The sequence below is a fragment of the Scyliorhinus torazame genome, chromosome 10, assembly GCF_047496885.1.
Source record: "Scyliorhinus torazame isolate Kashiwa2021f chromosome 10, sScyTor2.1, whole genome shotgun sequence".
Lineage (NCBI taxonomy): Eukaryota > Metazoa > Chordata > Chondrichthyes > Carcharhiniformes > Scyliorhinidae > Scyliorhinus > Scyliorhinus torazame.
The window spans coordinates 186,283,071-186,501,810 of NC_092716.1; the positions used below are offsets into that span (position 1 = coordinate 186,283,071).

The 218,740-nt window shown below is 47.6% G+C and overlaps 1 protein-coding gene and 1 pseudogene across 1 annotated transcript; both read right to left on the minus strand.

Moving 5' to 3' along the window:
* Positions 1–23,709: 23,709 nt before the first annotated feature.
* On the minus strand, positions 23,710–217,229 carry LOC140384433 (malignant fibrous histiocytoma-amplified sequence 1). Its single transcript, XM_072466130.1, has 11 exons — positions 216,973–217,229; positions 184,177–185,062; positions 113,433–113,727; positions 112,452–112,638; positions 66,775–66,947; positions 61,606–62,087; positions 60,062–60,216; positions 56,510–56,672; positions 51,578–51,693; positions 33,372–33,469; positions 23,710–24,747 (listed from the first exon to the last, which is right to left on the minus strand). Exons 1-11 carry the CDS (start codon positions 216,986–216,988, stop codon positions 24,727–24,729), a joined length of 2,592 nt encoding a protein of 863 aa, XP_072322231.1. The 5' UTR covers positions 216,989–217,229; the 3' UTR covers positions 23,710–24,726.
* Positions 112,809–113,007, minus strand: LOC140384966 (small nucleolar RNA SNORA53; annotated as a pseudogene).
* Positions 217,230–218,740: the final 1,511 nt, after the last annotated feature.

Consider the following 218,740-nt stretch of genomic DNA (forward strand, 5'->3'; position numbering starts at 1 on the left):
GACAGTGCTGCACTACCTCAGTACTGACCCTCTGACAGTGCAGCACTCCCTCAGTACTGACCCTCTGATAGTGCAGCACTCCCTCAGTATTGACCTCCTGACAATGCAGCGCTCCCTCAATACTTACCCTCTGACAGTGCAGCACTCCCTCAGTATTGACCCTGACAGTGCAGCACTCCCTCAGTACTGACACTCTGACAGTGCAGCACTCCCTCAATACTGGCTCTCTGACAGTGCAGCACTCCCTCAGTATTGACCCTCTGATAGTGCAGCACTCCCTCAGTATTGACCTCCTGACAATGCAGCACTCCCTCAGTACTTACCCTCTGACAGTGCAGCACTCCCTCAGTATTGACCCCGACAGTGCAGCACTCCCTCAGTATTGACCCTCTGACAGTGCAGCACTCCCTCAGTATTGACCCTCTGACAGTGCAGCACTCCCTCAGTACTGACCCTCTGACAGTGCAGCACTCCCTCAGTATTGACCCCGACAGTGCAGCACTCCCTCAGTACTGACCCTCTGACAGTGCAGCACTCCCTCAGTACTGAGCCTCTGACAGTGCAGCACTCCCTCAGTACTGAGCCTCTGACAGTGCAGCACTCCCTCAGTATTGACCCCGACAGTGCAGCACTCCCTCAGTATTGACCCTCTGACAGTGCAGCACTCCCTCAGTATTGACCCTCTGACAGTGCAGCACTCCCTCAGTACTGACCCTCAGACAGTGCAGCACTCCCTCAGTATTGACCCTCTGACAATGCAGCACTCCCTCAATACTTACCCTCTGACAGTGCAGCACTCTCTCAGTACTGAGCCTCTGACAGTGCAGCACTCCCTCAGTACTGACCCTCTGACAGTGCAGCACTCCCTCAGTATTGACCCCGACAGTGCAGCACTCCCTCAGTATTGACCCTCTGACAGTGCAGCACTCCCTCAGTATTGACCCTCTGACAGTGCAGCACTCCCTCAGTACTGACCCTCAGACAGTGCAGCACTCCCTCAGTATTGACCTCCTGACAATGCAGCACTCCCTCAATACTTACCCTCTGACAGTGCAGCACTCCCTCAGTATTGACCCCGACAGTGCAGCACTCCCTCAGTATTGACCCTCTGACAGTGCAGCACTCCCTCAGTATTGACCCTCTGACAGTGCAGCACTCCCTCAGTACTGACCCTCGAACAGTGCAGCAGTCCCTCAGTACTGATCCTCTGACAATGCAGCGCTCCCTCAGTACTTACCCTCTGACAATGCAGCACTCCCTCAGTACTTACCCTCTGACAGTGCAGCACTCCCTCAGTACTTACCCTCTGACAGTGCAGCACTCCCTCAGTACTGACCCTCTGACAGTGCAGCATTCCCTCAGTACTGACCCCCTGACAGTGCAGCACTCCCTCAGTACTGACCCTCTGACAGTGCAGCGCTCTCTCAGTATTGACCCTCTGACAGTGCAGCACTCCCTCAGTATTGACCCCCTGACTGCAGCACTCCCTCAGTACTGACCCCCTGACAGTGCAGCACTCCCTCAGTACTGACCCCCTGACAGTGTAGCACTCCCTCAATACTGACCCTCTGACTGTGCAGCACTCCCTCAGTATTGACCCCCTGACAGTGCAGCACTCCCTCAGTATTGAACCCCTGACTGTGCAGCACTCCCTCAGTACTGACCCCCTGACAGTGCAGCACTCCCTCAGTACTGACCCCCTGACAGTGCAGCACTCCCTCAGTACTGACCCCCTGACAGTGCAGCACTCCCTCAGTGCTTCACCGGGTATGTTGACCTGGACTCAACAGCCTCTACTTGTATTTTTATGTCCCCTTATAACACAAATACATTGTCACTTGGCACTTGACAGTTACACTGTAAAACAAAACCAATGGCCATGGATTTAAGATGATTGGCCACAAAAAAACTACATGGCGATACAAGGAGAAACATTTTTACACGGTGACTGGGTGAGATCTAGAATGCACAACTGAGGCAGGTTGAATCGTGACTTTCAGAAGGGAAGCAGATTATGAACTGAAAAGGAAGAATGGGTGGGACTTGGTGGAGGCAGGTGGGGGAGTGACAATAGGTGAGTTGCTCCTTCAGAGCTGAATGGTCTCCTGTGCTGTCACTGTTCTAGTGTTCTGAGTGCCGCTTCAGACAGTGGAAGTTTGGTGAGCAGAGGGAAATTTAAAACTTAAAATTTCTGAAAAACTAATATTGTTTGAATTTGTATTGAACAAATTTTATTTGGTTTATTTTGTAAATCTAATCCAGGGGTCTAATTGGGGGGAAGAGAAGCTATCTACTGGCAGCAGCTGAAAGAGCTAATTAATTAAGGGCAGCAGCTTGAACTGGTCTTTACTGTACCTGGGCTCAGCTGGTCCCTTTGTCTAGAAAATATAAATTCACTCTCTATGTGACCAGCACAGTGTGGCTTTGGACAGAGTGTGGAAGTTTGGTGAGAAGTGGAAAGGAGGAGAGTGCAAGACTCCTTTGTTTTTCTGACTTTTTCACACTGTAGAAATTAGTTTCTGCTTTGCTGCACGAGAGGAGCTGAACTGTCTGGTGAACATCCTGTAAGTGGTCAAGGTCTATATTCCGAGGTTTAAAATAGGACTGGATTTTCTGTTAAGATTAACAAATATCTAAAAGGAAATAAATGTAGTGGTTAGCATTGCTGTCTCATTGCGCTGAGGACCCAGATTCGATTCAGGACCCGGGTCACTGTTCGTGTGGAGTTTGCACATTCTCCCCGTGTTTGCATGGGTCTCAAACCAAAGACCCAAAGACTAGGTGGATTGGCGACGCTAAATTGCCCCTTAATTGGGAAAAAAAGATTTGGGTACACTAAATTTATTTTAAAAAAGAAAATAAATATTTGAATAAAGTAATTAAGTCATTAATGATCATGGGTGTGATTCGCCGTCGCCGGAATCGCGAAACGCGATTGGGCGGAGTATTGGTTTTGATGCCGAAAGTGTGGTCAGCGCCAGGTTCATGCCAAATCGCAATTCTCCGGTGCCGTGATAGCAGCATCAATGCATTCATTCCGCACCTGCAGTAAATTGCATTGGCATATTAATAGGCTTGACCCGGTATTCTCCGGGGCCTCTGCGATTCTCCGCCTCCACTGGGGGGAATTCCCGACGGCAAGGTTGACTTGTGCTTTCAAAAATCGTGGATAAGGCTGATGAGGGAGTGAGAGTGGGTACACTAAGTGTCCAACATCGCCATAGTGTGCTGACAGTTGCATTGCTGACCGGGGGGCTTCTGCCAGGGCCGGGGGGGTAGCAGGGAATGGCCAGGAGGTGGGTCGGGATGGACAGACAAGGAACACCATCACCGCAGCCTGCCATGCGGCTGTGCATGCTGCTGACTGCCCACTGTGAACCTAGCGCCATGGGTCATATGGGTGCCCTCCAGGCCACCCCTCCTAGGTACCGTCTCGCCTCAGCTGACCCATCAATGGAAGGGCATGCTCCAGAACAACCAGTGCCAGCTTGTTAGCTGGGATGACGGTGTGTGGGGAGTGGAGAGCTAATATGCGGCTGCAGCTTGTCAGCCTCTCGAGTATCAATCCCCACCCTGGTGAATCCGACACGGTTTTCCATTGGGAACAGATCATGTTCCATATGGCGCCAGTGCTAGCCCCTCAAGGGTCACTGAATCAGTCCAGATGCGGCGCTAGTTTTGCTGTCATAGAAGTTCACTAATTCTTCCCCGGCATCAACATTTAGTCTCAGGAACGGAGAATCCGGCCACATAAGTATGGTAGCACAGTGATGTGTAGGGCTGCAATGTGTGGGAGCTCATGGATATTAGTGGTACACAGGGCAAGCCGGTTTGCAGTAAGTGCAGCTTGTGGAGCTTCGGCTCAGCCATTGAGCTGGAGGCTGAGCTGTAGACACAGTGACACATCAGGAAGGGTGAGAGTTACCTGTTCAGGAGGCAGTCACACCCCTTAGGATAGAATCTACCAGTTTGGAAAGCGGTTAGGGGCAGGAGGATGTGACTGCAGCTGAGGCAGTTCAGGGGACCCAGAGGGCAGGGGTGTCAGCCTCTGCAATTCTTCAACAGGTTTGAAGTTTGTTTGGATGAGAGTCGAGGCTGTAGGGTTCATGAGCTGACTGACTATGACATTGTGGTCCAGGGTGCCATTCAAGTGAGGAGAGCACACAAGAATGTAGTAGACGGTATAGTGAGGCAGACTGACACTTTTCTATGTAGCAAGGAGGAAGAGTCCAGATGGTTTTGTTGCCTGCCCAGTACTGGGGTTGGAATATCTGCTCCATGATAGAAAGGAACCTGCAGTGGGAGGGGGGGATCTCTTTGTTGTGGTCCATGTAAGTACCAATGACATAGGTGAAAAGAAGTTCCGCATAGCGAGTTTGAGGAGCTAGGCACTAAGAACCTCTGGATTATTTCCTGAGCCGCATGCAAATAGGCATAGGGTACATAAAATTAGAGAGAGGAATACATGGCTCAAAGACTGGGGGGGGGGGGGAAATGGGTTCCGGTTAGTGGAGCACTGGTATCAGTATTGGAGAAAGTGGGAGCTGTCGTGTTAGGATGGCCTACATCTGAATCATGCTGGGACCAGTGTTCCTGCAAACCCCATAAGGAAGAATTCATAATGCATTCGGACAGTTTTCTAGAGCAATATGTTGTGGATCCGACCAGGGATCAGGCTATTTTGGGTTTGGTAATGTGTAATGAAGCAGGTTTAGTAAACAAACTGAGAAAACATCCCCAAGGAAACAGTGACAATAACATGGTAGCCATGATGTGGAGATGCCGGCGTTGGACTGGGGTGAGCACAGTACGAAGTCTTACAACACCAGGTTAAAGTCCAACAGGTTTGTTTCGATGTCACTAGCTTTTGGGGCGCTGCTCCTTCCTCAGGTGAATTCACCTGAGGAAGGAGCAGAGCTCCGAAAGCCAATAACATGGTAGATTTAGCATTCAGTTTCAGAGTGAGAAACTTGTCAGAAACAACTGTGCTAAACTGAAATAAGGGTAATTATAAAGGGATGAGGGTAGGGTTGGCTGGAGTGGACTGGGAAAGCAGTTTAGCAGAAAAGATGGTTGATTAACAATGGCAGACGTTTATGAAAATAGTTTATGACGCCAAACAAAGATATATCCAATTGAGGAAGAAAGATTCCACGATGGAGATAGATTAACCATGGTTAACAAAGGGAAAGATAGGTTGAAGAGGTTGGGATTGGTTTCCTTGGAGAAAGGAAGGCTGGGAGGGAACTTGATAGAGGTATTGAAGATCCTGAGGGGTATGGACAGCGTAAATAGTGAGAAGCTGTTTCCATTCAAGAAGCATTGAGAATTTGAGGGCACAGATTCAAAATAATTGGCAAAAGGAGTAAAAGTGATGTGAGGGATTTTTTTTCAGACAATGGTTCGAGTCTGGATCGAACTTATAATACTGCAATGAAGTTACTGTGAAAAGCCCCTAGTCGCCACATTCCGGTGCCTGTTCGGGTACACGGAGGGAGAATTTAGAATGTCCAATTCACTCAACAGCATGTCTTTCGGGACTTGTGGGAGGAAGCCAGAGCACCCGGTGGAAGCCCACGCAGGCGCCGGGAGAACATGCAGACTCCACACAGACAGTGACCCAAGCTGGGATCAAACCTGGGACCCTGGCGCTATGAAGCAACAGTGCTAACTTCCAGAGAGGGTGGTGGAGGCAGGTTCAGTTGAGCGATCCAATAGGGAATTGGATTGCTATCTGAAAAGGAAGACAGTGCAAGGTTATGGGGATAAAGCCAGGGAATGGGACCAGGTAGAATGCTCATTCAGAAAGCCCGTGATGGGCCAAATGGCCTCCTTCTGTGCTGTCATGATTCTGTGATTCAGCACCGCATCTTCCTCAAACTATCAGAAATCAAGATATCCGAGACAGCAGTGCCATCTGGTGAGAAAAGTTGTTTCTTTATTCAGAGTTTTCTCTCTTTTATTTTTGCAGAAATACAAGAAAGCGATTTATGGACAGATGGAGACATTTATTTTTGAAACCATTTCCCGGTGCTATCTCCTGTATGCGGTTTAGTCCTGTCTGCTAGTCCACACGAAAAAGATTGGGGTCATTGGCGAGGCCAGAATTAGAGGAGTGGAGGGATCTTGGAGATTTGAACAGGCGGAGGAGATTACAAAGGGAGAGGCAAGGCTCTGGAGAGATCAAAAAACAACATTGACAACATCAAAAACAACAAAGGGCAGCACGGTAGCATAGTGGTTAGCACAGTTGTTTCACAGCTCCAGGGTCCCAGGTTCGATTCCCGGCTTGGGTCACTGCCTGTGCGGAGTCTGCACGTTCCTCCGAGTGCTCCGGTTTCCACCCACAGTCTAAAGATGTGCGGGTTAGGTGGATTGGGCGTGCTAAATTGCCCTTAGTGTCCAAAAAGGTTAAGTGATGGTTACGGGGATATGGTGCAGGTGTGGGCTTAAGTCGGGAGCTCTTTCCAAGGGCCGGTGCAGACTTGATGGGCCGAATGGCCTCCTCTGCCCTGTAAATTCTATGACTATTCTATGTTGTCAGACTGGGAGTCATGAAGCACTCGGTGAATTTCACCCCCACAGATCACTTGTGGCTTCTTCTTAGTCACAAAACAAACTGCAGCCAAGTTGACTGGAAGTTGTCATAGTCATAGAATTGTGAATTGTGAATTGGATTATGAGTCAGAAACAGGAAGGACTGTGATGTGGCAGAGCTCACAGTCTGAGCCGCAACATGATTAATCATTAATGCTGGATTGAAAACATCTACCTTTCCAGGAATCTCTGTGCATTGTTCTAGTGATGAGTAACACTCTGGCAGCGTTGCCGAGGAGATTGGAGGAATCTTAGCCCCCCAAAAACAGGCTGTTTTTTTGTCAGGTGGAAAGTTTTAAGAAACATGCCAACACCCAGTTCCTGTTTGTACAGAGGTGGGTCACTCACTTAAATATTATAATAAAACTTATTTCATGATATCTGGCCTTGTTAACCAGGAAACCTTGTTAGCTGAAATGAGGTGAGAACTGCAGCATGGAATGGATGAATGACATTTCCAGCACTGTTTGAGGGCTAGGAGGATTAGAATCCTTAATTTATAACCGCCTCAGCAACCGGCCCCCCTCAGAGTTCAAATATCTACCTCGCAATCAGGCCCCTCCCCTACTCTGATTTTAGCACATGGTCAGAACTCCAAGAATACGTCCTACAGGATTTTGCATCCTCACCATATTACCCCAAGAGTTCATTGTCCCAGCAGATTAGCTGGGATTGAACCTGGGGCAACACGGGTAACATATCACCTGGTCAAATGCCTAACTGACTCAACTCATGTGCTTGGTGCCACAGTCAGGAGAATAATGGGTAAAAGCCAAGCAAACAGTGCACATACACTGGGCGCGATCGAATGGCCACGTGACACTATGAAAGTCAGCACGCCGCAGTGCAACATGGCCGACAGATGCCGGGAGACCCCGCTCCCGGGATCTAGCCCACTTGTAACGCCTTGCAAAATCTAACATGATCTCGTGAGGTGTTGCGATGTAAATCCATCCCATTGTGGGTGGGATCACTTTTTGGCAAATCTGCATATTAGATAGAGTGAGACAGCCAGTCTCATTATAATAGTTTCCTGAGGAACCCGAGGCATTGGTATCTATCCCCTTTGCCTTGGAGATGTCAGGCGAGCGCTGTTCAATACTGGTCTCCACAAATGGGGATAGGCGGCCATCAGGTGCATGCCCTTTGGGTGGGGTGGGAGGTACCCTGGCACTGCTGGTGCCACCTGGGCAGCCTTGCACTGCCAGCCTGGCACCAGGGCAGTGCCATCCTGGCAGTGTCACCAGGGTGCCAGCCTGGCATTGCAAAGGTGCCAGGCTGGCATTTTTCATCCGGAGGTGGCGGGCCGGGAACCCCTGACAGTGAGTGGGGGCGTGCTGGGGTATGGGGTCATGCCATTTAAAAATGACATCCTGATCTCTTGCTACACTGAGGAAAGCCGGTGAGCGGAGCTCCTCAGTGCAGAGAATGGGGCTATGAGTGGCTTTGGCCACGCGTTCCTCACTGAAGCCCCATGAGTACCTGAGTACCATTCAATAGCATTGTGTTTCTTGGTGCTGTGAACTCATCTAAACGTGCTCGCTATGGGACATGGTTCCCATTTAGTTAAATCGCGCTGTAATGTTCTTGTCGGATGGCCTGATTTACATGACCAGAAAACCTGTAGCTAAAGCTATAAACAATTTATTAACATTAACTGTGGGTAAACTATATACAAAACAACAGATGAGTAATAGTAAAATCAAGCACAAGCAACTTCTCTCCAGTCTGAGGGGTCACCTGACTCTAGCATTCACTTCACGGTAGCACAGTGGTTAGCACTGTAGCTTCACAGCGTCAGGGTCCCTGGTTCGACTCCCGGCTTGGGTCACTGTCTGTGTGGAGTCTGCACGTTCTCCCTGCGTGGGTTTCCTCCGGATGCTCTGGTATCCTCCCACAAGTCCCGAAAGACGTGCTTGTTAGGTAATTTGGACATTCTGAATTCTCCCTCTGTGAACCCGAACAGGCGCTGGAATGTGGCGACTAGGGGCTTTACACAGTAACTTCATTGCAGTGTTAGTGTAAGCCTACTTGTGACAATAAAGATTATTATTATTTTATTATTATATATACTAATGGGACTCCTAGTAGTCATTCGGTGAATTACAACACACCCGTGATATCACTACATCACCTTTCCTTTGAAGGAATAAATTAATACATTATCATCAGTATATTTACTTGTGATTTCATTAGCTTGTGAGTCTAACAGTAATATTATTTTTTTTAATTTTCAACTGATTTAACAAATATATATATATATATATATATATATAGGATAGTCAAAATCTACAAATTGAGTTGATCAGGTTATCTTCTCTCAAAGTTTGACCTTGCTGCTCAGAACTTGTAGATTTAATGTTCTCTAGGACATTCTCAGGCTCCAGAACTGACTCTGACGTAGATCTGTCATCCATCACGTTGTTGTCAAAGTCTTCTCTGGTTTTCAAGTGTGCGCGACGATTTCTTCTTAAAACCAACCCACCCTCTGTCTGTACATTGTAGGAATCAGGTGCTACTTCTTTAAGTACAATGACTTTCTTCGACCAATTGCCTGAATCTTCAACTCTCACAATGTCATCACTACTCAGGAATGGTCACGTCTAGACTCTCTTATCTTAAAACTGCTTTTGTTTTGCTTTAATGTTTTGCATTTCCTGCAGTACCACTGCATTCTCCTCCTTCTTTGCCAAGTATGGAAGTGTGGTATGCAACATTCTAATCATGAGTAACCCTCCTGATGATCTACCATGTGACAATGGCGACCCTCTGTAACTCAATAGTGCGAGATATGGCTGTCCATTGCTTTCTTCAACAATTGCTAAACAACATGTACACCTTTTTCGGCTTTTCCATTGGCTTGAGGGTACAACGGACTCAACGTGAGGTGATTGAAATCATACGTGACTGCAAAGTGTTGCCACGCTTTATAGTTAAAACAAGGACCGTTGTCACTCACGACAACTTGCGGAATTCCGTGCCTAGCAAAAATTCACTTGGTATGCAGTATTACGCTGCTTGCTGTTATGCTTGACATAGCGCCATGTCGGGATAGTTTGAAAAATAGTCTATGATCATTAAATAATCTTTCCCTCGTAGGTGAAAGAGATCCACAGCTACGTTCTGCCATGGTGCCATAGGTATATCAGATATTTGCATTGGTAATATAAATCAGGCCATCCGGCAAGAAGATTACAGCACGATATTTTGCTTGCAACAATACGTCTGGCATGTGTCACAACAACTGACCATCCTGTCAATATCCTGGTTTATACCTGGCCAGGAAACAGAGTCACAAGCTCTCCGTTTACATTTTTCAATCCCTAGATGTCCTTCGTGTACCCTCTTTGGTACATCCTTGCAAAGAGATTGCAGTATGACTATAGTGTTCAAATGAAGTACCACTCCATTAATGATACTGAGTTCAGATCTTATATTCTAGAACTCCATACGTTGACCTCTGGGCCAGTGTGAGTTGATGTTCCTCATCACCTCTTGAAGAGTTTGATCCGTCCTGGTCTCTTCTTGGATCTCACGTAATTTCTTATCCATTACTGGTAATAGCGTGGAAATAAGATTGACATGCAGATCTACATCCTCAGCAATCTCACTACTAATACTTTGCATCGGTGCTCTCGATAATGCATCTGCTAAGAACAAATATTTGCCTGGCGTATAGATGAGATTGAAGTCAGAGCATTGTAACTTCATCTTCAACCTCTGAATGCGCGGAGACAAATCTCAAAGGATGATGATCTGTCTCAAATGTGAAAGTTGGAAGCCCATAGACTTAGTCGTGGAATTTCTCCAAGCGTACAACTAAACCCAGGCATTCTTTTTTGATTTGAGTGAACCTCTGCTCTGTTGTCGTCATGGATCGTGATGCATACGTGACTGGTTTCCAATTGTCATGCTCGAGTTGCAAAAGAACTGCTTCTAGACCATCTTTGGACGCGTCTGTTAACACTTTAACCTGCTTAGATGGGTTAAAAATGTGAGAACTGGCTTAGTGGTTAGTGAAGTCTTGGGCTTCTTCCATTCTTGCTCATGTTGCTCAGTCTAAGTGAAATCCGTTGTCATGTGCAGATCATGTAGATGTGTTGTTTTTGCTGACAGGTTTGGGATTAATTTCCCGATGAAAATGATCATACCCATCAATCTTAAAAATGGCTTGCTTGTCATGTGATTTTGGTATTTAAGAATTGCTTGGATTTTGTCGGACCCAGCGGGGGGAATGATAGAGGTTATGCGAATTTTGAGGGGGTTCGGGGATTTCTCGGGGTATAGGCTAAACATGGGGAAGAGTGAATTATTTGTGATACATCCAGGGGACCAGAGTAGAGAGATAGAAGGCTTGCCTCTAAGGAAAGTGGAAAGAAACTTCCGATACCTGGGGATTCAGATCGCTAGGAGCTGGGGAACCTTGCACAGACTTAATCTGACACGGTTGGTAGAACAAATGGAGGAGGACTTCAAGAGGTGGGACATGCAGCCTCTATCGCTGGCGGGCAGGGTGCAAGCAATTAAGATGATGGTCCTCCCGAGGTTCTTATTTGTATTTCAATGTCTCCCTATACTAATCACTAAGACCTTTTTTAATAAAATAGACAGGAGCATCACGAGCTTCGTGTGGGCAGGGAAAGTTCCGAGAGTAAGGAGGGGGTTCCTTCAGCGTAGTAGGGACAGAGGAGGATTGGCACTACCGAACTTGGGCGATTACTATTGGGCCGCCAATGTGGCAATGATACGTAAATGGATGATGGAGGGTGAGGGAGCGGCGTGGGAAAGACTGGAGAGAAAGTCCTGTAAAGGGACGAGTTTAGAGGCGCTGGTGACGGCGCCGCTACCGATCTCACCTAAAAAGTTTACCACGAACCCGGTGGTGGCGGCAACATTGAATATCTGGGGACAGTGGAGGCGACAGAGAGGGGTGCGGGGAGCCCTGGTGGGGTCCCCAATCAGGAACAACCATAGGTTCGCCCCAGGAAGAATGGATGGAGGATTTCAGAGCTGGTTCCAGTTGGGAATTAGGAGGGTGGGAGATTTATTTATAGATGGGACTTTTGCGAGCTTGGGAGCATTGGAGGAAAAGTATAAGTTGCCCCGGGGAAATTTCTTGAGATATATGCAGGTGAGGGCATTTACTAGACAACAGGTGAGGGAATTTCCATTGCTCCCGACACAGGGGATACAGGACAGGGTGCTTTCAGGGGTGTGGGTCGGAGAGGGCAAGGTGTCAGAGATTTACCGAGAGATGAGGGAAGAGGGGGAGGAGTCGGTGGGCGAACTAAAAGGAAAGTGGGAAGAAGAACTAGGGGAGGAGATAGAGGAGGGTATGTGGGCTGATGCCCTAAGCAGGGTAAATTCCTCTTCCTCATGCGCCAGGCTTAGCCTGATTCAATTTAAGGTGCTACATAGAGCACACATAACGGGAGCAAGATTGAGCAGGTTCTTTGGAGTGGAGGACAAATGTGGGAGGTGTGGCGGGAGCCCGGCAAACCACGCACATATGTTTTGGGCATGCCCGGCACTGGAAGGGTATTGGAAGGGAGTGACGGGAGTGATTTCGCGGGTGGTGAGGGCCCGGGTCAAACCAGGCTGGGGGTTAGCTCTATTTGGAGTTGCGGAAGAGTCGGGAGTGCAGGAGGCGAAAGAGGCCGACGTTGTGGCCTTTGCGTCCCTAGTAGCCCGGCGCAGGATCCTACTCATGTGGAAGGAGGCGAAACCCCCCGGACTGGAGGCCTGGGTAAATGATATGGCGGGGTTCATTAAACTGGAGCAGATAAAGTTTGCCCTGAGAGGATCGGCTCAAGGGTTCACCAGGCGGTGGCAGCCATTTCTCGACTACCTAGGGGAACGTTAGAGGGAAGACAGATGACCAGCAGCAGCAACCCAGGGGGAGGGGGGGGGGGGGGGGGGAGGGGGGGTTTAGTTTAGGTCAAAGATAAAGGGGTTTTGTTACTTGTGTATTGTTTAAAATTTCTGTATTGTTATTGTTGCGTTTGCTTTGTAAGAGGGGAAAAATTGTTGTTTGGGAAAAAATTTTCAATAAAACATTTATAAAAAAAAAAAGAATTGCTTGGATTTTGTCCTTGCCAGGTTCAATGCCAGACGATGAGAGCTTGTAACTAGCAATGTGACCTGTTACTCCAAATTGGCACTTTTACTTGTTGAGCTTTAGCCCATTTCTTCTGATGCTCGTTAGAACTTTAAGCAACCTTGTATTGTGCTCTTCTATGGTTGAGCCCCAAACCATGATATCATCCACGTACACATGTACACCTTCGATGCCTTCGATTATGTGCTCCATGGCACGGTGAAAACTTTCTGATGCCGAAATTATGTCAAATGGCTTTCTCAGAAAGAAGTATCATCCAAATGGTGTATTAAAAGTGCAGTATTTGGTACTTTGTTCCTCTAGCTTTAGTTGACAGAAACCCTGAGATGCATCAAGTTTCATTAAGAATTGTGCATCAGCCATTTCAGATGTGATTTCAGTACATCAAACAGTATTTGGTACTGTTTCTTTTGATATTCTCGTTAAGGTCTTTAGGATCCATGCATATGTGAATATCGCCATTCTTTTTCTTTACACAAACCATGGAGTTTACCCAGTCGGTAGGTTCTTCTATCTTTCTGATTACTTTTAATTTTTTGTCATTCTGTTGAGCTCCTTTTTGAGGCAATCCCAAAGAGGTGTAGGTACTCTTCTGGTTGCCTGTATCACAGGTTTTTCATCCTCTTTGAGTCTACTTGTGACAATAATAAACAGTATTATTATTGTATCTTGTAAGTGAATGGTAGTGTACCAAAACCTGTGAACACATCACTGAATTTGCTGATAATGTTCTCAGAATCATTGGAGTGTTGACCCAATCCATTGTGGATGCTATATACCAACTGCACCAGACCTAATTCTTCACAGGACTGATCACCTAATAATGGATCCAAACCCTCAAATACAATATAGAATGGGTCAGAATAAACTGTGTTCTTCACCACCACACTCAGGTCACAAGCACCATAACATGTAATGCTTGAACCATTATAATCTCTCAGAGATATTTTGTGATTTCTTCTAATTGGCTGAATTTTTAGATTTTTTTAAATTAGTCATGCTGATTAAATTGGCTTTGGCACCAGTGTCTAACTTCAATTTGGACCCCATCAGTCTCATGGCAGATACGCAGGAATTAATCAAGCGAATGAGGCTCCGGGAGTTCTTTCACAGACCACAAGAGGCTGACAGCGAACCCAATGAGTCAACCAATGAACCGGAACAGCAGACCGAGAGATCTGCGGTGCGGCAGCCGAAGAGGAAAGAGTCAAATTGGACCCCTCCGGAAGGCTGCTGCCCTAGACTCGACATGTATGCTCAAGCCGTCATGGCCTGTGTCAATGCCAGATTCATCAGTCACATTCACAAGACAGCCCCGAATGTCATCCAAGCACAACACAACGCCATCCGCGCTCTCAAGACCAACCGCAACATCATCATCAAACCAGCAGACAAAGGAGGGGCCACCGTCATACTGAATAAAACGGACTACTGCAAAGAAGTGTACCAACAGCTCAACAATCAGAAACACTACAGACAGTTACCCGCAGATCCGACCAAGGAACACACCCACCAACTCAACAGACTGATCAAGACCTTAGATCCAGACCTTCAGAGCACCCTACGTGCTCTCATCCCACGTACTCCCCACGTTGCAGATCTCTACTGCCTCCCGAAAATACACACGGCCAACACACCAGGCCGTCCTATCGTATCAGGCAATGGGACCCTGTGTGAGAACCTCTCTGGCTACATCGAGGGCATCTTGAAACCCATCGTACAAGGAACGCCCAGCTTCTGTCGCGACTCGACGGACTTCCTACAGAAACTCAGAACCCATGGACCAGTTGAACCAGGAACATTCCTCGTCACAATGGACGTCTCGGCACTCTACACCAGCATCCCCCATGACAATGGCATTGCTGCAGCAGCCTCTACTCAACACCGAAAACTGCCATTCTCTAGATGCAATTCTGCAACTCATCCGCTTCATTCTGGATCACAACGTCTTCACCTTCGACAACAAGTTCTTCATCCAGACGCACGGAACAGCCATGGGGACCAAATTCGCACCTCAATACGCCAACATCTTCATGCACAAGTTTGAACAAGACCTCCTCACCGCACAGGACCTTCTTTTTTTTTTAAATGTATTTTATTCAAGATTTTTTGGCCAAACATAACAGTACATGGTTTTTCTTTTAAACAACAGTAAAGCAATATAAATAACAGTGGCCAGTTTTAAACAGGTAAATAAATAATATATAAACAGAAGCAAAAACAAAACTAAATGGCAACTGCCTTGTCAAAAATAGTTACTCTCCAAAAATACAATCCAACAGTCCAATATACATTACCTATAACAAATGTCTATACAATGACATCCCTAAGAGCCCGCCCGGATCCTCCCCCCCCACCCCTCCCTCCCCCCTGGGTTGCTGCTGTTGTCTTTCTTTCTTTTCATTCCCTCTATCGTTCTGTGAGGTAGTTGACGAACGGTTGCCACCGCCTGGTGAACCCTTGAGCCAAACCCCTTAATACGAACTTGATCTGTTCTAACTTTATAAACCCTGCCATGTCGTTTATCCAGGTCTCCAAGCCCGGGGGTTTGGCTTCCTTCCACATAAGCAATATCCTGCGCCGGGCTACTAGGGACGCAAAGGCCAAAACATCAGCCTCTCTCGCCTCCTGCACTCCCGGCTCTTCTGCAACCCCGAATATAGTCAACCCCCAGCTTGGCTCGACCCGGACACCCACCACCTTCGAAAGCACCTTCGCCACCCCCACCCAGAACCCCTGTAATGCTGGACATGACCAGAACATGTGGGTGTGATTCGCTGGGCTTCTCGAGCATCTCCCACACCTATCCTCTACCCCGAAAAATTTACTGAGCCGTGCTCCAGTCATATGCACCCTGTGTAGAACCTTGAATTGTATCAGGCTAAGCCTGGCACACGAGGACGACGAGTTTACCCTACGTAGGGCGTCAGCCCACAGCCCCTCCTCAATCTCCTCCCCCAGCTCTTCTTCCCATTTCCCTTTCAGCTCATCTACCATGGTCTCCCCCTCGTCCCTCATTTCCCTGTATATGTCCGACACCCTACCATCCCCCACCCATGTCTCTGAGATCACTCTATCCTGCACCTCCTGCCTCGGGAGCTGCGGGAATTCCCTCACCTGTTGCCTCGCAAAAGCCCTCAGTTGCATATACCGAAATGCATTCCCTTGGGGCAACCCATATTTTTCCGTCAGTGCTCCCAGACTCGCAAACGTCCCATCTACGAACAGATCTCTCAATTGTACTACCCCAGCTCTTTGCCATGCTCCAAATCCCCCATCCATTCTCCCCGGAACAAACCTATGGTTATTTCTTATCGGGGACCGGACCGAGGCTCCCGTCCTTCCCCCATGCCGTCTCCACTGCCCCCAAATTTTTAATGTTGCCACCACCACCGGGCGTGTAGTGTATTTCTTCGGTGAAAACGGCAACGGTGCCGTCATCATTGCTTGTAAACTGGTCCCCTTGCAGGACGCCCTCTCCAATCTCTTCCACGCCGCTAACTCCCCTTCTCCCATCCACTTAAACACCATTGAAATATTGGCGGCCCAGTAATAATCATTTAGGCTCGGTAGTGCCAACTCCCCCCTATCCCTACTACGCTGCAAAAACCCCCTCCTCACTCTCGGGGTCTTCCCGGCCCACACAAAACTCATAATGCTTTTCTCAATTCTCTTAAAAAAAACCTTCGTGACCATCACCGGAAGGCACTGAAACACAAAGAGGAATCTCGGGAGAACCACCATTTTAACCGCCTGCACCCTACCCGCCAGTGACAGGGACACCATGTCCCATCTCTTGAAGTCCTCCTCCATCTGTTCCACCAATCGTGTTAAATTAAGCCGGTGCAAGGTTCCCCAATTCTTGGCTATCTGAATCCCCAAATATCGGAAGTCTCTTGTTACCTTCCTCAGCGGTAAATCCTCTATTTCCCTGCTCTGCTCCCCCGGATGCACCACAAACAACTCACTTTTCCCCATGTTCAATTTATACCCTGAAAAATCCCCAAATTCCCCAAGTATCCGCATTATCTCTGGCATCCCCTCCACCGGGTCTGCCACATACAACAACAAATCATCCGCATACAGAGATACCCGGTGTTCTTCTCCTCCCCTAAACACTCCCCTCCACTTCCTGGAACCCCTCATGCCATGGCCAGGGGCTCAATCGCCAGTGCAAACAATAACAGAGACAGGGGACATCCCTGCCTCGTCCCTCTGTAAAGCCGGAAATAATCAGACCCCCGTCCATTCGTAACCACACTCGCCATCGGTGCCCTATACAGCAGCTGTACCCATCCGATATATCCATCTCCTCAGCACCTCCCACAGATAATCCCACTCCACTCTATCAAATGCTTTCTCGGCATCCATCGCCACCACTATCTCCGCTTCCCCCTCTGGCGGGGGCATCATCATTACCCCTAGCAACCTCCATATCTTCGTGTTCAGCTGTCTCCCCTTCACAAACCCAGTCTGGTCCTCATGTACCACCCCCGGGACACAGTCCTCTATCCTCGTCGCCATTACCGTGGCCAGAATCTTAGCATCCACATTTAAAAGAGAAATGGGCCTATAGGACCCGCATTGCAGCGGGTCTTTTTCCTTCTTTAGGAGGAGCGATATCTTTGCCTCTGACATAGTCGGGGGCAACTGCCCCCTTTCCCTAGCCTCATTAAAGGTTCTCGTCAGAAGCGGGGCCAGCAAGTCAATATACTTCCTATACAATTCCACCGGGAATCCGTCTGGTCCCGGGGTCTTCCCCGCCTGCATGCTCCCAATCCCTTTCACTACCTCCTCCATCTCAATCTGTGCTCCCAGTCCCGCCCTCTCCTGCTCCTCCACCTTAGGGAATTCCAGCTGATCCAGAAAGCACATCATTCTCTCCTTCCCTTCTGGGGGTTGAGCTTTATATAATCTTTCGTAGAATACCTTGAACACCCCATTTACTCTCTCCGCTCCCCGCTCCATCTCTCCCTCCTCGTCTCTCACCCCCCCTATCTTCCTCGCTGCTCCCCTCTTCCTCAGTTGGTGGGCCAACAACCGGCTCGCCTTCTCCCCATATTCATATTGTGCACCCTGTGCCCTCCTCCATTGTGCCTCTGCATTACCCGTAGTCAACAAGTCAAATTCTACATGTAGCCTTTGCCTTTCCCTGTACAGTCCCTCCTCCGGTGCCTCCGCATATTGTCTGTCCACCCTCAAAAGTTCTTTCAGCAACCGCTCCCTTTCCCTACCTTCCTGCTTTCCTTTATGTGCCCTAATAGATATCAGCTCCCCTCTAACCACTGCCTTCAACGCCTCCCAGACCACCCCCACCTGAACCTCCCCATTGTCGTTAAGCTCCAAGTACCTTTCAATACATCCCCTCACCCTTAAACATATCCCCATATCTGCCAATAGTCCCTTGTTCATTCTCCAGGGCGGGTGCTGTTCTTTTTCCTCCCCTATCTCCTGGTCCACCCAATGTGGAGCGTGGTCCGAGATAGCTATTGCCGTGTACTCCGTCCCTGTTACCTTCGGGATCAGCGCCCTACCCAATACAAAAAAGTCTATCCGTGAATATACTTTATGGACATAGGAGAAAAACGAGAACTCCTTACTCCTAGGCCTGCTAAATCTCCAGGGGTCTACTCCTCCCATCTGCTCCATAAAGTCCTTGAGCACCCTAGCTGCAGCCGGCCTCCTCCCGGTCCTGGACCTCGATCTGTCCAGCCCTGGGTCCAGCACCGTATTAAAGTCTCCCCCCATTACCAACTTTCCCGCCTCTAGGTCCGGGATACGTCCCAACATTCGCCTCATAAAATTGGCATCATCCCAGTTCGGGGCATATACGTTCACTAGAACCACCACCTCCCCTTGCAATCTGCCACTCACCATCACGTATCTACCCCCACTATCCGCTACTATGGCCTTTGCCTCAAACAGTACCCGTTTCCCCACTAATATAGCCACCCCCCTGTTCTTTGCGTCTAACCCCGAATGAAACACCTGCCCCACCCATCCTTTGCGTAGTCTGACCTGGTCTATCAGTTTCAAATGCGTCTCCTGCAACATAACCACATCTGCCTTTAATTTCTTTAGGTGTGCGAGTACCCGTGCCCTTTTAATCGGCCCGTTCAGCCCTCTCACGTTCCACATGATCAGCCGGGTTGGGCGGCTCTTTACCACCCCCCCCTTGTCGACTAGCCATCCCCTTTTTTAATCCAGCTCCTCACCCGGTTCCCACGTAGCCGTATCTCTCCCCGACGGCGCCCTCCCGCCTCGACCACCCCACCCCGTACCAGCTCCCCCTTCTCCCCAGCAGCAGCAACCCAGTTAATCCCCCCCCCCCGCTAGATCCTCTTCTAGCGTAATTGCACCCCCCATGTTGCTCCCAGAAGTCAGTAAACTCTGGCTGACCTCGGCTTCCCCCCGTGACCTCGGCCCCCACTGTGCGAGGCCCCCTCCTTCCTGCTTCCCTGTTCCCGCCATGATTACCATAGCGCGGGAACAAAGCCCGCGTTTCCCACTTGGCCCCACCCCTAATGGCCGGCGCCCACAATTCCTCATCCTTCCCCCCCCCCCCCCTCCCCCACGACATGGGGAAGAGAGAAAAGTTACAGGGTCGCAAGATTAACAACTTGAGAAATCATCCCTTCCCCCTTTTTCCCCCCCTTCACCCCACGTAATCACCCCACCACTTTGTCCCAAACGTTCTTTTTCTGGCCCGCCTATTCCAGCTGCTCCTCCACAATAAATGTCCACGCCTCTTCTGCCGTCTCAAAGTAGTGGTGCTTCCCTTGGTGTGTGACCCACAGTCTTGCCGGTTGCAGCATTCCAAATTTGACCTTCCTTTTGTGAAGCACCGCCTTGGCCCGATTGAAACTCACCCTCCTTCTCGCCACCTCCACACTCCAATCTTGATATACGTGGATCACCGCGTTCTCCCACCTACCGTTCCGAGTTTTCTTCGCCCATCTGAGGACCATCTCTCTGTCATTATATCGGAGAAATCTCACCACTATGGCTTGAGGTATTTCTCCAGCCCTCGGTCTTCGCATCATAACTCGATAAGCTCCCTCCACCTCCAATGGGCCCGTCGGGGCCTCCGATCCCATTAACGAGTGAAGCATCGTGCTCACATATGCCCCGACGTCCGCCCCCTCTGCACCTTCGGGAAGACCAAGAATCCTTAAATTCTTCCTCCTCGCATTATTCTCCAACACCTCCAGCCTTTCCACACACCTTTTGTGTTGTGCCTCGTGCATCTCTGTCTTCACCACCAGGCCCTGTATTTCGTCTTCATTATCAGCGGCCTTTGCCTTCACGACCCGAAGCTCCTGCTCCTGGGTCTTTTGTTCCTCCTTTAGCCCTTCAATCGCCTGTAATATTGGGGCCAGCAGCTCCTTCTTCATCTCCTTTTTAAGTTCTTCCACACAGCGCCGCAGGAACTCTTGTTGGTCAGGGCCCCATACTAGACGGCCACCTTCCGACGCCATCTTGCTTTGTGCTTGATTTCCTTGCCGCTGCTCTAGAGGATCCTCTGCAATCCAGCCACCTTCCTCTCCTTTTTCCATCTGTGTCCAGGGGGAATTCCCTTCTGGTTTACCGCACAGTGTTTTTAGCCGTTAAAATTGCCGTTGGGGCTCCTATTAAGAGCCCAAAAGTCCGTTCCACCGGGAGCTGCCGAAACGTGCGACTTAGCTGGTCATCGCCGCACCCGGAAGTCCACCGGACAGGACCTTCAACCGAAGTTATACACCAGATACATCGTTGACATTTTTTTTCTTTGGACCCACGGCGAAGAATCACTGAAACGACTAAACAATGACATCAATAAGTTCCATCCCACCATCAGACTCACCATGGACTACTCTCCAAAATCAGTTGCATTCTTGGACACACTCATCTCCATCAAGGACGGTCACCTCAGCACTTTGCTTTACTGCAAGCCCACGGATAACCTCACAATGCTCCACTTCTCCAGCTTCCACCCTAAACACATTAAAGAAGCCATCCCCTATGGACAAGCCCTCCGTATACACAGGATCTGCTCAGACGAGGAGGAGTGTAACAGACATTTACAGACGCTGAAAGATGCCCTCGTACGAACGGGATATGGCGCTCGACTCATCGATCGACAGTTCCAACATGCCACAGCAAAAAACCACACCGACCTCCTCAGAAGACAAACACGGGACACAACCGACAGAGTACCCTTCGTCATCCAGTACTTCCCCGGAGCGGAGAAACTACGACATCTTCTTCGCAGTCTTCAACACGTCATCGATGAAGATGAACATCTTGCCAAGGTCACCCCCACAACCCCACTACTTGCCTTCAAACATCCGCGCAACCTCAAACAAACCATTGTTTGCAGCAAACTACACAGCCTTCAGAACAGCGACCATGACACCACAGAACCCTGCCATGGCAATCTCTGCAAGGCGTGCCAGATCATCGACATGGATACCACCATTACACGCGGGAACACCACCCACCAGGTACGCGCTACATACTCGTGCGACTCGGCCAACGTTGTCTACCTCATACGCTGCAGGAAAGGATGTCCCGAAGCGTGGTACATTGGCGAGACCATGCAGACCCTGCGACAACTGATTAATGGACATCCCGCAACAATCGCCAGGCAGGAATGTTCCCTTCCAGTCGGGGAACACTTCAGCAGTCAAGGGCATTCAGCCTCTGATGTCCATTCATTCGTTGTCGCAGCGTCTGCATGGTCTCGCCAATGTACCACGCTTCGTGCGACTCGGCCAACGTTGTCTACCTCATACGCTGCAGGAAAGGATGTCCCGAAGCGTGGTACATTGGCAAGACCATGCAGACGCTGCGACAACGAATGAACGGACATCGCGCAACAATCACCAGGCAGGAATGTTCCCTTCCAGTCGGGGAACACTTCAGCAGTCAAGGGCATTCGGCCTCTGATCTCCGGGTAAGCGTTCTCCAAGGCGGCCTTCAGGACCCGCGACAACGCAGAATCGCCGAGCAGAAACTTATAGCCAAGTTCCGCACACGAGTGCGGCCTCAACCGAGACCTGGGATTCATGTCGCATTACATTCACCCCCCACCATTTGGCCTGCGAAATCCTACCAACTGTGCTAGCTTGGTACAATTCACACCTCTTTAACCTGGGGTTACTCCATCTCTGGATCTGTAAAGATTTAATCACCTGCTAATGCTCGCATTCCAAGCATTGTTTGGCATCTTTGAATCTGTCTATATATGTGTTTCTGGAACATACCTCTTCATTCACCTGAGGAAGGAGCAGCGCTCCGAAAGCTAGTGACATCGAAACAAACCTGTTGGACTTTAACCTGGTGTTGTAAGACTTCTTACTGAGCATAATAAGCAGCAGCACTTCCTAAAGTGATAGCTCACAGCTACTTGGTTTGCGATGATTAATTTTACTCCCCTCTCCTGCAGCTGCTGATACTCAGTGGGGTACGGTTTCCCTGGACACGGACCCTCGCTGAGGTATGGGTCCATGGGGGTATGCATTCTGGGGAGTTAACTGGCAGAGGGTACAGGTCTCACGAGTGCTGACTGCGTCACACTTTACCCACTGGCCCTTATTCTGTGTTTACAGATTGACAATGTAGACGTAGCATATCCATGTCCATTCCTCGGTATGTTAGTGTAGTGGTTCTGTTAGTGGACTAATGATCCAGAGGCTTGGATTAATAATAATCTGGGGGGGACATGAAGTCAATGGTATCTGGTGAATTTTAAATAATTTAAAAATGTGATAAATAAAAGGGGCTTTGAAGCTCTCGGGATGTGTGTCTCTTTTGGGGAATAAACTTGCCATCCTGACGTGGCCCAGCCTATCTCTGATTCAAATCCCAGCCTAGCGTGGTTAGTTTATAACTGCCTTATGCATTCAAACCCTTATAATAAATAAGAAACATAAAACTAAAAAAAAGAGGGGGTAGTCCCTGGATAAGGGGTTGATCATTTAGGACTGAGAGGAGGAGACATTTCTTCCCTCAGATGGTTGTGAATCATTGGGATTCTCCAGCCCATGGTGTTCCGGGTGCTCCATCACTGAATATATTTAAGGGCTGCTGCCTCACGGCACTGAGGACCCGGGTTCGATCCCGGCTCTGGGTCACTGTCCGTGTGGAGTTTGCACATTCTCCCCACAACCCCTTAATTGGGAAAAAAAGAATTGGGCACTCTAAATTTATATAATAATATATATATATATATTTAAGGGTGGGATTTTTGGTCTCTCATGGAATTAAGGAATTAGGGGAGCGGGCAGGAAAGTGGAGGTGAAACCTAAAATCAGCCGCCTTGTATTGAAATGGTGGAGCAAGCTCGATGGGCCATGTGGTCTACTCCTGCTCCCATTACATATGTTCTTACGCTATCACAGAATTAACAGTGCAGAAGGAGGTCATTCGGCCCGTCGAGTCTACACCAGCCCTTGGAAAGAGCACCCCACCCAAACCCACGCCTCCACCCTAACCCAGTATCCCCACCTAACCTTTTTGGACACTAAGGGCAATTTATCATGGCCAATCCACCTAACCTGCACATCTTTAGACTGCGGGAGGAAACCATGCAGACACGGGGAGAAAGTGCAGACTCCACACAGTGACCAAGCCGGGAATCGAACCTGGGGCCCTGGAGCTGTGAAGCAGCCATGCTAACCACTGTGCTACCATGCTGCCCTCCTGATGATCTTCCTAATCTAATCCTTCCTTCCCCCAATCTCTCCAGCCAACTCAAGAATACCCCACCTGCCACGCTGCCCACTCTCTCCTCACCATTCCCCAGCTGTAACTTGCTGCTGAAAACCTCTCAATCTGGCTGGCTGTGACTGGGTAACGCAAAATAAAAATGTTAATCGGGTCCTGCCGTTAGCTTGGCAGGCCCTGGGAGATAGCCACTGCTTCTAGGTTTTGAAACCAATGAACATCCTCGCAAATCCCTCACCGTAAATATCGGGGGGCAAATGGATCTGACGATCACTGCATTCTTTCTGTCACTGAATTCTGGATCGCAGGTTTATTGATGAGTTGAGGTCATGGACAACAACAGCAAATATTCATATAGCGCATTTACAATAACCTCCACACAATATACAATAAAAGGGGTGAATGGAGGTCCTTTACATACTATTGTAGTTAATAAGGAGCCCCGAAAACGCAAGTCAAAAGTAGTTTATTTCCCACTCACAGTTAGAAAATACAGTAACTAAGCAACACTCCAAATCTCAGCTGGGACCATCCTGAGATGCCAACACCCTCTTGGGCTGACTTTAATCTCAGGGAATTTTTTTTTTTTTTTAATTTAGATTACCCAATTATTTTGTCCAATTAAGGGGCAATTTAGTGTGGCCAATCCACCTACTCTGCACATTTTTGGGTTGTGGGAACCCATGCAGACACGGGGAGAATGTGCAAACTCCACACGGACAGTGACCCAGAGCCGGAATCGAACCTGGGACCTCAGCGCCGTGAGGCGGCTGTGCTAACCACTAGGCCACCGTGCTGCCCCTAAATCTCGGGGAATTACCGAGCTCTGCTGTTAGGCCTACGCCTATCAGCGAGGGAGCTCGTATTCCATGAGCCCCACAGAGGGATCGATCGCGTCTCGTGAGGGTTATAACACATACAGTCCCCAGCATCGGCTTTTGAGGATCAAATGAGGAAAGAGACACTGAGCAGCCTCAAAAAGTAGATTCAAATTGCCACAAGATCGTATCTAACTAAAACTGTTTTGTACAAAGGATCTCAAAGAATTGAATGTGTCCAGTTGCCTTCACTCTATCCCAGTGCTGATGAATCTTCACCCAATCATTTCACAGAGCCATGTGCCAACACTCACAGGGCCACTGGAGTCGGGTCTGGATTGAGCACCATGGTCGGAGAGCGGTGCCACTGAACTCTTTCCAGGTGTGGCACAGAGATAAAGAAAAGCACATTGGGTTGCCCGAGTCTGTCAATATTTTACTTTCAGCTCCAGCAATGGATAAATGTTATCATTTTCTCTGGAATGGTTAGGAGCCATGATGGAATTCCTGTGGAGATAGAAAATGTCACTATATTAGGTTTCAAATTTCCGTGCTTACAAATTAACACAAGTATCTCCAAAATGGAGTATAATATAGAAACATAGAAAATAGAAGCAGGAGGAGACCATTCAGCCTTCCAGCCTGTTCTGCCATTCATTATGATCATTGCTGATCATCCAACTCAATAGCCTGCTCCTGCCTTTACCCCATATCCTTTGATCCCCTTTGCCCCAATGCTATATCTAACTGCTTCCTGAAAACATACATGTTTTGGCCTCAACTACTTTCTGTGGTGGTGAATTCCATAGGCTGACCACTCTCTGGGTGAAGAAATGTCTCCACATCTCTGTCTTAAAAGGTCTACTCCGTATCCTCAGACTGTGACCCCTGGTTCTGCAAAGCCCCACAAATGGGAACATCTTTCTTGCATCTACCCTGTCCAGTCCTGTTTGATGGGTTTCTATGCAATCCCTCCTCATTCTTCTGAACTCCAGCAAATACAATCCTTTTTATTTTTCTCTTTTTTAAAAATAAAGTTAGCGCACCCAATTCATTCTTTCCAATTAAGGGGCAGTTTAGCGTGGCCAATCCACCTACCCTTGCACATCTTTGGGTTGTGGGGGCGAAACCCACGCAAACACGGGGAGAATGTGCAAACTCCACACAGACAGTGACCCAGAGCCAGGATCGAACCTGGGACCTCAGCGCCATGAGGCAGCAGGGCTAACCCACTGCACCACCGTGCTGCCCGCAAATACAATCCTAACCAACTCAATCTCTCCTCATACATCAGTCCTGCCATCCCAGGAATCAGCCTGGTAAACCTCCTCTGCACTCCTTCTAGATCAAGAACATCGTTCCACAACTAAGGAGACCAAAACTGTACACAATATACCAGGTATGGCCTCACCAAGGCCCTGTATAATTGCAGCAAGGTATCCCAGCTCCTGAACTCGAACCTTCTCACTATGAAGGCCAACATACCATTTGCCTTCTTTACCTCCTGTTGTACCTGCATGTTTATTTTCAGTGACTGGTGTATAAGAACACCAAGGTCTTGTTGTACATTCCTCTCTCTCAATTTATAGCCATTCAGATAATAATCTGCCTTCCCATTTTTTCTTCCAAAGTGGATAACATAGAATAAGAATAACGACATAGAACATACAGTGCGGAAGGAGGCCATTCGGCCCATCGAGTCTGCACCGACCCACTTAAACCCTCACTTCCACCCTATCCCCGTAACCCAATAACCCCTCTCAACCTTTTTGGTCACTAAGGGCAATTTAGCATGGCCAATCCACCTAACCTGCACGTCTTTGGACTGCGGGAGGAAAACGGAGCACCCGGAGGAAACCCACGCAGACACTGGGAGAACGTGCAGACTCCGCACAGACAGTGACCCAGCGGGGAATCGGGGAAATGTGAATAACCTCACATTTACCCAAATTATACTGCATCTGCCATTCATTTGCCCATTCACTCAACTTGTCCAAACCACACTGAAAGATCTTTGCATCCTCTTCACAGCTCACCCTCCCACCCAGCTTTGTGTCACCTGCAAATTTGGAGATATTACATTTCGTACCCTCATCTAAATCATTAATATATATTGTGAATAGCTGGGGTCCCAGCACCAATCCCTGCGGTACTGCACTAGTCACTGCCTGCCATTTGGAAAAAGACCTGTTAATTCCTACTCTTTGTTTCCTGTCTGCCAACCAGTTTTCTATCCATCTCAATACACTATGCTGAAAGGGTTAAAAATCATGCAGGTTTAAATAAAACCTAACAGGCTCACACGGGCTGCTGCTTGCTAATTGATACATTTTTAAAGACAGAAACTAGTGATAAGAAACCAGTTGCTACAGCACAAACCGTCTACAGATAAGCATTCAAGAACCCTTGTTCTATTAATTATAGCAAGGATGTAGTCACACAGCTTACACACCAAATTTCAGTTGATCATTATGCAGCTGTCGCCCTTCTGTGCCTTACAAAACAATGGAATGGGAGTATGAGTACCACAGCTCAGATCGTTATCTTACTCATTTCTAGCAGTTAGTAGATAAGTAGAGACAAATATGCGCTTGACGATATTCTAATAATACACATGTGCCTTGATAACGATTGGTAATTATACTCATATGTAATACAAAAGGAAATCCTAACTGTTAGTTGTGAAAGGACATGGATAACTTTTAAACAAATGTATTATTTTGATTCGTATATGTTAATTACTTTGAAGATACATAAGAGTATAATTTGTTTGCACTGGAATGCTACTTTGGGCTGAGTTGAGTGCTTAAATTGGAGTTTTGTGACTGAGGGACTTTGGTGAGGTGGGAGTGAGGTGCTCCTTTCATTTTCTACCTCTTCTCAAAGGCGAGCGGTGAGCTTGCAGGGGGGACCATCAGGGCCACCAACAGCGGCTTTCAGAGGTGAGGCCATACTTCAGAAAGTGATGTAGGACCAACGGGCGCAGCTGATTGGTGACCAAGTCCAGATGGGTATTTTTCAAACTATATAAAGTGGTAAGTCATTGTTTTAGCAAGGGGAGGGATTTAGTTGGTTAATTCCTTTTTGAATATAAAATTCTTCTAACATTGTATATTTAAAGGGTTTAGTCATGGCAGGAGAGGTCAAAGCCATGGTATGCTCTTCCTGCTCTATGTGGGTAGCCGGGCACAATTCCGGCCCCGGGATCAGTACGTGTACAGAACGTGTGTCCAGCTGCAGTTCCTGGAAGCTCGGTTTTCAGAGCTGAAACGGCAGCTGGGGACACTGTGGAGCATCCGCGGGTCGGAGAGCATGTTCAGAGAGGTGGTCCCACCGCAGCTGAAGGGACTTGAGGAAGGAAGGAAATGGGTGACCACCAGGCAGTCCAAGAGAAACGGGCAGGTAGTTTAGGGGTCCCTTGGGGTCCTGCTTGCAAATCAATATCCCATTTTGGAGGCTGATGAAGGCCCTGGTTCCCCCAAAATAGGGAATTGTGGCTGTCAACGTGATTCCAGGATGGTGTGCTGCCTCCCTGGTGCCAAAGTCTGGGATGTCACTGTACGGCTGCAGTTCATCCTGAAGAGAGAGAATGATAACGCAGAGGTCATGGTGTATGTTGGTATTACTGACCAAGGATGAGGCCTTGCATCAAGAATTCAGGGAACAAAGGATGGTGTAGTGGTTAGCACTGCTGCCTACGGCACTGAGGACCCAGGTTCGATCCCAGCCCCGGGTCACTCTCTGTGTGAAGTCCATGTCTGTGTGGGTCACACACCCCACAACACAAAAAGCTGCACTCTCAGAGGGTCAGTACTGAGGGAGTGCTGCACTGTCAGAGAGTCAGTACTGAGGGAGTGCTGCACTGTCAGGGGGTCAATACTGAGGCAGAGCTGCACTGTCAGGGGGTCAGTACTGAGGGAGTCCTGCACTGTCAGAGGGTCAGTACTGAGGGAGTGCTGCAGTGTCAGAGGGACAGTACTGAGGGAGTGCTGCACTGTCAGAGGGTCAGTACTGAGGGAGCGCTGCACTGTCAGAGGGTCAGTACTGAGGGAGCGCTGCACTGTCATAGGGTCAGTACTGAGGGAGCACTGCACTGTCGGAGGGTCAGTACTGAGGGAGCGCTGCAGAACGGGACAAACACCAAATACCCTGACGGAAGCCTCCGTGTGTTTGTGACTGCTCACCACATCGCCTCCACCGGACATCTTCCTGTGTACATTTTAAGAACTGTACTCCATCTAAAGGCTTAGGCGGAGGGATTGGGGTTCTGTCTGAGCTTTTAGTGGGTGTTTGTTCTTAGAGAAGTTAGGGGGCTGGATTCTCCGCAGCCCCGCGGCGAAATCGAGTTCGTTGCGGGGGCGGTGAATGGTCGTTTACGAGGAAATCGGGACCGACGCTCGGGAACTGCCCGCGCGCGAATTGCGCGCTAGGGGGCCATTGACTGAGGCCCCCCCCCCCGCCCTTCTCTGGGCAAAACTGGCCGAGCTCCCAACAGCGGTTCTAACCACGTATCGGCCATCGGGAACCTTGGGAGACGGCTGCGGACTCAGTCCGCGGCTACCCTGGTGGGGGTTGGGGGAAATCAATCACTTGGAGGGGGGGGGGGGGTTCATGGACGGCCAGGGGAGCGATCGGGTGGCATGGATCCACAGGCACGCGCGATCCCGGGGGGGGGGGGGGGGGGGGGCCTACATTTTGGATGATGGTCCGCAGTCCGGGTCCGCCATCGCGCACGGTGCGGCTGCTGCAGGCGGGGGAGAGGGGGCGAGGTTTATCATTGATACGTTGTTGTGTTGACTTTGATTTCTGCCATGTGCGGAGGTCACCCTGTTAGCAATATAGTTAGTTAACAGGAGTGGAGAAGGGAGGATGTCTGCTGCTTGTTACCAGGGGGCTGGGTTGTTTTTAAGGTAATGAGCTTCGGCTTTTTGTTTCTGTTTTGTTTGGGCATGGGGACAGGGAAGGGGGGGAGGGGGCTTCTGTACTTCGGTTGGTTGTTTGGTTGGTATTCAGGATGGGATTGGGCTGGGAGGAGGAGGCAGAGAGGGATGGGGGAGACTGCTGATTGTGAAAATCCCTTTGTTTTGGGGCTGGCTTTATGGGGTTGGTGGCAGCCTTCTTGAGTGGGCCTGGAGCTGGCGCAGGTTGAGGCACTGCTGGATTGCCCCATGGGGTGGTATGGCTGATATTGGGTGGGGGGGGGGGTGCTGAGAAGTCTGAAGGCGGATGTGTTTGATGCGACCATCAATTCACTGAGAGACACGTTGAGAAGTAAATCGTGGTTTTAATCAGCTTATAACTGAGCCTGCCTGTGACCGGTACAACAATGAATGCGGCCCCGCAGGTCAGCTGCCTTTATACTTCCTGTAAGGGGTGGAGTCATGGGCGAGCCCGTACATGCCCCGACATATCCCCCTGTGGGTGAAGCCGTACAATGGCCCATTGGTGGAGCCCACAGGGTTAAATACATAACGTAACACGATACAGCAGTAACATGATATCACAGTGCACTGGTGAATTAACAGTAGTTCCATTCACCACAGTGTGAGACCCATTTAAGAATTAAGGATCAAATGAGGATGTGGAAGAGATGGGTGGGGCTGTTATATCACTCGGGTTTTGATTGTAGGGCGCGGGGGCTGCAGTTTGATTAATAAGAGGGTGGCTTTTCCTGTGGGCCATATATTGGCAGACTCAGGTGGGAGGTATGTAATAGTCAGTGGGTCATTGGCGGGCATGCCGGTGGTGCTGGTGAATGCGTATGCACCAAACTGGGATGACAGGGTGTCACAGTGGCACAACGGTTAGCACTGCAGCCTCACAGCTCCAGGGACCTGGGTTCAATATCGACCTTTGGTGACTGTGTGGAGTTTGCACCTTTTCCCCGTGTCTGCGTGGGTTTCCTCCAGGTCCACCGGTTTCCTTACACAGTCCAATGATGTGCAGGTTAGGTGAATTGACCATAATAAATTGCACGTGTCCAAAAGTTACAGGGATAGGGCAGGGGATTGGGCCTAGTTGCACTGCTCTTTAGGAGGGTCAGTGCTGACTCGATGGGCCAAATGGCCACCTTCTACACTGTAGTGATTCTGTGACATGGCAATTCATTAACAAGGTGTTGGTGTCTATCCCAGATCTTGATTCTCATCAGCCAATTATGGGCGGGGGACTTTGATTATGGTTTGGATCCTAGACTGGATAGGTGAAGTTCGAAGTCTCTGAGTTCATCTGGGGTGGCAAAGAGGTTATTGGTGTTTCATGGAACAAATGGGGGAACAGACCCGTGGAGGTTGAAGTTTCTGAGGGATCTGGGGCGGGATTCTGCGGGAATCGTCGGGACGGGCAACTCTGGCGCGAAGGAGTGGCGTGAACCACTCCGGCATCGGCCGCCCCAAAGGTGCGGAATCCTCGGCACCTTTAGGGGCTTGGGCCGGCCCTGGAGTGGTTTGCGCCGCACCGGCCGGCAGGGAAGGGGCTTGGCGCCATGCCAACTGGCGCCGCAGGGCCTCCGCCAGCTGGCGCGTGTGCGGCGTCATCCCAGCGCATGCGCAGAGGGCTTCATCCCCGCACCGACCATGGCGGACGGCTACAGCCGCCAGTGCGGACGATAGAGTGCCCCCATGGCACAGGCCCGCCAGCGGATCGGTGGGCCCCGATCGCGAGCCAGGCCACCGCGGGGGCATCTCCCGGGGCGAGATCCTCCCACGCACCCCCTCCCCCCCCCCCTAGAACCCTGGAGGCCGCCCGCGCCGCCAGGTCCCACTGGTAAGGACCTATTCTTATTTCTCCAGCGGGACCAGCAACAAACGGGCGGCCACTAGGCTCATCGCGGGCCGGAGAATCGCCGGGGGGTGCCGCTGCCAGCGGCCGCCGACTGGCGCGGCGCGATTCCCGCCCCCGCCAAAACCCCAGCGCCAGAGAATTCGGCAGCCGGCGGGTGCGGGATTCACGCCGCCCCCCCCGGCGATTCTCCGACCCGGCGGGGGGTCGGAGAATCCCGCCCAAGGAGTTTTCACGTTTACCGGTTTACCCCCGAATAGACATCACTGTGGAGTTTCAGTCGGCGCCGGTGCTAGCCCCTCACCGGTATTGGAATCGGTGAGGGGTCGGCACCGAACCTCCTGTCGTGAAAGTCGACACAATCTATGCTGGTGTCAGCACTTTGTCTCCAGAACGGAGAATCAAGCCCATGGTAATTTGATAAGGTGGATTCAAAATTGGCTTAGTTGTAGGAGTCAGAGGGTGATGACAGACGGCTGCTTTGGTGACTGGAAATGAGTGTCCAGTGGTACACCACAAGGATCTGTGCTGGGGCCCCTATTATTCGTCATTTATGTAAACAACATAGATGACTATGTGGGGGTGGGGGGGGGGGGGGGGGGTGTAGAAAAAGTTTGCTGATGACACAAAGATTGTCTGGGTGGGAGTGTCTTGGATTACAGGAAGAGAGAGCTGGGATGGTCAAATGGGTTGATAAGTGGCAGATGGAATTTAACCCTGAAAAATGTGATGTGATACACTTTGGAAGGAGAACTTTGCCAAGGATGTACTTCAATGAAAAGCCTTGAACTGAGAAATTCCAAGGAACAAAGGGTCTTTGGCGTGTTTGTCCTTAGATCTCTGAAGGCAGGACTGGTTAATAGGGTGGTGAAAAATGCATATGGGAGACTTGCCTTTATCAATCGAGGCATAGATTACAAAAGCCAAGAGGTCAAGAGAGAACTTTGATGAGGCCACAGCTGAAATACTGTGCGCAATTCTGGTCGCCACATTATAGAAAGGATGTGATTGGATTGGATGGGGTGCCGAGGAGATTCGCCAGGATGTTGCCTGGGATGGAACATTTAAGTTATGAAGAGAGGTTGGGTAGGCTTTGGTTGTTTTCGTTGGAGCAAAGACCGAGGGGGCGACCTGATCGAGGAGCACAAGATTATGAAGGACATGGTGGATAGGGAGCAGCTGTTCCCCTTAGTTGAAGGGTCAGTTACGAGGGGACTCAATTTCAAGGTGCGGGGCAGGAGGTTTTGAGGGGATGTGATGAAAAACCTTTTTTACCCAGAGGGTGGTGATGGTCTGGAATGCATTATCTGGGATGGTGGTAGAGATGGGTTGCCTCACGTACTTTAAAAAGTACCAGGAACACATTTGGCACGTCATAACATTCAAGATTATGGGCCAAGTGCGGGCAAATGGGATTAGGTAGATAGGTCAGGTATTTTCATGTGTTGATGCAGACTTGATGGGCTGTAGGGCCTCATTTGCACTGTATTTTCTGTGATTCTCTGTATTCTTTGTGACTGGGGAACTGGCAAGCCACATAGTGGATGCTTACCTCCTCTGCTATAGCTGGAATAAATTTCTTGAATTGAAATTTTTTAGTGTCATCCGGTCAGTTGGGGAGTAAGGAACACAATAGCCGAATAGATATGAAACTCCCGCAACAACCCCTAATCCCATGCACTTTAATTTTACGTGATAATTTCTTATGTGGGACTTGGTCGAAAGCATGGATTTATTTGGACTTTCAAATAAACCACATCCACTGGCTCCCCCCATCATTCTCCCAGAAATTTATATTTTTCTAGCCAGAAAATTGTACAACTAGCACACACTTTCTGACTTCTGTGTCACACTTAAAAATATAAGTAACTTGATACAGGAGTCAGAGACTTGTCTCAATTGCTTGGGAGATTGCATGGGCAATGTGTTCACTAATGCCCTTCATGTGTTTTCAGGTTTAACTCCAGCTCAGACAGGCTTGAAAGATTTCCTAGTTCTTCTTACAAACGGGTTTTGGATCGTCCAATCCTCAATCTTACTTGAAAAGACCACCAAGGCCAATAATGTGAACGAGAACATCACACAGGAGCAATCTGCTGGGGGTCCATGTCTTGTTCTATGCCTGCCCTCAAATAATTCTACCCCAGGTCCTGGGAACAGCACATCACCCTCAAGCACTGACATCTCTTTATGTTGGTGCTGATTATAGAGTTCTCTGACATTCATGGATCTCAATGTGCCGAGTGTGAGATGCAGATTTGCAATAAGAGGAGCAAGTAATGGAATACCGTCAGAGAATTCGGACATGTCCTTCAGACAGAGTTCCATCACAGCCAAAATGATAGATTTACCTGTTCCTCTATGTTCATTGTACAGGAGCCACTGACAAAGTTTCCAGTTATGTTATAAGTGCTGTGGATATTCTGTTGAGTCGGGGGGCTCTTTGCATCTGTAAAATCAAAGGCGATTAACTTTAGCCCATGAACTGGAAGACAATGGAGTCAGGAGATTATGGATTAGGAAAATAATTTGGTTTATTTAATTCATCCAGAATAACCCTAAAACTAGACACACCCACTATGCCAAAGACTCCCCACTGTAGCCATCTGGGTTGGCCAACTCCCGATGTAAAATGGAGAACAGCAAAGGCTGCAGGGAAATTCAGCCAACACAGGCAGAAACCAGCAGGTGCAAGTTTACTGTGTATTAAACTCTGCAAAAGCCCAGACAGCATCGATACAAGCAGCCATCTGCATAATAATGTAGCAGCCATCTACATACTAATAAGCAATCCCCGGGAACAATTGCAACATTTGGGACAAACAAAGCTAAGCCAGACTCCCCGGCGCCAGCAGGAGCCAACACAAAAGAGGTTAACGGACACCTCAAGACCGCCCATCGATCAGGGAACCGCTCCAGTATTGGAGAAATCGAACCAAGTGATTGGAACAAAGTCCAATCACCTGGAACCAGGTACAGAGTCTGCCCCGAAAGGCGGGAAGCCCCTGGGGACTATAAAGTTAAGCCCCTAAGCTCAAATCGTTCTTCTTGACCGGGTCACCCAGCAACGCGAACCAACCTTGACCGTGATCAGTTCAACTGCCGCCGAAATCCAGTAAGTCTTAAGTCAACGCTCGCTACGTGATAGGCGCTCCTAGCTACCAATCCATACCAACTTCGAATCCCGCAGACTCAGAACCCGAACGAAAGGCCATTTGTTCCCCTGACCTGGTGGGCCAGTCCGAAGCTAAGTATAGGCCTGTTAGTTGTAGAAGTAGCTTAGACGTAGAATTTGTGCATGAGTAGCGATTACTGTGTATAATAAATGTGCTTTGATTTGAATCTTACTAATCGGTGTATTGAGTTATTGATCATTACTTGAACTTGAACCTTGTGGCGGTATCATAAAGATACCTGGCGACTCGAGAGCAACGGTTATAAAACAGAGCCAACTGAACCAACCAAAAGTTAGCAACACCACCCTCCCCTAATCAAACTGTGCAGCCCAACTCCAAACCCACTATCCTTGTATAGTCCCTCAACACTCCCCACAACATCCCTATTCTCCACATGCAACAGCCAACATTCCACTACCACACTCTCCAAAACACCCCACATGCCTCTTGCAAAAACTCCCCACTCCACCACCACACTCTCCCACTCCACCACAGAGCTGGGCTGAGAGGTGGCAAATGGAGTTTAATGTAGAGAAGTGTGAGGTGATTCACTTTTGAAGGAATAACAGGAATGCGGAATATTTGGCTAATGGAAAAGTTCTTGAAAGTGTGGATGAGCAGAGGGATCTAGGTGTCCATGTACATAGATCCCTGAAAGTTGCCACCCAGGTTGATAGGGTTGTGAAGAAGGCCTATGGAGTGTTGGCCTTTATTGGTAGAGGGATTGAGTTCCGGAGTCAGGAGGTCATGTTGCAGCTGTACAGAACTCTGGTACGGCCGCATTTGGAGTATTGCGTACAGTTCTGGTCACCGCATTATAGGAAGGACGTGGAGGCTTTGGAGCGGGTGCAGAGGAGATTTACCAGGATGTTGCCTGGTATGGAGGGAAAATCTTATGAGGAAAGGCTGATGGACTTGAGGTTGTTTTCGTTGGAGAGAAGAAGGTTAAGAGGAGACTTAATAGAGGCATACAAAATGATCAGGGGGTTGGATAGGGTGGACAGTGAGAGCCTTCTCCCGCGGATGGAAATGGCTGGCACGAGGGGACATAGCTTTAAACTGAGGGGTAATAGATATAGGACAGAGGTCAGAGGTAGGTTCTTTACGCAAAGAGTAGTGAGGCCGTGGAATGCCCTACCTGCTACAGTAGTGAACTCACCAACATTGAGGGCATTTAAAAGTTTATTGGATAAACATATGGATGATAATGGCATAGTGTAGGTTAGATGGCTTTTGTTTCGGTGCAACATTGTGGGCCGAAGGGCCTGTACTGCGCTGTATTGTTCTATGTTCTACAGCAGCCCCCAACACTCCCCTGCTCCATCTACCATATCCCCTGCTACACACCCCAACACTCCCCACTATTCTACTCCCCACACATGGGGGTGAATTCTCAGTCAGCCAACGGCGGTATCGGGGTCCATGATGCGGCTGAGAATCGCGAAATCAGGATCGGCAGCAGGCGCCAGTGTCCGCCAATCTGAACGTGATGCTCTGACCCCACGCTACTGCCGGAATCGAGATTCATGCCCACGCGCCAGCAGGAGGATGTAAATAAATCCATGTAGCGGGCCAGGCACCCTATGCTCCTGCCTTTTGTAATTCTCTGGTCACCGGGGCCGGGAATCACGTGGACAGGGATCACTTGTGATGTCTACCAGCATAGCCCTGGCATAATGGACCTTGCAATGGGCCAAGGGGGTAACTCCCCTCATTTCCCTCCCCGGGATCCCCTTAATAGAGAGACCCCCCAGGGACTCCATGAATAGGGAGACCCCTCCAGGACCCCTGAAATAGAGGGACCCTACAAAGAGACCCCCTAACTAGAGGGACCCCACCCACAGACCCGCCCCTCAGAAAAGAGACCCCTGCCTGGAAGCTGGAGACAATAATCACATCAAAGAGAGGTATATGCATTGCAATCAAATGCTTGAGTGATTGGAATGTACTTAGTGCTTATAATGCACTTACCTCTCTTTGGTTAATGTTTGTAAACATTGGGGTTTCGCCACTTAGAGTCACTGATCCACGACAGGATATGAATGAATCAAGGCTGCAGCTGGTTTGTGGAAGCTGTTAATTACAGACCACTACTAGAAAGTTATGAATGGCTTGCAGCTAGTGGATCTGTGGGAGCCAGATGCAGGTCACAGCTGCTCTCCTTCAAGGAATGGCACCTGGAGGCTCCAGGTAAGTGTTAGAGCTGTAATATTTTTCTCTGCCCCTGTCTGGACTGCTCGCTATCCTCCAGACAGGCGTCTAATTTCTGGGGGGGGGGGGGGGGGGGGGGGGGGGAGGGAGAGTGGGTAGAGGTGTGCGGGAGGAAGGGGTGGTCCACGGGTGTCACTTTAGTCAGGGGGTTCCTGGGGGGTGTCTCCCTATTACAGTGGTCCCTGGGGGTTGATCTCCCTATTACAGGGGTCCCTGGGCAGGGGTCTCTCTATTAAAGGATTCCCTGTGGCATGTGGGGGGTCTCCCTCAATAGGGGATCCGAGGAGGGCAAGTCGGGTCCCCCTACTTGGGGGGCACCATGTATAAATTTGCATGACAAGGGATACGGAATTGCATCCCGATTTGTGCTCCCAGGAGGATCATCAAATGGGTGCATTCTCCTCCAGCGGAGCCTCCCTAACGGAGATTTGTTTTTATTATTCGTTCATGGGATGTGGAAGTCACAGGCTATGCCAGAATTTATTGCCCATCTCGAATTGTCCTTGAGGGGGCAGTTATGAGTCAACCATATTGCTGTGGGTCTGACGTCACATGTAGGCCAAGCAAGGTAAGGATGGCAGATTTCCTTCCCTAAAGAAAGTGAACCAGATGGGTTTTTACAACAATTGACAATGTTTTCATGGTTATATTAAACTGCTAATTCCAGATCTTTATTGAATTCAAATTTCACCATGTGGTGGGATTTGAATCTGGGTCCTCAAAGTATTGTTCTCGGTCTCTGGTTAACTAGTCCAGTGACAATACCACCACGTCCCCACCTCCTCCCCATACCAGAATCCAGCCCACTGTCATCAGGGTGAAGAGGGGAGGGAAGAGGCCCATGTGCCGATGTGGGCCAAAATGTCTGCTTTTGTGCCTGTAGGCTTGATATACCTTGATGAGCTCTTTGAAAGAGCTTTCCAATGAATCCCACTCCTCTGCTCATTCCCCACAGTCCCAGGCTCCCACAGTCTCGCAGGCCTCCGCAGTCTCGCAGGCCTCCGCAGTCTCGCAGGCCCCCGCAGTCTCCCAGGCCCCCGCAGTCTCCCAGGCCCCCGCAGTCTCCCAGGCCCCCGCAGTCTCCCAGGCCCCCGCAGTCTCCCAGGCCCCCGCAGTCTCCCAGGCCCCCGCAGTCTCCCAGGCCCCCGCAGTCTCCCAGGCCCCCGCAGTCTCCCAGGCCCCCGCAGTCTCCCAGGCCCCCGCAGTCTCGCAGGCCTCCGCAGTCTCCCAGGCCCCCGCAGTCTCTCAGGCCTCCGCAGTCTCACAGGCCTCCGCAGTCTCACAGGCCCCAGCAGTCTCACAGGCCCCAGCAGTCTCACAGGCCCCAACAGTCTCACAGGCCTCAACAGTCTCACAGGCCTCAACAGTCTCACAGGCGCCAACAGTCTCACAGGCGCCAACAGTCTCACAGGCGCCAACAGTCTCACAGGCGCCAACAGTCTCACAGGCGCCAACAGTCTCACAGGCGCCAACAGGGTCACAGGCACCCGCAGGGTCACAGCCCCCTGCAGTCTCACAGGCACCCGCAGGGTCACAGGCGCCAACAGTCTCACAGGCCCCAACAGTCTCACAGGCCCCAACAGGGTCACAGGCACCCGCAGGGTCACAGGCACCCGTAGGGTCACAGGCCCCCGCAGGGTGCCAGACTCCTGTAATCTCACAGGCCTTTGCAGTGTCACAGGCCCTTGCAGTCTCACTGGCACCCGCAGGGTCACAGACCCAAACAGTCTCAGAGGCCCCAACAATGTCACAGACCCCCGGCATCTCACAGACCCCCGGCAGTCTCACAGGCCCCCGGCACATAACAGGCCCCCGGCAGTCTCACAGACCCCCGGCAGTCTCACAGACCCCCGGCAGTCTCACAGACCCCCGGCACATAACAGGCCCCCGGCAGTCTCACAGACCCCCGGCAGTCTCACAGACCCCCGGCAGTCTCACAGACCTCCGGCACATAGCAGGCCCCGGCAGTCTCACAGGCCCCCGGCAGTCTCACAGTCTCCCGGCAGTCCCACAGTCTCCCGGCAGTCTCACAGACCCCCGGCAGTCTCACAGTCTCCCGGCAGTCTCACAGTCTCCCGGCAGTCCCACAGTCTCCCGGCAGTCTCACAGTCTCCCGGCAGTCTCACAGGCCCCCGGCAGTCTCACAGTCTCCCGGCAGTCTCACAGACCCCCGGCAGTCTCACAGTCTCCCGGCAGTCTCACAGTCTCCCGGCAGTCTCACAGTCTCCCGGCAGTCTCACAGTCTCCCGGCAGTCTCACAGGCCCCCGGCAGTCTCACAGTCTCCAGTCAGTCTCACAGGCCCCCGGCAGTCTCACAGGCCCCCGGCAGTCTCACAGGCCCCCGGCACATAACAGGCCCCCGGCAGTCTCACAGCCCCCCGGCAGTCTCACAGTCTCCCGGCAGTCTCACAGTCTCCCGGCAGTCTCACAGACCACCGGCAGTCTCACAGACCCCCGGCAGTCTCACAGTCTCCCGGCAGTCTCACAGTCTCCCGGCAGTCTCACAGTCTCCCGGCAGTCTCACAGTCTCCCGGCAGTCTCACAGTCTCCCGGCAGTCTCACAGAACCCCGGCAGTCTCACAGACCCCCGGCAGTCTCACAGTCTCCCGGCAGTCTCACAGTCTCCCGGCAGTCTCGCAGTCTCACAGACCCCCGGCAGACTCACAGTCTCCCGGCAGTCTCACAGTCTCCCGGCAGTCTCACAGTCCCCCGGCAGTCTCACAGGCCCCCGGCAGTCTCACAGGCCCCAATAGTCTCAGAGGTCCCTGCAGCCTCACAGACCTCCAGTCTCCAGGGGGGGGGTGTAATGATATGCAGACACGTAACCAATGGGTCATAAGAACAGGACACAACCAATGGGTAATCAGGACACCCAGAGGTGGCACACCATAAGAGGGCACCACACGACCACTATAAAAAGGCAAGGCACACAGGCTGATGCACCATCAATTACACACGAGGCAAGTTGTAGGAAACAAAGTAATGGTTTTAGTACTCTAAGATGTAGCCTGTCTGCTGCTGAACCCAGACTGGAGACAGGGCTACAGATCAGTCAACTATATACAACACCAGTGGGGCGGACCACGGAAGAACAATATATAACAGTGAGTAACAATGGAACAAACAGTAACAGAGAATATATACAGCGCTGTAAGTAACAGTGGAACAACAGTGGAACTACAATAACAGTGGTTCACCACACGGGCCCTGTCTCTTCCACCGGCAGAAACCTAGAGAGTGGTTAACAGCATCGTGTGTGGTTAACAGCACCGTCACACCATAGCACGTGGTCTGGAGCAAGCTCATATAGTCAGTAGAGTATACTGTGTTACTAGAGTCAGATTAGTAGAGTGTAGAACTCATTTAGGAGCTTTGTTAATCGCTCAATAAATACATTCAACTTACCTCAGAATCTGGAGTATCCTTCAGCAATGCCTATACCAAGTAGCGGCTTATGTTACTCAAAGTAACATAACAACACAACAGGCCCCCAGCAGTCTCACAGGCCCCCGGCAGTCTCACAGCCCCCGCAATCTTACAAACCCCCGGCAGTTTCACAGCCCCTGGCACTCTCACAGGCCCCCCGCAGTCTCACAGGCCCCCCGCAGTCTCACAGGCCCCGGCAGTCTCACAGACCCCCGGCATCTCACAGGCCCCCGGCAGTCTCACAGGCCCCCGGCAGTCTCACAGGCCCCCGGCAGTCTCACAGGCCCCGGCAGTCTCACAGGCCCCGGCAGTCTCACACGTCCCGGCAGTCTCACAGGCCCCGGCAGTCTCACAGACCCCCGGCAGTCTCACAGGCCCCCGGCAGTCTCACAGGCCCCCCGCAGTCTCACAGGCCCCGGCAGTCTCACTGACCCCCGGCAGTCTCATAGGCCCCCGGCAGTCTCATAGGCCCCCGGCAGTCTCACTGGCCCCCGGCAGTCTCACAGGCCCCGGCAGTCTCACAGGCCCCGGCAGTCTCACAGGCCCCGGCAGTCTCACAGGCCCCGGCAGTCTCAAAGACCCCCGGCAGTCTCACAGGCCCCCGGCAGTCTCACAGCCCCCGCAATCTTACAAACCCCCGGCAGTTTCACAGCCCCTGGCACTCTCACAGGCCCCCCGCAGTCTCACAGGCCCCCCGCAGTCTCACAGCCCCTGGCAGTCTCACAGGCTTTGGCAGTCTCACATCCCCCGCAGTCTCACAGGCCCCCCGCAGTCTTACAGGCTTCCCGCAGTCTCACAGGCCCCAGCAGTCTCACAGGCCCCGGCAGTCTCACAGGCCCCGGCAGTCTCACAGGCCCCGGCAGTCTCACAGGCCCCCGGCAGTCTCACAGCCCCCGCAATCTTACAAACCCCTGGCAGTTTCACAGCCCCTGGCACTCTCACAGGCCCCCCGCAGTCTCACAGGCCCCCCGCAGTCTCACAGGCCCCCCGCAGTCTCACAGGCTTTGGCAGTCTCACATCCCCGCAGTCTCACAGGCCCCCCGCAGTCTCACAGGCTTCCCGCAGTCTCACAGGCCCCGGCAGTCTCACAGGCCCCGGCAGTCTCACAGGCCCCGGCAGTCTCACAGGCCCCCGGCAGTCTCACAGCCCCCGCAATCTTACAAACCCCTGGCAGTTTCACAGCCCCTGGCACTCTCACAGGCCCCCCGCAGTCTCACAGGCCCCCCGCAGTCTCACAGGCCCCCCGCAGTCTCACAGGCCCCCCGCAGGCTTTGGCAGTCTCACATCCCCGCAGTCTCACAGGCCCCCCGCAGTCTCACAGGCTTCCCGCAGTCTCACAGGCCCCGGCAGTCTCACAGGCCCCGGCAGTCTCACAGGCCCCAGCAGTCTCACATCCCCCGCAGTCTCACAGGTCCCCCGCAGTCTCACAGGCTTCCCGCAGTCTCACAGGCCCCGGCAGTCTCACAGGCCCCGGCAGTCTCACAGGCCCCGGCAGTCTCACAGGCCCCCGGCAGTCTCACAGCCCCCGCAATCTTACAAACCCCTGGCAGTTTCACAGCCCCTGGCACTCTCACAGGCCCCCCGCAGTCTCACAGGCCCCCCGCAGTCTCACAGGCCCCCCGCAGTCTCACAGGCCCCCCGCAGTCTCACAGGCTTTGGCAGTCTCACATCCCCGCAGTCTCACAGGCCCCCCGCAGTCTCACAGGCTTCCCGCAGTCTCACAGGCCCCGGCAGTCTCACAGGCCCCGGCAGTCTCACAGGCCCCAGCAGTCTCACATCCCCCGCAGTCTCACAGGTCCCCCGCAGTCTCACAGGCTTCCCGCAGTCTCACAGGCCCCGTCAGTCTCACAGGCTCCGTCAGTCTCACATCCCCCGCAGTCTCTCAGGCCCCGGCAGTCTCTCAGGCCCCGGCAGTCTCTCAGGCCCCGGCAGTCTCTCAGGCCCCGGCAGTCTCACAGGCCCCGGCAGTCTCACAGGCCCCGGCAGTCTCACAGGCCCCGTCAGTCTCACATTCCACGCAGTCACTCAGGCCCCATCAGTTTCACATCCCCCGCAGTCTCTCAGGCCCCGGCAGTCTCACAGGCCCCGGCAGTCTCACATCCCCCGCAGTCTCTCAGGCCACGGCAGTCTCACAGGCCCCGGCTGTCTCACAGGCCCCGGCAGTCTCACAGGCCCCGGCAGTCTCACAGGCCCCGGCAGTCTCACAGGCCTCCGCAGTCTCTGTCGTAAACACCGTTGATCATACACTGCATGTATTACGGTACTGCCATTGTACTCCAGTCATTACAGTAAATCCCGGCCTGCTGGCCCCACCCAGCAGGCTCTGTATTAAAGTGTACGCTCTCCTGCGTTGCCCCCATTCTGGTTCCAGCTGCAGGAGGCTTAACATCTAGTACAATAAAGCCTCAATTGTTCACCGTTCGTCTCGTGGTCATTGATGGTACATCAATTTATTGTGCTAGAATTTGAAGATGAATGTCTTACTCAAGCCGGATCGCCTGGAGCTGAACCCCCACGCAGCCGACGCCACAGCCACTTTCGAGCATTGGCTAGCCTGCTTTGAAGGATATCTCAAGCATCCACAGAAGTCATCTCAGACCCACAGAAGCTCCAAAAACTCTACGCACGTGTGAGCCCACATGTTTTCCTCCTCATTCGGGACGCTCCCACTTACACGGAAGCGATGGAACTGCTGAAAGGTCAGTACATCAAGACTGTTAACCAGGTGCTCGCCAGGCACCTCCTGGCCACGAGATGGCAACTCCCGGGGGAGTCCCAGGACAATTTCAAAGAACAAAGAACAAAGAAAAGTACAGCACAGGAACAGGCCCTTCGGCCCTCCAAGCCCGTGCCGACCATGCTGCCCGACTAAACTACAATCTTTTACACTTCCTGGGTCCGTATCCCTCTATTCCCATCTATTCATGTATTTGTCAAGATGCCCCTTAAATGTCACTCTCGTCCCTGCTTCCACCACCTCCTCCGGCAGCGAGTTCCAGGCACCCACTACCCTCTGTGTAAAAAAACTTGCCTCGTACATCTACTCTAAACCTTGCCCCTCGCACCTTAAACCTATGCCCCCTAGTAATTGACCACTCTACCCTGGGGAAAAGCCTCTGACTATCCACTCTGTCTATGCCCCTCATAATTCTGTAGACCTCTATCAGGTCGCCCCTCAACCTCCGTCGTTCCAGTGAGAACAAACCGAGTTTATTCAACCGCTCCTCATAGCTAATGCCCTCCATACCAGGCAACATCCTGGTAAATCTCTCCTGCACACTCTCTAAAGCCTCCACATCCTTCTGGTAGTGTGGCGACCAGAATTGAGCACTGTACTCCAAGTGTGGCCTAACTAAGGTTCTATACAGCTGCAACATGACTTGCCAATTCTTATACTCAATGCCCCGGCCAATGAAGGCAAGCATGCCGTATGCCTTCTTGACTACCTTCTCCACCTGTGTTGCCCCTTTCAGTGACCTGTGGACCTGCACACCTAGATCTCTCTGACTTTCAATACTCTTGAGGGTTCTACCATTCACGGTATATTCCCTACCTACATTAGACCTTTCAAAATGCATTACCTCACATTTGTCCGGATTAAACTCCATCTGCCATCTCTCCACCCAAGTCTCCAAACAATCTAAATCCTGCTGTATCCTCTGACAGTCCTCATCGCTATCCGCAATTCCACCAACCTTTGTGTCGTCTGCAAACTTACTAATCAGACCAGTTACATTTTCCTCCAAATCATTTATGTATACTACAAACAGCAAAGGTCCCAGCACTGAACCCTGCAGAACACCAATAGTCACAGCCCTCCAATTAGAAAAGCATCCTTCCATTGCTACTCTCTGCCTTCTATGACCTAGCCAGTTCCGTATCCACCTCGCCAGCTCACCCCTGATCCCGTGTGACTTCACCTTTTGTACTAGTCTACCATGAGGGACCTTGTCAAAGGCCTTACTGAAGTCCATATAGAAATATCCACTGCCCTACCTGCATCAATCATCTTTGTGACCTCTTCGAAAAACTCTATCAAGTTAGTGAGACACGACCTCCCCTTCACAAAACCATGCAGCCTCTCACTAATACGTCCATTTGCTTCCAAATGGGAGTAGATCCTGTCTCGAAGAATTCTCTCCAGTAATTTCCCTACCACTGACGTAAGGCTCACCGGCCTGTAGTTCCCTGGATTATCCTTGCTACCCTTCTTAAACAGAGGAACAACATTGGCTATTCTCCAGTCCTCCGGGACATCACCTGAAGACAGTGAGGATCCAAAGATTTCGGTCAAGGCCTCAGCAATTTCCTCTCTAGCCTCCTTCAGTATTCTGGGGTAGATCCCATCAGGCCCTGGGGACTTATCTACCTTAATATTTTTCAAGATGCCCAACACCTCGGCTTTTTGGATCTCAATGTGATCCAGGCTTCTCCAGGCTCAACATCCACCAATTCCTTCTCTTTGGTGAATACTGATGCAAAGTATTCATTTAGTACCTCGCCCATTTCCTCTGGCTCTACACATAGATTCCCTTGCCTATCCTTCAGTGGGCCAACCCTTTCCCTGCCTACCCTCTTGCTTTTTATGTACGTAAAAAGCCTTGGGATTTTCCTTAACCCTATTTGCCAATGACTTTTCGTGACCCCTTCTAGCCCTCCTGACTCCTTGCTTAAGTTCCTTCCTACTTTCCTTATATTCCACACAGGCTTCGTCTGTTCCCAGCCTTTGTCTGTTCCCAGCCTTTTAGCCCTGACAAATGCCTCCTTTTTCTTTTTGACAAGGCCTACAATATCTCTCGTTATCCAAGGTTCCCGAAAATTGCCGTATTTATCCTTCTTCCTCACAGGAACATGCCGGTCCTGAATTCCTTTCAACTGACACTTGAAAGCCTCCCACATGTCAGGTGTTGATTTACCCTCAAACATCCGCCCCCAATCTAGGTTCTTCAGTTCCCGCCTAATATTGTTATAATTAGCCATCCCCCAATTTAGCACATTCACCCTAGGACCACTCTTATCCTTGTCCACCAGCACTTTAAAACTTACTGAATTGTGGTCACTGTTCCCGAAATGCTCCCCTACTGAAACTTCTACCACCTGACCGGGCTCATTCCCCAATAGGTCCAGTACAGCCCCTTCCCTAGTTGGACGGTCTACATATTGTTTTAAGAAGTCCTCCTGGATGCTCCTTACAAATTCTGTCCCGTCTAAGCCCCTGGCACTAAGTGAGTCCCAGTCAATATTGGGGAAGTTGAAGTCTCCCATCACCACAACCCGGTTGTTTTTACTCTTTTCCAAAATCTGACTACCTATCTGCTCCTCTATCTCCCGCTGGCTGTTTGGAGGCCTGTAGTAAACCCCCAACATTGTGACTGCACCCTTCTTATTCCTGATCTCTACCCATATAGCCTGCGTGCTTTGCGGATACTTGGCAGAAACTGTAATTGCCAGGCGGTGTCGGCAGTCCAACACACGGAACTGCTGATCAGAGACGTCTATGTCACGGGATTAAGTCCAATTATGTACACCAGCGATTATTAGAGGGGGTACACTCAGCCTTACAGAAACTGTACAGCTCGCTAACTCCTTAGAAGTGGTGGTCATCAAGACTGGGGAGAAACACTGGATGGTCATCGACTACAGTCAGACGATCAACCGGCACACGCAGCTCGATGCGTACCCTCTTCCACGCATATCTGACACGGTCAACCAGATTGCGCAATATCGAGTCTTCTCCACAGTTGACTTGAAATCCGCATACCACCAGCTCCCCATCCGCCCAGAGGACCGCCGCTACACTGCATTCGAAGCAGCTGGCCGCCTCTACCATTTCCTTAGGGTTCCCTTCGGCGTCACCAATGGGGTCTTGGTCTTCCAGCGAGAGATGCACCGAATAGTTGACCAGTACAGATTGTGGGCCACGTTCCCGTATCTGGATAACGTCACCATCTGCGGCCATGACCAGCAGGACCACGATGCGAATTTCCAGAAATTCCTCCACACCGCTGAACTCCTTAACCTTACCTATAATAACGAGAAATGCGTTTTCCGCACAACCCGCTTAGCCATTCTTGGATTGGATTGGATTGGATTTGTTTATTGTCACGTGTACCGAGGTACAGTGAAAAGTATTTTTCTGCCGTACATGTTGTGTCCTACGTTGTGGAAAATGGAGTCCTAGGGCCTGACCCCGACCGCATGCGCCCCCTCCACGAACTCCCCCTCCCTCACTGTCCCAAGGCACTGAAACGATGCCTGGGATTCTTCTCATATTATGCCCAGTGGATCCCTAATTATGCAGACAAGGCCCGCCCACTTATCAAGTCCACCATTATTCCCCTGACGGCTGAAGCCCGCCGGGCCTTCAACCACATCAAGGCGGATATCGCCAAAGCAACGATGCACGCGGTCGACGAGTCCCTCCCCTTTCATGTGGAGAGCGACGCATCGGAATTAGCTCTGGCCGCCACCCTCAACCAGGCGGGCAGACCCGTGGCTTTCTTCTCCCGCACCCTTCATGCCTCCGAAATTCGACACTCCTCTGTCGGAAAGGAGGCCCAAGCCATTGTGGAAGCTGTTCGACATTGGTGGCATTACCTGGCCGGCAGGAGATTCACTCTCCTCACTGACCAACGGTCGGTTGCCTTCATGTTTAGTAACACACAGCGGAGCAAGATTAAGAACGACAAGATCTTGAGGTGGAGGATTGAACTCTCCACCTATAACTATGAGACCTTGTATCGCCCTGGGAAGCTCAATGAGCCCCCAGATGCTCTATCCCGCGGTACATGTGCCAGCGCACAAGTAGACCGGCTTCGAGCTCTCCACAACGACCTCTGTCATCCAGGGGGTCACTCGGTTCTTCCACTTTATCAAGGCTCGCAACCTGCCCTACTCCATCGAGGAGGTCAGGACTGTGACCAGGGACTGCCAGGTCTGCATCGAGTGCAAACCGCACTTCTACCGGCCGGACAGAGCGCACCTGGTGAAGGCCTCCCGCCCCTTTGAGCGCCTCAGCATGGACTTCAGAGGGCCCCTCCCCTCCACTGACTGCAATGTGTACTTTCTCAATATCACTGATGAGTACTCCCGTTTCTCTTTCGCCATCCCATGCCCCGACATGACTTCTGCCACGGTATTCAAGGCCCTACACAGTATCTTCACCTTGTTCGGTTTCCCCACCTATATCCACAGCGATCGGGGATCCTCCTTCATGAGCGATAAGCTGCGTCAGTTCCTGCTCAGCAAAGGCATCGCCTCGAGTAGGACGACCAGCTTTAACCCCCGGGAAAACGGGCAGGTGGAGAGGGAGAATGCGACGGTCTGGAAGGCCGTCCTGCTGCCCCTTCGGTCTAAGAGTTTCCCAGTCTCCCGCTGGCAGGAGGTCCTCCCCGATGCGCTCCACTCCATCCGGTCGCTCCTGTGCACTGCTACCAATGAGACCCCTCACGAACGTGTGTTTGCCTTCCCTAGGAAGTCCACCTCCGGGGTCTCGCTCCCATCCTGGCTGACAGTCCCTGGGCACGTCCTCCTCCGGAAGCATGCGAGGAGCCATGAATCAGACCCTCTCGTTGAAAATGTGCTCCTCCTCCATGCAAACCCACAGTACGCCTACGTGGCACACCAAGACGAGCGGCAGGACACAGTCTCCCTCCGGGACCTGGCACCCGCTGGTTCCCCATCCACCATCACCACCACTCCAGACCTGGTACCGTACTCTCCCCCTCCGGTTACCACCCCCGCCCCTGCACCGTTCACCCCCCCACCAGCGACCCTCACCGAAGCCCCCACCCCAGCAGCACACGTCCCCCCGCCGGATCCACTACTGGGTGAAGAAGGAGAGGACAACACGCTCCCGGAGTCGCAGGTACCCACATCGGCGCCCACACCACTACCTGGACTGAGGCGATCGCAGCGGAGGGTCAAAACCCCCGACAGACTCGACCTGTAAGGTCGCTTCACCCCCGCTGGACTCTTTTTTAAACAGGGGGTGAATGTGGTAAACACCACTGATCATATACTGCGTGTATTACGGTACTGCCATTGTACTCCAGTCATTACAGTAAATCCCGGCCTGCTGGCTCCACCCAGCAGGCTTTGTATAAAAGTGTACGCTCTCCTGCGCTGCCCCCATTCTTGTTCCAGCTGCAGGAGGCTTAACATTTAGCACAATAATGCCTCAATTGTTCACCATTCGTCTCGTAGTCATTGATGGTACATCAGTCTCACAGACCCCCGGCAGCGTCATAATCCCCGCAGTCTCACAGACCCCCGGCAGTCTCATAATCCCCGCAGCCACACAAGCCCCGGCAGTCTCACAAGCCCCGGCAGTCTCACAGGCCCCCGGCAGTCTCACAGACCCCCGGCAGTCTCACAGACCCCCGGCAGTCTCATAATCCCCGCAGTCTCACAAGCCCCGGCAGTCTCACAGGCCCCCGGCAGTCTCACAGGCCCCCGGCAGTCTCACAGACCCCCGGCAGTCTCACAGACCCCCGGCAGTCTCACAGAACCCTGGCAGTCTCACAGGCCCCCGGCAGTCTCACAAAGCCCCGCAGTCTCACAGGCTCCAGCAGTCTCACAGGCTCCGGCAGTCTCACAGGCCCCCGCAGCCTCACAGGCCCCCGCAGCCTCACAGGCCCCCGCAGCCTCACAGGCTCCCGCAGCCTCACAGGCCCCCGCAAGCCTCACAGGCCCCCGCAGCCTCACAGGCCCCCGCAGCCTCACAGGCCCCCGCAGCCTCACAGGCCCCGGCAGTCTCATAACCCCGCAGTCTCACAGACCCCGCAGTCACGCAGGCCTCCGCAGTCTCACCAGGCCCCAACAGTCTCACCAGGCCCCAACAGTCTCAGCAGGCCCCAACAGTCTCACAGGTCCCTGCAATCTCACAGGCCCCCATGGGTTCACAGGCCTCCACAGTCTCCAGGCCTCCACAGTCTCACAGGCCTCCACAGTCTCACAGGCCACCACAGTCTCACAGGCCTCCACAGTCTCACAGGCCTCCACAGTCTCACAGGCCCCAACAATCTCACAGACCAACCCGCAATGGAAACGTTCATCCACCCATGCTTTTTATGGTCTCAGGGTGAACCAGATGGTTCAATCCAAGCTTCTGATTTCATAAAATTCTGGACATTCACAACATGGAAGGAGGCCATTCAGCCCATAATCCCAGCACCAGCACATAAGGTGCCATCCAGTGCAATTTCACTTGCTGGCTCGTGGGGTGGAATTTTACAGCCACATCACTGGAGTCAATGGAGTTCTGAATGGCTTGCCGAATTTTATGGTCCTGCTCCCACCACAATGGGGCCATACAATTCTGTCCTAGATCCATAGCTTTGTATTACGACACAGTGCATATATGCGGCACTATCAGAGGGCCAGTCTTGAGAGAGTGCTGCATTGTCGCTGGGCCAGTCCTGGGGGAGTGCTGCATTGACATTGGGCCAGTCCTGAGGGAGTACTGCACTGTCATGGGCTAGTCCTGAGGGAGCGCTGCACTGTCGTTGGTTTAGGTCTAAGGGAGTGCTGTACTGTCATTGGGCCAGGCTTGTGGGAGTCCTACATTGTTGCTGAGCCAGTCCTGAAGGCGTGCTGCATTGATGCTGGGCCAGTCCTAAGGGAGTGCTGCATTGATGCTGGACCAGTCCTGAGGAAGTGTTGCATTGACATTTGGCCAATCCTGAGAGAGTGCTGCATTGAATTTGGACCAGTCCTGAAGGAGTACTGCACTATCATTGGACCAACCCTGAGGGAATGCTGCACTGTCGCTAGACCAGTCCTGAGGGAGTGCTGCATTGTCCGTGGACCAGTCCTGAGGAAGTGCTGCATTGTCTGTGGACCAGTGCTGAGGGAGTGCTGCACTATCATTGGGCCAGTCCTCAGGGAGTGCTGCATTGTCGCTGGACCAGTGCTGAGGGAATGCTGCACTTCGCTGGACCAGTGCTGAGGGAGTGCTGCACTGTCGCTGGGCCAATCCTGAGGGAGTGCTGCAGTGACATGGACCAGTCCTGAGGGAGTGCTGCACTATCATTGGGCCAGTCCTGAGGGAGTGCTGCAGTGACATGGACCAGTCCTGAGGGAGTGCTGCACTATCATTGGGCCAGTCCTGAGGGAGTGCTGCACTATTAGGCCAATCCTGAGGGAGTGCTGCACTGTCATTAGGCCAATCCTGAGGGAATGCTGCATTGTCGCTGGACCAGTCCTGAGGGAGTGCTGCATTGTCACTGGACCAGTCCTGAGGGAGTGTTGCATTGACATTGGACCAGTCCTGAGGGAGTGCTGCATTGTCGCTGGACCATTCCTGAGGGAGTGCCGCATTGTCGCTGGGCCAGTCCTGAGGGAGTGCTGCATTGTCGCTGGGCCAGTCCTGAGGGGGTGCTGCATTGTCACTGGACCAGTCCTGAGGGAGTGCTGCATTGATATTGGGCCAGTCCTGAGGGAGTGCTGCTCTATCATTACGCCAGTCCTGAGGGAGTGCTGCAGTGACATGGACCAATCCTGAGGAAGTGCTGCATTGTCACTGGACCAGTCCTGAGGGAGTGCTGCATTGTCGCTGGACCATTCCTGAGGGAGTGCTGCATTGTCGCTGGGCCAGTCCTGACGTAGTGCTGCATTGTCACTGGACCAGTCCTGAGGGAGTGTTGCATTGACATTGGGCCAGTCCTGAGGGAGTGCTGCACTGTCATTAGGCCAATCCTGAGGGAGTGCTGCATTGTCGCTGGACCAGTCCTGAGGGAGTGCTGCATTGTCACTGGACCAGTCCTGAGGGAGTGCTGCATTGACATTGGACCAGTCCTGAGGGAGTGCTGCATTGTCACTGGACCAGTCCTGAGGGAGTGCTGAATTGACATTGAACCAGTCCTGAGGGAGTGCTGCATTGTCGCTGGACCATTCCTGAGGGAGTGCTGCATTGTCGCTGGGCCAGTCCTGACGTAGTGCTGCATTGTCGCTGGGCCAGTCCTGAGGGAGTGCTGCATTGTCACTGGACCAGTCCTGAGGGAGTGCTGCATTGTCGCTGGGCCAGTCCTGAGGGAGTGCTGCACTGTCGCTGGGCCAGTCCTGAGGGAGTGCTGCAATGACATGGACCAGTCCTGAGGAAGTGCTGCATTGTCACTGGACCAGCCCTGAGGGAGTGCTGCATTGTCACTGGACCAGCCCTGAGGGAGTGCTGCATTGTCACTGGTCCAGCCCTGAGGGAGTGCTGCATTGACATTGGGCCAGTCCTGAGGGAGTGCTGCACCATTGTTGGATCAATACAGAGTGAGTGTTGCACTGTTTGAGAAGTTGCATTTGAGTTGAGGCAGATGTAAAAGATCTCATGGCACTTTGCAAAGAGGAGTCTTCTCTAGTATCCAAGATGCTGGTCATTATTTATACTTTAACCAACATTATTGAAACAGATTGGTCACTGTGGAAAGATTTTCAAGGCAATGGGGTAAGAGTGGGGTGTGGGACCAATTGCAAAGCTCTTTCAACGAACGAGCACACAAACGGTGGTTGAATGCCTTCCTTCCGTGCTGTGTGATGATCTGAGCACATTGCTACTTGTGGAATCTTGCTGTGCGCAGCTTGGCAAGTGTAATGTCTTACATTATAACATTGGCTACATTTTACAAACGGTTGTAAAGGGCTTGGAGATGTCCTGAGATCATGAGAGGTACAAAACGTAACAGGACAATGTTCAGGAGGGAAAGCGGTCTGCATGCAGCATCTCTCAGGAATAGTGGGAGATTATCACCGACCTGCAGTCGCCCCATTCTGACCCCGCGACCCTCGACTCATGCAGAACAACAGCTCTGTCTGGAAATTTTCACCGCAGTTTTCACACGTTTTTATCTTCTCCTCCGACGTCTGCTCACTGTTAACAACAACAACACATGCATTTAAATAGCCCGGCCTGGGTAAATAAAAGCAAGCAATCTTCAAATAGGATTAGAATAAAGGAAGGGTAGGAGGATGTGATGTGAATCTGAAAGAGAACATTAGAACCTAAGAAATAGTAACAGGATTGGACCATACGGCCCCTCAAGGCTGCTCCACCATTCAATACGATCATGACTGATCATTTGTCTTAATCCCACTTTTCCACTCTCGACCTTTACATCTCGATTCACTGGAAGACCAAAATTCTGTCTATTTCATCCTTAAATATATTGAACAATGAAGCATTCGCAAACCTGTGGGGGAGATAATGATACACCACGCTTCAAGTGAAGAAATTGCTTCTCATCTCAGTCCTAAATGATCCCGTTATCTGACACTGTACCCAGTGTTCTAGGTTCCTTAGCCATGGGAAACGACCTCTCAATATTTACCCTGTCAACTCCCTTCTAAAGTTTTTTAAAAAATTAATGCAAAGGTTTGGGCTTCACTGGTTAGGCTAGCATCATTGCCCATCCTTATTTCACCTTGAGAAGGTGGTGGTGAGCTGCCTTCCTGAACTGCTGCAGTCTATGTGGTGTAGGTACATCCACTGTGCTGTTGGAGAGGGCGTTTCCAGATTTTGATCCAGTGAGAGTGAAGGAACGATGATATATATCCAAGTCCGGATGGAGAGGAACTTCCAGGTGGTGGTGAATCTCGTATGTGTTCGCGAGATCACCTCTCATTCTTCTAAACTCCAGAGAATACAAGCTCAATTTACTCAACCTCTCATCATAGGACACCCCTCTCATCCCAGGAACCAATCTAGTCAAGCTTTGCTGCACAGCCTCCAATGCAAGTGTATCTTTCCTGAAATATGGAGACCAAAACTGCACACAGTATTCCAGATGTGGTCAGCAAACCCTGTACATTTATGGCAAGGTGTCTTTATTCCTGTACTCCAAGTCCCTCACAATAAAGGCCAATGTGCCATTTCCTAATTGTTGCTGCACCTGCAGGCCAACATTACGTATTTCTTGCATGAGCATGCCAAAGTTCCCTGTGAACATCAACACTTACAAGTTCCAGGCCTTTTTAAAAACATTCTGCTTTTCTAATCTTACTACTAGTGAGTTTGCACTTCCCCCACATTATAGCCAAGTGAGCTAAACCAGCCCTTGCTATCCATACTAACATATTCCCCCCAAATCTATGAGCCTTATCTTGTGTTTAAATTGTGCAGGGTGGTGAATTGGCCATGCTAAATTGCCCCTTAATTGGGAAAAAAAGAATTGGGTATTCTAAATTTATTTTAAAAAATATTCATTACCAACTCACCGACTCCCACAGCTCCTTACACCCCACTTCCTATAAAGACTCCATCCCATTCTCTCAGTTTCTCTGCCCTCGCCACATCTGTTCCGATGACGCCATCTTTGAAAACATGTCTGCCTTTTTCCTCCACAGAGGTTCCTTCCCCAATGATTGACAGAGTACTCAACCATGTCCAACCCTTCTCCCTCTTTCCTCACCCCCTGCCCCTCCCTCCCAGAACTATGATAGGGTCCCTCTTGTCCTCACTTTTCATCCCACCAGCCTCCGCATTCAAAGGATCATTCTCCGCCATTTCCGCCACCCCCAGCATGATGCCACTATGAAACGTAGTTTCCCCTCAACCCCCCTTTATACATTCCGTAAGGACCACTCCCTCTGTGACACCCTGATCCACTCCTTAATTGCCCCCACTCCTTCATCCCCTACCCACGCAATTGCAGAAGATGTGACACCTGCCCCTTTATCTCATCCCAGGGAGGGGGCAGTAGGTGGTAGTCAGCGCGAGGTTTCCTTGCCCATGTGTGAGCTGATACCATGAGACTTCTTGGGGTCTGGAATCAATGTTGAGGACTCCCACGGCAATTCCCTGCCGACTGTATACCACTGTGTTACCACCTCTGGTTGGGCTGTCCAGCTGGGAGGTCAGAATATCCCCGGGATGATGAAGGGGGAGTCTGGGGCATGGGCTGTAAGGTATTATTTGGTGAGTGTGACTACATCAGGCTGTTGCTCGGCTAATTTGTGGGACAGTTGTCCCAATTTTGGCACAAATCCTAGATATTAGTAAGGACGACCTGGCAGGGTCTGGTTGTGCCATTATCGTTTCCAGCACCTTGGTGAATGCCGAGAACTTGCACTTTTATTGTACTTTGTCGTAGGTTTAACACATGTGATCTGCTTCTCAGCCATTTCATAGGAAAGTTTAGGATCAATCACATTGCTGTGGGTCCTTCTAGAATCAGAGAGTCATAGGGCTGGATTTTTGCTGACTTGGGATGACTCAGAAGCTCTTTAAAAATGGCGGGCGGGTCCCAATTCCGTGATTCCTGATCCCCATTCCCGGGAGTGCCTTTTAAGGGTGTGCTGGTTTGGGTGGTGGGTCTGAATCCTGTACACCCAACCTAGTCAACTCCATTGCCCTAATCCTCTGCAATTTACATGGAATCGGGCCAGTTTTTCAAAGAGTCGTGGTTCATGGCCCCTCAGAGATGTCCTTGAGGGGGCTATTAGAAAGGGAAGTTCAACATGTCCTCCTCACACCCTCCATGTCAAGGCATGACCCCCCCTCCACCCACTCCCTATGGCCCCATGTGACCCCACGCCAAGGTATGCCACCAAAACAATCCCCATTTCCTTTCATGTCCATGCCAAGGTATGTCGCCCATACAGCCCCTGTAGTCCCCTATGTCTGCTATCTTAATTAATTTCAATTTCAATGCAGAGAAATGTGAGGTAATGCAATTTGGGAGAAAAAACATGGGGAGACAATACAGGCTCAATGGTACAACATTGAAAGGAGTACAGGAGCAGAGGGACCTCGAGGTTCAAGTGCATAGTTCTCTGAAGGTGTCAAGGCAAGTTGAAACAGTTATTAAGAAGGCTTATAGGAGCCTTGGGTTTATAAATAGAGGCATAGAGTTTATAAGCAAGGACGTGATGCTACACTCCTACGAATCATTGGTCAGACCACATTTTGAATATTGTATTTAGTTCTGGGCATCTTATTTAAGGAAGGATGTTAAAGCCCTGGAGAGAGTGCAGAGCAGATTTACTAGAATGACACCAGCAATGCGAAGTTTTAGATACAAAGAAAGATTGAAGAAATTGGATTTGTTCTCCTTGGAACAGAGAAGATTAAGAGGTGACGTTATTGAAGTGTTCAATTTTGACAGGACAAAGAAGGATATTCTGTTTCCACTAGTTGGTATGTCAGTGACTAGGGGTCACAATTTCAAGATGGTCAGCAAGAGAGCTGGGAGTGAGATGAGGAGAAACTTCTGTACACAGAGTTATTGTGATTTGGCATACTACCTGGGAGAGTGGTGGAGGTGGATTCCATAGGAGGTTTCAAAAGAGAACTGGATATATATTTGAAAGTGATGAATTTAGAGGGCTATGGAGATAGGGATGGGGAATGGGACTAGCTAGGTAGCTCTTTCAGGAGCCACTGCAGACACAATGGGCCAAATGGCCTTCTTCTGTGGTGTAAAATTTGATGATTCTACATTAAGGTATGATCCCCCAAACAACCCCCAAGACCCCTCTTGTCCCCATGCCAAGCTATGGCATGTCCATGCGTATCATCCATTATACATTTATAGAACCAACTAACCCTAGTATGACAATAGAATGTGTAAAAAAAAGATTTTCATGATTTTGAGCACCTTGATTACACCTCCTCTTAACCGTCTCTGCTCCAAGAAAAGCAACCCAGCTTCTCCTGTCTCTCTATGTATCTGAAGTCCCTTTTCCCTGGTACCATTCTAGTGAATCTTCTCTGCATCCTCCCCACGGCCTTGACATCCTTCCTAAAGTGTGGTGCCCAAATTGGACACAATACTCTAGCTGCGGCCTAACCAGAGATTTCAGTTTAACTTATTTTGCTATTTTACTCTCTGCCTCTAGAAAGCCGAGGTCCATTTTTTCTTCTCGGATAACCGGAAGCACTGGACTGGGAGAGTCCCTGAGCCAATCTGAGCCATTAGCGCCTGGGAATAGCACATTTCATCAATCGTCTGACACCAACCTTTCATATCTCCCAGATACTTTGCAGCTTTCTTTTTCTTTATTCTTTTGCGGGATGTGGGCATTGCTGGCTGGGCCAGCATTTGTTGCCCATCCCTTTTTTAAAAAAATTTAGATTACCCAATTTATTTTTTCCAATTAAGGGTCAATTCGGCGTGGCCAATCCACCTACCCTGGACATCATTTGGGTTGTGGGGGCGAAACCCACGCTAACATGGGGAGAATGTGCAAACTCCACACGGACAGTGACCCAGAGACAGGATCGAACCTGGGACCTCGGCGCATGAGGCAGCAATGCTAACCACTGTGCCACCGTGCTGCCCATCCCTAACTGCCCTTGAAGTGAATGGCATGCTCAGCCATTTCAGAGGGCAATCAAGGGTCAATCACATTGCAGTTGGTCTGGAGTCACATTTAAGCTGCACTGGGTAAGGATGATTGATTTCCTTCCCTAAAGGACATTAGTGAACCAGATGGGATATTACAACAATCGACGGTAGTTGTATTGTTCACCATTACTGAGATGAGCTTTTTATTTCAAGTCTTATTAACTTAATTTAAATTCTTATTTTCTGCTGCACAGTGTTCACTGCCTCTCGGAGTCATTCCATGTTATAATCACGGGTGCATTTCTCCCAACTGGGAAAACATTCTGATGACCAATTTGCCAATCATTGGGAACACCCATCTGAGGCATTTAGGTGAGCATAGTCACTGAGATGAAAACTTACATGTCCTCTTCTTTCTCATCTAAATCCGGCCAGTCAAAGTAATGCTCACAATCATGGTTTCTGCATGGTGTTTTCAGTGAGTAATGGAGACCTGGCCATTCTTCTATCAATTTCTCCACTTTCCGAATGGCCATCGTAATCAGGCACCATTGCCCCTCAAAATCTTAAATAGCAAAAAATGGAGGTGAATTTGAATTCTTTTTTTTTAATAAACATTTTATTGAGGTATTTATGATTTTATAATAATAACAGAAGAAACACTGTACATACAAATATAAACATAGTGCAAAGGCCATCTTCCACCCTCACAAGTCCCACCTTTCTTACACACTAATCTAAACCAAACTAGACCCTAACCCTCCCCATCTCTGCTGACAGTTAATTTTCCCGAAAGAAGTCAGACGGACGGCTGCCACCTCCGGACACCGCCGGGCGAACCCTGACATTGACCCTCTCAAGGCGAACTTAATTTTCTCCAGACAGAGAAAGCTAGCCATGTCAGTTAGCCAGGTCTCTGACTTCGGGGGCTTTGAGTCCCTCCAAGTTAATAGTATCCGTCTCCGGGCTCCAAGGAAGCCAAAGGCCAGAACGTCTGCCTCTTTCTCCTCCTGGATTCCCGGATCTCCCGACACTCTGAAAATCGCCTCTGTCATGATATGCAGACATGCAGATAATGATGTACAGACAGGCAGCTAATGAACACAGAGAACAGGACATGACCAATGAGCAGGCAGGACACTCAGGGGTGGTATCTCACTATAAAAGGGACGAGGCACTCACACTCCACCTATTTCCAGTGCTGAACATCTACAGAGTGAGTCAGGGTGTGTGTACAGTATCACACCTCCAGCACGTGGCTAAGAGCTAGTCTGGTTCAGTCAGACAGAGTAACCACACTTAGGTTAGCAGAGAGTCGAACTCATAGAGAACTGTGCTGACTGTGCTCCTGGTTCAACAAATCAGATTGAACTAACTTCAAGGTCTGGAGTATCTTTTGGTTAAAGCTGCATCCAGTTGCAGCCTGTGTTATCCCAGAGTACATAACACAACAGCCACCTCTGGACTCGGTGCCACCCTTGTTTTTAACACCTTGGACATGAAAAGGAATTTGAATTCTGACGGAAGGTCATCGACCTGAACCACTTGTTTCTCTCTCCCCAGATATTGCCTGACCTGTTGAGTATTTGCAGCATTTTGCAGTGGAATTTTGTAAATGACGGCCTGGCATTGTGCCAGGGGCTAAGACACAGAGTGAGGAAGCTGCAGTCTGCAACTGCTCAGAGTGGTGCTGACAACAGGCAGAAAAAAACCTATTATTTATGGAATGTGCATTTTTCTGCCAAAACAGTTAAGAAAAAGCTGACGAGTAAATCCTAAAATAAAATAAAGAACTCCTGACAGCGGGACTATCTGGGGTCAAAGCGAGATAGATTGTCTTCCCCTCATGCTCCTGGCTGATGTAGGATCTCACCACAGGAACAACTCACATACTGTACAAAGAGTGGGTTCACCATCCCTCCTGCTCTATTACCTAATGATCACTGATACCGAGGCACAGACACCACAACAGCGTGCATTTATGTAGTACCTTTAACATAGTAAAATGCCTGAGCTGCTTCACAGGAACACCATCAAACAAACTATCTCGCATGATTCACATAAGGAGATATCAAAGGCTTTGTCATAGAAGGAGGTTTTTAAGGAGAGTCTTAAAGGAAAAGGAGAGATAGAAAGGCAGCGAGTTTCGGGATGTAATTTCAGAGTTTAGGACCCAGGCAGCTAAAGTCATGGCCACCAATGGTTAAAATCAGGGATGCTAGGGCAGCACGGTGGCGCAGTGGTTAGCATTGCTGCCTCACGGCGCTGAGGTCCCAGGTTCGATCCCAGTCCCGGGTCACTGTCCGTGTGGAGTTTGCACATTCTCCCTGTGTTTGTGTGGGTTTCGCCCCTGTTGCTCTTATTAGCCTTAGTTTTATTAGCTCTAATTCTGTCACCTTTGCTCACGAGTCGCCAGGTATCTTTCTGATACCGCCACGTGGTTCAAGCTCAAGTAATGATTAATAATGCAGCACACCGCTTAGTAAAAGTTAAATCAACGATCATTTATTATATACAGAAATAAATATTTATACAATAATCCTACTTCTAGACTATTACCTAACACTAAAGGCCAATACTTAACTTTGGTGATGGCCCACCAGGTCAGGGAAACAAATGGTCTATCGAATTGGGTCTGGCCTGCGGGATTCAAAAAGGCTGGTACGAGTCGATAGTCTGGAACACCTATCTGGTAGCGATCGCGGGAGTAACACTTACTTGTTTCTTCGTCGAAGGGTCTCGAAGGTTGCGAGTAGGAGAAGAAGGGCCGATCTGAACTTGGCCCCTTATTTTTATAGTTCCCAGGGGCTTCCCGCCTCTCGGGGCGGACCTTGACCCTGGTTCCAAGTGATTGGACTTGGTCCCAATCACTGGGTTCGATATGCTCCAATAATGGGGCGATTTCTTGATCGGGGGGTGGTCGTCCACCTTTGTTTGTCTCAGCCACTGCTGGCACCGAAAAGTCTGGATCGGCTTTAAGTTGCTAATGTGTAGCAATTGTTCCCGGGGATGGCTGCTTAGTATGCAGATGGCTGGGTTGATGTGCTGTTAATGGTTGCAGGTATCGGTCTGGGCCGACTTCCCCAGAGCCGAATACACTGTTTTGCCTGCAGCTGTCCGTTTGAGTCCTGTTGGCTGATTTTCCCATCAGCCTCCTTCGTTCGCCATTTTAGATCGGGGTGGTATCTCACTATAAAAGGGGTGAGGCACTCACACCCTGCCTCTTTCCACAGACCAACATCTACAGAGTGAGACAGGGTGTATCCTCAGCATCACACCCCAGCACGTGGCTTAGAGCAAGGCTGGTTCAGTTCGACTGAGTTACTACATTTAGATTAGCAGAGAGTCGAACTCATTGAGCACTGTGCTAATAGTTCACTAAAACACATTGAACTCACTTCAGTCTGGAGCATCTTTTACTCAAAACTGCATCAAGTGGCAGCTTGTGTTATTCCAAATTACATAACACAACAGTGGCTGTGCCTTCAGCTGCTTTGACTCTGAGCTCTGGAGTCGCCTCCTTAAACTTGTCCGACTCTCTCCCCCCTTCTTTAAGTTTCTCCTTGAGACCCACCACTTGGACCAAGGTTTTGGTCACTTCCCTAATATCCCCTCATGTGGCTCGGTATCTAATTTTGTCCCATAACGTGAAGCACCTTGGAACATTCTACTTTGTTACTGGCGCTATATAAAGGCAAGCTGTTGTGATCAATGAATATTGAACCGGTCTCATCATCCAGCAATTTCATACTAGCCTCATCCAGCTGAAGACAGTAGAGTATATCAAAAAATACAGTAAGGATTGGGGTGAATTTCCTTTGCTACGTTAATGAAGATTTTACCCAGCTTGAAACGAATGGAATGGCACATCAGTTTATAATAAGCTTTAATTGTAGCGGTCTCGTCAATTCACAAAAAGGGCAGCCAAACATCTAAAGATGGGAGCAGACCTACCGTTCTCTCCATTTCCCTTGCAGCGGAACTCAATGTAACTGTTGGCTTCTTCATTGTGTTCCTTCAGGAGGAGTTTCCTCCCATTACATACCAGCAGGCATTGCTTTTTTCCAACCCAGTGAGAATAAATAAAATTGCACAGTTTAATTATCACCCTGTGAAATGCAGAGATGGGAATTAGGAAGAGGATTTTTACTGACACATGCCAACAACAACAAAAACAACTGCATTTATGTGGAGACCCTGAGCAGCGTAAAATTAGCCAAGGCATTTCACAGGAGCAATATCAAATAAAATTTGACATTGAGCCACAGGGAGAGATATTAGGACATGTAACAAAAGCTTGATCAAAGAGATAGATCTATTAGAGGGCCATAAAGGACAAGTAAGAGAGAGAGAGAGAGAGAGAGAGAAAAAGAGAGACAGAGAGGTTTAGGGAGGGAATTACAGAACTTCAGGCCCAAGCAGCTGAAGTCACGGCTGCCAATGATAGACCAATTAAATACATGGATGTTCAGTTGGCCAGAATTGCAGAGCGCAAAGATTGAGGAGGGTTGTGGGACTGGAGTAGCTTTCAGACTTAGGGAGGGATCTGAAAACAAGCACGAGAATTTTAAAATTGAAGTGTGTGATTGATGCACACGTGATTTAATCAACATTACTTCAACGTATCTATTTTCAATATGACTGCAACGGTGCTCTACTTATTTAAAAGAATCAAAATATATTAAGAGAAAACGGATTTGAAAAGCGATCTAAATTATTTAATGCAAACTTGATAAGAAGCAGAACTGCAAATACTGAAGATAGAAACATAGAATCATAGAATTTACAATGCAGGACAAGACCATTTGGCCCATCGAGTCTACACCAGCCCTTGGAAAGAGCACCCTACTTAAGCCCACGCCTCCACCCCATCCCCATAACCCAGCAACCCAACCTACACTTTTTGGACACTAAGGGCAATTTAGCACGGCCAATCCACCCAATCTGCACATCTTTGGACTGTGGGAGGAAACAGGAGCACCCGGAGGAAACCCACGCAGACACGGGGAGAACGTGCAGACTCCGCACAGACAGTGACCCAAGCCAGGAATCGAACCTGGGACCCTGGAGCTGTGAAGCAACTGTGCTAACCACTGTGCTACCATGCTGTCCCGCATGATAGACAAAACTTCTGAAAAAGAAAAACCAGTTCATGATAGAGCTGTCGTGTTAGCGTGACCGGACCTGTATTTACTGGCATTTAGAAGGATGAGAAGGGATCAAGGGATCTAATTGAGATGTATAAAATTCTAACCGGGCTGAGCAGATTGAGTGCAGGGATGTTGTTGCTTTGGCTGGGCGGGAGTTAAGGATCAGTCATGATCATATTCAATGGCTGAATGTTCCTTTTCTCCACTTTTCAACCTCATTATCTAAATAATATAGAATGAGAAAGATACGATACAGACCCCATTCCTCATGTGCCCCTTCCCATGCAGCTATCAGCATTCAACAGAAGGGAAAAAATAAAAAGGGAAGAAAGTCGTGAGCAGCAATACCTGTGGAAAAATCCTTGTGGAATTTCGGGCAAGAAGAAAGCTTGGGTGTGTAGATCATCATTACTGTCGCCATTCCATTGTTTTGATACCTCCTTTGCATCAGTCAAGTAACTTGGGAATAAGTAGGTGAGAGTGGGAGCATTCCTTGATGGCGACCATGGGGCGCCTGGTCTGAACACACTTGCATCAGGATTCAAGGCCTGGGGTTTTGAAGTAAGACAAATATCAAAATGTTCCAATATTTGGAATAGTTTACCATTCCCTTTCTCGTCTCCAAGCATGTCCTCGGCAATATCATGCAGATCTTCTTTACCATTTAGCTGATGCTTGACCAGGATCATTATGGCTTTATGATGTAGAGTAGCTTTAGCCTGAAAGTCATTGATCCATTTTTGCTTGTCTGGTTTAAAGGCTGATTCCTTCTTCAGTGTTTTGGCCGGGATGTTGTTCAGCTGCTGTAGCAGATCATGGCGGACAATCATCTGGAATAACAAAGAACTTCACTGGAAAGTGATTCCCGGTTGGAAGAACCTTGACCCTCACCTTCCTATTACCCAGTGACATCTGCTTCAAAGCATTCCCATTCGTGTTTGTTATCACCACTCACATTATTTCACATATTCAAAATGCACCTCGGAACAAACACAGGAATGTTTCTACAGCACAAAATGCTGAGGGTGGTGGAAATCTGAAATAAAAACAGGTGTTGGAACTAAGCGGCATGTCTGGTAGCACCTGTGGAGAGAGAGACAGAGGTAATGTGAGGGATTTTCCCTGCACTTTCGTAGTGTGTTCCCCGATGGCGGGAGGCAGCCTGCATTGGCACCTTTTGGTCCCACCACTGTCAATGGATTTCCCATTGAATCACCCCCCCACCGCCAGATTTCCCGGCACCGAGGGCTTGCCGTCGGCAGGGCTGGAAGATCCCGCTGGCAGGAACGGCCTGAAAATCCCCCATCTGTTTCAGACGACGACAAGAGCAGGTCAGAGGCTAGAAATCCTGTTTTTATACAAATTTAACGTACCCACTTCTTGTTTTTCCCAATTAAGGGGCAATTTAGCATGGCCAACTCACCAACCCTGCACACCTTTTTGGGTTGCGGGGAGAGACCTATGCAGACATGGGGGGAACGTGCAAACTCCACTCGAGCAGTGACCCGGAGTCGAGATCAAACCTGGGTCCTTGCCGCCGTAACGCAGCAGCGCTAGCAGCCACTGCCGCCCGACAGGCTAGGAATCCTGCGGGGAGTAACTCACCACGCCTGTCCACCATCTACAAGGCACCAGTCCGGAGAATGATGGAATACTTACCTGCATGAGTGCAGCTCCAACAACACTCAAGAAACTTTACAGTCAACGAAATACTTTTTGAACTGCAGTCACTTACAAAGTTACAGAAGCAAGGTCCCACAGCAAACAAGGGGATAAAGAACATTTAATCTGTTTTAGTGGTGTTGGTTGAGGGATGAATATTGGCTTGGGCACCAGGGTAACTCCTCTGCTCGGCTTCCATTAGTGGCATGGAATCCCTTCAATCCTCCTGACAAAGTAGATGGGGCCTCACATGAGCACCTCATTCAAAAGATATTGCAGTGCTCCATCCAGACTGACCCTCCAACAATACAGCACTCCCTCAGTACTGACCCTCTGACAGTGCAGTGCTCCATCCAGACTGACCCTCTGACAGTGCAGTGCTCATCCAGACTGACCCTCCGACAATACAGCACTCCCTCAGTACTGACCCTCTGACAGTGCAGTGCTCCATCCGTACTGACCCTCTGACAGTGCAGTGCTCCATCCAGACTGACCCTCTGACAGTGCAGCACTCCCTCAGTACTGACCCTCTGACAGTGCAGCACTCCCTCCGTACTGACCCTCTGACAGTGCAGTGCTCCATCCAGACTGACCCTCTGACAGTGCAGCACTCCTTCAGTACTGACCCTCTGACAGTGCAGTGCTCCATCCAGACTGACCCTCTGACAGTGCAGCACTCCCTCAGTACTGACCCTCTGACAGTGCAGCACTCCCTCAGTGCTGACCCTCTGACAGTGCAGTGTTCCATCCAGACTGACCCTCTGACAGTGCAGCACTCCTTCAGTACTGACCCTCTGACAGTGCAGCACTCCCTCAGTACTGACCCTCTGACAGTGTAGCACTCCCTCAGTACTGACCCTCCAACAATGCAGTGCTCCCTCAGTACTGACCCTCCAACATTGTAGCACTCCCTCAGTACTGACCCTCCAACAATACATCACTCGCTCAGTACTGACCCTCTGACAGTGCAGTGCTCCATCCAGACTGACCCTCTGACAGTGCAGCACTCCCTCAGTACTGCCCCTCTGACAGTGCTGCACTCCCTCAGTATTGACCCTCTGACAGTGCAGCACTCCCTCAGTACTGACCTTCTGACAGTCAGCACTCCCTCAGTACTGACCCACCAACAGTGCAGCGCACCCTTAATAATGACCCTCTGACAGTGCAGCTCTCCCTCAACATTGTCCTTTTGACAGTGCAATGCTCCCTCAGTACTGCCTCTCGACAATGCAACACTCCCTGAGTACTGACCCTCCGATAGTTCAATGCTCCCTCAGTACTGCCCCTCGACAATGCAGCACTCCCTGAGTACTGACCCTCCGATAGGTCAATGCGCCCTCAGTACTGCCCCTCGACAATGCAACACTCCCTGAGTACTGACCCTCCGATAGTTCAATGCTCCCTCAGTACTGCCCCTCGACAATGCAACACTCCCTGAGTACTGACCCTCCGATAGCACAATGCTCCCTCAGTACTGCCCCTCGACAATGCAGCACTCCCTGAGTACTGACCCTCCGATAGCACAATGCTCCCTCAGTACTGCCCCTCGACAATGCAGCACTCCCTGAGTACTGACCCTCCGATAGCACAATGCGCCCTCAGTACTGCCCCTCGACAATGCAGCACTCCCTGAGTACTGACCCTCCGATAGCACAATGCTCCCTCAGTACTGCCCCTCGACAATGCAGCACTCCCTGAGTACTGACCCTCCGATAGCACAATGCGCCCTCAGTACTGCCCCTCGACAATGCAGCACTCCCTGAGTACTGACCCTCCGATAGTTCAATGCTCCCTCAGTACTGCCCCTCGACAATGCAGCACTCCCTGAGTACTGACCCTCCGATAGCACAATGCGCCCTCAGTACTGCCCCTCGACAATGCTGCACTCCCTGAGTACTGACCCTCCGATAGTTCAATGCTCCCTCAGTACTGCCCCTCGACAATGCAACACTCCCTGAGTACTGACCCTCCGATAGGTCAATGCGCCCTCAGTACTGCCCCTCGACAATGCAACACTCCCTGAGTACTGACCCTCCGATAGTTCAATGCTCCCTCAGTACTGCCCCTCGACAATGCAGCACTCCCTGAGTACTGACCCTCCGATAGCACAATGCGCCCTCAGTACTGCCCCTCGACAATGCAGCACTCCCTGAGTACTGACCCTCCGATAGCACAATGCGCCCTCAGTACTGCCCCTCGACAATGCAGCACTCCCTGAGTACTGACCCTCCGATAGCACAATGCGCCCTCAGTACTGCCCCTCGACAATGCAGCACTCCCTGAGTACTGACCCTCCGATAGCACAATGCGCCCTCAGTACTGCCCCTCGACAATGCAGCACTCCCTGAGTACTGACCCTCCGATAGTTCAATGCTCCCTCAGTACTGCCCCTCGACAATGCAGCACTCCCTGAGTACTGACCCTCCGATAGTTCAATGCTCCCTCAGTACTGCCCCTCGACAATGCAGCACTCCCTGAGTACTGACCCTCCGATAGCACAATGCGCCCTCAGTACTGCCCCTCGACAATGCAGCACTCCCTGAGTACTGACCCTCCGATAGCACAATGCGCCCTCAGTACTGCCCCTCGACAATGCAGCACTCCCTGAGTACTGACCCTCCGATAGCACAATGCGCCCTCAGTACTGCCCCTCGACAATGCAACACTCCCTGAGTACTGACCCTCCGATAGCACAATGCGCCCTCAGTACTGCCCCTCGACAATGCAGCACTCCCTGAGTACTGACCCTCCGATAGCACAATGCGCCCTCAGTACTGCCTCTCGACAATGCAGCACTCCCTGAGTACTGACCCTCCGATAGTTCAATGCTCCCTCAGTTCTGCCCCTCGACAATGTCGTGCTTCTTCAGTACTAAATCTTTGACAGTGTACCACCATGGGTGGCACATTTGGCACATTAGCACAGTGATTAGCACCATTGCTTCACAGGGTTCTATTCCCTCCCAGGTTCTATTCCCTCCTCGGGTTACTGTCTGTGTGGAGTCTGCACGTTCTCACCGTGTCTGTGTGGGTTTCCTCCGGGTGCTCCGGTTTCCCCCCACGAGTACTGAAAGGTGCTGTTAGGTAATTTGGACATTCTGAATTCTCTCTTTGTGTACCCGAAAAGGCGCCGGAATGTGGCGACTAGGGGCTTTTCACATTAACTTCATTGCAGTGTTAATGTAAGCCTACTTGTGACAATAAAGATGATTATTATTATTAGCACTCCCTTAGTACTGATCCTCTGACAGCGTGGCGCTCCCTCGGTACTCTCCCTTCCTCACACTGCAAGTGTGATGATGATTTTAAATATCACTGGTGACGAGGTTGGAGGTTGGGTGTGGGGCAAGGTAGGGTGGGGAGTGTCTCATGCTGTTGAACCTGTTCAGCTTCGCCTGTTTAAGAGAGGGTGTTAACTGGAGAAGCTGCGATCATTCTCCAAAGGGTACAGGAAGTTAAGGGATACTTAACACAGATGTTCAAAAACATGAAGGATTTTGATACAGTAAATATGGTGAAACGTTCCCCTGGGTGGTGGGCCAGACTTCAGAGATTTTAAATGTTTGGCAAAATAACTAGACTGGAAATGAGGAGCAATTTCTTCACATGGAAAGTTATTAAGATCCCATCATATTCCCTGAAGGTATGGTGGAATACATTGCATCAGAACTTTCAGAGGGCCACTGGACATGCAGTTGAAGAGCAACAAATTGCAAGGCTGTGTAGAAAACAAATTGGATAGTTCATTCAAAGAACTGGCACAAGTAGGTGAGACAGAAAGGCTTCCTTCTGTGTTATCAGCTTCTATGATTTTATAAATGATGAAAAGAGGAAGAGATCCCAGATTGAGCCTCACCTGAAACAGGGTAATCAGAAATGATGGCTTCAGGAACACAATTCTTTCCAGACTCTTTACCTCCTGGTACCACACAATTAACCCAATCCGATGCAAGTAACACAAAATGTATTTCAGCTGTTGAATGTTGTGCAGGTTTATCATCCTCAGTAATTCATCAAGAGCCACAGCTCCTGTTAAAAACAATACAAAATTGAGAATCAGCGTCTGTGAAACACATTGCCCAGTGAGAGTTAATGTGTGTGGAACTGTATCCCAGTGAGAGTCAGTGTGCGTGAAACTGCATCCCCTTGGGAGTCAGTGTGTGTGGAACTGTATCCCAGTGAGGGGCAGTGTGTGTGGAACTGTATCCCAGTGAGAGTCAGTGTGTGTGAAACTGCATCCGCTTGGGAGTCAGTGTGTGTGGAACTGTATCCCAGTGAGAGTCAGTGTGTGTGGAACTGTATCCCAGTGAGAGTCAGTGTGTGTGGAACTGTATCCCAGTGAGAGTCAGTGTGTATGAAACTGCATCCCTTTGGGAGTTAGTGTGTGTGGAACTGTATCCCAGTGAGGGGCAGTGTGTGTGGAACTATATCTCAGTGAGAGTCAGTGTGTGTGGAACTGTATCCCAGTGAGAGTCAGTGTGCGTGAAACTGTATCCCCTTGGGAGTCAGTGTGTGGAACTGAACCCCAGTGAGGGGCAGTGTGTGAGGACTATATCTCAGTGAGAGTAAGTGTGTGTGGAACTCTATCCCAGTGAGTCAGTGTGTGTGGAACTGTATCCCAGTGAGAGTCAGTGTGTGTGGAACTGTATCCCAGTGAGAGTCAGTGTGCGTGAAACTGTATCCCCTTGGGAGTCAGTGTGTGTGGAACTGAACCCCAGTGAGGGGCAGTGTGTGTGGAACTATATCTCAGTGAGTGTCTGTGTGTGTGGAACTCTATCCCAGTGAGAGTCAGTGTGCGTGAAACCGTATCCCCTTGGTAGTCATTGTGTGTGGAACTGTACCCCAGTGAGAGGCAGTGTGTGTGGAATTATATCTCAGTGAGAGTCAGTGTGTGGAACTGTATCCCAGTGAGAGTCAGTGTGCGTGAAACTGTTTCTCAGTGAAAATCAGTGTGTGTGGAACTGTATCCCAGTGAGAGTCAGTGTGTGTGGAACTGTATCCCAGTGACAGTCAGTGTGCGTGAAACTGTTTCTCAGTGAAAATCAGTGTGTGTGGAACTGTATCAAAGTGAGAGTCAGTGTGTGTAGACCTATACCCAAGTGAGAGTCAGTGTTGTGGAACTGTACCCCAGTGAGAGTTATTGCTGTGGTACTGTACCCCAGTGAGAGTTATTGTTGTGGAACTGTACCACAGTGAGAGTTATTGACTGTGGAACTGTACCCCAGTGAGAGTTATTGACTGTGGAACTGTACCCCAGTGAGATTTATTGTTGTGGAACTGTACCTCAGTGAGAGTTATTGACTGTGGAACTTTACCCCAGTGAGAGTTACTGACTGTGCAACTGTACCCCAGTGAGAGTTATTGTTGTGGAACGGCACCCCAGTGAGAGTTATTGACTGTAAAACTGTACCCCAGTGAGAGTTATTGTTGTGGAACTGTACCCCAGTGAGAGGCAGTGTGTGTGGAATTATATCTCAGTGAGAGTCAGTGTGTGGAACTGTATCCCAGTGAGAGTCAGTGTGCGTGAAACTGTTTCTCAGTGAAAATCAGTGTGTGTGGAACTGTATCCCAGTGAGAGTCAGTATGTGTGGAACTGTATCCCAGTGAGAGTCAGTGTGCGTGAAACTGTTTCTCAGTGAAAATCAGTGTGTCTGGAACTGTATCAAAGTGAGAGTCAGTGTGTGTAGACCTATACCCAAGTGATGGTCAGTGTTGTGGAACTGTACCCCAGTGAGAGTTATTGACTGTGGAACTGTACCCCAGTGAGAGATATTGACTGTGGAACTGTACCTCAGTGAGATTTATTGTTGTGGAACTGTACCTCAGTGAGAGTTATTGACTGTGGAACTTTACCCCAGTGAGAGTTATTGACTGTGCAACTGTACCCCAGTGAGAGCTATTGTTGTGGAACGGTACCCCAGTGAGAGTTATTGACTGTAAAACTGTACCCCAGTGAGAGTTATTGACAGTGGAACTGTACCCCAGTGAGAATTATTGTTGTGGAACTGTACCCCAGTGAGAGTTATTGACTGTGGAACTTTACCCCAGTGAGAGTTATTGACTGTGGAACTGTACCCCAGTGAGAGTTATTGTTGTGGAACTTTACCCCAGTGAGAGTTACTGACTGTGGAACTGTACCCCAGTGAGAGTTATTGACTGTGAAACTGTACCCCAGTGAGTGTTATTGACTGTGGAACGGTACCCCAGTGAGAGTTATTGATGTGGAACGGTACCCCAGTGAGATTTATTGATTGTGAAACTGTACCCCAGTGAGAGTTATTGTTGTGGAGCTGTACCCCAGTGAGAGTTATTGACTGTGAAACTGTACCCCAGTGAGAGTAATTGACTGTGGAACTGTACCCCAGTGAGAGTTATTGATTGTGAAACTTTACCCAAGTGAGAGTCAGTGTTGTGGAACGGTACCCCAGTGAGAGTTATTGTTGTGGAACTGTACCCCAGTGAGAGTTATTGACTGTGGAACTGTACCCCAGTGAGAGTTATTGACTGTGGAACTGTACCCCAGTGAGATTTATTGTTGTGGAACTGTACCCCAGTGAGAGTTATTATTGTGGAACTTTACCCCAGTTAGAGTTATTGACTGTGCAACTGTACCCCAGTGAGAGTTATTGTTGTGGAACGGTACCCCAGTGAGAGTTATTGACTGTGCAACTGTACTCCAGTGAGAGTTATTGACTATGGAACTGTAACCCAGTGAGAGTTATTGTTGTGGAACTGTACCCCAGTGAGAGTTATTGATTGCGGAACTGTATACCAGTGAGAGTTATTGATTGTGGAACTGTAACCCAGTGAGAGTTATTGACTGTGAAACTGTACCCCAGTGAGTTATTGACTGTGAAACTGTACCCCAGAAAGTTATTGTCGTGGAACTGTATCCCAGTGAGAGTTATTGACTGTGGAACTGTACCCCAGTGAGAGTTATTGTTGTGGAACTTTACCCCAGTGAGAGTTATTGACTGTGGAACTGTACCCCAGTGAGAGTTATTGACTGTGAAACTGTACACCAGTGAGAGTTATTAACTGTGAAACTGTACCCCAGTGAGTGTTATTGACTGTGGAACGGTACCCCAGTGAGAGTTATTGACTGTGAAACTGTACCCCAGTGAGAGTTATTGATTGTGAAACTGTACCCCAGTGAGAGTTATTGTTGTGGAACTGTACCCCAGTGAGAGTCAGTGTGCGTGAAACCGTATCCCCTTGGTAGTCATTGTGTGTGTAACTGTACCCCAGTGAGAGGCAGTGTGTGTGGAATTATATCTCAGTGAGAGTCAGTGTGTGGAACTGTATCCCAGTGAGAGTCAGTGTGCGTGAAACTGTTTCTCAGTGAAAATCAGTGTGTGTGGAACTGTATCCCAGTGAGAGTCAGTATGTGTGGAACTGTATCCCAGTGAGAGTCAGTGTGCGTGAAACTGTTTCTCAGTGAAAATCAGTGTGTGTGGAACTGTATCAAAGTGAGAGTCAGTGTGTGTAGACCTATACCCAAGTGAGAGTCTGTGTTGTGGAACTGTACCCCAGTGAGAGTTATTGCTGTGGTACTGTACCCCAGTGAGAGTTATTGTTGTGGAACTGTACCCCAGTGAGAGTTATTGACTGTGGAACTGTACCCCAGTGAGAGTTATTGACTTTGGAACTGTACCCCAGTGAGATTTATTGTTGTGGAACTGTACCTCAGTGAGAGTTATTGACTGTGGAACTTTACCCCAGTGAGAGTTATTGACTGTGCAACTGTACCCCAGTGAGAGTTATTGTTGTGGAACGGTACCCCAGTGATAGTTATTGACTGTAAAACTGTACCCCAGTGAGAGTTATTGTTGTGGAACTGTACCCCAGTGAGAGTTATTGACTGTGGAACTTTACCCCAGTGAGAGTTATTGACTGTGGAACTGTACCCCAGTGAGAGTTATTGTTGTGGAACTTTACCCCAGTGAGAGTTATTGAATGTGGAACTGTACCCCAGTGAGAGTTATTGACTGTGAAACTGTACCCCAGTGAGAGTTATTAACTGTGAAACTGTACGCCAGTGAGTGTTATTGACTGTGGAACGGTACCCCAGTGAGAGTTATTGATTGTGAAACTGTACCCCAGTGAGAGTTATTGATGTGGAACGGTACCCCAGTGAGGTTTATTGATTGTGAAACTGTACCCCAGTGAGAGTTATTGTTGTGGAACTGTACCCCAGTGAGATGTATTGACTGTGAAACTGTACCCCAGTGAGAGTAATTGAATGTGGAACTGTACCCCAGTGAGAGTTATTCATTGTGAAACTTTACCCAAGTGAGAGTCAGTGTTGTGGAACGGTACCCCAGTGAGAGTTATTGTTGTGGAACTGTACCCCAGTGAGAGTTATTGACTGTGGAACTGTACCCCAGTGAGAGTTATTGACTGTGGAACTGTACCCCAGTGAGATTTATTGTTGTGGAACTGTACCTCAGTGAGAGTTATTGACTGTGGAACTTTACCCCAGTGAGAGTTATTGACTGTGCAACTGTACCCCAGTGAGAGTTATTGACTGTGGAACTGTACCCCAGTGAGAGTTATTGATTGTGAACCTGTACCCCAGTGAGAGTTATTGTTGTGGAACTGTACCCCAGTGAGAGTTATTGACTGTGAAACTGTACGCCAGTGAGAGTAATTGACTGTGGAACTGTACCCCAGTGAGAGTTATTGATTGTGAAACTTTACCCCAGTGATAGTTATTGTTGTGGAACGGTACCCCAGTGAGAGTTACTGACTGTGGAACTTTACCCCAGTGAGAGTTATTGACTGTGGAACTGTACCCCAGTGAGAGTTATTGTTGTGGAACTTTACCCCAGTGAGAGTTATTGACTGTGGAACTGTACAACAGTGAGAGTTCTTGCTTGTGAAACTGTACCCCAGGGAGAGTTATTGATTGTGAAACTTTACCCCATTGAGAGTTATTGACTGTGGAACGGTACTCCAGTGAGAGTTATTGACTGTGGAACTGTACCCCAGTGAGAGGTATTGATTGTGAATCTGTACCCCAGTGAGAGTTATTGTTGTGGAACTGTACCCCAGTGAAAGTTATTGATTGTGGAACTGTACCTCAGTGAGAGTTATTGATTGTGGAATTGTACCCCAGAGAGAGTTATTGATTGTGGAACTGTATCCCCGTGAGAGTTATTGTTGTGGAACTGTATCCCCGTGAGAGTTGTTGACTGTGCAACTGTACTCCAGTGAGAGTTATTGACTATGGAACTGTAACCCAGTGAGAGTTATTGTTGTGGAACTGTACCCCAGTGAGAGTTATTGATTGCGGAACTGTATACCAGTGAGAGTTATTGATTGTGGAACTGTAACCCAGTGAGAGTTATTGACTGTGAAACTGTACCCCAGTGAGTTATTGACTGTGAAACTGTACCCCAGAAAGTTATTGTCGTGGAACTGTATCCCAGTGAGAGTTATGGATTGTGGAACTGTATCCCAGTGAGAGTTATTGTTCTGGAACTGTACCCCAGTGAGAGTTATTGATTGTGGAACTGTACCCCAGTGGGAGCTATTGTTGTGGAACTGTATCCCAGTGAGAGTTATTGTTGTGGAACTGTACCCCAGTGAGAGGTATTGATTGTGGAAGTGTACCCCAGTGAGAGTTAATGATTGAGGAACTGCACCCCAGTGAGTGTTATTGTTGTGGAACTGTATCCCAGTGAGAGTTATTGTTGTGGAACTGTACCCCAGTGAGAGTTATTGACTGTGGAACTGTACCCCAGTGAGATTTACTGTTGTGGAACTGTACGGCAGTGAGAGTTATTGATTGTGGAACTGTACCCCAGTGGGAGTTATTGTTGTGGAACTGTACCCCAGTGAGAGTTATTGTTGTGGAACTGTATCCCAGTGAGAGTTATTGTTGTGGAACTGTACCCCAGTGAGAGATATTGTCGTGGAACTGTATCCCAGTGAGTGTTATTGTTGTGGAACTGTACCCCAGTGATAGTTATTGATTGTGGAACGGTACCCCAGTGAGAGTTATTGACTGTGGAACAGTACCCCAGTGAGAGTTATTGACTGTGGAACTGTACACCAGTGAGAGTTATTGACTGTGGAACTTTACCCCATTGAGAGTTATTGACTGTGAAACTGTACCCCAGTGAGAGTTATTGACTGTGGAACGGTACCCCAGTGAGAGTTATTGATTGTGAAATTGTACCCCAGTGAGAGTTATTGTTGTGGAACTGTACCCCAGTGAGAGTTATTGACTGTGAAACTGTACCCTAGTGAGAGTTATTGACTGTGGAACAGTACCCCAGTAAGAGTTATTGACTGTGGAACTGTACCCCAATAAGAGTTATTGTTGTGGAACGGTACCCCAGTGAGAGTTATTGACTGTAAAACTGTACCCCAGTGAGAGTTATTGTTGTGGAACTGTACCCCAGTGAGAGTTATTGACTGTGGAACTTTACCCCAGTGAGAGTTATTGACTGTGGAACTGTACCCCAGTGAGAGTTATTGTTGTGGAACTGTACCCCAGTGAGAGTTATTGACTGTGGAACTTTACCCCAGTGAGAGTTATTGACTGTGGAACTGTACCCCAGTGAGAGTTATTGTTGTGGAACTTTACCCCAGTGAGAGTTATTGAATGTGGAACTGTACCCCAGTGAGAGTTATTGACTGTGAAACTGTACCCCAGTGAGAGTTATTAACTGTGAAACTGTACGCCAGTGAGTGTTATTGACTGTGGAACGGTGCCCCAGTGAGAGTTATTGATTGTGAAACTGTACCCCAGTGAGAGTTATTGATGTGGAACGGTACCCCAGTGAGGTTTATTGATTGTGAAACTGTACCCCAGTGAGAGTTATTGTTGTGGAACTGTACCCCAGTGAGATGTATTGACTGTGAAACTGTACCCCAGTGAGAGTAATTGAATGTGGAACTGTACCCCAGTGAGAGTTATTCATTGTGAAACTTTACCCAAGTGAGAGTCAGTGTTGTGGAACGGTACCCCAGTGAGAGTTATTGTTGTGGAACTGTACCCCAGTGAGAGTTATTGACTGTGGAACTGTACCCCAGTGAGAGTTATTGACTGTGGAACTGTACCCCAGTGAGATTTATTGTTGTGGAACTGTACCTCAGTGAGAGTTATTGACTGTGGAACTTTACCCCAGTGAGAGTTATTGACTGTGCAACTGTACCCCAGTGAGAGTTATTGACTGTGGAACTGTACCCCAGTGAGAGTTATTGATTGTGAACCTGTACCCCAGTGAGAGTTATTGTTGTGGAACTGTACCCCAGTGAGAGTTATTGACTGTGAAACTGTACGCCAGTGAGAGTAATTGACTGTGGAACTGTACCCCAGTGAGAGTTATTGATTGTGAAACTTTACCCCAGTGATAGTTATTGTTGTGGAACGGTACCCCAGTGAGAGTTATTGACTGTGGAACTTTACCCCAGTGAGAGTTATTGACTGTGGAACTGTACCCCAGTGAGAGTTATTGTTGTGGAACTTTACCCCAGTGAGAGTTATTGACTGTGGAACTGTACAACAGTGAGAGTTCTTGCTTGTGAAACTGTACCCCAGGGAGAGTTATTGATTGTGAAACTTTACCCCATTGAGAGTTATTGACTGTGGAACGGTACTCCAGTGAGAGTTATTGACTGTGGAACTGTACCCCAGTGAGAGGTATTGATTGTGAATCTGTACCCCAGTGAGAGTTATTGTTGTGGAACTGTACCCCAGTGAAAGTTATTGATTGTGGAACTGTACCTCAGTGAGAGTTATTGATTGTGGAATTGTACCCCAGAGAGAGTTATTGATTGTGGAACTGTATCCCCGTGAGCGTTATTGTTGTGGAACTGTATCCCCGTGAGAGTTGTTGACTGTGCAACTGTACTCCAGTGAGAGTTATTGACTATGGAACTGTAACCCAGTGAGAGTTATTGTTGTGGAACTGTACCCCAGTGAGAGTTATTGATTGCGGAACTGTATACCAGTGAGAGTTATTGATTGTGGAACTGTAACCCAGTGAGAGTTATTGACTGTGAAACTGTACCCCAGTGAGTTATTGACTGTGAAACTGTACCCCAGAAAGTTATTGTCGTGGAACTGTATCCCAGTGAGAGTTATGGATTGTGGAACTGTATCCCAGTGAGAGTTATTGTTCTGGAACTGTACCCCAGTGAGAGTTATTGATTGTGGAACTGTACCCCAGTGGGAGCTATTGTTGTGGAACTGTATCCCAGTGAGAGTTATTGTTGTGGAACTGTACCCCAGTGAGAGGTATTGGTTGTGGAAGTGTACCCCAGTGAGAGTTAATGATTGAGGAACTGCACCCCAGTGAGTGTTATTGTTGTGGAACTGTATCCCAGTGAGAGTTATTGTTGTGGAACTGTACCCCAGTGAGAGTTATTGACTGTGGAACTGTACCCCAGTGAGATTTACTGTTGTGGAACTGTACGGCAGTGAGAGTTATTGATTGTGGAACTGTACCCCAGTGGGAGTTATTGTTGTGGAACTGTACCCCAGTGAGAGTTATTGTTGTGGAACTGTATCCCAGTGAGAGTTATTGTTGTGGAACTGTACCCCAGTGAGAGATATTGTCGTGGAACTGTATCCCAGTGAGTGTTATTGTTGTGGAACTGTACCCCAGTGATAGTTATTGATTGTGGAACGGTACCCAAGTGAGAGTTATTGACTGTGGAACAGTACCCCAGTGAGAGTTATTGACTGTGGAACTGTACCCCAGTGAGAGTTATTGACTGTGGAACTTTACCCCATTGAGAGTTATTGACTGTGAAACTGTACCCCAGTGAGAGTTATTGACTGTGGAACGGTACCCCAGTGAGAGTTATTGATTGTGAAATTGTACCCCAGTGAGAGTTATTGTTGTGGAACTGTACCCCAGTGAGAGTTATTGACTGTGAAACTGTACCCTAGTGAGAGTTATTGACTGTGGAACAGTACCCCAGTAAGAGTTATTGACTGTGGAACTGTACCCCAATAAGAGTTATTGTTGTGGAACGGTACCCCAGTGAGAGTTATTGACTGTAAAACTGTACCCCAGTGAGAGTTATTGTTGTGGAACTGTACCCCAGTGAGAGTTATTGACTGTGGAACTTTACCCCAGTGAGAGTTATTGACTGTGGAACTGTGCCCCAGTGAGAGTTATTGTTGTGGAACTTTACCCCAGTGAGAGTTATTGACTGTGAAACTGTACCCCAGTGAGAGTTATTGATTGTGGAACGGGACCTCAGTGAGAGTTATTGATTTTGAAACTGTACCCTTGTGAGAGTTAGTGACTGTGGAACTGTACCCCAGTGAGCGTTATTGATTGTGAAACTGTACCCCAGTGAGAATTATTGTTGTGGAACTGAACCCCAGTGAGAGTTATTGACTGTGAAACTGTACCCCAGTGAGAGTAATTGACTGTGGTACTGTACCCCAGTGAGAGTTATTGATTGTGAACCCTTACCCCAGTGAGAGTTATTGTTGTGGAACTGTACCCCAGTGAGAGTTATTGACTGTGGGACTGTATCCCAGTGAGAGTTATTGATGGTGAAACCTTACCCCAGTGAGAGTTATTGTTGTGGAACTGTACCCCAGTGAGAGTTATTGATTGCGAACCGTATACCAGTGAGAGTTATTGTTGTGGAACTGTAACCCAGTGAGAGTTATTGACTGTGGAACGGTATCCAAGTGAGAGTTATTGATTGTGAAACTGTACCCCAGTGAGTTATTGTTGTGGAACTGTACCCCAGTGAGAGTTATTGTTGTGGAACGGTACCCCAGTGGGAGTGATTGATTGTGAAACTTTACCCCATTGAGAGTTATTGACTGTGAAACTGTACCCCAGTGAGAGTTATTGACTGTGGAACGGTACCCCAGTGAGAGTAATTGACTGTGGAACTTTACCCCATTGAGAGGTATTGACTGTGAAACTGTACCCCAGTGAGAGTTATTGACTGTGGAACGGTACCCCAGTGAGAGTTATTGATTGTGAAACTGTACCCCAGTGAGAGATATTGTTGTGGAACTGTACCCCAGTGAGAGTTATTGACTGTGCACCTTTACCCCAGTGAGAGTTATTGAATGTGAAACTGTACTGCATTGAGAGTTATTGATTGTGAAACTTTACCCCATTGAGAGTTATTGACTGTGAAACTGTACCCCAGTGAGAGTTATTGTTGTGGAACTGTACGGCAGTGAGAGTTATTGATTGTGGAACTGTATCCCAGTGAGAGTTATTGTTCTGGAATTGTACCCCAGTGAGAGTTATGGATTGTGGAACTGTACCCCAGTGGGAGTTATTGTTGTGGAACTGTACCCCAGTGAGAGTTATTGTTGTGGAACTGTATCCCAGTGAGAGTTATTGTTGTGGAACTGTACCCCAGTGAGAGTTATTGTCGTGGAACTGTATCCCAGTGAGAGTTATTGTTGTGGCACTGTACCCCAGTGAGAGTTATTGATTGTGGAACTGTACCCCAGTGAGAGTTATTGTTGTGGAACTGTACTCCAGTGAAACTTATTGATTGTGGAACTGTACCTCAGTGAGAGTTATTGATTGTGGAATTGTCCCCCAGAGACAGTTATTGATTGTGGAACTGTATCCCCGTGAGAGTTATTGTTGTGGAACTGTATCCCCGTGAGAGTTGTTGACTGTGGAACTGTACCCCAGTGAGAGTTATTGACTATGGAACTGTAACCCAGTGAGAGTTATTGTTGTGGAACTGTACCCCAGTGAGAGTTATTGATTGCGGAACTGTACCCCAGTGAGAGTTACTGTTGTGGATCTGTACGGCAGTGAGAGTTATTGATTGTGGAACTGTACCCCAGTGGGAGTTATTGTTGTGGAACTGTACCCCAGTAAGAGTTATTGTTCTGGAACTGTATCCCAGTGAGAGTTATTGCTGTGGAACTGTACCCCAGTGAGAGATATTGTCGTGGAACTGTATCCCAGTGAGTGTTATTGTTGTGGAACTGTACCCCAGTGATAGTTATTGATTGTGGAACGGTACCCCAGTGGGAGTTATTGATTGTGAAACTTTACCCCATTGAGAGTTATTGACTGTGAAACTGCACCCCAGTGAGAGTTATTGACTGTGGAACGGTACCCCAGTGAGAGTTATTGACTGTGGAACAGTACCCCAGTAAGAGTTATTGACTGTGGAACTGTACCCCAATAAGAGTTATTGTTGTGGAACGGTACCCCAGTGAGAGTTATTGACTGTAAAACTGTACCCCAGTGAGAGTTATTGTTGTGGAACTGTACCCCAGTGAGAGTTATTGACTGTGGAACTTTACCCCAGTGAGAGTTATTGACTGTGGAACTGTGCCCCAGTGAGAGTTATTGTTGTGGAACTTTACCCCAGTGAGAGTTATTGACTGTGAAACTGTACCCCAGTGAGAGTTATTGATTGTGGAACGGGACCTCAGTGAGAGTTATTGATTTTGAAACTGTACCCTTGTGAGAGTTAGTGACTGTGGAACTGTACCCCAGTGAGCGTTATTGATTGTGAAACTGTACCCCAGTGAGAATTATTGTTGTGGAACTGAACCCCAGTGAGAGTTATTGACTGTGAAACTGTACCCCAGTGAGAGTAATTGACTGTGGCACTGTACCCCAGTGAGAGTTATTGATTGTGAACCCTTACCCCAGTGAGAGTTATTGTTGTGGAACTGTACCCCAGTGAGAGTTATTGACTGTGGGACTGTATCCCAGTGAGAGTTATTGATGGTGAAACCTTACCCCAGTGAGAGTTATTGTTGTGGAACTGTACCCCAGTGAGAGTTATTGATTGCGAACCGTATACCAGTGAGAGTTATTGTTGTGGAACTGTAACCCAGTGAGAGTTATTGACTGTGGAACGGTATCCAAGTGAGAGTTATTGATTGTGAAACTGTACCCCAGTGAGTTATTGTTGTGGAACTGTACCCCAGTGAGAGTTATTGTTGTGGAACGGTACCCCAGTGGGAGTGATTGATTGTGAAACTTTACCCCATTGAGAGTTATTGACTGTGGAACGGTACCCCAGTGAGAGTAATTGACTGTGGAACTTTACCCCATTGAGAGGTATTGACTGTGAAACTGTACCCCAGTGAGAGTTATTGACTGTGGAACGGTACCCCAGTGAGAGTTATTGATTGTGAAACTGTACCCCAGTGAGAGATATTGTTGTGGAACTGTACCCCAGTGAGAGTTATTGACTGTGCACCTTTACCCCAGTGAGAGTTATTGAATGTGAAACTGTACTGCATTGAGAGTTATTGATTGTGAAACTTTACCCCATTGAGAGTTATTGACTGTGAAACTGTACCCCAGTGAGAGTTATTGTTGTGGAACTGTACGGCAGTGAGAGTTATTGATTGTGGAACTGTATCCCAGTGAGAGTTATTGTTCTGGAATTGTACCCCAGTGAGAGTTATGGATTGTGGAACTGTACCCCAGTGGGAGTTATTGTTGTGGAACTGTACCCCAGTGAGAGTTATTGTTGTGGAACTGTATCCCAGTGAGAGTTATTGTTGTGGAACTGTACCCCAGTGAGAGTTATTGTCGTGGAACTGTATCCCAGTGAGAGTTATTGTTGTGGCACTGTACCCCAGTGAGAGTTATTGATTGTGGAACTGTACCCCAGTGAGAGTTATTGTTGTGGAACTGTACTCCAGTGAAACTTATTGATTGTGGAACTGTACCTCAGTGAGAGTTATTGATTGTGGAATTGTCCCCCAGAGACAGTTATTGATTGTGGAACTGTATCCCCGTGAGAGTTATTGTTGTGGAACTGTATCCCCGTGAGAGTTGTTGACTGTGGAACTGTACCCCAGTGAGAGTTATTGACTATGGAACTGTAACCCAGTGAGAGTTATTGTTGTGGAACTGTACCCCAGTGAGAGTTATTGATTGCGGAACTGTACCCCAGTGAGAGTTACTGTTGTGGATCTGTACGGCAGTGAGAGTTATTGATTGTGGAACTGTACCCCAGTGGGAGTTATTGTTGTGGAACTGTACCCCAGTGAGAGTTATTGTTCTGGAACTGTATCCCAGTGAGAGTTATTGCTGTGGAACTGTACCCCAGTGAGAGATATTGTCGTGGAACTGTATCCCAGTGAGTGTTATTGTTGTGGAACTGTACCCCAGTGATAGTTATTGATTGTGGAACGGTACCCCAGTGGGAGTTATTGATTGTGAAACTTTACCCCATTGAGAGTTATTGACTGTGAAACTGCACCCCAGTGAGAGTTATTGACTGTGGAACGGTACCCCAGTGAGAGTTATTGACTGTGGAACTTTACCCCATTGAGAGGTATTGACTGTGAAACTGTACCCCAGTGAGAGTTATTGACTGTGGAACGGTACCCCAGTGAGAGTTATTGATTGTGAAACTGTACCCCAGTGAGAGTTATTGTTGTGGAACTGTACCCCAGTGAGAGTTATTGACTGTGCACCTTTACCCCAGTGAGAGTTATTGAATGTGAAACTGTACCGCAGTGAGAGTTATTGATTGTGAAACTTTACCCCATTGAGAGTTATTGACTGTGAAACTGTACCCCAGTGAGAGTTATTGTTGTGGAACTGTACGGCGGTGAGAGTTATTGATTGTGGAACTGTATCCCAGTGAGAGTTATTGTTCTGGAATTGTACCCCAGTGAGAGTTATGGATTGTGGAACTGTACCCCAGTGGGAGTTATTGTTGTGGAACTGTACCCCAGTGAGATTTATTGTTGTGGAACTGTATCCCAGTGAGAGTTATTGTTGTGGAACTGTACCCCAGTGAGAGTTATTGTCGTGGAACTGTATCCCAGTGAGATTTATTGTTGTGGCACTGTACCCCAGTGAGAGTTATTGATTGTGGAACTGTACCCCAGTGAGAGTTATTGTTGTGGAACTGTACCCCAGTGAAACTTATTGATTGTGGAACTGTACCTCAGTGAGAGTTATTGATTGTGGAATTGTCCCCCAGAGACAGTTGTTGATTGTGGAACTGTATCCCCGTGAGAGTTATTGTTGTGGAACTGTATCCCCGTGAGAGTTGTTGACTGTGGAACTGTATACCAGTGAGTGTTATTGATTGTGAAACTGTACCCCAGTGAGTTATTGACTGTGAAACTGTACCCCAGAGAGTTATTGTTGTGGAACTGTATCCCAGTGAGAGTTATGGATTGTGGAACTGTATCCCAGTGAGAGTTATTGTTCTGGAACTGTACCCCAGTGAGAGTTATTGACTGTGGAACTGTACCCCAGTGGGAGCTATTGTTGTGGAACTGTATCCCAGTGAGAGTTATTGTTGTGGAACTGTACCCCAGTGAGAGGTATTGATTGTGGAAGTGTACCCCAGTGAGAGTTATTGATTGTGGAACTGTACCCCAGAGAGAGTTATTGATTGAGGAACTGCACCCCAGTGAGTGTTATTGTTGTGGAACTGTATCCCAGTGAGAGTTATTGACTGTGGAACTGTACCCCAATAAGAGTTATTGTTGTGGAACGGTACCCCAGTGAGAGTTATTGACTGTAAAACTGTACCCCAGTGAGAGTTATTGTTGTGGAACTGTACCCCAGTGAGAGTTATTGACTGTGGAACTTTACCCCAGTGAGAGTTATTGACTGTGGAACTGTGCCCCAGTGAGAGTTATTGTTGTGGAACTTTACCCCAGTGAGAGTTATTGACTGTGAAACTGTACCCCAGTGAGAGTTATTGATTGTGGAACGGGACCTCAGTGAGAGTTATTGATTTTGAAACTGTACCCTTGTGAGAGTTAGTGACTGTGGAACTGTACCCCAGTGAGCGTTATTGATTGTGAAACTGTACCCCAGTGAGAATTATTGTTGTGGAACTGAACCCCAGTGAGAGTTATTGACTGTGAAACTGTACCCCAGTGAGAGTAATTGACTGTGGTACTGTACCCCAGTGAGAGTTATTGATTGTGAACCCTTACCCCAGTGAGAGTTATTGTTGTGGAACTGTACCCCAGTGAGAGTTATTGACTGTGGGACTGTATCCCAGTGAGAGTTATTGATGGTGAAACCTTACCCCAGTGAGAGTTATTGTTGTGGAACTGTACCCCAGTGAGAGTTATTGATTGCGAACCGCATACCAGTGAGAGTTATTGTTGTGGAACTGTAACCCAGTGAGAGTTATTGACTGTGGAACGGTATCCAAGTGAGAGTTATTGATTGTGAAACTGTACCCCAGTGAGTTATTGTTGTGGAACTGTACCCCAGTGAGAGTTATTGTTGTGGAACGGTACCCCAGTGGGAGTGATTGATTGTGAAACTTTACCCCATTGAGAGTTATTGACTGTGAAACTGCACCCCAGTGAGAGTTATTGACTGTGGAACGGTACCCCAGTGAGAGTAATTGACTGTGGAACTTTACCCCATTGAGAGGTATTGACTGTGAAACTGTACCCCAGTGAGAGTTATTGACTGTGGAACGGTACCCCAGTGAGAGTTATTGATTGTGAAACTGTACCCCAGTGAGAGATATTGTTGTGGAACTGTACCCCAGTGAGAGTTATTGACTGTGCACCTTTACCCCAGTGAGAGTTATTGAATGTGAAACTGTACCGCAGTGAGACTTATTGATTGTGAAACTTTACCCCATTGAGAGTTATTGACTGTGAAACTGTACCCCAGTGAGAGTTATTGTTGTGGAACTGTACGGCAGTGAGAGTTATTGATTGTGGAACTGTATCCCAGTGAGAGTTATTGTTCTGCAATTGTACCCCAGTGAGAGTTATGGATTGTGGAACTGTACCCCAGTGGGAGTTATTGTTGTGGAACTGTACCCCAGTGAGAGTTATTGCTGTGGAACTGTATCCCAGTGAGAGTTATTGTTGTGGAACTGTACCCCAGTGAAACTTATTGATTGTGGAACTGTACCTCAGTGAGAGTTATTGATTGTGGAATTGTCCCCCAGAGACAGTTGTTGATTGTGGAACTGTATCCCCGTGAGAGTTATTGTTGTGGAACTGTATCCCCGTGAGAGTTGTTGACTGTGGAACTGTATACCAGTGAGTGTTATTGATTGTGAAACTGTACCCCAGTGAGTTATTGACTGTGAAACTGTACCCCAGAGAGTTATTGTTGTGGAACTGTATCCCAGTGAGAGTTATGGATTGTGGAACTGTATCCCAGTGAGAGTTATTGTTCTGGAACTGTACCCCAGTGAGAGTTATTGACTGTGGAACTGTACCCCAGTGGGAGCTATTGTTGTGGAACTGTATCCCAGTGAGAGTTATTGTTGTGGAACTGTACCCCAGTGAGAGGTATTGATTGTGGAAGTGTACCCCAGTGAGAGTTATTGATTGTGGAACTGTACCCCAGAGAGAGTTATTGATTGAGGAACTGCACCCCAGTGAGTGTTATTGTTGTGGAACTGTATCCCAGTGAGAGTTATTGACTGTGGAACTGTACCCCAATAAGAGTTATTGTTGTGGAACGGTACCCCAGTGAGAGTTATTGACTGTAAAACTGTACCCCAGTGAGAGTTATTGTTGTGGAACTGTACCCCAGTGAGAGTTATTGACTGTGGAACTTTACCCCAGTGAGAGTTATTGACTGTGGAACTGTGCCCCAGTGAGAGTTATTGTTGTGGAACTTTACCCCAGTGAGAGTTATTGACTGTGAAACTGTACCCCAGTGAGAGTTATTGATTGTGGAACGGGACCTCAGTGAGAGTTATTGATTTTGAAACTGTACCCTTGTGAGAGTTAGTGACTGTGGAACTGTACCCCAGTGAGCGTTATTGATTGTGAAACTGTACCCCAGTGAGAATTATTGTTGTGGAACTGAACCCCAGTGAGAGTTATTGACTGTGAAACTGTACCCCAGTGAGAGTAATTGACTGTGGTACTGTACCCCAGTGAGAGTTATTGATTGTGAACCCTTACCCCAGTGAGAGTTATTGTTGTGGAACTGTACCCCAGTGAGAGTTATTGACTGTGGGACTGTATCCCAGTGAGAGTTATTGATGGTGAAACCTTACCCCAGTGAGAGTTATTGTTGTGGAACTGTACCCCAGTGAGAGTTATTGATTGCGAACCGCATACCAGTGAGAGTTATTGTTGTGGAACTGTAACCCAGTGAGAGTTATTGACTGTGGAACGGTATCCAAGTGAGAGTTATTGATTGTGAAACTGTACCCCAGTGAGTTATTGTTGTGGAACTGTACCCCAGTGAGAGTTATTGTTGTGGAACGGTACCCCAGTGGGAGTGATTGATTGTGAAACTTTACCCCATTGAGAGTTATTGACTGTGAAACTGCACCCCAGTGAGAGTTATTGACTGTGGAACGGTACCCCAGTGAGAGTAATTGACTGTGGAACTTTACCCCATTGAGAGGTATTGACTGTGAAACTGTACCCCAGTGAGAGTTATTGACTGTGGAACGGTACCCCAGTGAGAGTTATTGATTGTGAAACTGTACCCCAGTGAGAGATATTGTTGTGGAACTGTACCCCAGTGAGAGTTATTGACTGTGCACCTTTACCCCAGTGAGAGTTATTGAATGTGAAACTGTACTGCATTGAGAGTTATTGATTGTGAAACTTTACCCCATTGAGAGTTATTGACTGTGAAACTGTACCCCAGTGAGAGTTATTGTTGTGGAACTGTACGGCAGTGAGAGTTATTGATTGTGGAACTGTATCCCAGTGAGAGTTATTGTTCTGGAATTGTACCCCAGTGAGAGTTATGGATTGTGGAACTGTACCCCAGTGGGAGTTATTGTTGTGGAACTGTACCCCAGTGAGAGTTATTGTTGTGGAACTGTATCCCAGTGAGAGTTATTGTTGTGGAACTGTACCCCAGTGAGAGTTATTGTCGTGGAACTGTATCCCAGTGAGAGTTATTGTTGTGGCACTGTACCCCAGTGAGAGTTATTGATTGTGGAACTGTACCCCAGTGAGAGTTATTGTTGTGGAACTGTACTCCAGTGAAACTTATTGATTGTGGAACTGTACCTCAGTGAGAGTTATTGATTGTGGAATTGTCCCCCAGAGACAGTTATTGATTGTGGAACTGTATCCCCGTGAGAGTTATTGTTGTGGAACTGTATCCCCGTGAGAGTTGTTGACTGTGGAACTGTACCCCAGTGAGAGTTATTGACTATGGAACTGTAACCCAGTGAGAGTTATTGTTGTGGAACTGTACCCCAGTGAGAGTTATTGATTGCGGAACTGTACCCCAGTGAGAGTTACTGTTGTGGATCTGTACGGCAGTGAGAGTTATTGATTGTGGAACTGTACCCCAGTGGGAGTTATTGTTGTGGAACTGTACCCCAGTGAGAGATATTGTCGTGGAACTGTATCCCAGTGAGTGTTATTGTTGTGGAACTGTACCCCAGTGATAGTTATTGATTGTGGAACGGTACCCCAGTGGGAGTTATTGATTGTGAAACTTTACCCCATTGAGAGTTATTGACTGTGAAACTGCACCCCAGTGAGAGTTATTGACTGTGGAACGGTACCCCAGTGAGAGTTATTGACTGTGGAACTTTACCCCATTGAGAGGTATTGACTGTGAAACTGTACCCCAGTGAGAGTTATTGACTGTGGAACGGTACCCCAGTGAGAGTTATTGATTGTGAAACTGTACCCCAGTGAGAGTTATTGTTGTGGAACTGTACCCCAGTGAGAGTTATTGACTGTGCACCTTTACCCCAGTGAGAGTTATTGAATGTGAAACTGTACCGCAGTGAGAGTTATTGATTGTGAAACTTTACCCCATTGAGAGTTATTGACTGTGAAACTGTACCCCAGTGAGAGTTATTGTTGTGGAACTGTACGGCGGTGAGAGTTATTGATTGTGGAACTGTATCCCAGTGAGAGTTATTGTTCTGGAATTGTACCCCAGTGAGAGTTATGGATTGTGGAACTGTACCCCAGTGGGAGTTATTGTTGTGGAACTGTACCCCAGTGAGATTTATTGTTGTGGAACTGTATCCCAGTGAGAGTTATTGTTGTGGAACTGTACCCCAGTGAGAGTTATTGTCGTGGAACTGTATCCCAGTGAGATTTATTGTTGTGGCACTGTACCCCAGTGAGAGTTATTGATTGTGGAACTGTACCCCAGTGAGAGTTATTGTTGTGGAACTGTACCCCAGTGAAACTTATTGATTGTGGAACTGTACCTCAGTGAGAGTTATTGATTGTGGAATTGTCCCCCAGAGACAGTTGTTGATTGTGGAACTGTATCCCCGTGAGAGTTATTGTTGTGGAACTGTATCCCCGTGAGAGTTGTTGACTGTGGAACTGTATACCAGTGAGTGTTATTGATTGTGAAACTGTACCCCAGTGAGTTATTGACTGTGAAACTGTACCCCAGAGAGTTATTGTTGTGGAACTGTATCCCAGTGAGAGTTATGGATTGTGGAACTGTATCCCAGTGAGAGTTATTGTTCTGGAACTGTACCCCAGTGAGAGTTATTGACTGTGGAACTGTACCCCAGTGGGAGCTATTGTTGTGGAACTGTATCCCAGTGAGAGTTATTGTTGTGGAACTGTACCCCAGTGAGAGGTATTGATTGTGGAAGTGTACCCCAGTGAGAGTTATTGATTGTGGAACTGTACCCCAGAGAGAGTTATTGATTGAGGAACTGTGCCCCAGTGAGAGTTATTGTTGTGGAACTTTACCCCAGTGAGAGTTATTGACTGTGAAACTGTACCCCAGTGAGAGTTATTGATTGTGGAACGGGACCTCAGTGAGAGTTATTGATTTTGAAACTGTACCCTTGTGAGAGTTAGTGACTGTGGAACTGTACCCCAGTGAGCGTTATTGATTGTGAAACTGTACCCCAGTGAGAATTATTGTTGTGGAACTGAACCCCAGTGAGAGTTATTGACTGTGAAACTGTACCCCAGTGAGAGTAATTGACTGTGGTACTGTACCCCAGTGAGAGTTATTGATTGTGAACCCTTACCCCAGTGAGAGTTATTGTTGTGGAACTGTACCCCAGTGAGAGTTATTGACTGTGGGACTGTATCCCAGTGAGAGTTATTGATGGTGAAACCTTACCCCAGTGAGAGTTATTGTTGTGGAACTGTACCCCAGTGAGAGTTATTGATTGCGAACCGCATACCAGTGAGAGTTATTGTTGTGGAACTGTAACCCAGTGAGAGTTATTGACTGTGGAACGGTATCCAAGTGAGAGTTATTGATTGTGAAACTGTACCCCAGTGAGTTATTGTTGTGGAACTGTACCCCAGTGAGAGTTATTGTTGTGGAACGGTACCCCAGTGGGAGTGATTGATTGTGAAACTTTACCCCATTGAGAGTTATTGACTGTGAAACTGCACCCCAGTGAGAGTTATTGACTGTGGAACGGTACCCCAGTGAGAGTAATTGACTGTGGAACTTTACCCCATTGAGAGGTATTGACTGTGAAACTGTACCCCAGTGAGAGTTATTGACTGTGGAACGGTACCCCAGTGAGAGTTATTGATTGTGAAACTGTACCCCAGTGAGAGATATTGTTGTGGAACTGTACCCCAGTGAGAGTTATTGACTGTGCACCTTTACCCCAGTGAGAGTTATTGAATGTGAAACTGTACCGCAGTGAGACTTATTGATTGTGAAACTTTACCCCATTGAGAGTTATTGACTGTGAAACTGTACCCCAGTGAGAGTTATTGTTGTGGAACTGTACGGCAGTGAGAGTTATTGATTGTGGAACTGTATCCCAGTGAGAGTTATTGTTCTGCAATTGTACCCCAGTGAGAGTTATGGATTGTGGAACTGTACCCCAGTGGGAGTTATTGTTGTGGAACTGTACCCCAGTGAGAGTTATTGCTGTGGAACTGTATCCCAGTGAGAGTTATTGTTGTGGAACTGTACCCCAGTGAAACTTATTGATTGTGGAACTGTACCTCAGTGAGAGTTATTGATTGTGGAATTGTCCCCCAGAGACAGTTATTGATTGTGGAACTGTATCCCCGTGAGAGTTATTGTTGTGGAACTGTATCCCCGTGAGAGTTGTTGACTGTGGAACTGTACCCCAGTGAGAGTTATTGACTATGGAACTGTAACCCAGTGAGAGTTATTGTTGTGGAACTGTACCCCAGTGAGAGTTATTGATTGCGGAACTGTACCCCAGTGAGAGTTACTGTTGTGGATCTGTACGGCAGTGAGAGTTATTGATTGTGGAACTGTACCCCAGTGGGAGTTATTGTTGTGGAACTGTACCCCAGTGAGAGTTATTGTTCTGGAACTGTATCCCAGTGAGAGTTATTGCTGTGGAACTGTACCCCAGTGAGAGATATTGTCGTCGAACTGTATCCCAGTGAGTGTTATTGTTGTGGAACTGTACCCCAGTGATAGTTATTGATTGTGGAACGGTACCCCAGTGGGAGTTATTGATTGTGAAACTTTACCCCATTGAGAGTTATTGACTGTGAAACTGCACCCCAGTGAGAGTTATTGACTGTGGAACGGTACCCCAGTGAGAGTCATTGACTGTGGAACTTTACCCCATTGAGAGGTATTGACTGTGAAACTGTACCCCAGTGAGAGTTATTGACTGTGGAACGGTACCCCAGTGAGAGTTATTGATTGTGAAACTGTACCCCAGTGAGAGTTATTGTTGTGGAACTGTACCCCAGTGAGAGTTATTGACTGTGCACCTTTACCCCAGTGAAAGTTATTGAATGTGAAACTGTACCGCAGTGAGAGTTATTGATTGTGAAACTTTACCCCATTGAGAGTTATTGACTGTGAAACTGTACCCCAGTGAGAGTTATTGTTGTGGAACTGTACGGCAGTGAGAGTTATTGATTGTGGAACTGTATCCCAGTGAGAGTTATTGTTCTGGAATTGTACCCCAGTGAGAGTTATGGATTGTGGAACTGTACCCCAGTGGGAGTTATTGTTGTGGAACTGTACCCCAGTGAGATTTATTGTTGTGGAACTGTATCCCAGTGAGAGTTATTGTCGTGGAACTGTACCCCAGTGAGAGTTATTGTCGTGGAACTGTATCCCAGTGAGATTTATTGTTGTGGCACTGTACCCCAGTGAGAGTTATTGATTGTGGAACTGTACCCCAGTGAGAGTTATTGTTGTGGAACTGTACCCCAGTGAAACTTATTGATTGTGGAACTGTACCTCAGTGAGAGTTATTGATTGTGGAACTGTATCCCCGTGAGAGTTGTTGACTGTGGAACTGTATACCAGTGAGTGTTATTGATTGTGAAACTGTACCCCAGTGAGTTATTGACTGTGAAACTGTACCCCAGAGAGTTATTGTTGTGGAACTGTATCCCAGTGAGAGTTATGGATTGTGGAACTGTATCCCAGTGAGAGTTATTGTTCTGGAACTGTACCCCAGTGAGAGTTATTGACTGTGGAACTGTACCCCAGTGGGAGCTATTGTTGTGGAACTGTATCCCAGTGAGAGTTATTGTTGTGGAACTGTACCCCAGTGAGAGGTATTGATTGTGGAAGTGTACCCCAGTGAGAGTTATTGATTGTGGAACTGTACCCCAGAGAGAGTTATTGATTGAGGAACTGCACCCCAGTGAGTGTTATTGTTGTGGAACTGTGTCCCAGTGAGAGTTATTGTTGTGGAACTGTACCCCAGTGAGAGTTACTGTTGTGGAACTGTACGGCAGTGAGAGTTATTGATTGTGGAACTGTACCCCAGTGGGAGTTATTGTTGTGGAACTGTACCCCAGTGAGAGTTATTGTTGTGGAACTGTATCCCAGTGAGAGTTATTGTTGTGGAACTGTACCCCAGTGAGAGTTATTGATTGTGGAACAGTACCCAGTGAGAGTTATTGTTGAGGAACTGTACCCCAGTGAAAGTTATTGATTGTGGAACTGTACCTCAGTGAGAGTTATTGATTGTGGAACTGGACCTCAGTGAGAGTTATTGTTGTGGAACTGTATCCCAGTGAGAGTTGTTGTTGTGGAACTGTATCCCTGTGAGAGTTATGGATTGTGGAACTGTATCCCAGTGTGAGTTATTGTTCTGGAACTGTACCCCAGTGAGAGTTATTGATTGTGGAACTGTACCCCAGTGGGAGCAATTGTTGTGGAACTGTATCCCAGTGAGAGTTATTGTTGTGGAACTGTACCCCAGTGAGAGGTATTGATTGTGGAAGTGTACCCCAGTGAGAGTTATTGATTGTGGAACTGTACCCCAGTGAGTGTTATTGACTATGGAACTGTAACCCAGTGAGAGTTATTGTTGTGGAACTGTACCCCAGTGAGAGGTATTGATTGTGGAAGTGTACCCCAGTGAGAGTTATTGATTGTGGAACTGTACCTCAGAGAGAGTTAATGATTGAGAACTGCACCCCAGTGAGTGTTATTGTTGTGGAACTGTATCCCAGTGAGAGTTATTGTTGTGGAACTGTACCCCAGTGAGAGTTATTGACTGTGGAACTGTACCCCAGTGAGAGTTACTGTTGTGGAACTGTACGGCAGTGAGAGTTATTGATTGTGGAACTGTACCCCAGTGGGAGTTATTGTTGTGGAACTGTACCCCAGTGAGAGTTATTGTTGTGGAACTGTATCCCAGTGAGAGTTATTGTTGTGGAACTGTACCCCAGTGAGAGATATTGTCGTGGAACTGTATCCCAGTGTGTGTTATTGTTGTGGAACTGTACCCCAGTGAGAGTTATTGATTGTGGAACTGTACCCCAGTGAGAGTTATTGTTGTGCAACTGTACCCCAGTGAAAGTTATTGATTGTGGAACTGTACCTCAGTGAGAGTTATTGATTGTGGAACTGTACCTCAGTGAGAGTTATTGATTGTGGAATTGTACCCCAGAGAGAGTTATTGTTGTGGAACTGTATCGCAGTGAGAGTTGTTGTTGTGGAACTTTACCCCATTGAGAGTTATTGACTGTGAAACTGTACCCCAGTGAAAGTTATTGATTGTGGAACGGTACCCCAGTGAGAGTTATTGATTGTGAAACTGTACCCCAGTGAGATTTATTGTTGTGGAACTGTACCTCAGTGAGAGTTATTGACTGTGGAACTTTACCCCAGTGAGAGTTATTGACTGTGGAACTGTACCCCAATAAGAGTTATTGTTGTGGAACTGTACCCCAGTGAGAGTTATTGATTGTGGAACGGTACCTCAGTGAGAGTTATTGATTTTGAAACTGTACCCTTGTGAGAGTTAGTGACTGTGGAACTGTACCCCAGTGAGAGTTATTGATTGTGAAACTGTACCCCAGTGAGAGTTATTGTTGTGGAACTGTACCCCAGTGAGAGTTATTGACTGTGAAACTGTACTCCAGTGAGAGAAATTGACTGTGGTACTGTACCCCAGTGAGAGTTATTGATTGTGGAACTGTACCCCAGTGAGAGTTATTGACTGTGGAACTGTATCCCAGTGAGAGTTATTGATTGTGAAACCTTACCCCAGTGAGAGTTATTGTTGTGGAACTGTACCCCAGTGAGAGTTATTGTTGTGGAACGGTACCCCAGTGGGAGTTATTGATTGTGAAACTTTACCCCATTGAGAGTTATTGACTATGAAACTGTACCCCAGTGAGAGTTATTGACTGTGGAACGGTACCCCAGTGAGAGTTATTGACTGTGGAACTTTACCCCATTGAGAGGTATTGACTGTGAAACTGTACCCCAGTGAGAGTTATTGACTGTGGAACGGTACCCCAGTGAGAGTTATTGATTGTGAAACTGTACCCCAGTGAGAGTTATTGTTGTGGAACTGTACCCCAGTGAGAGTTATTGACTGTGAAACTGTACCCTAGTGAGAGTTATTGACTGTGGAACTGTACCCCAGTGAGAGTTATTGATTGTAAAACTGTACCCCAGTGAGAGTTGTTGTTGTGGAACTGTCCCCCAGTGAGAGTTATTGACTGTGAAACTGTACCCCAGTGAGAGTAATTGACTGTGGAACTGTACCCCAGTGAGAGTTATTGATTGTGAAACTTTACCCCAGTGAGATTATTGTTGTGGAACTGTGCCCCAGTGAGAGTTATTGACTGTGGAACTTTACCCCAGTGAGAGTTATTGACTGTGGAACTTTACACCAGTGAGAGTTATTGACTGTGGAACTGTACCCCAGTGAGAGTTATTGTTGTGGAACGGTACCCCAGTGAGAGTTATTGACTGTGGAACTGTACACCAGTGAGAGTTATTGATTGTGAAACTGTATCCCAGTGAGAGTTATTGACTGTGGAACTGTACCCCAGTGAGAGTTATTGACTGTGGAACTGTACCCCAGTGAGAGTAATTGACTGTGGAACTGTATCCCAGTGAGAGTTATTGATTGTGAAACTTTACCCAGTGAGAGCCATTGTTGTGGAACTGTACCCCAGTGAGAGTTATTGTCTGTGGAACTGTACACCAGTGAGAGTTATTGTCTGTGGAACTGTACACCAGTGAGAGTTATTGTTGTGGAACTGTATCCCAGTGAGAGTTATTGTTGTGGAACTGTACCCCAGTGAGAGATATTGTCGTGGAACTGTATCCCAGTGTGTGTTATTGTTGTGGAACTGTACCCCTGTGAGAGTTATTGATTGTGGAACTGTACCCCAGTGAGAGTTATTGTTGTGCAACTGTACCCCAGTGAAAGTTATTGATTGTGGAACGGTACCTCAGTGAGAGTTATTGATTGTGGAACTGTACCTCAGTGAGAGTTATTGATTGTGGAATTGTACCCCAGAGAGAGTTATTGTTGTGGAACTGTATCTCAGTGAGAGTTGTTGTTGTGGAACTTTACCCCATTGAGAGTTATTGACTGTGAAACTGTACCCCAGTGAAAGTTACTGATTGTGGAACGGTACCCCACTGAGAGTTATTGATTGTGAAACTGTACCCCAGTGAGATTTATTGTTGTGGAACTGAACCTCAGTGAGAGTTATCGACTGTGGAACTTTACCCCAGTGAGAGTTATTGACTGTGGAACTGTACCCCAATAAGAGTTATTGTTGTGGAACTGTACCCCAGTGAGAGTTATTGATTGTGGAACGGTACCTCAGTGAGAGTTATTGATTTTGAAACTGTACCCTTGTGAGAGTTAGTGACTGTGGAACTGTACCCCAGTGAGAGTTATTGATTGTGAAACTGTACCCCAGTGAGAGTTATTGTTGTGGAACTGTACCCCAGTGAGAGTTATTGACTGTGAAACTGTACTCCAGTGAGAGAAATTGACTGTGGTACTGTACCCCAGTGAGAGTTATTGACTGTGGAACTGTATCCCAGTGAGAGTTATTGATTGTGAAACCTTACCCCAGTGAGAGTTATTGTTGTGGAACTGTACCCCAGTGAGAGTTATTGTTGTGGAACGGTACCCCAGTGGGAGTTATTGATTGTGAAACTTTACCCCATTGAGAGTTATTGACTGTGAAACTGTACCCCAGTGAGAGTTATTGACTGTGGAACGGTACCCCAGTGAGAGTTATTGACTGTGGAACTTTACCCCATTGAGAGGTATTGACCGTGAAACTGTACCCCAGTGAGAGTTATTGACTGTGGAACGGTACCCCAGTGAGAGTTATTGATTGTGAAACTGTACCCCAGTGAGAGTTATTGTTGTGGAACTGTACCCCAGTGAGAGTTATTGACTGTGAAACTGTACCCGAGTGAGAGTTATTGACTGTGGAACTGTACCCCAGTGAGAGTTATTGATTGTAAAACTGTACCCCAGTGAGAGTTGTTGTTGTGGAACTGTCCCCCAGTGAGAGTTATTGACTGTGAAACTGTACCCCAGTGAGAGTAATTGACTGTGGAACTGTACCCCAGTGAGAGTTATTGATTGTGAAACTTTACCCCAGTGAGATTATTGTTGTGGAACTGTGCCCCAGTGAGAGTTATTGACTGTGGAACTTTACCCCAGTGAGAGTTATTGACTGTGGAACTTTACCCCAGTGAGAGTTATTGACTGTGGAACTGTACCCCAGTGAGAGTTATTGTTGTGGAACGGTACCCCAGTGAGAGTTATTGACTGTGGAACTGTACACCAGTGAGAGTTATTGATTGTGAAACTGTATCCCAGTGAGAGTTATTGACTGTGGAACTGTACCCCAGTGAGAGATATTGACTGTGGAACTGTACCCCAGTGAGAGTAATTGACTGTGGAACTGTATCCCAGTGAGAGTTATTGATTGTGAAACTTTACCCAGTGAGAGTTATTGTTGTGGAACTGTACCCCAGTGAGAGTTATTGTCTGTGGAACTGTACACCAGTGAGAGTTATTGTCTGTGGAACTGTACCCCAGTGAGAGTTATTGTTGTGGAACTGTACCTCAGAGAGAGTTATTGATTGAGAACTGCACCCCAGTGAGTGTTATTGTTGTGGAACTGTATCCCAGTGAGAGTTATTGTTGTGGAACTGTACCCCAGTGAGAGTTATTGACTGTGGAACTGTACCCCAGTGAGATTTACTGTTGTGGAACTGTACGGCAGTGAGAGTTATTGATTGTGGAACTGTACCCCAGTGGGAGTTATTGTTGTGGAACTGTATCCCAGTGAGAGATATTGTTGTGGAACTGTATCCCAGTGAGAGTTATTGTTGTGGAACTGTATCCCAGTGAGAGATATTGTCGTGGAACTGTACCGCAGTGAAAGTTATTGATTGTGGAACTGTACCTCAGTGAGAGTTATTGATTGTCGAACTGTACCTCAGTGAGAGTTATTGACTGTGGAACTGTACCGCAGTGAAAGTTATTGATTGTGGAACTGTACCGCAGTGAGAGTTATTGTTGTGGAACTGTACCGCAGTGAGAATTATTGTTGTGGAACTGTACCGCAGTGAAAGTTATTGATTGTGGAACGGTACCTCAGTGAGAGTTATTGATTGTCGAACTGTACCTCAGTGAGAGTTATTGATTGTGGAATTGTACCCCAGAGAGAGTTATTGTTGTGGAACTGTATCCCAGTGAGAGTTGCTGTTGTGGAACGGTACCCCAGTGAGAGTTATTGATTGTGAAACTTTACCCCATTGAGAGTTATTGACTGTGAAACTGTACCCCAGTGAGAGTTATTGACTGTGGAACGGTACCCCAGTGAGAGTTATTGACTGTGGAACTTTACCCCATTGAGAGTTATTGACTGTGAAACTGTACCCCAGTGAGAGGTATTGACTGTGGAACGGTACCCCAGTGAGAGTTATTGATTGTGAAATTGCACCCCAGTGAGAGTTATTGACTGTGGAACTGTACCCCAGTGAGAGTAATTGACTGTGGAACTGTATCCCAGTGAGAGTTATTGATTGTGAAACTTTACCCAGTGAGAGTTATTGTTGTGGAACTGTACCCCAGTGAGAGTTATTGTCTGTGGAACTGTACACCAGTGAGAGTTATTGTCTGTGGAACTGTACACCAGTGAGAGTTATTGTTGTGGAAGTGTACCCCAGTGAGAGTTATTGATTGTGGAACTGTACCTCAGAGAGAGTTATTGATTGAGAACTGCACCCCAGTGAGTGTTATTGTTGTGGAACTGTATCCCAGTGAGAGTTATTGTTGTGGAACTGTACCCCAGTGAGAGTTATTGACTGTGGAACTGTACCCCAGTGAGATTTACTGTTGTGGAACTGTACGGCAGTGAGAGTTATTGATTGTGGAACTGTACCCCAGTGGGAGTTATTGTTGTGGAACTGTATCCCAGTGAGAGTTATTGTTGTGGAACTGTATCCCAGTGAGAGTTATTGTTGTGGAACTGTACCCCAGTGAGAGATATTGTCGTGGAACTGTATCCCAGTGAGTGTTATTGTTGTGCAACTGTACGGCAGTGAGAGTTATTGATTGTGGAACTGTACCGCAGTGAAAGTTATTGATTGTGGAACTGTACCTCAGTGAGAGTTATTGATTGTCGAACTGTACCTCAGTGAGAGTTATTGATTGTGGAATTGTACCCCAGAGAGAGTTATTGTTGTGGAACTGTATCCCAGTGAGAGTTGCTGTTGTGGAACGGTACCCCAGTGAGAGTTATTGATTGTGAAACTTTACCCCATTGAGAGTTATTGACTGTGAAACTGTACCCCAGTGAGAGTTATTGACTGTGGAACGGTACCCCAGTGAGAGTTATTGACTGTGGAACTTTACCCCATTGAGAGTTATTGACTGTGAAACTGTACCCCAGTGAGAGGTATTGACTGTGGAACGGTACCCCAGTGAGAGTTATTGATTGTGAAATTGCACCCCAGTGAGAGTTATTGACTGTGGAACGGTACCCCAGTGAGAGTTATTGATTGTGAAACTGTACCCCAGTGAGATTTATTGTTGTGGAACTGTACCCCAGTGAGAGTTATTGATTGTGGAACGGTACCTCAGTGAGAGTTATTGATTTTGAAACTGTACCGCAGTGAGAGTTATTGATTGTGGAACTGTACCCCAGTGAGAGTTATTGACTGTGAAACTGTACCCTAGTGAGAGTTATTGACTGTGGAACTGTACCCCAGTGAGAGTTATTGATTGTAAAACTGTACCCCAGTGAGAGTTGTTGTTGTGGAACTGTCCCCCAGTGAGAGTTATTGACTGTGAAACTGTACCCCAGTGAGAGTAATTGACTGTGGAACTGTACCCCAGTGAGAGTTATTGATTGTGAAACTTTACCCCAGTGAGATTATTGTTGTGGAACTGTGCCCCAGTGAGAGTTATTGACTGTGGAACTTTACCCCAGTGAGAGTTATTGACTGTGGAACTTTACCCCAGTGAGAGTTATTGACTGTGGAACTGTACCCCAGTGAGAGTTATTGTTGTGGAACGGTACCCCAGTGAGAGTTATTGACTGTGGAACTGTACACCAGTGAGAGTTATTGACTGTGGAACTGTACCCCAGTGAGAGTTATTGACTGTGGAACTGTACCCCAGTGAGAGTAATTGACTGTGGAACTGTATCCCAGTGAGAGTTATTGATTGTGAAACTTTACCCAGTGAGAGTTATTGTTGTGGAACTGTACCCCAGTGAGAGTTATTGTCTGTGGAACTGTACACCAGTGAGAGTTATTGTCTGTGGAACTGTACACCAGTGAGAGTTATTGTTGTGGAAGTGTACCCCAGTGAGAGTTATTGATTGTGGAACTGTACCTCAGAGAGAGTTATTGATTGAGAACTGCACCCCAGTGAGTGTTATTGTTGTGGAACTGTATCCCAGTGAGAGTTATTGTTGTGGAACTGTACCCCAGTGAGAGTTATTGACTGTGGAACTGTACCCCAGTGAGATTTACTGTTGTGGAACTGTACGGCAGTGAGAGTTATTGATTGTGGAACTGTACCCCAGTGTGAGTTATTGTTGTGGAACTGTACCCCAGTGAGAGTTATTGATTGTGGAACTGTACCCCAGTGAGAGTTATTGACTGTGGAACTGTATCCCAGTGAGAGTTATTGATTGTGAAACCTTACCCCAGTGAGAGTTATTGTTGTGGAACTGTACCCCAGTGAGAGTTATTGTTGTGGAACGGTACCCCAGTGGGAGTTATTGATTGTGAAACTTTACCCCATTGAGAGTTATTGACTATGAAACTGTACCCCAGTGAGAGTTATTGACTGTGGAACGGTACCCCAGTGAGAGTTATTGACTGTGGAACTTTACCCCATTGAGAGGTATTGACTGTGAAACTGTACCCCAGTGAGAGTTATTGACTGTGGAACGGTACCCCAGTGAGAGTTATTGATTGTGAAACTGTACCCCAGTGAGAGTTATTGTTGTGGAACTGTACCCCAGTGAGAGTTATTGACTGTGAAACTGTACCCTAGTGAGAGTTATTGACTGTGGAACTGTACCCCAGTGAGAGTTATTGATTGTAAAACTGTACCCCAGTGAGAGTTGTTGTTGTGGAACTGTCCCCCAGTGAGAGTTATTGACTGTGAAACTGTACCCCAGTGAGAGTAATTGACTGTGGAACTGTACCCCAGTGAGAGTTATTGATTGTGAAACTTTACCCCAGTGAGATTATTGTTGTGGAACTGTGCCCCAGTGAGAGTTATTGACTGTGGAACTTTACCCCAGTGAGAGTTATTGACTGTGGAACTTTACACCAGTGAGAGTTATTGACTGTGGAACTGTACCCCAGTGAGAGTTATTGTTGTGGAACGGTACCCCAGTGAGAGTTATTGACTGTGGAACTGTACACCAGTGAGAGTTATTGATTGTGAAACTGTATCCCAGTGAGAGTTATTGACTGTGGAACTGTACCCCAGTGAGAGTTATTGACTGTGGAACTGTACCCCAGTGAGAGTAATTGACTGTGGAACTGTATCCCAGTGAGAGTTATTGATTGTGAAACTTTACCCAGTGAGAGCCATTGTTGTGGAACTGTACCCCAGTGAGAGTTATTGTCTGTGGAACTGTACACCAGTGAGAGTTATTGTCTGTGGAACTGTACACCAGTGAGAGTTATTGTTGTGGAACTGTATCCCAGTGAGAGTTATTGTTGTGGAACTGTACCCCAGTGAGAGATATTGTCGTGGAACTGTATCCCAGTGTGTGTTATTGTTGTGGAACTGTACCCCTGTGAGAGTTATTGATTGTGGAACTGTACCCCAGTGAGAGTTATTGTTGTGCAACTGTACCCCAGTGAAAGTTATTGATTGTGGAACGGTACCTCAGTGAGAGTTATTGATTGTGGAACTGTACCTCAGTGAGAGTTATTGATTGTGGAATTGTACCCCAGAGAGAGTTATTGTTGTGGAACTGTATCTCAGTGAGAGTTGTTGTTGTGGAACTTTACCCCATTGAGAGTTATTGACTGTGAAACTGTACCCCAGTGAAAGTTACTGATTGTGGAACGGTACCCCACTGAGAGTTATTGATTGTGAAACTGTACCCCAGTGAGATTTATTGTTGTGGAACTGAACCTCAGTGAGAGTTATCGACTGTGGAACTTTACCCCAGTGAGAGTTATTGACTGTGGAACTGTACCCCAATAAGAGTTATTGTTGTGGAACTGTACCCCAGTGAGAGTTATTGATTGTGGAACGGTACCTCAGTGAGAGTTATTGATTTTGAAACTGTACCCTTGTGAGAGTTAGTGACTGTGGAACTGTACCCCAGTGAGAGTTATTGATTGTGAAACTGTACCCCAGTGAGAGTTATTGTTGTGGAACTGTACCCCAGTGAGAGTTATTGACTGTGAAACTGTACTCCAGTGAGAGAAATTGACTGTGGTACTGTACCCCAGTGAGAGTTATTGACTGTGGAACTGTATCCCAGTGAGAGTTATTGATTGTGAAACCTTACCCCAGTGAGAGTTATTGTTGTGGAACTGTACCCCAGTGAGAGTTATTGTTGTGGAACGGTACCCCAGTGGGAGTTATTGATTGTGAAACTTTACCCCATTGAGAGTTATTGACTGTGAAACTGTACCCCAGTGAGAGTTATTGACTGTGGAACGGTACCCCAGTGAGAGTTATTGACTGTGGAACTTTACCCCATTGAGAGGTATTGACCGTGAAACTGTACCCCAGTGAGAGTTATTGACTGTGGAACGGTACCCCAGTGAGAGTTATTGATTGTGAAACTGTACCCCAGTGAGAGTTATTGTTGTGGAACTGTACCCCAGTGAGAGTTATTGACTGTGAAACTGTACCCGAGTGAGAGTTATTGACTGTGGAACTGTACCCCAGTGAGAGTTATTGATTGTAAAACTGTACCCCAGTGAGAGTTGTTGTTGTGGAACTGTCCCCCAGTGAGAGTTATTGACTGTGAAACTGTACCCCAGTGAGAGTAATTGACTGTGGAACTGTACCCCAGTGAGAGTTATTGATTGTGAAACTTTACCCCAGTGAGATTATTGTTGTGGAACTGTGCCCCAGTGAGAGTTATTGACTGTGGAACTTTACCCCAGTGAGAGTTATTGACTGTGGAACTTTACCCCAGTGAGAGTTATTGACTGTGGAACTGTACCCCAGTGAGAGTTATTGTTGTGGAACGGTACCCCAGTGAGAGTTATTGACTGTGGAACTGTACACCAGTGAGAGTTATTGATTGTGAAACTGTATCCCAGTGAGAGTTATTGACTGTGGAACTGTACCCCAGTGAGAGATATTGACTGTGGAACTGTACCCCAGTGAGAGTAATTGACTGTGGAACTGTATCCCAGTGAGAGTTATTGATTGTGAAACTTTACCCAGTGAGAGTTATTGTTGTGGAACTGTACCCCAGTGAGAGTTATTGTCTGTGGAACTGTACACCAGTGAGAGTTATTGTCTGTGGAACTGTACCCCAGTGAGAGTTATTGTTGTGGAACTGTACCTCAGAGAGAGTTATTGATTGAGAACTGCACCCCAGTGAGTGTTATTGTTGTGGAACTGTATCCCAGTGAGAGTTATTGTTGTGGAACTGTACCCCAGTGAGAGTTATTGACTGTGGAACTGTACCCCAGTGAGATTTACTGTTGTGGAACTGTACGGCAGTGAGAGTTATTGATTGTGGAACTGTACCCCAGTGGGAGTTATTGTTGTGGAACTGTATCCCAGTGAGAGATATTGTTGTGGAACTGTATCCCAGTGAGAGTTATTGTTGTGGAACTGTATCCCAGTGAGAGATATTGTCGTGGAACTGTACCGCAGTGAAAGTTATTGATTGTGGAACTGTACCTCAGTGAGAGTTATTGATTGTCGAACTGTACCTCAGTGAGAGTTATTGACTGTGGAACTGTACCGCAGTGAAAGTTATTGATTGTGGAACTGTACCGCAGTGAGAGTTATTGTTGTGGAACTGTACCGCAGTGAGAATTATTGTTGTGGAACTGTACCGCAGTGAAAGTTATTGATTGTGGAACGGTACCTCAGTGAGAGTTATTGATTGTCGAACTGTACCTCAGTGAGAGTTATTGATTGTGGAATTGTACCCCAGAGAGAGTTATTGTTGTGGAACTGTATCCCAGTGAGAGTTGCTGTTGTGGAACGGTACCCCAGTGAGAGTTATTGATTGTGAAACTTTACCCCATTGAGAGTTATTGACTGTGAAACTGTACCCCAGTGAGAGTTATTGACTGTGGAACGGTACCCCAGTGAGAGTTATTGACTGTGGAACTTTACCCCATTGAGAGTTATTGACTGTGAAACTGTACCCCAGTGAGAGGTATTGACTGTGGAACGGTACCCCAGTGAGAGTTATTGATTGTGAAATTGCACCCCAGTGAGAGTTATTGACTGTGGAACTGTACCCCAGTGAGAGTAATTGACTGTGGAACTGTATCCCAGTGAGAGTTATTGATTGTGAAACTTTACCCAGTGAGAGTTATTGTTGTGGAACTGTACCCCAGTGAGAGTTATTGTCTGTGGAACTGTACACCAGTGAGAGTTATTGTCTGTGGAACTGTACACCAGTGAGAGTTATTGTTGTGGAAGTGTACCCCAGTGAGAGTTATTGATTGTGGAACTGTACCTCAGAGAGAGTTATTGATTGAGAACTGCACCCCAGTGAGTGTTATTGTTGTGGAACTGTATCCCAGTGAGAGTTATTGTTGTGGAACTGTACCCCAGTGAGAGTTATTGACTGTGGAACTGTACCCCAGTGAGATTTACTGTTGTGGAACTGTACGGCAGTGAGAGTTATTGATTGTGGAACTGTACCCCAGTGGGAGTTATTGTTGTGGAACTGTATCCCAGTGAGAGTTATTGTTGTGGAACTGTATCCCAGTGAGAGTTATTGTTGTGGAACTGTACCCCAGTGAGAGATATTGTCGTGGAACTGTATCCCAGTGAGTGTTATTGTTGTGCAACTGTACGGCAGTGAGAGTTATTGATTGTGGAACTGTACCGCAGTGAAAGTTATTGATTGTGGAACTGTACCTCAGTGAGAGTTATTGATTGTCGAACTGTACCTCAGTGAGAGTTATTGATTGTGGAATTGTACCCCAGAGAGAGTTATTGTTGTGGAACTGTATCCCAGTGAGAGTTGCTGTTGTGGAACGGTACCCCAGTGAGAGTTATTGATTGTGAAACTTTACCCCATTGAGAGTTATTGACTGTGAAACTGTACCCCAGTGAGAGTTATTGACTGTGGAACGGTACCCCAGTGAGAGTTATTGACTGTGGAACTTTACCCCATTGAGAGTTATTGACTGTGAAACTGTACCCCAGTGAGAGGTATTGACTGTGGAACGGTACCCCAGTGAGAGTTATTGATTGTGAAATTGCACCCCAGTGAGAGTTATTGACTGTGGAACGGTACCCCAGTGAGAGTTATTGATTGTGAAACTGTACCCCAGTGAGATTTATTGTTGTGGAACTGTACCCCAGTGAGAGTTATTGATTGTGGAACGGTACCTCAGTGAGAGTTATTGATTTTGAAACTGTACCGCAGTGAGAGTTATTGATTGTGGAACTGTACCCCAGTGAGAGTTATTGACTGTGAAACTGTACCCTAGTGAGAGTTATTGACTGTGGAACTGTACCCCAGTGAGAGTTATTGATTGTAAAACTGTACCCCAGTGAGAGTTGTTGTTGTGGAACTGTCCCCCAGTGAGAGTTATTGACTGTGAAACTGTACCCCAGTGAGAGTAATTGACTGTGGAACTGTACCCCAGTGAGAGTTATTGATTGTGAAACTTTACCCCAGTGAGATTATTGTTGTGGAACTGTGCCCCAGTGAGAGTTATTGACTGTGGAACTTTACCCCAGTGAGAGTTATTGACTGTGGAACTTTACCCCAGTGAGAGTTATTGACTGTGGAACTGTACCCCAGTGAGAGTTATTGTTGTGGAACGGTACCCCAGTGAGAGTTATTGACTGTGGAACTGTACACCAGTGAGAGTTATTGACTGTGGAACTGTACCCCAGTGAGAGTTATTGACTGTGGAACTGTACCCCAGTGAGAGTAATTGACTGTGGAACTGTATCCCAGTGAGAGTTATTGATTGTGAAACTTTACCCAGTGAGAGTTATTGTTGTGGAACTGTACCCCAGTGAGAGTTATTGTCTGTGGAACTGTACACCAGTGAGAGTTATTGTCTGTGGAACTGTACACCAGTGAGAGTTATTGTTGTGGAAGTGTACCCCAGTGAGAGTTATTGATTGTGGAACTGTACCTCAGAGAGAGTTATTGATTGAGAACTGCACCCCAGTGAGTGTTATTGTTGTGGAACTGTATCCCAGTGAGAGTTATTGTTGTGGAACTGTACCCCAGTGAGAGTTATTGACTGTGGAACTGTACCCCAGTGAGATTTACTGTTGTGGAACTGTACGGCAGTGAGAGTTATTGATTGTGGAACTGTACCCCAGTGTGAGTTATTGTTGTGGAACTGTATCCCAGTGAGAGTTATTGTTGTGGAACTGTATCCCAGTGAGAGTTATTGTTGTGGAACTGTACCCCAGTGAGAGATATTGTCGTGGAACTGTATCCCAGTGAGTGTTATTGTTGTGGAACTGTACGGCAGTGAGAGTTATTGATTGTGGAACTGTACCGCAGTGAGAGTTATTGTTGTGGAACTGTACCGCAGTGAAAGTTATTGATTGTGGAACTGTACCTCAGTGAGAGTTATTGATTGTCGAACTGTACCTCAGTGAGAGTTATTGATTGTGGAATTGTACCCCAGAGAGAGTTATTGTTGTGGAACTGTATCCCAGTGAGAGTTGCTGTTGTGGAACGGTACCCCAGTGAGAGTTATTGATTGTGAAACTTTACCCCATTGAGAGTTATTGACTGTGAAACTGTACCCCAGTGAGAGTTATTGACTGTGGAACGGTACCCCAGTGAGAGTTATTGACTGTGGAACTTTAACCCATTGAGAGTTATTGACTGTGAAACTGTACCCCAGTGAGAGGTATTGACTGTGGATCGGTACCCCAGTGAGAGTTATTGATTGTGAAATTGTACCCCAGTGAGAGTTATTGACTGTGGAACGGTACCCCAGTGAGAGTTATTGATTGTGAAACTGTACCCCAGTGAGATTTATTGTTGTGGAACTGTACCCCAGTGAGAGTTATTGATTGTGGAACGGTACCTCAGTGAGAGTTATTGATTTTGAAACTGTACCGCAGTGAGAGTTATTGATTGTGAAACTTTACCCCATTGAGAGTTATTGACTGTGAAACTGTACCCCAGTGAGAGTTATTGTTGTGGAACTGTACGGCAGTGAGAGTTATTGATTGTGGAACTGTATCCCAGTGAGAGTTATTGTTCTGGAATTGTACCCCAGTGAGAGTTATGGATTGTGGAACTGTACCCCAGTGGGAGTTATTGTTGTGGAACTGTACCCCAGTGAGAGTTATTGTTGTGGAACTGTATCCCAGTGAGAGTTATTGTTGTGGAACTGTACCCCAGTGAGAGTTATTGTCGTGGAACTGTATCCCAGTGAGAGTTATTGTTGTGGCACTGTACCCCAGTGAGAGTTATTGATTGTGGAACTGTACCCCAGTGAGAGTTATTGTTGTGGAACTGTACCCCAGTGAAACTTATTGATTGTGGAACTGTACCTCAGTGAGAGTTATTGATTGTGGAATTGTCCCCCAGAGACAGTTATTGATTGTGGAACTGTATCCCCGTGAGAGTTATTGTTGTGGAACTGTATCCCCGTGAGAGATGTTGACTGTGGAACTGTATACCAGTGAGTGTTATTGATTGTGAAACTGTACCCCAGTGAGTTATTGACTGTGAAACTGTACCCCAGAGAGTTATTGTCGTGGAACTGTATCCCAGTGAGAGTTATGGATTGTGGAACTGTATCCCAGTGAGAGTTATTGTTCTGGAACTGTACCCCAGTGAGAGTTATTGATTGTGGAACTGTACCCCAGTGGGAGCTATTGTTGTGGAACTGTATCCCAGTGAGAGTTATTGTTGTGGAACTGTACCCCAGTGAGAGGTATTGATTGTGCAAGTGTACCCCAGTGAGAGTTATTGATTGTGGAACTGTACCCCAGAGAGAGTTATTGATTGAGGCACTGCACCCCAGTGAGTGTTATTGACTGTGCAACTGTACCCCAGTGAGAGTTATTGATTGTGAAACTGTACCCCAGTGAGAGTTATTGACTGTGGAACTGTACACCAGTGAGAGTTATTGATTGTGAAACTGTACCCCAGTGCGAGTTATTGACTGTGGAACTGTACACCAGTGAGAGTTGTTGACTGTGAAACTGTACCCCAGTGAGAGTAATTGACTGTGGAACTGTACCCCAGTGAGAGTTATTGATTGTGAAACTTTACCCCAGTGAGAGTTATTGATTTTGAAACTGTACCCTTGTGAGAGTTAGTGACTGTGGAACTGTACCCCAGTGGGAGTTATTGATTGTGAACCTGTACCCATGGAGAGTTATTGTCGTGGGACTGTACCCCAGTGAGAGTTATTGACTGTGAAACTGTACCCCAGTGAGAGTAATTGACTGTGGTACTGTACCCCAGTGAGAGTTATTGATTGTGAAACCTTACCCCAGTGAGAGTTATTGTTGTGGAACTGTACCCCAGTGAGAGTTATTGACTGTGGAACTGTATCCCAGTGAGAGTTATTGATTGTGAAACCTTACCCCAGTGAGGGTTATTGTTGTGGAACTGTACCCCAGTGAGAGTTATTGATTGCGGAACTGTATACCAGTGAGAGTTATTGTTGTGGAACTTTTACCCAGTGAGAGTTATTGACTGTGGAACGGTATCCCAGTGAGAGTTATTGATTGTGAAACTGTACCCCAGTGAGAGCTATTGTTGTGGAACTGTACCCCCGTGAGAGTTATTGACTGTGAAACTGTACCCTAGTGAGAGTTATTGATGTGGAACTGTACCCCAGTGAGAGTTATTGATTGTAAAACTGTACCCCAGTGAGAGTTGTTGTTGTGGAACTGTCCCCCAGTGAGAGTTATTGACTGTGAAACTGTACCCCAGTGAGAGTAATTGACTGTGGAACTGTACCCCAGTGAGAGTTATTGATTGTGAAACTTTACCCCAGTGAGAGTTATTGTTGTGGAACTGTGCCCCAGTGAGAGTTATTGATTGTGAACCTGTACCCCAGTGAGAGTTATTGTTGTGGAACTGTACCCCAGTGAGAGTTATTGACTGTGGAACTGTACACCAGTGAGAGTTGTTGATTGTGAAACTGTACCCAAGTGAGAGTTATTGACTGTGGAACTGTACCCCAGTGAGAGTTATTGACTGTGAAACTGTACCCCAGTGAGAGTTATTGACTGTGGAACTGTACACCAGTGAGAGTTGTTGATTGTGAACCTGTACCCCAGTGAGAGTTATTGACTGTGGAACTGTACCCCAGTGAGAGTTATTGACTGTGAAACTGTACCCCAGTGAGAGTTATTGACTGTGGAACTGTACACCAGTGAGAGTTGTTGATTGTGAACCTGTACCCCAGTGAGAGTTATTGACTGTGGAACTGTACCCCAGTGAGAGTTATTGACTGTGAAACTGTACCCCAGTGAGAGTAATTGACTGTGGAACTGTACCCCAGCGAGAGTTATTGATTGTGAAACTTTACCCCAGTGAGAGTTATTGTTGTGGAACTGTACCCCAGTGAGAGTTATTGACTGTGGAACTTTACCCCAGTGAGAGTTATTGTTGTGGCACTGTAACCCAGTGAGAGTTATTGACTGTGGAACGGTACCCCAGTGAGAGTTATTGATTGTGAAAATTTACCCCAGTGAGAGTTATTGACTGTGGAACTTTACCCCAGTGAGAGTTATTGTTGTGGAACTGTAACCCAGTGAGAGTTATTGACTGTGGAACGGTACCCCAGTGAGAGTTATTGATTGTGAAACGTTACCCCAGTGAGAGTTATTGTTGTGGAACTGTACCCCAGTGAGAGTTATTGACTGTGGAACTTTACCCCACTGAGAGTTATTGACTGTGGAACTGTACACCAGTGAGAGTTATTGATTGTGAAACTGTACCCCAGTGAGAGTTATTGTTGTGGAACTGTACCCCAGTGAGAGTTATTGACTGTGTACCTTTACCCCAGTGAGAGTTATTGACTGTGAAACTGTACCGCAGTGAGAGTTATTGACTGTGGAACGGTACCCCAGTGAGAGTTATTGATTGTGAAACTTTACCCCATTTGAGTTATTGACTGTGAAACTGTACCCCAGTGAGAGTTATTGTTGTGGAACTGTACGGCAGTGAGAGTTATTGATTGTGGAACTGTATCCCAGTGAGAGTTATGGTTCTGGAACTGTACCCCAGTGAGAGTTATTGATTGTGGAACTGGACCCCAATGGGAGTTATTGTTGTGGAACTGTACACCAGTGAGAGTTATTGTTGTGGAACTGTATCCCAGTGGGAGTTATTGTTGTGGAACTGTACCCCAGTGAGAGTTATTGTCGTGGAACTGTATCCCAGTGAGAGTTATTGTTGTGGCACTGCACCCCAGTGAGAGTTATTGATTGTGGAACTGTACCCCAGTGAGAGTTATTGTTGTGGAACTGTACCCCAGTGAAAGTTATTGATTGTGGAACTGTACCTCAGTGAGAGTTATTGATTGTGGAATTGTACCCCAGAGAGAGTTATTGATTGTGGAACTGTATCCCCGTGAGAGTTATTGTTGTGGAACTGTATCCCCGTGAGAGTTGTTGACTGTGGAACTGTACCCCAGTGAGAGTTATTGACGATGGAACTTTAACCCAGTGAGAGTCATTGTTGTGGAACTGTACCCCAGTGAGAGTTATTGATTGCGGAACTGTATACCAGTGAGAGTTATTGATTGTGGAACTGTAACCCAGTGAGAGTTATTGACTGTGAAACTGTACCCCAGTGAGAGTTATTGACTGTGAAACTGTACCCCAGAGAGTTATTGTTGTGGAACCGTATCCCAGTGAGAGTTAAGGATTGTGGAACTGTATCCCAGTGAGAGTTATTGTTCTGGAACTGTACCCCAGTGAGAGTTATTGATTGTGGAACTGTACCCCAGTGGGAATTATTGTTGTGGAACTGTATCCCAGTGAGAGTTATTGACTGTGGAACGGTACCTCAGTGAGAGGTATTGACTGTGGAACTTTACCCCATTGAGAGTTATTGACTGTGAAACTGTACCCCAGTGAGAGTTATTGACTGTGGAACGGTACCCCAGTGAGAGTTATTGTTGTGGAACGGTACCCCAGTGAGAGTTATTGACTGTAAAACTGTACCCCAGTGAGAGTTATTGTTGTGGAACTGTCCCCCAGTGAGAGTTATTGACTGTGGAACTTTACCCCAGTGAGAGTTATTGTTGTGGAACTTTACCCCAGTGAGAGTTATTGACTGTGGAACTGTACCCCAGTGAGAGTTATTGACTGTGAAACTGTACCCCAGTGAGTTATTGACTGTGAAACTGTACCCCAGTGAGAGTTATTGATTGTGGAACGGTACCTCAGTGAGAGTTATTGATTTTGAAACTGTACCCTAGTGAGAGTTAGTGACTGTGGAACTGTACCCCAGTGAGAGTTATTGATTGTGAAACTGTACTCCAGTGAGAGTTATTGTTGTGGAACTGTACCCCAGTGAGAGTTATTGACTGTGAAACTGTACCCCAGTGAGAGTAATTGACTGTGGTACTGTACCCCAGTGAGAGTTATTGATTGTGAAACCTTACCCCAGTGAGAGTTATTGTTGTGGAACTGTACCCCAGTGAGAGTTATTGATTGAGAAAACTTACCCCAGTGAGAGTTATTGATTGCGGAACTGTATACCAGTGAGAGTTATTGTTGTGGAACTGTAACCCAGTGAGAGTTATTGACTGTGGAACGGTATCCCAGTCAGAGTTATTGATTGTGAAACTGTACCCCAGTGAGAGTTATTGTTGTGGAACTGTACCCCAGTGAGAGTTATTGTTGTGGAACGGTACCCCAGTGAGAGTTATTGATTGTGAAACTTTACCCCATTGAGAGTTATTGACTGTGCAACTGTACCCCAGTGAGAGTTATTGACTGTGGAACGGTACCCCAGTGAGAGTTATTCATTGTGAAACTGTACCCCAGTGAGAGTTATTGTTGTGGAACTGTACCCCAGTGATAGTTATTGACTGTGAAACTGTACCCTAGTGAGAGTTATTGACTGTGGAACTGTACCCCAGTGAAAGTTATTGATTGTGAAACTGTACCCCAGTGAGAGTTATTGTTGTGGAACTGTCCCCCAGTGAGAGTTATTGACTGTGAAACTGTACCCCAGTGAGAGTTATTGACTGTGGAACTGTCCACCAGTGAGAGTTATTGATTGTGAAACTGTACCCCATGAGAGTTATTGTTCTGGAACTGTACCCCAGTGAGAGTTATTGACTGTGGAACTGTACACCAGTGAGAGTTATTGATTGTGAAACTTTACCCCAGTGAGAGTTATTGACTGTGGAACGGTACCCCAGTGAGAGTTATTGATTGTGAAACTTTACCCCATTGAGAGTTATTGACTGTGAAACTGTACCCCAGTGAGAGTTATTGTTGTGGAACTGTACGGCAGTGAGAGTTATTGATTGTGGAACTGTATCCCAGTGAGAGTTATTGTTCTGGAACTGTACCCCAGTGAGAGTTATTGATTGTGGAACTGTACCCCAATGGGAGTTATTGTTGTGGAACTGTACACCAGTGAGAGTGATTGTTGTGGAACTGTATCCCAGTGAGCGTTATTGTTGTGGAACTGTGCCCCAGTGAGAGTTATTGTCGTGGAACTGTATCCCAGTGATAGTTATTGTTGTGGCACTGTACCCCAGTGAGAGTTATTGATTGTGGAACTGTACCCCAGTGAGAGTTATTGTTGTGGAACTGTACCCCAGTGGGAGTTATTGTTGTGGAACTGTACCCCAGTGGGAGTTATTGTTGTGGAACTGTACCCCAGTGAGAGTTATTGTTGTGGAACTGTATCCCAGTGAGAGTTATTGTTGTGGAACTGTACCCCAGTGAGAGATATTGTCGTGGAACTGTATCCCAGTGAGTTTTATTGTTGTGGAACTGTACCCCAGTGAGAGTTATTGATTGTGGAACTGTACCCCAGTGAGCGTTATTGTTGTGGAACTGTACCCCAGTGAAAGTTATTGATTGTGGAACTGTACCTCAGTGAGAGTTATTGATTGTGGTATTGTACCCCAGAGAGAGTTATAGATTGTGGAACTGTATCCCCGTGAGAGTTATTGTTGTGGCACTGTATCCCAGTGAGAGTTGTTGACTGTGGAACTGGACCCCAGTGAGAGTTATTGACTGTGGAACTGTACCCCAGGGAGAGTTATTGTTGTGGAACTGTATCCCACTGAGAGTTATTGATTGTGGAACTGTGTCCCCGTGAGAGTTATTGTTGTGGAACTGTATCCCAGTGAGAGTTGTTGACTGTGGAACTGTATCCCAGTGTGAGTTATTGTTCTGGAACTGTATCCCAGTGGGAGTTATTGTTGTGGAACTGTACCCCAGTGAGAGGTATTGATTGTGGAAGTGTACCCCAGTGAGAGTTATTGATTGTGGAACTGTACCCCGGTGAGAGTTATTGATTGTGGAACTGTACCCCAGTGAGAGTTATTGTTGTGGAATTGTATCCCAGTGAGAGTTATTGGTGTGGAACTATACCCCAGTGAGAGTTATTGTTGTGGAACTTTACCCCATTGAGAGTTATTGTCGTGGAACTGTATCCCAGTGAGAGTACCCCAGTGAGAGTTATTGATTGTGGAATTGTACCCCAGAGAGAGTTATAGATTGTGGAACTGTATCCCCGTGAGAGTTATTGTTGTGGCACTGTATCCCAGTGAGAGTTGTTGACTGTGGAACTGTACCCCAGTGAGAGTAATTGACTGTGGAACTGGACCCCAGTGAGAGTTATTGACTGTGGAACTGTAACCCAGTGAGAGTTATTGTTGTGGAACTGTATCCCAGTGAGAGTTGTTGGCTGTGGAACTGTACCCCAGGGAGAGTTATTGTTGTGGAACTGTATCCCACTGAGAGTTATTGATTGTGGAACTGTGTCCCCGTGAGAGTTATTGTTGTGGAACTGTATCCCAGTGAGAGTTGTTGACTGTGGAACTGTACCCCAGGGAGAGTTATTGTTGTGGAACTGTATCCCACTGAGAGTTATTGTTTTGGAACTGTACCCCAGTGAGAGCTATTGATGTGGAACTGTACCCCAGTGAGAGTTATTGATTGTGGAACTGTATCCCAGTGTGAGTTATTGTTCTGTAACTGTACCCCAGTGAGAGTTATTGATTGTGGAACTGTATCCCAGTGTGAGTTATTGTTCTGGAACTGTATCCCAGTGGGAGTTATTGTTGTGGAACTGTACCCCAGTGAGAGGTATTGATTGTGGAAGTGTACCCCAGTGAGAGTTATTGATTGTGGAACTGTACCCCGGTGAGAGTTATTGATTGTGGAACTGTACCCCAGTGAGAGTTATTGTTGTGGAATTGTATCCCAGTGAGAGTTATTGGTGTGGAACTGTACCCCAGTGAGAGTTATTGTTGTGGAACTTTACCCCATTGAGAGTTATTGTCGTGGAACTGTATCCCAGTGAGAGTACCCCAGTGAGAGTTATTGATTGTGGAACTGTACCCCAGTGAGAGTTATTGATTGTGGAACTGTACCCCAGTGAGAGTTATTTTTGTGGAACTGTATCCCAGTGAGAGTTATTGTTGTGGAACTTTACCCCAGTGAGACTTATTGTCGTGGAACTGTACCCCAGTGAGTGTTATTGTTGTGGAACTTTACCCCAGTGAGAGTTATTGTCGTGGAACTGTATCCCTGTGAGAGTTATTGTTGTGGAACTGTATCCCAGTGAGAGTTATTGTTGTGGAACTGCACCCCAGTGAAAGTTATTGATTGTGGAACTGTACCCCAGTGAGAGTTATTGATTGTGAAACTGTACCCCAGTGAGAGTTATTGTTGTGGATCTGTACCCCAGTGAGAGTTATTGTTGTGGAACTGTATCCCAGTGAGAGTTATTGTTGTGGAACTGCACCCCAGTGAAAGTTATTGATTGTGGAACTGTACCCCAGTGAGAGTTATTGATTGTGAAACTGTACCCCAGTGAGAGTTATTGTTGTGGATCTGTACCCCAGTGAGAGTTATTGTTGTGGATCTGTACCCCAGTGAGAGCTATTGTTGTGGAACTGTACCCCAGTGAGAGTTATTGATTGTGGAACTTTACCCCAGTGAGAGTTATTGATTGTGAAACTGTACCCCAGTGAGAGTTATTGTTGTGGATCTGTACCCCAGTGAGAGTTATTGATTGTGGAACTGTACCCCAGTGAGAGTTATTGATTGTGAAACTGTACCCCAGTGAGAGTTATTGTTGTGGATCTGTACCCCAGTGAGAGTTATTGATTGTGGAACTGTCCCCCAGTGAGAGTTATTGTTGTGGATCTGTACCCCAGTGAGAGTTATTGACTGTGAAACTGTACCCCAGTGAGAGTTATTGACTGTGGAACTGTACCCCAGTGAGAGCTATTGACTGTGGAACTGTACCCCAGTGAGTGTCAGTGACTGTGGAACTGAATCCCAGTGAGAGCTATTGTTGTGGAACTGTACCCCAGTGATGGAACTGTACCCCAGTGAGAGTTATTGATTGTGGAACTGTATCCTAGTGAGAGTTATTGATTGTCTATAGGCGACATTGCGGGGTGGAATATTTCAGAATGTGCAGCTAAGGCATAAGTGTTATTCTGTCAATGAATGGCAGAGCAGACGTGAAGGGATGAAGTCTGCTCCTGCTGCTATCTCTTCTGTTCTCGTAATCTATTGCAGCCAGCATGGTCCGATTGTGTAAACTCTTATTCTTACCATGAACTGGAACTTCTGGTGTTTTAATTAGGTCCATAATGGCATTTTCCACCTTCTTGTAAGTGACCGGGAGTTTCCGGACTGCATTCCGGAAAATATCCTTGTTCCGAACTGATTCCAGAATCTTTAGCCAAGCCTCGATTATGGCATCGTATCGAGTACAGTCAATGGGAATGAGGTCCAAAACCTGCAGGGAAAAGGTTATACATATTACCTTGTTCTGTTTTTGTAATAATGTTTCAATTAAAGTTATTCAACATTTTATACAATATTACAAAAATGCAAACAAAAATCCTTAACCAAACGCAAACCTCCAAAACGACTGATCCCTCCAAGTAACAAAAGCCCACCTTACTCAGTGTCTGCTTAGCGGCAAGGTCCTGATGTCAGAAACAGCCTGGAGCAACAGGCTATTCCCATCAGAACAGAGAGACTGCTGTGCAGATAGACTACTCTAACATGCCAATGGCTCTGGCACCTTTGACTGAACAGTTGATGAATGTCACCTGTCAGCTGACAGGAGAAGCCAACACCAGGGTGCAAAAATAATAATAATCTTTATTATTGTCACAAGTAGGCTTACATTAACACTGCAATGAAGTTACTGTGAAAATCCCTTCGGCGCCATGCTCCTGCGCCTGTTCAGGTTCACCGAGGGAGAATTCAGAATGTCCAATTCACCTAACAAGCACATCTTTCGGGACTTGTGGGAGGAAACCGGAGCACCCGGAGGAAACCCACGCAGACACGGGGAGAATGTGCAGACTCCGCACAGACAGTGACCCAAACCGGGAATCGAACCTGGGTCCTTGGCGCTGTGAAGCAACTGTGCTAACCACTGAAATCTCCAACTATATGATTTTTGCCTCTGGCCTATTTCCCCCATTACGTGCACATGTGAACCAAGGCAGAGACCCTTTAAATGGTCAATGTATCGAACATGACCCCTATCCTACTTTACAGATCCAGTTTTATCTTCACCTTTAAACTGTACTCGGCCAGATCACACAGTTTATCCACTTGATCGCTGTATAATTCACACTGTGTTTTCTGCTTTAGCTTCTCCAGGCGCTGCTTCAGGTTGTCCTCCCTCTCAGTCAGTACCTCCAGAATCTTCTCCTCGATGTCCTTCTTCTTCTTCTGGACCTCGTCCTTATCGCACAGGTCTATGTGACTCCCAATAGGAAGCACAATGGAATCTGGGACTCTCATCAAAACATTGTTGATCCAAAAACCAACCTGCTCCTTAAAGGAATCCTTGTCATCTGTCCGATACCTGGGGAGAGATAGCCAGTATCACTTGAAGACAAAACGAAACAGCGAATGAGAACCAACTATGCAAGTCACCTAGCTCACTTCTTTCACAACCCGGCGCGTGTTTTTCGGCACGGAGCCGGCTCCGGCAGGGGATTTACCGACCCCGCCATTGTCAACGGGATTTCCTCGGCGCCGCGTGAACAGCCAGTAGATAGCGCGCATAATCTACTCTATCGTAGACACAGCCCTCTACTATTAATCTCCTGTCAGGGGCATTATCCCCACGGAGTAAACAAAGAAACTTTCGCACAATCTCACAGCTTAATTTTTCAGCCTATTCACAGTCAATATTCACACCCGTATCTTTGCCCAGACCCTGCCATTCAATGTGCTGGGGATTAATGATCTTCTGAGTCTGCGACCATCCTTTGATCTATACTGTCAGTCCAAACCTGAGACACTTTCTGAAAAGTTTAACTGCATTTGGATTGAAATGCAATCATCTGCTAATGGCCCTACCTGGTTGATGCACGATCAATTGCACAAAGACTAAAGTTGGGTACAACTGTGGCTTTATTATAGTCAGATGTGTGGCCTCCTGCTGCAGCTGGCGAAATGGCAGGGCACTGGAGGTCATGCATATTTATACAGTTCTCCCTGGGCGGAGCCAGCTGGCAGGAGCTACCGGCGAACCTGTAGTGCAGTTCCTACCACATCTGCTATTCCAGTGGTTCACCACATTCACCCCCTGTTAAAAATGAGTCCGGCGGGGGTGACGTGAAACTACATACAATCAGTGCAATTATGTACAGTGGTAGGAAAAAGAAAAGTCCATGTTGACGGTCCGGAGTCCGTAAAAGGTTCAGCCGGTCCGGTGCTTTGGTGCTTCGTTGGGAGCGGAGTAACGGTGGTGGCGAAGTCGGTGCTGGCAGTGGTGGAGGTGGCAGCGATGGAGGTGCTGATGCTGGCCAGTCATCGGGGAACACCGGGAGCGTGCAGAAGTCCTCTTCGTCCTCTTGTGCGGAAAAGGGGAGGGTGGTCTGGTGGGGTCAATATTGGCGGCGCGGTGAGAGGTGGGGGGGGGGGGGGGGTGTTGGGGTGGAACCTGACGGTGCCAGGTCCCTGAGTGAGACAGTATCTTGGCGGCCGTCGGGGAACTCAACGTAGGCATATTGAGGGTTGGCGTGGAGCACGTGAACCCTGTCCACCAAGGGGTCCGCCTTGTGGAGTCGGACGTGCCTACGGAGAAGGACCGGTCCTGGAGCAGCGAGCCAAGTCGGGAGCGACACCCCGGATGTGGACTTCCTGGGGAAGGTGAAAACACGTTCATGGGGTGTATTATTAGTGGCGCACAATAGTGACCGGATGGAGTGCAGAGCGTCAGGGAGGACCTCCTGCCAGCGAGAGGCTGGGAGGTTCCTGGACCGTAGGGCCAGCTGGACGGCCCTCCAAACCGTCCCATTCTCCCGTTCTACTTGCCCGTTTCCCCGGGGGTTGTAGCTGGTCGTCCTGCTGGAGGCTATACCCCAGCTGAGCAGCAACTGACGCAGCTTATCGCTCATGAATGAGGATCCCCTGTCACTGTGGATGTAGGCGTGGAAACCGAACAGAGCGAAGATGGTGCTGAGGGCCTTGATGACGGTGGCAGATGTCATATCGGGGCATGGGATGGTGAAGGGGAATCCGGAGTACTCATCGACCACACTGAGAATGTACATGTTACGGTCGGTGGAGGGGAGGGGCCATTTGAAATCCACGCTGAGGCATTCAAAGGGGTGGGAAACCTTCACCAGGCACGCACGGTCCGGCCGGTAGAAGTGCGGCTTGCACTCTGCACAGACCTGGCAGTCCCTGGTGACTGTTCTTACTTCCTCGACGGAGTAGGGCAGATTGCGAGCTTTGGCCAGATGGTACAATCGAGTGACCCCCGGGTGACAAAGGCTGTCGTGTAGGGCCTGGAGTTGGTCCACTTGTGCGCTGGCACATGTACCTCGGGAGAGGACGCCTGGGGGCTCGTTGAGTTTACCGGGGCGATACAAGATCTCGTAATTATAGGTGGAGAGCTCGATTCTCCACCGCAAGGTTTTATCATTTTTGATCTTGCCCCGCTGTGTGTTATTGAACATGAAGGCTACCAACCGTTGGTCCGTAAGGAGAGTGAATCTCTTACCGGCCAGGTAATGCCTCCAATGCCGCACAGCTTCAACGATGGCTTGGGTCTCCTTTTCGACGGATGAGTGTCGAATTTCAGAGGCATGAAGGGTGCGGGAAAAGAATGCCACGGGTCTGCCTGCCTGGTTTAGAGTGGCGGCAAGGGCGACATCTGAAGCGTCACGTTCTACTTGGAAAGGCAGTGATTCGTCCACTGCGCGCATCCCGGCCTTGGCGATGTCTGCTCTGATGCGGGCGAAAGCGTGTTGTGCCTCGGCCGCGAGGGGGAATTGGGTGGACTGGATGAGTGGGCGGGCCTTGTCCGCATAGTTTGGGACCCACTGGGCGTAGTAGGAAAAGAACCCCAGGCAGCGTTTGAGGGCCTTGGGGTAATGGGGGAGGGGAAGCTCCATTAGAGGGCACATGTGGTCGGGGTCGGACCCGAGAAGACCATTTTGGACTACATAGCCGAGAATGGCTAACCGGGTCGTGCTGAACACACACTTCTCTTTGTTATAGGTCAGGTTGAGAAGAGTGGCAGTGCGGAGGAATTTATCGAGGTAGGCATCGTGGTCCTGCTGGTCATGGGCGCAGGTGGTGACGTTATCTAAGTACGGAAAGGTGGCCCGCAAACCGTACTGGTCGACCATTCGGTCCATCTGTCTTTGGAAGACCAAGACCCCATTTGTGACACCGAAAGGGACCCTAAGGAAGTGGTAGAGGCGACCATCCGCCTCAAAGGCAGTGTATGGCTGGTCCGACTTCCGGATGGGGAGCTGGTGGGAGGCGGATTTCAGGTCAATTGTTGAGAAGACCCGGTACTGCACAATCTGATTGACCAGATCAGATATGTGTGGGAGGGGGTACGCGTTGAGCTGCGTGTACCGATTGATGGTCTGGCTGTAGTCCACGACCATCCTGTGTTTCTCCCCAGTTTTAACCACTACCACTTGGGCTCTCCAGGGGCTGTTGCTGGCCTCGATAATACCCTCCTTAAGCAGCCGCTGGACTTCGGACCTGATGAAGGTCTTGTCCTGGGTGCTGTACCGTCTGCTCCTAGTGGCAACGGGCTTGCAATCCGCAGTTAGGTTTGCAAAAAGGGAGGGGGGATCGACCTTGAGGGTCGTGAGGCCGCAAACGGTAAGGCGCCCATGGTGCTCACATTGCGGGGTCGGGACAAGATGGCGGCGCCCATGGTGCTCACATTGCGGGGTCGGGACAAGATGGCGGCGCCCATGGCCGAAGGGGGACAAGATGGCAGTGCCCATTGGTCGATCACGGACCCGGGAGGAGAAGATGGTGGCTCCCATTGTGGGTCTGGCATGGGGGAGGGGGCGATAGCGGGCGCGATCGCAGTGACTGCGCGGGACTGGCACACAGCCGCGAAGTGGCCCTTTTTACTGCAGGCTTTACAAACGGCCCGCCGAATTTGAGGGTGAGGCTCTGGAGGTTGCACTGTAAGTCCAGGCCCAACAGGAGTGCAGCGCAGAGATTAGGAAGGACATAGGGGCGGAAGTTACTAAATTCTACGCCCTGGACCGTGAGGGTGACTGTACAAAAGCCTCGGATCGGGACGGAGTGGGATCCGGAGGCTAGGGAGATCCTTTGATTGGCAGGGTGGACCGCGAGGGAGCAGCGCCTTACCGTATCTGGGTGAACGAAGCTTTCGGTGCTCCCGGAGTCCAGCAGGCACGAGGTCGCGTGGCCGTTGATTTTAACCGTCGTCGACGTGGTGTCCAGGTTGTGCGGGCAAGGTTGGTCCAGCGTCATTGAAGTGAGCTGCGGGTAGCCATCGGATGCTTCGGGTGGCGAGTGTGCGCGGTTCCGATATCGGGATGTCCGGGGACCCTGTGGGGAACAAGATGGCGGCGCCCATGGTGCGCACATTGCGGGGTCGGGACAAGATGGCGGCGCCCATGGTGCTCACATTGCGGGGTCGGGACAAGATGGCGGCGCCCATGGCCGAAGGGGGACAAGATGGCGGCGCCCATGGTGCGCACATTGCGGGGTTGGGACAAGATGGCAGTGCCCATTGGTCGATCACGGACCCGGGAGGAGAAGATGGTGGCTCCCATTGTGGGTCTGGCATGGGGAAGGGACGATAGCGGGCGCGATCGCAGCGACTGCGCGGGCCTGGCACACAGCCGCGAAGTGGCCCTTTTTACTGCAGGCTTTACAAACGGCAGTGCGGGCCGGGCAGTGTTGGCGGGGGTGCTTCTGCTGACTGCAGAAGTAGCAGCGGGGACCCCTGGGGTGCGCGGATCGGCGTGCGGCGTAGGCGTATTGCGAAGGCAGGGCCCTGGCTGAGGAGGTCGTCAGCGGGGCCCAGGAGGGGTAGGAAGGGGTAGAAGGGTGGGCAGCGCGGCGGGAGAGGTACGATTGTACGTTACGGGATGCGACCGTCATGGAGAGGGCCAAGGTTTTCGTCTCCGCCATTTCGAGCGTGGCCCCTTCCAGCAATCGTTCTCGGATGCGGTCCGACGCAATCCCCGTCACAAAGGCACCGCGCATGAGGAGATTCGAGTGTTCGGCGGCCGTGATGGCCTGACAGTCACAGTCCCGGACGAGTGGGATTAGGGCCCCGCCAGAAGTCTTCGATAGACTCACCAGGTAGTTGCGAGCGGGTGGCGAGTACATGCCTGGCGAAGAGCGTGTTCGCCTTCTGCGCGTAGTGTTCTTTGAGGAGTTCCATTGCTTTTGTGTAATTCGTGGCATCTTGGATCAACGGGAACACGCTGGAGCTCAGTCTGGAGTACTGGACGTTTATCTTCTGAGCCTCCGTTGGCGCGGGGTCCGCCGCGTTGCTGTAAGCCTCGAAACATGCTAGCCAGTGATTAAAGTCCTTCCTGGCGCCGGGCGAGTGCAGATCCAGCTGCAGGCGATCGGGCTTAATTCGGATATCCATTCTGTGGAAAATCTGACTGTAATAAATTGATGCACGATCAATTACACAAAGACTAAAGTTGGGTACAACTGTGGCTTTATTACAGTCAGATGTGTGGCCTCCTGCTGCAGCTGGTGAAATGGCAGGGCACTGGAGGTCATGCATATTTATACAGTTCTCCGTGGGCGGAGCCAGCCGGCAGGAGCTACCGGCGAACCTGTAGTGCAGTTCCTACCTTACATCTGCTATTACAGTGGTTCACCACATTCACCCCCTGTTAAAAATGAGTCCGGCGGGGGTGACGTGAAACTATATACAATCAGTGCAATTATGTACAGTGGTAGGAAAAAGAAAAGTCCATGTTGACGGTCCGGAGTCCGTAAAAGGTTCAGCCGGTCCGGTGCTTTGGTGCTTCGTTGGGAGCGGAGTAATGGTGGTGGCGAAGTCGGTGCTGGCAGTCGAACCTGTAGTGCAGGTCCTACCTTACATCTCCTATTACAGTGGATCACCACACTGGTTTGCTGTAGCCAGGTAACCTCTGCCCCGAGGCACTGACTGAAAGCAGCCATGTTACATTCAGTTCCAATGAATACAGAGTTACAAGAAGCACTGGAATCACTGAGCCCACAACATGGTGTCAGAAGTGAAGCTGAGATTGAGTTTGAAGAGCTGTAGCACAGCCACTAAAAGAGGAACATAGGAATGTTCATGGCTGTTGAAAACTACCAGAACAAAAGCTGCTGAAAAGGAGAAGCAAATAAAAGAAAGGTTGCAGTTGGAGGGTGCGACACAATGGCTGTGAAATTTCCTCTCCTGGCACTTGTCAAAATGGAAGGCAGTTTGTCCACTAACACAGCAAAACCTTTTTATTCATTCATTTATGGGATGTGGGTGTCGCTGGTTAGGCCAGCATTTATTGCCCATCCCTAGTTGCCTTTCAGAAGGTGGTGGTGAGTTGCCTTCTTGAGCTGCTGCAGTCCCTGAGGTGTAGGTACACCCACTGTGCTGTTAGGGAGGGAGTTCCAGGATGTTGTCCCAGTGACAGTGAAGGAACGTCGATATATTTCCAAGTCAAGATGGTAAGTGACTTGGAGGGGAATCTCCAGGTGGTGGGGTTCCCAGGTATCTGCTGCTCTTGTCCTCCTAGATGGTGGTGGTCGTGGGTTTGGAAGCTGCTGCCTAAGGAACTTTGGTAAGTTACTGCAGCGCATCTGGTAAATGCCGCTGTTCATCAGTGGTGGAGGGAGTGAATTGTCATGATATTCAAACACACACATCATGATAGACACACCAACAGACAAATCAGAACACACAACACCACAACCAATGACAGAAAGATATAAAAGCACAGACACGACCCCCGGTGGTCAGTATTAGCTGCAGAGGAGAATCAGGACACATCTGTTACCAAACACACTCAGGGAGACAGCACGTGCAGAGTATCCAGAACGAACTGTATTATAAGAGTTATAATAAAATAGAGTTGTACCACATACAACTGTGTTGGCTCATCTGTGCACCAGAGCACCCAACACCACATGGTACAGGAGTGGATCGATACCTGCCGGCATACCTCAGTGTACACAGACAACCAGCAGTGCCCAGGCAAAATGATAGAGCTCCCGGTTCCGCAGGCGCTCCAGTGCTACGGCGATCTCCGCGAAAACTGGCGGCGATTCCGGCAAATGTTCGAATTGTTCCTGGTGGCAGCTGAACTCCAAGACCTGGATGATAGCGAAAAAATTGAATTTCTCCTCACCATCGCCGGTGCAAGGGCAAGAGAAATATTCACAAGGTTCAGGTTCTTCAGGAGGCAGCAAAGGTACGATTACCAGGCAGTCCTGGACAAATTCTCCAAGTACTGTGAAGAAAACGCAATCCAATCGGCAAATAAAGGTAAGAAAAGCTGCAGTACTCACCTCGTGGCTGGGATCCCGGAGCCCGAATTCCCAGAAGCCAAAATCCCGGGCCTGAGAGAAGGCTGGGTCGAGGTCGGCGGCCATCTTGCTAAAGGTATAACGCTAGCACAGTTGCGCGAGCAGTGCGCAGAACCGGAAGTATCGTTTGCGCATGCGCGAAATGCTGCGCATGCGCAGTCAAGAAAACGGCCATCGGTAAAGGAACAGCGATCTGAGCATGCGCAGTCGCTTCCTACGTGCTACATACCGAGCGTCAGGATGTCAGAGGCCCCAGACTGCACCAATTTAAAAGGGAAATGTCCCAAATCCAATTTAAAAGGGAAACGTCCCAAATCAAAAAAACAAAAATCTGTTAAAGCTGTAAAACAACCTTCCCTCACCTGGAATGACAGCACAGTGCCGCAAATTGACCCAGGAGATGAATTTAACCTCCGAAGAACCCTCCGACAAGCAGTTACCTACGCACAAGCCGATGATTCCGACCTTGAATACTTCAATGACGATCTTTACAGTGTTTCCGGACCTCGCGAGCCCAATGATAGCTCCGTGGTCCTATATGACTATGACTCGGACGAACCTTTCGTGTTGCACATTGGCGGCCCCCACATTGAATCCGACGCAGATGCGGATTCATTTTTCGGATTTGAGGATCTTCAATCCAGCAGATATGACGTTCCAACTTATCAGTACCGGATGATGCTGCAGCCTGACATTAACAGACAGGGAGCGGTGCAAGCACACGGAGAGTGCCCTGCTGCCACACAGAGCGTGGTCCACGTCCCGCTCAACGTTCCCGACTCTATGAAAGAAGACATGCAAGACTCCAGAGTGCAGTCCTCGCATGAACCAGAAGTGACTCCAGTGTCACAAGCTTCCACAGCAAGCTCGTGGACAGACTCCACAATTGCAGAAATGCAAGACTCCAGAGCGCAGTCCTTGCACGGACAAGAAGTGACTCCAGTGTCACAAGCCTCCACAGAGAGCTCGTGGACAGCCTCCACGATAGAGGCAACGCAAGACTCCAGAGCGCAGTCCTTGCACGAACAAGAAGTGACTCCAGTGTCACAAGCCTCCACAGAGAGCTCGTGGACAGCCTCCACGATAGAAGCAACGCAAGACTCCAGAGCGCAGTCCTTGCACGAACAAGAAGTGACTCCAGTGTCACAAGCCTCCACAGAGAGCTCGTGGACAGCCTCCACGATAGAAGCAACGCAAGACTCCAGAGCGCAGTCCTTGCACGAACAAGAAGTGACTCCAGTGTCACAAGCCTCCACAGAGAGCTCGTGGACGGACTCCACGATGGAAGGAACGCAAGACTCCAGAGCGCAGTCCTTGCAGGAACAAGACCATGAGGGTCTAGCAACCTCTCCTGACCAACCAGCGGCAGACGATGCAAGTCTGCCATGCTCACGTGAACAGCAAGAAGGCTATAACAGCCTACCATGCTCCACTACACAGCAGCATGAACATGACGGTCTCTCATGCTACAATGAAGGGCACAGCGCTGAAGACTGTTCAAGCCCAACTGAAGACAAGCCAAAGGAATCGCCTCGTCCAAGCCCGAAGAAAAAAGGTTTATGCGCTGACCTTCAGGATCATTATAGCTGAACAGAGATTAATAATGCTGCACGGCCACAGAAGGATGCTGAGGATTTGCTAACGAAATTAATTGAATGTTTAACTTGCAAGGAGCAGACTGAGAATTGCCAGTGTTTTAGTACGGATCAAAAAAATGGACAAGACATTGATCCTCAGGTAATGGAAATAACACAACCTGAATCATATCTACAGCAGGGACAAATGTCTCCCTTCAACACAACACCGCAAAATCCCAACTTCGGAGACCAGCAGTTAGTCAGTAATGACTCTTCAAACCTTGAGGGGAACATTAATTGCATTGAACCTATACACGCTCCACTGATTATTGAGCAGAACATTGGAGCAAGAATCCTGAGGACACCGACATCGAGTAGCCAGATAACAAATTTAAAACCCACAGCAGTTTCAAGTGAACCAAGTGTGCTTTCCACTAATGGTGAAGATGCAGATAAGGTCGACCCGATTATCCATTGTACCACACTAACCCCAGTGATTAAGCAGTTATGTATGGGGAGTATAATGTGGGCAATTGAGAACAGTAAAAGAGAGACTGTGACCATGCCAGTCCCAGCAAAATCAGACCCAGAGACCATGAAGGCATGTACATTAGACAAAGATACATATGAGGCACCTGAGAAGAAAAGTGAAACGGAATGTTCTTTGGAAAATAGTACAATATCGATAGAAACATTGGATCCTATATTCGAGACCATACCTATGGGAGAATTTGGGGGTAATAAACAAGGTTCTGCAATGTCTGGGGGAAGATTTAAAATTCCAAAGAAGAAAAGCCCAAATGAAGGACAACGGCAAGACAATGACAGTCCACCGACATGGTGTGCACCACCAGATGAAAACTCTGACAATTTACCCAACCCTAGTGAACAGCAAGCTGCTAATGAGGATCTATCCACGGGATGTGAGACGAGTGACGACAGCATCCCACTTCCCATGCAAAAGGTGCAAGGTGACAGACCTCGCCTAGTGCGTACCGAGGCACTCGACGATCACGGTGGGACCACTGACGACTGCGGTGGCAGCGCACCGCTTCCACCCTCGATGGCTCGACCCTCTCCACTGGTTGGTGCATTCCTGCATGTTCCGACTCCAGAAGTGCAGCTTCAGGGAATCTCGGCTGCCTCCAGTGAACCTGTTGGGACTCCAGACGGGGGGCATCGACGGAAGGCAGACCGGACTCCAGATGGGGAGCAGCCAAGCGCCGACTCTGATTCGCGCACGCCAGACCTTGCTCCGGACGGGCGGTGTCGCGGCCTCGGTGATGGCACGCTCAGGGTGACGGCGGATGCCACGGCGACAGGGAATGGATCGCGTGGCAGTCCCACTGGGTCGGCAGTGGCAACCAGCACCGGCGGTCCAAGATGGACACACCAATTCGCGCCATCGCCAGACGTTGATGCGAGCTACAATTCTCTCTCCAAGGCGACATGCTTCGACGTTTCTCTGCGGAGTCGCCCTTCCGGCACAGCAGGTGGCCGGAACCAGCGTACACGGTCTCGGCCAACTTCCACATCTGGCACGGTCATCGCCTTGCATGATATTAGTGATGGTGCTACTTCGATGGCAACGACCCATCGGCTACAAGATGCCGTCCACCACAAACATAAAAAGAAAAAGACTCCACCTTGTTCCTGGCATGCAGGGCGGATGGATTGGTGCGTAGGCGCAATCAGCGAGCTTTGCGCCGCCTTCCACGCTCGCAACTGAACCGTACGCACACGCCGGATCCTCCACTGGTTCCCAAGGATGACTTCGTGGAGATGCCACGGATCATGCCCCTTCCATCGCCACCAGAACCAAACCACAGCCAAGGCACCACTAACAAAGATGTTGAATGTTATATTTGCACGAATGAAAAAAACCAAGCACTGCACGAAGTACAACAAATGGTAAAGTAGAGACTTCGGCAACAGCATCACCTCCAACAGTCCAAGGTGAACCAGTGTGACCCCAAATCTCCACAGCTGAACCGGCTTGAGGACCAGCCCATTCTTGAGGCGGTCACCCATTAGACTGGACTTATAACGCTGTTCATACGTTCAAAAAGTCAAACACTTCTGTATTATAACCTGTTGTTGTTTATTGTTCCAGATATCGTCTGACCAGACCAATGTTCAAGTTTTTTTTTTTTTTCTCTCGCATCCAAGTTTTGTTATGGTACAACCTTGTTAGTGTGACGCACCCGACATCGCCCCATGTAAATAGTTACGTCATATACACACGCTGTACATAACACACACACACACTCTTCGATGCACTCACGACACAATTATATTTATAACCACGTAGGCACATATCTTTGTAAAAAGGGGGGATGTCATGATATTCAAACACACACATCATGATAGACACACCAACAGACAAATCAGAACACACAACACCACAACCAATGACAGAAAGATATAAAAGCACAGACACGACCCCCGGTGGTCAGTATTAGCTGCAGAGGAGAATCAGGACACATCTGTTACCAAACACACTCAGGGAGACAGCACGTGCAGAGTATCCAGAACGAACTGTATTATAAGAGTTATAATAAAATAGAGCTGTACCACATACAACTGTGTTGGCTCATCTGTGCACCAGAGCACCCAACACCACATGAATGTTTATGGAAGGGGGAGCGATGAAGCGGGCTGCTTTGCCCTGGATGGTGTCAAGAACAAAGAACAAAGAAAAGTACAGCACAGGAACAGGCCCTTCGGCCCTCCAAGCCCGTGCCAACCATGCTGCCCGCCTAAACTAAAATCTTCTACACTTCCTGGGTCCGTATCCCTCTATTTCCATCTTATTCATGTATTTGTCACTATGCCCCTTAAACGTCACTATCGGCCCTGCTTCCACCACCTCCTCCGGCAGCAAGTTCCAGGCACCCAATACCCTCTGTGTAAAAAAACTTAACTCCTCTACCCTGGGAGAATCGAGCTTCTTCTTTTAAATTTAGAATACCCAATTATTTTTTTTCCCAATTAAGGGGCAATTTTAGCATGGCCAACCCACATCTTTTTGGGTTGTGGGGGTGAAACCCACGCAGACACGGGGAGAATGTGCAAACTCCACACAGACAGTGACCCGGGGCCGGGATCGAACCCAGGTCCTCTGTGCCGCAAGGCAGCAGTGCTAATCACTGCACTGCCCGGTGTCGAGTTTCTTGAGTCTTGTTGGAGCTGCACTCATCCAGGCAAGTAGAGAGTATTCCATTACACTCCTGAGTTGTGCCTTGCAGGTGGTGGACAGGTTTTGTGGAGTCAGGAGGTGAGTTACTTGCTGCAAGGTTTTTAGCTTTTCACCTGCTCTGGTAGCCACAGTATTAATGTGGCTAGTCTAATTCAGTTTCTCATCAATGGTAACCCCCAGGATGTTAATAGTGAGGGGTTCAGCGATGGTAATGCCATTGAAGGTCAAGGGGCAATGGCTAGATCCTCTCTTGTTGGAGATGGTTATTGGGTGGCACGAATGTTACTTGCAGCTTGTCAGTCCAAGCCTGGATATTGTCCAGGTTTTGCTGCATTTGGACATGGACTGCTTCAGTGTTGGAGTTGCCGTAAATGGTAATGAACATTGTGTGAGATTGTAATGGATTCAATTCACAATCCTGAGCCAATATGAGGAGCAACATTTTAAAAAATATGTTTCTGGAAGCTTGCTACAAATTGTATTCCACCCTAAATCTGTGCGAAGAACAAAAAAAAAGAGATAGCAAAAATTGAGAAGCTTTTCAGCACACTTTGAACCTCAAGAGACTAACTTATGAAAGGTTTGTGTTCAACATTAGCACACAAGATAAAAAAGAGTCTGTTGATCAGTATGTGTCTGTTGTAACACAGTTTGCAGAATCCTGTGAATTCAGCAACTGAAAATAATCTTAATAATGATAGGGGGCGGGATTCTCCAACCCCCCACCGGGTCGGAGAATCGCCGGGGGACGGTGTGAATCCCGCCCCCACCGGCCGCCGAATTCTCCAGCACCGAAAATTCAGTGGGGGCAGGAATCGCGTCGCACCGGTCGGCGGGCCCCCCCCCGGCGATTCTCCGGCCCGCGATGGGCTGAAGTCCCGCTGCTGTCATGCCAGTCACGCCGGCGTGAATCAAACCACCTACCTTACCGGCGGGATAGGCAGCGCGGGCGGGCTCCGGGGCCCACCGATCCGCGGGCGGGCCTGTGCCGTGGGGGCACTCTTTTCCTTCCGCTTCGGCCATAGCCTCCGTGATGGCCGATGCGGAAGTGACACCCCCCATGCACATGCGCGGGGCTGACGCTCCCGCGCACGCGCGGACTTTCGCCGGCCGCGCAGTCCCTTCGGCCCCGGCTGGCGTGGCGCCAAAGGCCTTTCCCGCCGGATGGTGGTGCGCCAACCACTCCGGCGCGGGCCTAGCCCCTCAAGGTGAGGGCTTGGCCTCTAAAGGTGCGGAGAAATCCGCACCTTTGGGGCGGCCCGACGCCGGAGTGGTTCCCGCTACTCCATCCCGCCGGGACCCCCCGCCCCGCCGGGTAGGGGAGAATCCCGGCCCGGGGGTGTGATCTAATGGAAATGTTTCTAAGTGTCATTTTTTTCCCATAATAATCTTTATTGTCACAAACAGGCTTGCATCAACACTGTAATGAAGTTACTGTGAAAATACCCTAGTCACCACATTCTGGCACCTGTTCGGGTACACAGAAGGAGGATTCAGAATGCTCAAATTACCCAATGGCATGTCTTTCGGGACTTGTGGGAGGAAACCGGAGAACTCGGAGGAAACCCACGCAGACACGGGGAGAACGTGCAGACTCCGCACAGACAGTGACCCAAGCTGGGAATCGAACCTGGGACCCTGGAGCTGTGAAGCAACAGTGCTACCCATTGTGCTACCGTGCGGGCTTTGCTGGGAGTTTCCCGCAGGTTCTGTCGGCAAGTTCCCCACCGCTATCTAACACTTAGTCACTGTTTTGGGCCCAGGGGAGTTTCTCCCTGGTCAAGCCCACACTTATAATTATTTTCATCACTGGGGAGCTGAACTCACTGGCCACACAGGTTCCTCAGAGATCGGGTCATCATTTTGAAAGGGTGCCCCGATATTTAAGAGGGCATGTGGGTCCCCCCACACCACCCTGGGCAAAGCCACCCCCACACACATGGGCATTTACTCCACACCACCTCCCTCAAGTGGACTCCGCACTATGGGGATGCTGAGGGTCCCCTTTTCATGCCTTCTCACATCACCCTTCCAGGACCCCCACCTTTCACCACCCCCCAACCTTCCAGAGGCCCCTTCTTACGTGCCCTGTAAACCCCACTCTTCATAGCCCTTCACCCTCCTTTCCTGGACATGGCTCCCCGGGCCCTGACCCTTGGCAGTGCCACCCTGGTAGTGCCACCCTGGCAGTGCTCCTGCCATCTTTGCGGTGCCACCTGGCCATCTTGGCAGAGTCAGCGTGTCAGTGCCGAGTTGCCAGCCTGACTGTGCCAAGGTGGCCGCATTCTGGGGGGAGAGCTAGGGGCCACCCTGCCCTGTCCCTGACCACCCAGAGTCCTCTGATGGCCCAGGAGACCCCCTGGGTTCCATTTGCCTGGCCCACATTTATGTGGACCCACACTGAACGGCACCTGGCTGGGGACTCCCTAGGGAGGCCGTTAAGATGCCGAGAGCCCAGTAGATCCTGGGTGAGCATGCCTAAGTGGGTTTAAAATCGACTTAGGCGTGCGAGGCTTGGTCATGCCCATTGTAGGAGGGATCCTGATTGCGATGCCTCATGAGATCTGCGTAGATCCCGGGAGGCATGCTGGCTGTTGGAAAGCCCACAGGTGGCTTCTCCCGGCATCTACTGGCCATGTCGCGCTCCAATTTAAACACAACATACTGGTACGCCGGTAGATTGCACCAAGGATTGTTTTAGGCATAAGAGATCTGACTGTGAAAGGACGTCTACTGATAGAGGAGAAACTTACTCTCCAAAAATCAATCGACATGTGCAGAAGCACCGAGGTTGTAAATCATCAGCTGGAGCACATTAATGGAAGGACTGTCCAGACTTTGCACAATGCTGATAGATTCCAGGCCCAAAGAGGAGAAAGATCACAGACAAAGGGCAGGGTGCAAATACTGTGAAAGACATCGCACAAAGGAAAATAAGGCTTGTCCAGTGTGGGGAAAGCAATGTTCTAACTGCAAGAAGTCAAATCATTGTACACACAAGTGTTTGGCTCGAAAGAGGCAAAACAAGTCTATACACCATGGGCACTGGAGAGAAATCAACTGATGATCCTGATGAATCATGATACACAATAGGCAGTATTTTCAAACCCTTCCTGCTGATGGGAACCTCTGGCCCTGCCGATCGGATCTTCCGGTCCCGCCGAAGGTGACGCCCTGCAGGGAGTTGCTTGGCAACAGGACCGGCGAGCCATGGAAAGTGGCATAGACATCGGCGGGACTGGAAGATCGCATTGGCTGTCAATGGCAAGCCCGAAACCACACCACGGGGAGGCCTGAAAATCACGCCCTATTCAACATGCCGGCACTGTCAGGTCGAGAGGTGATAAACGGTTGGTGACTGTTAGAATGATGACGACAGAAGGAGAGCACGAACATGAGTTGTCAGGATAGAGACACTGGTGTGTCATGTTCCATCATGACCTTCACAGACCGGTCCCCAACAATGGAAATGGAACAACAACAGTTGCCACAGGAATGACACTCCCGGAGAGGAAACATCACCCAGCAGCACACCCAATGACAACACGCATGCATACCATTTAGAGACCTACATGACTTAATGACAATGTATGCAATGCATATGCAGAGACTGACGGAAATAATGAATAGTTTGGTATTGCGCAAGAACAGCTGTTATAATGTGGTTAACTTGTGCAACTCACAGTTACACGTGATGGCGCATGCCAATTTGTCTTTTATTCGTTATGAAGATGGGGTTGTTTGGATTGAAATGCAATCATGTACTAAATATCCCACCCGGCTTGCCATAGACTGATGACCTCAGCCATGAGGCACTGACTTGATGCAGCCACGTTACATTTAGTCCTAATAAAGACAGAATACAAGAAGCACTGTGCTCATCGAGCTCATAACAAGCCAGTAGATTGTATTATTGAGTGACAGCAAATCACCTGAAAACTAAATTAAATAAAAGAAGAATATTGCAGATGCTGGAAATCTGAAATAAAAGCAGAAAATGATCGAGAAGCTCAGCAGGTCTGGCAGCATCTGTGCAGAGAGAAACAGAATTAACGTTTCGAGCCCATGTGACTCTTCTTCGAGGTGAAGAGTGGTAGAAATGTGATGGATTATACATAATAACAATCTTTATTGTCACAAGTAGGCATACATTAACACTGCATGACATTACTGTGAAAAGCCACATTCCGACCCCTGTTCGGGTACACAGGGAGAATTCAGAATGTCCAATTCACCTATAGCTGGAGAGGGTGGAGAAGGTGGAGCAGAATAGGTCAAGGTTAGATGGGAGCTAAGGAAGGAATGAAAATGGACACAAGAGAAAGGGGGTGTTTTTGGTAGCATTAGGGACTAATGAAGATGCTGAAAGTGGTATGAAGGTAAGACAGCAGAATGTGTTGATAGAAGAACAAAGCTCAATGCCCAGTGAAATCAAAGCGAAAGAACAAGCAACAGATGGCCAATTGAATGGGGGTTTGGCGGAGTGTTTGCATTGGGACAAAGAAAAACCAAACAAAGCAAAAAAGGGATCAAATTGGAGAGGAAAGTTCACAGTCTAAAGTTGTTGAACTCATTGTTGAGTCCGGAGGGTTGTAATGTGCCTAATTGGAAGATGAGGTGCTGCTCCTCCAGTTTGCGTTGGGTAACACTGGAGTGTTACAGCACGCCAAGGACAGACATGTGGACACGAAAGCAAGATGCTGAGTTAAAATGGCAATCGACAGGAAGGTTGGGGCCACTCTTGTGGACGGAGCGAAGGTGTTCCACAAAGTTTGCATTTAGTCTCCCCAATGTAGAGGAGACCGAACTGGGAACAGCGAATACAATAGACCAAATTGAAGGAGGTGCAAGTGAAATGCTGATTTGCCTGAAAGAAGTGTTTGGGGCCTTGGACAGCGAGGAGGGAGGAAGTACAGCAGCAGGTGTTGCGATTGCATGGGAAGGTGTTGTGGGAAGGGGATGAGGAGTTGGGGGCAATGGAGGAGTGGACAGTGTCACAAATGGAGAGGCCCTTGCAGATTGCTGACAGGAGGGATGAGGTGAAAGATCTGTTTTGTGATGGCATCATGCTGGGGTTGGCAGAAATGGCAGAGGATGATCCTTTTCAATGCAGAGGCTGATGTGGTGATACGAGAGGACAAGGGGCACTCTATCATGCTTCTGGGGTGGCATGGTAGCACAGTGGTTAGCACAGTTGCTTCACAGTGCTAGGGTCACAAGTTCGATTCCCGGCTTCGGTCACTGTCTGTGCGGAGGCTGCACATTCTCCCCGTGTCTGCGTGGGTTTCCGCTGGGTGCTCTGGTTTCCTCCCACAAGTCCCGTATAGAAATGCTGTTCGGTAATTTGGACATTCTGAATTCTCCCTCCATGTAACAGGTGCTGGAATGTGGCGACTAGGGGTTTTTCACAGTAACTTCATTGCAGTGTTAATGTAAGCCTACTTGTGACAATGTAAGCCTAACACAGCCCCAATGTGACACTGGCACTCTGTGACATAGGAACAATGTGTCACTGGCACTCTGTAACACAGGAACAATGTGACATTGGCACTCTGTAACACAGGAATACTGTGACATTGGCACTCTGTAACACAGAGACAATGTGACACTGGCACTCTGTAACACAGAGACAATGTGACACTGGCACTCTGCAACATAGGAACAATGTGACACTGGCACTCTGTAACACAGGGACAATGTGACACTGGCACTATGTAACACAGGAACAATGTGATACTGGCACTCTGTAACACAGAAACAATGTGACACTGGCACTCTGTAACACAGGAACAATGTGACACTGGCACTCTGCAACACAGGAAAAATGTGATACTGGCACTCTGTAACACAGAAACAATGTGACACTGGCACTCTGTAACACAGAGACAATGTGACACTGGCACTCTGCAACATAGGAACAATGTGACACTGGCACTCTGTAACACAGGGACAATGTGACACTGGCACTCTGTAACACAGGAACAATGTGATACTGGCACTCTGTAACACAGAAACAATGTGACACTGGCACTCTGTAACACAGGAACAATGTGACACTGGCACTCTGCAACACAGGAACAATGTGATACTGGCACTCTGTAACACAGGGACAATGTGACGGTGGCACTCTGCAAAACAGGAACAATGTGATACTGGCACTCTGTAACACAGAAACAATGTGACACTGACACTCTGTAACATCGAGACAATGTGACATTGGCACTCTGTAACACAGGAACACTGTGACACTGGCACTCTGTAACACAGGAACACTGACATTGGCACTCTGTAACACAGGAACATTGTGACACTGGCACTCTAACACAGGAACAATGTGACACTGGCACTCTGTAACACAAGGACAATGTGACACTGGCACTCTGTAACACAGGAACACTGTGACATTGGCACTCTGTAACACAGGAACAATGTGACACTGGCACTCTGTAACACAGAGCCAATGTGACACTGCCACTCTGCAACACAGGAACAAAGTGACACTGGCACTCTGCAACATAGGAACAATGTGACACTGGCACTCTGTAACACAGGAACAATGTGACACTGGCACTTTGTAACACAGGAACAAGGTGACACTGACACTCTGTAACATCGAGACAATGTGACATTGGCACTCTGTAACATCGAGACAATGTGACATTGGCACTCTGTAACACAGGAACACTGTGACATTGGCACTCTGCAACACAGGAACAATGTGATACTAGCACTCTGTAACACAGAAACAATGTGACACTGGCACTCTGTAACACAGGAACAATGTGACACTGACACTCTGTAACATCGAGACAATGTGACATTGGCACTCTGTAACACAGAGACAATGTGACACTGGCACTCTGTAACACAGGAACACTGTGACACTGGCACTCTGCAACACAGGAACAATGTGACACTGCAGTCTGTAACACATCGACAATGTGACACCGGCAATCTGTAACACAGGAACAATGTGACACTGGCACTCTGTAACACAGGGACAATGTGACACCGGCACTCTGGAACACAGGAACACTGTGACACTGGCACTCTGTAACACAGGAACAATGTGACACTGCAACTCTGTAACACAGGAACAATGTGACACTGGCACTCTGTAACACAGGAACAATGTGACACTGCAATCTGTAACACAGGGACAATGTGACACTGGCACTCTGTAACACAGGGACAATGTGACACCGGCACTCTGTAACACAGGAACAATGTGACACTGGCACTCTGTAACACAGGAACAATGTGACACTGCAACTCTGTAACACAGAGACAATGTGACACCGGCACTCTGAAACACAGGAACAATGTGACACTGGCACTCTGTAACACAGGAACAATGTGACACTGGCACTCTGTAACACAGGAACAATGTGACACTGGCATTCTGTAACCCAGAGACAATGTGACACTGGCACTCTGTAACACAGGATTACTGTGACATTGGCACTCTGTAACACAGGAACGTGACATTGGCACTCTGTAACACAGGAACACTGTGACACTGGCACTCTTTAACACAGAGACAATTTGACACTGGCACTCTGTAACACAGGAACAATGTGACATTGGCACTCTGTAACAGAGGAGCACTGTGACATTGCCACACTGTAACACAGACAATGTGACACTGGCACTCTGTAACACAGGAACAATGTGACACTGGCACTCTTTAAGACAGAGACAATGTGACACTGGCACTGTTTAACACAGAGACAATGTGACACTGGCACTCTTTAACACAGAGACAATGTGACACTGGCACTCTTTAACACAGGAAGAGTGTGACATTGGCACTCTGTAACACAGGAACAATGTGGCACTGGCACTCTGTAACACAAGGACAATGTGACACTGGCACTCTGTAACACAGGTACAATGTGACATTGGCACTCTGTAACACAGGGACAATGTGGCACTGGCATTCTGTAACACAGGAACAATGTGACACTGGCACTCTGTAACACAGGTACAATGTGACATTGGCACTCTGTAACACAGGAACAATGTGGCACTGGCACTCTGTAACACAAGGACAATGTGACACTGGCACTCTGTAACACAGGAACACTGTGACATTGGCACTCTGTAACACAGGAACAATGTGGCACTGGCACTCTGTAACACAAGGACAATGTGACACTGGCACTCTGTAACACAGGTACAATGTGACATTGGCACTCTGTAACACAGGAACAATGTGGCAGTGGCACTCTGTAACACAGGAACAATGTGACACTGGCACTCGGTAACACAGGTACAATGTGACATTGGCACTCTGTAACACAGGAACAATGTGGCACTGGCACTCTGTAACACAAGGACAATGTGACACTGGCACTCTGTAACACAGGAACACTGTGACATTGGCACTCTGTAACACAGGGACAATGTGGCACTGGCATTCTGTAACACAGGAACAATGTGACACTGCAACTCTGTAACACAGGGACAATGTGGCACTGGCACTGTAACAAAGGAACAATGTGACACTGGCACTCTAACACAGGAACAATGTGACACTGTAACTCTGTAACACAGGAACAATGTGACACTGGCACTTTGTAACACAGGAACACTGACACTGGCACTCTGTAACACGGGAACAATGTGACATTGGTACTCTAGCACAGGGACACTGTGACATTGGCACTCTGTAAATAAGGGACAATGTGACATTGGTACTCTAGCACACAGTAACAATGTGACACTGGCAGTGTGTGACAGTGTAACAGAAACAATTGATGTTGGAACTCTGTAACACAGGAACAATGTGACACTGGCATTCTGTAACACAGAGACAATGTGACACTGGCACTCTGTAACACAGGATTACTGTGACATTGGCACTCTGTAACACAGGAACACTGTGACATTGGCACTCTGTAACACAGGAACATTGTGACACTGGCACTCTAACACAGGAACAATGTGGCACTGGCACACTGTAACTCAAGGACAATGTGACACTGGCACTCTGTAACACAGGAACACTGTGACATTGGCACTCTGTAACACAGGAACAATGTGACACTGACACTCTGTAACACAGGAACAATGTGACACTGACACTCTGTAACACAGGAACAATGTGACACTGGCACTCTGCAACACAGGAACAATGTGACGCTGGCACTCTGCAACACAGGAACAATGTGACACTGACACTCTGTAACATCGAGACAATGTGACATTGGTCTCTGTAACACAGGAACACTGTGACACCGGCACTCTGTAACACAGGAATAATGTGACACCAGCACTCTGTAACACAGGAACAACGTGACACCGGCACTCTGAAACACAGGAACAATGTGACACTGGCACTCTGTAACAGAGGAAAAATGTGACACTGGCACTCTGCAACACAGGAACAATGTGACACTGGCACTCTGTAACGCAGGAACAATGTGACACTGGCAGTCTGTAACACAGGGACAATGTGACACCGGCACTCTGTAACACAGGAACAATGTGACACTGGCACTCTGCAACACAGGAACAATGTGACACTGGCACTCTGTAACATCGAGACAATGTGACATTGGCACTCTGTAACACAGCAACACTGTGACACTGGCACTCTGTAACACAGGAACAATGTGACAACAGCACTCTGTAACACAGGAACAACGTGACACCGGCACTCTGCAACACAGGAACAATGTGACACTGGCACTCTGTAACACAGGAACAATGTGACACTGGCATTCTGTAACAAAGAGACAATGTGACACTGGCACTCTGTAACACAGAGACAATGTGACATTGGCACTCTGTAACACAGGATTACTGTGACATTGGCACTCTGTAACACAGGAACAATGTGACAACAGCACTCTGTAACACAGGAACAACGTGACACCGGCACTCTGCAACACAGGAACAATGTGACACTGGCACTCTGTAACACAGGAACAATGTGACACTGGCATTCTGTAACAAAGAGACAATGTGACACTGGCACTCTGTAACACAGAGACAATGTGACATTGGCACTCTGTAACACAGGATTACTGTGACATTGGCACTCTGCAACACAGGTACAATGTGACACTGGCACTCTGTAACACAAGGACAATTTGACACTGGCACTCTGTAACACAGGAACACTGTGACACTGGCACTCTGTAACACAGGAACAATGTGACACCGGCACTCTGCAACACAGGAACAACGTGACACCGGCACTCTGAAACACAGGAACAATGTGACACTGGCACTCTGTAACACAGGAACACTGTGACATTGGCACTCAGTAACACAGGAACAATGTGACACTGACAGTCTGTAACATCGAGACAATGTGACATTGGCACTCTGCAACACAGGAACAATGTGACACCAGCACTCTGTAACACAGGAACAACGTGACACCGGCACTCTGAAACACAGGAAAAATGTGACACTGGCACTATGTAACACAGGAACAATGTGACACTGGCACTCTGTAACACAGGAACAATGTGACACTGGCACTCTGCAACACAGGAACAATGTGACGCTGACACTCTGCAACACAGGAACAATGTGACGCTGGCACTCTATAACACAGGAACAATGTGACATTGGCACTCTAACACAGGAACACTGTGACATTGGCACTCTGTAACACAGACAATGTGACATTGGCACTCTGTAACACAGGAACACTGTGATATTGGCGCTCTGTAACACAGGAACACTGACACTGGCACTCTAACACAGGACAATGTGACACTGGCACTCTGTAACACAGGAAAACTGACACTCTGTAACACAGGAACAATGTGCCACTGGCACTCTGTAACACAGGAACAATGTGACACTGCAACTCTGTAACACAGGGACAATGTGGCACTGGCACTGTGACAAAGGAACAATGTGACACTGGCACTCTAACACAGGAACAATGTGACACTGCAACTCTGTAACACAGGAACAATGTAACACTGGCACTTTGTAACACAGGAACACTGACACTGGCACTCTGTAACACGGGAACAACGTGACATTGGTACTCTAGCACAGGGACACTGTGACATTGGCACTCTGTAACGCAGGGACAATGTGACATTGGTACTCTAGCACACAGTAACAATGTGACACTGGCAGTGTGTGACAGTGTAACAGAAACAATTGATGATGGAACTCTGTAACACAGGAACAATGTGACACTGGCAGTCTGTAACACAGGGACAATGTGACACCGGCACTCTGTAACACAGGAACAATGTGACACTGGCACTCTGTAACACAGGAACAATGTGACACTGGCATTCTGTAACACAGAGACAATGTGACACTGGCACTCTGTAACACAGGATTACTGTGACATTGGCACTCTGTAACACAGGAACACTGTGACATTGGCACTCTGTAACACAGGAACATTGTGACACTGGCACTCTAACACAGGAACAATGTGGCACTGGCACTCTGTAACTCAAGGACAATGTGACACTGGCACTCTGTAACACAGGAACACTGTGACATTGGCACTCTGTAACACAGGAACAATGTGACGCTGGCACTCTGCAACACAGGAACACTGTGATATTGGCGCTCTGTAACACAGGAACACTGACACTGGCACTCTAACACAGGACAATGTGACACTGGCACTCTGTAACACAGGAAAACTGACACTCTGTAACACAGGAACAATGTGCCACTGGCACTCTGTAACACAGGAACAATGTGACACTGCAACTCTGTAACACAGGGACAATGTGGCACTGGCACTGTAACAAAGGAACAATGTGACACTGGCACTCTAACACAGGAACAATGTGACACTGCAACTCTGTAACACAGGAACAATGTAACACTGGCACTTTGTAACACAGGAACACTGACACTGGCACTCTGTAACACGGGAACAACGTGACATTGGTACTCTAGCACAGGGACACTGTGACATTGGCACTCTGTAACGCAGGGACAATGTGACATTGGTACTCTAGCACACAGTAACAATGTGACACTGGCAGTGTGTGACAGTGTAACAGAAACAATTGATGATGGAACTCTGTAACACAGGAACAATGTGACACTGGCAGTCTGTAACACAGGGACAATGTGACACCGGCACTCTGTAACACAGGAACAATGTGACACTGGCACTCTGTAACACAGGAACAATGTGACACTGGCATTCTGTAACACAGAGACAATGTGACACTGGCACTCTGTAACACAGGATTACTGTGACATTGGCACTCTGTAACACAGGAACACTGTGACATTGGCACTCTGTAACACAGGAACATTGTGACACTGGCACTCTAACACAGGAACAATGTGGCACTGGCACTCTGTAACTCAAGGACAATGTGACACTGGCACTCTGTAACACAGGAACACTGTGACATTGGCACTCTGTAACACAGGAACAATGTGACACTGACACTCTGTAACACAGGAACAACGTGACACCGGCACTCTGAAACACAGGAACAATGTGACACTGACACTCTGTAACACAGGAACAATGTGACACTGGCACTCTGCAACACAGGAACAATGTGACGCTGGCACTCTGCAACACAGGAACAATGTGACACTGACACTCTGTAACATCGAGACAATGTGACATTGGCACTCTGTAACACAGGAACAGTGTGACACTGGCACTCTGTAACACAGGAATAATGTGACACCAGCACTCTGTAACACAGGAACAACGTGACACCGGCACTCTGAAACACAGGAACAATGTGACACTGGCACTCTGTAACAGAGGAAAAATGTGACACTGGCACTCTGCAACACAGGAACAATGTGACACTGGCACTCTGTAACGCAGGAACAATGTGACACTGGCAGTCTGTAACACAGGGACAATGTGACACCGGCACTCTGTAACACAGGAACAATGTGACACTGGCACTCTGCAACACAGGAACAATGTGACACTGGCACTCTGTAACATCGAGACAATGTGACATTGGCACTCTGTAACACAGCAACACTGTGACACTGGCACTCTGTAACACAGGAACAATGTGACAACAGCACTCTGTAACACAGGAACAACGTGACACCGGCACTCTGCAACACAGGAACAATGTGACACTGGCACTCTGTAACACAGGAACAATGTGACACTGGCATTCTGTAACAAAGAGACAATGTGACACTGGCACTCTGTAACACAGAGACAATGTGACATTGGCACTCTGTAACACAGGATTACTGTGACATTGGCACTCTGTAACACAGGAACAATGTGACAACAGCACTCTGTAACACAGGAACAACGTGACACCGGCACTCTGCAACACAGGAACAATGTGACACTGGCACTCTGTAACACAGGAACAATGTGACACTGGCATTCTGTAACAAAGAGACAATGTGACACTGGCACTCTGTAACACAGAGACAATGTGACATTGGCACTCTGTAACACAGGATTACTGTGACATTGGCACTCTGTAACACAGGAACACTGTGACATTGGCACTCTGTAACACAGGAACACTGACATTGGCACTCTGCAACACAGGTACAATGTGACACTGGCACTCTGTAACACAAGGACAATTTGACACTGGCACTCTGTAACACAGGAACACTGTGACACTGGCACTCTGTAACACAGGAACAATGTGACACCGGCACTCTGCAACACAGGAACAACGTGACACCGGCACTCTGAAACACAGGAACAATGTGACACTGGCACTCTGTAACACAGGAACACTGTGACATTGGCACTCAGTAACACAGGAACAATGTGACACTGACAGTCTGTAACATCGAGACAATGTGACATTGGCACTCTGCAACACAGGAACAATGTGACACCAGCACTCTGTAACACAGGAACAACGTGACACCGGCACTCTGAAACACAGGAAAAATGTGACACTGGCACTCTGTAACACAGGAACAATGTGACACTGGCACTCTGTAACACAGGAACAATGTGACACTGGCACTCTGCAACACAGGAACAATGTGACGCTGACACTCTGCAACACAGGAACAATGTGCCACTGGCACTCTGTAACACAGGAACAATGTGACACTGCAACTCTGTAACACAGGGACAATGTGGCACTGGCACTGTAACAAAGGAACAATGTGACACTGGCACTCTAACACAGGAACAATGTGACACTGCAACTCTGTAACACAGGAACAATGTAACACTGGCACTTTGTAACACAGGAACACTGACACTGGCACTCTGTAACACGGGAACAACGTGACATTGGTACTCTAGCACAGGGACACTGTGACATTGGCACTCTGTAACGCAGGGACAATGTGACATTGGTACTCTAGCACACAGTAACAATGTGACACTGGCAGTGTGTGACAGTGTAACAGAAACAATTGATGATGGAACTCTGTAACACAGGAACAATGTGACACTGGCAGTCTGTAACACAGGGACAATGTAACACCGGCACTCTGTAACACAGGAACAATGTGACACTGGCACTCTGTAACACAGGAACAATGTGACACTGGCATTCTGAAACACAGAGACAATGTGACACTGGCACTCTGTAACACAGGATTACTGTGACATTGGCACTCTGTAACACAGGAACACTGTGACATTGGCACTCTGTAACACAGGAACATTGTGACACTGGCACTCTAACACAGGAACAATGTGGCACTGGCACTCTGTAACTCAAGGACAATGTGACACTGGCACTCTGTAACACAGGAACACTGTGACATTGGCACTCTGTAACACAGGAACAATGTGACGCTGGCACTCTGCAACACAGGAACAATGTGACACTGACACTCTGTAACACAGGAACAACGTGACACCGGCACTCTGAAACACAGGAACAATGTGACACTGACACTCTGTAACACAGGAACAATGTGACACTGGCACTCTGCAACACAGGAACAATGTGACGCTGGCACTCTGCAACACAGGAACAATGTGACACTGACACTCTGTAACATCGAGACAATGTGACATTGGCACTCTGTAACACAGGAACAGTGTGACACTGGCACTCTGTAACACAGGAATAATGTGACACCAGCACTCTGTAACACAGGAACAACGTGACACCGGCACTCTGAAACACAGGAACAATGTGACACTGGCACTCTGTAACAGAGGAAAAATGTGACACTGGCACTCTGCAACACAGGAACAATGTGACACTGGCACTCTGTAACGCAGGAACAATGTGACACTGGCAGTCTGTAACACAGGGACAATGTGACACCGGCACTCTGTAACACAGGAACAATGTGACACTGGCACTCTGCAACACAGGAACAATGTGACACTGGCACTCTGTAACATCGAGACAATGTGACATTGGCACTCTGTAACACAGCAACACTGTGACACTGGCACTCTGTAACACAGGAACAATGTGACAACAGCACTCTGTAACACAGGAACAACGTGACACCGGCACTCTGCAACACAGGAACAATGTGACACTGGCACTCTGTAACACAGGAACAATGTGACACTGGCATTCTGTAACAAAGAGACAATGTGACACTGGCACTCTGTAACACAGAGACAATGTGACATTGGCACTCTGTAACACAGGATTACTGTGACATTGGCACTCTGTAACACAGGAACAATGTGACAACAGCACTCTGTAACACAGGAACAACGTGACACCGGCACTCTGCAACACAGGAACAATGTGACACTGGCACTCTGTAACACAGGAACAATGTGACACTGGCATTCTGTAACAAAGAGACAATGTGACACTGGCACTCTGTAACACAGAGACAATGTGACATTGGCACTCTGTAACACAGGATTACTGTGACATTGGCACTCTGTAACACAGGAACACTGTGACATTGGCACTCTGTAACACAGGAACACTGACATTGGCACTCTGCAACACAGGTACAATGTGACACTGGCACTCTGTAACACAAGGACAATTTGACACTGGCACTCTGTAACACAGGAACACTGTGACACTGGCACTCTGTAACACAGGAACAATGTGACACCGGCACTCTGCAACACAGGAACAACGTGACACCGGCACTCTGAAACACAGGAACAATGTGACACTGGCACTCTGTAACACAGGAACACTGTGACATTGGCACTCAGTAACACAGGAACAATGTGACACTGACAGTCTGTAACATCGAGACAATGTGACATTGGCACTCTGCAACACAGGAACAATGTGACACCAGCACTCTGTAACACAGGAACAACGTGACACCGGCACTCTGAAACACAGGAAAAATGTGACACTGGCACTCTGTAACACAGGAACAATGTGACACTGGCACTCTGTAACACAGGAACAATGTGACACTGGCACTCTGCAACACAGGAACAATGTGACGCTGACACTCTGCAACACAGGAACAATGTGACGCTGGCACTCTATAACACAGGAACAATGTGACATTGGCACTCTAACACAGGAACACTGTGACATTGGCACTCTGTAACACAGACAATGTGACATTGGCACTCTGTAACACAGGAACACTGTGATATTGGCGCTCTGTAACACAGGAACACTGACACTGGCACTCTAACACAGGACAATGTGACACTGGCACTCTGTAACACAGGAAAACTGACACTCTGTAACACAGGAACAATGGGCCACTGGCACTCTGTAACACAGGAACAATGTGACACTGCAACTCTGTAACACAGGGACAATGTGGCACTGGCACTGTAACAAAGGAACAATGTGACACTGGCACTCTAACACAGGAACAATGTGACACTGCAACTCTGTAACACAGGAACAATGTAACACTGGCACTTTGTAACAAAGAGACAATGTGACACTGGCACTCTGTAACACAGAGACAATGTGACATTGGCACTCTGTAACACAGGATTACTGTGACATTGGCACTCTGTAACACAGGAACAATGTGACAACAGCACTCTGTAACACAGGAACAACGTGACACCGGCACTCTGCAACACAGGAACAATGTGACACTGGCACTCTGTAACACAGGAACAATGTGACACTGGCATTCTGTAACAAAGAGACAATGTGACACTGGCACTCTGTAACACAGAGACAATGTGACATTGGCACTCTGTAACACAGGATTACTGTGACATTGGCACTCTGTAACACAGGAACACTGTGACATTGGCACTCTGTAACACAGGAACACTGACATTGGCACTCTGCAACACAGGTACAATGTGACACTGGCACTCTGTAACACAAGGACAATTTGACACTGGCACTCTGTAACACAGGAACACTGTGACACTGGCACTCTGTAACACAGGAACAATGTGACACCGGCACTCTGCAACACAGGAACAACGTGACACCGGCACTCTGAAACACAGGAACAATGTGACACTGGCACTCTGTAACACAGGAACACTGTGACATTGGCACTCAGTAACACAGGAACAATGTGACACTGACAGTCTGTAACATCGAGACAATGTGACATTGGCACTCTGCAACACAGGAACAATGTGACACCAGCACTCTGTAACACAGGAACAACGTGACACCGGCACTCTGAAACACAGGAAAAATGTGACACTGGCACTCTGTAACACAGGAACAATGTGACACTGGCACTCTGTAACACAGGAACAATGTGACACTGGCACTCTGCAACACAGGAACAATGTGACGCTGACACTCTGCAACACAGGAACAATGTGACACTGGCACTCTATAACACAGGAACAATGTGACATTGGCACTCTAACACAGGAACACTGTGACATTGGCACTCTGTAACACAGACAATGTGACATTGGCACTCTGTAACACAGGAACACTGTGATATTGGCGCTCTGTAACACAGGAACACTGACACTGGCACTCTAACACAGGACAATGTGACACTGGCACTCTGTAACACAGGAAAACTGACACTCTGTAACACAGGAACAATGTGCCACTGGCACTCTGTAACACAGGAACAATGTGACACTGCAACTCTGTAACACAGGGACAATGTGACACTGGCACTCTAACACAGGAACAATGTGACACTGCAACTCTGTAACACAGGAACAATGTAACACTGGCACTTTGTAACACAGGAACACTGACACTGGCACTCTGTAACACGGGAACAACGTGACATTGGTACTCTAGCACAGGGACACTGTGACATTGGCACTCTGTAACGCAGGGACAATGTGACATTGGTACTCTAGCACACAGTAACAATGTGACACTGGCAGTGTGTGACAGTGTAACAGAAACAATTGATGATGGAACTCTGTAACACAGGAACAATGTGACACTGGCAGTCTGTAACACAGGGACAATGTGACACCGGCACTCTGTAACACAGGAACAATGTGACACTGGCACTCTGTAACACAGGAACAATGTGACACTGGCATTCTGTAACACAGAGACAATGTGACACTGGCACTCTGTAACACAGAATTACTGTGACATTGGCACTCTGTAACACAGGAACACTGTGACATTGGCACTCTGTAACACAGGAACATTGTGACACTGGCACTCTAACACAGGAACAATGTGGCACTGGCACTCTGTAACTCAAGGACAATGTGACACTGGCACTCTGTAACACAGGAACACTGTGACATTGGCACTCTGTAACACAGGGACAATGTGGCACTGGCACTCTGTAACACAGGAACAATGTGACACTGGCATACTGTAACACAGGAACAATGTGACACTGGCACTCTGTAACACAGGAACAATGTGACACTGACACTCTGTAACACAGGAACAATGTGACACTGGCACTCTGCAACACAGGAACAATGTGACGCTGGCACTCTGCAACACAGGAACAATGTGACACTGACACTCTGTAACATCGAGACAATGTGACATTGGCACTCTGTAACACAGGAATAATGTGACACCAGCACTCTGTAACACAGGAACAACGTGACACCGGCACTCTGAAACACAGGAACAATGTGACACTGGCACTCTGTAACAGAGGAAAAATGTGACACTGGCACTCTGCAACACAGGAACAATGTGACAATGGCACTCTGTAACGCAGGAACAATGTGACACTGGCAGTCTGTAACACAGGGACAATGTGACACCGGCACTCTGTAACACAGGAACAATGTGACACTGGCACTCTGCAACACAGGAACAATGTGACACTGGCACTCTGTAACATTGAGACAATGTGACATTGGCACTCTGTAACACAGCAACACTGTGACACTGGCACTCTGTAACACAGGAACAATGTGACAACAGCACTCTGTAACACAGGAACAACGTGACACCGGCACTCTGCAACACAGGAACAATGTGACACTGCCACTCTGTAACACAGGAACAATGTGACACTGGCATTCTGTAACAAAGAGACAATGTGACACTGGCACTCTGTAACACAGAGACAATGTGACATTGGCACTCTGTAACACAGGATTACTGTGACATTGGCACTCTGTAACACAGGAACAATGTGACAACAGCACTCTGTAACACAGGAACAATGTGACAACAGCACTCTGTAACACAGGAACAACGTGACACCGGCACTCTGCAACACAGGAACAATGTGATACTGGCACTCTGTAACACAGGAACAATGTGACACTGGCATTCTGTAACAAAGAGACAATGTGACACTGGCACTCTGTAACCCAGAGACAATGTGACATTGGCACTCTGTAACACAGGATTACTGTGACATTGGCACTCTGTAACACAGGAACACTGTGACATTGGCACTCTGTAACACAGGAACACTGACATTGGCACTCTGCAACACAGGTACAATGTGACACTGGCACTCTGTAACACAAGGACAATTTGACACTGGCACTCTGTAACACAGGAACACTGTGACACTGGCACTCTGTAACACAGGAACAATGTGACACCGGCACTCTGCAACACAGGAACAACGTGACACCGGCACTCTGAAACACAGGAACAATGTGACACTGGCACTCTGTAACACAGGAACACTGTGACATTGGCACTCAGTAACACAGGAACAATGTGACACTGACAGTCTGTAACATCGAGACAATGTGACATTGGCACTCTGCAACACAGGAACAATGTGACACCAGCACTCTGTAACACAGGAACAACGTGACACCGGCACTCTGAAACACAGGAAAAATGTGACACTGGCACTCTGTAACACAGGAACAATGTGACACTGGCACTCTGTAACACAGGAACAATGTGACACTGGCACTCTGCAACACAGGAACAATGTGACGCTGACACTCTGCAACACAGGAACAATGTGACGCTGGCACTCTATAACACAGGAACAATGTGACATTGGCACTCTAACACAGGAACACTGTGACATTGGCACTCTGTAACACAGACAATGTGACATTGGCACTCTGTAACACAGGAACACTGTGATATTGGCGCTCTGTAACACAGGAACACTGACACTGGCACTCTAACACAGGACAATGTGACACTGGCACTCTGTAACACAGGAAAACTGACACTCTGTAACACAGGAACAATGGGCCACTGGCACTCTGTAACACAGGAACAATGTGACACTGCAACTCTGTAACACAGGGACAATGTGGCACTGGCACTGTAACAAAGGAACAATGTGACACTGGCACTCTAACACAGGAACAATGTGACACTGCAACTCTGTAACACAGGAACAATGTAACACTGGCACTTTGTAACAAAGAGACAATGTGACACTGGCACTCTGTAACACAGAGACAATGTGACATTGGCACTCTGTAACACAGGATTACTGTGACATTGGCACTCTGTAACACAGGAACAATGTGACAACAGCACTCTGTAACACAGGAACAACGTGACACCGGCACTCTGCAACACAGGAACAATGTGACACTGGCACTCTGTAACACAGGAACAATGTGACACTGGCATTCTGTAACAAAGAGACAATGTGACACTGGCACTCTGTAACACAGAGACAATGTGACATTGGCACTCTGTAACACAGGATTACTGTGACATTGGCACTCTGTAACACAGGAACACTGTGACATTGGCACTCTGTAACACAGGAACACTGACATTGGCACTCTGCAACACAGGTACAATGTGACACTGGCACTCTGTAACACAAGGACAATTTGACACTGGCACTCTGTAACACAGGAACACTGTGACACTGGCACTCTGTAACACAGGAACAATGTGACACCGGCACTCTGCAACACAGGAACAACGTGACACCGGCACTCTGAAACACAGGAACAATGTGACACTGGCACTCTGTAACACAGGAACACTGTGACATTGGCACTCAGTAACACAGGAACAATGTGACACTGACAGTCTGTAACATCGAGACAATGTGACATTGGCACTCTGCAACACAGGAACAATGTGACACCAGCACTCTGTAACACAGGAACAACGTGACACCGGCACTCTGAAACACAGGAAAAATGTGACACTGGCACTCTGTAACACAGGAACAATGTGACACTGGCACTCTGTAACACAGGAACAATGTGACACTGGCACTCTGCAACACAGGAACAATGTGACGCTGACACTCTGCAACACAGGAACAATGTGACGCTGGCACTCTATAACACAGGAACAATGTGACATTGGCACTCTAACACAGGAACACTGTGACATTGGCACTCTGTAACACAGACAATGTGACATTGGCACTCTGTAACACAGGAACACTGTGATATTGGCGCTCTGTAACACAGGAACACTGACACTGGCACTCTAACACAGGACAATGTGACACTGGCACTCTGTAACACAGGAAAACTGACACTCTGTAACACAGGAACAATGTGCCACTGGCACTCTGTAACACAGGAACAATGTGACACTGCAACTCTGTAACACAGGGACAATGTGGCACTGGCACTGTAACAAAGGAACAATGTGACACTGGCACTCTAACACAGGAACAATGTGACACTGCAACTCTGTAACACAGGAACAATGTAACACTGGCACTTTGTAACACAGGAACACTGACACTGGCACTCTGTAACACGGGAACAACGTGACATTGGTACTCTAGCACAGGGACACTGTGACATTGGCACTCTGTAACGCAGGGACAATGTGACATTGGTACTCTAGCACACAGTAACAATGTGACACTGGCAGTGTGTGACAGTGTAACAGAAACAATTGATGATGGAACTCTGTAACACAGGAACAATGTGACACTGGCATTCTGTAACACAGAGACAATGTGACACTGGCACTCTGTAACACAGGATTACTGTGACATTGGCACTCTGTAACACAGGAACACTGTGACATTGGCACTCTGTAACACAGGAACATTGTGACACTGGCACTCTAACACAGGAACAATGTGGCACTGGCACTCTGTAACTCAAGGACAATGTGACACTGGCACTCTGTAACAATGGAACACTGTGACATTGGCACTCTGTAACACAGGGACAATGTGGCACTGGCACTCTGTAACACAGGAACAATGTGACACTGGCATACTGTAACACAGGAACAATGTGACACTGGCACTCTGTAACACAGGAACAATGTGACACTGACACTCTGTAACACAGGAACAATGTGACACTGGCACTCTGCAACACAGGAACAATGTGACGCTGGCACTCTGCAACACAGGAACAATGTGACACTGACACTCTGTAACATCGAGACAATGTGACATTGGCACTCTGTAACACAGGAACACTGTGACACTGGCACTCTGTAACACAGGAACAATGTGACACCAGCACTCTGTAACACAGGAACAACGTGACACCGGCACTCTGAAACACAGGAACAATGTGACACTGGCACTCTGTAACACAGGAAAAATGTGACACTGGCACTCTGCAACACTGGAACAAAGTGACACTGGCACTCTGTAACGCAGGAACAATGTGACACTGGCAGTCTGTAACACAGGGACAATGTGACACCGGCACTCTGTAACACAGGAACAATGTGACACTGGCACTCTAACACAGGAACAATGTGACACTGCAACTCTGTAACACAGGAACAATGTGACACTGGCACTTTGTAACACAGGAACACTGACACTGGCACTCTGTAACACGGGAACAACGTGACATTGGTACTCTAGCACAGGGACACTGTGACATTGGCAGTCTGTAACACAGGGACAATGTGACACTGGCATTCTGTAACACAGAGACAATGTGATACTGGCACTCTGTAACACAGGGACAATGTGGCACTGGCATACTGTAACACAGGAACAATGTGACACTGGCACTCTGTAACACAGGAACAATGTGACACTGACACTCTGTAACACAGGAACACTGTGACATTGGCACTCTGTAACACAGGAACATTGTGATACTGGCATTCTAACACAGGAACAATGTGGCACTGGCACTCTGTAACTCAAGGACAATGTGACACTGGCACTCTGTAACACAGGAACACTGTGACATTGGCACTCTGTAACACAGGGACAATGTGGCACTGGCACTCTGTAACACAGGAACAATGTGACACTGGCATACTGTAACACAGGAACAATGTGACACTGGCACTCTGTAACACAGGAACAATGTGACACTGACACTCTGTAACACAGGAACAATGTGACACTGGCACTCTGCAACACAGGAACAATGTGACGCTGGCACTCTGCAACACAGGAACAATGTGACACTGACACTCTGTAACATCGCGACAATGTGACATTGGCACTCTGCAACACTGGAACAATGTGACACTGGCACTCTGTAACGCAGGAACAATGTGACACTGGCTGTCTGTAACACAGGGACAATGTGACACCGGCACTCTGTAACACAGGAACAATGTGACACTGGCACTCTGTAACACAGGAACAATGTGACACTGGCATTCTGTAACAAAGAGACATTGTGACACTGGCACTCTGTAACACAGAGACAATGTGACACTGGCACTCTGTAACACAGGATTACTGTGACATTGGCACTCTGTAACACAGGAACACTGTGACATTGGCACTCTGTAACACAGGAACACTGACATTGGCACTCTGCAACACAGGTACAATGTGACACTGGCACTCTGTAACACAAGGACAATTTGACACTGGCACTCTGTAACACAGGAACACTGTGACACTGGCACTCTGTAACACAGGAACAATGTGACACCGGCACTCTGCAACACAGGAACAACGTGACACCGGCACTCTGAAACACAGGAACAATGTGACACTGGCACTCTGTAACACAGGAACACTGTGACATTGGCACTCAGTAACACAGGAACAATGTGACACTGACAGTCTGTAACATCGAGACAATGTGACATTGGCACTCTGCAACACAGGAACAATGTGACACCAGCACTCTGTAACACAGGAACAACGTGACACCGGCACTCTGAAACACAGGAAAAATGTGACACTGGCACTCTGTAACACAGGAACAATGTGACACTGGCACTCTGTAACACAGGAACAATGTGACACTGGCACTCTGCAACACAGGAACAATGTGACGCTGACACTCTGCAACACAGGAACAATGTGACGCTGGCACTCTATAACACAGGAACAATGTGACATTGGCACTCTAACACAGGAACACTGTGACATTGGCACTCTGTAACACAGACAATGTGACATTGGCACTCTGTAACACAGGAACACTGTGATATTGGCGCTCTGTAACACAGGAACACTGACACTGGCACTCTAACACAGGACAATGTGACACTGGCACTCTGTAACACAGGAAAACTGACACTCTGTAACACAGGAACAATGGGCCACTGGCACTCTGTAACACAGGAACAATGTGACACTGCAACTCTGTAACACAGGGACAATGTGGCACTGGCACTGTAACAAAGGAACAATGTGACACTGGCACTCTAACACAGGAACAATGTGACACTGCAACTCTGTAACACAGGAACAATGTAACACTGGCACTTTGTAACAAAGAGACAATGTGACACTGGCACTCTGTAACACAGAGACAATGTGACATTGGCACTCTGTAACACAGGATTACTGTGACATTGGCACTCTGTAACACAGGAACAATGTGACAACAGCACTCTGTAACACAGGAACAACGTGACACCGGCACTCTGCAACACAGGAACAATGTGACACTGGCACTCTGTAACACAGGAACAATGTGACACTGGCATTCTGTAACAAAGAGACAATGTGACACTGGCACTCTGTAACACAGAGACAATGTGACATTGGCACTCTGTAACACAGGATTACTGTGACATTGGCACTCTGTAACACAGGAACACTGTGACATTGGCACTCTGTAACACAGGAACACTGACATTGGCACTCTGCAACACAGGTACAATGTGACACTGGCACTCTGTAACACAAGGACAATTTGACACTGGCACTCTGTAACACAGGAACACTGTGACACTGGCACTCTGTAACACAGGAACAATGTGACACCGGCACTCTGCAACACAGGAACAACGTGACACCGGCACTCTGAAACACAGGAACAATGTGACACTGGCACTCTGTAACACAGGAACACTGTGACATTGGCACTCAGTAACACAGGAACAATGTGACACTGACAGTCTGTAACATCGAGACAATGTGACATTGGCACTCTGCAACACAGGAACAATGTGACACCAGCACTCTGTAACACAGGAACAACGTGACACCGGCACTCTGAAACACAGGAAAAATGTGACACTGGCACTCTGTAACACAGGAACAATGTGACACTGGCACTCTGTAACACAGGAACAATGTGACACTGGCACTCTGCAACACAGGAACAATGTGACGCTGACACTCTGCAACACAGGAACAATGTGACGCTGGCACTCTATAACACAGGAACAATGTGACATTGGCACTCTAACACAGGAACACTGTGACATTGGCACTCTGTAACACAGACAATGTGACATTGGCACTCTGTAACACAGGAACACTGTGATATTGGCGCTCTGTAACACAGGAACACTGACACTGGCACTCTAACACAGGACAATGTGACACTGGCACTCTGTAACACAGGAAAACTGACACTCTGTAACACAGGAACAATGTGCCACTGGCACTCTGTAACACAGGAACAATGTGACACTGCAACTCTGTAACACAGGGACAATGTGGCACTGGCACTGTAACAAAGGAACAATGTGACACTGGCACTCTAACACAGGAACAATGTGACACTGCAACTCTGTAACACAGGAACAATGTAACACTGGCACTTTGTAACACAGGAACACTGACACTGGCACTCTGTAACACGGGAACAACGTGACATTGGTACTCTAGCACAGGGACACTGTGACATTGGCACTCTGTAACGCAGGGACAATGTGACATTGGTACTCTAGCACACAGTAACAATGTGACACTGGCAGTGTGTGACAGTGTAACAGAAACAATTGATGATGGAACTCTGTAACACAGGAACAATGTGACACTGGCAGTCTGTAACACAGGAATAATGTGACACCAGCACTCTGTAACACAGGAACAACGTGACACCGGCACTCTGAAACACAGGAACAATGTGACACTGGCACTCTGTAACAGAGGAAAAATGTGACACTGGCACTCTGCAACACAGGAACAATGTGACAATGGCACTCTGTAACGCAGGAACAATGTGACACTGGCAGTCTGTAACACAGGGACAATGTGACACCGGCACTCTGTAACACAGGAACAATGTGACACTGGCACTCTGCAACACAGGAACAATGTGACACTGGCACTCTGTAACATTGAGACAATGTGACATTGGCACTCTGTAACACAGCAACACTGTGACACTGGCACTCTGTAACACAGGAACAATGTGACAACAGCACTCTGTAACACAGGAACAACGTGACACCGGCACTCTGCAACACAGGAACAATGTGACACTGCCACTCTGTAACACAGGAACAATGTGACACTGGCATTCTGTAACAAAGAGACAATGTGACACTGGCACTCTGTAACACAGAGACAATGTGACATTGGCACTCTGTAACACAGGATTACTGTGACATTGGCACTCTGTAACACAGGAACAATGTGACAACAGCACTCTGTAACACAGGAACAATGTGACAACAGCACTCTGTAACACAGGAACAACGTGACACCGGCACTCTGCAACACAGGAACAATGTGATACTGGCACTCTGTAACACAGGAACAATGTGACACTGGCATTCTGTAACAAAGAGACAATGTGACACTGGCACTCTGTAACCCAGAGACAATGTGACATTGGCACTCTGTAACACAGGATTACTGTGACATTGGCACTCTGTAACACAGGAACACTGTGACATTGGCACTCTGTAACACAGGAACACTGACATTGGCACTCTGCAACACAGGTACAATGTGACACTGGCACTCTGTAACACAAGGACAATTTGACACTGGCACTCTGTAACACAGGAACACTGTGACACTGGCACTCTGTAACACAGGAACAATGTGACACCGGCACTCTGCAACACAGGAACAACGTGACACCGGCACTCTGAAACACAGGAACAATGTGACACTGGCACTCTGTAACACAGGAACACTGTGACATTGGCACTCAGTAACACAGGAACAATGTGACACTGACAGTCTGTAACATCGAGACAATGTGACATTGGCACTCTGCAACACAGGAACAATGTGACACCAGCACTCTGTAACACAGGAACAACGTGACACCGGCACTCTGAAACACAGGAAAAATGTGACACTGGCACTCTGTAACACAGGAACAATGTGACACTGGCACTCTGTAACACAGGAACAATGTGACACTGGCACTCTGCAACACAGGAACAATGTGACGCTGACACTCTGCAACACAGGAACAATGTGACGCTGGCACTCTATAACACAGGAACAATGTGACATTGGCACTCTAACACAGGAACACTGTGACATTGGCACTCTGTAACACAGACAATGTGACATTGGCACTCTGTAACACAGGAACACTGTGATATTGGCGCTCTGTAACACAGGAACACTGACACTGGCACTCTAACACAGGACAATGTGACACTGGCACTCTGTAACACAGGAAAACTGACACTCTGTAACACAGGAACAATGGGCCACTGGCACTCTGTAACACAGGAACAATGTGACACTGCAACTCTGTAACACAGGGACAATGTGGCACTGGCACTGTAACAAAGGAACAATGTGACACTGGCACTCTAACACAGGAACAATGTGACACTGCAACTCTGTAACACAGGAACAATGTAACACTGGCACTTTGTAACAAAGAGACAATGTGACACTGGCACTCTGTAACACAGAGACAATGTGACATTGGCACTCTGTAACACAGGATTACTGTGACATTGGCACTCTGTAACACAGGAACAATGTGACAACAGCACTCTGTAACACAGGAACAACGTGACACCGGCACTCTGCAACACAGGAACAATGTGACACTGGCACTCTGTAACACAGGAACAATGTGACACTGGCATTCTGTAACAAAGAGACAATGTGACACTGGCACTCTGTAACACAGAGACAATGTGACATTGGCACTCTGTAACACAGGATTACTGTGACATTGGCACTCTGTAACACAGGAACACTGTGACATTGGCACTCTGTAACACAGGAACACTGACATTGGCACTCTGCAACACAGGTACAATGTGACACTGGCACTCTGTAACACAAGGACAATTTGACACTGGCACTCTGTAACACAGGAACACTGTGACACTGGCACTCTGTAACACAGGAACAATGTGACACCGGCACTCTGCAACACAGGAACAACGTGACACCGGCACTCTGAAACACAGGAACAATGTGACACTGGCACTCTGTAACACAGGAACACTGTGACATTGGCACTCAGTAACACAGGAACAATGTGACACTGACAGTCTGTAACATCGAGACAATGTGACATTGGCACTCTGCAACACAGGAACAATGTGACACCAGCACTCTGTAACACAGGAACAACGTGACACCGGCACTCTGAAACACAGGAAAAATGTGACACTGGCACTCTGTAACACAGGAACAATGTGACACTGGCACTCTGTAACACAGGAACAATGTGACACTGGCACTCTGCAACACAGGAACAATGTGACGCTGACACTCTGCAACACAGGAACAATGTGACGCTGGCACTCTATAACACAGGAACAATGTGACATTGGCACTCTAACACAGGAACACTGTGACATTGGCACTCTGTAACACAGACAATGTGACATTGGCACTCTGTAACACAGGAACACTGTGATATTGGCGCTCTGTAACACAGGAACACTGACACTGGCACTCTAACACAGGACAATGTGACACTGGCACTCTGTAACACAGGAAAACTGACACTCTGTAACACAGGAACAATGTGCCACTGGCACTCTGTAACACAGGAACAATGTGACACTGCAACTCTGTAACACAGGGACAATGTGGCACTGGCACTGTAACAAAGGAACAATGTGACACTGGCACTCTAACACAGGAACAATGTGACACTGCAACTCTGTAACACAGGAACAATGTAACACTGGCACTTTGTAACACAGGAACACTGACACTGGCACTCTGTAACACGGGAACAACGTGACATTGGTACTCTAGCACAGGGACACTGTGACATTGGCACTCTGTAACGCAGGGACAATGTGACATTGGTACTCTAGCACACAGTAACAATGTGACACTGGCAGTGTGTGACAGTGTAACAGAAACAATTGATGATGGAACTCTGTAACACAGGAACAATGTGACACTGGCATTCTGTAACACAGAGACAATGTGACACTGGCACTCTGTAACACAGGATTACTGTGACATTGGCACTCTGTAACACAGGAACACTGTGACATTGGCACTCTGTAACACAGGAACATTGTGACACTGGCACTCTAACACAGGAACAATGTGGCACTGGCACTCTGTAACTCAAGGACAATGTGACACTGGCACTCTGTAACAATGGAACACTGTGACATTGGCACTCTGTAACACAGGGACAATGTGGCACTGGCACTCTGTAACACAGGAACAATGTGACACTGGCATACTGTAACACAGGAACAATGTGACACTGGCACTCTGTAACACAGGAACAATGTGACACTGACACTCTGTAACACAGGAACAATGTGACACTGGCACTCTGCAACACAGGAACAATGTGACGCTGGCACTCTGCAACACAGGAACAATGTGACACTGACACTCTGTAACATCGAGACAATGTGACATTGGCACTCTGTAACACAGGAACACTGTGACACTGGCACTCTGTAACACAGGAACAATGTGACACCAGCACTCTGTAACACAGGAACAACGTGACACCGGCACTCTGAAACACAGGAACAATGTGACACTGGCACTCTGTAACACAGGAAAAATGTGACACTGGCACTCTGCAACACTGGAACAAAGTGACACTGGCACTCTGTAACGCAGGAACAATGTGACACTGGCAGTCTGTAACACAGGGACAATGTGACACCGGCACTCTGTAACACAGGAACAATGTGACACTGGCACTCTAACACAGGAACAATGTGACACTGCAACTCTGTAACACAGGAACAATGTGACACTGGCACTTTGTAACACAGGAACACTGACACTGGCACTCTGTAACACGGGAACAACGTGACATTGGTACTCTAGCACAGGGACACTGTGACATTGGCAGTCTGTAACACAGGGACAATGTGACACTGGCATTCTGTAACACAGAGACAATGTGATACTGGCACTCTGTAACACAGGGACAATGTGGCACTGGCATACTGTAACACAGGAACAATGTGACACTGGCACTCTGTAACACAGGAACAATGTGACACTGACACTCTGTAACACAGGAACACTGTGACATTGGCACTCTGTAACACAGGAACATTGTGATACTGGCATTCTAACACAGGAACAATGTGGCACTGGCACTCTGTAACTCAAGGACAATGTGACACTGGCACTCTGTAACACAGGAACACTGTGACATTGGCACTCTGTAACACAGGGACAATGTGGCACTGGCACTCTGTAACACAGGAACAATGTGACACTGGCATACTGTAACACAGGAACAATGTGACACTGGCACTCTGTAACACAGGAACAATGTGACACTGACACTCTGTAACACAGGAACAATGTGACACTGGCACTCTGCAACACAGGAACAATGTGACGCTGGCACTCTGCAACACAGGAACAATGTGACACTGACACTCTGTAACATCGCGACAATGTGACATTGGCACTCTGCAACACTGGAACAATGTGACACTGGCACTCTGTAACGCAGGAACAATGTGACACTGGCTGTCTGTAACACAGGGACAATGTGACACCGGCACTCTGTAACACAGGAACAATGTGACACTGGCACTCTGTAACACAGGAACAATGTGACACTGGCATTCTGTAACAAAGAGACATTGTGACACTGGCACTCTGTAACACAGAGACAATGTGACACTGGCACTCTGTAACACAGGATTACTGTGACATTGGCACTCTGTAACACAGGAACACTGTGACATTGGCACTCTGTAACACAGGAACACTGACATTGGCACTCTGCAACACAGGTACAATGTGACACTGGCACTCTGTAACACAAGGACAATTTGACACTGGCACTCTGTAACACAGGAACACTGTGACACTGGCACTCTGTAACACAGGAACAATGTGACACCGGCACTCTGCAACACAGGAACAACGTGACACCGGCACTCTGAAACACAGGAACAATGTGACACTGGCACTCTGTAACACAGGAACACTGTGACATTGGCACTCAGTAACACAGGAACAATGTGACACTGACAGTCTGTAACATCGAGACAATGTGACATTGGCACTCTGCAACACAGGAACAATGTGACACCAGCACTCTGTAACACAGGAACAACGTGACACCGGCACTCTGAAACACAGGAAAAATGTGACACTGGCACTCTGTAACACAGGAACAATGTGACACTGGCACTCTGTAACACAGGAACAATGTGACACTGGCACTCTGCAACACAGGAACAATGTGACGCTGACACTCTGCAACACAGGAACAATGTGACGCTGGCACTCTATAACACAGGAACAATGTGACATTGGCACTCTAACACAGGAACACTGTGACATTGGCACTCTGTAACACAGACAATGTGACATTGGCACTCTGTAACACAGGAACACTGTGATATTGGCGCTCTGTAACACAGGAACACTGACACTGGCACTCTAACACAGGACAATGTGACACTGGCACTCTGTAACACAGGAAAACTGACACTCTGTAACACAGGAACAATGGGCCACTGGCACTCTGTAACACAGGAACAATGTGACACTGCAACTCTGTAACACAGGGACAATGTGGCACTGGCACTGTAACAAAGGAACAATGTGACACTGGCACTCTAACACAGGAACAATGTGACACTGCAACTCTGTAACACAGGAACAATGTAACACTGGCACTTTGTAACAAAGAGACAATGTGACACTGGCACTCTGTAACACAGAGACAATGTGACATTGGCACTCTGTAACACAGGATTACTGTGACATTGGCACTCTGTAACACAGGAACAATGTGACAACAGCACTCTGTAACACAGGAACAACGTGACACCGGCACTCTGCAACACAGGAACAATGTGACACTGGCACTCTGTAACACAGGAACAATGTGACACTGGCATTCTGTAACAAAGAGACAATGTGACACTGGCACTCTGTAACACAGAGACAATGTGACATTGGCACTCTGTAACACAGGATTACTGTGACATTGGCACTCTGTAACACAGGAACACTGTGACATTGGCACTCTGTAACACAGGAACACTGACATTGGCACTCTGCAACACAGGTACAATGTGACACTGGCACTCTGTAACACAAGGACAATTTGACACTGGCACTCTGTAACACAGGAACACTGTGACACTGGCACTCTGTAACACAGGAACAATGTGACACCGGCACTCTGCAACACAGGAACAACGTGACACCGGCACTCTGAAACACAGGAACAATGTGACACTGGCACTCTGTAACACAGGAACACTGTGACATTGGCACTCAGTAACACAGGAACAATGTGACACTGACAGTCTGTAACATCGAGACAATGTGACATTGGCACTCTGCAACACAGGAACAATGTGACACCAGCACTCTGTAACACAGGAACAACGTGACACCGGCACTCTGAAACACAGGAAAAATGTGACACTGGCACTCTGTAACACAGGAACAATGTGACACTGGCACTCTGTAACACAGGAACAATGTGACACTGGCACTCTGCAACACAGGAACAATGTGACGCTGACACTCTGCAACACAGGAACAATGTGACGCTGGCACTCTATAACACAGGAACAATGTGACATTGGCACTCTAACACAGGAACACTGTGACATTGGCACTCTGTAACACAGACAATGTGACATTGGCACTCTGTAACACAGGAACACTGTGATATTGGCGCTCTGTAACATAGGAACACTGACACTGGCACTCTAACACAGGACAATGTGACACTGGCACTCTGTAACACAGGAAAACTGACACTCTGTAACACAGGAACAATGTGCCACTGGCACTCTGTAACACAGGAACAATGTGACACTGCAACTCTGTAACACAGGGACAATGTGGCACTGGCACTGTAACAAAGGAACAATGTGACACTGGCACTCTAACACAGGAACAATGTGACACTGCAACTCTGTAACACAGGAACAATGTAACACTGGCACTTTGTAACACAGGAACACTGACACTGGCACTCTGTAACACGGGAACAACGTGACATTGGTACTCTAGCACAGGGACACTGTGACATTGGCACTCTGTAACGCAGGGACAATGTGACATTGGTACTCTAGCACACAGTAACAATGTGACACTGGCAGTGTGTGACAGTGTAACAGAAACAATTGATGATGGAACTCTGTAACACAGGAACAATGTGACACTGGCAGTCTGTAACACAGGGACAATGTGACACCGGCACTCTGTAACACAGGAACAATGTGACACTGGCACTCTGTAACACAGGAACAATGTGACACTGGCATTCTGTAACACAGAGACAATGTGACACTGGCACTCTGTAACACAGGATTACTGTGACATTGGCACTCTGTAACACAGGAACACTGTGACATTGGCACTCTGTAACACAGGAACATTGTGACACTGGCACTCTAACACAGGAACAATGTGGCACTGGCACTCTGTAACTCAAGGACAATGTGACACTGGCACTCTGTAACACAGGAACACTGTGACATTGGCACTCTGTAACACAGGGACAATGTGGCACTGGCACTCTGTAACACAGGAACAATGTGACACTGGCATACTGTAACACAGGAACAATGTGACACTGGCACTCTGTAACACAGGAACAATGTGACACTGACACTCTGTAACACAGGAACAATGTGACACTGGCACTCTGCAACACAGGAACAATGTGACGCTGGCACTCTGCAACACAGGAACAATGTGACACTGACACTCTGTAACATCGAGACAATGTGACATTGGCACTCTGTAACACAGGAACACTGTGACACTGGCACTCTGTAACACAGGAACAATGTGACACCAGCACTCTGTAACACAGGAACAACGTGACACCAGAACTCTGAAACACAGGAACAATGTGACACTGGCACTCTGTAACACAGGAAAAATGTGACACTGGCACTCTGCAACACTGGAACAAAGTGACACTGGCACTCTGTAACGCAGGAACAATGTGACACTGGCAGTCTGTAACACAGGGACAATGTGACACCGGCACTCTGTAACACAGGAACAATGTGACACTGGCACTCTAACACAGGAACAATGTGACACTGCAACTCTGTAACACAGGAACAATGTGACACTGGCACTTTGTAACACAGGAACACTGACACTGGCACTCTGTAACACGGGAACAACGTGACATTGGTACTCTAGCACAGGGACACTGTGACATTGGCAGTCTGTAACACAGGGACAATGTGACACTGGCATTCTGTAACACAGAGACAATGTGACACTGGCACTCTGTAACACAGGGACAATGTGGCACTGGCATACTGTAACACAGGAACAATGTGACACTGGCACTCTGTAACACAGGAACAATGTGACACTGACACTCTGTAACACAGGAACACTGTGACATTGGCACTCTGTAACACAGGAACATTGTAATACTGGCATTCTAACACAGGAACAATGTGGCACTGGCACTCTGTAACTCAAGGACAATGTGACACTGGCACTCTGTAACACAGGAACACTGTGACATTGGCACTCTGTAACACAGGGACAATGTGGCACTGGCACTCTGTAACACAGGAACAATGTGACACTGGCATACTGTAACACAGGAACAATGTGACACTGGCACTCTGTAACACAGGAACAATGTGACACTGACACTCTGTAACACAGGAACAATGTGACACTGGCACTCTGCAACACAGGAACAATGTGACGCTGGCACTCTGCAACACAGGAACAATGTGACACTGACACTCTGTAACATCGCGACAATGTGACATTGGCACTCTGCAACACTGGAACAATGTGACACTGGCACTCTGTAACGCAGGAACAATGTGACACTGGCTGTCTGTAACACAGGGACAATGTGACACCGGCACTCTGTAACACAGGAACAATGTGACACTGGCACTCTGTAACACAGGAACAATGTGACACTGGCATTCTGTAACAAAGAGACAATGTGACACTGGCACTCTGTAACACAGAGACAATGTGACACTGGCACTCTGTAACACAGGATTACTGTGACATTGGCACTCTGTAACACAGGAACACTGTGACAGTGGCACTCTGTAACACAGGAACACTGACATTGGCACTCTGCAACACAGGAACAATGTGACACTGGCACTCTGTAACACAAGGACAATGTGACACTGGCACTCAGTAACACAGGAACACTGTGACATTGGCACTGTGTAACACAGGGACAATGTGACACTGGCACTCTGTAACACAGGAACAATGTGACACTGACACTCTGTAACATCGAGACAATGTGACATTGGCACTCTGTAACACAGGAACACTGTGACACTGGCACTCTGTAACACAGGAACAATGTGACACAGGCACTCTGTAACAAAGGAACAACGTGACACCGGCACTCTGTAACACAGGAAAAATGTGACACTGGCACTCTGTAACACAGGAACAATGTGACACTGGCACTCTGCAACACAGGAACAATGTGACGCTGGCACTCTGCAACACAGGAACAATGTGACGCTGGCACTCTGCAACACAGGAACATTGTGACACTGGCACTCTAACACAAGAACAATGTGACACTGGCACTCTGTAACACAAGGACAATGTGACACTGGCACTCTGTAACACAGGAACACTGTGACATTGGCACTCTGTAACACAGGGACAATGTGGCACTGGCATTCTGTAACACAGGAACAATGTGACACTGGCACTCTGTAACACAGGAACAATGTGACACTGACACTCTGTAACACAGGGACAATGTGACACTGACACTCTGTAACACAGGGACAATGTGACGGTGGCACTCCTTAACACAGAGACAATGTGACACTGACACTCTAACACAGGAACAATGTGACACTGGCACTCTGTAACACAGGAACAATGTGACACTGACACTATGTAACATCGAGACAATGTGACATTGGCACTCGGGAACACAGGAACACTGTGACACTCGCACTCTGTAACACAGGAACAATGTGACACCAGCACTCTGGAACACAGGAAAAACGTGACACCGGCACTCTGAAACACAGGAACAATGTGACACTGGCACTCTGTAACACAGGAAAAATGTGACACTGGCACTCTGTAACACAGGAACAATGTGACACTGACACTCTGTAACACAGGAACAATGTGACACTGACACTCTGTAACACAGGGACAATGTGACGGTGGCACTCCTTAACACAGAGACAATGTGACACTGACACTCTAACACAGGAACAATGTGACACTGGCACTCTGTAACACAGGAACAATGTGACACTGACACTAGGTAACATCGAGACAATGTGACATTGGCACTCGGGAACACAGGAACACTGTGACACTCGCACTCTGTAACACAGGAACAATGTGACACCAGCACTCTGGAACACAGGAAAAACGTGACACCGGCACTCTGAAACACAGGAACAATGTGACACTGGCACTCTGTAACACAGGAAAAATGTGACACTGGCACTCTGCAACACAGGAACAATTTGACATTGGCACTCTGTAACGCAGGAACAATGTGACACTGGCAGTCTGTAACACATGGACAATGTGACACCGGCACTCTGTAACACAGGAACAATGTGACACTGGCACTCTGTAACACAGGAACAATGTGACACTGGCATTCTGTAACAAAGAGACAATGTGACACTGGCACTCTGTAACACAGAGACAATGTGACATTGGCACTCTGTAACACAGGAACACTGACATTGGCACTCTGCAACACAGGAACAATGTGAAACTGGCACTCTGTAACACAAGGACAATGTGACACTGGCACTCTGTAACACAGGAACAAAGTGACACTGGCACTCTAACACAGGAACAATGTGACACTGCAACTCTGTAACACAGGAACAATGTGACACTGGCACTTTGTAACACAGGAACACTGACACTGGCACTCTGTAACACGGGAACAACGTGACATTGGTACTCTAGCACAGGGACACTGTGACATTGGCAGTCTGTAACACAGGGACAATGTGACACTGGCATTCTGTAACACAGAGACAATGTGACACTGGCACTCTGTAACACAGGGACAATGTGGCACTGGCATACTGTAACACAGGAACAATGTGACACTGGCACTCTGTAACACAGGAACAATGTGACACTGACACTCTGTAACACAGGAACACTGTGACATTGGCACTCTGTAACACAGGAACATTGTAATACTGGCATTCTAACACAGGAACAATGTGGCACTGGCACTCTGTAACTCAAGGACAATGTGACACTGGCACTCTGTAACACAGGAACACTGTGACATTGGCACTCTGTAACACAGGGACAATGTGGCACTGGCACTCTGTAACACAGGAACAATGTGACACTGGCATACTGTAACACAGGAACAATGTGACACTGGCACTCTGTAACACAGGAACAATGTGACACTGACACTCTGTAACACAGGAACAATGTGACACTGGCACTCTGCAACACAGGAACAATGTGACGCTGGCACTCTGCAACACAGGAACAATGTGACACTGACACTCTGTAACATCGCGACAATGTGACATTGGCACTCTGCAACACTGGAACAATGTGAAACTGGCACTCTGTAACGCAGGAACAATGTGACACTGGCTGTCTGTAACACAGGGACAATGTGACACCGGCACTCTGTAACACAGGAACAATGTGACACTGGCACTCTGTAACACAGGAACAATGTGACACTGGCATTCTGTAACAAAGAGACAATGTGACACTGGCACTCTGTAACACAGAGACAATGTGACACTGGCACTCTGTAACACAGGATTACTGTGACATTGGCACTCTGTAACACAGGAACACTGTGACAGTGGCACTCTGTAACACAGGAACACTGACATTGGCACTCTGCAACACAGGAACAATGTGACACTGGCACTCTGTAACACAAGGACAATGTGACACTGGCACTCAGTAACACAGGAACACTGTGACATTGGCACTGTGTAACACAGGGACAATGTGACACTGGCACTCTGTAACACAGGAACAATGTGACACTGACACTCTGTAACATCGAGACAATGTGACATTGGCACTCTGTAACACAGGAACACTGTGACACTGGCACTCTGTAACACAGGAACAATGTGACACAGGCACTCTGTAACAAAGGAACAACGTGACACCGGCACTCTGTAACACAGGAAAAATGTGACACTGGCACTCTGTAACACAGGAACAATGTGACACTGGCACTCTGCAACACAGGAACAATGTGACGCTGGCACTCTGCAACACAGGAACAATGTGACGCTGGCACTCTGCAACACAGGAACATTGTGACACTGGCACTCTAACACAAGAACAATGTGACACTGGCACTCTGTAACACAAGGACAATGTGACACTGGCACTCTGTAACACAGGAACACTGTGACATTGGCACTCTGTAACACAGGGACAATGTGGCACTGGCATTCTGTAACACAGGAACAATGTGACACTGGCACTCTGTAACACAGGAACAATGTGACACTGACACTCTGTAACACAGGGACAATGTGACACTGACACTCTGTAACACAGGGACAATGTGACGGTGGCACTCCTTAACACAGAGACAATGTGACACTGACACTCTAACACAGGAACAATGTGACACTGGCACTCTGTAACACAGGAACAATGTGACACTGACACTATGTAACATCGAGACAATGTGACATTGGCACTCGGGAACACAGGAACACTGTGACACTCGCACTCTGTAACACAGGAACAATGTGACACCAGCACTCTGGAACACAGGAAAAACGTGACACCGGCACTCTGAAACACAGGAACAATGTGACACTGGCACTCTGTAACACAGGAAAAATGTGACACTGGCACTCTGTAACACAGGAACAATGTGACACTGACACTCTGTAACACAGGAACAATGTGACACTGACACTCTGTAACACAGGGACAATGTGACGGTGGCACTCCTTAACACAGAGACAATGTGACACTGACACTCTAACACAGGAACAATGTGACACTGGCACTCTGTAACACAGGAACAATGTGACACTGACACTAGGTAACATCGAGACAATGTGACATTGGCACTCGGGAACACAGGAACACTGTGACACTCGCACTCTGTAACACAGGAACAATGTGACACCAGCACTCTGGAACACAGGAAAAACGTGACACCGGCACTCTGAAACACAGGAACAATGTGACACTGGCACTCTGTAACACAGGAAAAATGTGACACTGGCACTCTGCAACACAGGAACAATTTGACACTGGCACTCTGTAACGCAGGAACAATGTGACACTGGCAGTCTGTAACACATGGACAATGTGACACCGGCACTCTGTAACACAGGAACAATGTGACACTGGCACTCTGTAACACAGGAACAATGTGACACTGGCATTCTGTAACAAAGAGACAATGTGACACTGGCACTCTGTAACACAGAGACAATGTGACATTGGCACTCTGTAACACAGGAACACTGACATTGGCACTCTGCAACACAGGAACAATGTGAAACTGGCACTCTGTAACACAAGGACAATGTGACACTGGCACTCTGTAACACCGGAACACTGTGACATTGGCACTCTGTAACACAGGAACAATGTGACACTGACACTCTGTAACTTCGAGACAATGTGACATTGGCACTCTGTAACACAGGAACACTGTGACACTGGCACTCTGTAACACAGGAACAATGTGACACCGGCACTCTGTAACACAGGAACAACGTGACACCGGCACTCTGAAACACAGGAACAATGTGACACTGGCACTCTGTAACACAGGAACAATGTGACACTGGCACTCTGAAACACAGGAACAATGTGACACTGGCATACTGTAACACAAGAACAATGTGACACTGGCACTCTGTAACACAGGAACAATGTGACACTGGCATTCTGTAACAAAGACACAATGTGACACTGGCACTCTGTAACACAGGGACAATGTGGCACTGGCACTGTAACAAAGGAACAATGTGACACTGGCACTCTAACACAGGAACAATGTGACACTGACACTCTGTAACACAGGAACAATGTGACACCGGCACTCTGTAACACAGGAACAACGTGACACCGGCACTCTGAAACACAGGAACAATGTGACACTGGCATTCTGTAACACAGGAAAAATGTGACACTGGCACTCTGTAACACAGGAACAATGTGACACTGGCACTCTGCAACACAGGAACAATGTGACGCTGGCACTCTGCAACACAGGAACAATGTGACACTGGCACTCTGCAACACAGGAACAATGTGACATTGGCACTCTAACACAGGAACACTGTGACATTGGCACTCTGTACCACAGACAATGTGACATTGGCACTCTGTAACACAGGAACACTGTGATATTGGCACTCTGTAACACAGGAACACTGACACTGGCACTCTAACACAGGGACAATGTGACACTGGCACTCTGCAACACAGGAACAATGTGGCGCTGGCACTCTGCAACACAGGAACAATGTGACGCTGGCACTCTATAACACAGGCACAATGTGACATTGGCACTCTAACACAGGAACACTGTGACATTGGCACTCTGTAACACAGACAATGTGACATTGGCACTCTGTAACACAGGAACACTGTGATATTGGCACTCTGTAACACAGGAACACTGACACTGGCACTCTAACACAGGGACAATGTGACACTGGCACTCTGTAACACAGGAAAACTGACACTCTGTAACACAGGAACAATGTGCCACTGGCACTCTGTAACACAGGAACAATGTGACACTGCAACTCTGTAACACAGGGACAATGTGGCACTGGCACTGTAACAAAGGAACAATGTGACACTGGCACTCTAACACAGGAACAATGTGACACTGCAACTCTGTAACACAGGAACAATGTGACACTGGCACTTTGTAACACAGGAACACTGACACTGGCACTATGTAACACGGGAACAACGTGACATTGATACTCTAGCACAGGGACACTGTGACATTGGCGCTCTGTAACGCAGGGACAATGTGACATTGGTACTCTAGCACACAGTAACAATGTGACACTGGCAGTGTGTGACAGTGTAACAGAAACAATTGATGTTGGAACTCTGTAACACAGGAACAATGTGACACTGGCAGTCTGGAACACAGGGACAATGTGACACCGGCACTCTGTAACACAGGAACAATGTGACACTGGCACTCTGTAACACAGGAACAATGTGACACTGGCATTCTGTAACACAGAGACAATCTGACACTGGCACTCTGTAACGCAGGATTACTGTGACATTGGCACTCTGTAACACAGGAACACTGTGACATTGGCACTCTGTAACACAGGAACATTGTGACACTGGCACTCTAACACAGGAACAATGTGGCACTGGCAGTCTGTAACTCAAGGACAATGTGACACTGGCACTCTGTAACACAGGGACAATGTGGCACTGGCACTCTGTAACACAGGAACAATGTTACACTGGCATACTGTAACACAGGAACAATGTGACACTGGCACTCTGTAATACAGGAACAATGTGACACTGACACTCTGTAACACAGGAACAATGTGACACTGGCACTCTGCAACACAGGAACAATGTGACGCTGGCACTCTGCAACACAGGAACAATGTGACACTGACACTCTGTAACATCGAGACAATGTGACATTGGCACTCTGTAACACAGGAACACTGTGACACTGGCACTCTGTAACACAGGAACAATGTGACACCAGCACTCTGTAACACAGGAACAACGTGACACCGGCACTCTGAAACACAGGAACAATGTAACACTGGCACTCTGTAACACAGGAAAAATGTGACACTGGCACTCTGCAACACAGGAACAATGTGACACTGGCACTCTGTAACGCAGGAACAATGTGACACTGGCAGTCTGTAACACAGGGACAATGTGACACCGGCACTCTGTAACACAGGAACAATGTGACACTGGCACTCTGTAACACAGGAACAATGTGACACTGGCATTCTGTAACAAAGAGACAATGTGACACTGGCACTCTGTAACACAGAGACAATGTGACACTGGCACTCTGTAACACAGGATTACTGTGACATTGGCACTCTGTAACACAGGAAAACTGTGACAGTGGCACTCTGTAACACAGGAGCACTGACATTGGCACTCTGCAACACAGGAACAATGTGACACTGGCACTCTGTAACACAAGGACAATGTGACACTGGCACTCAGTAACACAGGAACACTGTGACATTGGCACTGTGTAACACAGGGACAATGTGACACTGGCACTCTGTAACACAGGAACAATGTGACACTGACACTCTGTAACATCGAGACAATGTGACATTGGCACTCTGTAACACAGGAACACGGTGACACTGGCACTCTGTAACACAGGAACAATGTGACACCGGCACTCTGTAACAAAGGAACAACGTGACACCGGCACTCTGAAACACAGGAACAATGTGACACTGGCACTCTGTAACACAGGAAAAATGTGACACTGGCACTCTGTAACACAGGAACAATGTGACACTGGCACTCTGCAACACAGGAACAGTGTGACGCTGGCACTCTGCAACACAGGAACAATGTGACGCTGGCACTCTGTAACACAGGAACATTGTGACACTGGCACTCTAACACAGGAACAATGTGACACTGGCACTCTGTAACACAAGGACAATGTGACACTGGCACTCTGTAACACAGGAACACTGTGACATTGGCACTCTGTAACACAGGGACAATGTGGCACTGGCATTCTGTAACACAGGAACAATGTGACACTGGCACTCTGTAACACAGGAACAATGTGACACTGACACTCTGTAACACAGGGACAATGTGACAGTGGCACTCCTTAACACAGAGACAATGTGACACTGACACTCTAACACAGGAACAATGTGACACTGGCACTCTGTAACATCGAGACAATGTGACATTGGCACTCTGTAACACAGGAACACTGTGACACTGGCACTCTGTAACACAGGAACAATGTGACACCAGCACTCTGTAACACAGGAACAACGTGACACCGGCACTCTGAAACACAGGAACAATGTGACACTGGCACTCTGTAACACAGGAAAAATGTGACACTGGCACTCTGCAACACAGGAACAATGTGACACTGGCACTCTGTAACGCAGGAACAATGTGACACTGGCAGTCTGTAACACATGGACAATGTGACACCGGCATTCTGTAACACAGGAACAATGTGACACTGGCACTCTGTAACACAGGAACAATGTGACACTGGCATTCTGTAACAAAGAGACAATGTGACACTGGCACTCTGTAACACAGAGACAATGTGACATTGGCACTCTGTAACAAAGCACTACTGTGACATTGGCACTCTGTAACACAGGAACACTGTAACATTGGCACTCTGTAACACAGGAACACTGACATTGGCACTCTGCAACACAGGAACAATGTGACACTGGCACTCTGTAACACAAGGACAATGTGACAGTGGCACTCTGTAACACAGGAACACTGTGACATTGGCACTCTGTAACACAGGAACAATGTGACACTGACACTCTGTAACATCGAGACAATGTGACATTGGCACTCTGTAACACAGGAACACTGTGACACTGGCACTCTGTAACACAGGAACACTGACATTGGCACTCTGTAACACAGGAACAATGTGACACTGGCACTCTATAACATCGAGACAATGTGACATTGGCACTCTGTAACACAGGAACAATGTGACACCGGCACTCTGTAACACAGGAACAACGTGACACCGGCACTCTGAAACACAGGAACAATGTGATACTGGCACTCTGTAACACAGGAACAAAATGACACTGGCACTCTGTAACACAGGAACAATGTGACACTGGCACTCTGTAACACAGGAACAATGTGACACTGGCATTCTGTAACAAAGAGACAATGTGACACTGGCACTCTGTAACACAGAGACAATGTGACACTGGCATTCTGTAACACAGGATTACTGTGACATTGGCACTCTGTAACACAGGAACACTGTGACAGTGGCACTCTGTAACACAGGAACACTGACATTGGCACTCTGCAACACAGGAACAATGTGACACTGGCACTCTGTAACACAAGGACAATGTGACACTGGCACTCAGTAACACAGGAACACTGTGACATTGGCACTGTGTAACACAGGGACAATGTGACACTGGCACTCTGTAACACAGGAACAATGTGACACTGACACTCTGTAACACAGGAACAATGTGACACCGGCACTCTGTAACACAGGAACAACGTGACACCGGCACTCTGAAACACAGGAACAATGTGACACTGACACTCTGTAACATCGAGACAATGTGACATTGGCACTCTGTAACACAGGAACACTGTGACACTGGCACTCTGTAACACAGGAACAATGTGACACCGGCACTCTGTAACACAGGAACAACGTGACACCGGCACTCTGAAACACAGGAACAATGTGACACTGGCACTCTGCAACACAGGAACAATGTGACGCTGGCACTCTGCAACACAGGAACAATGTGACACTGGCACTCTGCAACGCAGGAACAATGTGACATTGGCATTCTAACACAGGAACACTGTGACATTGGCACTCTGTAACACAGACAATGTGACATTGGCACTCTGTAACACAGGAACACTGTGATATTGGCACTCTGTAACACAGGAACACTGACACTGGCACTCTAACACAGGGACAATGTGACACTGGCACTCTGCAACACAGGAACAATGTGGCGCTGGCACTCTGCAACACAGGAACAATGTGACGCTGGCACTCTATAACACAGGAACAATGTGACATTGGCACTCTAACACAGGAACACTGTGACATTGGCACTCTGTGACACAGACAATGTGACATTGGCACTCTGTAACACAGGAACACTGTGATATTGGCACTCTGTAACACAGGAACACTGACACTGGCACTCTAACACAGGGACAATGTGACACTGGCACTCTGTAACACAGGAAAACTGACACTCTGTAACACAGGAACAATGTGCCACTGGCACTCTGTAACACAGGAACAATGTGACACTGCAACTCTGTAACACAGGGACAATGTGGCACTGGCACTGTAACAAAGGAACAATGTGACTCTGGCACTCTAACACAGGAACAATGTGACACTGCAACTCTGTAACACAGGAACAATGTGACACTGGCACTTTGTAACACAGGAACACTGACACTGGCACTATGTAACACGGAACAACGTGACATTGATACTCTAGCACAGGGACACTGTGACATTGGCGCTCTGTAACGCAGGGACAATGTGACATTGGTACTCTAGCACACAGTAACAATGTGACACTGGCAGTGTGTGACAGTGTAACAGAAACAATTGATGTTGGAACTCTGTAACACAGGAACAATGTGACACTGGCAGTCTGTAACACAGGGACAATGTGACACCAGCACTCTGTAACACAGGAACAATGTGACACTGGCACTCTGTAACACAGAGACAATGTGACACTGGCACTCTGTAACACAGGATTACTGTGACATTGGCACTCTGTAACACAGGAACACTGTGACATTGGCACTCTGTAACACAGGAACATTGTGACACTGGCACTCTAACACAGGAACAATGTGGCACTGGCAGTCTGTAACTCAAGGACAATGTGACACTGGCACTCTGTAACACAGGGACAATGTGGCACTGGCCCTCTGTAACACAGGAACAATGTTACACTGGCATACTGTAACACAGGAACAATGTGACACTGGCACTCTGTAATACAGGAACAATGTGACACTGACACTCTGTAACACAGGAACAATGTGACACTGGCACTCTGCAACACAGGAACAATGTGACGCTGGCACTCTGCAACACAGGAACAATGTGACACTGACACTCTGTAACATCGAGACAATGTGACATTGGCACTCTGTAACACAGGAACACTGTGACACTGGCACTCTGTAACACAGGAACAATGTGACACCAGCACTCTGTAACACAGGAACAACGTGACACCGGCACTCTGAAACACAGGAACAATGTGACACTGGCACTCTGTAACACAGGAAAAATGTGACACTGGCACTCTGCAACACAGGAACAATGTGACACTGGCACTCTGTAACGCAGGAACAATGTGACACTGGCAGTCTGTAACACAGGGACAATGTGACACCGGCACTCTGTAACACAGGAACAATGTGACACTGGCACTCTGTAACACAGGAACAATGTGACACTGGCATTCTGTAACAAAGAGACAATGTGACACTGGCACTCTGTAACACAGAGACAATGTGACACTGGCACTCTGTAACACAGGATTACTGTGACATTGGCACTCTGTAACACAGGAACAATGTGACACTGGCACTCTGTAACACAAGGACAATGTGACACTGGCACTCAGTAACACAGGAACACTGTGACATTGGCACTGTGTAACACAGGGACAATGTGACACTGGCACTCTGTAACACAGGAACAATGTGACACTGACACTCTGTAACATCGAGACAATGTGACATTGGCACTCTGTAACACAGGAACACTGTGACACTGGCACTCTGTAACACAGGAACAATGTGACACCGGCAATCTGTAACACAGGAACAACGTGACACCGGCACTCTGAAACACAGGAACAATGTGACACTGGCACTCTGTAACACAGGAAAAATGTGACACTGGCACTCTGTAACACAGGAACAATGTGACACTGGCACTCTGCAACACAAGAACAGTGTGACGCTGGCACTCTGCAACACAGGAACAATGTGACGCTGGCACTCTGTAACACAGGAACATTGTGACACTGGCACTCTAACACAGGAACAATGTGACACTGGCACTCTGTAACACAAGGACAATGTGACACTGGTACTCTGTAACACAGGAACACTGTGACATTGGCACTCTGTAACACAGGGACAATGTGGCACTGGCATTCTGTAACACAGGAACAATGTGACACTGGCACTCTGTAACACAGGAACAATGTGACACTGACACTCTGTAACACAGGGACAATGTGACAGTGGCACTCCTTAACACAGAGACAATGTGACACTGACACTCTAACACAGGAACAATGTGACACTGGCACTCTGTAACATCGAGACAATGTGACATTGGCACTCTGTAACACAGGAACACTGTGACACTGGCACTGTAACAAAGGAACAATGTGACACTGGCACTCTAACACAGGAACAATGTAACACTGCAACTCTGTAACACAGGAACAATGTGACACTGGCACTTTGTAACAGAGGAACACTGACACTGGTACTCTGTAACACGGGAACAACGTGACATTGGTACTCTAGCACAGGGACACTGTGACATTGGCACTCTGTAACGCAGTGACAATGTGACATTGGTACTCTAGCACACAGTAACAATGTGACACTGGCAGTGTGTGACAGTGTAACAGAAACAATTGATGTTGGAACTGTGTAACACAGGAACAATGTGACACTGGCAGTCTGTAACACAGGGACAATGTGACACCGGCACTCTGTAACACAGGAACAATGTGACACTGGCACTCTGTAACACAGGAACAACGTGACACTGGCATTTTGTAACACAGAGACAATGTGACACTGGCACTCTGTAACACAGGGACAATGTGGCACTGGCATACTGTAACACAGGAACAATGTGACACTGGCACTCTGTAACACAGGAACAATGTGACACTGACACTCTGTAACACAGGAACACTGTGACATTGGCACTCTGTAACACAGGAACATTGTGACACTGGCACTCTAACACAGGAACAATGTGGCACTGGCACTCTGTAACTCAAGGACAATGTGACACTGGCACTCTGTAACACAGGAACACTGTGACATTGGCACTCTGTAACACAGGGACAATGTGGCACTGGCACTCTGTAACACAGGAACAATGTGACACTGGCATACTGTAACACAGGAACAATGTGACACTGGCACTCTGTAACACAGGAACAATGTGACACTGACACTCTGTAACACAGGAACAATGTGACACTGGCACTCTGCAACACAGGAACAATGTGACACTGGCACTCTGTAACACAGGAACAATGTGACACCAGCACTCTGTAACACAGGAACAACGTGACACCGGCACTCTGAAACACAGGAACAATGTGACACTGGCACTCTGTAACACAGGAAAAATGTGACACTGGCACTCTGCAACACAGGAACAACGTGACACTGGCACTCTGTAACACAGGAACAATGTGACACTGGCATTCTGTAACAAAGAGACAATGTGATACTGGCACTCTGTAACACAGAGACAATGTGACACTGGCATTCTGTAACACAGGATTACTGTGACATTGGCACTCTGTAACACAGGAACACTGTGACAGTGGCACTATGTAACACAGGAACACTGACATTGGCACTCTGCAACACAGGAACAATGTGACACTGGCACTCTGTAACACAAGGACAATGTGACACTGGCACTCAGTAACACAGGAACACTGTGACATTGGCACTGTGTAACACAGGGACAATGTGACACTGGCACTCTGTAACACAGGAACAATGTGACACTGACACTCTGTAACACAGGAACAATGTGACACCGGCACTCTGTAACACAGGAACAACGTGACACCGGCACTCTGAAACACAGGAACAATGTGACACTGGCATTCTGTAACACAGGAAAAATGTGACACTGGCACTCTGTAACACAGGAACAATGTGACACTGGCACTCTGCAACACAGGAACAATGTGACGCTGGCACTCTGCAACACAGGAACAATGTGACACTGGCACTCTGCAACACAGGAACAATGTGACATTGGCACTCTAACACAGGAACACTGTGACATTGGCACTCTGTAACACAGACAATGTGACATTGGCACTCTGTAACACAGGAACACTGTGATATTGGCACTCTGTAACACAGGAACACTGACACTGGCACTCTAACACAGGGACAATGTGACACTGGCACTCTGCAACACAGGAACAATGTGGCGCTGGCACTCTGCAACACAGGAACAATGTGACGCTGGCACTCTATAACACAGGCACAATGTGACATTGGCACTCTAACACAGGAACACTGTGACATTGGCACTCTGTAACACAGACAATGTGACATTGGCACTCTGTAACACAGGAACACTGTGATATTGGCACTCTGTAACACAGGAACACTGACACTGGCACTCTAACACAGGGACAATGTGACACTGGCACTCTGTAACACAGGAAAACTGACACTCTGTAACACAGGAACAATGTGCCACTGGCACTCTGTAACACAGGAACAATGTGACACTGCAACTCTGTAACACAGGGACAATGTGGCACTGGCACTGTAACAAAGGAACAATGTGACACTGGCACTCTAACACAGGAACAATGTGACACTGCAACTCTGTAACACAGGAACAATGTGACACTGGCACTTTGTAACACAGGAACACTGACACTGGCACTATGTAACACGGGAACAACGTGACATTGATACTCTAGCACAGGGACACTGTGACATTGGCGCTCTGTAACGCAGGGACAATGTGACATTGGTACTCTAGCACACAGTAACAATGTGACACTGGCAGTGTGTGACAGTGTAACAGAAACAATTGATGTTGGAACTCTGTAACACAGGAACAATGTGACACTGGCAGTCTGTAACACAGGGACAATGTGACACCGGCACTCTGTAACACAGGAACAATGTGACACTGGCACTCTGTAACACAGGAACAATGTGACACTGGCATTCTGTAACACAGAGACAATGTGACACTGGCACTCTGTAACGCAGGATTACTGTGACATTGGCACTCTGTAACACAGGAACACTGTGACATTGGCACTCGGTAACACAGGAACATTGTGACACTGGCACTCTAACACAGGAACAATGTGGCACTGGCAGTCTGTAACTCAAGGACAATGTGACACTGGCACTCTGTAACACAGGGACAATGTGGCACTGGCACTCTGTAACACAGGAACAATGTTACACTGGCATACTGTAACACAGGAACAATGTGACACTGGCACTCTGTAATACAGGAACAATGTGACACTGACACTCTGTAACACAGGAACAATGTGACACTGGCACTCTGCAACACAGGAACAATGTGACGCTGGCACTCTGCAACACAGGAACAATGTGACACTGACACTCTGTAACATCGAGACAATGTGACATTGGCACTCTGTAACACAGGAACACTGTGACACTGGCACTCTGTAACACAGGAACAATGTGACACCAGCACTCTGTAACACAGGAACAACGTGACACCCGCACTCTAAAACACAGGAACAATGTAACACTGGCACTCTGTAACACAGGAAAAATGTGACACTGGCACTCTGCAACACAGGAACAATGTGACACTGGCACTCTGTAACGCAGGAACAATGTGACACTGGCAGTCTGTAACACAGGGACAATGTGACACCGGCACTCTGTAACACAGGAACAATGTGACACTGGCACTCTGTAACACAGGAACAATGTGACACTGGCATTCTGTAACAAAGAGACAATGTGACACTGGCACTCTGTAACACAGAGACAATGTGACACTGGCACTCTGTAACACAGGATTACTGTGACATTGGCACTCTGTAACACAGGAACACTGTGACAGTGGCACTCTGTAACACAGGAGCACTGACATTGGCACTCTGCAACACAGGAACAATGTGACACTGGCACTCTGTAACACAAGGACAATGTGACACTGGCACTCAGTAACACAGGAACACTGTGACATTGGCACTGTGTAACACAGGGACAATGTGACACTGGCACTCTGTAACACAGGAACAATGTGACACTGACACTCTGTAACATCGAGACAATGTGACATTGGCACTCTGTAACACAGGAACACGGTGACACTGGCACTCTGTAACACAGGAACAATGTGACACCGGCACTCTGTAACACAGGAACAACGTGACACCGGCACTCTGAAACACAGGAACAATGTGACACTGGCACTCTGTAACACAGGAAAAATGTGACACTGGCACTCTGTAACACAGGAACAATGTGACACTGGCACTCTGCAACACAGGAACAGTGTGACGCTGGCACTCTGCAACACAGGAACAATGTGACGCTGGCACTCTGTAACACAGGAACATTGTGACACTGGCACTCTAACACAGGAACAATGTGACACTGGCACTCTGTAACACAAGGACAATGTGACACTGGCACTCTGTAACACAGGAACACTGTGACATTGGCACTCTGTAACACAGGGACAATGTGGCACTGGCATTCTGTAACACAGGAACAATGTGACACTGGCACTCTGTAACACAGGAACAATGTGACACTGACACTCTGTAACACTGGGACAATGTGACAGTGGCACTCCTTAACACAGAGACAATGTGACACTGACACTCTAACACAGGAACAATGTGACACTGGCACTCTGTAACATCGAGACAATGTGACATTGGCACTCTGTAACACAGGAACACTGTGACACTGGCACTCTGTAACACAGGAACAATGTGACACCAGCACTCTGTAACACAGGAACAACGTGACACCGGCACTCTGAAACACAGGAACAATGTGACACTGGCACTCTGTAACACAGGAAAAATGTGACACTGGCACTCTGCAACACAGGAACAATGTGACACTGGCACTCTGTAACGCAGGAACAATGTGACACTGGCAGTCTGTAACACATGGACAATGTGACACCGGCATTCTGTAACACAGGAACAATGTGACACTGGCACTCTGTAACACAGGAACAATGTGACACTGGCATTCTGTAACAAAGAGACAATGTGACACTGGCACTCTGTAACACAGAGACAATGTGACATTGGCACTCTGTAACAAAGCACTACTGTGACATTGGCACTTTGTAACACAGGAACACTGTGACATTGGCACTCTGTAACACAGGAACACTGACATTGGCACTCTGCAACACAGGAACAATGTGACACTGGCACTCTGTAACACAAGGACAATGTGACACTGGCACTCTGTAACACAGGAACACTGTGACATTGGCACTCTGTAACACAGGAACAATGTGACACTGACACTCTGTAACATCGAGACAATGTGACATTGGCACTCTGTAACACAGGAACACTGTGACACTGGCACTCTGTAACACAGGAACACTGACATTGGCACTCTGTAACACAGGAACAATGTGACACTGGCACTCTATAACATCGAGACAATGTGACATTGGCACTCTGTAACACAGGAACAATGTGACACCGGCACTCTGTAACACAGGAACAACGTGACACCGGCACTCTGAAACACAGGAACAATGTGACACTGGCACTCTGTAACACAGGAACAAAATGACACTGGCACTCTGTAACACAGGAACAATGTGACACTGGCATACTGTAACACAGGAACAATGTGACACTGGCACTCTGTAACACAGGAACAATGTGACACTGGCATTCTGTAACAAAGAGACAATGTGACACTGGCACTTTGTAAAACAGAGACAATGTGACACTGGCATTCTGTAACACAGGATTACTGTGACATTGGCACTCTGTGACACAGGAACACTGTGACATTGGCACTCTGTAACACAGGAACACTGACATTGGCACTCTGCAACACAGGAACAATGTGACACTGGCACTCTGTAACACAAGGACAATGTGACACTGGCACTCTGTAACACAGGAACACTGTGACATTGGCACTCTGTAACACAGGAACAATGTGACACTGACACTCTGTAACACAGGAACAACGTGACACCGGCACTCTGAAACACAGTAACAATGTGACACTGGCACTCTGTAACACAGGAACAATGTGACACTGGCACTCTGTAACACAGGAACAATGTGACACTGGCACTCTGCAACACAGGAACAATGTGACGCTGGCACTCTGCAACACAGGAACAATGTGATGCTGGCACTCTATAACACAGGAACAATGTGACAATGGCACTCTAACACAGGAACACTGTGACATTGGCACTCTGTAACACAGACAATGTGACATTGGCACTCTGTAACACAGGAACACTGTGACATTGGCACTCTGTAACACAGGAACACTGACACTGACACTCTAACACAGGGACAATGTGACACTGGCACTCTGTAACACAGGAAAACTGACACTCTGTAACACAGGAACAATGTGCCACTGGCACTCTGTAACACAGGAACATTGTGACACTGGCACTCTAACACAGGAACAATGTGACACTGGCACTCTGTAACACAAGGACAATGTGACACTGGCATTCTGTAACACAGGAACACTGTGACATTGGCACTCTGTAACACAGGAACAATGTGGCACTGGCACTCTGTAACACAGGAACAATGTGACACTGGCATACTGTAACACAGGAACAATGTGACACTGGCACTCTGTAACACAGGAACAATGTGACACTGACACTCTGTAACACAGGAACAATGTGACATTGACACTCTGTAACATCGAGACAATCTGACATTGGCACTCTGTAACACAGGAACACTGTGACACTGGCACTCTGTAACACAGGAACACTGACATTGGCACTCTGTAACACAGGAACAATGTGACACTGGCACTCTATAACATCGAGACAATGTGACATTGGCACTCTGTAACACAGGAACAATGTGACACCGGCACTCTGTAACACAGGAACAACGTGACACCGGCACTCTGAAGCACAGGAACAATGTGACACTGGCACTCTGTAACACAGGAACAATGTGACATTGGCACTCTGTAACACAGGAACAATGTGACACTGGCATACTGTAACACAGGAACAATGTGACACTGGCACTCTGTAACACAGGAACAATGTGACACTAGCATTCTGTAACAAAGAGAGAATGTGACACTGGCACTCTGTAACACAGAGACAATGTGACACTGGCATTCTGTAACACAGGATTACTGTGACATTGGCACTCTGTAACACAGGAACACTGTGACATTGGCAGTCTGTAACACAGGAACACTGACACTGGCACTCTGCAACACAGGAACAATGTGACACTGGCACTCTGTAACACAAGGACAATGTGACATTGGCACTCTGTAACACAGGAACACTGTGACACTGGCACTCTGTAACACAGGAACAATGTGACACTGGCACTCTGTAACACAGGAACAACGTGACACCGGCACTCTGAAACACAGGAACAATGTGACACTGGCACTCTGTAACACAGGAACAATGTGACACTGGCACTCTGTAACACAGGAACAATGTGACACTGGCACTTTGCAACACAGGAACAATGTGACGCTGGCACTCTGCAACACAGGAACAATGTGACGCTGGCACTCTATAACACTGGAACAATGTGACATTGGCACTCTAACACAGGAACACTGTGACATTGGCACTCTGTAACACAGACAATGTGACATTGGCACTCTGTAACACAGGAACACTGTGACATTGGCACTCTGTAACACAGGAACACTGACACTGACACTCTAACACAGGGACAATGTGACACTGGCACTCTGTAACACCGGAAAACTGACACTCTGTAACACAGGAACAATGTGCCACTGGCACTCTGTAACACAGGAACAATGTGACACTGCAACTCTGTAACACAGGGACAATGTGGCACTGGCACTGTAACAAAGGAACAATGTGACACTGGCACTCTAACACAGGAATAATGTGACACTGCAACTCTGTAACACAGGAACAATGTGACACTGGCACTTTGTAACACAGGAACACTGACACTGGCACTCTGTAACACGGGAACAACATGACATTGGTACTCTAGCACAGGGACACTGTGACATTGGCACTCTGTAACGCAGGGACAATGTGACATTGGTACTCTAGCACATAGTAACAATGTAACACTGGCAGTGTGTGACAGTGTAACAGAAACAATTGATGTTGGAACTCTGTAACACAGGAACAATGTGACACTGGCAGTCTGTAACACAGGGACAATTTGACACCTGCACTCTGTAACACAGGAACAATGTGACACTGGCACTCTGTAACACAGGAACAATGTGACACTGGCATTCTGTAACACAGAGACAATGTGACACTGGCACTCTGTAACACAGGATTACTGTGACATTGGCACTCTGTAACACAGGAACACTGTGACATTGGCACTCTGTAACACAGGAACATTGTGACACTGGCACTCTAACACAGGAACAATGTGACACTGGCATACTGTAACACAGGAACAATGTGACACTGGCACTCTGTAACACAGGAACAATGTGACACTGACACTCTGTAACACAGGAACAATGTGACACTGGCACTCTGCAACACAGGAACAATGTGACGCTGGCACTCTGCAACACAGGAACAATGTGACACTGACACTCTGAAACACAGGAACACTGTGACACCGGCACTCTGTAACACAGAGACAATGTGACACTGGCACTCTGTAACACAGGATTACTGTGACATTGGCACTCTGTAACACAGGAACACTGTGACATTGGCACTCTGTGACACAGAAAAACACTGACATTGGCACTCTGTAACACAGGAACACTGTGACACTGGCAGTCTGTAACACAGGAACAATGTGACACCGGCACTCTGTAACACAGGAACAACGTGACACTGGCACTCTGAAACACAGGAACAATGTGACACTGGCACTCTGTAACACAGGAACAATGTGACACTGACACTCTGCAACACAGGAACAATGTGACGCTGGCACTCTGCAACATCGAGACAATGTGACATTGGCACTCTGTAACCTGTAACACAGGAACACTGTGACACTGGCACTCTGTAACACAGGAACAATGTGACACTGACACTCTGTAACATCGAGACAATGTGACATTGGCACTCTGTAACACAGGAACACTGTGACACTGGCACTCTGTAACACAGGAACAATGTGACACCGGCACTCTGTAACACAGGAACAACGTGACACTGGCACTCTGAAACACAGGAACAATGTGACACTGGCACTCTGTAACACAGGAAAAATGAGACACTGGCACTCTGTAACACAGGAACAATGTGACACTGGCACTCTGCAACACAGGAACAATGTGACGCTGGCACTCTGCAACACAGGAACAATGTGACGCTGGCACTCTATAACACAGGAACAATGTGACATTGGCACTCTCACACAGGAACACTGTGACATTGGCACTCTGTAACACAGACAATGTGACATTGGCACTCTGTAACACAGGAACACTGTGACATTGGCACTCTGTAACACAGGAACACTGACACTGGCACTCTAACACAGGGACAATGTGACACTGGCACTCTGTAACACAGGAAAACTGACACTCTGTAACACAGGAACAATGTGCCACTGGCACTCTGTAACACAGGAACAATGTGACACTGCAACTCTGTAACACAGGGACAATGTGGCACTGGCACTGGAACAAAGGAACAATGTGACACTGGCACTCTAACACAGGAACAATGTGACACTGCAACTCTGTAACACAGGAACAATGTGACACTGGCACTTTGTAACACAGGAACACTGACACTGGCACTCTGTAACACGGGAACAACGTGACATTGGTACTCTAGCACAGGGACACTGTGACATTGGCACTCTGTAACGCAGGGACAATGTGACATTGGTACTCTAGCACACTGTAACAATGTGACACTGGCAGTGTGTGACAGTGTAACAGAAACAATTGATGTTGGAACTCTGTAACACAGGAACAATATGACATTGGCAGTGTGTAATAGTGTTACACAGGAATGTGATGTTGGGACTCTAACAATGTAACACAGGAACAATGTGGCATTGGCACTCTGACACAGCAACAAAGCGACATCGGGACATGGAAACATTGACGCTCAGACTGTGACACTGGAACACGGCTATCAAAAATATTAATCGCGCATGAACATTGAAAAAGATTGAAATGGGATTAGTTCAGTTTATTTTAGCACAGTGAGGGAGGTAATGAGAGGAAGGTGTCATGTGAGAGTACTTTTAAGACATGAATGTTTAAGCAATGCACCTTTAAGAAAACAGTGATGTCAGAGAGTGGGTGGGGCTGAGATCAGGTCAGCCATTTTGCAGTTAAGTTTTGCAGGTTTTTAGTTTCAGTTTAAAAAGCAGTTTGTGTGTCTGTGTGTTTCCAGAGAGCGGCAAATTTTGGAAAAGAGCTGGATGTGTGTCTGTGTTTTGCAGTGAGCTGGATCTCTGCCATGAAAGACTATCTCTGGATCATTTGGGTGATTTAAAGTAAAGCCTTTAACCTAATGTGATTTTGTTTAAAGGTGTTACGTCTCTTGGAAGTTTGAAGGAACATTTTAAGGAGTTATTTACTGTTGCAATAGTTTCTGAGTTATCTTTGAAGTAAGGGGTGTTAAGAGATCCAATGTTTATTTAAGATGTTAAGTTGAGTTCATGGAATAAACATGTTTTGTGTTTAAAAACCCACGTGTCCATAATTGTAATCCCACCCCCAGGGAAAAAGCCGTGTGCTCGGTAAAGCAACAAATTCATTAAAGGGAGAGGTTGGTTGAACTCCATGATACATTTTGGGGTTCTGAAAATGCCTCGCCCATAACAATGGCAATGAGAAATGTTAGCAGAGACTAAAAGTAAAGTGAGTAGAGGAAATACAGAAGATGGGAGAAAAGGAAGGGACTGAAGTGGAGGAGCGAATGGAGCCAGGAGGGAGGGAAAGGTATGACACAGTGAGAGAAAAAAGGATGAGATGAGAGAGAATAATGGCCACGGGTCACTGGGATTCTGATTAGCATCAAGAGATCTGGCTGATCTACTCCACCTAACTCCAGCGATTAAATTACTTGAGTTTTTTTAAATGAAGCTGAGGCACTCCTGGTTTCTGATTCTTGGTATCATGCAGTGAGCTGTGTTCACTCATTGAAATATTGGGGTGCTTGAAAATATCTTCTGTAAAATAATTAATACTATTAAACATAAAGCAATGCCCTGAGCAAATCAGGCATCTGGTGATCCATTGATCCTGGCCGTCAGCTCACCTGTGCAAATCAATAACTAATATAACCAGGGCCTGTGGTGTGATGAAGACGTGGTGAGTCAGATAATACTCCAGCTGCCCAGCAAAATCCCAGCACAAGAAGGAGAAATCGTCAGTTTGAAACTCATTGATTTCAATGCCGATTGTCCTGTCGTGCTCTGCAATTGTCACCAATTCCCGTTTGGCCAAGCTTTTACACAATGTTGACTTTCCGGCCCTGGACGCTCCGAGAAACATGGTTTTGACCCGTTTGTCCTCAAAGGACTCGTTGGTCTGGAGTTGTTTGAAATAACTGCGGATCTGCTGCAACCCACCAGCACAGACCTCATCAGGAGGCTCCCTCAGAGGGTTTGCCCGAGCAGTAAACTTCCTCAGGCACCCACCGTCAAACAGCACGCACGGGAGTTTACACAACTTGTTGTTGTCGACGTAAAATTCCTCGAGTTTTCCGAGTGTGGCAACTGTTTCCGGAATTTCCTCTATAAGGTTGTGAGACAGGTTGAGGTATTCCAGCTCCTTGCAACAGGCAAGATCTCCTGGCAAGTCGGTCAAGCGATTGTTGTTAAGTTTAAGCTGTTTCAGGCGAGAGAGCTGGGAGAGAATTCCCTCTGGGATCTGCTGGATTTTGTTCTGGTTTAAATGTAGCTTTTCAAGGTATGGTAGTGCGCCAATATCTGAGGGAAAATCCAGCAGCTCATTCTTAGATAGGATGAGGGTCTTCAGGTTTCTCAACTTCCGAAGGTCTGTGACATTCTTCAGTCTGTTGCGATCTAAAATGAGCTGACTAATGTGTGGCTTTTTCAGGATATCTGCAGGGAGAACCTTCAGACGTTGCCTGGACAAGTCCACAACTTGTTCTGTGTTTTGCTCAGCTGTCTGTTTTTGCTCTGGGGAACAAACACAGTTACACATTTCAAAAGTTGATACAAATCTGGAATTTCTCTGTGATATAATTCTCAGCATGCTCCTTCCCCCAATTCATTTTAATGACATTTAATAAAGGTTGACTAGTTACACGTTCAAGAGAAATACGCAGGAACACGATGACTTTCCTAGCTAGAAGAATATTGCTTTTTAGTGAATGAGCTGTTTATGTATCCTCTCAACCAGTCACACTTTTAACTGACAAAACTTTGAGAGTGAAATGTGGGGATGGGAGAGGGATTTAAATCAGGAGGAGAATATCAGGGGTGTAAATAAAGAGAATGTAAATCGGGGCATCAATCAGGGAGCGTAAATCAGTGAGAGTAAATCAGAGAGTGTAAATCAGAGAGTGTATATCAGTGAATGTAAGTCAGTGAGTGTAACTTTGAGAGTGAAATGTGGGGATGGGAGAGGGATTTAAATCAGGAGGAGAATATCAGGGGTGTAAATAAAGAGAACGTAAATCGGGGCATCAATCAGGGAGCGTAAATCAGTGAGAGTAAATCAGAGAGTGTAAATCAGAGAGTGTATATCAGTGAATGTAAGTCAGTGAGTGTAAATCAGTAAGTGCAAATCAGTGAGTGCAAATCAGTGAGTGCAAACCAGGGAGGGCAAATCAGGGAGGGCAAATCAGGGAGGGCAAATCAGGGAGCGCAAATCAGCGAGCGCAAATCAGGGAGCGTAAATCAGGGAGCGTAAATCAGGGAGCGTAAATCAGGGAGCGTTAATCAGGGAGCGTGAATCAGAGAGCGTAAATCAGGGAGCGTAAATCAGGGAGCGTAAATCAGGGAGCGTAAATCAAGGAGCGTAAATCAGGGAGCGTAAATCAAGGAGCGTAAATCAGGCAGCGTAAATCAGGCAGCGTAAATCAGGCAGCGTAAATCAGGGAGCGTCAATCAATTAGTGTAAATCATTCAGCGCAAATCAGTGAGTGTAAATCAGGGAGCGTTAATCAATGAGTGTAAATCAGTGAGCATAAATCAGTGCGCGTAAATCAGTGAATATGAATCAGAGTGTGCAAATTAGTGAGTGTAATTCAGAGAGTGTAAATCAGGGAGTGTAAATCAGTGAGTGTAAATCAGTGAGTGTAAATCAGGGTGCATAAATCAGGGAGTGTAAATCAGTGAGTGTAAATCAGGGAATGGAAATCAGGGAATGGAAATCAGGAAATGGAAATCAGGGAGTGTATATCAGAAAGTATATATCAGAGTGTAAAGCAGCGAGTGTAAATCAGCGAGTGTAAATCAGTGAGTGTAAATCGGAGATCTTAAATCGGTGAGTGAAAATCAGCGAGCGTAAATCAGTGAGTGAAAATTAGGGAGATTAAATCGTGAGTGAAAATCAGTGAGTGTAAATCAGGGAGATTCAATCGGTTAGTGTAAACCAGTGAGTGTAAATCAGTGAATGTAAGTCAGTGAGTGTAAATCAGGGAGCATAAATCAGTGAGTGTAAAGCAGGGAGCGTAAATCAGTAAGTGTAAACCAGGGAACATAAATCAGTAAGTGTAAATCAGAGAGGTCAAATCAGTGAGTGCAAATCAGGGAGTGCAAATCAGGGAGCGCAAATCAGGGAGCGCAAATCAGGGAGCGCAAATCAGGGAGCGCATATCAGGGAGCGCATATCAGGGAGCGTAAATCAGGGAGCGTAAATCAGGGAGCGTAAATCAGGGAGCATAAATCAGGGAGCGTAAATCAGGGGGCCTAAATCAGGGGGCCTAAATCAGGGGGCGTAAATCAGGGGGCCTAAATCAGGGGGCCTAAATCAGGGAGCGTAAATCGGCGATCGTAAATCGGGGAGCATAAATCAGGGAGCGTAAATCAGGGAGTGTAAATCAGGGAGCGTCAATTAATGAGTGTAAATCAGGGAGCGCAACCAATTAGTGTAAATCAGTGAGCGTAAATAATTGAGCGCAAATCAGTAAGGGCAAATCAGGGAGCATAAATCAGTGAGTGTAAAAAAGTCAGTGTAAATAGGGGAGCGTAAATCAGGGAGCGTAAATCAGGGAGCGTAAATCAGGGAGCCTGTATCAGGGAGTGTAAATCCGTGAGTGAGAACCCAAAGTGTAAATCAGTGAGTGTAAATCAGGGCGCATAAATCAGGAAGCGTAAATCAGTGAGTGTAAATGAGTGAGTGTAAATGAGAGAGTGTAAATGAGAGAGTGTAAATGAGAGAGTGTAAATCAGGGTGGCATAAATCAGGGTGGCATAAATCAGGGTGGCATAAATCAGTGAGTGTAAATCATTGAGTGTTAATCAGGGAGTGTAAATCAGGGAATGGAAATCAGGGAATGGAAATCAGGGAGTGTGAAGCAGTGAGTGTAAATCAGTGAGTGTAAATCAGTGAGTGTAAATTTGAGAGCATAAATCAACGAGTATAAATCAGAGAGCATAAGTCAGCGAGTGTAAATCACTGAGCGTGAATCAGTGAGTGTAAATCAGTGAGAGTAAATCAGGGAGCGTAAATCAGTCACTGCAATAAAGTGTATAAATCAGTAAATGTAAATCAGTGAGTGTAAATCAGGGTGCATAAATCAGGGAGCGTAAATCAGTGAGTGTTAATCAGGGAGTGTAAATCAGTGAATGGAAATCATGGAGTGTAAAGCAGTGAGTGTAAATCAGTGAGTGTAAATTGGAGAGCATAAATCAACGAGTGTAAATCAGAGAGCATAAATCAGCGAGTGTAAATCAGTGAGAATAAACCAGTGACTGTAAATCAGTGAATGTAAATCACTGAGCATGAATCAGTAAATGTAAATCAGTGAGAATAAATCAGTGAGAATAAATCAGGGAGAGTAAATCAGGGAGTGTAAATCAGTCACTGCAATAAAGTGTGTAAATCAGTCAGCGTAAATTCGAGTGTAAATCAGTGAGTGTAAATCAGGGAGCATAAATCAGAGTGTAAATCAGTAAGTGAATATCAGTGAGTGTAAATCAGGGAGTGTAAATCAGTGAGCGTAAATCAGAGAGCGTAAATCAGAGAGCGTAAATCAGAGAGCGTAAATCAGGGAGCATAAATCCATGAGTGAAAATCCGGGAGTGAAAATCAGCTAGTGTAAATCAGTGAGTGTAAATGAGGGCGCATAAATCAGGGAGCGTCACTTGGTGAGTGTAAATCAGAGAGTGCAAGTCAGAGAGTGTAAATCAGGGAGCATAAATCAATGAGTGTAAATCTGGGAGTGTGAATCAGGGAGTGTAAATGAACAAGCGTTAATCAGGGAGCGTCAATGAATGAGTGTAAATCAGGGAGCGTCAACCAATTAGTGTAAATCAGTGAGCGTAAATCATTGAGCGCAAATCAGTGAGTGTAAATTAGGGAGCGTTAATCAATGAGTATAAATCAGTGAGCGTAAATCATTGAGCGCAAATTAGTGAGCGTAAATCAGTGAGTATGAATCAGAGTGTGCAAATTAGTGAGTGTAATTCAGAGAGTGTAAATCAGTGAATGTAAATCAGGGAGCCTAAATCAGTGCATGTAAATCAGGGAGCATAAATCAGTGAGTGTAAATAAGTCAGTGTAAATCAGGGAGCATAAATCAGGGAGCGTAAATCAGGGCGCGTAAATCAGTGAGCATGAATCAGGGAGTGTAAGTCCGTGAGTGAGAACCCACGAGTGAAACTCAGTGAGTGTAAATCAGGGCGCATAAATCGTGGAGCGTAAATCAGGGAGCGTAAATCCGTGAGTGAAAATTTGCAAGTGAAAATCACAAATTCGCAAGTGAAAAGCAGGGAGTGCAAATCAGGGAGCGCAAATCAGGAAGCATAAATCAGGGAGTGAAATCAGTGAGTGTAAATCGGTGAGTGTAAATCAGTGAGCTTAAATCAGTGAGCCTAAATCAGTGAGCCTAAATCAGTGAGCCTAAATCAGTGAGCATAAAGCAATGAACGTATATCATTGAGTGCAAATTAGTGAGCGTAAATCAGAGAGCGTAAATCGGGGAGCGTAAATCGGGGAGCGTGAATCAGGCAGAAAAATCAGTGAGTGTAAATAGGGGAGCAAAAATCAGTGAGGGTAAATCAGTGAATATATATCAGAGAGTGCAAATTAGTGAGAGTAATTCAGAGAGTGTAAATCATTGAGTGTAACTTAGTGAGAGTAAATCAGTGAGCGTAAATCAGTGAGCGTAAATCAGTGAACGTAAATCAGTGAGTGCAAATCAGGGAGCCTAAATCAGGGAGTGAAAACAGCGAGTGTAACTCGGAGAGCGTAAATCAGTGAGAGCACATCAGTGAGTATAAATCAGTGAGAGCAAATTAGTGAGTGCAATTCATAGAGTGTTAATCAGTGAGCATAAATCAGTGAGCGTAAATCAATCAGTTAGTGTAAATCAGTTAGTGTAAATCAGGGATCCAAAATCAGTGCATGTAAATCAGGGAGAATAAATCAGGGAATGTAAATCAGGGAGTGTAAATCAGGGAGCATGAATCAGTGAATGTAAATCAGTGAGTGTAAATCAGGGACTTCCGGGTGCGGCGATGACCAGCTAAGTCGCACGTTTCGGCAGCTCCCGGTGGAACGGACTTTTGGTCTCTTAATAGGAGCCCCAACGGCAATTTTAACGGCTAAAAACACTGTGCGGTAAACCAGAAGGGAATCCCCCCTGGATACGGATGGAAAAAGGAGAGGAAAGCGGCCGGATTGCAGAGGATCCTCTAGAGCAGTGGCAAGGAAGGCAAGCACAAAGCAAGATGGCGTCGGAAGATGGCCGTTTAGTATGGGGCCCAGACCAACAAGAGTTTCTGCGGCGCTGTGTGCAAGAACTGAAAAAGGAGATGAAGAAGGAGCTGCTGGCCCCGATATAACAGGCGATTGAAGGGCTAAAGGAGGAGCAAAAGACCCAGGAGCAGGAGCTTCGGGTCGTGAAGGCAAAGGCCGCTGAAAATGAAGACGAAATACAGGGCCTGGTGGTGAAGACAGAGATGCACGAGGCACAACACAAAAGGTGTGTGGAAAGGCTGGAGGTGCTGGAGAATAATGCGAGGAGGAAGAATTTAAGGATTCTTGGTCTTCCCGAAGGCGCAGAAGGGGCGGACGTCGGGGCATATGTGAGCACGATGCTTCACTCGTTAATGGGATCGGAGGCCCCGACGAGCCCGTTGGAGGTGGAGGGAGCTTATCGAGTTATGGCGCGAAGACCGAGGGCTGGGGAAATACCTCGAGCCATAGTGGTGAGATTTCTCAGCTATAATGACAGAGACATGGTCCTCAGATGGGCGAAGAAAACTCGGAGCAGTAGGTGGGAGAACGCGGTGATCCGCGTATATCAAGATTGGAGTGCGGAGGTGGCGAGAAGGAGGGCAAGTTTTAATCGGGCTAAGGCGGTGCTTCACAAAAGGAAGGTCAAATTCGGAATGTTGCAGCCGGCAAGTTTGTGGGTCACACACCAAGGGAAGCACCACTACTTTGAGACGGCAGAAGAGGCGTGGAAATTTATTGTGGATGAGAAGCTGGAATAGGCGGGCAAGAAAAAGAACGTTTGGGACAAAGTGGTGGGGTGATTACATAGGGTGAAGGGGGAAAAAGGGGGAGGGGATGATTTTTCAAGTTGTTAATCTTGCGACCCTGTAACTTTTCTCTCTTCCCCATGTTGTGGGGGAGGGGGGGAGGGAGGATGAGGAACTGTGGGCGCCGGTCATTAGGGGTGGGGCCAAGTGGGAAACACGGGCTTTGTTCCCGCGCTATGGTAATCATGGCGGGAACAGGGAAGCAAGAAGGAGGGGGCCTCGCACAGTGGGGGCCGAGGTCACAGGGGGAAGCCGAGGTCAGCCAGAGTTTGCTGACTTCTGGGAGCAACATGGGGGGTGCAACTACGCTAGAAAGGGATATAGCGGGGTGGGGGGGGTGTTTAACTGGGTTGCTGCTACTGGGGAGAAGAGGGAGCTGGTACGGGGTGGGGTGGTCGAGGCGGGAGGGCGCCGTCGGGGGGATATACGGGTACGTGGGAACCGGGTGAGGAGCTGGATTAAAAAAGGGGATGGCTAGTCGACAAGGGGGGGGGGGGTAAAGAGCCCCCCAACCCGGCTGATCACGTGGAATGTGAGAGGGCTGAACGGGCCGATTAAAAGGGCACGGGTACTCGCACACCTAAAGAAATTAAAGGCAGATGTGGTTATGTTGCAGGAGACGCATTTGAAACTGATAGGCCAGGTCAGACTACGCAAAGGATGGGTGGGGCAGGTGTTTCATTCGGGGTTAGATGCAAAGAACAGGGGGGTGGCTATATTAGTGGGGAAACGGGTACTGTTTGAGGCAAAGACCATAGTGGCGGATAGTGGGGGTAGATACGTGATGGTGAGTGGTAGATTGCAAGGGGAGGCGGTGGTTCTAGTGAACGTATATGCCCCGAACTGGGATGATGCAAATTTTATGAGGCGTATGTTGGGACGTATCCCGGACCTAGAGGCGGGAAAGTTGGTAATGGGGGGAGACTTCAATACGGTGCTGGACCCAGGGCTGGACCGGTCGAGGTCCAGGACAGGGAGGAGGCCGGCTGCAGCTAGGGTGCTCAAGGACTTCATGGAGCAGATGGGAGGAGTAGACCCCTGGAGATTTAGCAGGCCTAGGAGTAAGGAGTTCTCGTTTTTCTCCTGTGTCCATAAAGTATATTCACGGATAGACTTTTTTATTTTGGGAAGGGCATTGATCCCGAAGGTGACAGGGACGGAGTACACGGCCATAGCTATCTCGGACCACGCTCCACATTGGGAGGAACTGGAGATAGGAGAGGAAAAAGAACAGCACCCACCCTGGAGAATGGACATGGGATTATTGGCAGATGAGGGGTATGTTTAAGGGTGGGGGGGATATTGAAAGGTACTTGGAGCTGAATGGCAATGGGGAGGTTCAGGTGGGAGTGGTCTGGGAGGCGCTGAAGGCAGTGGTTAGAGGGGAGCTGATATCTATCAGGGCACATAAAGGAAAGCAGGAGGGTAGGGAAAGGGAGCGGTTGCTGAAAGAACTTTTGAGGGTGGACAGACAATATGCGGAGGCACCGGAGGAGGGACTGTACAGGGAAAGGCGAAGGCTACATGTAGAATTTGACTTGTTGACTACGGGTAATGCAGAGGCACAATGGAGGAGGGCACAGGGTGTACAGTACGAATATGGAGAGAAGGCGAGCCGGTTGCTGGCCCACCAACTGAGGAAGAGGGGAGCAGCGAGGGAGATGGGGGGGTGAGAGATGAGGAGGGAGAGATGGAGCGGGGAGCGGAGAGAGTGAATGGGGTGTTCAAGGCATTCTACAAAAGATTATATAAAGCTCAGCATCCGGAAGGGAAGGAGAGAATGATGTGCTTTCTGGATCAGCTGGAATTCCCTAAGGTGGAGGAGCAGGAGAGGGCGGGACTGGGAGCACAGATTGAGATGGAGGAGGTAGTGAAAGGGATTGGGAGCATGCAGGCGGGGAAGGCCCGGGACCAGACGGATTCCCGGTGGAATTTTATAGGAAGTATATGGACTTGCTGGCCCCGCTTCTGATGAGAACCTTTAATGAGGCTAGGGAAAGGGGGTAGCTGCCCCCCACTATGTCAGATGCAACGATATCGCTCATCCTCAAGAAGGAAAAAGACCCGCTGCAATGCGGGTCCTATAGGCCCATTTCCCTTTTAAACGTGGATGCTAAGATTCTGGCCAAGGTGATGGCGACGAGGATAGAGGACTGTGTGGTCCATGAGGACCAAACCGGGTTTGTGAAGGGGAGACAGCTGAACACGAACATACGGAGGTTGCTAGGGGTAATGATGATGCCCCCGCCAGAGGGGGAAGAAGAGATAGTGGTGGCGATGGATGCCGAGAAAGCATTCGACAGAGTGGAGTGGGATTATCTGTGGGAGGTGCTGAGGAGATTTGGCTTTGGAGATGGGTATATCGGATGGGTACAGTTGCTGTATAGGGCCCCGATGGCGAGTGTGGTCACGAATGGACGGAGGTCTGATTATTTCCGGCTTCACAGAGGGACGAGGCAGGGATGTCCCCTGCCTCCGTTATTGTTTGCATTGGCGATTGAGCCCCTGGCCATAGCACTGAGGGGTTCCAGGAAGTGGAGGGGAGTGTTTAGGGGAGGAGAAGAACACCGGGTATCTTTGTATGCGGATGATTTGTTGTTGTATGTTGCGGACCCGGTGGAGGGGATGCCAGAGATAATGCGGATACTTGGGGGGTTTGGGGATTTTTCGGGGTATAAATTGAACATGGGGAAAAGTGAGTTGTTTGTGGTGCATCCGGGGGAGCAGAGCAGGGAAATAGAGGATTTACCGCTGAGGAAGGTAACAAGAGGCTTCCGGTACTTAGGGATTCAGATAGCCAAGAATTGGGGAACCTTACAGCGGTTTAATTTAACACGATTGGTGGAACAGATGGAGGAGGATTTCAAAAGATGGGACACGGTGTCCCTGTCACTGGCAGGTAGGGTGCAGGCGGTTAAAATGGTGGTTCTCCCGAGATTCCTCTTTGTGTTTCAGTGCCTCCCAGTGATGGTCACGAATGCTTTTTTTAAGAGAATTGAGAAAAGTATTATGAGTTTTGTGTGGGCCGGGAAGGCCCCGAGAGTGAGGAGGGGGTTCTTGCAGCGTAGTAGAGATAGGGGGGGCTGGCACTACCGAGCCTAAACGATTATTACTGGGCCGCCAATATCTCAATGGTGTGTAATTGGATGGGAGAAGGGGAGGGAGCGGCGTGGAAGAGATTGGAGAGGGCGTCCTGCAAGGGGACCAGCCTACAAGCAATGGTGACGGCACCGTTGCCGTTCTCACCGAAGAAATACACCACAAGCCCAGTGGTGGTGGCAACACTAAAAGTTTGGGGGCAGTGGAGACGGCATAGGGGAGGGACGGGAGCCTCGGTGCGGTCCCCAATAAGAAATACCCATAGGTTTGTTCCGGGGAGAATGGATGGGGGATTTGGAGTATGGCAAAGAGCTGGGGTAGTACAACTGAGAGATCTGTTCCTGGATGGGACGTTTGCAAGTATGGGAGCGCTGTCGGAAAAGTATGGGTTGCCCCAAGGGAATGCGTTTAGGTATATGCAACTGAGGGCGTTTGCGAGGCAACAGGTGAGGGAATTCCCGCAGCTTCGACGCAGGAGGTGCAAGATAGAGTGATCTCAGAGACATGGGTGGGGGATGGTAGGGTGTCGGATATATATAGGGAAATGAGGGACGAGGGGGAGATCATGATAGATGAGCTGAAAGGGAAATGGGAGGAAGAGTTGGGGGAAGAGATCGAAGAGGGGCTATGGGCTGATGCCCTACGTAGGGTAAACTCGTCGTCCTCGTGCGCCAGGCTTAGCTTGATAAAATTTAAGGTTTTACACAGGGCGTATATGACTGGAACACGGCTCAGTAAATTTTTCGGGGTAGAGGATAGGTGTGGGAGAAGCTCGAGAAGCCCAGCGAATCACACCCACATGTTCTGGTCATGTCCGGCACTACAGGGGTTCTGGGTGGGGGTGGCGAAGGCGCTTTCGAAGGTGATGGGGGTCCGGGTCGAGCCAAGCTGGGGGTTGGCTATATTCGGGATTGCAGAAGAGTACAGGAGGCGAGAGAGGCTGATGTTTTGGCCTTTGCGTCCCTAGTAGCCCGGCGCAGGATATTGCTTATGTGGAAGGAAGCCAAACCCCCGGGCGTGGAGACCTGGATAAACAACATGGCAGGGTTTATAAAGTTAGAACGGATCAAGTTCGTATTAAGGGGTTCGGCCCAAGGGTTCACCAGGCGGTGGCAACCGTTCGTCAACTACCTCACAGAACGATAGAGGGAATGGAAAAGAAAGAAGGCAACAGCAGCAACCCAGGGGGGAGGGGGGGGGGGGGATCCGGGCGGGCTCTCAGGGATGTCATTGTATATGTATAGGCATTTGTTTTAGGTAATGTATATTGGACTGTTGGATTGCATCTTTGGAGAGTAACTATTTTTGATAAGGCAGTTGCCATTTAGTTTTTGTTTATATATTATTTATTTATTTGTTTAAAATTGGCCACTGTTATTTATATTGTTTTATTGTTGTTAAAAAGAAAAACTATGTACTGTTATGTTTGGCCAAAAATTCTTGAATAAAATATATTTTTTTAAAAGTGAGTGTAAATCAGGGAGCCTAAATCAGTGCGTGTAAATCAGGGAGCGTAAATCAGGGAGCGTAAATCACGGAGCGTAAATCACGGAGCGTAAATCAGTGAGCCTGTATCAGGGATTGTAAATCCGTGAGTGAGAAACCAAGAGTATAAATCAGTGAGTGTAAATCAGGGCACATAAATCAGGGAGCGTAAATCAGTGAGTGTAAATGAGTGAGTGTAAATGAGAGAGTGTAAATCAGGGTGGCATAAATCAGGGTGGCATAAATCAGGGTGGCATAAATCAGGGTGGCATAAATCAGGGAGCGTAAATCATTGAGTGTTAATCAGGGAGTGTAAATCAGGGAATGGAAATCAGGGAGTGTAAAGCAGTGAGTGTAAATCAGTGAGTGTAAATCAGTGAGTGTAAATCGGAGAGCATAAATCAACGAGTGTAAATCAGAGAGCATAAATCAGCAAGTTTAAATCACTGAGCGTGAATCAGTGAGTGTAAATCAGGGAGAGTAAATCAGGGAGCATAAATCAGAGAGTGTAAATCAGTGAGTGTATATCAGTGAGTGTAAATCAGGGAGCATAAATCCATGAGTGAAAATCCGCGAGTGAAAATCAGCTAGTGTAAATCAGTGAGTGTAAATTAGGGCGCATAAATCAGGGAGCGTCATTTGATGAGTGTTATTCAGAGAGTGCAAGTCAGAGAGTGTAAATCAGGGAGCATAAATCAATGAGCGTAAATCTGGGAGTGTAAATCAGGGAGTGTAAAAGAACGAGCGTTAATCAGGGAGCGTCAATTAATGAGTGTAAATCAGGGAGCATCAACCAATTAGTGTAAATCAGTGAGCGTAAATCATTGTGCGCAAATCAGTGAGTGTAAATCAGGGCGCGTTAATCAATGAGTATAAATCAGTGAGCGTAAATCATTGAGCGCAAATCAGTGAGCGTAAATCAGTGAGTATGAATCAGAGTGTGCAAATTAGTGAGTGTAATTCAGAGAGTGTTAATCAGTGAATGTAAATCAGGGAGCCTAAATCAGTGCATGTAAATCAGGGAGCATAAATCAGTGAGTGTAAATAAGTCAGTGTAAATCAGGGAGCGTAAATCAGGGAGCGTAAATCAGGGAGCATGAATCAGGGAGCATGAATCAGGGAGTATAAGTCCGTGAGTGAGAACCCACGAGTGAAACTCAGTGAGTGTAAATCAGGGCGCATAAATCGGGGAGCGTAAATCAGGGAGCGTAAATCCGTGAGTGAAAATTCGCAAGTGAAAATCAGCTAGTGAAAATCAGTGAGTGTATATTAGGGCGCATAAATCAGGGAGCTTCATTTGGTGAGTGTAAATCAGAGAGTGCAAGTCAGAGAGTGTAAATCAGGGAGCATAAATCAATGAGCATAAATCTGGGAGTGTAAATCAGGGAGTGTAAATGAACCAGCGTTAATCAGGGAGCGTCAATTAATGAGTGTAATTCAGGGAGCGTCAACCAATTAGTGTAAATCAGTGAGCGTAAATCATTGAGCGCAAATCAGTGAGTGTAAATCAGGGCGCGTTAATCAATGAGTATAAATCAGTGAGCGTAAATCATTGAGCGCAAATCAGTGAGCGTAAATCAATGAGTATGAATCAGAGTGTGCAAACTAGTGAGTGTAATTCAGAGAGTGTAAATCAGTGAATGTAAATCAGGGAGCCTAAATCAGTGCATGTAAATCAGGGAGCATAAATCAGTGAGTGTAAATAAGTCAGTGTAAATCAGGGAGCGTAAATCAGGGAGCGTAAATCAGGGAGCGTAAATCAGGGAGCATGAATCAGGGAGCATGAATCAGGGAGTGTAAGTCCGTGAGTGAGAACCCACGAGTGAAACTCAGTGAGTGTAAATCAGGGCGCATAAATCGGGGAGCGTAAATCCGTGAGTGAAAATTCGCAAGTGAAAATCAGCTAGTGAAAATCAGTGAGTGTATATTAGGGCGCATAAATCAGGGAGCTTCATTTGGTGAGTGTAAATCAGAGAGTGCAAGTCAGAGAGTGTAAATCAGGGAGGAAAAATCAATGAGCGTAAATCTGGGAGTGTAAATCAGGGAGTGTAAATGAACCAGCGTTAATCAGGGAGCGTCAATTAATGAGTGTAATTCAGGGAGCGTCAACCAATTAGTGTAAATCAGTGAGCGTAAATCATTGAGCGCAAATCAGTGAGTGTAAATCAGGGAGCGTTAATCAATGAGTATAAATCAGGGAGCGTAAATCAGGGAGCGTAAATCAGGGAGCGCAAATCAGTGAGCGCAAATCAGGGAGCGCAAATCAGGGAGCGCAAATCAGGGAGTGCAAATCAGGGAGCGCAAATCAGGGAGTGAAATCAGTGAGTGTGAATCCTGAGTGTAAATCAGTGGGCATAAATCAGTGAGTGTAAATCAGTGAGCGTAAATCAGAGAGCGTAAATCAGGCAGTGTAAATCAATGAGCGTTTATCTGGGAGTGTGAATCAGTGAGTGTAAATCAGGGAGCGTAATATGGGAGTGAAAATCAGAGAGCGCAAATCAGAGAGTGTAAATCAGAGAGTGCAAATTAGTGAGCGTAAATCAGAGAGCGTCAATCAGGCAGGGTAAATCCACGAGTAAAAATCTGCGAGTGCAAATCAGTGAGTGTAAATTTGGGCGCATAAATAGTGAGCATAAATCAGTGAGCGTAAGTCAGGGAGCGTAAATCAGGGAGCGTAAATCAGGGAGCGTAAGTCAGGGAGCGTAAGTCAGGGAGCGTAAATCAGGGAGCGTATATCAGGGAGCGTAAATCAGGGAGCGTAAATCTGGGAGCGTAAATCTGGGAGCGTAAATCAGGGAGCGTAAATCAGGGAGTGGAATCAGGGAGTGGAATCAGGGTGTGTAAATCAATGAGCGTTTATCTGGGAGTGTGAATCAGTGAGTGTAAATCAGGGAGCGTAAATATGTGAGCGTAAATCAGAGAGTGTAAATCAGTGAGTGTAAATCAGTGAGTGGAAATCAGTGAGTATAAATCAGTGAGTGTAAATCAGTGAGTGTAAATCAGTGAGTGCAAATCCGAGAGTTGAATCGGTGAGTATAAACAGTGACTGTAAATCAGTGAATGTAAAATAAGTGAGCATAAATTAGCGAGTGTAAATCACCGAGCGTGAATCAGTTAATGTAAATCAGTGAGTGTAAATCATTGAGTGTAAATCAGTGAGTGCAAATCTGAGAGTTTAATCGGTGAGTGAAACAGTGACTGTAAATCAGTGAATGTAAAATCAGTGAGCATAAATCAGGGAGCGTAAAGCAGGGAGCGTAAATCAGAGAGCGTTAATCAGGGAGCGTAAATCAGGGAGCGTAAATCAGGGAGCGTAAATCAGGGAGCATAAATAAGGGAGCATAAATCAGGGAGCATAAATCAGGGAGCATAAATCAGGGAGTGGAATAAGGGCGTGTAAATCAATGAGCGTTTATCTGGGAGTGTGAATCAGAGAGTGTAAATCAGGGAGTGTAAATATGTGAGCGTAAATCAGAGAGTGTAAATCAAGGAGCATAAATCACTGAGCGTGAATCATGGAGTGTGAATCAGTGAGTGTAAATCAGTGAGCGTAAATCAGTGAGCATAAATCAGGGAGATAAATCAGGGAGCGTAAATCAGGGAGTGTAAATCCGCGAGAAAAAAATCCGCGAGTGCATATCAGTGAGTGTAAATTAGGGGGCATAAATCAGGGAGCATAAATGAGTGAGTGTAAATCAGGGAGCGTAAATCAGGGAGTGAATCGGAGTGAAATCAGGGAGCGTAAATCAGGGAGTGAATTGGAGTGAAATCAGGGCATGAAATCAGGGTGTAAAATCAGGGAAATCAGGGCATGAAATCCGGGCGTGTAAATCAATGAGCGTTTATCTGGGAGTGTGAATCAGAGAGTGTAAATCAGGGAGTGTAAATCAGGGAGCGTAAATCAGTGAGCGTAAATGAGAGAGCGTGAATCAGGGAGCGTGAATCAGGGAGCGTAAATCAGGGAGCGTAAATCAGGGAGCGTAAATCAGGGAGCATAAATCAGGGAGCATAAATCAGGGAGCGCAAATCAGGGAGCGCAAAGCAGGGAGCACAAAGCAGGGAGCGCAAATCAGGGAGCGCAAATAAGGGAACGCAAATAAGGGAGCGCAAATCAGGGAGCGCAAATCAGGGAGTGAAATCAGTGAGTGTAAATCGGTGAATGTAAATCAGTGAGCTTAAATCAGTGAGCATAAATCAGTGAACGTATATCATTGAGTGCAAATTAGTGAGCGTAAATCAGAGAGCGTAACTCAGAGAGCGTAAGTCATGGAGTGTAAATCGGGGAGTGTAAATCGGGGAGCGTAAATCAGGCAGAAAAATCAGTGAGTGTAAATAGGGGAACAAAAATCACTGAGGGTAAGTCAGTGAATATATATCAGAGAGTGCAAATGAGTGAGTGTAATTCAGAGAGTGTAAATCATTGAGTGTAACTTAGTGAGTGTAAATCAGGGAGTATAAATCAGTGAGCGTAAATCAGTGAGTGTAAATCAGGGAGCCTAAATCATTGAGTGTAACTTAGTGAGTGTAAATCAGGGAGCATAAATCAGTGAGTGTAAATCAGTAAGTGTAAATCAGGGAGCCTAAATCAGGGAGTGAAAACAGCGAGTGTAAATCGGAGAGCGTAAATCCGTGAGAGCACATCAGTGGGAGCCAAAATCAGTGCGTGTAAATCAGGGAGAATAAATCAGTGAGTGTAAATCAGGGAGTGTAAATCTGGGAGTGTAAATCAGAGAGTGTAAATCAGAGAGTGTAAATCAGGCAGTGTAAATCAGGGAGTGTAAATCAGGGAGCATGAATCAGTGAATGTAAATCAGTGAGTGTAAATCAGGGAGCGTAAATCAGGGAGCGTAAATCAGGGAGTGTAAATGAGGGAGTGTAAATGAGGGAGCATAAATCAGGGAGCGTAAATCCGCGAGTGTAAATCCACGAGTGTAAATCAGTGAGTGTAAATTAGGGCACATAAATCAGGGAGCATAAATCAGTGAGTGTAAAGCAAAGAGTGTAAATCAGGGAGCGCAAATCAGTGAGTGTAAATCAGAGAGTGTAAATCAGTTAGTGTAAATCATGGAGCGTAAATCAGGGAGCATAAATCAGGGAGTGAAATCAATGAGTGTAAATCAATGAGCGTAAATCAGTGAGTGTAAATCAGTGAGTATAAATCAGATAGTGCAAATTAGTAGTGTAATTCGCAGAGTGTTAATCGTTGAGTGTAACTTAGTGAGTGTAAATCAGGGAGCGTAAATCAGTGAGCGTAAATCAGTGAACGTAAATCAGTTAGAGTAAATCAGAGAGCCTAAATGAGTGCGTGTAAATCAGGGAGCATCAATCAGTGAGTGTAAATCAGGGAGTGTGATCAGGGAGCATGAATCTGTGAGCGTGAATCAGGGAGTGTAAATCAGTGCATCAAAATCAGGGAGCATAAATCTGTGCGTGTAAATCAGGGAGCATAGATCAGTGAGTGTAAATCAGTGAGTGTAAATCAGTGAGTGTAAATCAGTGAGTGTAAATCAGGGAGCGTAAATCAGGGAGCGTAAATCAGGGAGCGTAAATCAGGGAGTGGAATCAGGGAGTGGAATCAAGGTGTGTAAATCAATGAGCGTTTATCTGGGAGTGTGAATCAGTGAGTGTAAATCAGGGAGCGTAAATATGTGAGCGTAAATCAGAGAGTGTAAATCAGTGAGTGTAAATCAGTGAGTGGAAATCAGTGAGTGTAAATCAGTGAGTGTAAATCAGTGAGTGTAAATCAGTGAGTGCAAATCCGAGAGTTGAATCGGTCAGTATAAACAGTGACTGTAAATCAGTGAATGTAAAATAAGTGAGCATAAATTAGCGAGTGTAAATCACTGAGCATGAATCAGTTAATGTAAATCAGTGAGTGTAAATCATTGAGTGTAAATCAGTGAGTGCAAATCCGAGAGTTTAATCGGTGAGTGAAACAGTGGCTGTAAATCAGTGAATGTAAAATCAGTGAGCATAAATCAGGGAGCGTAAAGCAGGGAGCGTAAATCAGAGAGCGTTAATCAGGGAGCGTAAATCAGGGAGCGTAAATCAGGGAGCGTAAATCAGGGAGCGTAAATCAGGGAGCGTAAATCAGGGAGCATAAATCAGGGAGCATAAATCAGGGAGCAAATAAGGGAGCGCAAATAAGGGAACGCAAATAAGGGAGCGCAAATAAGGAAGCGCAAATCAGGGAGCGCAAATCAGGGAGCGCAAATCAGGGAGTGAAATCAGTGAGTGTAAATCGGTGAATGTAAATCAGTCAGCTTAAATCAGTGAGCATAAATCAGTGAACGTATATCATTGAGTGCAAATTAGTGAGCATAAATCAGAGAGCGTAACTCAGAGAGCGTAAGTCATGGAGTGTAAATCGGGGAGCGTAAATCGGGGAGTGTAAATCAGGCAGAAAAATCAGTGAGTGTAAATAGGGGAACAAAAATCACTGAGGGTAAGTCAGTGAATATATATCAGAGAGTGCAAATGAGTGAGTGTAATTCAGAGAGTGTAAATCATTGAGTGTAACTTAGTGAGTGTAAATCAGGGCGTATAAATCAGTGAGCGTAAATCAGTGAGTGTAAATCAGGGAGCCTAAATCATTGAGTGAAACTTAGTGAGTGTAAATCAGGGAGCATAAATCAGTGAGTGTAAATCAGTAAGTGTAAATCAGGGAGCCTAAATCAGGGAGTGAAAACAGCGAGTGTAAATCGGAGAGCGTAAATCCGTGAGAGCACATCAGTGGGAGCCAAAATCAGTGCGTGTAAATCAGGGAGAATAAATCAGTGAGTGTAAATCAGGGAGTGTAAATCAGGGAGTGTAAATCAGAGAGTGTAAATCAGGGAGTGTAAATCAGGCAGTGTAAATCAGGGAGTGTAAATCAGGGAGCATGAATCAGTGAATGTAAATCAGTGAGTGTAAATCAGGGAGCGCAAATCAGGGAGCGTAAATCAGGGAGTGTAAATGAGGGAGCGTAAATCAGGGAGCGTAAATCAGGGAGCGTAAATCAGGGAGCATAAATCAGGGAGCGCAAATCAGGGAGCGCAAAGCAGGGAGCACAAAGCAGGGAGCGCAAATCAGGGAGCGCAAATAAGGGAACGCAAATAAGGGAGCGCAAATAAGGGAGCGCAAATCAGGGAGCGCAAATCAGGGAGTGAAATCAGTGAGTGTAAATCGGTGAATGTAAATCAGTGAGCTTAAATCAGTGAGCATAAATCAGTGAACGTATATCATTGAGTGCAAATTAGTGAGCGTAAATCAGAGAGCGTAACTCAGAGAGCGTAAGTCATGGAGTGTAAATCGGGGAGTGTAAATCGGGGAGCGTAAATCAGGCAGAAAAATCAGTGAGTGTAAATAGGGGAACAAAAATCACTGAGGGTAAGTCAGTGAATATATATCAGAGAGTGCAAATGAGTGAGTGTAATTCAGAGAGTGTAAATCATTGAGTGTAACTTAGTGAGTGTAAATCAGGGAGTATAAATCAGTGAGTGTAAATCAGGGAGCCTAAATCATTGAGTGTAACTTAGTGAGTGTAAATCAGGGAGCATAAATCAGTGAGTGTAAATCAGTAAGTGTAAATCAGGGAGCCTAAATCAGGGAGTGAAAACAGCGAGTGTAAATCGGAGAGCGTAAATCCGTGAGAGCACATCAGTGGGAGCCAAAATCAGTGCGTGTAAATCAGGGAGAATAAATCAGTGAGTGTAAATCAGGGAGTGTAAATCAGGGAGTGTAAATCAGAGAGTGTAACTCAGAGAGCGTAAGTCATGGAGTGTAAATCGGGGAGCGTAAATCGGGGAGTGTAAATCAGGCAGAAAAATCAGTGAGTGTAAATAGGGGAACAAAAATCACTGAGGGTAAGTCAGTGAATATATATCAGAGAGTGCAAATGAGTGAGTGTAATTCAGAGAGTGTAAATCATTGAGTGTAACTTAGTGAGTGTAAATCAGGGCGTATAAATCAGTGAGCGTAAATCAGTGAGTGTAAATCAGGGAGCCTAAATCATTGAGTGTAACTTAGTGAGTGTAAATCAGGGAGCATAAATCAGTGAGTGTAAATCAGTAAGTGTAAATCAGGGAGCCTAAATCAGGGAGTGAAAACAGCGAGTGTAAATCGGAGAGCGTAAATCCGTGAGAGCACATCAGTGGGAGCCAAAATCAGTGCGTGTAAATCAGGGAGAATAAATCAGTGAGTGTAAATCAGGGAGTGTAAATCAGGGAGTGTAAATCAGAGAGTGTAAATCAGGGAGTGTAAATCAGGCAGTGTAAATCAGGGAGTGTAAATCAGGGAGCATGAATCAGTGAATGTAAATCAGTGAGTGTAAATCAGGGAGCGTAAATCAGGGAGCGTAAATCAGGGAGTGTAAATGAGGGAGCGTAAATGAGGGAGCATAAATCAGGGAGCGTAAATCCGCGAGTGTAAATCCACGAGTGTAAATCAGTGAGTGTAAATTAGGGCACATAAATCAGGGAGCATAAATCAGTGAGTGTAAAGCAAAGAGTGTAAATCAGGGAGCGCAAATCAGTGAGTGTAAATCAGAGAGTGTAAATCAGTTAGTGTAAATCAGGGAGCGTAAATCAGGGAGCATAAATCAGGGAGTGAAATCAATGAGTGTAAATCGATGAGCGTAAATCAGTGAGTGTAAATCAGTGAGTATAAATCAGATAGTGCAAATTAGTAGTGTAATTCGCAGAGTGTTAATCGTTGAGTGTAACTTAGTGAGTGTAAATCAGGGAGCGTAAATCAGTGAGCGTAAATCAGTGAACGTAAATCAGTTAGAGTAAATCAGAGAGCCTAAATGAGTGCGTGTAAATCAGGGAGCATCAATCAGTGAGTGTAAATCAGGGAGTGTGATCAGGGAGCATGAATCTGTGAGCGTGAATCAGGGAGTGTAAATCAGTGCATCAAAATCAGGGAGCATAAATCTGTGCGTGTAAATCAGGGAGCATAGATCAGTGAGTGTAAATCAGTGAGTGTAAATCAGTGAGTGTAAATCAGTGAGTGTAAATCAGGGAGCGTAAATCAGGGAGCGTAAATCAGGGAGTGGAATCAGGGAGTGGAATCAGGGAGTGGAATCAGGGTGTGTAAATCAATGAGCGTTTATCTGGGAGTGTGAATCAGTGAGTGTAAATCAGGGAGCGTAAATATGTGAGCGTAAATCAGAGAGTGTAAATCAGTGAGTGTAAATCAGTGAGTGGAAATCAGTGAGTGTAAATCAGTGAGTGTAAATCAGTGAGTGTAAATCAGTGAGTGCAAATCCGAGAGTTGAATCGGTCAGTATAAACAGTGACTGTAAATCAGTGAATGTAAAATAAGTGAGCATAAATTAGCGAGTGTAAATCACTGAGCATTAATCAGTTAATGTAAATCAGTGAGTGTAAATCATTGAGTGTAAATCAGTGAGTGCAAATCCGAGAGTTTAATCGGTGAGTGAAACAGTGGCTGTAAATCAGTGAATGTAAAATCAGTGAGCATAAATCAGGGAGCGTAAAGCAGGGAGCGTAAATCAGAGAGCGTTAATCAGGGAGCGTAAATCAGGGAGCAAATAAGGGAGCATAAATCAGGGAGCGTAAATCAGGGAGCGTAAATCAGGGAGCATAAATCAGGGAGCGCAAATCAGGGAGCGCAAATCAGGGAGTGAAATCAGTGAGTGTAAATCGGTGAATGTAAATCAGTCAGCTTAAATCAGTGAGCATAAATCAGTGAACGTATATCATTGAGTGCAAATTAGTGAGCATAAATCAGAGAGCGTAACTCAGAGAGCGTAAGTCATGGAGTGTAAATCGGGGAGCGTAAATCGGGGAGTGTAAATCAGGCAGAAAAATCAGTGAGTGTAAATAGGGGAACAAAAATCACTGAGGGTAAGTCAGTGAATATATATCAGAGAGTGCAAATGAGTGAGTGTAATTCAGAGAGTGTAAATCATTGAGTGTAACTTAGTGAGTGTAAATCAGGGCGTATAAATCAGTGAGCGTAAATCAGTGAGTGTAAATCAGGGAGCCTAAATCATTGAGTGTAACTTAGTGAGTGTAAATCAGGGAGCATAAATCAGTGAGTGTAAATCAGTAAGTGTAAATCAGGGAGCCTAAATCAGGGAGTGAAAACAGCGAGTGTAAATCGGAGAGCGTAAATCAGTGAGAGCACATCAGTGGGAGCCAAAATCAGTGCGTGTAAATCAGGGAGAATAAATCAGTGAGTGTAAATCAGGGAGTGTAAATCAGGGAGTGTAAATCAGAGAGTGTAAATCAGGGAGTGTAAATCAGGGAGTGTAAATCAGGGAGTATAAATCAGGGAGCATGAATCAGTGAATGTAAATCAGTGAGTGTAAATCAGGGAGCGTAAATCAGGGAGCATAAATCAGGGAGCGTAAATCAGGGAGTGTAAATGAGGAAGCGTAAATGAGGGAGCATAAATCAGGGAGCGTAAATCCGCGAGTGTAAATCCACGAGTGTAAATCAGTGAGTGTAAATTAGGGCACATAAATCAGGGAGCATAAATCAGTGAGTGTAAAGCAAAGAGTGTAAATCAGGGAGCGTAAATTAGTGAGTGTAAATCAGTGAGTGTAAAGCAGTTAGTGTAAATCAGGGAGCGTAAATCAGGGAGCATAAATCAGGGAGTGAAATCAATGAGTGTAAATCGGTGAGCGTAAATCAGTGAGTGTAAATCAGTGAGTATAAATCAGATAGTGCAAATTAGTAGTGTAATTCACAGAGTGTTAATCGTTGAGTGTAACTTAGTGCGTGTAAATCAGGGAGCGTAAATCAGTGAGCGTAAATCAGTGAACGTAAATCAGTTAGAGTAAATCAGAGAGCCTAAATGAGTGCGTGTAAATCAGGGAGCATCAATCAGTGAGTGTAAATCAGGGAGTGTAATCAGGGAGCATGAATCTGTGAGCGTGAATCAGGGAGTGTAAATCAGTGCATCGAAATCAGGGAGCATAAATCTGTGTGTGTAAATCAGGGAGCATAGATCAGTGAGTGTAAAGCAAAGAGTGTAAATCAGGGAGCGTAAATTAGTGAGTGTAAATCAGTGAGTGTAAAGCAGTTAGTGTAAATCAGGGAGCGTAAATCAGGGAGCATAAATCAGGGAGCATAAATCAGGGAGTGAAATCAATGAGTGTAAATCGGTGAGCGTAAATCAGTGAGTGTAAATCAGTGAGTATAAATCAGATAGTGCAAATTAGTAGTGTAATTCACAGAGTGTTAATCGTTGAGTGTAACTTAATGCGTGTAAATCAGGGAGCGTAAATCAGTGAGCGTAAATCAGTGAACGTAAATCAGTTAGAGTAAATCAGAGAGCCTAAATGAGTGCGTGTAAATCAGGGAGCATCAATCACTGAGTGTAAATCAGGGAGTGTAATCAGGGAGCATGAATCTGTGAGCGTGAATCAGGGAGTGTAAATCAGTGCATCGAAATCAGGGAGCATAAATCTGTGTGTGCAAATCAGGGAGCATAGATCAGTGAGTGTAAATCAGTGAGTGTAAATCAGTGAGTGTAAATCAGGGAGCGTAAATCAGGGAGCGTGAATCAGGGAGCATGAATCAGGGAACGTAAGTCAGGGAGCGTTAATCAGGGAGCGTAAATCAGACAGTGTAATTCAGAGAGTGTAAATCAGTTAATGTAAATCAGTTAGTGTAAATCAGTTAGTGTAAATCAGGGAGCGTAAATCAGGGAGCGTAAATCAGGGAGCGTAAATCAGTGAGCATAAATCAGTGAGCGTAATTCAGAGAGTGTAAATCAGTTAATGTAAATCAGTTAGTGTAAATCAGTTAGTGTAAATCAGTGAGCGTAAATCAGGGAGCGTAAATCAGGGAGCGTAAATCAGTGAGCATAAATCAGTGAGCGTAAATCAGTGAGCATAAATCAGTGAACGTAAATCAGTGAGTGCAAATTAGTGAGTGTAATTCAGAGAGTGTTAATCATTGAGTGTAACGTAAATCAGTGAGTGAAAATCAGGGAGCGTAAATCACAGAGCATAAATCAGCGAGCATAAATCAGTGAGCATAAATCAGTGAGCGTAAATCAGTGAGCATAAATCAGTGAACATAAATCAGTGAGTGCAAATTAGTGAGTGTAATTCAGAGAGTGTTAATCATTGAGTGTAACGTAAATCAGTGAGTGAAAATCAGGGAGTGTAAATCAGGCAGCATGAATCAGTGAGCATAAATCAGTGAGTGCGAATCAGGGAGTGTAGATCAGTGCCTGTAAATCAGGGAGCATAAATCAGTGGGTGTAAATCAGAGGGCAGAGATCAGTGACTGTATATCAATGAGTGCAAATCAGGGAGCGTAAATCAGTGACTGTAACTCAGTGAGTGTAAATCGGAGAGCATAAATCAGTGAGAGTAAAGAGTGACTTTAAATCAGCGAATGTAAAATCAGTGAGCATAAATCAGCGAGTGTAAATCACTGAGCGCGAATCAGTGAGTGCAAATCAGTGAGAGTAAATCAGGGAGAGTAAATCTGTCGCTGAAAATAAAGTGTGTAAATCAGTAAGCGTAAATTTGAGAGTATAAATCAGTAAATGTAAATCAGTGAGTGTAAATCAGAGAGTGTAGATCAGTGAGTGTAGATCAGTGAGTGTAGATCAGTGAGCGTAAATCAGAGAGCGTAAATCAGAGAGCGTAAATCAGAGAGCGTAAATCAGAGAGCGTAAATCAGGGAGCGTAAATCAGGGAGCGTAAATCAGGGAGCGTAAATCAGGGAGCGTAAATCAGGGAGCGTAAAACCGCGAGTATAAATTAGGGCACATAAATCAGGGAGCATAAATCAATGAGTGTAAACCAAAGAGTGTAAATCAGGGAGCGTAAATCAGTGAGTGTAAATCAGTGAGTGTAAATCAGTGAGTGTAAATCAGAGAGTGGAAATCAGTTAGTGTAAAGCAGGGAGCGTAAATCAGGAAGAGTAAATCAGGGAGTGAAATCAGTGAGTTTAAATCGGTGAGCGTAAATCAGTGAGCGTAATCAATTGAGTATAAATCCGAGAGTGCAAATTAGTTGTGTAATTCAGAGAGTGTTAATCGTTGAGCGTAACTTAGTGAGTGTAAATCAGGGAGCGTAAATCAGTGAGCGTAAATCAGTGAGCGTAAATCAGTGAACGTATATCAGTGAATGTAAATCAGTTAGAGTAAATCAGAGAGCCTAAATGAGTGCGTGTAAATCAGGGAGCACCAATCAGTGAGTGTAAATCAGGGAGTGTAATCAGGGAGCATGAATCAGTGAGCATAAATCAGTGAGCGTGAATGGAGTGTAAATCAGTGAGTGTAAATCAGGGAGCATAAATCTGTGCATGTAAATCAGGGAGCATAGATCAGTGAGTGTAAATCAGTGAGTGTAAATCAGGGAGCGTAAATAAGTGAGTGTGAATCAGGGAGTGTAAATCAGGGAGTGTAAGTCAGGGAGTGTAAATCAGGGAGCATAAATCGGGGAGCTTAAATCAGAGAACGTAAATTAGAGATCGTTAATCAGGGAGCACAAATCAGAGAGTGTAAATCAGGGAGCATGAATCAATGAACATAAATCAGGGAATGTAAATCAGTGAGGGTAAATCAGAGAGTGCAAATCAGTGAATATAAATCAGGGAGCATACATCAGAGTGTAAATCAGAGAGTGTAAATCAGGGAGCGTAAATCAGGCAAAGAAATCGATGAGTTTAAATAGGGGAGCAAAAATCAGTGAGGGTAAATCAGTGAATATATATCCGAGAGTGCAAATTACTGAGTTTAATTCAGAGAGTCTAAATCATTGAGTGTAACTTAGTGAGTGTAAATCAGGGAGTGTAAGTCATGAGCGTAAATCAGTGAACGTAAATCAGTGAGTGTAAATCAGGGAGCCTAAATCAGGGAGTGAAAACGGCGAGTGTAAATCGGAGAGCGTAAATCAGTGAGAGCAAATTAGGGAGTGCAATTCATAGAGTGTTAATCAGTGAGCATAAATCAGTTAGTGTAAATCAGTTAGTGTAAATCAGGGAGCCAAAATCAGTGCGTGTAAGTCAGGGAGAATAAATCAGTGAGTGTAAATCAGGGCGTGTAAATCAGGGAGCATGAATCAGGGAGCATGAATCAGTGAATGTAAATCAGTGAGTGTAAATCAGGGAGCCTAAATCAGGGAGTGAAAACGGCGAGTGTAAATCGGAGAGCATAAATCAGTGAGAGCAAATTAGTGAGTGCAATTCATAAGTGTTAATCAGTGAGCATAAATCAGTTAGTGTAAATCAGTTAGTGTAAATCAGGGAGCCAAAATCAGTGCGTGTAAGTCAGGGAGAATAAATCAGGGAGTGTAAATCAGGGAGTGTAAATCAGGGAGCATGAATCAGGGAGCATGAATCAGTGAATGTAAATCAGTGAGTGTAAATCAGGGAGCCTAAATCAGTGCGTGTAAATCAGGGAGCACAAATCAGTGAGTGTAAATCAGGGAGTGTAAATCAGGGAGCATGAATCAGTGAGCATACATTAGTGAGTGTGAATCAGGGTGTGTAAATCAGTGCATGTAACTCAGGGAGAATAAATCAGTGAGTGTAAATCAGGGAGTATGAATCAGGGAGCATGAATCAGTGAATGTAAATCAGTGAGTGCAAATCAGGGAGCCTAAATCAGTGCGTGTAAATCAGGGAGCACAAATCAGTGAGTGTAAATCAGGGAGTGTAAATCAGGGAGTATAAATCAGGGAGCATGAATCAGTGAGCACACATTAGTGAGCGTGAATCAGGGTGTGTAAATCAGTGCGTGTAAATCAGGGAGAATAAATCAGTGAGTGTAAATCAGGGAGTGTAAATCAGGGAGTGTAAATCAGGGAGCATGAATCAGTGAATGTAAATCAGTGAGTGTAAATCAGGGAGCCTAAGTCAGTGCGTGTAAATCAGGGAGCACAAATCAGTGAGTGTAAATCAGGGAGTGTAAATCAGGGAGCATGAATCAGTGAGCATACATTAGTGAGTGTGAATCAGGGTGTATAAATCAGTGCCTGTAAATCAGGGAGCATAAATCAGTGAGAGTAAATCACTTAGCGTGAATCAGGGAGCGTAAATCCGTCGCTGAAAATAGAGTGTGTAAATCAGTAAGCGTAAATTAGAGAGTATAAATCAGTAAATGTAAATCAGTGAGTGTAAATCAGGGAGCGTAAATCAGGGAGCGTAAATCAGGGAGCGTAAATCAGTGAGTGTACATCATTGAGTCTAAATCAGTGAGCATAAATCAGAGAGCGTGAATCAGGGAGTGTAAATCAGTGAGCTTAAATCAGTGAGCGTAAATCCGCGAGTAAAAATCCGCGAGCAAAAATCAGTGAATGTAAATTAGGGCGCATATATCAGTGAGCATAAATCAGTAAGTGCAAATCAGAGAATGTAAGTCCGAGAGTGTAAGTCCGAGGGTGTAATTCAGAGAGTGTAAGTCAGAGAGTGTAAATCAGGGAGCGTAAATCAGGGAGCGTAAGTCAAGGAGCGTAAGTCAGGGAGCGTAAGTCAGGGAGCCTAAGTCAGGGAGCCTAAGTCAGGGAGCCTAAGTCAGGGGGCCTAAGTCAGGGAGCCTAAGTCAGGGAGCCTAAGTCAGGGAGCCTAAGTCAGGGAGCGCAAGTCAGGGAGCGTAAGTCAGGGAGCGTTTATCTGGGAGTGTAAATCAGAGAGCGTAAATCAGAGAGCGTAAATCAGGGAGCGTACATCAGGGAGCGTACATCAGGGAGCGTACATCAGGGAGCGTAAATCAGGGAGCGTAAATCAGGGAGCGTAAATCAGGGAGCGTAAGTCAGGGAGCTTAAATCAGTGAGCGTAAATCCGCGAGTAAAAATCCGCGAGCAAAAATCAGTGAATGTAAATTAGGGCGCATAAATCAGTGAGCATAAATCAGTAAGTGCAAATCAGAGAGTGTAAGTCCGAGAGTGTAAGTCCGAGGGTGTAATTCAGAGAGTGTAAGTCAGAGAGTGTAAATCAGGGAGCGTAAATCAGGGAGCGTAAGTCAGGGAGCGTAAGTCAGGGAGCGTAAGTCAGGGAGCCTAAGTCAGGGAGCCTAAGTCAGGGAGCCTAAGTCAGGGGGCCTAAGTCAGGGAGCCTAAGTCAGGGAGCCTAAGTCAGGAAGCCTAAGTCAGGGAGCGCAAGTCAGGGAGCCTAAGTCAGGGAGCGCAAGTCAGGGAGCGTAAGTCAGGGAGCGTTTATCTGGGAGTGTAAATCAGTGAGTGTAAATCAGAGAGCGTAAATCAGAGAGCGTAAATCAGGGAGCGTACATCAGGGAGCGTACATCAGGGAGCGTAAATCAGGGAGCGTAAATCAGGGAGCGTAAATCAGGGAGCGTAAGTCAGGGAGCTTAAGTCAGGGAGCGTAAGTCAGTGAGTGTAAATCAGAGAGTGTAAATTAGAGCGTGTCAATCAGTTAGTGTAAATCAGTGAGTGTAAATCAGTGAGTGTAAATCAGAGAGTGTCAATCAGTGAGTGTAAATCAGGGAGCGTAAATCAGGGAGCGTAAATCAGGGAGTGAAATCAGTGAGTGTAAATCAGTGAGTGTAAATCAGGGAGCGTAAATCAGGCAAAGAAATCAGTGAGTTTAAATAGGGGAGCAAAAATCAGTGAGGGTAAATCAGTGAATATATATCCGAGAGTGCAAATTACTGAGTGTAATTCAGAGAGTGTAAATCATTGAGTGTAACTTAGTGAGTGTAAATCAGGGAGCGTAAGTCATGAGCGTAAATCAGTGAACGTAAATCAGTGAGTGTAAATCAGGGAGCCTAAATCAGGGAGGGAAAACGGCGAGTATAAATCGGAGAGTGTAAATCAGTGAGAGCAAATCAGTGAGTATAAATCAGTGAGAGCAAATTAGTGAGTGCAATTCATAGAGTGTTAATCAGTGAGCATAAATCAGTTAGTGTAAATCAGTTAGTGTAAATCAGTTAGTGTAAATCAGGGAGCCAAAATCAGTGCGTGTAAGTCAGGGAGAATAAATCAGTGAGTGTAAATCAGGGAGAGTAAATCAGGGAGCATGAATCAGGGAGCATGAATCAGTGAATGTAAATCAGTGAGTGTAAATCAGGGAGCCTAAATCAGTGCGTGTAAATCAGGGAGCACAAATCAGTGAGTGTAAATCAGGGAGCATGAATCAGTGAGCATACATTAGTGAGTGTGAATCAGGGTGTGTAAATCAGTGCATGTAACTCAGGGAGAATAAATCAGTGAGTGTAAATCAGTGAGTGTAAATCAGGGAGCGTAAATCTGGAAGCGTAAATCAGGAAGCGTAAATCAGGGAGTGTACATCATTGAGTCTAAATCAGTGAGCGTAAATCAGAGAGCGTAAATCAGGGAGTGTAAATCAGTGAGCTTAAATCAGTGAGCGTAAATCCGCGAGTAAAAATCCGCGAGCAAAAATCAGTGAATGTAAATTAGGGCGCATAAATCAGTGAGCATAAATCAGTAAGTGCAAATCAGAGAGTGTAAGTCCCGAGAGTGTAAGTCCGAGTGTGTAATTCAGAGAGTGTAAGTCAGAGAGTGTAAATCAGGGAGCGTAAATCAGGGAGCGTAAGTCAGGAGCGTAAGTCAGGGAGCCTAAGTCAGGGAGCCTAAGTCAGGGAGCCTAAGTCAGGAGCGTAAGTCAGGGAGCCTAAGTCAGGGAGCCTAAGTCAGGGAGCCTAAGTCAGGGAGCCTAAGTCAGGGAGCGCAAGTCAGGGAGCGTAAGTCAGGGAGCGTTTATCTGGGAGTGTAAATCAGAGAGCGTAAATCAGAGAGCGTAAATCAGGGAACGTACATCAGGGAGCGTAAATCAGGGAGCGTAAATCAGGGAGTGTAAGTCAGTGAGTATAAATCAGAGAGTGTAAATCAGAGCGTGTCAATCAGTTAGTGTAAATCAGTGAGTGTAAATCAGAGAGTGTAAATCAGAGAGTGTCAATCAGTGAGTGTAAATCAGTGAGTGTAAATCAGGGAGCGTAAATCAGGGAGCGTAAATCAGGGAGCATAAATCAGTGAGTGAAATCAGTGAGTGTAAATCAGTGAGTGTAAATCAGGGAGCGTAAATCTGGAAGCGTAAGTCAGGGAGCGTAAATCAGGGAGCGTAAATCAGGGAGCGTAAATCAGTGAGCGTAAATCAGGGAGCGTAAGTCAGTGAGTGTAAACCAGAGAGTGTCAATCAGTTAGTGTCAATCAGTTAGTGTCAATCAGTTAGGGTAAATCTGTTGGGTAAATCAGGGAGCGTAAATCACTGAATGTAAATCAGGGAGCGTAAATCAGGGAGCGTAAATCAGTGAATGTAAATCAGGGAGCGTAAATCAGGGAGCGTAAATCAGGGAGCGTAAGTCAGTGAGTGTAAACCAGAGAGTGTCAATCAGTTAGTGTCAATCAGTTAGTGTCAATCAGTTAGGGTAAATCTGTTAGTGTAAATCAGGGAGCGTAAATCACTGAATGTAAATCAGGGAGCGTAAATCAGTGAATGTAAATCAGGGAGCGTAAATCAGGGAGCGTAAATCAGGGAGTGAAATCAGTGAGTGTAAATCAGTGAGTGTAAATCAGTTGAGTGTAAATCAGTGAGTGTAAATCAGTGAGCATAAATCAGTGAACGTAAATCAGTGAGTACAAATTAGTGAGTGTAGTTCAGAGAGTGTTAATCGTTCACTTACTGAGTGTAAATCAGGGAGCGTAAAACAATGAGCATAAATCAGTGAACGTAAATCAGTGAATGTAAATCAGTGAGTGTAAATCAGGGAGCGTAAATCAGGGAGGGTATATCAGTGAGTGAAAATCAGTAGCTGCAATTAAAGTGTGTGTAAATCAGTGAGCGTAAATTAGTGACTGTCAATCAGTGAGTGTAAATCAGTTCATGTTAGTCAGTGAGAGTAAATCAGAGAGCATAAATCACGGGATGGAAAGAAAGTGCGTAAATCAGGGAGCATAAATTAATAAGTATAAATTAGTGAATGTAAATCAGGGAGTGTAAATCAGTGAGGATAAATCAGGGCACGTAAATCAGTGAGTGTACATCAGGAAGCATAAATCGGGAGCTTAAATCAGAGAACATAAATTAGAGAGCGTTAATCAGGGAGGACAAATCAGAGAGTGTTAATCAGAGTGTGTAAATCAAGGAGCATAAATCAATGAGCGTAAATCAGGAGTGTAAATCAGGAGTGTAAATCAGGGAGTGTAAATAAAGAGTGTGCAAATCAGTGAGCATAAATCAGGGAGTGCAAACCCGAGAGCATAAATCAGTGGGTGTAAATTAGAGCGCATAAATCAGGCAGTGTAAATTAAGAGTGTGCACATCAGTGAGCGTAAATCAGGGAGTGTAAGTCAATGAGCGTAAATCAGGCAGTGTAAATCAGGGAGTATAAATAAAGTGTGTGCAAATCAGAGATCGTATATCAGTGAGCATAAATTAGGGGGCGACAGATTTCCTCCCTTAAAGGACATCAGTGAATCAGATGGGTTTTATGACAATGGTCGTAAATGTTTTCATGGTCACTATTAAACTTTCAATTCCAGATTTTTATTGCTGTGGTGGGATTTGGAGCGAGGTTACCCTGGGTCCCTAGATTACTGGGCCAGTAACAATACGGTGCCACCACCTCCCCAAAATAGAGACTGAGGAACTAGGAAAATGGAATAGAATCTTTACAGGGTGCAAGGTGTGAGGAAGTGGAATCGAGCTGGCTGTGACAGTCAGTAGTCTTTATAGTCAGTAAAGGTTGATAGCCTATCCCCAGAAATGGAGACAGCACAGTCAAAGAGGGAAGGGAAGGGCCAGAGATGAACCAGACAAAGAGCGGAAGTAGAAACATAGGGAATTAAATTTTCCAGTTCTTAGTGAGAGCGGCATCAATACATCATCTGGAAAGAGGTGAGAGAGGGAGCCTGAGTAGGACTGGAACAAGGAATGTTCTCACATACCCCACAAAGTACAAGTCGAGGACCCTTCTGGATACCTGTAGCAACACCTTTCATGTGGAGGAAGTGAATAATGTTAAAGGAGAAGTTGTATAATGTGAGAACACATTCAGCCAGGCTCAAGAGAGTGGTGCTGAATGAAGACTGGCTGAGCCTCAGCCTCTTCTAATCTCTTCACTTCCTATCTCCCCCTCCTCTATCACCTCACTCCTTATCTTCCCCTCTATTTCTTCATTCCCTATCTCCCCTCCTCTATCTCTTCACTCCCTAATTCCCCCTCCTTTATCTCCTCACTCCCTATCTCTCCTCCTCTGTCACCTCACTCCTTATCTCTTCCTCCATCACCTCACATCCTATCTCCCCTCCTTTATGTCCTCTACTCCCTAAATCCCCCTTCTCTATCTCCTCACTCCGTCTCCCTGTCCACTATCTTTTCACTTCCTATCTCCCTCTCTATCTCCTCACATCCTATCTCCTCCTCCTCTATCTCCTCACTGCCTTCATCCCCTCCTCTGTCTCCTCACTCCCCTTCCTCCATACCTCCTCATTCTGCCTTTTCCTGCCTTATTTCTGTTTCTTCTGACACATTCTCTCTCCTCTTTACCCCACACCTCCAGATTCCTCCTGCTCTGTCTCTTATTCTTGTTCTGCTGAAGTAACAACTAATCGCACTCCTCACTACCAATCCGGGATCCTGGCAAGCTAGGAATTTGATCCAGTCGCCAATATGAAAGTTGTCTTTGTTAAATCAGGAAGCAGGAGACAGGCCACAGAGAGAGAGAGAGAGCTGGCGAGGCTGCAAAGGTTATTAAGTTGGCAGACAGGGAGGGACAGACACTGAATGTGCCACAATCTGGATACATCTCTGTGGAAGTGAGAAGGAGGCACGGGGATAAACTGCGGAATATGACTGTCAAAATTCCTTTCGCTGTAAATGATGCACGGACAGAGTTCAGTCCCCCGCCCATTGGCTGCCCTTGCTCAGCATGAAGAGCAGAGTGGCACACCTGCCACTGGCCCGGGACACCCGGCACTGACCCGGGACACCCGGCACTGACCCGGGACACCCGGCACTGACCCGGGACACCTGGCACTGACCAGGGACACCCGGCACTGGCCCAGGACACCCGGCACTGACCAGGGACACCCGGCACTGACCAGGGACACCCGGCACTAACCCTGGACACTCGGTACTGACCCGGGACTGATCCGGGACAACCGGCTCTGACCCAGGACACCCAGCACTAGACACCCAGCACTGACCCGGGACACCCGACACTGGCCCGGGACACCCGGCACTGACCCGGGACACACGACACTGGCCCGGGACACCCGGCACTGACCCGGGACACCCGGCACACCTGGCACTGACCAGGGGCATCTGTGTGGGATGAGCCCAGAGTTCGGGAAACGACTGGCATGGGGAGAATCGAGCGCAACCGGGAGCAGCTAGAGCTAGCAAGGGAGATGAATCAATCAATGGGCAAGGGGCAGGAGAGAGGACGGGTGGGGGGGGGGAGAGACAGGCAGGGGAGAGAGGGGAAGGCAGGGGAGAAAGGGGCAGGCAGGGGAGAAAGGGGCAGACACCGGAGAGAGGGGAAGGCAGGGGAGAGAGCGGGAGGCAGGGGAGAGAGGGACAGGCAGGGGAGAGAGAGAGACAGGCAGGGGAGAGAGGTCTGGTAGGGGAGAGAGGGGCAGGTAGTGGAGGGAGGGGCAGGTAGGTGAGAGAGGGGCAGGTAGGGGACAGAGGGGCAGGTGGGGGACAGAGGGGCAGGTGGGGGAGAGTGGGGCAGCAGGGGAGAGAGGGGCAGGCAGGGGAGAGAGATGCAGAGGAGAGGGGACAGGCAGGGAGAGAGGGCAGGTAGTGGAAAGAGAGGGGCATGCAGGGGAAAGAGAGGGGCAGGCAGGGGAGAGGGGGACTGGCAGGGGACCAGAAGGTCGAAGCTAATTTACTCACCCGCTCTCCCGGCCATTCTGCTTGAATAGGAAACGAAACTGAAAGAATTTCTGACGTGGAGGAAGAGCCCAGAGGCGAAGATTATGTGGCAAACAGCCAATCCCCAAATTCAGCCCACGGAGAGAGACCTTCTTCCAGTGAGGATAAAATCAGAGAGAGGGTAAAGTGCCCCAGAGAGTGTAAATTTATCAGAGTAAGTTTCCCCCGAGAGGGTAAAATGATCAAAGGGTAAATTAGCCCAGAGAGGGTAAAATGATCAGGCTGGGATGACCTGCCCTCCTGTTTCCCCACTCACAGAGGCAATTCACTCATTTGCAGGGATATGGTGACGGGAATTCCCAACTCCGCCGAAATCACGAGCTTTTTCTTCCTTTTTGTACTTTTGGCAATGGATCAGGCAAGAGTTGAGATGAAAGCAGATCAGACAGCTCAGAGCTCCACCCTCATCTCCATGTGAAAGAGAACTTTAACCCTTAGACATTTCACCCAGCCATGGACACTTCCCAACCCAACATCCAAAGTAAGGGCCTGCCTCCTGCAGCCTCTGCACCAAACGCTCTTCCGCTAACCCCTGCGGCTGGATTCTCCATTTTGGAGGCTAAGTGGCGACGCCGGCGTGGGAACTGTGGCGTTTTACGACGGAAAAATCTGCGCCGAACCCTCACCGATCCCTTGACCGGTGGGGGGCTAGCCACCTGCCGAGTAAAACTCCCGGCTCCCACGACAAATGGCTGGAGAATTGCCGGGTCCGTGGCCGCGCAGGAGAATTGCCAGGTTCGTGGTCGCGCCGTAAAACATGCGCAGACCTGACCTGCCAAATAGTGCTTCCCACCAGCCCCCCCAGCCGTCGCAGAAGCCTCCCACCCCCTCCCCCGGCCAGCAGTACGGTTCCCGGCCGACTGCGGCGGCGCTGGACAAAGTCCGCAGCCGCCACGTCGGGTTCCCGACCGCTGAGACTACAAGTGAACTGTGCCGTTGGGAACTCAGCCCATCGGCTGCGGTGAATCGCAGAGGCCCCGGGAAATAGAGGATCAGGCCCGCTAATGATATGCCAACAGGACATAAACGCCGCGCAGCAAGCGACGCATGTACGCCATTTTCAGGGTGCCAGAGGATCCCGATTTGGCATCAAACCTGCGCCTTTCGCGATTTCGGCGTCCGCCGACGGTGAATCCCGCCCTAAATGCTGACGCCAACGGAGAATTCGTGGACTTTCACAACGGAAAAATCGTCGCCACACCTGCACCAATATCAATGGGCTAGCAGGTGCGCCACGTGGAACACAATCAATTTGAATGGAAACCGAAGCCGGATTCGCTGGGTCCATGATTGACACTCAGGAGGCTGACAAGCTGCAGCCGCACATAAATGATTCTCCCCCACACACATCATCCAAGCCAACAAGATGATTGCAAGGAGAGCAGCGCCACGGTCCTCTTGGACGCGGTGGAGGGACGGCGGATGACCTTGTACCCCAGCCCAGGCTGGAGGCTGCCAGACGCAGGTAGCAGAGTTGGTGAGCACCGTGGGCAACGTTGTCCGGACCAGCATGCAGTGCCATAAGAAACTCCACAACCTCCTCTCAATGTGCAGGGTGAGTAGGTAGCACAGTGACCTCCGGCACTAACCCTGCCCCCCCCACACACCTGTAACCCGGCCCCTCACCCCTGGGGGACGATCGAATCCCCACACTGCCCCACATGCCAGCACCCATACCAGCCGCCATGGCTGGGTGCCCTGGCCACTGAGGCCACCAGCTAACCACCCC

What these genes read in the sequence shown, in the direction of transcription:
- LOC140384433 (XM_072466130.1), bottom strand. An exon ending in TTCTGATTACCCTGTTTCAG is followed by an intron (nt 62,088 to 66,774) that starts GTGAGGCTCAAT and finishes TTGTTATTCCAG; the next exon opens with ATGATTGTCCGCCATGATCT. An exon ending in CAAGGGAAATGGAGAGAACG is followed by an intron (nt 56,673 to 60,061) that starts GTAGGTCTGCTC and finishes TTGCTATTTAAG; the next exon opens with ATTTTGAGGGGCAATGGTGC.